The following is a 212,853-nucleotide window of genomic DNA, read 5'->3' as shown; positions in this document are numbered from 1 at the left end:
CCAGCACAAGAGATGAGCATTATGGCATTATATTACCTCTTAGAAGAAGCAAAAGTAGGCCCTATCTTCAAATTTTGACAAACTGACAATTCGCCAATAAGCAGACCTGAAGCCTTTAAATAAAAGATCAAGATTTTTATGATAGATCCAAGTGTTTAAATGTATAATGTTCAGATAATTCAATGACTATGAGGTGTTTAGCTTCTGTATTAGCATAAATGTACCACTAGATGGTGTCACAACAGCAAGATTCATGAGTCAGAAGAGTTTACCTTTTGCAGGGCATAAGTGAAATTCTATACTGTGAACTGGAGAAAAAATTGTAGGGCAGAAGGAGCTGTATTGTGTGAGCATGTCTAATTCTAGCTTTTTCTCTATGGAACAGCAGGCAAATGGATTTTTCCCATACTTTATAAAATAAAAAGGTCTTTGTGGAGCTCCTTAATGATTTTTTTATTTTCTCTAATTTGAGAAAATACAGCCCATCTTTGATCCAGTGAGCACAGGTACGTGAGTGTGCATCTTCCCAGATTGCTTCAAGGAAGTTACACACACACACAGACACACACACACACATATATGCGTGTGTGTGTGTATGTATGTATGTATGTATGTATTATGTAACAAACAAATGTAACAAACACTGTTTTTGTTTTCACGTTAAAAAATAGGCCCCTGTAGGCTATGTCTTGTACAGTGGCCCTAAGAGCTCAACGCTCTGCAGAGTAAAAAAACATGTAAATTGATACAACACAAGAAAATGAGGAAACATCACTAATTAGGCGACAGGTGCAGCATTAGAAAAAGCGATGATGGAAGTTCGCCCCTCCCAAAAAAAAACACTGTTTCCGGGGGACACTTTAAAGTGATGGACGCGGCTGTTGTTTGGGTCTGTTATTAAAGTCGACTATTCGTCAGTGCTGCTGGAAAATCTTCTAAAATGTAAGTTTTTTTCTTCCCTCTTGGCTTTTTTTTTTTTAACCAACAAACTTTCAGCTGCTATCATTACACTTAACTGTGTTCTCAGAAGTGGACAAAACGTGCCATTCAACATGTATTCATTCACCGGAGACGGTTTTTCAGTTTGTCCATTAAAAGTCTTGCAGACATTATGTCGACTGTCTGTGAGACTCAAAAGTTTAATATTTAAAGAGTGAGCAACATTTTCACCTTCAATGACAACTCACACGACATCCTCGGAGGCTGTCACGTGGGAGTAAAGTTAAACGGTGAGGTAAAATAAAAACTGCAGTAGAGCTTAGGGGTCCGTGTGATAGTAATGGCCTACTTTACATGTGTTTTTTGGAGTAAAACAAATACACCTGAGGTAGGTTTAACAACTTATTGATGGGTTTTTTCAGGACCTGGTCCAGGCAGCAGAGGAGGCAGACCTATTTTTTTCAGCTGTTGTATTTTTGTCTCCCATTGGGTGGCGCTGATTTTCCTCTACTCAGATTTAAAACCTTGATTTCTTCTCCTGAACTTGTTTCATTAAATTTCACCGTGGTGGATGAGGTACCTGAGGGCCATGCTAGAGTAAAAGTACAGATTTTTTTTTTTTTTTAAAAAAAAACAGAAAATGACTTTGGTAGAAGTTTAAGACACCTATTTGAATTTTACTTGAGTAAAAGTCGTTGAGTATCTGATATATACTTCACGTTAGTATCAAAAGTATTTTTATGATATTAAGTATTGAAAGTAAAAGTACAATATAATACTGTTAACACAAAAGCAGATTTTTGAAGTTTATTTTTTTGAAACATACACTAATTTTAAAATGGAGCACACATTATTCTTACAGAAAATTTAGGGGTTTTTTTTGTTTGTTTTTTTACAACTTAAAGGATTTAAAAACAAAAATCCAGTTTTTCCTTCCCTACCATTCCTTCATTCATCCACCCATTCCTTCCTCACTTCCTTCGCCATCTAGTAGTAGTTAGATGCTGAGACGCTTAGAGGAAGTACAAGTATTCATTTTATTTAGGAAATGTAGTGGAGGAAAAGTGAAAGTTGACAGAAATATAAAAACTCAAGTAAAGTAAAGATTACCCCCAAAAAAAACAGAACTTCAGTGATGTAATGTAATGACCCTCGTTACATTACATCACTGAAATTTCGACAGGATGTAAGAAAAGGAAAGACACACAAAACTTAAAAGCTATGGTGATGATTTTAATGAAAACACATTTTTGTTCACAAATACAGGATTGTATAATAAGAAGTTATAAAAATGTCGATGAAAGCATAGCATAGAGTTTTACCTGTAGACGACTTTTTTTTTTTTTTTTTTTACATAGACATCAAAAATATAAAACATAATTGGTCCAAATCCAGACTGAAGCTACTGTATAACAAACATAGTTCTGATTGTTTGGCAGCTATTTATTTCACTGTATTGACCTGTCCAAAAATAACATTGCATCTCCATCTGTCCAGCAGTCACACAACACAATAAACTCTACAAAGGAATCAAACATATAAACAGGCTGGAGAAAAAGCAGTACCCATTCTACTTTCGTTAACATGTCAGCAAAAACATCAGTGGAGATGCCCTCAGGCAGCCTGCTTCAGAGGATTCGACTCTGTGTCTTGCAGGATTATTCCTTCCTTTGGTGGCTTTTTGGAGCTTCTCCCAGCTCCCCTGTGTTTAAAATAGATAATACAAATATGGATAAATCTGTTTGCCCCTTTCTCTTTTCAGCTGTCTGCTTTTTTCATGAGTAAACCACCATGATGGACTTACTGTAGCCTAAATGCCTGACCTAGAGGCTTCCTGTGTACTGTTACTTAACCCTTTAATAGTCACACTAAGAAATAGCTTGTGCAACTGTACATCTGTACAGTTTGTTAAAAAAAATGTGTCAATTTCTTAAAAAAATATTTTCTTAGTTCAATGCATTGTAAAACGTGAAAAAGTCAATGTAATATAATAGAAATCTGAAAATAAAAGTAACTTTATACAAAAATGACAAAAATGAATCCAGTAAAAAAAAAGAAAATCTATATAAAATGTATGTAAACTGTCAATGTTATATAATAAAAATCTGAAAATAAAAGTAACTTAATAAAATAAACAAATAAAGAAAATAAATCTAAAAAAATAAACCAGTAACAATAAACACAAACAATGATAAATCTAGTAAAAAATGTACCATAGAAAAATACCAAAAGGGAATTTAATATGATTAAATACAACTGATTAGAATACAGTATACATATAATATACAGTATAATAAAAAGAATTAAATGCATCATATTAAACCATAAAGTCAATCTGGGTTTTGCAAGTTTTTAGTGAAGCAATATGATTGCCAAAAATGTCAACCATGCAGTAACAATGGCTGTTAAAGGATTAAAATGTAATGCGGGCCACAAAACAATATGCAGGTGCAGATTTTCGGCTATTCCCTTAACTTAAAGGAAAACTTCACCCTGAAAGCGGCCATTTGTTTATCAGTTAGTCAGTGTGTGTGAGCGTGAATACATGAAGGAAACTTTGCTTTTCTTGTGTGCTTCCACAGGTAAACGGAGAATCCTAAAAAAGACACACATTACTTATGAACTGCAGTAAACGGGAGCAGTATTTAACAGCAGCAAAATTATATCAAAACATCCGAAGCCTCATTTATCCAGTCATGAATGTCAACGGAGCGCTGTGCCTGCGCGCAGATGTACGTTTGAGCTCATTATGCATGCACATGCTCAGTCATGCTCATAGCCATTACTCGTAGATAAGAGTATTTTTACATAGATTTAAAATAATCTAATAAACAACTAGATACGGGATGTCAAGATGACCCTTCATTCATTTCAATAGAGTTACTCACCTGGCACATACTCCAAAAAAAGTTTTTAGCTTTCGGGTTTACTTCCACAGTCTGCAGCCCGCTGAAAATGTGCAGTACTATTTTATCTGCTGGCTGCGCTTGTGAGCTCCTGATTGGCTCACAGACTTTACATTGTTATGATGTCATAGATTTTTAATTACAGGATCCATGGCTCAAAAGTTCATATTAGAAAGAGTCGTAATTGACGTTGCAGTTCCAGGTGTCCTGTCAACAGTTTTACAAACACATTTTTTGCAGTGTTGGTCTATGGGGAAAATGCTTTTGAGGCCCCAAGGGAGTTTTTTCTCTGCAGTGCAGTGAGCGGCCACTGCCAAAAATTAGCCGCAAGGCTTAGCGGCTTTCCCTGGGGGCCTGGTTTTATATTGTAGAATTTCGGGAAGATGCATGTGTTAGGGAATAACTGAGCATACGACTGAATAAATTTGACTAGGATTTTACTGCTCAAGTAGTGAGTGTTTGGAAACAAATGCTTTGATATAGTTTTGCAGCTGCGAAATCCTGTTCACTGCGGAGGCATGCACAAGGAAACCACAGTTTTCTTCCAAATTTATTGTACACACGATTAGTAGGCCTCATTGTTTATTTTGCAGGTGAATTTTTTTTTTTTTATATGTTCCTACCTGTAGTTCCTGCTTGGCTTGTACATCATTTTTGTTTTGTTTTGGGACATGCAGAGATATAAGAAGGAGAACGCATCGATCTTACCTGTCCTCCACGTCTTGTATTGTGTCAGGAAGTGGTGAGCCAAGTGTTTCTGGTAGAAATATTGCAGTCACTCCGCTGAGAATCGGAGCTCCTCCGTAAATCAAACCCGGTATCCAAGGTTTGTAGTCACCCGTGAGAAGCACCATAGGGGCCACCATGGCCCCTACACGAGCCATCATTGATACCCAGCCCATGCCATTCTGACTGAGAGACACAGGAAGAAAAACCAAGCCATAACTACAGTCATCCTTCAAATCAGTGACTGTGGTGTTGCTGATAATGTATCAGTGCTTATAAAAACTGTTATTATTTTCCTAATTTAGGGAAACTTCTGAAATGGCCCCTCTTTTATTTACTAAAAACATTGCTGAAGGGGGAACAGTAGATATCAAATCAAAATGTTCTAAATCAAACAGAAAATTGCAACAAAAACACTAACTTGAAAAACAAAGAATTCAATTGGAAGTTTCACGAATAAGAACGTCTGATAGGAACATGATAATATTTAACTGTACGGGAAATGATGCTTGAATGTGGTTGTTGGCATCAAATTTCAGAAAAAGTTGCCTTCTTCACAGTGCCTGGAGTTTCCAGGAAATAGTGTAACAAGCGAAGACATGAAGTCTGTATACTTTGTTTTTTTCAGTGAAAGCAAATAATGGCCAGACAATGTACAAATAACAGCCAAGGGATAAAATTATATTAACCAGACAATGGATGCAACATGACAAGTTGCTTCTGATAGTCCCAGTAAATCCATGAGCATGAGGCAAAAACCCTCAGATGTTTACAAAAGCCTGTTGAATGCATAGTTTGAAGAATGTTTTAGAGGCAGAAGTGCATGCAGGATTTACAAAACAAGCACCAAGAAGTGGTGAGAGACTTTCTAATAATCCATCACTGTTTAACCCTAATGTCAATCTGGTAAAGGTGGACAAACTTTAATCTTTATGTGCCTATCTGACCTCTGACCTCTGACAATGAACTGCAAACTAACAAAATATACATCGCGTGGCCAAGTTATTTCTGTCCCATCACAAACCCTAACTATGCCCTATGTACGAGATCTGATTTTCTCAAGTAACAAAATTAATGGAAAACAGCCAAATTCCTTGAAAAAAGAACAAACAAACAAAGGAATCAACAACTAATTGACCCGTATTTTTTGCTAAATAAGACTTACCGAATTATGGTTGGGTACAGTTCTCCAGAGTAAAGGTAGCAGCAGTTGAAGGAGGCAGCAAGGCAGCCTTTACCTATCACAGCCAGACTGGTGCGTGCCATCTGATAGTCTGTAGAACATGCAGTATGTTATTCAACATGTATGCATGCTTTCTAACGAGACATAGGTTGTTTGTTCAAGATGCTCATTATATATTAACATTTATTTACATTTATTGTTAGGGTGGCAACCTCAAGTGGACATATATACATATATATATATACTGTTTATATAAAATAAATAGAGACAAAGTTCATGGAAGTCGGGGTGGATGGGGTAAACAAAACAAACACAGGACTTTGACCCAGGAAACCACTGTTGTTATCTTAACCCTGCATATGGGTCTGGGCAATATATCAATATTATATCACAGGACTCTTCCAGCTGTTCTGTTATTGCCTTGACCCACTTACTCATTATATCCACATCACTGATGATTATTGCTCAAAAATCATATTTAGTAAAAAATTTATTAAAGTGCCATTAGACAACCCTACAATGTAATCGCAATATCAACATCAAGGCCCAGCCCCACTTACACATAAATTCACTTATAAAACTTACTTAATTTAGGTTACCTACATTACCTTAATTAAGCTGTACCTTAAAAGTACATTTCACTTGCAAAATAACTAGTTGTATATCAGTTGCTCACTGCATGTTACTTTGACTTTGTCAAGAAAACGTTGTTTTTCTTGCATGCCTCCATGGTGAAGGGAGAATCCAAAAGGCAAATAATCTTGATATATTGAAGTTATTGGGGACCGCCTTAAAAAGCATCGAAACTCTATCAAAACGTGAGTTTACAAACGTTTGCAGTATAATGTAAGTCTTAAATGTTCAGTCATATGCTCAGTTCTTTCTAAACATGCATGCATTTATGCAAAACATTACAATATAAAACACTTCTATCCATGAATAGCGGCCGTTAGCATGCCTGAGCACACTCCTGACTTTGAGCTCCACTTGAGCAGCGTTCAATCGCTCGTGCACCCTGAGGCATGCCACTTGACTATGCATGAGACTGTTTGTACTGACATGAAGTACGGAGTAAATATCTGTATAAATAAGGCATTCATAAATAATGTTCACCTTTTTTTGGATTCTTTGTTCGCTGTGGAGGCATGTGAGAAAAACAATGTTTTCCTCACAAATTCAAGGTAACACGCAGTGAGTAATTGATACACAAATGGTCCCTTTGCCAGTGAAGTATACCTTTTATGTTACATTACAAACATACTTTTTGGGCCCGAACACTGATCTTTTTTTAAGCCTAACCGAACCATGACCATTTTATAATGGTAACCACATGTTTCAAACTGTGAAATGTAGGGGCACAAATTTCAGAAAGTCTCCTGCAGATCGTATTAGAGGGTCACAACAAACAACCTGTGTGGTCTTCTGGGTAAGAGGAATTGTTGGTTGTAACATACCATAAGGCACCAGCAGGTTGATCAAAATAGTGATTCCAGCGATGATGAGAGCACCAGATTGTGATGGACGCCGTCCAACAAAACTCATAGTCACAGTTATGACGACTTTAGCAGGGATATCAACAGCTCCGAAGATCACTTGGATTAAGTAGATGTCCACCCCAAACTTTTGCAGGTCCATGGCAAGGCCATAGTAGGCAAAGCTGGTTGATAACCTAAAAACACATGCATTGTATCATTGCAAATTCATAGAGGGCTCTTGAGAACTGTCATTTTTCAAGGGTGGGATGTACCAGACAGCACTGAGGCAGATTGTCATATTCCTCATTGTGGGTGTGCGGAACAGATCCAGGACAGAGTAGGAGCCCTGCGAACAGGACATTTCTTTCTTCATGGATTCCTGCAGCATCTATGCATGAAGACAATAGATGGAAGACATCTATCAATTTAAATTCATTTTATGCACAATTGTAAACAGAGATGCAATCACACAAACACACTACGTTACACATACTTACTTTTAGGTCAATTTTTTCTCCTTCTTCACGCCGTCCGTTAAATTTGGCCACGCTTCGAAGGTTCTTGATGGCTTGTTCAGGCTTATTACTCAGAGCTAACCATCTTGAAGACTCATGAAACCACCTGTGTGAGATGTTTCATCAGTTTATTTGTGCAAATAACTGTATCTTTGATCACCAAATCTTAGCAATTTTAAACAGTTCTGGTTGCAATCCGAACTTGTATTTGCATGTCAGTATTTGGCATCTCACCATGAGATGAGGAAGAAGACATAGAAGGGCAAAGACACGGCCAGGGTTAACCACCTCCAATCCCGGATGAAGTAGGCTATGACTGCCAGTAGCAACTGTCCCACCGTGTAACAGTAACCAGTTATCGTTCCCACCACAGTTCGCACACGAGTGGGGATCCACTCCACAACTTGAAATGAAAGAATCACAAAATAAGTTATACTTTATAGTATTTCATCAGCATGCATGTGGACTCCATACAGTTAAAGGTCCAGTCTGTCAGATTTTGGGGGATATACTGGCAAAAATGGAATATAATAGCCTATAATAAGTATGTATTTGTTAGTGTATAATCACCTGAAAATAAGAATCGTTACCTTAGAATAGAATATGTTTTTGTGACCTTAGAATAAGTCATTTATATTTAAATAGGGAGCAGGTCCTTTTTTTTGTTTTTGTTTCTGCCAGCATAATTGGCAGCCAATCTTGCAACAAGAGCATCGGAAGCAGCTGATTTATTTATTTTTTTAAGTGAAACTGCTTTATGCAGTGTTTTTACCAGTTTAAATGAGCTTGTCCAGGTTTTTTTTGGATAGAAGAACGTCTGTGGATAATTTGGCTCCAGCTAAAAAATTCCTGACTTCTGTATCTCAAATTATCATAGGACAAAAGGTGAGCTCAGATTAGCATCAGCTTGTCTCCGCTGTGCCAAACAGAATTGGAAAAACAAAGATTTTAACATGAAACTGCTTTATTTAGTTTTATTCCCGATTTATATCAGTGGGTGTGTTGTTTTGGAGAGGAAGAGACCTCTGTGGATAATTCGGCTCCCATTAAAAAAAAAAAAAAAACCCTGAACAATAACCAAAGGAATTCTAAGCTGGAGAAGTTTCAGCTGGTTGCAGGCTGCAGTTCTCACCACTAGTGGCCACTGAATCCCCCGTGAGTCTCACATACTGGACCTTTTATGTCGTTTTACACTGATTGTACTCCATCCAACTAAATATCTTACTAAGTGAGAAGGTGTTGAGCCCCAGGCCAGACAGAGCCATGCCACAACCAAAACGGAACAGGCAGAAGAGCGGGAAGGAGGTTGAGAAGGCAGCGCATGTCCCCGACACCGCCATCAGCAGGTTAGAAAGGATCAGGAGGATGCGTCGACCATATCTGGTGGCCAGGTGGATTTGCAAAGAGTGAGATCAGACTTTTAATTAGTTAGAATTTCTGAGCACATTAAGATATTTCAAATCGTCTTATGTGATTGTCTTCATATTTAAAAGTTACATAAATTATCGATTGTGCCAGTTAACTGCCTTGTTAGTGACAAAATCATTTAACTAAAATCAGTCGGGGATAAGATGAACGTTACCGGTCGGCTAGACCTCCAAAGACAAGAGCTCCAACAAGTACTCCTCCCATGTAGACTGTCTGTCCCATTTGCTTCAAAGAGCGCAGATCACACACCAAATGCCACTGACAAAAATGTAACACAATTTAACACACATGACAAGAAAACACATACACATGTGAAAAGAAACAAATGTAGTCCTACATCAGATATGATTGTGGTGCTCATCTCAGTCATGTTATAGGACCATCCATCTGTGCATCCCTGCAGGTCAACATCCTGAGCATCTTCCCCTGAACCAGAGGTCCCGTTTTTAGCCAGGAGGTGCCACTGTGGGGTAGCGTAACGAAGGCATCTCTGGGGCTTCCCTGTCTGGTCTAGTGGCACTGTGACAAGCAGCGTTTCCTCCGGGCTCAGCTTGGACTGAGAGAGGTTTGTGTGCGCGCTGCAGAAGTGAGGAGGCACCGCGGCCACAAAGTTCTGCAGCAGATTGTGACTGGCCATCATCAGAACAGGTATGCAGAGAAGAACCACATGCAGGATCTGGAAGCGTCCCGTGCCCCCCGCCTGCTCTAGGAGGTCACCAAATGCCATAGTTATAGAGAAATCCACAAGATGTTAATGGCACTAGATTCAGTTGTTGGTAGGTTCCTTTGATACTTGGATGTGCAAAAACAAAAGAAGTATGCTCTAGCACCTGTGAAAACATTGAAACATCAGAACATCAGTTGCGAGAACACACTTGCGTTTATTTGTCCTGTCCATTTAAAAGCGGTAATAATGCCAGATTTGATCGACTTACCTGCTGAAATAATCTTCTCTTATTGCATAAAATATCTACAAAACACAATAAGAATGCTGGCTCACAAAGTGTAGCACCTTCATGAAAGCAACTAACATGATACTGTCCATTCAAATAAAATCCAGGCAAAGTGTTCCAGAAAGAAGTCCTAAAAAAAAAAAGCAACAAAAAGAAAAAAAAATTAAAAAGCGGTGAAAGTCATCTTGGTACTGCAGTGTGTTAAAGTGAGTAATCGGCTCTTGAAATTCCAACGGCTTTTCAGAACTTTGGATTATTAGAAGTGCAATGTAACCTCTTGAGGTATTAGCAGCTCGTTCACTGAACACTGAGGTAGAATGCGGAGTCCTTGCTGTGCAGGAACAATGTCTGGTTGAAGTGTTTCTGTGCAAGTGAGCTCCAGCATCAAGAGAGGGCACATAACTACGCTGTGCTCTTTTCCCCTGTTTGCACTGAGGTGCACCCCCTGTCCTTTATTGGTTACTTAATGAAGGACAGTGTGATAGAGGGTCTGTGTGTCTGTATGTGTGTGTTTGTGTGCAGTTGCACTCATGCATACACATTTCAGGTCAACAAAGTAAGTTAGTTTTGTTAGTTTTCCTTGTCAGTTTAAAAAAAAATGTTTTCTGTAATTTTTTAATCTTCTCTGTGTTTATAAGTGAGTATGGGCAGGTTTCTAAGATTATTTTATTTATTTACATTTTATTAAATTAAATAAAATTGTAGTATTAGAGTAACATTTTTGAACAAAACAGGAGAGAGAAATAGCTAAAAAAAAACAAAAAGTAAGATAAAAAATAAACATAAAAAGGTAAAAGAAAAAAATAGATAAAATAAGCAAAGACGTTAGGAAGTTAGGATGCAATTGATCAGAGGATGCAGAGGATACAGCATATTATTATAAATAACAATGACAGGTGCCATAATTACACACTGACACACTTGTGTGTGCATACAGATGCATATGTTCATGCACACATTCTTGTGTGTACCCATGTAATGTATAAATGGGGAGGCATCACTATAATGAATAGCACATCACCGTCTTATTTATCATCTAACAGGAGGTTCAGTGGTGATATTGTGTGTTTTATACCTCACTCATTTTCCCCATCTATCTTCAATTTGCTTATTTTTCTAGTACACCCAGTTATACAAAATTCATTTTGAATTATTGAAGTTATCTTCTTCTGTACTTAGTTTAATTCATTTTTCTGTATTACCTTGGAACAAGTAAGAATCTTTCTCCTTGATGTTTCTGCGTGTTTTCTCAACTCCTGTAGTAGGACAACTGGGGAACTATTTAATCAAATACCAAAACTTTTTCTGATAGAATTTTCCAGAAGCCTCTTACAGCTTTAGTTCACTGGATTACAGGTAAAACGAGGCGTTCAGCCAATGAGGCAAAAAGGAGAACTAAAAAGTAAGTGTTTAACATAAATTGCAAAAGATGCTGATAAAAATTCACCACGAAACATCACCATGACCTCAGCTCATCCTCTGTCACCTCTGCAGTCAATAAGTGACCATGTGACGACAATTCAGTCATTGACAGCTGAGGTGTTCTGACTCAGTCACGTTATGCTGACTGAGACTTACAAAACAGGACCAAGAGTAAAAAGCAAAAGAACTACAACACAGCACTTCAGTTATTTGTATTTTTTATCTGTATTGCATTTGCAGTGGGAGTACATGCAGCTACAATCTGAGTCATGTCTGCCTTTGTGTCCTGACGATTAGTTTTGAGGAATGTGTGCTTGTGTAATGATCAGCATGAGATGTCAGGCTGAATGAAGCTGCAGGTGCACCAAAGCACAACAATAAACTTTCAGTTTTTTCAGCTGCGAGACTCTGATCAGGCAAAGATTTGTCCTGTTAAAGTCCTCCTTCATCAGGGTGTTTTGCAGTCTGAGCCCTAAAAGTATGGATATTTGATAGACTATGTTAAAGGCTGTGAAGAAAAGATACAGCCATATACAGACTTTCCAGGGAATCAATTTTTTTGTGGAATTTGCTCAACAGAAGAACAGCACAGCTGAAAGCAAAGGTGAATTCAATGTTTAACTCAGAAGGTAAAAACCAGGACAATGCTCTAAAATCAACTGATATTTGTTTTCTAGGTTTGAATGAGTGACCAAAAACAAAAGAGAAATACAAAATAGTAAATACAGTAAAGGGATCAGGTATTACATATCAAATATTTCTTGAATAAGTTACGACCAGGCAGAACTGATGGCCATAGCTTTTTAGTTTTTATTGACCTAAAATACAGTGCGTGTATTTGTGTGTTTAGACGAAGGGCCAAAACGCAAAGAGAAAGCTATGTTTTAAAAGTACCATTACTAAGACCACGCTCCCAGTAAGCGCCCCAGGCTTTGAAGCCATTTTTTTAGTGGCTAAACAGTGAAATTACAACTTTCAAGTCCTTCATGTGTTGCCCAAAAATCTTTTCACCCATAGACTTAAATTGTAAAAGAGAAGTCTGTAGACCAGTGGATAAATTAATGTCAGCGTCAAAACCCCTGTGAAATGACTAGTTTCACTATCAGGCTTTGATCTATTATGTACGGTACCATTTTAAAAGTTTAGAAGTCACACAATTGATTTACGTGATCTCCATTCAAGTTAGCAAAGTGGACGTACGAAGCTATCTCTAGTGAGCCTGCTTTATGTGCACAATAATGCACCTGATAGCACCTGCCGTGTCCGGCCGATACACGTATAAGCGGCATTACTCAAAGACGAGATAGGATGGAACCTGTCTCATGTGCACGAAACGTGGCAGGATGGGGTGAGGTTGACGGTAACGATGTTATATAAGGAGTATGAGGACACCTGTATGGCGGGTGGGAGGTGAGGTGGATGGGTCAAACAAATGCAGAATCTGATGCAGGCATTCGCTTCCCGTCTGAATGTGATGTTTTTTCTGCACATACCTCCGTGCCCCCTTTCCCTGAACCCCAACCAACTGTGCCATTGTTTGTGTTTGTTGAAGTCCCGCGTTGGTTTCCATGTGCTTTTGTTGCCTAAACATAACCACGTGCAGCGTCATCCCACCATGTGCATTTGTTGACGTCGTGGTAGTGGCATCTCAGGACGTAAAGAAGGATACCTAAAACAAAATATGTTGACACATAAACCCACTGACAAAGCCATAATTTGTGATGACTTGATGATGAGAAATTGTCGCAGGATCAGAATTTAAACTGACATTGGAGGCCAGCAAAATCATGATTTTCAGGTGGTGTTTAAGTGCTGCCTTTGGCATCAACTTTTGTGTTTGTTTTTAATTCATTTTCTTTTTGGGCTAGCCTGGTAGGCAGTTGTGCTCACACTTATAATGCCAACATGCTGATGTTCATGGTGTTCATCATCGTAGCGTAGCATGTCGGCATAGTAGACTACAGCTGAGGCTGACGTGAACGTCATTAGTTTTGCAGGTATTTGGTCATAAAGGATAGTACTGAAAAGTTAATATATTGACCTAATGATGCTGCTAGATGAAAAGTTTAGGGTGCACCAGTTATTACAAATCATCTAGAGGACCAGAAAAACGATACTAGAGGAAAAGTCTATTTTCTTATCCTTTTGTTTCCTCACCAAACACACCTGCACAAACAATTTGCCTTCTGCTAATGTCTAAAGTGTTTACTGAGCTACAGACAAACCCATGCAGCCATAGTATTTTAAATTTGCAAAGAACGGCCTGTCACTTCCATCTCCCGGGAGCCTGAGCCCCCAGAAGCCTCTTTGTTAAGTAGCTGTCAGGTGCTAAGAATATTGTAGAGCGTTAACATGGAGCATTTTCCTGGCATACGTTGGCTCAACTTAACAGCACCTTCACCTCTCAACATTGGAAACATTTTTATAATATTATCATATTAGTGGATGACAAAACCTCTTTTAGCAACCTCTTTTTTTCTGCATTACTAAATTTCGGCTCTCTTGAGGCCGAATACTACAAGAGATTCCTTGAGGAATCCATACAGGGATTCACAAAGAATGTACAGTGCAGAAATGTGCTATTCAATTAATTAAAGGCTATAGTTTCTTAATTTCAGCAGTTATCTTACGCTGTTGGATGTTAGATTTTTGATGGAAGTTTGGACTTTAAACTCGCTAAACTGATGAAGACAGACCCTGAGGAGTTATCTTACAATTTATTACACCAGTAAACCCTTGGTTAAACACTGCAATCACGTTGACAACAGTAAAACATTACAAACGTTCTCTTGCTTTGACCCTCTTGCTCTGTTAATAGTTACAAACAAACACAAGTGAACACCTAACACTTTGACCTTTTATCTCAGTGCAAAGCCAAGAAATATATTATGTAAATGTTTTGGTGCACGTCCAAAAGTTAGAGTTTAAAACCCAGTGCTCTATTTATATTTATCCTCAAATTACTTTTTCAAAAATACAATTTGAAATAATCTGGTTAAAGAGCATTTTACACCCATCATTCCTCAGTATTTGCAAACATTTACTTTAGTACAGCTTTTCTTGGATGAAGCCTAGTGTTATGCTGCATCACGTGCTACTTGTATGGTCCCATTTCTCGAGTCATGAAGTTGTTCTTCCAACTTTGGTGCGTTCATGAGGTTTAAGACATATGTTGACAAACGAAGTGTGCAAGAGAGAAGATGTCTTATTATATTGCTTGAAGTATTTAAACAACACGTTAATAGCAGTTCGAAGCTTTATTAGTAAGTAATTTTGTCCCAGACTTTTTGCTGTACTAGTGCATCACTTTAAACTAAAATATTGCTTTACCTCACTAATGCTAACCCCCCCCTCAAAAAATCCCACATTTCTAACTTTCTTCCTCTGACTTTTCTGGGTCACTCTACCGAGACAGCAAGTAATCAAACCAATGTAACCAAAATTGTTGCAGACTTTCCAAGTTGTTGTTCTTAAGGAGGTGTTAGTGTGCATTAGCGTTAGGGTGCTAGTCGGGAACCAATTTCCCTGATTTGAGTTTCCCTGAGACTTGAGTTCAGCAATTCATCCGTTGCCATCTTGTGTTTTTTGCAGCCAGACGTGACCATATAAAGGTGAGAGGGAGGAGTTGTGGAAAAGTGAGAATTAGATCTGACTGAAAAGCAGAGCACTAACCGTGGACAGCCTGTCACTCAAAATGGCCCGACCTTAATTATGCACAACTTTAAGCCTTACTAAAATGTAAACGGTGAGTTATGTAAAAATTCGTCCCTTGTACAGTTGTCATGAAGGGGAACATTAGCCATAGAAACCAAATTCAGTTTTCTGTACCAGGCTGTGAACATATTTATTTATGGTTTAAAGTTGAGCATTTTAAAATGTGGGTTTATGGGGATTGACTTGCATCTGGAGCCAGCCTCAAGTGGCCATTTAAAGAACAGCACTTCTGTGTTGGTTTAATTTTTCAGCCCGGAGGATGCGGCTTGGTTCAAGCAGAGCATTAACGTCATGCTTGTATAGTGCCCCAGGGGTTACTATTGAATCATAAGGGCCAATTTACTGTATTGTATGAGTCCAAGTTTATGGAAATATAGTGCAAAGTGAGGCTTTTCTGTAGGCTGACACAGAAGTAAGCTTTGCCCTGGTTCCCTCATGACAAAGCCTCTGAGATTTTTTCATTGGATTTTGGATAATGGCGGAAAATAAACTCTGTGGCAAACAAACATTTATGATACTTGCACATTTTGTTTAGCAAGATAATCTTCACAAATGAAAGCTACTTTTAGGATATTTGAAGCCGAAAGGAAATCGCCAGAAGTAAAAAGCTAATGTAAGGCTTTTAACACACTAAACAGTCACATGACTTTATGTCATCACCACAAAGAGGCGGTAAAGCCGTGTTTGGCAGCTTTATGATTTTCTGTAGTCTCATTTAACCACTTGCCAGTAGCTGCCTTTTTAAGACACATACAAGCTTCAAAGTTCACGAGTGGGGTATTTACTGACATATTTTATGTAGTAGAACAAAACATAAAAGCCTTCTAAACTTGTGTTAACTACAGACCTTGTGTCAGGCTTCTAACCAAAAACCTATATAAAAACCCATTGACTCGGAGACAAGGAAAAAAAAAGGTGCAGAAATGCTCAGTGATTTCTGGGTTTTAGGACTAATTACTGGGGTTTCCTATTTGCTGATCAGCCATTTCATAAATGCTCCACAACCACCAGCTCATTCACAGCTGTGTGGCCATTATAACCTGACACATCACACTTCATCTCTATTACTCTGCTCATAATCTCATGCCTACGCATTGTGTTGTTGATTTTATTAAGTCTATTAGGATTGATGTTGTTGGATTTTAAAATAGTTTGTTTATAAAGCCTTTAACAGCCTGTGAAGGACAAAAGGAAAGAAAAAGACACATACAAAGTCTGTATTTGATGTAAAAACAGTATGTCCTGCTCATTTTTGTATTTTATCTCCATCAATTATGCAAATCCATTTTGGGTCAAAGAGGAAGGTTATCACCTCAATACTCTTGTAGATGTAATGTCAGAAGAATTGCAAAACAAACAACCATTTTATGGGAAAAATAGTTATGTGTGCTATAATTATTTAAGTTTTTATAGAATTTATTTTAAAGGAGCAAGCAAATACTAAAATATACACTACATAAACAAGAACCAAAACATTACAGACTTAACAAAAGCACAGCATCACCTCTGCAGGATTCATAACAATGATCCAAAAGTAGATCAGCACAGCAACTGTCTTTGAAGTAGTCATCAAGAGACCCAATCTACAGATCAAAAAGCAAATAAATTCCTCAAAAGTATAGTGTCTGGCTCCTATGACATGTTAACTCCTTTACAAAAGACTAAAACTGATTCCAGATACGCAAATGTGATTTGTTACGGTTATGCAAGTTGGCTATTATTAACTCAAGTGACACATTTTCTGTCCTTAGCTAAACCCATCTTAGATCTCCGGTAAACACGACCTGTCCCCTGAGAAGCAAAGTTGAATTGATTCAGGAACAGGTATTCTCAGTAGACTCCTGTATTATTTTTGATTATGTCTCTTCAGAAAGGCAGAACTAGAGCACAGGCCCACATTGCATCCATAAAGATGCCTTCATGTCTTTTACATTTCCATCTCAAATGATTTTCTCGTAAACCCATTTAATGAGGAGAAAATAATGATATTTTGTAAAAAGATGTTGATGAAGTATAATGTGTACATTTTCCCTGAGCTTCTTGTGTAACCCAGCCTGCACTGGAAATGATCATATCCCAAGAGTCCTTATCAATTTTCAATTCAAATCCCTCTGCCAGATAAGCCTGAGGTTTTCACAGTTGCCATATATTGCGTTAGCAGTTATCTTATAGCATTTGCTATTATTATTATTCTAAATTTTACACATACAGCAGTGGAATCTGTGAGATCCCTAACAATGAGGAAACCAGTGTCAACAAAATAATCCACATTATTACAGAAATGAGATGCCAGTTTTTGGAAGTGTTATTTTTGTTAGTAAAAAAAAATAATCAATTTTTAAACTAAAAACTTTCTTTTTGTCTTTCTGTGGATGTCTGTAATACAATCTACAAGTGTATTCATTTCTCCCTCTCCATTTTATTTATTTACTCACTAATTTTTGTTTTCTCTCTTTTCTAAATATAAAACCCATCTTCCAGCCCCTTCCTGTATTACCCCAAGTATAAGTTCCTTTTCATACCTGGGTCATCAGAGTCACTGCTTGATGAGTTAATTACATTTTTATAATTTTTTGTTTTCAAAAACTCAAATGTGTCTGAAAATACACATTAGCACAAATCCAGCATGTTAGTGGAAAAGATAAATTTGCCTTTTCATAAAACCCATTTATTTCACAGTACACAACATGAATGATAGGCTAACTGTTACCCATGAATCCTTGTGAAATCTTGTGAGATAGCTTCCAGGTTTTAGGACTGATTCCTGGAGCACTTTATTCTTGTGAGCCATAATCGATTGTAACTTCTCAAGCAAGAGACTGGCGTAAGATCTATGGAAATATGTCCATCTTAAGAGGTACTTTTTCAGTACGTTTCAGTTATCATTAACATAAATAAATCATGTTTGTTTGTGTGTGTGCCATATAAATGAGCCATGTTTTATTGTCACCAAAAAAAACCCATCAAAGAATAAAAATAAGTCACAGGGTAGCAGAACAGAGTACCGTGGGTCACCAGGTCTGACTGCTTTTGTGCCGCCTGCATTAGGCAACAACAGCTCCTCCAACAGGCGAATCAAAGAATTTATTTCTCAAACAGCTTTCTATGTGCAGCACTTATGGTAGTGTTTTCAACTGTTTCTGTAACTGCAAAGATTTTAAAATCATACAATAAAGTCAAATAACAATAAACAATATTTTAAGTAAAATCTCTAAATGTATTTTAACAAGTAAAACTTTGGCAAAAATGCAGGTTGTAATGCATTTTTTCTAATTTAACATTTTTAATGTAGTGATTTTAACACAAATGCTGTTATTCCTGGTGATGCTGTGATCGGTTGTCCTTGGGTGGATTGTGTACTGCCACAGAACATCTGTGTGTTATCAGGAACTGCCTGTGATAACAGTTTGCACTCAAGCTTATTTTACTGCCTTTGACTGCATCCTGTCACCAGTTCAGTGGATAAGAGAGGTGCCCTCACTGACACAGTGCCAAAGTCCCGACTGCTGTTGAACTGGGTCTCGTGCTGGTGTTGTTATCCACGGGACTGTGGCCTCTGTTATTATTATCCCTCTTTTTGCCTGTGTTTGTGTTGCACCACTCTGCTCTACTTTGGCGCGGTATTATTTGCTTTAGCTGCTCACTTTGTTCCTAACTTATTGGAATTTCCCAGATTTCTTTCTGATTTTAGTGGCCCTTTACGCAATATGCCGTAGCAGATATGATTTCAGAGGAAGGGAAACAACATGATGCAAGAATCTGTAACTGACACACAGATTCTCAACTTAATTACTGTGCACATTACATATATATATATTATATATATTTATAGGTGTAAGATTTAGGGGGAATTAGTGGCATGTAGCAATGAGGATTGCAGAAAGATGATTCCACATTTTTATTTTGGACTTACAGTATTAGGTTGTAGTATTATATACAGTAATTATTCCATTGTAATTTATTGCACGTCAACTGTTATTTTATCTATTTATCTATCTATCTATCTATCTATCTCGGGGGAGTTATAGTTCTTACCTGTTGTTGTTTGCTTGGACAGGTGTGAGTGTAACAGTCTGGGAGTAACGTGCAGTGTACATTGTCTTGCCGTATTAATGTGAATTAAAGAAGATTACCTAAACGCAAGAGAAAATGTAGGCCAGAGGGAGTGGAGAATGCTACCAACCAGCAAAGAAGGGTTACAAGATTATGAGAAAAGGTTAATGTCTTACTCAGGATTATATACATGAAATAGGCTGACCTGTATCTGAGGATTATGGAGATAGTGAAATAATGTTGAGTTGGCACTCAGCTCAGGCAGCCTGCAGCTTGCTCACTGCTGATTTGACCACAGATTCTCTGCTTCTTGCATCTTACAAATTAATTATTAATTAATTATTACAAATGTAATCACAAAATACAACAAAAAGCCAATCTTTAATCAACTGCATATTCACTTGCTTTGAGGATAATTACAAATAGGTATTAATGATTATGTGTTGTGCAAGATCAGCACCAATAGTGAAGGTGCTTTCACTTTTACAGACCATCCCTCATCTGAAAGTAGAGTCAGCTGCAACCCCACACATCAGACCAAAACACGTAGCAGTGTATATTAACGTTGACGTCACTGTTTCCTCAAATTACAGACTAATGTATCATATTCTGTGATTTACAAACATCTATTTACTTTTACATATGATTTATTTATGAGATTTTCAAGAAATTTTTATACAAAACTTCAAAAACACAATGTGTAAGGCCATACATGTCCATAAGAGATAAAATTGGCAGAAAACTAGACAAATAATACAGCAAAGCAAGGTTGTTTGTAGAGACATTCATAGAAAAAATGCATGGGAACAAGGAGTATAGTCTTAAAAGGTAATCATAAATAATAACTACAAGGACAACAACAGCAACAGGAAATAAGAAAACAAACACAAAGACAAGTAAACAGACAAAAACAAAAAAGTCTGGCAAGTGAAAAAGGTGTCATATAATTTGGAAATGGTACCTTTTAAGGTGAGGATTTATACCAAAAATGGTGTCAGACAAAGTCAGAGGCGGGAGAGCAGGAAAGCCAGGAAACCAATTTCAAATAAAGTCTCTGGTCTGCAAGTACCTGAAAAAATGGGTCCTTGGAAGGTTGTAAATAGAAACCAACTGATTAAAAGATGCAAAGGTTCCATTGATATAAAGGTGCTTTACAGAAATAATCCCATGATCTTCCCAGGTAGCAAAAGTCCTGTCAGTAATAGAGGGGGGAAATAAAGGGTTGGAATTTATGGGGGTCAATAGGGGTATTACCTGAGATCCAAAGTGACGTTTGATTTGGGCCCAGATCTTCAGACTATTTTTAACCACAACATTATTGGAATAAGATGATGAGGATAACGTCAAGGGGAAGCACAAAAGAGACATCAAAGAAGAAGACCCACACGAAGTGGCTTCCACTTGTAACCATGGCAAGGCTTGATTGTCAATATGGCACCAGTGTAACATGGTCCGAATGTTTGCAGCCCAGTAATAATATAAAAAATTTGGTAATGCTAAACCCCCCATTTCTTTGTTTTTACTCTTTCTGATTCTGGGTGTTTTATTGTTCCATATAAACTGGGATATAGAGCTATCAAGTGATTGAAAAAAGTGTTTTGGGATTAAGACTGGTAAACATTGAAAAAGATATAAAAACTTAGGGAGAACATTCATTTTTATACAATTTATCCTACCAGTGAGAGATAAAGGTAAGAGAGACCAACGCTGAAGATCTTGAGTCAAATGTACCAGCAGAGGAGTAAAGTTAAACTTCAACAAATCTGAGTGGTTCTTAGTTATACAAACACCAAGATATCTAAAGCATTCTGGAGATGTCCTAAATGGCAAATTTGAAAGGGGATATGTTGAAGCAGCATGGTTAATGGGGAAAACTTCACTCTTATTATAGTTTAATTTGTAGCCTGAAATCTGCCCAAACTGTTTCAGCAAAGCTAACACCACAGGGGTTGATCTGTCTGGGTCAGAGATAAACAGTAAGAGGTCGTCAGCGTAGAGGGCCACTTTATGTCCCAAGCCCCTTCTTGAGATGCCTACAACCTGACTGGATCTGAGAGCCACTGCTAGTGGTTTGATTGCAATGGCGAACAACAAAGGGGATAATGGACAGCCCTGCCGGGTACCACGATTGAGGGGAAAATAATTAGAATAGTCATTATTAGTCCTAACACAAGCTAAAGGTGATGTATATAGAAGCTTAATCCATGAGATGAATTTACTGCCAAATCCGAACCTTTTTAGTGCAAAAAACAAATATGACCATTCCACACGGTCGAAAGCTTTCTCTGCGTCCGTCGTAATTATCATTTCTGGGCTGTCAGAGGATGAGGGTGAATATAGTATAACAAATACCCGTCTAACATTATGAAAAGAGTGTCTATTCTTTACAAACCCTGTTTGATCTATTGAAATTATTGTTGGCAGAACTGACTCTAGACGTCTTGCCAGCATCTTTACTGGCAACTTGACATCTGCACAAAGCAACGAAATAGGGCAGTAATTGCCGCAAAAAATAGGATCTTTATCCTTTTTTAATATAAGAGAAATTATGGCCTGATGCAAGGTGGGGGGAGTACACCAGATTGTAGTGATTCATTAAACATATTCAATAAACATCTATTTACTTTTGACATATTTTTTCCCTTCTCACTTTTTTCAGCCAACTGCTGACATCTTTTTTAACCGGCACTGACCAACAATAGTTTTCCAAAAATGGTAAAAGAAATTCCTTAGCAAAAGTATGGATGCTGGACCCATGTGTACTCATGGATGGGCTGGGTATGAATAAATGGTGGACAGAGTTATGTGAGAGTATAGTTTCTGTACTTGGTAATGCAGTTGTCAGTACATGAGTGTATGCATGTGGTTGTTTAAAAAAGGTGTGTTCAGTTCATGTGTAGCCTTGTACTTTAAGACAGCATTTATGCAACATTGTTAAACTATTTTCACATAATGCATTTCAATTTTAGGGTGATGCTTTCTGCTGTTTTTAAGCCTTTGAAACCTGGAGCAACATCGCTTCTCTTGTATCGCTTTCAGATGCCTTTTACAAGTTTTTAAACCTTTGCACTCAGCAGATTGGTATGATTTCTTTCAAAAACATGGCGGAAAAGGCAGTAAATAACTTGGTAACCCATGTTCAAAAAAATGCAAGAAATTAATAGATTTAAAAAAATCTTACAAAAATCTTACAAAAGCTAAATTTTACAAAAGCTAGAAAAAAATATATTTATAGTCATCATGATTACATATTTCAAATTATGTTACAATATTTTATTTGTATTAATTATTATTTTGTTTTTACGCTCTTTTTCCCAGGTCATTTCCTTGTTTGTTTGTTTTTTATTATTTATTCAGAAATTTCTTTTTTTGTTGTTATTTTGTTGTACTTTTTACTAATTTCTTGCTCATTTATTGGTCATTTTCTCTGTTCTTGCTCATTGCCCTCTTCCCATGTTCTTCAAAGAAATAAAACCAATGTGCTCAGGTTTCTAAGGGTTAATTCTTATGTGAACCTGATTCTCGGCTCTGGTCCTCTAGTCCCTGTCACGTGCAGAGTCATTCCTGGAGTTCCATGTCATGGCAGGAGTTCAATTCAGGCTTCCCTTCACTGTCAATATTTTGTTTGCAAAGTTGGCAAAATCAATCATCAACACAGAGTAGAATGTGCTGTTCAACACGGTTTATAGGCTATAGTTCAAATTGCCTTTGCGCTTTTTTATTCTAAAGTGTATTATAATTAAATAAATTATTAGTCCCTGAAATAGAATGGTACACTATGGAAAAAAGTCACCCAGGCTGTCATGTTAATTAATACAGGTTTTATTCAGAATGGGTCTGAGTGGAAATACAAGAGTTTATTTTTTTAAAATAAAAAATATCACCAACAAATTCACAAAGCCCACCACAAAGCTCCTTTATCCACCTTAAAGCAGCTGTGTAGCGATGTCGTATTGCAAAAGCAGTTTTGTTTAACACCAGTCTGTAACATGGATATTGTGAATCCACAGGTATGAAGAATGTAAACTGAGCCAGAGCCAAGAGTTGGTGTAAGACACAATGTAGTCATGCAGGAAGCATTCAATTCTAATCCCTTTTGGATGCAGGTTTGTGGGGGCTTTTACCAGACGCACATGGAGGTTCTGAAGGCATCCGCGTAATGATAGAAGCTCGGAGAGCTGGGATGCTGGCTGTCATGTGGACAGTTTATACCTTGTGGTCAGGAGCAGGGAGACTCTCGAGCGTAGGCTCCATGCCCCAGATCTCACGGGCGTACTGGGCAATGGTGCGATCGCTGGAGAACTTGCCACATCCGGCAATGTTGTAGATCACCTTCTTGGTCCATTCCTTGGGGTTCTAGTGTGATAATGAAACGATTGATAAGTGAGTGATAAGTTCTGTAATAAGTAGCCCTTAGTCCCCTTCCATCAGCAGTGATACTCATAATATACCCATACTAATTAAAATCTATAAATACAAAAAAGGCCTTTATGTGGCTTATGAGGCTTTTACTGATCATACCTTGTAAAGAGCGTTGACTTTCTCCTGGCTTTTAATGTAATCTTCATAGTCAGCAAAGACCTTAAATCTGTGCAGAAAAGAGTGCCATTAACTCAATGAAAAACAACAGATTTACAGTGAAAACTGTACAAATATTAGTGTGCATGCAAAAGGCTGAGTTGTTTTTTTGGTTTTGTTTTTGTTTTTTCCAGCATGCAAGTTTATACACGTTCTTATTTGTGTGTGTGTATGCATGTGTGTGCCTCAGGCTGCTAATGTTAGATGTGTCTTTACCTGTCATGATGCATCAGCAAGTTGACAATTTCTTTAAACAGGTCAGGCTGCTTTGGGCTGAAGAAGCCTCCAGCAATCTGGTCAATAGCCTGTTTGAGCTCAGGCAGGCGGTTGTAGTACTCTTCAGCGTGGTATCTAAGCAGGATGGAAAATAAACAATACACACATTGAGAAAAAACAGAAGCTTGTTGCTGTAGTAACTGGCCCATAAATAAAGGCGTAGTAGTCAGTGCCTTCATGGGTTCCCCAAGGACATAGCTTTTAGTGTGGAAAACCTCAGCTTTGATTTAAAAAAAAAAAAAAAAAAAAAAACGTGATGAAAGTGGTCATTACTAAAACCTCTGTGAAAGAGTGCAAAGCTGCAGGATTGTCAGAGCGCATGGAGCTCACCGCATAATATAAAAAGGTCTTGACATATGAAATATCTTTGAGGTATTTCCCCAAATTGATGTGATACCAGCACGCTGTGTTCTTGTATTCACAGACATTAACCATTGTAGTGACAGAAATAAATATATATCAATAAATATATGAATATATAAATAAAAAGGCAGGGATGAACCATTTTCCTGCCTCTGCTCCCTTTGATAGCCACCAGTGAGATCAAATTATGTTACCTTTTGGATAGAAATGACGTCATGATATTATTTTATCCTATTAGACATTTATGTAAAATTTGTCATAATTAGAAAATTAATTCTTGAGTTGTGGTGAAAAACATGTTTTGTGAGATGACAGTGACCTTGACCTTCGACCACCAGATTCTTGTTAGTTCATTTTTGAGTCTAAGTGGACATTTGTGCCAAAATTGAGGACATTTACTTAAGGTCTTCTTGAGATATCACATTAAGGAGAATAAGACGAACGAGGTCACAATTACCTTGACCTTTCACCTTTGGCTACCAAATTCTGATTAGTTCTTTCCTGACTCAAAAAAGGACGTTTGTGCCAAATTTAAAAAACATTCCCTCAAGGCATTCTTGAGATATCCCACTTATGAGAATGAGACAGATGAGGTTACAGTGACCTTTACCGTTGACATATGACCACCAAAATCTGTAAGTCCAATTGGACATTTGTGCCAAATTTAAAGAAATTCCCTCAAGGCGTTCTTGAGATATTGCTTTCATTAGAATGGGACAGAGGGACGCATATACAGACAAATCGACAACCTGAAAATATAAAGCCTCCGGCCACGGCTATTGCAAGTGCCGAGGCATAAAAATGTGTGGTATAGAGGTAATATTACTCATTTTATTAGCAAAATATTAAGGTAGTATTGGAAAAGATAAATACAATGTTTCGGACTGATAAATTTATTCCTTACCCTTTCATGTCAAGTGCATCAACGTCATCCACCCTCATGCCGAAGATGAAAAGATTGTCCTCGCCGGCTTCCTCAGCCATCTCAACGTTGGCTCCGTCCATGGTACCGATGGTTAGAGCGCCGTTCAACATGAACTTCATGTTGCCGGTGCCAGAGGCCTCAGTGCCGGCTGTGGAGATCTGCTCTGACAGGTCAGCTGCAGGGATGGCTGAAATATGACAGAAGTAAAGGGTTGATGACTCCAATAAGAGTTCATGATTTATGCTGCATACTAAAAAAATCCTCAACAGGACGGAACAGGATGATGATAACAGATAGAGAGAGAAACATTATTTGGTGATTACCTTTCTCTGCCAGTGTGACTCTGTAGTTCTCCAAAAAGATGACTTTGAGGCGGTCTCCCACCACAGGATCGTTGTTGACCACCTCACCAATAGCTGTGATCAGGCGGATAATCATCTTGGCAGTGTGGTATCCAGGAGCAGCCTGCATGAAAGGAACAGTTGGAGAAACAGCGATAGATGAATTTGTGATGTAAGGATGAGTTTGTTTTTAAAACCAGGTTAGCTGCATGCTGTAAAACTGCAAACCTTTCCTCCGATCATGACAGTTCTTGGGGTCCACTGCTTGTTTGGCTCCTTCTTGATGCCTGGCGGAGATGTGAAGAGATTTCAGGACTGAAGTGTATGTTTTTGTGTGTCTGTTCAGGCTCTCACACACGCAATCTTCCCTGAGATTATCTCGATATTCGGATAGAAGGAAATGTGTGGGGCAGGAGACTAAAAATGCTCTCTTACGGTTATAGTAGGTGATGATGTGCAGACAGTTGAGCAGTTGTCTCTTGTATTCGTGGATTCTCTTGACTTGAATGTCGAACATGGAGTTGGGGTTGATCTTCACCTTGTAGTGCTCCTCCAAGTGCACAGCAAATTTCATCTTGTTTTCCTATTTTATCAAAACATTGACTTCATTACATGAAAGAAAACAAGTCCGACTTCAACCTGCGTGACCAGTTGTATGTGCTGCGTAAACCCAGATAGCCAAAACGACCTGGCCCAGTGTTGGCCTAAACTCGGAATGCCGGAATAAATAATGTGGGCCTGTTGCCATCGCATCCAGTCGCCCAACTCGGCTGAGATTTGGGAGAAATTAAACCCCAGAATCGGCTGAAATAAACAGGTCCGATTCCAGCTGCTGACGCTGCCATCACTTGACTGTTATCAATCAGTTGACCTGGCCGAGCATCAGCCCAAACTCAGCCTGCCAGAGGAAATAAGTCAGGACGCGGTCGCTTGCCCTACTCGGCTGAGACGCCGGAGGAATGATGCCCTAGAATTGGAGCTAACTGGCCCGTTCTAGCTGCAGACACTGCCATCACTGGACTGTTATCAAAAATGACCTGGCCTAGCATAGGTCCAAGTTTTGCCTGCTGGAAGAAAGAAATCAGACTGTGACCTGTTACATTAGTCGGCCGAGACTCATGATGAATGACGTCCCGGTAGAGGTCCAAATAAACTGGCCAGATTGCGGCTGACAGTATTGCTGTGACCAAGCAGAAACACTTTCACAATTCAGGCAAAACTATTTTAAATGATAGAACAGGAGAACACAACGACATTAAGAATGAAAACAACATAATTCACATGTAAAAGAAAACTGACTTTCAATGCACACTGCTGTTGTAGAGGCTTCAATGAAAGCTGGTAATGTAAGCTGTGACAGTGATCACAGAGCTGGTTTTGCTGCCTGACAGCTATGTACTGTGTGTCAAGTAAAAATCTGTATTATCATTAAAGCCAAGGATTCCTTTGTGCCACTGCTAGCTACAAAAAAGTCTGGTGATCTATTTTAAAATATCTCCAAACTGACGCATACATTTAAGTTAAGACAACAGAAAAAATGAATTACTTCACCTGCTTCACTTTGGCAATATCACGAATGAAAGCATCGTCAGTCACAAACTTGCGGAGAGCCTGCAGCTGGTCGAGGTCACGGATGAAGTGCTCACCAATTCTCTGTTAATGAGATCAAGTTTTTTTTTTTGTTAAAAAGGTATTTAAACTTATTTTGTACGACACATGTGAGTGTTAAAACACAGCTAACCTCAGCGATGATTTCAGCCAGCCCGGGGTTGCACATGACCAGCCAGCGGCGAGGGGTGATGCCGTTGGTCTTGTTTTGGAACTTATGTGGCTCCATTTCATAGAAGTCCTTGAAACTGCAGGCAGAGTGAAGCGTCACATTTATCAGATCACAGAGATGGTGCAGTCGCCCATGAAATTATAGAGGCTATGGATGTATGAAACCGACTACATACTACACATTTTGGTTGATTTACCACTGTAGAGTGTTACAGGCAAATGAGTGTTTATTTTGGGGACATACACGGTAGCTTTGAGGATGTCAGAGTGGATCTGGGCCACTCCGTTGACAGCATGGGAACCCACAATGCACAAATGGGCCATGTTGATCCTCTTCTGTCCTCCTTCCTCAATGAGGGACATGCGGCGCAAACGATCAAAATCACCAGGATATTTGGCAGCAACTCTCTGCGAAGTAAAAAAAGAACATGTGGCAAAAAATAACTAATAGGCTGTATTTTTTTTTTATTTTGCTCGCTAATGTCTATCATTATGCACATTGAAGTAGGTCAACACAGCAATTCTAAAGTATATCAAATGAGCAGCAACATGATGATTCCCATCAGTATGTAAGTAGATAAATAAAAATGTTTTATTGAGCTTCAGCTCATAAAACCTGCCCACCCTCCATGTCAGAAATATTATTCTTCCATTAAGCACAAATGTGTGCCATCACGTAACTTAACTCTGACAGATGTTGCAATTAAAAGCCAATAAAAAATACCTTGTTGTTTGACTTACAGCATTAAGTTCCCTGTGCCTATCTGTATTCCCTGCATTTTAACTCATTGAAATCTGGAAAAAATGGCTTGATATCTTTCAAAAACAAGAAGTTACAAATTACTGGAAAATTTAGAAATAAAAAAGGGTAAAGTAAAAAAAACAAACAACTAAATATAACGATAAAATAATGAAGGATAATTATTACAATTATGTAGTAATAATAATAATCACAGTAATAAACAGTATAATGTTTGTCATATTTTTCCATTTTTTCTAAAATATTGTCTTCTAATAATATCTCTCTTTCTCTCCTTAGAACTAATTTTCAGGTTATTTTCTTTTCCTTTGTTCGTGTAAATTGTGGGACATCTCTTGCCAGGTTGCTCATTGCATTTTTAGCTGTGTTTTCAAAATAAATCCAACCGATTTTCTTGGGGCCAAAGGTTTAAATGTGTATTAAAGGCGTATGAGCACAGCACAAAAAAAGTGATGTCGTTCCAGCTTTCAAAGGGTTAACAGGATTTTCTAGGGTATCTTTCCATAGCCACAGACATTTAGAAATATCCAGTCATTGTCCATCCATCATTTTTTTTTTAAATTTCATATTGGTATTGTAAATTTAACCCCATAAAGCTCCCACTTAAAAAGTAATCCCCTCCCACCCAAAGTCACTGACTATACAGAACTTTGAAGTCACATACATTCTTTAACTTACATTCATTACAATGTGTTCAAATAAAAGAAGAGGAGTTGCTCTATTTTAAGACTTTATTATTATCTTGGCACTGCCAAAGTGAACAGCATGTGCCTCCTCTGCTGCCATAAATACACATTGTATGCAATGCATTGTGGATATGATAACATGTTGCAATGTGCAGCACTAACCTCCAGATGGCGACGGTTGATTTCATAGACAATTTCCAGGTGACGAGGCAGCAGATGAGCAAACAGGTCGACTGGCCAGCGCTCCAGAGCTTCAGGAAGGACGGTGTGATTGGTGTAGGCACAGGTGCGCACACAGATGTCCCAGGCCTGAATACATTTGAATATTTTACTGTGAAAGTCATTATTAAGATGGTGGTAAACAGATTAATAACTGCACTAAAATGGTGATGTTACAATCAGAACACAAAGCCAGAAAATGGTTTTAAATATTAATATTGGTATTAAGATTGAAAAACAAAACTGTGATGATGTGTAAAAGTCTGTGTTGCTCTCCCTCACCTTTTCCCAGTCAAGTTTCTCCTCATCAACCAGCACCCTCATCAGCTCAGGGATGGCCATGGCTGGGTGGGTGTCGTTCAGCTGGATGGCAACCTGAACATGCAGAACATTATTAAATGCCAATGCAGAAATAGAATGTGCCGTAAAGTGCTTTGTAGATACTGTTTGTTTCAACTATTCTCATAAGATACAATAAAACCCCACCTACAACCTGTTCAACACACTGACAGAGGCAATTTAACAAAAGCACAGAAAGAACATCAGAGGGAAATCTTTTCATTTTTGACAGAAACTATTTTGTTGAGTTTTTCGCTTCACCTTGTCAGGCAGTTTGCTGAAGTCTGTGCGAGCAATCTCCCTGGAGCCAAACTTAGAGACCTTGAAACGACGGATGATGTCTTGCAGGGTGGCAGACACCACAAAGTATTCCTGCTTCAGACGGAGCTCCTTTCCTTCAAAGAACTGAAGATAAAGACACATATTTGTCTGTTTCTGCTCTGCAGGCAAACATCAATAGGTGTTTTATTCATTAAACATAGCCTTTTGCACATTAGTGTCTTGTGTTCATGCATGGACAATCTTTCACATTTAATGATCTAATTACCCAAACCTAATGTAACATGAAAGTGGTTGCACCAGAGAGGCTCTGTATATCTTTAGTATAATTATCATGCAATTAGAATCATTTCAGTGTAACGTCAAATACCCATCTGTAATATACTGCTGTATGATGATGCAGTTAATACAAGTGTATTGCATCTGAGCATACATTGTGTAAATTTAAAGTCCCACCCCCAATAATTTTATAAAGATAGTTATGAAGCTGAATTCAGAGTTTGAACTGGAGCATCCTTATTAATTCGAAAGTTATTTGATTTTTATCTTCTGAAAATTAATTTTTGAAGTTCACATTTAGGCTATTAAGGAAAAAAAGAAAATAGAAGTGACCACTTATGACCACTAATGTTTTTTTTGTTATCAGTTTTGAATATTATGTTGGTTTAAACAAATAAAAAAAAGACAAAAGCAGCTAAAGAAATATGACCTTTACGACACCTTCCATCTCTAGTCAATACATTTTTTTTATAATAGCTGTTCTGTACACAATACTAATTGCTAACAGCTACCAATAATTTTCTCAATACTATTCATAAATAATATGAAAAGCTTAAAAAAATAAATAGATAAGGTACCTGTGTGCATAAAAAAGCACCAAACTGGAGCTTGTTCACCATTATCCAAAAATAAATAAATAAATAAAAATCCCTGGGAAGAATCCCCTGGACCCCCCAACTGAGGTTTGGGCTAAGCCCCCGATGTCCTCAAATCCTAGAAACGCCCCTGCTTGGCAAAAAAAGGGCATACATTTGAGGGCAGCTGTGGCTGATCACCTGTTGCCCCGCTGCAATTTGATTGGCCAATTGCCAAGCGGGCCTGGTTGTTGCTTTGTTGTCATTGGCTCATAGTTGGCGGAAGTGAAATGGCTGTTTTTTTGAAAGAAGAAGTGGCGTTCAGCACTCGGTTGAAAGTCGGCCTTTTAAAGAAAAATTTAAGATGCAACCCCCAGGTGTGGACCACGGGAAGTTGTGTTTCACCAAAGCTCTGGTAAAAATAGTCACATTTAAGGTGGAGTGGTTCTCGGTTAAAATGGCGAACTGCTAATTTATCAGACAAGACGCTGACTTCGTGTCCCCCTTTGTGCGTTATTTTTCGGAGAAGACGGCGCCTGATCAGGAAGAAGACTAACAGGATGTAAAGCTTTTTTTCTGAGAGGATTAACAAACATGGAAGCAGCGGGACAATGCCATGAAATTGGGCAGCAATACAGAAGCAAGCTGAGGAGAACAGGTATGTGCTAGGTCCCCTGCTATCACCTGTGTGAAACAACGTGGGAAATGTCAAATGCGCATGTAAATATTTTTATTTTTATTACTGAGTTATGCAGCCCTGCAATATATGCCAGACTGGTTGTACCTCCGCCCCCCCAAAATTATTTCCGCCCCAAAATTCAGGTTTTCTTAATAGGTTGATCTGTTAAGTTATTTTCAAGAAATCAGTCCATTAATATGAAGCACATAATGGCAAACTAATCAGTTAACCCTTTAAAACCTGAGCAAATTGGCTTGATTTCTTTTGAAAACATGGGAAGAGGACAACTTAAAAAGAAATGGCCCAAATAGATAAAAAGAAATTAAGATAAGATAATATTTTGTTGTGTATTTTTTTTCTGAAGTGTTCAAACTCTCAATCAACAATAGCAAAAAACAATAAAAATACACATAAAAACATCTGTAAGGTCGCCCTCCAGCAGTCATAAAAAATACCATACAATAAGCCACCATATGTCCCTCCTACAAACACTTTTAGTTATTAATTATTATTTTCAGATCATTTCCTTGTGGCCTTTTACTATTTGTGTAGGATGTTTGCAGGGCCTTTCTTGCCAAGTTGCTTGTTATGTTTTTTCTTGTGTTTTTGAAAGAAATGTTTTAATTTGTCTCCAGTTTTAGAGGTTTAAATGCTATTAAAAATGCATCTAAATGCAGCATAAGACAAAATATTTTAACCTAGGTGTTAAGGGGTCAATAGACTAATTCTTTAAACATTTCAATATTATTAATAGAGATACACAATATGATAGAACAGCAGCGAAATACTGACTGAGCCTCATTCAAACCTGGGTGAAATATAAAGTCCACCACTGTCTCTGCTCTCACTTGCACAGACATAAATTACCAGGCCTGACATGAGTTATAGCTTGAGCTAGATGGTTATCACCCAAATCCTCCTCCTTGAGCCTTTAGGGAGTCGGCAGCACATGGTGGGCAGTTCTTATGTCAGCTATAAAAGAAAGCTTCAGAGGAAGCTGAGGGAGCGCACCGTGGTTCTAGCTGAAGATAAAGGACACCAGTTGGGGTCCAAATTATGGAAATCCATCCGAGTTAAGACGAGCCCCGCAGTCATACAGGAGCCATACAGTCCACAGCTCCTATATACCTTTCACCACTCAGGTATTTCATCTAATCCAGGTTTACATGTGCATGGCTGTCTTGTGAGCGCAGTTCAGGTGGATTAAAAGGTAATATAGTCATTTTTTCTTACGTTGTCGTTGGGGTACAGCACACGGGAGATGTTCTCAGCCAAGTTTCTGTCCAGGACAGCCTGAATGTAGCCACCAACGTTGACTGTAAGCAAAAAAAAAATCCTTTCGTTTAGATTAATTTGACAGCTGTTGCATGATTGAAAACATCTGATCTCTCAAGGACACGTACAGTCTTTGAGGTTAAACTCGCAAGGCGCCTTCGCTGACCACAGCCTCATGGTGTTGACAACATTGTTTCTGTAGCCAGGGACGGGGGTGTCATATGGCAAAGCCAGCACGACCTGTCAATGTCATCACAGGAGGAGACGTAAATAAGTATAACCTCAAAAAGGATGTACTATTATTCATTTCAATTTACTTTTGATCATATTTTCACCTGAGTGTCGACCCATTTTACACCATCGGGGTGATGCTCAGTCCTGCCATAGAAGTGCACTGGACGCATGTACTCAGGACGTGCCTTCTCCCAGGGGTTGCCATAGCGCAGCCAATCATCAGCCTCCTCAACCTGGATAATGATATCAATTTACATGGAGAGGAGAAACACTCATTAGTGGCTTTTGTGCCAGGCCAGACATAGAAAATGATAAATAACACAAGGTCATGATAATGATAAAAGGAACTCATCCAGCTGCAGATTTAAGGTGAAAAAGTACCAGCAGTAGATATTTTGGCTCACTGAGACAAGAAATCTTTAGATTATTTTCATTTCCCACCTGCCAACCGTTGACGATTTTCTGATTGAAGATACCGAACTCATAGCGAATACCGTAACCATAGGCAGCCAGACCCAGTGAAGCCATGGAGTCCAGGAAACAGGCTGAGAGAGAAAAAAAATCAACATTTAACAAGCACTTATGTAAAAACAATGCATTATTAAAGTCAGACAACGGGGGTAACAATAATTTGAATTTATCAAGTATGACGGGTGAAAAGATGTTTACCGGCAAGACGTCCCAGGCCACCATTTCCCAAACCGGCATCTTCCTCCATGTCTTCCAGTTCCTCCATATCCAGGCCCAACTAAAGAGGACAACAGGACACAATGATGACAAATGAAAAAATAATGGAAACAGCAAATTTTAAAGTTACACAAGGACTAAATGAGGCAAGTATGTCTCACCTGGTACATGGCCTCATCACAGGCATTTTCAAGCGCCAGGTTCACCATGGTGTTCTGGAGGGCACGGCCCATGTAGAACTCAAGGGAGATGTAGTACACGCGCTACATTGGGAAGAAGTGGGAAAAAAAATCTATATCAAAGTAAATAACCAGCTAGAAACTGTCCAGTCTAGCTGGAAGTTTTCCAGTCCTTTACTTTAGTAATAGTAATAATACCATGTGTTACACGTTAAAGTCCAACAAATGCTACTTATGTTAAAGTATGTATGTATAACCAGGGGCATGTGCTTAAATTGTTAAAAGTAAAAGTACCCAATGCAGATGAAAAACAAGAAAAAAACAGACTGACCCAACAACTCAAAAATAGAAAAAAAACAACAAACCAAACTGAAAATTATTAAATAAAAAAAAATCCACCCCAAACTCAAAATTAACCCCCCCAACCTCAATGTTATTAAAAATAATTTAAAAAAACACCACCCAAAACGTATATATATATATATATATATATATATATATATATATATATATATTTAAAAAAATAGCAAAAATACCCGCTAAAACTCAAAATTAAAAAAAAGAAAAAAGAAATTAATCTTTATCAAAACAGTAAGCAAAAAAATTTCAGTCAATCAGCTATTTGATTAATAAAGTATTTGTTTCAGTTTTAATTGCATTATCTGTTTATCTGTCTCTTATGTTTTTTTTTATGCAAAGATCTTAATTTGTAAAGTAACTATAGCTGTCACATAAATGTAGGAAAGTAAAAAGTGCATTATTTCCCTCTGAAATGTAGCAGAGTAAAAGTATTAAGTGACATGAAAAGAAAATGCTCAAGTAAAGTACAAGTACCTCAAATTTCTACTTAATTGTTTTTAAAAAATTTTACTTAATTAAGTACAATACTTGAGTAAATGTACTTAGTTACATTCCACATTGCTCTTGATGTGTACAAATCTGTGAAATTGTGAGCCAAATGTCACAATAACATCTACCCCAGACTGTCAAAGACTTGTTCAAGTTTTATGATTTAGGCTCATCATTGAGAGTGCACAGAAATGTGCCACCTGAGCCTGTGTTTAGCCTTTGCCATTTAGTTGTTATTTTCCCGTCTGACACGGAGGGGGCGGACACAGGCGGAGGAGGAGAGGCAGAGGAGAGGAGAGGGGAGAGGGAACAGGGGACAGATTGCTTTGGGTGTTGCATAACACCAACATTTTGGCCCGAGCAAAAATAGCTCCTGTAGAGGTCGCTGTAAAGGTCAGCCTGAGCCTGATACCCTTTCATTGTGGGGTTCAAGTCTGGAGCGAAGTGGTTCGGATAGTAAAATAATAATGAACACAACTGACAGGGCTATATCACTGCGTCGCTAACAGGATCTCTTGAATAATATATGACTGTATGTTCCAAATCTTATCGGATTCTACCCTTCTTTCATCTCATTATGCTGATTAGATGTTTTTTTTTTCCCTAGAATGCACATGAGCAAAAATGAATCTTGTTGCAGCCACTTTGCAGTGCGTGAGCTTACATTTCCTCCCGCCTTCTGTTAGACCTTTAAGGGATTCACCTTTGACCTTTTCAGTCAAGAGCACCAGAACAAGGTGATACAGTTAGGAGGTCAGATGGTTTCTGAGTTAGAGGTTGCAGAAATATCTGATTAAACACTTTCTGAAAGCTAGCTTAATGTGAGAAGTACACGTCCTCCTGCTGAGGTTAATATGTTAGGACTTTGGCACTTCAGTCAAGGAACAATGACCTCGCGGCGCTAAGAATTTTTCTTCCTATGTTAAGAAAAAGAAAACTCATCCTCTGTTTTTCAGCAGTTATTAATTATCTTGCAAGGAACACTTTTCCTGCTAAGTAAATGCAAATTTCCCCTCTGCGTCTGAACCCTCTTTTGTGATTACACATAGTTTTGTGTGACATTTTCAGGCGATAATGTGGTGTAGTTTGCTGCTTTATTCTAGCCAGCCGCCTATTGTTGTTTTAAGGTTCTCTCTGTAGCTAATAACACGGCAGTTGCTGAGATACAGCCTCACCGATGGATTATGTGGCTGCTTATATATGAACTCGGATGGCCTCGGAGGCATGTGCTTGTATGACACACAGTAAGAGGTTATGTGCTTTATGGTGAGACAGGATGGGAACAGAAGGTCATAGGGAGGTTTAATGTTTCAACACACTATAAGAACGGCAGCATACCAGCAGAGTGCTAAGAAGCCCCGATGAAGTTTAAATGCCATGACCTTACACTGACATCAGGCTGTTCAAAGTACAGTTGGGGAATATAAATCCCCTGCTCTTATGAAAATGATTCCTGGCCTTTTTGTTTAAAATGTGTGAAATGTGCAGAGGTTAGTTCATGAAACCGTATAAGATTCAGGTTATGGTGCAGAATGCTAATGAAAACAGTGACCACTGTGCAGTGCTGGGCATGCAATGAGTTCACGATGCAACAGATTACCATAAATGTCACCGTAAACATGTGAACCAGTTATTAAATGAAATATAGTTGCCTGCGTTCCCCCTGTACTGTGTGTGGGGAAAACTGTGATAGAGTACAACATGTAGTATTATTTTCTTTATCACAAATGCAAGATGTGATATTGTTTATGCTGTTAAAAGAATAACACCTTAACTCATATATGTATTCATGGTGATTCATATCACTGTAAATGCTGGTGACTTGCACTTACTTTGGGGTCTTTCTCATAGTAGTACTGCTGGGTTCTGATCCACCTGCCAATCAAGTGCTCCCGCACAGTGTGGGCAAGAGCAAAGTAGTAATCCCTTCTGGTAGCCACATTTCTGTCCTTGACCAGCGTAAAGTGGAGATGTCTGTTGAAATTTTGCTTCAACTCGGCAATGTTTTCAACGCCGGCGAGGCCTCGCACTGAAATCTGTTTCCTTCTATCATGGTCAGACAAGGGTTTAGACATGGTGGCACGAGTTGTAGCAGCTCAGGGCTCCGACTCTGGCAGAATGTAAACAGTAAGACAGCAGGCACACACACACCGCCAGACACACACAGCAGGAGAGGCACCCACACTGCAGGCTCAGGTTCAGCTTTTTAAAGGCACGACTATGAATATTAAGTGGAGGGTGGAGCAGGTTGGATATATTAGGTGAAGGGTGGGGCATGTGTTGGGCATAGAGGTTGTAACTTTTCGATGATGTGACACATGACTGGCAAAGTGGCCCATGTTGGATCAAAGATATAAGGCTGGCAGCACATGCATCATGACATAAGAGTGTAGGTTTAGCTTTCAGGGGGATTCAGGGGGACTTGTCCCTCTCACCATGTCCCATTGCATTTGTCAAGGCCAGTAAAAACATGTTGTATGTTCTAGTATGCTGCGTATGTTAGTTGTGTTAATTTAAAAAAAAATCAAAACAAAACAAAATGTAACAAAAAATCTATGAAAACTGCAGAAGAATTTTATTTTGAAAAAAAAAAAAAAATACAATAACATTAAAATTGATGCAGGGAATGCATAAATTGGTGCATAAAACTTTACCAGAATGCTGGAAATTAAGTCTTTGACACTTAAAATTTTCTGGCAGAGGATCCTCCATCTTTTCTTATCCCAACTTTTCAATTAATGGCACTTTATCAGTTCACGTCTACGTCATCAAAATATACCCTCCTTCGTCAGTTTTGGATTCTCAGGGATGCATTGCATCTTTTTAAAATGCTCTTCTGTTTTATATTTTCTGCTTGTTACATGCATAGTGTTTTTCAAAATAAATTTGCAATGTGAGTAAAACACTTTCTTTTTAGGATTACTTTCTTAGCTTTTGGCAACAGAGGTCCGTGGTTAGGTTTAGAAAACACATTGTGGTTTGGCTTAAAAAAAAAACAACAATTGTTAGTAATGTGACCTGCTTCATGTGACATATGTCACTAGTATAGCATTTTACACATACTAAAAGGCTATGTTCACAGTGGAAACGAACAGCAGGCTTCCAGGTGAAACTCCTGTGTTTGTTTGACCCATCCACCTTCCCTCCTGCCCGCCCTATACAAACTTTCTTGCTCTTTTTACTACGATACAATGTTTCCCAAAGAATCATAATCTATGTGTCAAAAATGTTCCCCCTTTTTTTCTATCTTGCATGCTGTGCATGCTTTCTAAATTTGTTTCTGCATGTCTGTGAATGCGGTGCAGGTGAAACTCATCATGAGTTATTTTTAACCCTCAGCAGCTGTTTGGGTCTCAGTGTGAATTATTGATCAGTTGGTCCAGTCAGAATTGATCTGATCTATTATTGAGAGGAGAAGCAGACTGCAGAGTGAGTGAATGCAAACCTTTAGCCCCAGCACAATGAATGGTTATACCTTCGCTGCGCCTGTTGTTGTTCTGCTCCATCTGTCTCTGAGGGGTGTAATGCATAGCCACATGGTAAATATATTTCAGTAGTGCTAAAAAATGTTTTTGTGGCGGCACATGTTTTAATTGTGGCAGCCTGCCACAAATATTTCATTGTGTGGGAAACCCTGAGCTAGCTGCCAGGGGCGTCACTGCTGTAGATGGTGCCTTTGTGTGTTGGTGCCTGACACTGAGATCCACTGACACAGTGGAGGTATTTGATAAGTTGGACTGTTGCCCACTGTATCAAAAACTGCAGCTGCCTAGTGGGTATCATACCACATTCAAGAATGCTGCCTCTGTGCTTCAGTTTCTGATGCCAATATAAAAGTGTTGATATCTGACAAGTCGAGAGTGAGAATGGGCTGCCGAATCACATGCGCCCCCCTGATGTTTAAACAAAACCTACACCCTCGCAGAACCATGACTTCATTTAATGTGTATCTATTCGTAATTAAATAACATACTTCTCAGTTTTTTTTTGTTGGATTTATGTAGTCAAAACTAAAAAAAAATAATTGATGGATAATTTCCTGTCAACCTGATCAAAGCAGTAAGAACCATCTGAACCTTTCTATTAGGCAAAATTTGTATTCTCTGTCATGCCTGTATTTTACTATTACATAAAGGGTGAATGTGACTTTACCAAGCTGACAGCCTACAATGATTTGAGTGATCCAGCATCGTTCATCATCATCATTAAAATAATAGTGTGACATAAAATCTTGCCCGCATGTGTAAAGCATTGTTTGATAGTGTAGAGAGAAACACATGCTGCAGATAATATCTGGCAGCCACAGTGGCTAACTTGTTTTTCTACCCCATAGTTGGCAGGAGTGTCTTGGCCAGCAGATGGTAACGCTATATTAGATTTTCAAAAAATGTATTTTGTTGCACCTAAAAAGCAAAGCACTGCAAACGTCAGCTAATTCCCATATTGTAGGATGACATGTTATTTATAAGTGTCTGCATTAGAGGGCAGTTACAGGACGTATTTTGTTTTAGCATTTAACCCTGGATCAGGACGTATTTGTACTGAAACCCGAACAGCAGCACTGCGACATTTAAGATCACCATGCTACTGTATCACTTTACAAGTACTGTAAGTAGTGGTAATGTAAGTAGTTATAAACCAGTGATCCAGAGTCTATGTAGATCACATCTGTTCAAGAGCCTGGAGCAATAACAGACACAAAAGCAGCTGCAGATGAGCTACTTTAACCCGCTCTATTTTCATTTATCACTGTCGCGAGCCAAACTATCATGAAGTCTTGACCTTCTATAAATAGTAACTCTGACCCAGTCCCAAAGGCCATGATATTTGAAAGGCATATCTTGTTAATGTCAGCAAGAGCCGGCAGACAACACTAGTATATTACTATGAGTCGGATCGCAGCATAAGGAGGAAAGCGCTGTTTGCTGAGCTGTTTCAGTAGGATGCAGTACTGCATGCTTATCATTATCTTGTTAAAAAAGAGAAAGGGGGTTCTGCCTTTGGTCTGAAATTGGTTAAAAGCCAGATGAAAGAGTGACTGTTACTTTAATGTCACGATGTACGAGATTGCACCGTGCTTTGGATAAATGTTGACAGGAAAAGTACTGGGAGTAACATCATCACATCTTTCTATCCATTTGCCACTTTGTTGTATTATTGAAAAAGATGCAAAAAAGGGGTGTGTGTGTATGTGTATGTGTGTGTGTGTGTGTGTGTGTGTGTGTGTGTGTGTTGGGGGGGGGGCAAAGATGCTACTGTCAAACACCACAAGAGCTAAAAAAGAAATCAAATTGCTGGTGGTGGTTGAAGTGGTTGGCAGCACTTCATGGCCATTTCTGCATCATTTGAAGAATTTTTAGAACTTCCACAGTATATAAATGCCGTCTACACCATTTCCTGTTATGTTTCCTTTTAATATTCCCGCATGCCAAATGACCCCCAGAACAGAGGAACCATCACACAACAGATGACAGAGATTGAAGCTGGCATGCCCCCGATTTGTCCATTATGATGAGCAAATTATGTTCTTACATGTCTACTGGCTGTTCTGTCAAATGGTACATCAAGCATTTCAAGACCACACTGAATGGATGCTCTGCCTGATGGAAACTGTGAGGGGGGAAAAAAAAAAAAACAATAATATTCTTGATGTGAAGGCAAATTTTCAACAACAAATGGAGTTGTTGCGACAGTCTAGCCGCTGAGCCACATCTATGTGCCAGCACACAACGTGACCAGTTTTTTGTATCATCTCCCTATTTTCTATATCTGCAGTATCTGCCTGTCTTTCCAGCCAACGCAGTTATTTATGATTTCTTCATCTTATAATCAGGAAGATGCATGGAAGTTTAATTAATTTCAATTTTGATTTTACTCCCTGGGGAATATTAAGTCAATTAACTAGGATGTTAATGAATGCTCTGATTGCCCAACTGTAACCACAGTTATTAAGGCACCTGTGTTGTTATGCAGGCATTAGAAAAGGGTGTAAATGGCAATTGACTGACTGTGGCTGGTAAGAGCTATGTAGGCTGGTTCACAGGGGAATTTATGTTGTAATTTACAGTTTCTCACTTTCTTCCTGTCTTTAACTGCTTTATTCTGACAGCAATAATAGATAAATAGTATGTGTGGTGTCGTAGCAGTGAAATGGGGGGAAAGAAAAAAAAAAACACCTGGTGTTGATAAAACTTTGTTGACATTTAAAGGCACAGTTCATCCTAAAATTAAAAAAAAAAAAAATCCTCTTACCTGTATTACTGTTTGTCAGTCTAGATTGTTTTGGTGTGAGTTGCTGAGTGTTGGAGATGTCAGCCGTAGAGATGTCTGTCTTGTCTTAAATTTAAAATGAATTAGACGGCACTCAGCTTGTGAGTGTATTACAGTGTATTTCAGCTGTGTGTCCCCTAGAAAGGGTTAGTGTAGATGTGTATCGCGTAAAGTCATCTGGATCTTTTATTTATGTTGGTCATATCTGTAACAGAGTTTTTAAAACACTTTTTAAAATATTTTGTAGGTACCTTATCTATTGATCAGATCTGTTGTTTTGTTTCTGGCGCTGAACAACAAAAGCCGGGGAGATTTTTTTTACAGAGCTGACATTACAGCCAAACCTCCCTTCACATAATTGTTAATGTATCTGAAAGCTGTCACGCAGAATAATGTGTTACATTTTCAGGTGCAATCTACGTCTGGCACCCCCGTGTCCTAAACATCATGTTGCCCCGCATCCTTTTCATAAGCATTCGATTTTTTTCATTGATCCCTTTTTTCTTTCTTGCTTCTGTGTTTTTTTTCTTTCTCCTCTCAGTTTCTGGGGATTCTTGCATCTGGCTAGCGGGTGAATTCAGCTCTTTCCAGGTGAAGAAAGGAATAAATTTTTCATCTCAACAACATCAGCATTCAGGAGTCATGGGATTGGCTCCAGAGGAAGCAAAGCGTGGAAAAAATAGAAATGAGACTTGTCAGATTGATGTGAGATGCAGTAATAAACTAATAGGTTGCACAGGGCTACGTGGATCTGGGGAAACATGCCAACGCGCTTTGAATAGGGTCAGATGGACGTTCAGACTGTGCGCCAGTACCGCTTAAAATGTTCCTTTTTTTTTTGTCCGAATGGTTTTTCTACATTTAACAAAACCACACTGCTGCTGTCCAGACAGCAGCAGTGTGTACGGCAGCTAAGCAGCCAAATAATTACATCTCAACTTGATCTGGCTGTAATTTTTCTCTTGCCTCATTCACACATTGACTTCCAGACATCCTCATTGTTGCACACAGTCTGTTGGTTGGAAAGCTGTTTCTTTCCCTTTGCCTGGAGGGAATGAGCATCTTTGTTTACATCTCACCAAAAATTACGGACTTAAGGTATTACACCTACTACTTGGCACACATTCATTTATTCACATGCGGCTGCAGCGAGCAATTGTTCCTAGGCCTGAGTGTTTTCTTATTATATTGTATTCCAATTAATTAAGTTAAAAATATGTTCTACTAAAAAGTCGGAACTTGCTGAATTAAATTTCACGCACCATGAAATCATTTATCTCCAGTTTCCCTGCAATGATTTCTAATAGTGACAGACAAGATAAGTATTATTGTTTTTTTGTGTGTAATACAATTTTATCTCTGATGGTGGGGGGAAAAAAAGGCATTTAATTGCATCCACACTGAACATTTCTGTTGTGTGGAGTTAAAAGGCTGTTGTGTTTGCAGAATACCAATCATCTGATTTGCATTGCTTTTTCTCGATGGCAATGAATCACAGCGCAGTTGGTTCACAGGGATGCTGATAAGTTGCAGTTTACTCAGGTCATATGCTTTATTTTGTCTCCATCTGAACCTGTCAACACGGGGCCAACTCAGGAGGAATACTGTCACCTGGTGGTTCATGTGGTAACGTCACAGCACCAGCTTTGTTGTGCATTAAGTAGACTGGAGAGCAACAAACAACACCAGCAACTTCATCTAATGAGGAGTGAGAATTGTTACCTAATTAAATATTTTGACTAATTAACACAAGGAGATGTATGAACTAATTAAAGAGGATTTTACACATTAAGTTCAGTTTACTCATCATAAGGAGTATCTACTTAGCCGGTGAAAACAGATGTCTAATGTCCTCTGTGGCTCTGATAAATAACCCTGATGATGTTGAATGAATTCCATTATGGCAGGTGTATCGTTCGGGACTAAAGATCGGGATATTTCGGCCTCTGCTGCTTCGATATTGACCATGCTGTTTTTAATCTTTCTCTTGTGAATCCCCCAATGTTATGAGAGTGCAAATAAGAAATCCCCGTGGTACACCTTTAACACAAGGAGGCGTTTTCACTGTGTTTTGTATCAGAATATTTCATGAAGCATACCCAGCAGTTAGTCTTAATAGCAGTTTTTTTTTCTCATTGTTGCACTGAAAAAATTGATTTTCGTCTCTGTGACAAATCATTCTCTTGCACGTGTTATGATGAAAGTAATTTTTGTCAAAGAAGCACAGGGAAATGTTCACTGGATATGAAGAGAACAGATAAGACATTGCTATTGTGAATCATCACAAAATCACTCTTTGACTCTTTTTCAGAATCAGAATCACTTTGACTGGCCAAGTATGTGTACACATGGTTTTTTGACCTCATTTTTCACGTTACTAAGAGAGAATCACAGTTCACAGGACTGTGTGGATGTCTAGACTGTACTCGAGTGACAGCTTCCTCACTCGCCTGTTGCGCCTGTGAAGGCAGGGCAGCCCTTTCTTCTAGAAATTCGGTTTATACACTGAACAAGAATTTAAATGCAGCACTTTTGCTTTTGCTCCCATTTTTCACGTTTAAAGATCTAAGACTTTTTTATGCAGACAAAATACTAATTTCTCTATTTTAGTTGCAAATTTGTTAAAATCCTATATATGGATTATCTAATAAAAGGAGAAGTTCTCACTAACATGGATTTTAATAAATTTATGAACACAATTTGACAGAAATAAATGAACTGAGTGTATTGAAAGTCATAGATCTTTGACTTAAACCTGTGAAAAATGGGATTGATAACCAAGGTGTTGCGATTAAATTTCTACTCTGTGAATAAAACGTTTTTGAAACGGCAAATAAGTGTTGATGGAAACATAATGCCAAACAAATTACATTTTCTGTTAACGTAACGGGGACATGTTGATCATGAATGTATCAGCAAAATGTTCACGGAAAACTTTTATATGTTTTTTTTTTGTCAAAATAGCTGTTCTCGTAATACACTAATCACACATAGTGAGTACAGCATTATTTGCCTTAACTTAAGTCTTTGTTACTGCACTTTTTTAAAAGTCCAGTATGTAGGATTGAGGGGCATCTACTGTCAGAGATGTAATATAATATAGTAAAAAAAAAACAAAACAAAACAGCGATTCTTAGTTTCAGGTGAATTGCTGTTTTTTTTTTTTTTCTTAGACTGAGCCATTTATATATAAATACAGAGTGGGTCCTCTTCCACTGCCGTGTTGTTTCTACCCAAAACAGACAAGTCAAACACTGGCTCTTGAAGAGGCCACTCATGTTTTTGCATCAACCTCTATAGTTTTCTACACACTTTGAATTTCACTTCTGCAGCCTCCACATTAGATGCCACAAATTCTACACACCGAAACCTTTAAAATGTAACCAAAATGATCTTTTCTTAACCCGAGCCAAATTGTTTTTTTTTTTTTTACCTAACCCTAAAGTGGGAGTATGGACGCTAACCTGGGGTACTGGATTCAAGGTCCTGCAGTCTGTGTGCCCACTGTCCTCATGCAAAGCCATTGTTGTGTTTTATTACTCGCTAGAAATGTCTCTGAACATAATCCAGAGAGTGGTTGCGACAACAACATATTTATGAAAGCAGTTTTGTAAAATACAAACAGTTTCGAGGAGACAGGGTTGGGAAAGACAGATTACATTGTTGGCGCTGCATTCTCAAAATAGCTCCACCCATCTTTAACAGCACACAGTACCAAAACTTGTCACAACTTTTTCACAGTTGATATTTTGACTTAGCGTAGGTGTTACTAACAACATAAGGCAGCTAAATGGAATTCAGCTAGCATGAATCTTATTATTTACTACTGTGCTTTTCCTATTGTGAAGTGTCGCAGTGTCTTCAGTGAAAAAAATGGCTCAGTGATTGTTTTTTTTATCTTTGTCATATTATTATCATCACATATCATTATTATTCTAACTCAGTAAAAAGAGTCAGTACTAAAATAAAAGCTCAACAATTTGTGTCTTTTTGCAGCCATATTAGTAATGTTGCAAATATAATTATAGTATGAGGCATACTGTAAATTAGTGCTACTTTAAACATTATCTGCCACACAAATCCAACATTAACATGAATAACTCTTCAATATTCAATCCATGTGCACCCATTCATCAATATTGCACGCTACTGCAAAGCAATTTCTACAAACACAGATTAGCTTTTAGTCAGTTGGGTACTCTCAGACTTAGTATGAGACCTTGTTTACTTGCATCGCACTTCTGCTGACTATATGTTATCTGGTTTGTTTTGAATATTAACTGCATGATTATACCGGGCAAACTGCTTGAACTGCACAACAGAGCGAATCACAAGAGCCGTGCGAGCCACAGGAATGTTGTGAGCCGGTGGACGAGTTGTTCTGCAGACACAAAAAGAATAACTTGCAGTTTGCTGCAGAATCCCTGAAAACAGGTTCAATAACATGCATGCTTAACTTAAGTCCCGGGGGCTTTCTCATAATATGGATGTTGCTCAATATTTTATTGCAATTGTGGATATGTATCTCCCCGCACAACAGATGAGCACCTCCATTTCCTCATGTAGGCCGCAGAGCTTCACTCTGCCTTAGACCAGAACAAAAATCAATAATTGCCTGAGACAGGTCACTAAAACACACACACAACTGTTTGGTAAGGTTTTTCAGGGGCAGAAATACCACTGATGTTGACAATAAAAGCGTGTATTGGATAGAGTATGATTGTATCCCAGAGGGGGGGACAAAAACATAACAGCTTGCTGATGTAGTTATGATTTAGTGCATTGACGTAAAACACATATTTCTCTTCTACTTGTATTCTCTTTTCATTTGTTGATGCTTTGTTGCACAATAGTTCTGCTTTGCAAGTTCTGTTTAAAAATACAACATATCACCAAAGGCCTCATGGAGCATTAAGGCTGAGTCTGGAGACATATTTTGTCAGGTTGTGAGGCATGTTGTCTCAGTAATGTTAGCATGCCACAGCACATTTGCTAATTAGACACAAAGTGCAGATGAGGCAGTTGGGAATGTCATTAGTTTTGCTCAAAAACCAAAGTTATTGGACTAACTGAAATTTTAAACTCACATTAAATGGTCTGTGTTATTTTATTTATTTATTTATTTTTACAAATTAGTGTCCTTTTGAATGGCATTGTCACATAAAGTTACATAAAGTTATGTACTTAAAGCAAAGGTTAGTTTTAGGCAAGTGAAGTTCTGTAGGTTAGGTTTAGGATAAGAAACATGGTTTCATACGGTACACCATTTCCGGTCTCTTGCGTTTGTTTGACCTATCCACCACCACATCCTGCCTTATGCAGAGTGTCGCAATTTATACTACTTCCGTCTTATTACGGTCAGTGCTCTGGTCACAGTCTTCTTAAATATGCGGGTTATATATGAATTCTGGTACGGCACTTTTCATTGGTTAACAGGGTAACAGTTGGTTTACCAGGTAATCAATGTAATTCACAATTTTGCCTTCACCATCTACTTCTGTTGTGCATTGTGCAACGCCTTCCATTAATGACACATCCTTGATTACAGTAGCTTTGCTCAAAACTGGTAGAAATGTAGGCTGGTTCTCTAAATCTCAGTAACACAGCATACCACTTGTGTTAAGCACATTTTCCCTGTGACATGCTGTACATGTGATGATTAAAATCTATTTGCAATCAAGTCGTTTGCAGCTCACCCAATCTCAGAAGTCTAAGTATTAGAGGTGCGGCATTTATTTCACCTCTAGACTAACAATTAGTTGAGAGAAAAAAAGTCATTTGAAAAGGCAACCAACCTCAGACTTAATGATTCAAAGCATATACTGTAGAGTGTCACATAGCATATTCTCTGTTAGTCAAACCATGTCTTCTGCATTGCCAACAGTCACAGCTAAATCATTGTACAGATATTGAAATGCAAAAGGCAGAGGAGAGAGGCTTAAGGTAAGATAAGATGACCACGATGAAGACAGGAAATTCATAACCACTCGACCTCTGTGCTAAGTAGCAGCAGCAAACCATCCATGGAAAGTTAACCTCTAAAATGTGTATGAACTTTACTCTTCAGAGGAGAGTTTGAAACAATCAGCTCTCTGATTAGGATATTGTTTGGATTTCAGTGCACCGTCTCTGCTATGTGACTGGCAGGCAGATGTGTTGTGTAAATGCTTTTAGTTTAGAAATTGGCTGAGGGTCGAGATTAATTTCTTAATTTCTGTGTGTTGTTGTGTGGTCATATTTAGATTATTTTGTTTTCTAGTACATGTGCATATCTGCCACAAAATATTGATGAAAAAATTCCACTTGGCACACTTCTTTTCAAGATGTACTCTTTTCTATCGTATTAAAATGAAAACACTTTAAAACTCCCACCAGTGTTAAATTATAAACACTGGTGTTGATTTTTAGCAGTGAGGCTTTTGAGATGTAGCTGTAAAAGTATTCAACCCCATTTACTTGCTCAGGCTGAATTGTTTCACGGGCAAAAAACATTTCAGAACATTAATTTTTCATACCTCATCCTCAGATTCAAGATTGGTTTGATTTTTATCTCTCTCGCAAGGAAGGCTTAGACCCATACCGCTTCACCTTAACAGGCTTTTAGAGGGTTTTGTACGGGTGAGTCAACTGTCACTGATAAGTCAAATATTCTACACTCACTGCACAGCATATCCTACACACCAACATCACTTTATTGCATAGACTTTGCACAGTGGGAAAGTGGATGTATAATAAGAGTTTTTAAAAGATGATATGTATATTTCCAGATGGTGGTACCAAAATACATCTGTGATTGCACATGAGCTGTCTCGGGGTTGTCTCAGGTCGTTTGGTAGAAACTAGTTTCAGAGTCCAAACTAAACGTAGAAAAGCAGCTCAAATATTAGATCCAAATTTTATGCACTTCCTGCAACATGACCGGGTTTTATTCCCCTTATTTTAACTCCCCATGTATTTCAACATTTTCATCTCAAAAAAGTCTTTTCAATTTTGTATGTGTGGGTGAGTGTATGTGTGTGTTTCAAATCTTATCTTATCTCTCATTTTTTGCATTAGCCTTTATAAAGCCCTCTTTGCTTTTGTAAATGAAATGTACATTATAAACAGCCTTTATTTGCTTCATGAATAACTTAGAGTTTAGGCGTAATTACCTAGAATAACAAATTCAACATTTTTGTTTGGTCCTCAAATGAAATGTTTCAGATTTTACATAACCACTCAATCAGAGGGCCACTTTTTTTTAATCATTTCAAAGATCCAAAGAATTAAATCCAGTGAAATTAAAATGAATACTTTGTTGACTTTGAACCAGCTTTATGCCACCTTGCTGTGGGGGGTTGTGTGCAGATGAACGGGGTTTGGTTTCCTCCAGTGATGGTATTTTGTTTTGCTGTCAGGTGGAAAATTGCTACCATAGCAAAAAATTATTACAAACCTAACGTCTTTATTTAAATTTCAGGGGCAGCAGATTTTGTTAGACCAAAATCCTTTATCACGTAATGCCCCTACTCAAGATTTTTTTTTTTTTTTTTTTTACACACCACTTCTTTCTCTAAATATACAGTGAGAATGTGCAGAAATGTTAAGTAGTACATCTAGATAGGCAGCAAATCATGACTGAACACAGGCAACACCAGGAACTCCTTGTTTGGGCCATGAGCAAAAATCTGCAGAATTACCTGAAATATGTCATTTTGTGTCTTTGATGCCGCATTTTATGTCATCCGATGGATTTTGGCTGGCAGACGGGAGGGGGAGCATCTACACACACTTCCCACACCGTGGTGACACAGAACTGGTTGAAAATCAGCAAAGTATGCTTTTAAGAGCTACGGATCTTAATTTCAGCACATGGTGCCCTCCTCCCTGCTTTTGTTGTGGTAGGAGACATTCAGAGGTAGCTGCACTTTCCGCCTTCTTTATTTTATAGACTCAGCCCGTTTTCATTCAAAAGTTGTCAAAAACTGCTGCTTTGTCAGTGATTTTGGCGTAAGATACTGACGCCAAAAGCCAGTTTTTGCAACGGTATAATAGGCCGCCAGGAGGTGTCAGTTTGTAACGCAGCCAGACGGCACCTTGTTGTGGCTGTAAATGCTGCTGGACAGCCGGTAACCGTGTAATATAAGGAGCTGAAAGGTCCGTTTGGGGTAGACGGGAGAGGCGGTGGATGAGTCTGACAGATCCCAGACTTTCACCCAGGAGTCCACCGTTCACTTCCTTATGAATGTAGAGCCAAACAATGATTTCTTTTGTATTTCTCTAAACCTAAGCAGATTTTTGTCGTCTAATCCTAACCATGTGCTTTTGTTGATGTCCCTGCGTTAGTTGCCATGCACGTGGCTTTGCTGCCATAACCTACCCAAGTGTTTTTTATTGCCTCTTTACCATGTACTTTTGTTGACATCCCATTGTTGGATCCCAGAACGGCAACAGCAGACGCAGCAGAAGGGTGCTTAATATGCAGGAGATGAGATGAGATGAGAACGTGTCGATGGGTAATAACAAATAGCAGACCTTTTTAGTGTGTGTGAAGCTCTACCAAATATAGTAAATTCACCTTTACGTCACCCACCTGCTAATGGAACTGGTGATACTGTCAGATTTGTGAAGAATGTTCCAGTTGTTTTCTGATGAAATAGATGTGGATTTATTAAAGTCAAAACAAAATGTAAACTTGAAATCAACATAAAAATGCCCCCAAATTCTCAAACCAAGTGAATGTGTAGGAATAACTTGAGTAAGAATGAGTGAGCGGCTCCACATCATGGAGGCACACCTTGTGAAACTTAGGTCACAATTACCAATCATGGTACAAAAGGGGCCGGCAGTGTGAGTCAGAGAAGAATAATGCACTTATTTTCATAAAGTTTTTCAACAGCGCCTTACATTGCGCCTTGCTCAAGGACACTTGGGCAGCATGAAGCGAGGGCAGGGTGGGGTTGATGAACCTCTTCCCACTGCTCCTTCCGCCTTTTTTCTTTCCAATAAGACGCCACTCCTATGTTGAGATGCTCTTTATAATCTGATCCCAGGCTTTATATACTACCTGCTTTACTACCAAAGGTTACGATTCTGTGGTTAAACGCCGTTTAATCCTCCATGGCAACGCTGCTGTTAGTTTGATGGGGAGCAGGATTGGTCAACGGCAGCTGACCGCGCCCTCAACCCATATAAGCTACCTACCAAACTATTACCATCAAGTGTCGGGGGAATGACGGCTCTGCTGCTGCCGCTGCTGCTGCTGCTGCTGCTGCTGCTGTCGGTGCGGCGGAGGAGAGAAAGCATCTTTGTCTGTACGGAGAAGCTCTGGGCTTCCCTCTCTGCCTGCCTCCATCGACACAGCAACATCTAAAAGATAAGAATCCTATCTGAAGACTAGAGGTCGCATATTCATCTGCCGCATTCATCTCTGCTCAATTTAGGATTTTTTTTTTCTCCCCCCTCCTTTTCCTCTTTTGTGCTTTGGCTGGAATAATCAAACCCCCTTCGCGCCGTGTCCATGTGTCGGATCGCTGGATGATGCACAGGTAAAGACACCTCCTACACAGAGACGACCTTATGGATAATTAGCTTTAAAGCGTGCTGCGGTACAAAGGAAGATAAGCGGTGCTGTGTGTGTGTGTGTGTCTGTGCGCGCGTGTGTGTGTGTGTTTTTCAATGTCAGTGGTCCGGGATTGTTTGTATTCCAATTCGGGGGGGGGGGGGGGGGGTTGGAGCTGCTGCTCACCAATTATTGACACTTGTCTTGAGGTGTCTCTTTTGTAGATTTCACTTAATGCAGCTGGAGATAATCAGCTTTCAACCTCAAGCATCTTTGGTGTGTGTTTACAGTCAGTTGAGGTGGGTGGAGGAGAGGTATGGTTTCCAAATTCAACACGGTTGCGGATGAGGTCGCTTAATTGCGTGCCGGAAGACATGTCCTGTGGTAGGGGGCTACAGCACCTACAGTGGTGGCTTTGCCTTGGAATAAAAGGCTGCAGCCCCAGCAAAAATATGGAAACCTATTGTTTGATTGTGCCAGATGCCACATGCCGGGTTCATTTTTAATATATGTGAAAGTGAAGTTAAGGTGGTCTTTGCAGCGTGCAGGGCCCTTGTCTCTGAGATGCTTGAGGTAGCCTATTTATTATTGAGAGGGATTTCATGTTCTGTGCCAAAGGATTGGACAGTTTAAAGATAGAGACAGACACACAGAGGGGGAAACAGGAGTTGAGTCAAGCAGATGCCACATCATCTGCAACAAAAGGAGACAGACTTCACTGTCTTAATGTTATCCTAAAATAGAGGGAGAAGTTGTGACTTGGAAAGAAAAAGGTATCTTACCTGTGTGATAATGTTTCTTAAAACCTGCAGCCCAGTATCCACGCCCCCATAAGAAGCTGCTGCCTCCATACAGCACATCATCTGGCTCCAGTTCAGCTGGGGCCGACCACTGAGGAGGTGGTGATGTTGGAATTAAAGCTCCAAATGTTGAAAATGTTTTGAGAAAGACAGTCCACAATCATTTGTAACACTGCATATTTTGAGTGGAGGGATGTGAATGAGCAGTTGACTTCAATCATTGTCTGTTGTTTTTGGATTGCACAAATTGGTGCAGACTTTTAATGTTATAATGTTCAAGGATGTGTTATTTTATTTATTCATTTGTATGTTGCTTGAAATGGCAGTGAGTCAATGGGGGGAGGTGCCGAGGATTCTGAGCTACACCCCTGCACATCCACACACTGCTGCCCTTCCTGTAAACCTATTTGCTTTGCAAATTCTCTTCCAACAGTAAGACTGCACATTTTGTAACCCACTTCTGCGGGTAGGGAACCCTCTGCATTCACAGCTCAGATTTCCTGCTCACCTGAATTAGGTGACCACCTCAGCTTGGCTGTTGCCTGCTATCTTTCAGCACCTCACTCGTGGACAGCACACAAGTGTTGCGTCTCACATCCGTCGCACGCTCTCTCATTACCACTCGCTGTTTGGCTGCACTCTTAAATCCCTGCCGGTTCAGCTGACAGACTCATTTAAATGCTGTTGCATTCTTTGGTAAGCCACTTGGTTTCCTAAATGAGAGCCACGCTGACAACAAGGAAGTCATGGCTCGCAGTGCTCAAAACAATATACTTGTGCGATGCTGTGCATGACTTTTTGTGCATATAGTGTTGTTATGGTGATATTTTTTTAAGGCAGAAATACAACAGCAGGGTGTGTCAGACTGTTGGCTTTTTTTTTTGTTTTGAAATACTGCATTTTATTTTCCTCCGGTCATGCTTCATTTATGTTCGCAGCTGAGTGTAATTCACGTGTTTATTTTTGTATCTCATCTGCTCTATTTTGACACAGGATACAAGCCACTGCCAAGATTTTACTCACCACTCAGTATTTTTGGTGCCTTCAGTGCCATCTTCACCACACTCGTGTTGCTTCTGTCTGACTCACAAGACATCTGTCTCCATCACTGCTTCCAATGAGATTTAAGGGTTTGGGCAGAGTTAGCATTTCAAATCAGGAAAATGGTGTCATTGTTTCTACAACAGCAGCTAATACATTACTGGTAATAGATAATGTTACAAATTAATGTATAGCTCTAAGCATCATGTTGCTTTGCGTACAGCTTAATTCTTTCAGCCATTATCTGCACTCATGTGACTTTTCCTGCTGCTGAGAATGAAAAGAAAATAATATTTGGAATTAAGATATCTGGTACAAAGCACCAGCCAATATGCAAAGAGAGATGGATGATTGGATGACACAAAGGCGGAGACTGCTTGAAATAACGACAGGGCAGGAGTTGACATGGTGTGTGTGTATGTGTGTCACAGCTCAATAGCTTCAGCATGCTTACTGAGGAAGTGGAAGGTTACAGATATTGTGTGGCATTGCGAATCGTGTCGCTTCCTCTCTATCATACCCCATCAAGGTCATATCCACAGACTGAAAGTGGTGGCCCTGGCCTTTTCCACTCCTGGCTCTGGCAGAGGAATGGGGCCCGCGGACCACTGCTGCTTCTAATCAGGGCTGACGCGTGACTCAGTTGCATGCCAGCTGCACAGCCAAACAGGGATTATGTCCCTGGATGGTGAAGACAAAAAAAAAAAGGTCACCGTTGAGATCTTTGTCTCTCTACACCTTTGGCGAGTTTGGGTTATTTCATTATTTTTGCATTATTTCGAATGAAAACGAAATACTTAAATAACACACAATATCAGTCATATAGCTGCGAGCCTTGGAGTCAGAGTTTTGACACCGGCGGCACACTTTTGGTTAAGTTACAATCTGGGTCATTGTGCCACTTGTTTTTAAGAGTAGATACAAGGTTGTAAAAAAGTATTAAAGTCCAGATATGGACACCCACATTTCTCGGAAAAATGAATTCTCCATATACAGTGGCAACAGTCTTGGAAAGCTTGATTGATATTGTTATATATCTGTGAAATAATAGTCAGTAAAATTGCCAGTTATTTTCACCACAGGTGGTGCAGTAGGTGGAATGGAGCGGAAGGTGGTCTATAATTTTCTGTAAGCAGAATGCTACTCAGGATTCAGCGCAGGTTGCTACATTGGAGCCTGTCATACTGGGAGACGCGGTGACAGAAATGTTCTTTGAAAAGCTCAGCTGTGATTTATTAAATATGTGCATGACAAAAAGGTACCAGATCAAATTTCAGCCCAAGACAATGAGCCACTATGAAAAGCGAACAAAGTTACTTGTGTATTTCTTTTTCAGTTTTCTTTTTTTTTTGTTATTGACAAGCTCAACTTTAAATATCCCTCATCTCGTTTCAGTGAACCAGGAAGTAGAAAAATCAGATATCACAGTATTTTTGGCTTAATAACTTGTTACCAATATTATGAAGATATTGTAAGGATGGTGCTTTCACCTAGTATTTACACAATGCGATTTTTGATAAATGATCATTATTGTGGGCATCATTACAAAGGCCTTGTTCAGATTGTCAGCCTGTACTGTGTTTTTTTCACAGATTGATTTTGGGAGGTCTGGCCAGCAAAAAACCCTGAACCAAAACAACAGAAAAAAAAAGCAAAAAAAAAAAAAAACCAAACACAAACAAAACACATGAAAATGCAAATTTTTGATCCAAACCACATTCAGAGGTGGTTGAAATGCGATTCCAATTGGATTTTAACAGATGGATCTCAATCAGATGCTCTGGCCGCTTAAATCAAATTTCAAAGTGTCTTGAAATGCAACACAGATCCATGCTGCCACTAGCTGAGTGCTAAAGACGACAACATGCAGAACAACAAACCATAGACAGACGCCGAAATAAATTGTTTGGAGGGCATCTAGTGCCAAAAATGTTGTCAATTCCTATAGACCCCCCCCCCCCCATATTAAAATGCCCAACTTTACAGCAGAAATACACATGTTAATGGCCTGATGCCAAAAAAGCAAACAAACAACATTTTGGTCTCTATAGTTAATTTCCACATTCATGACAACTGTATTGTGCTGAATTTTTCAGTGACTCACCCCTTTACATTTTATTAAGGCTTAAAGTTACACAATTATAAGCCGGACCACTTGGAGTGACAGGCTGTCTGCCAATACAGTCCTGAGCTTCTCAGTTGCATCCAATCCTCGCTCCTCCACACTACCAGCCTCTCACCCAAATATGGTCCCTTCAGGCCCCAAAAAAAGCAATATGGTGATGGCCGAAGTCCACGAATAGGTGACATGAAGGCAGCTGCGTCCATTATTCATCCAGTCTATGATTAAGCCAAGTGATACAACAGCTGGAACAGTCTGACAAGTTCTGAAAATCAAATCACTTTACTGTAAATCAGCCTTTAAAACCTGGAAAACACAACACGTACCATATAATGATATCCATATTCTTATCACGTCTTGATATTATATCGATATATTGCCTAGTCAGAGTCACACATATAATAAGTCAGACACTAGCACATCCAGGGTCTTTATTTCAGGAATATTGGCACATTTTCTACTGCTTAATTCACAGCGTTACTCTAGCTAAAAGCTCATTTGGATACAGCAGACACAACAACTGATGGTTGACGCCATGGTCTCCAAATAGCTTCTAGTCTTTATTAAGAGGATATTGTAGACCAGTAATAAGAAAGAAAAACAGAAATGAAGTAATGTAAGTGTTCATAATCACGCACTTTAACGTTGCACAGCTCTGTTGTAATTCGACCAAAATAGCATACAGAATAATGAGTTCTTAGAGTGCAGATAAAAGCCCCTGAAGGTGATATTTCTAATAAGCATTCACTATTAAACTTAAGATACGTGACCCAGCAGTTAAAGAAAGCGAGGTTGTCTTTCTGTTCCATTCAGGTGTCTTTGGCACACTCAGAAGTGTTGCATAGCATTGCAAATGTAAGTATTTCAGCTCATCCATTGTTGTTACTGTGTGACAGCATGAGAAAAGGAAGCTGAAACTGCACTGTTAACCAAAATATGCCCAGGCAGCATAATCAGTGCCCTTAGAGATATAAAACACAGTATCACCCTGTCAGGATATACATTATGCAGTTACAGTGCTCAGAAGACGGCAACGCAACCGGGCCCAAATCTTACTACACAGCACTGATAGGGAGAATCTGTACGAGTCTGTGTGCTCTAGTTACTGTATCATCTTGAATCTGCATTTCAACTTCGATACAAGTAGAGTTAAGCGTTGTACTGTAGGACTAGATATCATTTGGGATTCTGGTAGTTGTACAGTAACATCATGATATACTTTGTGTGTGTTTTCCTCATCCCAAAAGGCTAAATTACAGCTAAGTGGCCCAAATTGGGGAGCTTAATTGACTGTGAAAGCACCAGTCTTTCCTAAAATATTATCACATTTCTGTATATTGATAGACTGTACAACAATATTAAAGGGCCAGTGAAATCAAAAATGCATATTTTTCCTCTTACTTGTGGTGCTATTTGTCAGCCAGATAATAATACTAATAATACAAATATTATACTAATACTAATAATAATACATTTGAAAAACACACAAATAATACATTTGAAAAACATGACCCAGTTACTCAAGATATGCCAAAGACTTTGTTGTGAACAGTTTCATGTAGGAACTATTCTTTTCTCCAAACTACACCCACCAGCTCCATCACTTTACAGAAGGATGCGGCATCTACTGCTTGCACACCTAGCATCACAGAGCTAGTTAGCCTTAGACAGCTGAGGAGGACACATTAAGGTCAGGGTAAAGTGAAACCAGAGATATATTTCTTAACAAATTATAATGTGTTCTATAATATAATATCAGACAGTGCTTGTTTGCTACGCTTCCTTCTGCGTAGTGATACGGTTGGCCGGCGCAGTTTGGTGGAAAGAAAAGAGCTCCTACATTAAACTGTGCACAACAAGCTCTGTGGATGATCTTCAGTAACTGGGTCATGATTTCTTGAAAGAGACATTGCTGCTGACTTTTTCAAATGTATTTTTTGGCACTTTGAGCACCACAAGCTGAGTGCCATCTAGTTCTATTACACTGGAGAGAAGGCAGACATACACTGCAACTCACACCAAAAAATCTAGATTGATAAATAGCACATAGTGCAGGTTTGAGGAAAAGCATGTTTTGTTTTGTTTTTAATTTAAGGCTAAACTGTTTGGTTTCATATTTGGTTTTGCCAACCCTTAATGCAAATTATGTTTTAGGAATGAATTCCAATGACGAACCAGTTCAATACTAGACTGGATCAATAGTGCACTATTCATGATAGCACCAGTTAGCTTCCTTTATGGTGCATCAGTGTCATCTTTAAAGAAATGTGTGCATGGGCTGATTTCTTTTTACTAAAACGCGGGCGACATGAAGAAGGTCAAACATTCACCTTGACTGACTGTCAGCCTGATAATACTCTTAATCTACATCACCTCAGCAGCCGCTAACTTTGAAATTTAAAAAAGAAAAAAAAATCTCGACTGCAGTTTGGCCAGTTGAAACGTTTTTATTGAACTTGCATCAGATCCGTTGCCAGGGACTTCTGACGAGGCTGCTGTGGTCTTACACTATCTTAGTTGCAGATCGCTCAATGAATCTTTCTCTTTCATTCCAGACGTTGCTCTCACCGGCACAGAAATTCATCTTTTCGGCAGAAATATCCACGGGACTCTCACATGGGAGGCGTGTGAGAGTTCATAATGAAAGGTGGATTGTGTGTGAGGGGAAAAAAAAAAGTCAAAAACCTGTTCGGTCATTGTAAATTGCTGTTAGAGTCGAGGTTAAAGGAGACACAGCCCTGTGAGCATTCCCTTCTCCCTTCTTATAATGTCACATTAAGGTGCGCGGCAGATTTACGTGGATGCGATTGATCAGTGAGTGGCATATCTGGCTGGGCGTGGATCAAGAGATTTTTTGCAGCTGCCTGGTCGTCCATCCATCACGCTGATCTCTGCCGTGCCTGAACCGGGCCTGTCACACTTAGATGGCCAACTGAGAGCAGCATAGGGGGGGATGGTGTGGTAAACAGTGGGACAGTCATTTATTTCAATTCACTCTGTGTCTGCAGGCGTCTCTCATGGGGAACAGATTCATGCTAATTCGTTATAGTATGCATCGGAAATCTCATCTAATACTGCATTGCAAAATCAATCTTATCCTTGCCCGGGGCTGCTCCATCTATAAAGGCGTTTGTCTCGTGTGTCCTACCTGTGTGAGGAGGCTCCGTGCCGTATCAGTGTCAGCATTCATTGGGTCTTAGTGGAGCTCTCTGATCCCGGCCATGGAGCTGTTACCCAAGATTAACCCAGGCTGTTCTGTTGCATAGCTGCTGAAGAGGAGACATGTGTGTGTGTGTGTGTGTGTGTGTGTGTGTGTGTGTGTGTGTGTGTGTGTGTGTGTGTGTGTGTGTGTGTGTGTGCGTGCGTGTGCGTGTGCGTGTGCGCGTGTGTGTGTGTGAGAGTGAAAAGAAGAGAATCAGAGAGAGTAGGATGCCTGCTCGCTCCCACTCCCCGTTTTGTCTGGTGGCATCCTCCTCAGGATGAGATGTGACAGCACTGGATGATCTAATCATGGATGTCATAGCATAGCTGCTTATTAACTGAGATTTCAAGGGCAAACATTTCCATCATTAGGAGTATACTGTATAGTTCTGAGTGATGGCTCCTGGTAAAGTCACTGGCTCACAGGAGAGACTAGTTGTCTCATTACGTTTTTGGCGCATATATTTACTGAGGTGTCTTTACGAGGAGTTAATTTACAGAATGCGCATCGGTACGTAATGTTCGACTAGAGGACGAAGTCTCAGCTGCTGTTTGAGCATTCTCTGAGAGTTGAGGGAGAAGGAACTGTCATTTACAGTAAAGCTCACTTGCTTTCATGATGGTTATGTTTCAGAGTATTTGCATATTCACAGTCCTGAAGAGGCAGTCTGAAAGATGTGCAAATTTATGAAGGTTCACAGTAACAGGAGGGCTTCATTGATCTTTGATATGTGTACTGTAAATGTTAACTCGCCGACAGTGTATTTCCTCTTATTGCTTTTGGATTAGTGTATGTTTTGACAGTTTAAATTTAAATATAAAGAAACATCTCCACCGCACAGCTTCTTTCTGTGTGTAAGTAGTTGCTTGAATTCATCTTTGAGAAGCTTCAGGGATCTCCCAATAAGATGTTATCACACATTACCTCTCTGTGAGCCGTAGCACACTGGCGTTAACTGACTTAACAGGCTTAATAAATGCTCTCAATGTTTTTGATTTCATCTTCTGAAGATTTGGGGTTTTTTTTTTTTGGCACAATAAGCTAACCTCCGCCACATGGTAAATGAGAAGAGCAAGCTTGTAATAATTAAAAACCACCTATCAACAAGTATCTAATTAATTTTTTTTCTAATCTTTGATGATAGAAATTCTCTGTGCTGTCTGTGTTTTAGCTGTGCTGGTATCATGGCTTTATAGAAATTAGAGTCAGTCAGTCTGATGATCCAACACTTTGGTCAAAAGAAAAATATCTCAAACAATTAAGTCATTAAGTCATTTTCTCACAAAAATGATTTTTATAATCTTAACATATAGTATGTTACAGTCTTATTTTCTACTAAAACAACATAGACACACAATATGTAATTTTCTGCCACTCTGGTTCTCAATCAAAACAATAAGAAAAAATGGAGAAATGCGGTCCTTGCTGTCAATACCTCCCAGTAAGGACTCCTTAAGTTGTCATTGTTCCGGAGGTTTTAACCAGGAATCATATTATCTACAGAGGTTTCTTCCTCCCCAAAACAAATTTACCAGATGATTAAAACAGATAAAAACTATGAATAAAGCTGTTTAAGTTAAAAATCAGTGTTTTTATGATGCTGTTTGACACGTCATGGAGGGTCTGCGAGCCCAGCCTCTGCTATTGTGTGGTCTCGATTTATCTCTTAGCATTTAAGATCCAGACATTTAGGAGGTTTTTACCGGGAGAGGTCTCTTCCTCTACAAAAAAAACTGACCTGTTGATTTAAACCTGTAAAAACACTGAATAAAGTACAATAAAGCACAAACGACAATAGCAACCAAATGACATGGACCACGTAATTCATTAAAATGAATTGATCAAAATGTACACAACTCCAAATGTATCACAAAATGAAGAACATTGGTCTACTCATTTTCAGACATTTTAATAGGCAAAAGTTCCATTGTATATCTTTAATAGAGAAAATAATGAGTAAATTCAGTGGAGAAAAAAGGCTACTTTATCATTCATTTCAATGAGGCAAGTATGGCGGCGTGTGCCAACACAGACGGGTCCAGCAAAAAAAGTTGAACCAAAACACAACACAATGACATCCAGCAGGTCGCTGCATAGGCCAATCACATACCTGCAAGTGCTTATTCCTGGTGGTTTACTTTATAATGTAAAGCCTGCATTTCTACTGCTCACCTCGCAACTGTTGCAACTAGATCGATAGAAGATAAAATAGTTGTCTCTGTGATGAATTGTATAAATGTGGTCTTGTAGTTTGGGGTGTAAGAAAATGTCTAAACTTTCACAATGTTATATTTCATGATACTGAATTAATTCTCAAAAACACTGATTGACTGACATTGATTTTTAAGTGTTTATCTATATGCAAAGATTCATGGCAGTGGTTAATTTTGAGTTGTGTTTGAACCCCTAATCACTTGACAGTGTCGAACTCTATCTCCTTACCATATATCGCTTGTATAAACATGAAGGAATCAAACCCGCAGTCATAAATGGCACATCTCTAGCTCCTAAACTTAGATTAAATAATCAGAATTTATCGTCACTCATAGGACTGTAAACCACAGCACAGTGCTGCTAGAGAAGCAACCAAACCCCCTACAGTGCAGCCCCGTGCGTTGCGGGCTGATTTTGGTCTGAGCACCCGCTGAGACAGGAAGCATCTTCATGAAATATCAGCACAATCTATCATCAGAGCATCAAATGCATTTATGAGGCTAAAAGATTTTCCCACTCATTCCTACTTTGGCTTACCTGTGTGAGATTGACAGCGTCTGACTAAATTGCACTCCACGCCATCCTCTGCTCGTCCACACACATCACTCACGGCATTATGTGCTGAAACAGAGTTGAGTGGGTGGCAAGCGGACAATGTCAGTCTTTAAAAAAAAAAAAAAAAGAAATACAGCCAAGACAAATAGTCCTGTTCAGTGGGATCATGTTTTGTATGTCACAAAACACTGAAGTATGAGTGAATAAATTCAGTGGTGACAGTAGATATGCCAGCGCTGAGCTCTGTCTAATGATGTTTGGGAGCCTTTGTGGCTCAGCTGAGCCCCTGATTGCCACCACCCGACCTCCACCTCGGAGTGTGATAAGGGCGGTGCTCTGATCCTGCTGGTCTGGACGGGCACTTTGATTACAGCAGGTTCATTTTGCAGCGACCGACTATGAATGCCGCCGGCTGTCTTGTCATTTAAATCACTCTTTTTTTTTTCTGTGGGAACTCGACCAACTCGCACCTCTGTGGAAAGCATTTCAGATGGTATTACAGCCATAGCTGCTATGTAGCAAACAGATGCGCATGCATTTTCTCCTTTCCCACGCCTACAGTGCATTTACGTTTACCTAATGAGGGTATTGTGTGCAGTACCATGTTTATGCTTGTAGCTAGTGTTATGTAGTTAGCTACCTAATTACGTGGCTTGCTGGTTTGCTGAAATGTCAGCTCTTCCAGTGCCCTGTGTCACTGTGAAAATGGTAACTCCTGCTCTGCTGACATGCACTCACTGTTTAGTATAGTACGGATGCTTTAAATTGTCTCTTCTGCCTGAAGTTCACGCCAGAACTGCATATCTGCTCATATTTATCTCACTTAAATCTACAGGTGCACTAAAAACACTGTTTCTCTCTGTATCTGTGAGCTCGCTCAGCAAGACTAATTGGCAGTTTGTGAAGAAACAAACATACACCAACAGCACAACCATGACCAGGAATGTTTCAAAAAACAGTTAACACAATTGTTATTGCTGAATATCTACAATTAAAACCTGTATTTTCAAAAGGCCACTTTCATGTCAGTGATAAAAACAATTTGTGCGGCACACAGTGTGCAGAGAGTGCCGTTACAAACGTCTCATTTTCAGCGCTGCAAATATTGGAAGGGTTATACGTCCCCTCTGTATATTACGCAACATATAAATCATCAGGATAACAGCTGATGCAGAGATATGAGTTAACGGTCAAGGAGAGGATCAAGTGGATGATGAAGATGAGGATAATGATGGCTGTGGTGTTGATGAAGACTACAGGCCTGATGGCAGCGGGGTGATGCTGCTGCTGCTGCAGATGTTGATGAGGCCGGTGATTATATCTCTTAAGCTTGCAGCTGAAGTAAAAGGCATTCGACAAATCCACACATCTGTGAAAATGATATGCAGAGAATATCATGACTGAAAGCAAAGGACTTTGTAATTTCTTTCTATCAGTCTGTCTATATCTATCTATCTGTCTATCTGTCTATCTATTTGATGCATTTGATAATAATATCTATCGATTCAATGTAATCAATAATAATATCTATCGATGTGATGCATTCGCTTATCAATTGCAATTGATAATCGATCAATCGACCATCCATCAGTCCGTCTATGAAATCAATGCATTTTAGAATTTCTCAATCACATGTTTTCCATTACATCATTTTGCTATTCAAAACAGGTTTGAAGTCCATATTGAGAAAATGTATGTATGACAAAATGGCTCTTCTAGTTTCATATGATATCAGTATCATCACTGCCCCCCCCCCCCCAAAAAAAAGTGTTATATATAATTTCAATAACACACGTGTGTGTGTGTGTATGTGTGTGTGTATGTATTCAACTGCAAAAGCTCCCACTGTATGGCACTACTACTGTATCAATCCATCATCACTTACAGAACAACTTAGCCAGCTACCTCACCCCTACCTATCAAAGAAGGCACATTCTCACCCCCAAAAATAAATAGCATATGTCATCTATGAGGAATTAAAGTTTCAAGTCTCACACCAGCCACTATAGAGGAGAGCATGCCCATCATAAAAGATTGAGTTATTCCAATGAAGCTGCCTCCAAAAAAAGACAGAGGAGTGAGGAAAGAGTAGGAGCAATAAAATGTAAGATTCATAAAGCCGGGAAAAGAAGAGAGTGTTGTTTGCAACATGACATACATTTGAAGATGGGACACTGTAACACACTGTGGAGAATATCTCACGACAGCCACTGAGAGCCTAAAACTGTGAGGCAGATGCCCCCAGGATCATGAAACAACATCAGTGTGTTCCAATAATGACCTCTACCAAATAATCACGCTTGCCTCGGTGTCAGGTGTAAAGGGAGTAGTGTTTGCTAGGTGAATCACAGCGTACAACAGAAGCTGCATGACAAAAGTCAAGGTGATGTGCGTGAGGAGGAGTAGCATCACCTCAGTGTTTCATGTGTACTTGGCTTGAGAGAAAACTGGATCTGATAATTGGGCTGATAATTGGAAACCAAATTAAAAGCTGGCAATGTTTACACTTGTGTTGCTCTTAATGAATGTGAAATGTATAAATACACTGATAGGCTTTCTTGTTAAAAGCTTGACTATCTAAACATGCTGGAGAAAGGCCTGATTGAACCTAAAATTATTCCACACCAAGAGAAAAACAACTCTTGGACCAGGATGCAGCAATGGTGCCCTGCAAAATAGTGTTGGGAGGGAAGTTGTTATGGTGGAACAATTTGGGAGGTGAGCCCTGGCATGAAAATGACTTAATTCCCACAAAAGAAAACACTTTGTTAAAAATTAAAGGAATAAAATCAATCAATGTAGCCACTGTGATACCACTCATTGGTTTGTGGACTCCCATTTTAAGACCCTAAACATTTTGGCTATTGCTATCTTGGATTTTTGGAACCAGAAGTGACCAAATTATAAATAATAGAATGAAAATAATAATAATGTTTGCTCTGGAGGAGCGAGGGGTGGGTCTTACTCATGACTGTAGTGATGCCTTGCTGACAGCCTACCAGGCCCTCAATAATGCATAACTTTAAACCTCAATCAAATGTAAATGGGTAAGTTATATAAAAATGTACCCCCTGTGTAGTAGTCATGAATGGGAAAATTAGCTCTAGAAATAAAACTGTTTTTTGTAGTAGGCTGTAAACATTATTTCTGCTGTAAAGCTGGCCATTGTAGCATGAAGGTCCATGGTGAATGACTCACCTTTGGAGCCAGCCTCGAGTGGCCATTTAAGAAACTGCAGTTATCGGCACTTACCTTTATTTTTCAGTCCTGGAGGCTGCAGCTTGGTTTTAGTGTGTAGGTTGCTAGCTCAGAATTTGCTGTTTAATGCAGAGCAGCAAGTGAAATGTGATATGTCTGGCTATGCGAGACTAGTTTCGTATAGGGATGGGGATATTTGAAAACAGTTACATGCCGATAGCAGAAGACGAGTCGAATTCCTTCTGAAATAAGCGGCCAGTGGCAGGTTTATAGGCATAGTCTACATCGTGTGAGTCAGACTAACACCACACTGTATGAAACGTATGAAATATGAAGCTACAGCCATCAGAGGGTTCGCTTAGCTTAGCATTAGACTGGACCAAGGGGAAACAGCGATGTGATGGCAATACAATCGTTCTACACTGTTCAAGCATAAAACACCAACTTTCTTGGATTTAAGATGTGCTTTAAATAAACTGGTAAATGTAAAAACATTCAGACAGCTTGACTTGTCCTGTTCAAATACGAGGACTTCTCTACAGAACTCCTGTAAGTGTGAGACAAACGAAACGTATCAACAAACAACATTCTTGTCAAATTACAGCTTGGCACAAGTGACAAATAACCTAGACTGACTGCTGTAAGCAAATTTTGCAAAAATTACTTGATCTTTGAAGGGAAGTAGACATGCTATTCACCATGAAATCAAGAGAGCTTCAAGTCAAAAACAGTAATATATTAACAGGTGGAATCCATGCTCTGCTTTTATCTGAAGAGCTTTGACAAAATATGTAATATTAGGTAAATTAAAGTTGCTGTAATCAGAGATGGCTTAAAAAATGAAAGGAGTTTTATTGTTAGCCATGCTAGAATCAAGGCGCTAAGAATGGCAACGTCCGTTGGTTGGTTCACCACTGGTCAGTACTGAAATATATTGACGGTTACTGGATGGATTACCATGAAATTTGGTAGAGACATCGATGATTTACAGAAGATGAGTCTTCTTAACTTTGGTCATCCCCTGACTTTTTCCTGTTGTGTCGCTATGACGTTAGCATTTGTGTTTTTGAGTGAAATGTGTACGCCGTAAAATTTGGTTCAGACATTCATGCCCCAGTCAGGGTGAATTTTAATTAATTTGGGGATCATTTAGCTTTTTATCTAAAGCCATCACCAGGATGAATGTTTACTTTGTCCAGTGTTTAGTTTTCTGACCCCCCATGACAGAACCATCAGCCTCAGCTGTACTTTACGTTCAGTTTCTGTATGTAGCAAATATCAGCATGCGAAAACACTAAACCAGGATGATGAACATGGGAAACATTATACCTGTTTAACATCAGCATTAGCTTTGTCATTGTGAGCATGTTTGCATGCTGACATTAGCATTTAGCTCAAATTACCCCTGTGTTTAAGTTCAGCCTCACAGAGCCGCTAGCATGGCTGCAGGCTCTTGTTATGGCATTACTGATTAGCATAAAGTCCGTGTCAATGAAACAGTTCACCACAAAATTATAAGCATTGGTTTTTGGACTCAGCAAGTCGCCCTCCTCACATAAAGTTTTTTTTTTTTTTTTTTGGTTGCTTTTTTCTCAATTTCTATTAGTTAAGCTGTTTTGGAGTATAGAGAATGTATTGACATTAGGGAGATTACTTAATTGCAGTTTACACTTTGATACACATCCTCTGTTGATTCATTCATATGCAACAATATTAAAACCTGTAAAAAAGAAAAACTTAAAAAAAAAACCCAAACAAAATACAGAGTCTACATTATCATATTCATTTACCTTTCAAATGGGGTCGATGGCCACAATGCTTTCTTGCAACACAGCATTGCATGTTGCATCCAGTAAACATAATCTAGATGCAGACATCACAGACAGTGAGAACATATAGAAATACTAGAGGTTACTTGAAAGGTAACATTCATTATACAAACCGCTTTTCAGGATTCAGATCACACGTTGAAACCCAGGTGTAAAGGCTCTTTACCTTTAGTGCTTTAAACAGCTGAATTTTTAATAGAAAGTCTCTGTTTTCAAACACGGTGCAATACTAAACAGCTTCATGACTGATCTCTTTAGTTTGCTAGTTACTTTTGGTACAGACCTGCAATATTTTTCAATCACTCAAGGAAAAAAAACAGTTCAACAAAATTATCCGCAGAGTAACTTGCAATGGATGTTGTGTCCTCAAAATTCAAAAGTCTTAAAAGCCTTAAGGCTGTACTTGGAGAAATCTGTGGAATTAGTCAGCCTGGTTGAATTATTATGACTTATTCAGCCTTCAAATGGGGGCTTGTAGATTATAGACTCGTTGATAAAATGGAGAAGAAATTGGATGCAGCTTGTAAAACTGTAACAGACAAATCCGTCAAATGAGTTTGATTGGTACTATTACACTGTAGTTCGATCCTAGCAAACTAATAAAAACTAGAACTCAGTAGAGTGCAGATCTCTTTCAGGCAGCCAGGTTTAAACTGCAATGTGGCCCCGGGAGCTAATCGCAGCCACTCAAGACAATGCACACGGCGCAGCTACACCTGAGGGAATTGTTCCTTCCAGTTCCCTGATGCCTCCCAGCAAAGATAACAAAAACAGGAATTTTTTTATCACATATTGTGCCTAATTTTAGTGGATCAAAACATATCGGGCACCGAATTAATCTGCAAATGCTGTTGTCAGTTTTGAGCCATAACAAAGGCCAAAATGTGGCCTGCAACAGATGTCAAGGCTGCGTGTTTTTAGCCAAGTTGATTTCCAGTAAATGCCTTTTGCTCTGTGCATTTGCCATATGATCTTGTTGAAGACTTGATGAATATTTCTCGATTAAATTATTGACCAGTTGATTTGATGATCGAATAACTGGTTTAAAGATTTCAAGAAAACAAAGTCAAAGTCCGGATTCCAGCTCCCTTTGTGTGAATTTGCTTTAGTTTCTTGACTCCTCTTTGACAGTTAACTGAATATCTTTGGGTAATGGACAAAAAAAGACATTTGAGGTCCTTGAGCATATGTGCACGCAAAATATTAAGCCAATTTTTGCAGGAGTTTTTGCACACACACACACACACACACACACACGAGCAAACTGATCACTCACACACACACGAGCAAACTGATCCCATCCAGGCTTGCCTTGCCCTTGCCTGGTGGACAAATGCAGGTCATTAATGTAGTTCATTATATTTTATTTTATATCTTACATATATCTGCCTAATCATGATTTTTATCGATAGTGTAAAAATATTATTTTCTGTGTTGTGATCACTCAGCCCAGCGTTCAAATTATAACTTCAGCTCTACTTTGGGTATATTTTTTTCAGCCCTCATATACACACACACACACACACACACACACACGCACACACACACACGCACACACACACACACACATATATATATATATATATATATATATATATATATATATATATATATATATATATATATATATATGGTAATTTAAATGGTAGAGGGAAAATGAGAGGTTGAATTTCTCAGAAGCCTTTAGATAGATTTAAGTTAAAGAAAACCCCTCTTCCAGGCTGGATTCACTAAGGAGTCGCTGGCATGGAGAACACAGGCGGAATTTATTCCGACCTAAAACCCAGCAACAACAGCTCACTGAGGCTGCTTTTAGAGGCGCCTAGTAAACAGTGTAAGAAGCTTCAGCTGGGCCAGACTGAGGTAGCAGCTTGTTAGAGTGATCCCACACAGCTGAGCAGCCTTCTGTGGCTCCGTCCTGGGTGCTGCAGGGTGGAGGGCGGGTGCTGTCCTTGTAGCGGTGCTGTAGGTCCCCAGGCATTATCAGCGCCTGAGTGACAACCCCCTGCTGCCTTTTGCTTGATTATATTTGCATGCATATCCTATTTATATACTCTACTTTGAAGGCAGCAAAATTCATGTTTAATTGTTCATTTTTTCAAATGACCAGGCCCTACTTAAGCTTATGTATAATGGTAAAAAGAGAAAAGAAAAAGTTTTTTCATTATACATGAAAGAAATTAAAATATTGATATTGTTATATTTATATTGTCTGCATCTCCATCAACCTCTTTTCATTGCACTTGTACGATACATTGTTTATTCTCGTAAGTTTATATAGATGTACACATGATAAGATAGGCGTATGAAATTCTTTGATGTTTATTTTATTTCATTGCTATAATCATCGAAGGACAAAGGTTTAAGTTTAAATTAGGGACATGTCATAATCCTCACTCGAACATGTTTGTTCACAAAAATACGGGACAATTTGCATTTCATATTGATTCAGCAAGGGATAGTGCATTTTATTTTGCAATATGGGTTGATTATTATGCCTAATCAAAAGTTTTTCAGTTAGTTTCAGTATTCCACCACCAATAAACATAGCCGCTCAACTTTTGCCTCATCCAGAGAGAGCCCCAAATTAGGTTCTGTTTTTATATTTTCAGTCATCATATTCCGCATTAATTTTAACTTTTTCTTTACAAAAATAAAGACATTTCCACCATAAATTGGTGCATAAAACTTCACCAGAATGTAGGAAATTATTCGAGGACACCTCCTGCCTAATGTGTGTCCCCACCAATGTTGAAATTAAACATGTGCCCTTGTGATTATCACTTCATGTGCTGTTACTTATCTTGATTAATTATTTTGTATCTAGTGTGAGAAAAAAAAACAGTTTGTTAAAGCTCAAGGTGTATGTGTCCATTTTTTTTTGTTGTTGTATTGAATCAACTGCCCTAAACCCCATGACTTAATTGAAAAAAATGACCTTAACAAGTCAGTTGGTGGTCAAAGTGTTTTAACCATCAATTGATTTAACTAATCAATTGATGGACTTATCTCTGAAGCTCTATTGTATTTGTGGAGGAGCTTATATTGCTCAATCAGTAGTTCATATAACTCTGTTCCCCCTTGAAAATATTTGTAACCCAATCAGACTGCTACTTTGCTCCTAATTCTGTCTACTAATAAACACATTGTCGTGGAGTTATGTGCAAACTCCTGCTGGTTGTGTGACTTGGTGTGATGACAGAATGTGGTGGTGTAGGAGGAACGAGAGGGTGGAGCTGAGTGGGGTACCCAGAGAAGACATATTTGGCTTATCCCTAAAGGCACACACTGTGACCTGAAAGTGAGATATCAGATCACATTTTTGGCAACATGCTGCTTCACCCTGATTTCATCTCTGTGTTGGTGTTGATGGCTGTAAAACGTCCTAATGGGCGTATACCAGTCGTGTCTATCTATCTATTTATCAGTCTTTTTTATCCATCAGTTTATCCATCTAACTTTGAGTCTAAATGTAAGGCAATTATCTACGCTGGCTATTATACAACAATGTAATCCAACATGATGAGAAAGCATACTCTGTCACTTTGACAGGTGGATGGAAAGATTAGTAACATTTTTGCTGTACTTCATTGCAATTTCTGCAAACTCCAGTCTATGCAAATCCTTAATACAGTTGACAGTTTTCCCCTCTGGAAGTCCAAATGTTTGGACTTAAGTTTCGGTGGAGCATTGAAAATCTCCTGGTCTCTCTCTTTGTCTGCCATGCATCAGTACCTCTCAGTGTGCTGACCCAGGGTCTCCTGGTGGAGAACAACATGAAAAAAGACAAGTGATTACAGAGTTACTTAGCTCCATTCATGATTACTATCACTGTCATTATTTAAAACACACAAAATTTAATATATGCTACAAAGGGTCTCTCGTTTAAACCATGGACGTGAAAAGAGAACTGGTTACAGCATTGGAGGCATTTATTTCTTATGAAATTTAATCAGTGCTGCATTAAGTGTAAGTGTAAAATTACCCAAATCTACAGCATCATGGGGCCCATAGAGCAAGTGCACAAGACTTTGCCACTTGAGCGGCTAACCTCCGCTAACTTGAAAGGGATAAAATGATTTAATCATGCAGTTCTTCCAGACTTCAACATGTTATCAGGCTGAATGGTTCAAATCTTGATAGTGAAATGAGTCATTGTGATGCTAAAAAAACCCCAATTGTTTAAAGACGTCTCTTTCACAATTTAAGTCTATTTAGATTTAGAATAATAACTAGATATGGAATGCTGAGATGGCGCCTATTCATTCCAATCATGTTGCTCACCTGGCGCATACATTAAAAAACTTTTTAGCTACCCGGTTTTCTTCACTATGCTATAACGACTCTGGGCAGTAGTGTATCTCCTGCTGGCCCCAGCCCCGAATTCCAGTTCGGCTCATTATGACATAATATTGTCGTGACCTTACAGATTTTGAAATCGCTTCTGGTGGCTCCAGGGAAGTTTTGTAGATATAAAAACCTTCATGGATCAAAAATTCATTATAGAAAGACTCATAATTGATCTTGCTTGGAGTTGGACATGTCCTGTCAACAGTCTTACAAACCTGCCTCTTACTGTGGGTGGCCTATGGTGAAAATCCTTTATGGGCAGCAGGGGATTTTTTGGCTGCAATTGGTCACTGGAAAAAAAATTGGCTGCAAGACTGAGCTGCTCTCCTGGGGGCCTGACTTTGGTACCTCTATAGATAGTATTTTGATAATGCTGGAAGTAGAGTGGCATCATCAGAGTTGTTGTCCTTATTGTTTAACAACCATCATTGGCGATGAAAATCAGGTCAAGTCAATTTATTCAGGTTTGAGTCACACTGTGTTTTGTCACGTTCATTCAGGTGAACGTGCTGACATAGATGTGTGGTCAGAACATTCATTATAAAAAAGTAGATAAATAAATGAATGAGCATGTTAAACTTTGTGACAACATAACTTTACCATTCTCATTAGCTTGGTTGCTGGCATCAAAATAAGTTGTTGGTAGTGATGTATCTGCTGGATTTGTTTGTTGCAAACTGGCATGCAAATAAAGAAAAAATGCTGTGTAGCATAAAAATGTCTTTAATGTCTTCCTAGATGTTGAAGAAACTAGAGGGGTTAAAAGGGACATGATGTAATTCCAGTGGTGGGGTAGGCGAAATGTACCATTTCTTGAATTGAATTTCATATTTTTCTTGGTTTGAACATTGGTAACATTTGTGATGATGCAAGGAAACACCTCAAGAAAATATAAGATATAGGTGTAGTTGATTTTAGAATTTTTTTTTTTTTTTAAGGTTATTTTTTGGGCTTTTATTGCCTTTAATCGATAGGACAGTGTGAGCATGAAAGGGGTAGAGAGAGAGGGTGAGACATGCAGCAAAGGGCCGAGGCCGGACCCAAACCCGCGGCCGCTGCGGCGAGGACACAGCCTCTGCACATGGGGCGCCGCTCTATCCACTGAGCCCACCAGGCGCCCCAATTTTAGAAAGTTTAATGTGTAAATGTTACATATTATACTTAGATTTGTGACTATGTTTGTACTGTGTCCATAGAGAAAGAAAGCGTGGGCGTAGTAAAATGAGCTGAGATGTACCCTGCTGTCTCCTGGGGAGCACAGATTAAATATGAAGGAGTAAATAAATTCTGAAGTGATTTGGAGGCAGGATAATGTTTTACCAGCCAACCTTTATTCTGAATTGTCAGCAGGACTCTGAACTCTTAAATGCCCTCTACACTTTGCTCTTAAAAACATGCATGTATGTGTGTCTCTGGGTTATTTGAAGAAATCAATTCCCAGTTATGCTCCATAATTAGTAAAACATCCAACTAGACAGATTCATAAATGATTCATTATAAGCCCGCAAACAAAGCAAAACAATTTTTTTCTTTGTCAGCTGTACCATTAATGAAAGCATGAGTGAAAAAATGTTGAAGCAGTAAAAAGAAAAATTGATTTAAAAAAACAATTGATTAAAAAAAAAATTGATCTTTGAGACAAAGTTCCAAAGCAGCAAACCTTATGTATGACATCTTTAATCTCTAATACAATATTTCCATCAAAGAAATCATCCTGATGTATGTTTGTCACGCCCGTCTTTGCTTCAAACCATGCCAAATTATATTTAAAAAGTGGTTAATCAAAAGTGAGTATCAATATTGCTGTTTTGGTTCCACTTGTGATTAACAGTAATAAGCTCTTTTCTTGTTTGACATGAGGTTCGTTTCAAAGATTCAAGAGACTGTTCTACCATTTGTCTGTGATGTCTCGCTCAGAAGACGCTTCTGTTCTGTAAATGGGACAAAAGGCTGTGAACTTAAAAAGCGTAAAACAGAGTGATATGACAGCAAGTATACCTCCAATATTATAAGCACATGAAGATAAACAGCCATGTTTCATTGTTTCATTGTTCATGTTCGCCCAACTGTACTCAAAAATAATCTAGTAGTCTGTTCTTTCTATTACAGTAACATGGAATCATGTTTACTGTGAATGGTATGCTTGTTTTGCCAAACCCAATAGAAATAATTGCCAACTGCTGCAGCTCTCAGCAGTGATGTCTGCTTTTATCTCATTGTTTTGAATGGTTTAGTCTCACTGCGCTCATCAGCACTCGCTATAAACCTGTAGACAATTTCAGACAAAGATTTTGAGACTTAAACTTCAAAGTAAACCAGTTTAGTAAGCCACTTTTCTTGAAAAAGTCCTCCAATTTAGCTCAAAGTTAGTACATAAATTGTACACTGGGGAAACCAAATAAGGCGTCATGAAAAAATCTGGGAGATTAGAGCATTGACGATAAGAACAGGGCTGGGACGGCTCTGCTTTTATAGAAAATTTATTATAATTTTCAGGAGCTGTGTCTCACCTCATCAGACAGTAGAGGTCATTTCTGTATTATATCATAGATATATCATTAGCGATATGTACTCTCCTTGGCAACTATCATCCCAAAAGTGTGCCCTGTTTTGCCTCAAGGGTCGCTCATGAGTACTGAGGCTGAGGCGGTAAAAGATTACAGACGTGTGGTGGGAAGTCGTTACCTGCAGAACAACTTTAACTCAGTGCACAGACCCATGACAGCCCCATGCCTCAAACAGATTGGGCGTGCATATTGAGCGCACTTTTCCTTACGTTCGCTCCTATAGGCTTATTGGAATTGCTTTTATAGTCTTGCAGGCTCCATTTAGAAAATGATGAGGTATTCAACCTCCACTGGTCCTCTAATAGAAGAACTGATGAGTGGAAAGAATAGAGCTAAACAGCTGGTGAACAATAACCGTGTGGTACAGTGGGTACAAATGCTGCATTCTCCTACAGTGTTAGACCAGAACCTGTACAGTTACTGCTCCAAGACAGAAGACCTTGAGCTCTGTCTCCTATACAGACTCAAACAGCATACTGTAAAATGCCTCTGCAACAAAACTTAAAGACCTCATACATGATTGAATCAAAAAGTTGTTATATACCGCAGAATAGAAAATACATTCAATAACTGCAGTGTTAAAATAGTCTGTAACAAACAAAAGTCCTGCATTCAACATCTTACTCAAGTGAAAGTAAAAGAGTTTAAGAGATACTTAAAGTATCAAAAGAAAAAGGACTCATAATGCAGAATGGCTCATTTCAGATTTACATATATTATATTACTGGATGGTAATTATTGATGCATGAATTTAGCCTGGGAACCGCACGAATCTGCAAGCTCATGTTTCATTTGCTTTAGCGGATATGTCTAGTCCCCTCCCGTTCATGAATTTACTTCTTCTAGGATATCAAAGTAATGACCCTCCCTACTCTCCTCATGATTGCTAGTAGGCTACTTGTTGTCTTTGTTTATTGGATTGGTTAGGTTTATGCCAGAGGAGTGGGATATCCCAGGGTTAGGGTAAGAATGCCAGGGAGAGCCAATCAGAGGCAGAGTAAAGCAGAGTAAGGCGGGTCATTATTTATCTTAGGAAACAAAAATTTGCCTCCTGTTCACACAGATTCCCAGCCAGCCTGGCCCTGTTCAGGACAGTCACAACTGATTATTTAATGTGGCACATGTTTAAGACAGTGATCGACAACTTGGCGAGCCTTCGTGTTAAGAAAAATTTGAGATTATTTCATTTTTGGCTTGCAAACCTCATGCACGGGACACTATACTGCATGCATTAACCAAGCTTATTAAAGAGGAGTGCTGTGCATTTTATACAAGATGGCAGCAGCTGTGGTTTAACTTATGTTAAGGCACTATTTTCAAATTCTGATGGCAAAACACTCGTTCACAGACATATTGATGCTACACCATCACAGCTCTTCTCTGCACACTGTAGTCAGTTTACATACTGTACATCCATAGCTCAGCTCCATGTCGCAAGTTTTCTTGCTTTGATTGGTTGTATCCAATTGCATCCAGAGTAGATGTTTCAGACTAATTTGCATTTGCAATTTGGTCTGGCAATTTCAGGCTAGCATGAATGTGTTCATCACTTTTATGCTGCAGCTGGTAGAGGTGGAACTGCTTTTAATTAAAGATGGAGCTCAGAGTAGAGCCGCCGCTCTTTCGTGTCGGGAAGGGGCCAGTTGAATTGGTTTGGGCATCTGATTAGGATGCCTCCTGGGCGCTTGCGGGCACGTCCAACCGGTGGGAGGCCCTGGGGCAGACCCAGAACATGCTGGAGAGATTCTGTATCTCAATTGGTATGGGAGTGACTCGTGATCCTCCAGTAGGAGCAGGAAAGTGTTGGTGGGGGGAGGGACTTCTGGAGTACTTTGCTCAGCCTGCTGCCCCCAGACAAGTGGACATACATGGATAGATGGATGGATGAATGGATGTTCTAGTGGGTTGCCTAACCTATACTAATATGTCAATATTTATTAGTCAATTTATTTTTTGTAAATAATCTGAATCTCCAAAGTGTATTTCCTTAAGGTAATAATACTATGGCAGTACTGAGTAAATGCTATGAATTTTGTATAGTCTGACGAACCCAAGTATTTTAGACCAACCAACATGATTTGCTTTAACCTTGAAAAGCGTAAAAAAGTTCAACCACCTCGATATTAATCAAAAAGTTGTGGTGATATTCAGTAGCTAAATTGTTTTATTTAAACTATTTTAACTTAGTTATCTTAATAAATCTTACTCAAAATTATCCATGCAAAATGTTTCCTTAATATTTTGGAGTATTAGAAGGTCATTAACTTTCAGTCAAAAAAAATAACACCTTTCAGTTCTAGTTTTTATGATCACTTTATACACAAGTTAAAAGAAAAAAATACAGTTTATGGCAATAGGGGGAGAGTTATTTTCCCCTTAGTGTTATGCCATGTCTCAGCAAACTGTGCTGCAATTTGCCAAATTCAGCTTGTACTTAGTTTTTAAATGATGCACAGTTAAAAGGTACAACTTAATATTTTTTATTGTTAAGTGAACACAGAAACATTACTTTAAAATTAACATATTTGTAAGCTAAGACAGTGTTGTTAATTTTTGGTTTTGATGAACTTCTTTGAACAAGTTGTCTGGTTAAAACACCGTCATGTAACAAACCTAATATTTTTATGCTGACAGCCTTCTTATTTTAAAGAATTATCCACTTACCCTAAGGGTGTAACTAAAACTGCACTGAATGTAGCACTATAAAAACAACAATGTTTGCCTCCATTATTTAGTGGAGTAGAAGTATAAGGAAGCATAAAATAGAAATACTCAAGTAAAAGTAGCTCAGAGTTGTACTTTAGTACAATGCTTGACTTAATGTACTTAGTTCAATTCCACCACTGTGCCACTGTAGCACAAACTGTAGAAACACTGTCACTGTAATGCTGCAGGCACAGTCTATTATATCAGTTCATTATTGCCAATGTCTATCAGATTTGCACACATAGTTGCAGCAGTTGAGTGAGTCATTTCATCCACAGTCCACTCTGTGTTGTGCTCTTTCACCTGTTTGTCCCACTTGATGCTGAGGAGCAACACTTTAAGATGTCTCACAGTGTTCGCTGGAACGTTGCTGAGTACTGCACCACGATCCCTGTTGTTCTGTGTCAGCCATGGATTAAAGCGAAACGTGCTCACTCCCATTTCCTGCAGCGTTGAGTCTGTGCGATTTCCTGCACATGCACAATCAGTAACTGTTGAACCTCCGGCCCCTCTGTCCTTCCCCAGGGTAGCAGCTTGGCTCTTAGTAGCTCATTCATGCTGAATCACTTCAGCAGGGTAATGCAGCTCCTGAACGGACAGATCCTCAAAATGTTCCATTTAAGAGAAAATATTGATTGAGCGGAAAAAGTTGGATGGTTGAAATGGTATTACGTGGAAAGCCCTCCACTCTCACTTTTTCAGCAGCCAGTTGTTAAGGTACCATATATTCATCTGTGAGGGCTATGCTTCCCTTTTGACACAGCACTTATACGGAGCTGCTGTTCTTGTAAAGGAGTGGTAGCTGTGACACCCTCAGATATCTTTTATAGATTAAAATTGGATATCTGATCTTCACTTTTTATAATTAAATATGTGCCCCTGAAGCATAGTTACCTAGCATCTGCAGTTGCATTTTGTAACATGGCCAGTGTAGATTTTACTGTCAGAAAGAGATGATCAGTTGCACTGTGTGTTTACATTGGGGGCACATAATTTGGTGCTGATAGTGTACCCATATTAATGGTATTTTCAGGCTTACCATTGTGTCTTTAATTTTATAAATATATATAAATATATATATGTATGTATGTATATGTGTATGTGTATATATGTTTGTGTGTGTGTGTGTGTATATGTATATAATAATTATATATATAACATTGTTTGTATAAGTATAATTAGGCAAACAATGTGTCACAGTGTTTGTATATGAAATAAAGACAGCTTGAATTGCATAAAGAACATACAGTGGCACTGGCTGTGGTATAACAATACATGATATAAATGATGTAGGTTGGTGCAGTAGCCATAGCACCACAGCATGTGTCCTCTTGCAGTGTTATTAGTACAGAGATTTATGCTTTCATTTAACTTACTTTAATGGCATTGAACTGTCACATACATGTATGCCCATGTGTGCAAATATTTACAGTCATAATACAATCTGAATTCTGGCAGTGTGCAATGTTACTATAGACTGTTAGATAATTTACTGTATTTGTGCCATTTTTTTATGGTATTAAGCAGATAAAGCAGTAAAATATGGGGCAGGTGAAACATTTTCTGTTGTATTCTGCAGAGTTAAGCAACAACTTGGCCAACAGACCTGCTTTAATGTATAATGTCACACTTTTTCAATGGTGGAGTATACACAGCATTGTGTAAGGTGGGCTGGTCAGATTGGAACAGGCCCCAAATGATGTGAGAATAATTGCCCCCCACACCCCCCACCACCACCACCACATCCTGACCATGATGTTCAATTAGCCGCTTGCTTGTAATGATGAAACAGCATGTTACCTAGTGAGAAAAGCCATTAAATGTTGAGGATACAGTGTTTCATTTTAGCGCAAGTGTTAACACCTTACTTACAAATTGATCTGTTATAAAGTTTTCTTCACAAATGTAATGAATTTGTGAAGAAAACTTTGTTTTCTCACATGCCTTCAAAAGAACGGTGAACATATTGATCTATGGATCAATCTTAATATTGCAGTCTGGCTTTTAATAGTTTCACTTTGAGTTTTAAATAGTTAGGTTTAGGTGAAAAATGCATGTGTTTGGGAAGTACTGAGCATCTGACTGGATGAATGAGACTTGGATTTTACTGCACGAGGTGTGGTAGAGTTGGTAAACTGATGTTTCGATATATTTTTGCTGTTTTTAAACGTGGACCACATTTACTTAAATTCATCAGGAATTTTCTAATTTTTCGGATTCTCCATTCACTGTGGTGGCATACAAGAAAACCAAAATTTCCTTCATGAATTCCAGGTAACATTGCCTAGCTAACTGATAAACAAATTATAATTTTGTGGGTGAAGTATTACTTTAAAGCCAGATAAGTGCAGCATTTTCCTTTTCCTTTCTATTGTAGTGCATTTTTGGGTGGGTTTTGTAAGCTGCAAAATGTTCAGCAGTGGTACCGTGATATACCTTTCCTGTAAAACTCTGAATGTTAAGTGTCAAAAAAACTTAGCATTTTCTTTCAAAATCCCATGACAAGGCCTAGTTAAGCTCAAGATGTGTGCCGCATCAAGTTAAAGGTTTTTCACAAGTGCAGAGAAACAGCATTGCCAGAGTAGTAGCACAAAGCCTGTTGGGGAAACAGGCCTTTGTATGTTTCATCTGCCCTGTGAGTGTTAGCCTAATAGTCCCTGAGATCTTCTGAGTGCTGGTGAAATTGATATAAACAAAACAGCTCCAGCTCCAGTAGGAGTGGGTGAGGACTACTGGAAGCACGGGGGATGTCAAAGATAAAAACAAAACAAATGCAGAAGAATAAATGATACAAACAAAACACTAGAGCTTTCAGTGGATTTAATCAGTCGGTGTGGCCCCTGGTCATCAACGCTTTTTCTTGTTTTGGTAATTAGAACTTATTTGTGTCATCTTTTTAACAAATCCAGCCAGCAGACTCTTGTAGGTCGTAGATGTGTTGCTTGGAATTTAGGTTTGCTGACTCTGCTGTGCAGTTCATATGGCTATAAACAGTAAAAATGAATGATTATATTGGATATTTCCCATTTTGAAATGGGCCCTATTTCATCTTGTGTTAGCCCGTTGCGACTGAAAATAAACTTGACCTTAAGCTTTCCTTGCAATGCAATTCCAGTGTCTATAAATATGGTTGGATATTCTGTGCACTTGTTATAGTCTTAAGTATTATTAGCATATTATAGCAGTATATTATTTATCATCATGGCCCACATTATGGTTTAATTATGAGCACAAGTTTCTCTTAATGAGCATCTTAATGGGAGTTGCTGCAGTAATCATGTGGTGAGGCCATGAAACTGAAAGCACCACATGCCTCCTTGTCTTTTTACATACACTAATCTTATTGTGTCGTTTGTCTAAATCAAAGCGAGCTGAAGTCGACCACTTATATACACAGCTGCGACAGCTTCGGAGAAGCATTTCAAACACCATACCTGACCCTAGCAAATTGCAATTCATCCTGTGAAGAGGGTGTCAGTTTTTTATGACCTTCCAGGATACAGCTATTCCCATGATAACCCCGTCTATCACAAGGGTTTTCTCCTAGCCTGGAGCTTTTCTGATACATTGAGGAGAAACTTTGATTTATTTGCTGTGATGCACTCTTTCTTGCGACATCTACCTTTTACGAATAAACCCAACTGTGGCAGTCCCTCATCAGCAGGAGGCTGTAATTCCCTGCAGACTCAAACACATATTATATTTCTCTCTGTGGCAGAGATGAAATTGGGCCAAACTTGCATGTAATGCCTCTGCTCCTGGATGAGAAAGGCCTATAAATGAGAGAGAACTCAGTGTAACATAACATAAAGACTATTTTATGCTTCTAGACAAATTAGCTGCTTCTTTGTGGTTTATTGCAAACCCCAGAGCTTTAAGTTTTTACAGAGATTGCGCTATAGGGCCACTACATATTGCTTCTGCATATTTACACAGAACCAAATGGCAGCGGCATCATCCTGCTCCAGTGTGTGATTTTAGACAGCATGCTGGCATTGCAGAAACAAAAGAGGCATGACAGGCATGACAGGTATGACTCTTAACACAACACTGTCTGCCTGTGGTGTGACATATAACATACTCCTGGACCTAATTTTTTCCCCATTTGTCTACATTTTGATTCAAGATTCAAGATTCAAAGTGTTTATTGTCATATGCACAGTATGGAAACATGTTTCCCTGTACAATGAAATTCTTACTTTGCTGTCCACAGAATGCCTAACGTGTAGCAAATATAAAAGAAATATGAAATTTAGAAATTTACAATAGAACAAATAACACAAGTGTAAAGGCACTAAACAATTTTAAGTAGCAGCATTTAAAGTACAGGATAGCAGGTAAAAACGTAGAAAGAAAAGTAGAAAGAACAGGTCACTATTCTTTTCATTGAGGTAGATGCTAACTGCTGCCAGCTGCTTTTTTAAATCTCTGATTCTGAGTTCCAAGCATAACATGCCATCAAAACATCCCACCCATCCCACCCATCCCACCCATTGTCCCATCTTGCCAGACTTAGACCTCTTTTCAGCACTGTCACCTCCTCCCCATTCAACAATTGTACCTTTATACAGAACGGAGGGGCCATATAACAACACAATGTTCCCGCCTGGAACGAGCAGTGTAAAAGTAGCTCTTCACATATTACTTACAGTGGTGTGTATTTATTGTGGACTTGGATTGAATCCGAGTGGATCAATACCTTGTATGTAAACTGCTACACTATCTGTATCCCTTTCTCTCTGTGAGGAGAAAGGGTGACTTTGGGACATTTTGTGAATGTTAACAGCAGAAAGCTCAACATTCACTGTATGTACTGAGCTCGAAATCAAACATGCTGTGAGTTTGATCAGATGTATTGTATGCAGTATAAAGGCATCCTTGGGATCTACAGTGCTGTTCTGCTCTTTTTGTGCAAATTGGCTGTAATAGATTACAGCTGCTGATATTGTTTCTGATCACCTAATTGGATAACACAATGATATAGCTTTTTATGTGTTTTTAATGGATTTTGGACAGCAGTGGAGTTCTTTGGCACAGAGGCAGAAGCTATAACAGGCTTTGGCTACACATACAGTATCGGCTTTTCTCTCTGTAGGGAAATTATTGTTAATAATGTAAAGATAAATAAACACCATGGTCATCCCTTTTTAGTACAATTTGTGTCTAAGAACAGTGGTTCCCAAACTGGGGATCTCAATCACCACTATGAGTCACCAAAGCCTCACAGGGGCTTCTGGATTTTAAGGGATTTTTTTAAGGGATATTCACAGTAAGCAAAATCTCAGCCTGTCATTCACTTCTGTGAGGGAAATTAATAAAATTGTCATATTTAAAGTTTTAAATATTATTCAACATGTGAACCTAAAATACATCTCACAGGATAAGAGCATGGTGAAGACCTGAACACAAGCTTGATTCACAGTGCCTCCTCTCTCTGCTAAAAGAAAAGGGCACTGTTAAACAGTAGGGGTGTAAATCACCACATTCATCCCGATACAATGTTATATCAGTTCTTTGGACACCGATATGATATTTGCAGATATCTGCCACAATATGATTTTGATTTGATTTGATTTGAATCGAGTCAGGGGCCTCTGATTGGTATGAGATGATATCATATCCCTATTTATAAAATCTGTTACAGAAAAAGCTGTCACCCATTATTTTTATCTTTTGGCCATAAGAGATAAAAACATCATAGAAATAATATTAATAATTGTAAGAAGTTGAGTGCAGGAAAGTTTCCTTTAAATAGACTCCATGAACACACATCAAACAGCACCAGCACGGTAAACCTTATGTGTCAGAGTCCTTCCTGGAAGAAATTTTTGTTTTAACCCCAACCATAATTGCATTAAGAAGACTTCGGAAAATCCGAAATATTTCCATGTTGCTAATGCATTCCCTAGTTAAAAATTTTCTCATCATTGACACAGAATTTCAAAATTAAAGCTTCTTCTAAAGATGATATGATATATTTTATGATATATCATATTTTTCATATGATGTTTTCACGTTGCATTGATCCAATTGCATCATTGATCACTGAATTGATATATTGATCCAGATCGATGGTTACACCCGTATTAAACAACCAGAGCCCTCATAGTACAAGCGCCAAATGTCAGAGAGCGGAAAAGAAGCCTATAAAGTCTCTATAATTGTTTTACAAAAAAACTAAGAAAAAAACCCAAAACATTATACAGAGAGATAATCATTTAAAAAGTTCCCAAAAATAACAGAAAAACTCAACTGCAATGCAAAATTCACAGATAATAATCTGCTGAAATGAATATTAAATATTCATAAAACATGTCACTTAGTCAGGGGTTGTTTACTCCATGATAGAAAAGGGATCCCCTAAGGAAAAAGGTTGGCAGCCACTGTTTAAAAATATGTGTTGTTTCCACAAGATGATGGTTACCGGTTGTAGTTTTTCGCCTCTCTGAAAGGTAATAATAAGCCTGGGCAGGTTCCTATTTCAGCCAAAGTTTGATGCATAACTTGGTGCCCTATTTTGTTTTCACAAAGTATTGGATTTTCTGTTTGTTTGTTTTTTTATTTGTTTGTTTTTTTCTAACACAGACCTCTTCCTTTTCATCACTCCCAGCCTCTGGCCTGCATGTGTTGTTCTGCTGTAATGTCTTAGCTTGATCCCAGGGAGCGCACAGGGCTTAAGGGGCTCAACATCACTGAAGTTAGTGAGGCCACGGATCGTACCAAAACATCTGTGGGGGTGCTTACGAAACAAACTGTTTTCCACCAGCTTTTGGAAAGCAGCACCGGTCACAGCAAACCCTCTGTTTGCTTTTCTGCCTGGATGCTAAGACACGAGGTGGGGAGCCAGGCTTGAGATGCTTCTTGGCCCAGGTATCGTGTCGAGGGCCTGTTGCTGGAATCTGCGGGCTGCAGCCAAGATCTTAATGATAAGCAGCGGTCCACAACAAGTTGTTGGATATGACCTATAAAAATGTGAACCACCTCTAACTGCTGAATTCTTCATAACAATTAAACCTCTACCCTGCTCATTTCCATGTTTCCCTCTCTGCCATTTTAATGATTTGTTTAATATGTAATTAATTTTCCATGTCAGTCATAATGACTTAATATTATTCATCTTATTTTGTACAATCAATTGTTGGTAATCTTTCCAGCTATTCATCACCCGCTCCTCTTTTATGTCGTAGGATGTTGGGAGGCTGAGAAGAATGGAGGCTGCACCTAAGCTGCGTGCCTAGCGAACCCATGGAGAACTGACAGGAACAGTGCTGGATGGAGGCCAAGACACTGGATGGCGAAGACGAGGAAGCACACAGTATTGCGGATCACTTGTGTCGTTTGTTCTCATTCTCAGCCGATCCAAAGTAGATGCAAAGTATTCTGCAATGTGCCTCATTTGTTCGCTCTGTCACGTGTCGCCCATGGAGAGATGGCAAAAAGAATCAGGATAGACTGTCAAGGCTAGAGAAACTCATTTTCTGCATGCGGGAGTTGCAGTCTTATCTCTGCAAATTTTAGGGTGATAACAAAAGAAGAGTAGACACTAGATAACGTTTCCTCCTCACAGCTCTGTTGGCTTTATATGAATAAAAGACCACAGGGGAGCCAATAGTTGTAGATAGTAACCACCATGGGCAGGTGTGAAGGCAAGGCTTCCTGGTTACTGTTGTTAGCTGGGTTGGTGCTAACAGGAATAGCTTTGGAATATGAGGGCGTTCCTGGTCAGTGGACACGCTACGGCCAGTGGGACGCCAAAGCAACAGGTGAGCTCAGCTTCATTCTGAAAACCAACATCAGCAAAGCCCTGGTGCTCTATCTCGATGACGGAGGGAACTGCGACTTCCTGGAGCTCCTGATTGCAGATGGGAGGCTCCAAATGCGCTTCACCATTCATTGTGCCGAACCAGCCTCCCTGCACACGGAGACGCGAATCAACGACCTGCGTTGGCACAGAGTCCTCCTCTCTCGTAATTTCAGAGAGACTCGTCTCGTTGTGGACAATGAGGAGAAAGTGGCAGAGGTGAAGTCCAAGAGAAAAGAGATGGTAGTGGTCAGCGACCTCTACGTGGGGGGAATCTCGCCCGATGTTCGTCTCTCCGCCCTGACGTCCAGCACTGTAAAATACGAGCCGCCTTTCCAGGGCCTTATAGCCAATTTGAAGCTGGGGGAGGCACTACCGTTGCTGTTGGATGGCCAAGCTGTTCATAGTGATTTGGAGTACATATGTGCCATACACTCTCCGTGCGGCAACAAAGGCCTTTGCTCTGTCAGCCAAGGAGAGGTCCTCTGTGACTGTATCAATACCAGCTACAGGGGAAGGTACTGCCACGAAGGTAAGAAAAAAGTGTCTTCCTTCTGTTTGTAACAACATGTATTTTTAGCATTAGTATGTTTTGTTTTGCTTTATTTTAGCAGGTAAATGTGTTGCTTTTCTGTGCATAGTAACCAGGGCTGTACCTGACTCAGACTTATGAATCGGATTTGGCTGCTCGATACGAATATTTGACAATTGGTTTTGTTTTCCATTCAAAGTTTCAAAGTCTGAATGGGTACTGAAGGAAAGTCAGTGTGAAAGCACTCACTCGGCAGCAATATCTGCTCGATAATAACTGCTCAACTTGAACTTGAGTCTTAAACTGATGATAAAAATCTCTAACTCTTAAGGAACAGTCCTAATAGTTACCATCTAATTGCGTTACCTTTTGCTTTAGTCACACTCGTGCACATGTGCACTGGTGCACAATCAACTCATCCTTCAACTCCAGAGATGTAGCAGGATCAAGGACAAATTGTAATTTCATTTTTCAACTTTGTTCAAAAAAATGACTGATAAAGTTGTATTGTGATATACAATTTTTCACTATTAACTTGTATGGTCCTACTTTATGTAGTCATCAAATGTTTTTTTTTGTAATACTAATATACTTTGGCTACTGAAAATGTTTGACAACCTTATGATCAGCATTGGCTTACAAATGGTTAAAATCCCTTATTAATATATCATTCTAAGTATATGTTCTAAACCTTCATTAGGCTCTAGAAAATAATCAATAAAGCCCACTTTAAAGCAATCCAGGTCAAAGTATACCACAGCAGTACTTAAAAGCTGCTTGGGTGTGTGAGTCCAGCTCTCTCAGCAATTACTGTCTTCACGAGTCATAAAGGATAACAGCTTTGTAATGTGACAGATGTTCACATGTTTTCAACACAGAGAAATTTAATTGGCTACCAAATGGGTGTCATTTTTCTATTTCTGGAGGGTCTAAATAACAACAAGGACAGAACTTGGCATTTTAAAGGGGACCTGTTATGCTCTTTTTCAGGTTCATAGGCTACTTGTGTTTTGGTTTCTACTAGAACATGTTTACACGCCCTTATGATCAAAAAACGCACTTATTTTCCTAATACTCTTTGTGCTGAACCCTCTGTCTGAAATGCTCTGTTTTAGTGCCTATCTCTTTCAGCCCCCCTCTGAAAAAAACTCAGTCTGCTCTGATTGGTCAACATTTCTGGGCCTTCTGTATCTGTGTCTCCACAAAAGGATATATTGCAGCGGGAATGTGATCGAAGTTGGGGAGAAATTGAGAACATCTGCAACCAAATGACATGTTTCCCTGACATTAGTATACAGCTAGATGTACTCAACAGTGTACTTGCAGGCAGAGAAAAACGGTCATGGAGTATAGCAGCACTTTGTAAAATGAAAAATCACCAATACAAGCCCCTTAAGCAAAATTCACAACTTTTAAAACGACATTTTTCAGAAGGATTATTACCCAAAATGGAGGAAAAATTAATGTCATAAACCAAGATTATTTTTCCCTGACGTTGGATGTAGTTACATGTAGCAGTGTACTAGAAATGACTGCTATGAAGAATAGCGACACTTTCTACCTTTAAACATCACCAATAAAAGCTTCTAACTCAAAATCATTGCAACTATATGTTCCAGCAGAAATATGAAACTGGGGAGAAATTTAGGATTTTTGCAACCAAGAGTACATTTCCCTTATTTTAACATGTAGCTACTTGTAGTAGTTTAGGCTTCGTAATTTAAAATAAATGGTCTGAGGCCCGGGGTTTAGCTCACATGGGTTATTTTTTCACACCTTTACAGCATTATTTGAAGCTATGGCCATTTATATGAACATCCGATATTGCAACGTCATATATATATATATATATATATATATATATATATATATATATACAAGCATTATAGCCCCCCTTTAAAGTGAGCTTTAATTTCCTTGTTACACGTCAATAAAAATGTTAGTAAGTGATTAAGTAAAGATGTTTTCCACTTTGCCAAAAGATGTCAGATTTTGTCCTATAATAATACATTTTTGGCAAGGACGCTCTGCAGATTGCCTCCACAAGGTCAGGGGTCATTGAGGTGACTCTCTTGGCCAAAAAGACACAGGGGGATTCTGGCAGTTGTTCCCTTATTTAACCCTGTGAAATCATGATCAACATCAATTTTCTTGTGCTGCATTCATACGCCTTTCACAAGCTAGTTAACCCCTTGAAACCTGAGCAATTTTTTTTTTTCTTTGCCAAAAAAGGAAATGACCAAGATGTCAGGAAGTATACTTTTAAAAGATAATAATAATTTTCAGCACATCTTTAATATTTTTTTGTTTATTTTTGTTTTTAACTTTCCTTTTTTTGCTTATTTTCAGGTATTTTTCTTTTAACTTTTTGAATGATTCCTCACTAATTTTTTGGGCCATGTCTCTTGAAGTCATCATCATTAATCACAACCTGCATTTTTATGAACTGACTCTATCCTGGATTATTTGACAAATCAACTGTCAGTGATGTTAATGCACAGCTATACTGCCAGAGCAAATGATCAAACTCAGAGGCTCTGGCTGATATATGTGTCCATCAACATTCATGTTCTGGTATGAAAATAAGCATCAAGATTACGCAAAGCAACATTAAATATGTCTGTTTGTCTTTATTCTCCTACAGCTGTCCAGAGAGAAGTAGAAGGTAAGACAATGCATTATATAATGAGCACAATGATTAGCATAATTTGTTTTTTGTGATGCTCTTATTTGCAAAGGCTATTACCACAGCATCACTGTGTGTGAGAGTGTGTTTCGGTTATTATCAGGTTGTTATTGTCGGTTTGGACTGCAGTTCTGACATCCAACAAATTAAGCTGAAAGGAGATATACTATCACTGGTCACGAGGTCACTATGGGAAAAGTGCTTAATGTGCTGAATGCTCATTGTATATAAAGTCAGTGCGTTCAAGGTGACTGGAGAGGTCTGCAGAGTGCGTGGGTGTTGCTCAATATGGGGAGCATTCATATATTGCATCACTGAAAAAAATGACTGTACAGACATGCTTTGTTTCATTATTTATAACCTCTGTATTTTTCCTCTCTCTGTAGCACACATTTTCTTCATCTAAACTACCGTTTAATGTTAAGGTTTACCCAAGTCATCGTGCCATTTTATGACATTAAGGTCAATATGTGGAATAAACTCAAACATGATGGCATCCTCTGGCATAACATGGCTGATTGCTGAAGCCTTGACTTTCATTAAATTGTAATATTGTTTGCACAACGATGTTTTTTTTTTTTTCAGAGGTGCATTTAAAAATTACTTTCGTAAGAGGAACAAATCGGCTTTGGCAGGAAAAGAGACATTTCACTCGTTATTGGCAGCATTTTAAGGGACCGCGATTAAACAGGATTGGTTTCTAATGAGGTGCACATACTGAACGTGAAATGAAGATTGAAAGCGAGGAGGGAGATTTGTTTAGTCGGCACCGGAGCGAGACATCCATCTCCCCAGTAAGGACTGCTGGTTCTGGTGAAAGGGCAGCCAAGAGGCTCTGGAGACCAGCGCAATGTGCACTGAACCACTGCACATTATAAATCACTGTTACTGACTCAAAATGCACCGACCCATGCACACCTGCTCTGCGATATCCTGCTTGTGACACTTTCGTTTGGCGTATAACAGCAAAATACACCTAAAATTGCAAAACACTTTTGTCTTAATGTATAGAGGCTGTTCAGAGTGCAAGTAGGAAGACATGAGTGTAGAATGGCATTTATCATAACACTTGCATAGATTATTTTACAGTAATATTTTGTTAAAGATGATGCATGTTTTGGGGTATAGATTCTGTATCTGAAACAGCACTTAAGTAAGACTTAGTGACTGTGGTATAAGGTTGTACGCTTCAGTAACAGTTAATAGGTTTCATCTCGGCACTTTTTCCAAAAACAAGCATTAATCATTCTTAATAAGAGCAAAGATGGCATGGCTCTGCTCACAGCAAAAAGGCAGGCATTATTAAATGACATGCCGCAAAGAGAGCACATCAGAATGTTTATTGGATTAAAGCTTGACATGGAGACAATCCCCCAATGCAGAATGCATGAAAACAACAATGACAACAGCAAAATCACTCTCACCAGATGCCTTTTTTTCTCCTATCCTTCATACAACTCCATGTGCTATCTGGCAGCAAGTCTTTGATGTCCTTGCAGCGACGGAAATAGACGAGTCTATGCGTTAGCTCCTCTCCCCAGAGAAGGCAAAGATGGTAACCCGTATGCTATATTTGGTTTTGGCTGTGGGTTTTAAGTGGTGCGGGAATTATCTTTATTTGTCTGAGGAACTGCTTGAAGGCATTGGAACAGCAGGTGAGTTCTTCTGAGTTGTTCACATCTACAGTATGCAGTGTGGGCTCCCGTTGATCTGTGCGGACAAAGGCCATGGCGGGGCATGCTCTAATGCCAAAAGAGTGCAGCACCCTCTGATGTTTTATGTGCAAAAAAAAAAAAACAGGTCTGTGAAAGTGAGATAAGGACAGCCACCTCACAAGGATACAGAAGAGGGTGAAATATCTCCAACATATAGGAAAACCTTACACGTGTGTCGAGCGCAAACACATTGTTTCTTTATTTTTTTTTTCCCTTAAGGTTTTCATGTGTAGGCACACATTGACGACACACTAAGAAGTACAGGGATGACAACGCAAGTGTAGAAATCTTCCAAAGAAAGGACACAGCTGGTCCTGGCGGGCTCGCATCTTTCAGCAGCAGTGACCTTGGTCTAATCCCTCATTACAACAGGCTCCATAATACTGTACTTTTTCACGGAAAAACAAATTTGGCAAATCCTAATCCTCGCGCAATGGCTCTTTCTTCTTAGATGCTCGCTAATTAATGTCACAATAATGACTGAGAGGTCCTCCCACATCTGTATTTGTTTTTTTCCCACTGTATTTGTTTAATTAAAGTTACTTAGATAGCAGTGTTTTCCTTGTTAAAAGTGCTTCCAAAAGTTCACACTGTCGTGAGTGATTAGGAAAGTGAAATCAAGATGTGTTTAGCTGCTTAAGTAGGACCACTGACTCTCTTTCTCAAATTTATTGATAAAAAAATGTTCATACACTCTAGTTTTTATAAATTATGTTATGACTTCTTTCAGTGACATAAAAAAATCGAAATATTTGTCAAAAGAAAAGAAAACAAATAAATAAAACTTCAGCATACTTAACATGAGGATATAATCTGAGGTTGTAAAATAATACGGTGGAGGCTAATAGGTTTAAAGGTCAACAGTATAAAGAAACACATGCATGTTATATTTATATATAATAGATTATTATGATACATAAAACAAAAGTTATTTATTTTATGCTGGCATGGCAGCACTCATAAGAATATTATTGTACTTAGTGTTTTTTATGTAATTTCCCCTTGCTAGCTTGTAAATCATAAAGCACAGAAAACATCTGGGGTCAGATGCATAAATGATATGTATGCATAAAAAAAAATGTGTGTATGCATTTTCAATCCACAAACTGGTCTTTATAAATGAAGAATGTGCACACCTTGTGCATTCTTCAAACCAGGCGTACACACAGTTTTTGCAGAGATAGCTGTGGGTAAAACAATAAGGAGCAGATTAAATTTTAAGTGAGAGACAGATAGTAGATTGTTTTTAGTTTGTTTGCTAATTTCACTGGTTGTGTTGTTATTTTTGCAGGCTACAATGTTCTGTAACATGTCAATCCAAGGCACATGTGTAAATTTAATTTATAGAATATTTATGTGTGATGAACTCATAATAATTTAAACTGACATTCATCTCCCTGTTAGTGATCATTTAGTGATCTTGTAAAGCACGTTATACAGTTTCAACATAAGTGCTATGAATGAATCATTGATCATCCCTTTGACATTTAATATTAGTAATGATTGAGATTTTATGCAGTGATGATTTGAAGAAATATGATAAATTAGCGGTATGGATGCTACCGATATCCCCAGCTGTATGTAATGACGGTTGCTCTGGCACCATAGAAGAACCTCATAGATGCAACACAGATGGTTAAAAAGCACCTTCTCATTGACAGGCCTAATCGATGGTGGAGGGGCACAAGTATCAATATGCAAACAAATGTTTCTGGGCGTTTCTACATGCATTTAACTGTGGGTGCAGAAGTGAGTTTCATACACGTGCATCCAACGCCACAATTGTCAAGATTTCTAAAACAAAATCAGGCGTATATGCATAGTTTTATAAATCTGACCAAAAGAATGTATGCATATATCTGCCTTTGTGTGTACGCACAGTTTTCGCTGTGAATCTACACGGAGTTTTATACATCTGACCCCTGATCTCTCTGGTTCCAACCTCCATCATTCTAGTTTCAAACCAGTGCTTATGTCGTTAATTGGGGTGTTACCAGTAGCGCAACATGCTGGAGGGTTTGAAAACACATTAAGTCGATTCATTATGGATTTACTCAATGTCAGCAGATGTAGAGGACTGAAGGCATAATTCAAAACAGCAAACACATTACTACAAACGATTGCTGTTCTCAATCCCTTATGGATAATCATGATGAAATGATCAATAACATTATATCCACAAGGTAAATCGGGCAATTTACACATTCCAAACATCCTTAGCTAGTAGAGTGGATCATTTTATAAAATACTGAAACATATTTAAAGAGGCAAAGTCAAAAGGATCCTAAAAGCAACATGCTAACATTTTAATAAAATGAGCTTCCATCGCCTGGTTATAAATCTGTTTGCCCTTAAACTCTTCTTATACTGTTAAGGTTGCATCTTATCTAAAAATAGAAAACTGGTAGATTAAACTGGTAGGAAAGGCGGTTTATTTCCCCTCCAATGGGACTCTACAGGTCTAGCCAGTTATCTCTGCATTTCCACACACTGAGATTTGGATGTGAGGCTCAGCCAAGTAGGATGAGCATATTCAAAGGGTGGCTGCCCCCATACAAGGCCAGCAACAACACCACTCCCCATCCACTTTTCTTCAACTGCTCGAATGACAACTACATAGTCCAAGAAGACTTTGTTGGCTCAGGCGCTTGTTAAGTGCTGCCCGCCCTGGCCTGTTTTGGTCACCAGCATCAGTCTCCATTAGTCAGCGATGGATTAGTCAGGGATGCAGGTCAGTTTTTTCTCGCCCCAGTGCTCGACAGAAATCAGAAGTGTGTGGAGTCATCATAGCTGTGAATCCTTTGGGTCAAATCTTCTTTCTCCAGCTGCACAGAAATCACCAGAGTGAGGGGTTAGACGGGGTATTCCCCACTTGACGAAGCGATGGCCTCTGGCCTTGTGACTGCTTCTTCTTATTAGTTGGATAATAGGAAACCCACCCCTCCACCTTCGCACATGAGCACAACACAAAGAAATGGAAAGAGATTTTATCAGAAATCGCTCTTGCTGTCTCCGCTGGTGGTGGCTTCCAACCTGCCGCTGCTGGATGTGTCTTTGTCACTGTTAATGATAAACAAGCTCCTCTTTTAGCCCCTTGCTGCTACTGCCATGTTATACTTCTGCTGAGTGATGTGCTGTGTCTTTTGTAGCAAAAGGATTGGCAGAAGATGCAGACACCATGAGGAGACAAGCTCAGGTCCAGTCTGGTGAGAATGAGATCACCTGAGAGGTGATGAGAGGAAAGGGGATGTGCAGTAACACTGTTTATGCCTTGTTTCTACATGTACATACGGCGGCTTGTCGTGCAGACTGCAGAGCCACAGTGGGGGTGCACACAGCAGCTCTTTGTCTGCTGCGTAGACAGGGTTGTGGTTGAATCCTGTCTAAGCAGAGGCTCAGTCACAGGCTTTGCAATGACACACTGTATCAAAAGCCTACGTGTTGGCAGGCAAGGACCCTCCCAGGGGTAATCATGTCCATTCCACACGGAGAGCTGCAGCACGAACAGCCTTGTTCATCGGAACGTGTGGAGGAGATTTGTACCGACCAGCCTTCTTCGTAAGATTTTTTACCTAATGACTGTACGGGGACTTGAACTGTGAGAGAGTGACTTGCTGTATGAGTCTTCGAGCGCTGATGCACTGATGAGAGCTGTTTGTGTTGGCTGGCACAGTGGGGCTCATGTACTCAGCAGAAGTGGTGCATTGTATCATCCCCATCTCCTTTTTGGCAAGAGGAGCAGCTGAGGTATGCCATATAATTTCTGGCCGGACTATTGAGGTATTTGTCAGTGCTTCTCTGTGTCTGTGCCTCACAGAGGACAAGCTGTAGAAGTGAGACTGAGGCTGAGGCTTTGATCGCCGCACTGAGTGCAGGCCGTCACCTGCAACTGCTCAGCAATATCTTGTGACTGATAGGCTGCAGTGTATTTTCACGTTGCTTCCATGCATTTACACTCTTAGAAATACAGTTCCCAACTAGAACCAAATGTGGTTTTATGGCTGGTCCCTATAGGAGAACCTGTTTTGGTTACTGGTAACCTTTTCCACCAAATTAGCTCTGGGTCGTGGACTGCTTATGTTCAGGATTCTTTGAACCTTAGTGTTATCTAGCAAACCAGCCAGAAACATTGCAATCAAGGATGTGTCATTAATTGAGGGTGATGTGCAATGCACAACAGAAATAGACATTTGCAGCAAATTTGTGTATTACAGTGATTATCTGCAAACTTTTGTTCTGTTATTACAGATATTTGATTCAAACCAAAACACAAGCATAAATCAACTGTTAATGAGACCACTGCACACTCTTTTTTGTATGACAATTTCTTACTTGACTTCTCCATTGGTGCCTTGCTTTTTGCCATCCTCTCTTTCCAACCTGTAGAATACAACATGCCCACAGATATTTTCACAGTTTGCTCTTCAGGTCAAGAAAAACCTGTAATTGTTTGGTTGAAAACCAACTTTTTGGGTTCTGGCCCTGTTAATTTTTTGTTGTAATGCTCTGAATAGTAAAAAATGAAATGTAGTAACCAGTTCTTTTCTTGGTAGAAACAGGTATTTATTACAAAAATTTCAAAGGGTTCTACCTAGAACCCAACATAAAGGGTTATACCAAGATACATCTGTGAAAGGTTCCACCCAGAATCACCTATAATACTCCTTTTCCACTAACACTGAATGGGTTCATTTCTGGTTCGCACACCTAACTTTGAATTGTAGAGAGAATTTTGGCCATAAATAAATTGGTTTGGAACCCAAAAAGTGGCTTACCCAGCTGGAAGCAAAAAATAGCAGGTTTTCCTTGACCCCAAGCGGGAGCTGAAATGACATTTGTCTGGGTGTCATATTCTCAGGGTTGAAAAGAGGATAGAGTCTTGCAGGAAATTATATTTTGTGTGTTCTTATCATGAATAGTTGGTTCACTCAACAATTTTCTTACAAAACAAATTTCTGCAATAACAGAACGAATGCTCGCAGGTAATCAGTGCGACCTGCCATCTTGTTATTATTGTTGTCTTCTGTTGTGCATTGTGCAACACGCTTCGTTGATGACGCTTCCTCGATTCCCATGGTTCCACCCAAAACTGGTGGAAATGCAGGCTGATTCGCCAGATAGCACCAAGGATCCAAGGCTCCTGAATGGAACCAGTCCAAGAACCAGAGCTTATATGGTGGTTCTACACAGAAACCCTACATGTTGTCTCACTAATCATGGTTGTAGCTTGGCAGATTTGCCTGGGGCCAAATGAACCACCTCCAGCAGCCCTTGGGCTTCAGGAGGCTCCTTAAGAGCCGGGGTTGATGTGTTCCAGTTCATCCCACAACAATCAGGTTTACAATCGGGTTTTTAGGGGGTGGAGATTTTGTCACTACTACTCCTAAAGCCTTAATTTTTTTTAAAATAGTGTCGGCTAAGGAACTTCAATTCAGTTACAAATTAGAACTGATTATAAAATGCCTAGTACAGGATACCCATAGAGAAAACGAGAATTTCGGCAGACCAGGTGGTAATGTATGGCATGATTTGATAGTAAAGATATCCACACAGCAGACCTAATTAGCAACCTGGCAAGAAATGTCCCATAAATTGCAAGAAATCAGTAGATGTTTCCAGAAAACCATATTTATAACAATCAGAATTAAATGTTTTTCTAAAGGTTTTTGAAGGTTTTTTTTAACTTCCATGTTTTCTTTGTGTTTTCTGTTTGTCTTTCAGATAATTTTTTTATTTTTTATTTTTTTCCAAATTTCTTGCTAATTTATGGATCATTTCTTCTTAAGTTGCTCATTGCCTGTTACCTGTGTTTTTGAAAGAAATCAAGCCAATATGCCCAGATTTCAAAGGACCACTTGGTTAAGGGAATCACAAATAAATGCATCCACACTTAAAAGTACAATTTTAAATACAGGTAAACATTTGACTGGTTGTCTTTTTACACCCATGCTTTCAATATTCTGTAAGGAAACCTTAATTCCAAAAAGGGTTCTTTGTATGAAGAGGGTTCTTAATGGAACCAGAAAGACACCTTTCTTGTTTTTCCTTAAAAAAGGGTTCTTCAGAAGCAGATGGTTCTGGGTAGAGCCTCAGCCCCTCAGGAAGAACCCTTATTTCTAAGAGTGTACGATGGCTTTCCTTTTGGCTCCCTGTATAAATATCGTAATGCTGCACTCGTCAGCAGTCCAGCAACGTTCCATGTTACATTTAGTTTGGAGGACATTGTTTGTCTTAGTGTGTAAGAGTGTTACACTGTTAAGTCCTGCATGTGCTGGTCAGTGCAGTTAGTGTTCAGCGCAGCAGCCACTGTACCGCCTCAACACAATATGGAGGTGGGATGTGGCATTTTTGTCTTGGCTGACCTGCTTTATGATAGTTTATAGTCAGTGAGGCTTTAACGCAGTGCAGCATTAAGTTGCAGCTCCTTTCTTCTTTTCTTCATTCCTTTCTTCATTAACTGGAGGTTGTGCTCGCTCTTTGTTTTATGTGGTAGTTGTATTTGTTTGTCTGTATTTATTGTTGAAACCATGTTTTAAGCTACCCTCTGGGCCAGGTCATTCTTGGAAAAGAGATTTTAAATCTCAGTGAGTCTTTTACCTGGTTAAATAGAGGATATATATTGAGATTGAATACGTTAAGGTGTCGCAGATCATTAGTGGTGCCCTGTTACATGATGTCATTGTATCATTGCTCCACCACCTAAACCTTTTTAGCTCCATTAGATGGTGAATCCTAAGTGAAATAGAGCGATGTCCGCGAAAGATTTAGTGGATAAGGAATGGTGTCACTTCTGCCCTTTTATAAAACGCTGCCAGATTGAATGTTAAATAGGCTCAAAGGAGCTGGCCGGACACTTAGATGCAAATATCAGTGTGAGGAGATGAGTGCCTGAGCCTGTAGAGCCCTGATAGAGATCATAGAGCTAGTATTACCAAATATTTTAACGCTATTTTATGAAGTAGGATTTCTGTATATCTGATACATCTCGAACGCTGTCTGCATCAAGTAAACATACAGTATGTGTTCCATTTCGAAAAAAGCATCTTTGTGAGCAACTACCTTTCAGGGTTGCACCGATCAAGATGTTTTTTTCTCTCCTTGCCTTCCCTCTCCTCCCTTGAGATGTTTGTCTGTTTTTAGTTTGATTTCCCCTTTATATTTAATTTTGAACTTTGACATCCGTACCTTCCCCAGGATGTCTGTCACAAACTGCAGTCCAACATTGTGACAATGCTTTTGTTCTCCCGAACCTCTTTATGAACTTCCTGTTTTCGTATCCTTTTTTCTGTTCTTTCCCTCAAGGTCTGGCGCACCTGATGTTAAACCGCCAAGGTATGGGGTCTATTGGTTTTGCTTTTCCTTCCCAGCCACCTGATCATTTCCCCCCTTCCCCTGAAATCATTTTAGTTAACTGTGCTGCACTAATATTTCCTCTCCTCTTTTTCCATATACTTGCCTATTCGTTTTTGCTTCCTGTCATGTTATGCTCACTACTCACTCAATCTTTGTCCGTCAAACCCTTGTCCTGACCACTGACTGAGCTACTGGAACATCACCTTTGACCTCTACAGTTTTTCGCCAAGGTAATGCATCTATGCTCATAGCATCTCTTCGGTTTGGTTTCATGGTGTTTTCAAAGGGGAAAAAAAACAGGTGTCAAAAATAAAAAAGCTATTTCATGCCAAAAATGTCTTTCAGGTCCGCACAGAAAGCGGTTTATTGATTCTTCTTGTGAAAGTGATCAGAACATACAGTTATCAGAGGGATTTCTTTTTCTTTTTTTGCATTCTCGAGGTTGTTATTTGCAGAACTTTGATTTTTATGAAGTTACAAGATGATTTCAATGGGATGTGTAAGACCATTCGTCATTGGGTCGCAAAATACATCTCCTTCAAATGACTTCTACATTGCTGTAATGAGTTGAATATTCATTTAAGCAGATTCAAGAAAACTGCTATCAAACTGCTGATGGAGGGGATATTTTTACATGCAGTAGGAGGTTTTTTATGGTTAACGATCAAGAGTAGAAGAGACGCTGCTGTGATGTTCTGTGCTTGTTCAGAAAACAAAGTTATATCATTCTGATCATTTTGAACACTGTTTTAAACTCAAGCGCTGGTGCTGCATAACATCTGAGTAATAGTAAAGCAACATTACTGTGATGTTAAACCATGGAATAAAAACATGAAATATTATTCATAATAATAGGTAAAATATTTGGACATTAGAGCAAAAGGGCATTTTGACTGAAAAGTACAGGTGGCACTGACCTGCATGAAATCCGCCGTATTTATGCTTTGTGTTTTCTGCCATGTATTGTGAGATTCCGACAAAAGGTCACCATCTTGTCTCCATGGCAATCAGTGTGTAATCTAAACTCTCTAAACACAGAGACTTGGCATTAATGACCCATTCCAGCAGAATAATGCCTACGCTATTCATCAGCAAAATGTTACATAGATCATTATCTAGAGAAAAATTGTTTTCTTGGTTGAATTTTGACTAAAATAAATCCTATTTGTTTGGTTCCAGCCAGGAGCGTATAGCACAATAATCTGGGCCCATGCATAAGCAGTCTTTGTGCCCCCTTCTGCTTGCTTTCTTTCCCTTTCTTTCATTATTTTCTTTTTTTGGTATATTAATTTCCCATTCTTGGGGAAAGACATGACAGTGTATGTTGGATTGTCAACAGAATCAGACACTCTCGCTACATTTTGTGACAAATTCTAATGCAGGGGCAGACTAAACCACTTGCGCCTTAAAGGGGTGAGAGGGGCCTTCAAAAGCTTACACCATTTTTTTTATACCAATTTCAGTATTTCAGCCAATTTATTCAGCTCATTTTAATTTGGTTATGGCACTAATTACTTAGAAATAAAAAAAAAATGCACACAAAAGCAAACTTCTCAGGCTTTTTGGAGGCCTCCTCCCGTCAGGGCTCGAGGTAATCGGGCCCACTTTTCCCCTCCATTGCGACAGCAGCAACTGCAGCTCCTGTATCAGTGACTTTTTCACAGGTTCATAGAGACTCAGTCATACAGAGATTCTGTTTTATTTTTAGTCCAGTCAATGCTGAAATGAATCTATATGTATTCCCATAAGATATCATTACAAGTACCCTGTAGATGTAAACTCAAAAGCCTTCATATGTCATCTTTGAGTTAAATAATTCCTACTCCCATTGAACACAAATTGGTGAAGATGAGAGGAGTGTATGAGAGCAGGACCCTGGGTGTTCTCATACATGTTCTGGTGTAGAACTGATAATGCTAATATTGAGGTCATTTACAGTAGATGAAAAGGCTTAAGCGAACACTTCACAGTCTGATTACGCCAGTTTTTCACCCACTATAAATGGTGCAGCTTGAGGCTATACGCGACTGTGACATTATAGATTAAGGTCTGGATTCTTTGGTTATAGGTTTTGGGACAAACTTGTTCATGTACAGAAGTAGTAATCAGTCTTTACAAGGCCAGAAGATAGTGTTCAATTTACACTCCTAGTTTACTGACAGATGTGCTGACAGAACAACTCAGCTGGATGTACTGTATGCTGCAACCGCCTCAACAAACATATAAGATTGTCTGCTGTAGTAGCTGCTATATGAAATATTTAGTAATGCAGTAAGTGTGTCCCAAAGGCCAAACACAGTGTGATCTGTCATGAAATTAGGCCTAAATGTAATTGCTCCATTTCATGCATCAATAAGAAGTTGGTAATTGATTGTGGAAAGAAGATTTATAGAAATAAGCCTCGGAGCAACACTCAGGCGTAACACGGCAACAATTAGTGACAAAGTAAAGTGCATCTGACTTCATGGGATATGTATGAGGCATCAAAGTTTTATTCAGTGATGTTATGACAAACATTTGTTATTAAATTTGACAATGTTCCAGCTTTAGCCTGAGGGGACACTCAGGGGAGTACTATTCTGATTTGATCTGATTTGTTTGGCCACGATTAATTCTCAATCAAATGTACACAACAGTCTTCTCTGCACACTCTATAAATGAATCAAAAGCTCTTCTCAGGAAAATGTGGCTGCTTGTGTCCCAGAATGCTTTGCTAGCGTGCACACACAGATGTAAATGGTAAGATTATTCAGGCACAGGTGTAGCTCGCTGACCGCCTCGAGTGCTTATGCACGTCCCTGCCTCCAGACCAACGGTAAACTGCTGCCCCGCTATCCACATGCCCAAACTGCCTCGCTTATGTTTGGGTGCAACCAGCCGACAACTGACTCCTCCGCCCCTGAGCAGGAGACGGAGTCAGCAACTGCCATCTGCGCCCAGGGCTTTTGGACCACTTTGAAATTAATCAGATGTAAAGCTTAATATTAATGAGCGATCCACATGTTGACATTTTCATGCGGTGCAGCCACTGCAGCAAAGCGTAATTGCGACAGAGACTGGAACAGGTGGGCTAATAAGAAGTAGTAGCAGATAATTTCTTCCCACCTGATGGCAAGACCCTCTTCCTCTGCAGTGTTTGATGTGCATCATGCTGTGACACTCAGCAGCTAATATATAGCTTTGAGCAGTACCTTTACAGATAATCCTGTTTGGACATGGACATGGGGGGCAACACCAGCTGCTATTAGCTATTTTAAGTTTACTTCTCCAATGTTAAAGTGGCACCCAGGATGCTGCACACTTCATTGGATTGGCCATGAACAGCACCCCAAGGACTCACCAGTATTAGTATCCTGAATTTAGAGGGATGGGGTGCAGGCTGGATGATGTATAGTAAGAGACGGAGCACAGAGCAGCAGGATGTGACAATGAGAAGAGAAGCAGCAGAGGCATGTAGAGATTGTTGGTGCTGCCATTGTATTCTGCTGAGCCTTCTTTTTCTGTCCACGCATTTGCATGGAGAGATGGTTCGCCGCAATTGTCTTATAGCTGCGGCCAAGGTAGAAAGTTGATGGCTCTGCTCTCAGTCGGCAGCAACATGCATAAAGTGCTCCAGCAGCATCTCTTAGCTGGTGCGTCTCTGATGGCATTTCCTCTGAGTTCGAGCCAAAGTCTATCTTGTTTCAGAGCAAACACAGCCAGTATTGCCTCTTTCACAAGCTGGTAAACATTGTTGCTGCAGACAATGGACCACCTCTTAGGTAAGCAGGAAAGCACAGATAGGGCCCGCTGCCTTTTGAGCCACCCACACGTTTCCAATCCACGCGTCTGCTAGTGACGTCTTTGAAAGCTGGGAGTGACAGATGCACAGGATATGATGCAGATCGTCTGGACTGATATGAGACAACTTCTTAGATAATTGATTAGAAGCAAGCCTACGGGGATATTAACTGCACATGTATGCTAAGCACTTCACTAAATTAGGCCACAATACAGTGAAGCTGCCTTCACTGCACTGACTCTCCACCTGTATCTCTGTTTACGATTCACGCTCAACATCTGTCATATGCCAAACTTTCACATTTAGGCTCAACAACAGTAGCTGAACAAGTTGCTGGCTGCTCAGTACTTGAGTAAGTACTCTGCTCAAACAATAGAGACTAATGGGACCACTGATCCTGTTGGCTTAAATTGGCCCCGGAGTTCAGAATCCGACATTTACTGTACAAACAAACATAGGCTTAAGGGACAGCTTATCCTTCGAGCTCGAAACAGCTTGTTTAGTGGCTTTAACGCTGTATCTTACAAACAAGCAAAAAGGAAGGGGTGTCTAAACTGGCTCGAAACCAGAGTTCAAGAACTGTGTTATACAATAGTTAACATTACAATATTATATTGTGGTTCAATATAAAACAATCTCACTCACAGCACTGAAATTGTGAAATCTACTGTGGGTTTTAGTATTGTTAAGTGGTTGTCAGAATGTGTTAAGTACATGTGTGCAAGCTTTCAGAGAAGTTTTATTATTCAGTAAACAATGGGGCCGAGACAAATCCCACAGGAGGAGTCTGCAAAATCACAATACAGCGTTCGACATAAAGCTGCATGACCTTTTGCCACCGCGGGGCCGAGTTCAGCTTCTTCAGAGTGCCGCTGTCTCCGGTCAGGATGACTTTGACAGTCTCAACATTTATTACATCTTCTGATATCTATGTCTGTCTATCTCTCTGTCTATCTGTCGTTCTATCTATCTATCTATCTATCTATCTATCTATCTATCTGTCTATCTGTCTATCTAATTGGCCTTTGTTGGAGTAGAAGAAAATAGTTTGAGTCTCCGTGTGTTTAACATCCTCACTGGAAATTATTTGAACTGCAGGTGTTATTTAGAGGTTGACACATCATATTGTTTTTTTTTTTAAATGTCACAGTTGAATAAAGGATAAGGCTGCCATTATTCTATACTTTTCTTATTGTCAACGAATCTTATGAAAAAAAAACAAAACCAACAATGTGTTAGTCTGTCTCTTGATGCTTCTCTACCTTGTTTCTAGTCTGTTTTTTCCTTATATTAATCTTTAAAAAACAAGACCGAAACATATATTGTAATTCTCAAAAAAGCTACACAATTCTTTAAACAGCTGGGTATTGTAGTTTTGAGCAAGCTTTACTCATATAGGAGCAAATTGTGCATTTTTCAGTGACTCAGTTTAACTGCATTTTACATTTTACAGTAATGTAAAACCTGGAAAAGTCATGAAATGTCACAAACACCTTTTCCAAGCCTGTAAAATCATGGAATTTGTGAAAGTTTTGGAAAAGTCAGGGAATTTGGTTGTGAGTAATGAAATTGTTACAGAAATTTTTCCAAAGTAGTCCTGTAGCTTTCCAAATTTTGCTTCAAATATATTTTCTGTAGCTTTTGATGTAACTCTGTGTGTGGGATGTCATATTTACCATCGTGTACATTTCATGTATGCCAGCTTACTGAACGTATGTTTAAGTTTAAATACAGTTTGAATCTGAGGGGCAAAAGGATCAGTTTATTTTTGGTTTTAGTCTTTTTATGGGATTTGTCGACAAAAGTAAAAATACGGAATATCACTTGACTTAACCTTTAATGTGCAGACAACATGCATCTCCCATTCGTCCATCAGTATGTACAGTGATTTTGTAGCATATGTGAATAGCTCCACAATTACGCAGTCTGTTCAACTTAGCTTTTGGGATAGGGAAATATTTGTCCAAAAAACAAACCTGCAGTCTTTTCTACTCATTTTAATCTTGTTTTGTTCACCAAAGACTTACCTATCTCAACATGTCACAATAGTGGTGGATATTCTGATTCAGTTTAATAAAAATTGAGTCTGAAGACTGAAGCAACTATCTAAGATGCTTCTCCTCCCCTCTCAGGGCAGGAGGAGTCAGTGGCCACCTTCAAAGGCAATGAGTACTTCAGCTACAACCTGTCCCAGACTCCCATTCAGAGCAGTTTGGATGAGATCACGCTGTCCTTCCGTACCCTGCAGAGGAACGGCTTGCTGCTTCACACGGGGAGGTCAGCTGACTATGTCAACCTGTCCCTGAGGAATGGAGCTCTGTGGTTGGTCATCAACCTGGGCTCCGGTGCTTTCGAGGCCCTGGTGGAGCCGGCCAAAGGGAAGTTCAACGACAATGTCTGGCATGATGTTCGAGTGACACGAAACCTCCGCCAGGTGTGTATACATCACCGCATTTGACTTGCATAAACTTGTTTGTATCTTTCAGGCACATTTAAAACATACACATTTAACATTTGATTCCAGGTAATGCCAGTGCAATGCAAACAGGTTTTATTTACTATATTCCACTATGTGTCAACACAAGCTAAGCCTGTTGGCTTCTGCTGAATGTTTAATATTTCTGCTCTGCTGGACCCCCCTATCTCCCATTTTCCATGTTCTGATAGATATTACAAGCTCATATTAGGTCATTGCCCTCTTTCTCATGCAATAGATTGCTTTGCTGGAAATCACTGAGTCCTTTTATAATCAGGCAAGTTTCGTTTTTTTTCTGCACCCACCAGAATGCTGTAAAGGTCTTAATGCCTTATTGAAAGACTCAACTCACACAGCAATATCCATCACATTCATGTATCCTACGGCGCTGATGAAATCTCTGCAGTCTGGTCTTTTTTGCTACCTCCACAGAACAATAATTGTCGCGCCAATTTTCTGATTATCTGAACTCTGCTTAAACAAAAAGTTAAAAACAATGCAACTTTGCAGCAGCATCAGAGAGGTCATACAAGTATGAGCAGAGCTTTTATATAATGAATAAAGTCATTGCATGTGTCCGATATTGTGCTGCTGTACCTACTGTACTGTGCTCCGGCAAAGTACATTTCAGCCCTAAGGTTTCATATTCATTAACGTTGTCCACTAGACAAGCACACTGTGCTGAATTCCCAAACTAATTTACAGAGTGCCAGGATGTGTCTGTGTTACATTAAATGTTACCCAGCTGGCACTCTTTTTTGACTGCAGTCATTCTGCATTTAGCCCATAATACAGTACTTTAAAGCTCCACTAATCAATGTTTTTTTATATTAACACTGAATAAATGTGCAATATGGAAGGGGTTGCTGAGAAAAATCCACAGATAATTACCCATTTCTGAAGGTCTATGGAGTGTTTTAGCTCGCAGGTTTTGTTTAGTAATGTCATTAACACAACTCTGAATACTAATGTTGCCCGTTTTCTGACAATTATTTGCTAACTGCAGACTGTCTATCAGCCTACAGTGAGGTTCATGCAATTTTAAACCTGCAATAAGATCCATAAATCACCTGTTAAAGGGACAATTTCCCCTAAAATTAAATACTTTTTTCCCCTCTTACCTGTAGTGCTATTTATTAATCTAGATTGTTTTAGTGTGAGTTGTTGGCGATATCTGCTGTAGAGATGTTTGCTTTCTCTCTAATATTATGAAGGCTTGTGGTGCTCAAAGAACCAAAAAAAGCGTTTGAACTCAACAGCAATGACTTTTTCCAGAATTGATGATCCTTTTACTCAATATAATCCACAGATCTTGTTGTGAACACTTTCATGTAGGAACTATTTTCTTTTAAATAAACTACACCAGCCAACTGTATCACCACACAAGAGGAAGCATGCTTCCACTGCTAGTTCACCTAGCTATCACCTATCACTGAGCTAGCTAATGTTACAGCTCAGCTGAGGAGGACGCCATTAATGTTAACAACTTATGCTCCCATGAGCACAAGCTTCTTGTCCATGAGTTGATAAAGACTTCCTTCTGTGACTACCTTTTTTTCCTTGCAGTGATACAGTTGGCAGGTGTAGTATGGTAGAAAGAAATGGAGGACTGGTTAGCAAGCAATTGCTTCTTAACACATCCAGCAGTAACAGTGCAACTTAATTATGCATTTGCATCTGTGTTTCTGGCAACCTAAGAAATGTCAATTTGCTTTCTTGTAGCCTTGTTTTTGGTCTCCTGCTTAGAAAAATGTAGCTCTATAGCTGCTAAACGCTTTGGTATTTCTAGGTTTCCACCCATATGTGGCTCAAATTTTAACCAAATTTTCAGGAAAATCTGCAACAGAAAATGCATATTTATGTTTTCAGTTTTCATGCACTAGTCATGCAAACATACGGTTGACAGACTCTTCAGTCAGGTGCCTTTATACCATTGCAGACAGGAGGGTGCAATGAGATTACATAATTTAAAGAGTGTCAATCAAACCTTAAATGTTGGATAAAACCTACAGAAACCCAGATGAAATTAAGCATTTATGTTTGTTTCATATTCCATGTTTATGGAATGTACGAAACAAACTTAAGGAATGCTCATAAAAACAGTGGATGGAAATACATCGTGTGTTGCAACTCTTTATGCTAGTAATTGTGATTGTATATTACGTTAGTGCATCCATAATTACATTGTAGTGACAATGTAATCACTGTCTGGATTGCGACACAAACGTGTCTTTGAAATAATGAAATACTGCATTTATGCACCATGCTGGACTTGCAAGGAGGTTGTCAGTGTGGATTGTGGACGTATAAAGTAAAGGATTGTGACAACAGAATCCCGGGGTCATGTCCAGACTTCTGTCTTTGGTCAGGTTTAGGCCATAACAGCACTTTGGATAAGGTTTGGGAAAGATAATGATTTCAGTTAAATGTTAATACAGGAGGTAATTATAAAAAACATGATGGTGTAGTCACTATGAGTGAATAGGGTATCTGCCTGTTTGGGTGGAAAACATTTTTGTACCTCTCCAGGTACGTTAATTGGTAACATTTCCTCATTATGTTAATAGAAAACACAATTTGCTCAGCATTATGTTTCCCTGAAATACATACTTACTGTTTCAAATTAGCTGTATGTAGACATAATATCTAGGAGACAGGGCTGTGTCTTCTCCAGCTAGTTGCTAACTGTGTCTGTTTGCTGTTTGGTGCTGAGCACGTAGTGCACAGCTGCTTTTTAGAGTGTTTTTGCTGAAAACAGCAAACAACGTTTTGCCCCCTAATATCACTTCCAGCAAAAAGTCACAAATTGGCACATACTGGGGCATGTGTATAATATGTCGAGGCACACAAATTGTATCAACTCAAGCAGAGCTCCTTTTAGCTTAGGTGCAATGTAATATTCTTACCTTAGAAGTGCATTTAAACAGAAAACAAGTCACACCACTGAGACCAACAAGATCCCTGTGGATCTTTTCTAGCACAATATTGAAACCTTTTGGAAATTGGGCTTTGAAAGCAAAGGGGTCCTTGCATTTTTACAACAAATAAAATGATCACTTAGTCAATTTACCTGAACCATAACTAAACTAAATATGTTTCTCCACAATGAGCTTTGCCACGCGCAATGCATTTTAATGTTTGATTTCTTCACTAAAGTAGGACTCATTTTGTATCTAACTCTCTCATCATCACCAATATATTCTGAACCTGTCACATTAAGCTGCATATAAAGTTGCATCCTCCTCCACATCTATTTCCTTACCCCGGCTTCCAGAGGAGCGGCAATCCAATGCTTACAACGTCACTTATGCTTTCAGCCATGCATTTGATCCCTGTGTAAATTGCTTTCCCTTCAGATAAGTTACCCCACTGACATGTAGATAGGGGGAACTGTAACTCCCAAGAGAGTGCTGGTGGAAACATTTTATTAGATCCGGTAGTGCTTTTCAGGCTAGAATTCCTCCTGTTACTATCAACCCCGTCCATCTGTCTTTTCTTTTACTGTTGCGGGCAAACTGATTGGTGCTTATTCTCTCGCCTTTTCTGACCCTTATTAATCAACGCATCCACCTATTTATGGGCTTGTACTGCTCACACAATACACTAACATAAGCAAATATTCATCTACATACATCTTCAGCTCTAATTACATCACATATGTTTCCCATTAATCATCTCTTTGCCAGTGGCTGTGTAGAAATCTGGGAGATTGTATGATGAAAGATCAGCACCAAAGTGTGCCAGCCGGGACTGGAACATGGGCTAAAACATAATTAATAAGAGGCACACAGCAGGATAATATCCTAATTCACAAATTAGCATCACCTGCGATTTTGAAATGCAATTAAAGTAACTATCTAGGGTGTCAGGGTGTGGTGTAATACTCATTATTAGGAACTTGTCAGGCTTTTCTAAATGTGGCAAAGTGAAAGAGACAGCAGCATCAGTCAGTTTCCAGGTATGAAAGCACTTTGAGTTTCTGAAGTTTCCTGATGTGCAATATCATCAGCCCGCAGTCAAGCCCTGCTGTTGTCCGCTGTCTAAGCCAAAGATACTGAGGGCTTCACTATGAGATAGACAGAAATCAATTCCTGCCAGTAGCAGTGAATGGTGAGGCAGGACCTTGTTTTAAAGACCTGACACCTGAACACACCCTGTCAGGTCATTCTTCTGCCTCTTATACTCTCGCTTTCATCATACTAGCCATTTTACAAAATAGACACAGATTTTACAAAATGGACTTCCCCGGATACAATTCAAAGATTTTAAAAATCAGACCGTTTAATCACAGGTCTCACTTTTTAAAGGATTAGTTTTGTGTATGTTTACTGAGACCTGTGAGGGAGATTCTGATCAATTTGTTCTGAGGCCACACCACGTTACTGCGCTTTATTTACTTGAAGGGATATTTTGCCGATTTTCAGCTTTGTATCAAGGCAGTGTGGATAGTATGTGCAGATGACCTGTGGTAAACTTCCCTCCATCTATCCAGTGCTTAGATGTCCCTCCTCCCCGCGTGGTGTGACATAAATTACATCACAAGTTTCGCCAGATCTTGGGCTGTTGCTTGAACACAGGCTTTACCTTCACATTTCCGTTCAATTTGTGTCGCCAACAGCCGGGACAAAGAGTATAAAGGTGATCAAGGGAGTTACCCACCCCTCTCTCTCTTTCTCTAAAACTGTAAAACTGGGCAGTGCTGGTTGAATACAAATCAAGATTATGTTGTTGCGTACTTATATCTAATAAAACGGTAAAACTAAGCAGCGTGGATCAAATATAAACCAATATTCTGTTACAGAGTTGCATATTTCCCCCCTCAGATGTTTTTGGAAACATCATTAAGCTTACCATTTATTGCCAACTGTAATATAAGATGACTCACCTCCATTGTTTCACTCTGACCATGACCAGTCCACATTACGTCACCCACCAGCGGGAGTGTCTGGCAAGGCGCAGTGAATCCTGGTACTTCTAGGTTTTCCACCTCCTGAGCAAAAGCGTCCTTTTTCTCAGTTTTCTCTGATCATGTAGCACCATTTTCAAAAGCAAAAAGTAAGTCTTTCTATTGCAGAAACAGCCTAGTTTTATTCAAGGACTCTCTTAATGGAAAAATGTTTCTTTAAAGTAATTCAACAGTGGTTAGGTGGTCTGTTTATAAAATTAGGATGTCTATGCAATAGAAAGATGCATATACTTTTGACACTGGTGCTACTTGACCAGAGAGAACTGAGAAAAAGGGCTGTGGCATTCTCTTTTGCTCAAGAGGTAGACAACATACAAGTACCAGAATTCACTGTGCTGCACCAGACCGGTAACAAACAATCTGAAATTATCGTTACTTCCACCTCCAGTTCACAAACTCTCATATTACAGCCAAACTGAAATATGTGTCTGGAGACATGTAGGCAAGAAATAGGCAGCACGCTAACAGAACCTTCGTTTCTGTTTGATCAGCACAGTGTAGTTCCACGGTTTGATTGGGGTTGAGTTTAAGTTTTAGGGAGAGAGAGGCAGCTCTCTCTTAATCTGCTTCTCTACTCAAAAATGCTGAGTTATAATCTGTAGTTAGAGTAACACCCCAAGAGCCAGTGTAAATCTACTGGATGACGCAAAACAATTTGAGCTGAGAGATGAGGAGGGAGATTTGGGAGAGGGTAAGATGGAGGAAAGTTTACTACGGTTCATTTACACATCCGACACACGTTGTTATTACACAAAGCTGTTTGAAAAATGGCAAAATATCTCTTTACATAAAGGTCTGTTGGATCTGGTGGTAGTGGTAGCGTAGTTTTTATCTACTCATGTCCAAAAAGAAAGATGTGTCTGTGTCTAATCAATCTTTACTATCCCTCTTTTAATAGTATTCATCCTGTGATTATCTGGTTTAAATACAGTAAAGTAATGTCGTCCTGAGGAGAGAATGAAATCATACTACCTCTGTGTGTGTTGTAATCAAAGCTTCTCTGGTTGTAGTCACGGTAGCCAGACTAGCCAGACTAGTTAGTTTGATTGGCATAGCTAATCGCAGCTGTTTGACACTGCACTTATATGGTGATTACGGCTAATAACATCGTCCTGACTCACGATGGTGGATGCTGTCGCATTGTTGTCATTGTTAACGCTGTCTAGCTGACTCCATCCCATCGTGTTGTTAGCTCTGTTGGCACAGTTGAAGCGACTAGCTCTGCAAGGCGCCGCCATTTCGGCTCAGCCACCTCCATGTTTGTGTGTGATGTTAAGAGCTGAGAGCCGTGTGCAGGCAATCCAAATGTCATATATAGCACCTTTAAACTCTTTAATTCTTTACACTTTTCAAATCAGTTCTCAAAAAAATGTCTCAATCAAAAATTTAAATTCTAAATAACGATAATCATGATCAATAAAATCAAACGCTGTTAATCTTTAAACATGTACAATTCAAGACAATTAAACTGTTTAGTGAATTGAAAGAGCGCTCTCCTCTCTCTTACAGGGCTCCTTTCAAGCCCTGCATTTATAAAATGATCGTGATTGGATTGAAACATGAGAACAATTAGCTCAAACTTTGAACATGCATGTCCCCTGCCTCGTTAAATCTCTCATTTTTCATTTAAGGCAAATTCATCACAGGCAGTACAGTTTATTAATTAGCTTTTCACAGCAGATTTTCCTAAAAAAAGAAATCCTAATTGTTTTCACTTATTACACCGAAGTGGGAGCTGTTACATTTGTGCAGGACTACATGTTAACTGTAGGCTTATTGTCATGGCAACAAGCATATCATTTCTTCTCCTATAGCCTTATTCAGTCATTCATTTCCTTTGTCTCTGTGTACTGATGGGACTGATATGGGAATAATCTTGTTTTGTTGCTGTCAATACACAAGCATCGTGGCTTGCCATCTTGATATCTTTAATCTCAAATTAATTGAGTACAGTGTAGCATTCATACTGCTTTGGAGCTGAAATATCAGTGGAAGGAATATTTATGGTATATTGACTCCACTGCAATCCTGCTAATATATCAGAAACAGGGATCATCTGAGATTAGTGAACCCTTCAAAGCTGTTCTTGTAATTGCCTTCAAGAACCAACATTAAGGCGAGCTCAACTAGAATCAAGAAATGAGGCATGAAATAATTAGGACAGTTCTTTCTGTCTAACTTAAAATCTCTCATTATTTATTTTCCTCCTCCCACAACGGCCCCTGTATAGGTGACGATCTTGGTCGACGGGATTCTCACCACCACCGGCTACACTCAGGAGGACTACACCATGCTGGGCTCAGATGATCTCTTCTACATAGGGGGCAGCCTAAACACAGCCGACCTGCCAGGCTCCCCGGTCAGCAACAACTTCCTGGGCTGTCTGAAAGATGTGAGTACAGCTTGACCTCAGTCCCAGCAGAGAGGACTGGAAACACTATCCAACCCTCCTTAGATAGCACTCCCTTTTCCTATAAGCAGAGCATGTTCTGCGTATAGAAAATCACCCCTCACATTCGTATTGATTCCCCTGTTGTAGGGTGTTTGAAGGAGAAACACTCAGCTGCATATGCGCTGTTCAGGGCATATGCATTTAAAGATTCCCGTGGGAATCCCTTTGGGAGGACACAGCACTAATATACATAAGAAACAGATGCATCCTCTTATGATCATTCCTTAAACACAGTCTGGACTTTTCATCGCTGTTTTCCCAAATTTTTGAAGCTTTTTAACTCCAGCCTGTACCTGTCATACTGATTATCTTGAGCAAGCAAGTTAAGATCATGTACTCAGCATTAGAATTAATATAGACAAAGCAGTGAATAATGGATTAATGCCCAATTTCATCTTGGGCTCACAAATTTTTAATGAAGTGAGCAATCTCATGAAAAGCAAATGACGTGCTATGTGCATTAAAAGTGAGAGAAATGCTTTCCCTTACCAAGGACGGATTAGGGGGAGACATAGCTAAAACAGGCAGCAGATAGAAGCATAAGCGTCAGGGTTGCAGATCGGTGTATATATATTTTCTTGGGGTCAATACCCAGCTCGAACAAACGAGTTTTCTTCTGGCAGAGACACTTGCGTCAAAGGATATAAGACCATTTATTCCATAAATGCTTATAAACTGTTATTAGGCTCCCGCTCTTGATCCCCATTAAATCCAGCTGCATGGGATTCAGCAGGGAGTACAATGCACCAAGGACAGAACAGACACATCACTTAGAGGATACACAAAATGCACATGGCAAACAGAGTAGAAATAGCCTAACTAAGCTAGTAATAGCAGCAGTGAGTTGGAGCACACTAGAAACAAGCAGCTGCCTTTTTACAGTACGAGAGTGACAGATTGGCAAATTATAAATAGTCTTCTTAAAAGTAAATTAATGACTTATTTGAATATTGGTGGAGATGGTGTGCTTGACTTCAGTGCTCTGCCAGAAACACCATGAAAACATTTGTTTTTCAGCTTCAAATTTTTCTATTGGAATCCAAAAAGCTCCTTCACTTGCCAAGTCCTGATCACAAAGCATCCAGTTTGTGCAGTCACAGAGTGCATTTATGTTGGAGAACTGACATCTTCAGACTGTTGTTTTTGTGTCCACAACAAGTAATCTGTGTTCCAAAGTTCAGTCATGACATATAAATAGAGAAGTTGCTGACAAATTTGTTCTCTATGAGTTTTAGTTACGCTGGGCTCGAGGGATGGCAATGTTGTTTTGTCCACCACTTTGGTCCAGACTGAAATATCTCTAAAACTGTTAAATGGATTGCAGTGAAATCTGGACAGACATTCGTGGTTCCCCCAAAGGAGGAATCATACGTTGATCCCCTGAATGTCTCCTCGGGTGCCAACGACAACTACTGGATGGATTGCTGTGAGATTTGCAGCAGTTAGGAAAAGATGAGAAAAGATAAGTGCCAGAGATTGCTCCAAAATTACAGCAAAATATCAATACAAATGGCAGAGTAATAAATGTAAAGTGTATAAGAAATAAAGCTAATGTAAGTGACTAATATAATAAGTTTAATAGTAATATAAATTCAGTAATATAAGTAAAGTAAAACAGTAAAAAATATGTTTAACAACCCCAAAATTAGCAAGAAATTAGTAAAAAGTACAAGAAAATTACCAGAAAATAAATCTATAAAAAAGATAGATAGAAAAAGTGCTTAAAAATTTGTAAGAATTTTGTAACCTAATTTTAAATATGAAAGTTAAAAAATATATAATTTCAAAATCTATTAATGTCTTACAGTATGTGAAACATTTATTATCAGGTTGTGCATTGCCTTTTTCTCATGTTTCTGAAGAGATTGCACCAATTTGCTGACGGTTCAAAGGTTTAAATACATGTGAAAGGTGTCTGAAAGCAGCAAAGGAAAAGTGATGTCGCTCTAGGTTACACAGGGTTATAACTAGTTTAAGATTTCTATTTTACTAATATTTTGGTTTTATGTATGCCAAATACCTTTTGTACTTGGTGTTTAGTACTAATAGCAAATATTATCATGCTAACAGGCTAAACTAAGATATTACCTGCTAAACATAAGCATGTTAGAATTAGTGACGGGTAAAGTAAACATAAACCATAATCCAGCAAAATTATTGTTACTTTTACATTATATCGACTCAAGTAGAAGTATAAGTACTCATTAAAAAAAAACTTCATTAAATGCAATCTATTACGTCAGTGTATTACATTCAAACAGTTTGTCAATAGGTGATAACAAGTTTGAAGAGGATGCTAATTGTCATCCAGTTGCCAGAAACAGACAAATGGCAAAATATTTGTTGTGTGAGGTATAGTTTGGGTCTTTTGAGGTTGTATGGGCAACCTAACCAGGGTTAGTCTATTGCCTACAGTAGATGATGAGGATCAGTACACCCCCAGTTTGGAGAAGCAGGCTAGAGTACCACCATGGAAGCTAAGCAATGTACTGCTGTAGAGGGAGGCAGCAGAAAATCGATCAGTTAGTTAACAAACAATTAGATGGTCCACTTCACAAGGACTACATCCAAAGAAAATACTATCGTGTGCTTCAGTATTTTCTTGGATGCAGTCCTTGTGAAGTGGACCATTTAATTGTTTGCTGTAATTTGTGCAGTCTGTAAGCACCGACCTCCGCCTGTGGAGGGGCTGAAGTGCAAGAGATTTCTTCCACGCTGATCAGTTAATTAGTTTGTGTTACTGTGTGACTTCAGTATTCTGAAGGATTACTACAGATTTAGCAGAGTCACACAAACAAACTAACTGATTGAGGCAGTGGCTGACCAGCAGCTCTAGTGTTCAACCAGCTAAAATGACACCAGTTTTTGTTAATGGAGTCTAGTGGCTTTGACAAGAATATACAGGAGGAACTGAAGCCATTAACAGCTTTCTGTGATATAGTGGTGAAAATATTCTTACTGTAGCATACTTAAACTATTATTGTTTTGTTTTTTGGGAGGCACTTTTTAAGGGGGCTGAATTATGTTTTACTGCTGCCCCCATTCACAGCAGTACATTGCTTAAATTGTGTGGTGGTACTCCTGCCTGCTTCTCTAAACTCTGGGTGTGTCAACCGTTATCTACAGAACCATTTGGGTGATGCCTGTGGCTCAGGAGGTAGAGCGTTGTTTGCTAATCGGAAGGTCGGTGGTTTAATCATTGGCCCTTGCAGTCTACATGTGTCCTTGGCCAAATTGTGGTGTGTTGGTGTAAGTGTTTACCTGATGAGTAAGTACATGTATAGGTGAATGGTGCCTGTGTTATAAAGCGCTTTGAGTGGTCACAGAGACCAGAGAAGTGTATTATAAATGCAACCCATTTACTCTTTGTAATGCACTAAAAATGGATAAGTACCTCAAACAAGCCCACTTCAAAAGATCAGCTTTGAAAGATCACTTTTAAGCACTGTAAACAAAACAGCAAGAAAAAACTTTGTGTCTCTTTCTGAATCCTCAAAGAAGAGGCTTGGATGCAGTCTGCATCATGTGTGTGTGTGCCTACATAAACCTCCACCCAACGTTCCACCTTGGATGCTATGATTGGCTATAGGTTGCGTCTTATCTCTTGCTGTTGTGTGTGTAAGCTCAGCTACATATATAAGATTATTTTTTGCTAGATTTACTGGCATGAGTAATGAGGAGTGTGTAGCCCAATGTAGAGTAAAAGTAGATATATTTTAATGCAAATGTCATAACTATAATTATAACTTTATTTATATTGCACCTTTGAAAACAAAGTTTATAAAGTGCTTCGAGAAACAAAGTAAAGCAAAGGCAAGAAAGCCTATAGGCACTATAACAAGAATCCAGACAATCATGTTGGACTAAGGCCCGGACACAAATTAAAGTTGGAAAAGTCATTAATAATAATAATAATAATAATAATAATAATACAACTAATAATAATACAACTAATAATAATAATAATAATAATAATAATAATAATAATAATAGTAATAATTAGCAGGATCGAGACAGAATAAAGAGATAAACTAAAAGATAAATTAAGAAACGACAAATCGATAAAATGGGTTTTAAGAAGGGATTTAAAAGAGGTCACTGAATGTGTCTGAGTAAGAGTAAAAAGTGCTCTGCAGAACAAGTATTCATAAAGGGACAATTTAATTAAAAGAATCACTCAAGTACATGCAACTAATAAATAGAAATGTAATGCAATACTACCCGCCACTGACTAGCATTGCTGCTGTGAGCATGTTAGCATGCAGGTATTAGCATTTTGCTCAAAGCACTGCTGTGCCAAAATACAGCCTCAAAGAGCTGCTAGCATGTTGTTTAAACATGTTTTAGACCATTACTTTTCATTCACAGATATGTAATTTGTGCATTGAATTCTGCAGTACAGACATTTAAAATGAATGTGTATTTGTTGTACTATTAATAAAGCAGGTATGACATCAACGTTTTAAAGCACTCGAGCGTTAAGTGAATGATTTCTAAATGGAGTCTCTCTGCAGTGTGAATGCACTGAAATGAAAATTAGATGTTATTTATGGACAGGTTATTGTCCCAGCACCCTGCCAATGCTGCAGCCCCCGCTCTGTGGGCGGTGCGGCTGGTGGTGGTTGTGTTTAGACCCACTACTGCTGCGTGCAGTCGCACAGATGTACTGTAGGCATGCAGGGGAGAGGGTGACGGGATAAAGAGTCATGAAGACAGAATGACAAAACCCCGAAAAGTGCCAGTAATGAGGGCGAGCGGTGGCAGAGGCTGATCAAATGGGATCAGCTCTGCCCGGAGATCTAGGAGACAGGTTCACAGACGGGTCAGTCAGAGCCTGAGCTCTGAGTGTGCTGATGAAGAAGAGGAACAAAGCTCTGCGGTGAATGGAAAGAATTCAAACATACATATTCATCTTAATCCATGCAGGGAAGAAAAGTGACTAAAATATTTATTGTATAAGCAGCACATCTATTTAGGGGGGATATCTGTCTTATTTTACCGAATGCAGAGTGTTTGGGCCATGACTAATCTCTGATGACGTTACATGATAATAGATGTGAGTGCTGCTTGGGAGAGGCCATCATGTTCATCAGGTACAGGAAAACTAATGGCCACTTTACGACGAATGTCACGACTACAACAACCAGCAGGGAGAGATGAATTTGTCTTTGAAGTCACCGGCTTATTGGTCTGCAGCATGTGTGCCCACAGGATATCCCACACTGCATCATTAGGTCCCTCTAATGCTTCAAAGATCGTAACCAATTTGGTTATGAAGAATGTGTTCACACGGCTGTTAGCAGCAGAGAAGGTCTCCATTCTCAGGCTGCTGTTATTCTTCTCCACTTGAGCATAAAAGACATGAGGGCTTTGTCAATCGACACTGGAGGAGCTTTATTCTTGTGTTTCGGGATACTCTGTAATCCTTGTCACATACAACAGGCGTCTGAATTGGTGAAATAGGATTCCACTTCCTGTATTGTCCTTTGGCTTATGTAATAACCCCTGCAGAGGTCACAGTGTGCCTTTTGGCGTTGCTTGTTGTAAACAATGTCCGTATACAACTGTTCCCCGCTTTGTAAAAAGTGCCCTGATTGACTGCCTCCCCATTTAAAAATTGCCTGTTACACTCATTTCTCGATGGTCAGTTTCACCATCTGATTTCACTGCTTAATTAGTCACACTGAAGGCAGTGTGAAGTGTGATATTGGCTCAAATTGCCTCTCAGCTCTGCTGTTAGTCCTCGGTGCAGCGTGGTGTGTCACCTCAGGCAGTGACTGGTCCCAGAGTGATGTGGCAGATAACAGTGGGCTCGGGGTGACTTACAGCTGATACAGAATGAGACAAGGACTGTTGTGTCCTGCTGTGCATATTGATGAACCCGGGCTGAAAGTAGAAAATAATACAATAACGGCACAAAGGAGCCCGTACAGGCACTCTGTTGAAGTCTGCTCTCAGTATAAACAGGATATATTGTTGTGTAGTGTAAGTAAATATCTTTAAAAAGCTTTTTGTATTTCTCTCTATTTCCTCAGATTGATCTCAAATCTTAAATCAATAGCCAGACATTCCTCCAAGACAGAGGGAGGTCTATTGTATATTCACCGCAGCCTGGGAGCGTAATCAGATTTTTCACCGCTGTTTACTTGCACCATGAGCTCAGCACTCAAGTTTATACCCTCTTACATTTACTAAATTCACCTTTTTTGAAAAATAAATTGCTTGTAAAAGACGGAGTCCACCCTCTCCACCACCCACCATCTCTGCTCGGACTTGATCTCTTACTTTACGTGGTATAAACACGTATAATTGTTTGTCATTGTGTAGGTGCGATGTCTGTGATTCCTCCTCCCTGAATTTAAGATTATTCCACTGTCAGACCCATTGTACGCTCCCTTAGTGAGTCAGCTAAATGTCTAAAATGTAAATGTTTGCATTTGCATCTAAATCTAAATGCATTTTTTGAATTTTCAAAAGCTTTTCTTGCTGCCTACTTGTCTTCTCGTGACAGGTTTTGTAGTTAATGAAAGAATTTTATGGTAAACCTGAAAACATCCAGATCAAAAACCGGACAGACTGCTGCTGTGCAGAGCTTTTGAGTTTGTACCTGTAAGATGTCTTCAGTTCTACATGTTTGCTCTGTCTCAGCATGGACACATGGACAATTTCAGAGAAACAAAGTGTTATTCATTTTCTTTTATTAATGCATCAAGCGCCTCTACGCCCGTTTAATTAAAGGTGCCAGTTTATTGGATGGAGCCATTGGAATAGAATCATCAGGACATTTTCCATCAGGGATGATTCAACATGTTTTGTGCCGCGTGTCCTCCCGAAATGCTGCCGTGTCATATCGATTTTAATATTTATTGACAAGCAATATTCAACCTTTGCACTGAATTTATTGCTCTTCCCAGCTGTCATCTCACCACCACATCTCTCTCATTTATTAGGTGGTCTACAAGAATAATGAGTTTAGACTGGAACTGTCACGACTGGCTGAACAGCGAGACCCAAAGATCAGTATCCATGGTGACCTGATATTCAGCTGCGAGGATGTGGAGGCCCTGGAGCCGGTCACCTTCGACACACCGTCTGCCTACTTGACATTGCCCAGGTGGAACACAAAGAAGACGGGCGCCATATCTTTCGACTTCCGCACCACGGAGCCCGCCGGCCTGCTGCTGTTCAGCCATGGCAGCCTGCAGGGCACACAGCCCGACAGGAAGCCCAGGGCCGACTTCTTTGCCCTAGAGCTGCTGGATGGGTTTCTGTACCTGGTCATGGATATGGGCTCTGGCAGCATCAAGATGAAAGCAAGCAACAAGAGGCTCGATGATGGCGAGTGGTGTCATGTGGACTTCCAGAGGAGAGGGCGCAACGGTAATAAGATTTTTTTTTTCGTTGTTTTTATTGCAAGACACAAGACAAAAACAGTAGACACCAGCATGACAAAACAGCTCATTCAAAAACATTTCCACAAGGGTCAAGGATGTTGATTTGGTGTTGGTGTATATGAGTTGAGTGTGAGTGTGAGTGTGAGTGTGAGTGTGAGTGTGAGTGTGTGTGTGTGTGTGTGTGTGTGTGTGTGTGTGTGTGTGTGGAAGCATGTGCCTACATTCTAAACTAGTCATTTTGGGTAGAAAGAAAGGAGAAAAGAAAGTAAAAAAAACTAATAAAATAAATAAAGAGGAGGGATTGGGGGGTAAGAGAAGCATACTGCTATTACTGCTATTGTCATAATAATACAAAACAAATAGAAATAAGAATGGTAGTTATATTAATAATTATAACAAAGGGAAACGAGAACAAATCAGCAGGGTCGGTCTGGTGGAATCACAGGTTCGTGTTAGTTTTGTAGTTATTGATATAAAAATTTAACTCCTTCTTTTTTTTTTTAGATAGAATTATATTTGTGAAGACAAGGGAAGCCTTCTGTCTGCTTCTGTTACTGTTGTTCTCCAGTTTTAGCTGTGGAGCAGAAACGGTTCCAAGCTGTGAAACCGCCATATGCCAGCATGGATTCAGTCACATCAGCACGCTCTTGCTTTTTATTCACTGCAGTGAAACACGCATGCATATTAAGCTTTTAATTACAATGATATTTTCCGTCGCTATAATCTATGTATGACATTATGAAATCTGTGTTAACCTATTTCACAAGTGGCCAATTATACAGGCTCCTACCTCAAATTGGGCCTTATTAGTACAATCCAAATGTCTGTCTTATTATCTAAAATACACACAGTTCCCTCTATTTCTTCCTACTCATTTCTATAAATAAATTTCCTTTCCTTCTCAAGCAGGGTAATGTGACAATGCAGATTTGTCATTTATAATTCTGCACTTTTGCAAAGCAAGTTTTAGCTCCCAAAATCAACTCCCAAGGACTGGCAGTACAGTTTCTTAATCCGCACTCTTTCAAACAAGCAGCTACTAATGCCCACTCCCTCAATCTCACAGTTTGTTCTCACTTCTCACTTAGCACAGCCCACACACACCTGTCTTGATTTTCTGCAACAAAAACATTGTGCAAGTACAAATTGACTCACTGCCCGCCCTACAGGCTTTATCTCGGTGAACAGCCAGAGCATCCCGTTTTCTGCAAACGAAGGCAGCGAGATCCTTGACCTAGACGGAGACATGTATCTTGGAGGGCTACCCGACGACCGCCAAAGCCTCATGCTCCCCCCGGAGGTGTGGACCGCCTCCCTCAGCCTCGGCTACGTGGGCTGCGTGAGGGACCTCTTCATTGACGGGCAGAGCCGTAACCTCTGGAGGCTGGCCGAGGTCCAGAGCGCCACAGGTGTCAGCAGCTTCTGCACCCGAGAGACTCACGTCAGGTGTGCCAGAGACACGTGTGCTAATGGTGGACACTGCAGAGAAGGCTGGAACCGGCACATTTGTGATTGCAACGGCACTGGTTACCTAGGGCCCAGCTGTGAAAAGGGTAAGAGACGGATGACAGTGGATGGGGAGGATAAGTGATTTCAAAATGCTGCTGCAAAGCTTTTAACACACTTTGGCCAGTATTTTATTTATTAACTTAGCTGTGTAGTGGCTGGAAAGTGCCTGCGCAAATGAGAAAAAATTTAGATACAAAGAAAATTCATTATCTGGCCTTAATGCTCAGGCCTCCTAAACAATAATAATTTCATTTGCAATTGCAGTATCATCATCTACATACTCTATAATGGCATACCCATTCAAATGAGTTCTCTCAACTCACAGTACCCCCTACATCCACAAGGTGACAATGAAAGGATATTATATATTTCTTATTAAAGCCATAGAAAATGACAATCCTCAATACAGTGATTCATTAATGAATTGTCAGTATCACAAGGCCAGTGCTATGAGTGTTTCATTAGAAATGCAGTGCTGCTCCGGCCTGAATCCCTCTGCATTTACCATGCAGATGGTTTCCTCACAGAGAGGCCAAATTACGCAGATCTATTGGCAGCTAATAGTATGAGGGATATATGAAAATCCCTCTTGTATTGCACTATGATGGTTATAAATCCTTCAGAAATTTGATTGCAGCTGTAATCTCGCTGCTGTCTCCGCATGCTCCAGGCTTTTTCTGCCATCTGGTGCGACTGATGAAAACTGCAATCTAAAATGATATCATGCTGTACCTGAGATAAGCTCAAATACAGCTCAGGTTTCATTCCATAAATGCCACTTTGTGTTTTTAATTTGTGATGCCCTCTGGGGGTTCAATGTCTGCTTCCTCTTCCCCTGTAATCCGTAGAGGCCACCATGGTGAGCTATGACGGCAGCATGTATCTGAAGGTGCTGCTGCCAAGGACGCTGCACACAGAGGCCGAGGACGTGTCCCTGCGCTTCATGTCCCAGAGGGCCTTTGGCCTGCTGATGGCCACCACCTCTCAGCAGTCGGCGGACACCCTGCGTCTGGAGCTGGATGGAGGCAGAGTGAAGCTTACTGTGAACCTGGGTAATGCTGCTGCGGCAAATGCGAGCAGATAATTCCAGTTGACCTTTCAGGACGTGTCGCCAAGCTAGAGTTCTCATGAGTTTTGTCTCAGGCTCTCCCATACTCATCTTCATACATAATAACTACAGTTGCTTAAAATCAACATTCTTTGCTTGTTGCTAGAATTTATTTGCAACTTTTGCAGGGATCTGTGGTGTCAGATTAATTCAATGTTGGTGTCATTAACTGGAAATTAGTGAAATAAATGGCCAATTTCAAATCAAAGTCAATCTTAACACATAAAGCATACCATTAAAGAAGCAAAGTAATAGCACAATGCAGATATATGGAATGATGAGGGATGCAGTTACAGAATATCCTCAGAAACTATTTTCTATTGTTTTTTATCTTTTTTAGCCAAATATACATTGGTTTGCTTATAGCAGGAAATGAAAGAACATCTCAAAATTAACTAACTTATGTCCAAGACACACCAAACCAACATCATACAACTAGTGTCGATAAAGCCGACTGTTACATCGCCTCGTCTGTGCCTCGGCCTAAAAGCTGCACTTGAAAACACAACAAAGACTACGACCAACTTACAACCAGTGTGTAGTTCTGCGCCTGCATGAGAGGAAGTAACTCTCCATACCAGCATGTGGTGGTAGTCTGTATTTGCCATCCAAAAATGGAAACCAGAAGACCACGGGATGGATTCAAGATGCTAGTTAGCCAGTTAGCAACTACTAACAACTAAGGGTGTAACGATCCATCCATCTCATCGATATATCGATTAAATGAACAACGATCATGTAACATTAATATAAAGTGTAATCATCGATCCATATCATCCTCTTTATTTTGAAAATCGTTGTCACCGTCATACAGCGTCCAGCAGATGATGACAAGCAGTCCAGAGAAAGATGATGAGGATAAAGCTGTTTACTCGGGAATAAATCATCAGAAAATGTTTCTGCTAAAGAGCTCAGTATCTAAAGAAAAACAATCTTACCCTATATAACAAGTTTGTTTAGATCTCACTCCCCATGACTTTAGCCATTTGTTTACATTCCTCAGTTTAGTTTCTCTTCTTGTGCGCTGAGATGAACCACAGGCTCACAAGTGATGATGAGGGCCAGTGGTGCGCGACACACTGCAGCAACTTTAGGCAACAGACGGTCACCAACAGCCCAACACTGACCAACAACCAACCACTGGCTTGGTGTGTCAGGGCCTTAATGGTTTACTTTATCACATCAATTCTATTTGGAGTTTAAAAGTTGTTAATCTATGGATGGTATTTTAATAAATACTTGGACCTTTTAGGAAATTAGATTTTTCAATTCCTGATGGAGAGTTAGAGGAGAAGATTCGTACCACTCTCATATCTGTTCGTGAAGTATAAGCCAGCAGAGGGTTAGCATAGCACAAAGACTGGAAAGCAGAGGGAAAAAGCTAGATATGGTAACAAATGCACCTGCCATCACCCATAAAACTTACTAATTATTATGTTGTATCTTTTTTGCTTAATCTGTGCAAACACTGAAGTGAACTGAAATGACAATTCCCTGTTTTATTGGAGGTTATGTGTCAGACTTTTTTTTGGGCCTACACAGTCACTTCCTGGAGTCGATGCTGGTTGCTTGGCAACCCCTCAGAGCCAAGAAATAGTCCAGTACATTATACGCTGTAAAACAGTAAATTGGCATATTTACTCTTGTTAGCTGGCTGTAGCTTCATATTTGAAGGGCATCTAACTCTCCACCAGGAAGAGAAGATTTCCTAAAAGTTGTCCATGGTTTGCTATGGACATTATGTTTATGTATTAGCTTATGGGCTTTAACTACTAGACCACCAGGATGCCAAGGCATTTTGCTTGTAGCACAGTTTGGCTTCTGGTGCATCCTAAAAGAAATACATTAAATTACAGCATTAAACATATGAAGAATGCAATTTCCTAATTCTAAAATCATTTTTTTAAGTCATCATTAGATTTTTTTAATTCAATATAAGGAGCTATTGAAAAACTCAAGGGGTTTAAGCAACTGTAGGCATGTATGTATATTCTACCTCTCTCTCTCTCTCTCTCTCTTCCTATCTCTACTTCTCTCTCTCCCTCTCTCTCTCTCTCTCTCTCTCTCTCTCAGTTCATCCAGTGGTCAGGTCCCATCTGACCGTCTCGGCTCTTTCAGCCCTTCAATGGCTTGTCTGCAGTTCAAGGAGAAGGCAGTCAGAGACCAGATCCATCATTACGCTGAAATATTACCACTTAGGTTGCTCACGCCGTAGATGCAACCATTGTAGTTCCCTCCCCTCACATTTACTGGCCTGTCCAGTTTAGAGCCGCTTCACTGAGCAGAGGGTGCCAGTGATGGACACACACACACACACACACACACACACTCACACACCTGCAGCAGAAGGTCACTCTGGTCTCTGGCTGTCTGTATCCACTGCTCTGTGATGGTTGACAGCTTGAGAGCACTCCTCAGCCACATGACTTGCACCAATATATTCACGGATGAAATTGGTTTCATTAGGCAGGATATGCAAATGACAAGCGAGTGAATCCATTTTGAGGCCGAAATTGTGAATATTGCAAATGGATTTAGAAGATATTAGCATGAGAAAATGTTAGCAAAGCATCACATTTGTGCTGGTGTCGTTATTTTCACAGTGTAAGGTTCATTGTGGCTGCAGGTTGTGCAAATCGCCCTTTCCTCTGTAATTTAACATTGAAAATACACTACTACCAGGACAGCCTGCAGAACAAGCAGGAGACTGGATCATTTCAGATAACAGCACTTTGAATTTAAGAGTGAAGACAGATCAAGGTTTGGGCATTGGAGTAGAGGTGCACTGGTCCAGTAAGTCAAATATTCCGAAACAATCAGACTACCAAGTATAATATCCCTGAGAGATATTAAATTACACAGAATAACGACCTTCTCAGTAATATTCGGTGAAATTAATGAATCACATCATTACCATTAATTATCACGTATGAATGCATGTAGGCTGTCAAGAAAACGTGAATAACAAATTCTGCGTAATCCGAGTAATCTTCAAAATTAAAACTGGGGTAGACAGAAATCTGAAAAAAAGCAGAATTTAAAATACACCCTCCTCCTGCAGCTCTCCCCTCTCTGTCCTAAGCCTCTCCCACCGGTCAACCACAGGAGTATGCACGCAATCACACAATAACCCACCATTTCCCATACATTATATATACATTATAAATTATTTAATTTCATCGTTGAGTTGGGTTCAGTGCATTCCCTCAGCCCTCCTTTCCTTACTCACTCTCTCTGTGTTTATCAGACCACAAAAGAGACAAGAAGTAAATAGATGGCCACCCCAGCCTCCCTTCACAATACGCCCAACCGCTGTGAACTCCTTCCCTGGGAGGAGAGCGGTCACTAGTGGGGGAGATGCATATTTGGTCTGCAGTTGTAGTAGCTCAATTTCAGCCAGCACAAACCCCCAAGACCAGGTGTCACGGTGGGCTGGGGGCCAACAGTAGTGGCGGGTCGAACCTATGTAAAGGCAGCAACAGAAAGTTTGCTTATCAGCAGGAAGTCGGGGCTGTTCAGCTCCCTGGAGCTGGGGTTTGTGCTGGCTGAATTCAGACCTGGGCACTGACGGGGGGGGTCAGTCTCTCTCTGCCTGCTCTTCTGGAGAACACACTGTTATTTGAAGCTGTTGACTAAATAAATGTGAACTTAAATTACTGTAGCTGTAGCCGTGAGCCTTTAACTCCCGTTAGCAGAAGGCTAAACTATTAGCAACATTTCCGCTCCATCTCTGAAACACTTCGCTGATACTGACACGTCTTTATTGCATTTATTGTCAGACTCCCTCTTAGACTTTATTTTAAATAAGTCAGTCTTACTTTGTGGGGTTGCTTTGCAGTACAGGCAGTTGGTGCTAATGCTGGAATAGCAACTTTCTCTGCAGGATAGTCCACCATTGAATCAGGTTTTGACCAAAGGGACATGCATAAGCATTTGTGTAACAGCCATTAAGAAAATGAGAGGGAAAAACACACTTCAAGCCCTCATGCGTGGAGCAGGAGCAAATGCACTTAAATAAAGTTAAAAGCTTGTATTGGGAACACAGCTACTTTAATTGAAACATCGACCGGTTTGGATCTTAAGGTCTTCATCAGGGTGCAAATGGGTGAACAGGAATCAAGCAAACATTTTATGAACATGGCAGGGGGGGGGTCACCCACTCCTGATTATCTGCCTGATTCTAGTGAATGCAGGTGGTGGTGATACCAATGAATCACAATGAGAAGCCATTTTGAAGATGACACAACTCCACAAGTGTTAAGAAAAAATCCTGCCATTAAGAACACCCTTTCATTGAAATGCCCAAAGTCTCCCATAATGACTTAGGTTTTCAAAAGCCTGACAACAGAGCCATAGGAGGTGCAAGTCTACTTTTTTCTCTGTCTAATTGAATTATAGTATGCTTTATTATTGGATTTTTGCACAATGACGCCTCAAACTTCCTACCCCAGCTTTAAGTATCGCTCAATAGCCACTCTAACCTTTTCTCAGAAGTGAATTCTTTATGCTTCTTTGGGTGAGAGGCTTTAAGATGCTTTATTCTGTTTCACATGTTGAAATCTTGAACTAAATCCAGCACAGGTTCCATTTTTGTTATCTGCTTCAGACAATTTTCCCCACAGCGGCGCATATTTGCTTGTGTCAGTAAAACTATCAGTCCCAGTATCTGAAACAGTCAAATTCATTTGCAGACGCCTGAATGTAAGCAGCTGCATCCGAGCCGATACCAACACTAAAAATAAAACCGGTGCACCTCCACTTTTACGGTCAATAAAACTCTTATTGATCCCGACTTTGAGCTGGTCTATTGTGCTTCCAGCAGTGCCAGACACATGCTGATCCTTTCACTCACTGTTTCTTTTTCTAATGTTATGTACACTACGGGGAGGAAAGTGGTGGTTTAGACTCTCGAGGCTGTCCCCGGATGGTGGGCTCTGAAAAGCACTGAACTGTCTGCAGAATGTACCTTGAAGGATGTGAAATATTCTCCTCTTTTGTGCTGTTCTTTTTTTCTTTTAATCTCACCATCTCACTCTCTCTCTCACCAGATTGTATCAGGATAGACTGTAATCTCAGTAAGTGTCTCCTATGATTATTTACTGTACCATGATTTAGAGAACATGCACTGTGGTGTAATCATATGCCTCTTGCTCTATTCCCTTGTGAAACAGAACATAATTCATTTCTTCTGCCCCACAATTCCCCATGTTTACTGTTGCTGTTATGCTGCTCACAAGCATCATAACAAAGATAAGAACAAGACTCAACTGTGCGGTTGAATATAATTGGATCTTTTTGCTCTGCACTCGTGAAATCCGCATTTTAGCAACAATTTAAATGACACATTTTCTCATTATTGCAGTGGTATAATCATGTAATCGAATGTAGCGAGATTCAATGTACAGTATCCAGCTGTTGTGCTGCCAATGAGTCTGTCATTCAGTTGCCTGTGACCAATTTGCACACATAGGCTGATAATTGGGTGCAGTTCGAGTACAATCAGCAATTATCTGCGTGAGAAAAGCAGCTTGCAGCTTCAAGTTTAGAGGGAGGGAAAAAAGCAATTTAGGCAGTTTAAAAGTCGGCCTGATAAACAGATGAAACAAAACTGTCATTTGTCAAACTAAAATGTTTTTGCTTAAATGTTAAAACATGCTCGAGAGAGTACAGTTTGTTGCAGCCTTCATATTTCAGGAGAGAACATGTGGTGGAACATATCCTTTTTATGTAAATTAAATCACCAGCTGTCAGTTTCTCATGACAAAATTCAAAATGAGTGTCTAAGTCGAACTACTCATCACACATCAATAGTGTGTGCTATTTTGCTTTGTGATACCCCAAAGATTTTAATTTTGACAGTCATCCAAGGGCCTCATTACAGAAAAATATCCTAACTCTATAGCTTAACTTTAGTTTCAAAGATAGGAAAAATCCAATCCTCCTATCACAACAGCAGTTCCTAAACACATGGCTGTCTCTTGTCCTACCTCAGACCTCCTGTCTTATCTTATCTTAAGGGAATACTTCACCCACAAAATGACCATTTACATATACACTAAACATGTTGCATTCACCTTCAGTTCATGAAGAACGATTTGTTTTTTTCACATGCCTCCAAGGAAAAATATCACATTGAATTATTGTTTTGATGTATCAAAAACATCTCAAACTCTCATTCAACTCATGCAATATAACCCAAGTCCCATTTATCCAGTCATGTGCTGAGCACTTCCCAAACACATGCATTTTTCCATTTCAATTTCACTTCAGTTTTAAAATTTTAGCAAAAGTACATATGTTTGGGAAGTACTGAGTATACGACTGGATAAATGAGACTTGGATTACACTGCACAAGTTGTATGAGAGCTTGTTTTGCTGTTGTTAAATGCAAGTGGCTCCAAATCAATCGACAAATCAATATGTTTGCTGTTTTCCGTGTAGGCATGCAAGAACAACAAACTTTTCTTCACGATTTGAAAGTAACAAGACATGACCTATTGATTTACAAATGGTCATTTTGTCAGTGGAGCATTAAATCCTAACTGTAACTGTGAAATTCATTCATTAACCGGCACATGTCCTGTCATGCCTGTCTCTACGTTTAGGATGTACTGTAACGCTGCTTGACATGGACACGCCATAATAATGGCTCTGTCTTGTCACTGGCTAGCTAGCTTGTTATCATAAATGAAAATGATAGGCATTCAGTTTTAAGAAAGAGAGGTCGGAGACAATAATTGTGTCAGTGGAGTTAAGGAAACCTTTTCGGGATGTTTTCTTCTCATTTGATTTCAAAATAAGCAATAATTTGTTTATTATTTGAAGTCATCAATGAGTAGCCTTTCAATCATTAAATTTCACTGTTCATGTTGTTCCCTATCTCCACTGTTATGGCCGTACAGACCCAACAATAGTGCTGCTGCAATTTTTGGCAGTTATTTTAAATTTATGACAGTATCTACCCCAGTGGTTCTCAAGCTTTTTGTGTCAGGGATCCCTAAATTGATACAAATTAGGTCATCGACCTCCATTCGATAATTTTACTGACTTATTTTGGTTGATTATACTGACATTTCACTTTAGGGGCCTCCATCTAGGGCTGCTACTCACAATTATTTTCCTTGTTGATTAATTTGTTGATTATTTTCTCAATTACGTGATCAGATGTTTCGTCTACAAAATGTCAGAAAATGGTGAAAAATGTGGATCAGTGTTTCCTGAAGCCTGAGATGACATCCTCAAGTGTCTTGTTCTGTCCAAAATGCAGATATATTCACTTTAACACCGCAGAGGAATAAAGAAACCAGAAAATATTCACATTTAAGAAGCTGGGAATACTTTACTTATGTTTTTAATTACTTAAGCCAATTGGTCAGTTATCTGTCCATCTTAATTTTTAATCATTCTTATGACTGTTACCTAAATTGGGCTCACATCTATAATAAATTAAATATTGAAAATATTTAATTCTCTATTTTTCTGGGGACCAGTTTGAGCTCCCTCAAGGACCCCTGCGGGTCTCCAAACCCCTGGTTAAGAATCACTTATCCTTAACATCCTAACTTAGGATTCCTAACTTATGCTAGTCAGGACAAATTTGTAATAGCAAAATTCTTATCATAGGATAAGATTTTTTTCCTAAATGCAGTTTAGAAACATATTTCTATAATACCCCAAATCCTAAATGTCATCCAAAGCTGAGATAAGACAAGAGTTGACACGTAGGAGGTTTCTTTAATGATGTCCCTTGACCATATTTGCTGTAAAATGGAGGATGAAGAAGCTGGATAAGTGCACTGCATAAAATCCTGCAACAACAATCCTTTACACAAAAGTGGATGAGAAACGTGACAGCAAATATTCAAATTTCATTGTAATGAGCTATGAGGTATTTAAATGAGCGAACAAAATCCCATTGATTAAAAGGCAGATTTTCCCCTATCAACAGAATTGATATCCTGGTGTTCTATACTCTTGTGAAATGGAGCGGTACTTTAGGATTGTACTGTGCTGATGTTTGAATTCATGATGTAGATTGTAGCTCTCACCTGACAGTGAGAGACAGGCAATTTAAGTTTTAGTTCAGTCTGCAGTGGTGGGAAAAATAGATAAAAGCTATTGGCAGTGGAGAGGTGAGCGGCTCTCTGATATAGATCATCCAATACAGAGGAGGCTTATGAATGCTTATAAAAGTTATCACTATAATCGAGTGCTGGCTGAAAGCTTGTTTCCAACTCTTCATGTATGAATAATTCCTGGATTCTCTGAAATCAAATGAACTGTTCATGTTCAATTTTTCAATGATTTGCAACCAGTGTTTATATTGTTTATATTGTTTACGCTCATCTGAGCTGAGAGGAACTACAACAACTGTTTATGTACTCTCAATCATATTTTAACATTTAAGCATGCACAATAGAAAAATCAATAACTTGCAGTTTGTGCTGTAATTTTATCTCATGTTATTCTATTGATCTGTGATGCTGATTTAATGGCTATACAGCAAAAGGGGACCTTTTTACTGTTACGGCAGATTTATGACACGTGTGAGCAAGCCCATTATATTTAATGGATTACAATGTTTTTCTCTGATCGAGGTGAGTAGTGTGTGCAATCATGTGTGCATGGAGTGAGGTGTGCATGTGTGTAAACTTAGTCCAGTGACCTGCCTGCAAAAGAGCAATTTACAGCCATTTTTAAATATCCATTGCTCTCAATAGAAAGTAAAATATGCAGATAAATAATCGTGCAAAAGCAAAGATAATATGTTGAACATGGCTGTATATCCTCTATTGCCTCAGATATCTGCCCAAGAAATAACCCTCTTCACCAGAAGATGGCATTGTACCATCACACACACTCCCAGGAAAAAAATGTACTGTATGTGCATATCTTTGTGTGCAAAATGAATCGCCTTCCTGATCAATTATGCCGTATGTATGCTACACCAGTGACCTCTGAAGAGCTTAATACTGCAGATGTGATGATGGATGGCTTCTTAATGGATTTTATGGTTGATAACAGAAAGTGGAGCCAAATTTTAAATTGCAGAATTATCTGCCTAAATGATTTAAACGATCATCATTTAGCGAGCACTATCATTGAAGGGAATTACACTTTGCACCACAGACTCATTGTGAATTTTAAATATCCTTGTTTGGACTACCTTAAAGGATTATCGTACAACTTGATTCTCAGGTGGGGGATCTTGCCAGTGTTTGTGAAGGAATCAAAGAGACAGCCCATCTGCAGCAGCTGCTTGGAAGCTGTCGGTGGGAGGGTTGTAGTTGTGAGAACAAATGTTGCTGCAGCGCTCTTGATTAATTCTTGCAGAATATGAGGAATAATGGTACACAACACACTTTTGAAATGAGGCATTTGTCCTACAAAATTACAGAATTACCATAACATGCTTTGATTAACACACACATCCTGCGTTCAAAGTCTCGGCTCACTCATAATGCTGACCTGTATAACTGCACCATGCCTTTGAAGTTATCCTTGTTTAAAAATATGACTCAAATTCAATTTTAACTGAGGATCAAACTGGACAAAATAGACCCTTTACATGTGCAGCTTGCTCTCAAGCCTCTGGAAGCTGAGCTTGTGAAGCGAAGGCACTTTGAAAGGGCCCACATTTCAAAGGGTTTACAGTCAGATGTCTGTATGAATACATATTATATTCCACCATTTTACTGCCCACTGCAGTGTTGGAGATAGATCACTATCAGTGATATCAAGCACAGGCTGCGCTGTCAGTTTTACTGCGTGCTTCATTTTTATTTACTGAGACAACATTATTTATGACCATAAATCAAATCAAATACTACAACAAATAACAGTAAATGATTTTATTAAAAGAGTATTGCACCAATTTACCATCCATTCAGCGGAACTACAGATATTTTATTACTTATTTCACACATTCTCCTGCCTTGTCAAGGCCTATATTACCCACAATGCAACTTGACAGTCAGCAGTTCAATCAGAGAAAAGCCTGGTCTCACAAAAATATGTAAAATGACTACAAATTCTCAACACAATACTACGTAGTGGTGGCATGCTATGTTTTAAAATGAAACACTGCCAATGGAAAGTCAATTAGAATTCTTTGTTGTGGTAGAAACACAAAATCTGTGGTTCAACGACATCATGCATTGGGCAGTGGTTAATGTTACGACCTGATAGGTGGGATGAAGAGCGAGCAAGTTGCCTTAGGGAGGCAAGATGTTTTTTTTCCAAGGATCGAAGGAAACAAGCAGTAGCTGCTCAGAGATAGAGTACGGCGGGTCATGACTGGGCATCTAAGGACAGACAAAATTGGCATACAGGTCAAACAAACACAGGACTATCACCCAAGAGACCACTTTTGTGTCCTGTGTGAAATCTAAATTCAACGTTGGCTAATGTTAACTTGATGTACTTGTACCAGTACATAAAAAAAATCACAGTACATGCTGCTGCTGTATATATGGTATAAAGAGTTCATGGTCATTTCATATTTTCTGTCCAATATATGAAGACTGAGGTGTGATATACTGTTAGCGGCTAATTTAGTCTTGAGCCGCTAGTCGCACCCCCATGCAAGCATTAATATTTTTCCAACTTGTAGTCTTCAGTACCCACAGATGCTGACTCAAGTGACATCACTGAAGCATTTTATCCAGCTTTGCTCAGGTCTTTCTGGAGCCACAAAGCCGTTATATGCTTTCATTCACATGTGTGGTGATGTCAGTACTCCCCAAGAAGAGCTGCAAACAGACTCTCAGGCGCTGACATTAGATGGCAGGGAAGCTCCCCTCTGAGAAGCACAGATAAGGTGAATGATCCCTGCTATCTGGCACTCCACTATCTCCTTTTTCAATGCAGCAAATCTTGTCTGTACCTCTATTTTCATGATAGAGATTTACAAGATAAACATTTCTGTTTTTGTGTTGGACATGACTCCAGCGAGCGGTTTGTCTTTCATTATCTAAGTAAATCCGTCAAATATAGAGGAAGCAGGATTTGATGCGATTGATCTGTCTGGTGTGCGTAGTCAATATTAAGCAGGTGAAAGGTGGTATCATGTGGTGAGCTGTAAAGACACTTGATATGCAGCCCTGGACAAAGTCTCCAGTTGCAGTTTTATTTCCCTGAGGATGAAATAGTGCAGTGTTCGGAAACCAGTTGATGTTTTCCATTTATTGCCCTCTGTACGTCCCCTGTAATTCTCCTACACCCTGAGCTCAATTAGACAGACAAACCCCTAAAGGCACAGTCAGCTTAGGCATGGCCAATTAGTTTCCCAAGCGATGTCAGAACTCCTTTGAACTGCCGTGTCGGCCTGTTGCATAGGCACTGATTCGGGATGACGGTGCTGCAGTGGCAAGCTTCTGCACTGTGACCTATTTTGAAACCGGCAAAAAAGGCAGAGGATAGTGCAGAAATCCTGAAACTTGAAACTGTATGTTTGAGCCAAGCCTCTAGATAATACATGTATCCCCAATAGACATCAATCAAATGACCCTCTAAAGAGAAAGCATGCTATTTCAGCACAGGAATAATTTTACACATGTTGCCTATTCAACCTGCAGAATAGGAGCTACTACTGCAGTTTCTTTGTTTCATTCCAGCTTTGACTGTGCACTGAGTGAGTGCAAATTACTGGTTGCAGGTAAAAGTTGACGCCTGTGTGTGTGAGTGCTTCTGGAGGTGAATGAATATATGCACCCTGAGTAGAGAGAGCTTCATGTGGAAAGAGTGTACACTGAGCTGATGTGGTATGATTGTCACTTGACGCTCTCCTCCTCTTAGGCAAGGGACCAGAGGTACTCCTGGTAGGCGAGAAGCTGAATGACAATGAGTGGCACACAGTGAAGGTGGTGCGGCGTGGGAAGAATTTGCAGCTCTCTGTGGACAATGTGACAGTAGAAGGTATGTGGTAGAATAAAGGAGCTGTGCTTGCAAAGGTGATTTTGGGAGGAATTTGCAATTTAAGCTGCATGTTTTGTTTCTCAGGCCACATGACCGGCGCCCACACTCGCCTGGAATTCAATAACATCGAGACAGGGATCATGACAGAGCGGCGTTTCATCTCCGTGATGCCTTCCAACTTCATTGGGCATCTGCAAGCTCTCTCCTTCAACGGGATGCTCTATCTTGACCAGTGCAAGAACGGAGACATCTCGTACTGCGAGCTGAACGCTCGATTCGGGATGAGGCACATTGTGGCTAATCCTGTAACTTTTCTAGCCCAAGCCAGCTACCTGGCCTTCTCCACCTTGCAGGCTTACGCCTCCATGCACCTTTTCTTCCAGTTCAAGACCACCAGTCCTGACGGCCTGATACTTTACAACTCTGGGGATGGGAGTGACTTCATTGTGGTGGAGCTGGTCAAAGGGTAAGTGCTGTGGTGTTTGGACTGAGCTGTAGTCTGCATAGAGGGGCTATTCAGGACAGGAACAAACTATTCATATCCACTAGTTTTGTGCTTTTAGAATCTTTTGTTTTGGTGTTAGAACATTTGTATTGCAAATGTGAAGGCATAAGAAAAGTACAGTGGCCCAGATGCTTAGAACGAACTGCACATCCAAAATGCTTTGCATTAAAAAAAAAAAAGTGCAGTAACAGAAAACCCTAATTCAATTGCTACAGCAATTGTGAGCATCAACAGAGGTTGACTATGAAATGGCCAACTGTTATTTCTATGTTGTTCATTACCTTTATGATTTCATATTTATGTACACTTTCTTTTTATGTGTATGGAGGCCGAGCAATATTAAGGCTGTGTATTGTGCTGCTGGGGGAAGTTTGCCCTCAGGGCTCTTTGTCAGAAATGATTAGGTTAAGATCATGGTTTGGGTTAAAATGGAAAGATTTCTTTCAGGGAGGGATTTGTCATCTTAGTTTGACAAACAAAGACTGCAAACAGTGAGCAATAGACTTCCCATGACAAAATTCACAACCATAGACTGTATATAATGATGGATAACACATCTTCACTTACTCCCACTGTATAAAAATGAAGCCAAAATATCCCAGAGATCTCTGCAAGATTAAGTTCCCACCCAAACATCTGTCCTACCCATAGATGTATTAAGAGTCTTGGATACAGTACTGAGGGCAAGACCTTGTTCATTCCTATGAAGGTTGCTCAGTGGTGCATGAAGCCTAAAAAGCTCTGTTTCCTTGGTATGAAATTACCCGGATGATCGGCGCTGCTTCTGCATCGTAGAGCCCACAGAGCAGGCGCACTAGGTTTAGGAATTCACCCTGCTAGGCCGAGTGGCTGACTTCCAGTTTAGCGCTCAGCTTACTTTGATGGGGGATGAAACTATTTAATCTCGCAGCTCTCTTAGACTTTCCAAATGTTGTTGGGCCAAATGAATCAAATTTTGATAGTGAAATGAGTCGTTTTATGAGGGTTGTGTTGATCAAAAAATGTATCCATTGATTTATATACATTTTTTTCACAATGTAAGCCAATATTAAGTCTTTTTGGGCCCAGTTTTTTTCACTTGACGGACCTAGCATTGGCACTGTTTGGCCACTTTGAAAATTAAGAAAACATAAGATAATCCTTTATTGATTGGCTTCAAACCTCTTTTCTATACCATCATTTTAAAACTAAAAAACTAAACTAAAACTCAGTTTGAGTTTTTAGTTCTTAGTTTGGCCCATGTCCCATTCACTAACATGCATGTTTATGACCTGTTATGCAGCCAGCCACCAGGGGGCGATTGAGACGTTTTGGCTTTTGGGAAGCTATTAGGTCATCATTTTTATGTACAGTCTATGTTCACAACTGGATTGATTTTCATGAAAAAACATTATTATTCTTGTTATCCATGGACCCTTACATACTAAAGGAATACATATGAAGGAATGGCCACATTTGAACTTACTGACTAGAAGGTAGAGAGTGTCAACTTTTTTGTCTCTTTTGTTTACCATGCTAAACAACTGAATTCTGGAAAATCTAACTGAGTCTATACTGACTAAAGTTTAAACATTCATATTTTAGTGCAATTCTAAGCTTAAGCAGACTGGAGGCGTCCCAGTGGGTTTTAAGAGGCTAGCAAACTATTTTCTTTACTGTTCCACATTTGTAGGCAATAAGAGTCCACTGGTCCAGTCATGTCAGTCGGTCCGTTTCATTGTCAACATCTGTTGATGCTTGCTTTTGATGTAGCTTTTGCAATTATGTTGCCTTTGCATTTTTGTTGCAGCTTTTGCATTTGCGTTTTCCTGCACTTGTGTTTTTCAAATTTGTAAATCATTTCTGCAGCTTATTGAAACCATCTTGGCCATGGAAGGATAGAGAATTTCTACTCTCTTCTCTCTCGGGCTTCAAATTACTTAATCATGATTCATATCTTCAGTCCATGAGCCTGCAGCACTGTAGAGAGAACCACAAAATAGCTTTAAAATCATTTGCTCATCATAAATAATTTTGTTAAAGGGAGAGGAGCAGATTGAGGAAGCACCAGTGCAAAGACAATAGTTGCCATTACCGCGGTGCCGATGTCATTCTCACCAGCGACAAACATGTTCCAAATGTTTTATTCATCACAAATAATTTTTGTTTCAGAGAGAATAGAAGAGAAAGGTTGTCGAAACAGAGCAAGCAAAGCAACAGTCGTAGCTTCCCACTGTCAAACCTTGCACAGACTCTCTCCCAGTGTAAGCAATTAGTCAGCAGGAGGCCGTGTTCAGCTCTGGAGCCTGCAGCAGAAGCTTGCACAGACAACACAGACAAAAAATGGCTTCCAACACTTCTGTCATAGTGTCCAGGCTGCTCAGTGTTTTGTGTGAAGTGTAGCAGCTTTGTCATGGATGTTGCTTAACTTTGATTCAAACTAGATTCTTTTTTTTCTTTTTTTTGCCAGAGTTTGCTGATCAAATTTAATATCAACACAATGATTTGCCTTCAGCTTTTCCGTGTGTATTTAAGTTCATTTACTGTTATTTATTTGTACGTCAACAGAGAACATTTCTGACTTTGAGCCCATCATAACGCAGGCTGGCAGACAGCTGCATAGCTAGAATAGTTTGAAACATTCTGCAGTATATCACATAGCGACATATGGTGTATTGATTCTTCATAAGAAATACTGAATGTAAACATCTGCATTGTCCTGTAGGTACATTCATTATGTTTTTGACTTGGGAAATGGGCCGTCGCTAATGAAGGGAAACTCTGACAAGCCACTCAGTGACAACCAGTGGCACAATGTGATGATCTCCCGTGACAACAACAATGTGCACATCCTCAAGATTGATTCCCGCACTGTCACCCAACACGCCAGTGGAGCCCGGAACCTGGATTTAAAAGGTAATTTATCCGAACAATTGAAAGTATTTCATTAGAGCGAACAGAGAGAGCTTGCTAACACGGGGCATTCTGTGTTTATGTTTGTTCTGCCAGATTGTGAACCAATCATAATCCAACAAGTTCAGTTTAAAAACTTCAGAAGCACACACATCCAGACGACAAAAAGACTTGGTGGTATTATAAAAGATGATACAAGAGAAGAAGAAACAAAGGCTGCACACTAGATTATTTGACATTTTCAGCATCATGCCCATCATCAGACAAGTAAACAATGCAGACACACACCTTCAAATACTTACTACACCAGATCACCTGACAGGTCACCTTGTACCCAGTAGGCTTCCATTCATAAATGCATATAAAGACAAAAACATTATAGATAACAACTTAAAACAATGTCGATTAAACATGTGATGACAAGAAAAAGAATAAAAGGAAGATGAGATTACAAAACATATGTATAAACACATATACAAATGAAAACAAATAAAAATATATACATATATACAAAAAGCCCCATATATGCACATACATATTTATGGGAGCATAATCCAGTGTGTGGACTTTGTTTTTTCTTTTTTTCTGGGGGAGCACATTCAGTTTAAAATTTGAAACTTGAGTTGGGAAATGAGCACCAATCAGTAGCTCTTAAAATGGAGGATGAAGTGTTAAGATCTGGGGTCTGTTTCTGAATTACAACTTAACAATGTTTATTTTTGCCTGGAATATCTAAATCCAATTATATGTTTTAGGGGTATAATGAATACCTTGAAATGTCAAAGCCTTATTCGTAATGTTAACATTCAAATTTTTAATTACTGGCCAAATACCTCAATATAGATATTGCAATGCTATTTAGGGTGGACTGTTGTTGCTTTTGCAAAATATTTACACTATAAGATTTTTTCTGAATTATCATCAGTAATGTGAATTACAAAACCGGTAAAGGTAAATAACAGAACAGCTAGAACAATCCGGTAAGTTCAGAAAATACATCGTTTTACGGTAATGCAGCCTTTAAAAGCAGGAAAAGATGTCACTAACTCGTGCAATCCAATCCTCTCCAATAACTCCAGAGTTAGTTTTAAGTCCAAATGTATTGAAAACAGACAGATGTAATCATTTCCAAAATTTACTGTTTTTATTTCTCCGAATGTTTTGCTTTAATTCATATTTGCAGATGCTGAGCTTTTTATAAACAACATTTTCACAGTGGTCAAAAAAATGTTGTCTTTCTTGCTTGCTGCACACAAAGGGAAACATGCACGTGTGTTAACCAGGCGAACTAGCAGCAGTCTAACAGCATCATCACTTACTCATTTAAGAAAGATGATTTAATTTAAAAAAAAGATTAATAAAAGTTTGGGGTTTTTTCATGACATACATCCAAAGCTTAATTGAAAACCTCAATAGCTTTGAATGTAAAAAAAATAAAATAAAAAGATTTTTAAAAGTGGTTCATCCCTATATGGTGTTTCTATTTTTTTTGTCCCCAGGGCTCATTGAATATGTAGAATATGGTCTCAAAAAAAATTATATAAAACATGTCTCCCTCAAAAATAGCCCAAGGCACACTAAAGGATTTTGCAAAATGAAAGCCATTTTAATTTTACACAAACACGATAGTGTGTCTTACAGTGTGCCATCCATGCAATGAGCCCCTCACAAGGAATAACCTCAGGATACATCCCTACTAACTGTGACCTCAGTGCTAAAACACACTGAATTAATAATTGAACACCTCAATGACGGTGTCAACACAAACTAAACATTATAGGCATTACAACTAGACTTTATGGCAGAACAGTAGTATTGAATTGAATTAAATAGGATAAAGATGATTTATGCTCATATTTGCACTTTTCTGTGTAACCAGCCTGTTTCAGAATATACATCTACATATACTTGGTTGTAGCAAACGAAGAGATTTTCTCCTGACTGTTTCCTGTACCTCACAGGGGAGCTGTACATCGGTGGTGTTGGGAAGAGCATGTACAGCAGCCTGCCCAGGTTAATTGCGTCCCGTGAAGGATACAAGGGCTGCCTGGCATCTGTGGACTTGAACGGAAGACTCCCCGACCTGCTGGCCGATGCCCTCCACAAGGTGGGAGAGGTGGAGCACGGCTGTGGAGGTGAGGCCGGGAGAATGCTGCGCAGTATTAAAACACCTGTAATCTGATTTCCCTCTATTTCCGACTGATGTAAGAGCAGAGATGAAACGCAGGGGAACTCAGTGAGTCACTGCTCATTGAAAACTAATTACACCACATTTGTTGCAGTATTAAACAGCTTTATCGAGTGCTCCATTGTGATTGGCCGGTGAACCCATTCTTTGGTTTTATTATGTCTGATTAGACACGCTAACATGTAATAATATCACCCTGTAGTTACAAAGTCCAGCTGCTTTTGTGGAGTTCTAATCAAACAAACGAGAACTCTGAATAGTGCAGAGTTTTACCAAGACTTAATAATCTCCCCAGGCAGCCATTGCTTTACAGCAAACATTGCACAGGTCATGAAAGACTAGTTATATAAGTGTACCCAAAGTTTGGCTTGAGGGTGACTCTTGGGTGAAGGTCATGGAGTCTCCAGAATCAATAGATGTCTTCCCCTTCGGAGCACGACCAAGCAAAGTCAAATTTACGCCTGTATGAGTTATCAGTGTGGAGATTTGATGATCAGTAAAGGATTGTTGCCGGGTAAAACTGTCTTCGTTGCCTTGTTTAAATCGCTATAGTTGTCTTGCAGAACCTCCTTCCTCTAAAAGCTTGAAGAATACTTGCACAAGTAATAAAATCAATCCACATTAATATATCCTGTCAGTTATGAATATCTGCAGTTTTTTTTTTTTTTAGTAATGACTGGCTTATCATTTATTTCCTTTGGATAGAAGTGAAGAAGCATGAATAAAGTGTAGAGAAGGCACCTGGTAAATCTGCTGTCAACACCCTGCAGGTCCCAGCACCACCTGCACAGAGGACTCCTGCCTCCACCAGGGAGTGTGTCTGCAGCTGTGGGAGGGCTTCTCCTGTGACTGCACCATGACCACCTACGGGGGCCCATTCTGCAGTGACCGTAAGTGCAGGTGTATTACGCCTGAGTGGGCAGAATGGTGGGGAAAGTCTAAATCAGTTAAAATGTTTCACTGCTCTCTGCAGGGTAAATTATGGTAATGGGCACATACCACAACTGAGTGACTGATCGACAATGGACAAATGTTTTTCTCCTTACAAAGAACATTCAGTGAGACTAATGTTGGTTTAAAAGGGCAGTTCACCCTCAAATTAAAAACACCTAATTTTTTTTCTTAACCATATCAATCTAGGTTGTGTTGGTGTGAGATGTCTGCCTTCTCTCTAGTATAATGGAAGTAAATGACACTCGGCCTGTGGTGCTTGAAGAGCCAAACGATACATTTGAAAAAGTCAACAGCAATGTCTGTTTCTCAGAAATCATGACCTGTTTACACCCACCCGCTGTACCCATGCATGGAAGGGTGCATCATGGACCAGAGATTCGTGCTTGTCGTGACAACGCTAAAAGTTGACATTTAGGGCATCCTCATAAGCTTAGCTGTATTGTTAGCTAGCTCAGTGGTGCTATGTTAGCTAGTAGAAGATGCACGCTTCCTTCTGCGCCATGATACAGTTGGCAGGTGTAGTTCAGTAGAAAGAAAGTAGTTCCTACATGGAACTGTTCAAAGCAAGGTCTGTGGATTATCTCCAGTAACCAGGTCAACAAGGAGACACTGCTGTGGAGTTTGTCATATGCATTTTTTGGCGCTTTGAGCACCACAAGCCGAGTGTCTCTCTGGCCAATATCGCCAACAATCAGTAGTCAAAGTCAAAACAATCTAGATTAATAAATACAGCTACAGCTAAAAGGTAAAATATCTGTTTTGGAGTATGGGGTGAACTGTCCCTTTAAAGGCTGTAGCAGTGAGTGACAATAGGTGTTGTAGATTACACAGGACTATGCCCTCTTAGAGCCGCTTACAGTGAGTTTGCGGTCGGCTTGGTGGTAATTGATTCTCCAGTCATTCATAAGTGTTGTGGAAAACACTGTATCCCCAAAATTTGAACTGTTCAAGAGAAAAGACAAAGAGCTTAGTTTTATCCTCAGAAAAATATATTTTTCATCTTATCTAGCTCAGTGGTTCCCGACCTTTTTGGCTGGTGGACCCCTGAAATTGAACAATGTCTACTTTTAGCCTCTCTTGACAAGAATAATGTTTTTCTTCTTGGCTCATTTCCTTTGAAGGATTTTAGAGCCCTGAAGAGGTGAAATAATGTAGTATTTCACAAACAAAAGTGGAATAATGGGCAAAAAAGTCAGGAAAGCACGATATTGTATGACATATGTATTTCTTTCGTTCCTATTCCTTTTTTATTTAATCATCTGGTGGCCCCTCATTTACATGCAGACATATCAGATGAATACAAAACCACATAACAGTGACATGATGCTCTCTACTATTGATTGCCCATTTTAAGCACATTTCTGGGATCCTCAAGTAAATTTTCTCTAGATATTGAAATGAAACCCACTGCTGCCTCCAAGGTAGGAGATCATTCTCAAAGACTTGTGGTGTGCTTTGGAAAATAATCGACAATAATGCAACATAGAGGTGATTCATAGTCAGTGGGTGAAGCCAGCAAAAACACTACTGAAATAGTCCGTTAAAAACGACATTAATAATGTAAAACATTAATGACTGGGACTCTTTTGTCTTATATTACTCTGTTTATTCTCGATGCTGAGATTACGGGGTTTGAGTGCTGGCTTGCACTCAGAGACAAAGACTGGATTTGATGGGAAACATTTCTACCTGTCTTAGCTTTGTCTTTTAGTTCTCAAACACTGACATAAGAAGAACTTTTACATATATTGTGCCTGCATATGAATCTATGGGTATCATCAACTTGAGGAATCAATTGCAAGCTAATTGCACTTGACACTTTGATATGACCACACTTAAAAAAAAAACTCCTGTCTGATTGCTGTCTCTGCCATAAAGAGCTCTCTATGTCCAAAATAATAGACCCGGCTTTTACCAGAAGCTTTTCACACTTATAATAGCAAGAGATTAACATTAAGCTTATTGGTCCGGTGGTCACGGCGAGTTAAGCTTCATTTGCTGCAGAGTCATTTAGAATAACTGCAAGAATCGTGCCTTTGTGGTAATAATTATTGAAATGTGCTGTTATGCAGTATTGTTTTAAGAGAGAGAGGGGCATTAAACTCTGTCAGGGGGCTGTTTGAAGATAATTTGGTGGTAACTGTGTATTAGAAAGTTATGTACTGCACATTGTTTGCATTTCATATTTGAAGAGAATCTAGAAATTTTAAGAAAACACCTCACCATTGACCATAATGGGCACATTTATTTGGTTGTTCACACTGATCACAGTTTTAAGTAATAGTCTAATTAGATAATTTAAGAAGTTAAGACACAAAATAAGCTATTCTCTTGAGTAGATGCACATTACTTACTCACCGGCAAATCTATTTTAGTTTGATATTAAAAAGTTGTGCTTTTCTGCCATTAGTTCCAACAAGTTGTCTCATTAATCTGCTTGCTTCTGCTGTTACAAGCTTACACACACAGCCAAATGTGCTTGCTGCTGTAATGTATTGATCTAACCTGAAAATCAATAGGTTGTCCTCTGTCGTCTTTATCTTTTACGTCCCTTACTGTCCTGGGACTGTGCACCCGGGTAAAATGTATGTTACAGTGTTCAAGCTGCTTTTTGTTTTCTGTGTGAGCAATAGTGCAATAACATGGACGAAATACAAGGGCTGGCCCAGTTTACAAAAAAAAAAAATCAAAAGAAAGTAAAAAGAAATAGCAACAGCACGACTTTGTATTGACATAGAAAGGACTAAAAAATACAGTTTTATAAAACTTTCTACAACAGATCAAGCACTGATAAACCCTGTTATCTGCTGTAACACTGTTCCAATAGAGACTAGCTACACAATTTAAACTGTCCTTTTTAATTTCCTTTTTGACAAAATTCCCACAGTATGTCTTGGATGACTCAATGCATTGCTTTTCAGAAGTTTTTCCACTTTTGATCACTAAAAATTTGGGGAGAGTAGCCTTTTTTGATACTGTTTATGTTTGTCTCCAGGCACATAATAGTGCTTGTCAGCTGTGTTTTGTCCAAGCAAAGCAAGAAACAAAAACAAAAAAATTGTTGATCTTTATTAAACTTGATAATGGCTCCCCTTGAGAGAGATTACATGTTGGTATGCAGTTGTTCATCCCCATTCCTATTTGATTTTTCTATCATTTCTATAATTGCAGCTCGTTTGATGCACATCACATCATCTGAGTCTGAATTTCAATCGGCAGCCTAAGGCTAAACCTTCCCAGCACGCTTTCTAACAAGTGCTGCAGACATGAATGTATGTACAGTAATATTTTGGTGCAAGATCTGGCTGTTTTAGGGATAGTGGATACGTAGCTTGTCGATTTCAATGATGGAACAGGATGCTTTCGTCAATATGTGTTTTAAATACTAAATTTCTGGACAGGAGTTGGCTCCAAATATTTCGAGTTTTCAAACGTTATGCCACACAAAAAGGCCCTTTAGAGAGAGACCTTGAAGATTACAGATATTTGCTATGTAAAGATGTAGTGGAGTAGTGGTATCTTGAGCAGAGAATGATGTCACTCTACTATGTATGATGTTGTGTTGACATGACAGTATTTGCGTGTCCCATGTGTATATCCAACTGGCTAGCTCATTGCCGCCAATCTGTATCATGCCAATACAGAGTTTACTGACACTGAGATTATGTTAAGCATAGCTCTAACCCTTCAGTTTCCCCACAGGTTACAGTAGCCCTTTTTACATAGATATCCAGCGATAGGGCTGCTACAAAGTCCCTTCATCCCTTCATGGCATCATGCCACTTTAGGATGTGATTTTAGACAGCATGCCAGCGCTGTGGAAGCAAATAAGGCATGATAAACATGATGTGTAATATGTGTCTCTAGTGTGACAATAGAGTGTGACATACAACATTTGTGTTGGCAGTGCTTTCTAAACAATAACAATGGCATAACATGGCAATAACAATCATTTACCACTGTTTATACATGTCCTCTGCTCGGAAGGTGAGGAGCTCCCAAACCTAATTGTCTCCCCAAAGTGCAGACATTTTCGGTTGTTAATTGTCTTTGATTAGGTGCTATCTGCTGCTAACTGCTTTTGCACTGTTATTCCCTCAGTTGCCAGCTTAAAGGCAAGAACCCTCCACACCCCGATTCCATGATCAAACCTCCTATAAAGAACAGAGAGGTACGATAATAGTGCAACATTCATGCCTTGAACAGGAAGTTTGAATGGGCCTTATGTAAGCTCCATCAGCACTATTGCAATTCTTAGTGCTGTTTATTGAGTTAGCATCATTAGCTGCTAGCTGCTGGCTCGGCCGTCTCCATGGTGAGAACCGTGTGCTGACAGTTCCACCCCAGACGCTCTAAATGTTGCATACAGCTCCTTTAAAACAGAGTGATCCCCCTTGAAATTGTTGGGGATACACTAGGATGTATTCCTGCATTTGCAAGACTGTTATTAAACAATTAGCAGGACTCTCAATCACGCGGGTGGTAAACGGCATTGCCGGGCCGATATCAAAGGTCAAACCAATACATCAGTCCAACGCGGAGGAAATAACAAGCCTCATGCTTCACATTGAGCCATCATCAAAGTCATTAAAACAAATGGAGAATGTGACAATTGTGTGAAAACACAAACAAATATGTAGGCAGGACAATGATTTTGTAACCATCAGTATTAGTGGGTACAGCCTGTCTCATCCATGCCACAATCTGCTGCTTTGTTTTTCTTGCCAACACTAAGGTCTAACAAACAATCTATTCCTCCCACCTCTGTCTTCTTCTTTTATGTCTGTGTGCCAGTCCCGAAGGTCAGCCAAGTATTCCAAGAATTAAAAAGAAAAGGAGGGTGTTGCACATTTGTTTTTTGACTGTCTGGCTATCGTTCAAAACTATAACCTTTCTAAGAAACAAAGCACAAGTGTAGAGGCTTATCAAAGATTCCTCATTTGGTTTGTTCTTCATTACATTTATATTCATGTACACAAAGCAATTTACTAAGTATGCCACAAACATCTGTGCTAATTACCTGCAGGTCATCGTTTCATCACCAAAGTCACAGAGATATACTATAATGATTTTCTGTGTTCAATTTTTAGCGCTTATTTTTGTAAACATATGGAGAGTGTAATTATTGGTTAACCTCTGCAGCTACAGATGATTATTTTGACACATTCATTATCTGCTTGTGTGCACGTGCCTGTATATGTTTGTGTATCTGTTTCACATATTTCTAAGCAAATGCCAATACTGTTCCTGTCATAACAAAATGTACAACACACAACGGTAATTTCACTTAACTTCCATTTAGCCCATAAAAAAAATGACGACAACTGTGACAAATGTATTGCAACACAGTGCTAAAAGGTACAATGGGCAACTGCTGATTTTAACTGAATGTGACACAAACTGCTCCTCCACTCATCCTCTGTGTCCTCCCACCCCGGCCCGGCCATGTGAGTCCACGTATGCGCCCCACACATTTTACAAACATATGAAATTCCACCTGACATGGCTTTACTTACCAGAGGGCTAGCACCTATCAGCGATCCGCAGAGTGGAAACCACCGTGCCATCAATTTGTAAGTCAACATTTCCTTTGAATTGTTTAATACCCATGGAACTAAGGCAGACTGTAAATTGAGCCTGTAGCCTCCAGGCATGCAGGCAAGGTACGGTGATACGGCACTAGACAGCAGCTGTCTTCCTTTCTTGTTTTGTATGGCAGTTAGCAAGCATTGTATCTAGCTTTCATTTTATTTGTGCCAAAACTACAATGGTTTTCTGTTTCCTCTAAGGAGATGGTTGAATGTTGTATTATTGTACACTTTAACATGCAGAGGCTTTCTGATAACTTGTATTCAGATTATAGTACAATTGAATGATGAAGCAAACTGTAATCTACTTGTAGATATCTCCTCTAGGTTATAAACATAAGAAACCATAGATCATCTGATTGTTTTTGGGGATATTAAAGATTCTTCTTGTAGATTTATAGCAGAGACAACTGTCTGTGTGTAATGTCCTGAAAAATGCCAACGTGCTCTGTCATAATGTACTGTAGAGTGTGACAAAATTGAGTTCAATCAAATCCCATTTTTCCTTTGACCTTCATTTCAGGTGGAGTCATTCACGATTACGAGTGCGTCCCAAAGGCCTCAAGGATAATCCAGGATAGAGGTTCAGACTTAATCTCGTGCCCCGGGACCAAGGCTCAAGAAAACATATTGCTGTTCGTAACACGGTGGCCTATACCCGAAATAGACCTGTGAGACACTTCTGAACCTGTGCTGCGTGAACTCAATGGTCTGGAAGTAGACATGTCTTTAAGAGATGTAAATGCTGTGTAGTATGCTAACCTCAATAAAGCCTTTTCACTTTGCACTTTGTGTCTACTTTTTGACATTTGCGACAGATTGTAATTTGCTCTCATTTACATGGTAGTTGTGTATACAGATTTTGTAATCACAGCATATGGTTCAGTCCTTTCTAAATCCATTCAATGCAAATTACTTTGCAGACTTGCTGTAAAAGAACGTAAGGATATACTTTATGTATAAGGATTTATGATTAAGAATTGTCACCATTAAAGAGACCATATTGTGTTTGAAAGCAAACATATTCAGGAGTGGAGGGGGAGGCAAGTGCCCTCCCACAGCGGCATTCATTTTACAGTCCCAACCATTCAAACGTCAAATCCAGAGCTTGTGCAAGTTGGTCTATTAATTTAGCCTTTGAAAACCTGGATGGTAATCCTCAGCAATGATTATAATTATTATTATTTGAGCCAAGCTCCTTCATTGTATAAAATGTTGAGCAAGTTAAGCCTATATCTAGAAGTATGACCGTTTGCTCATTCTGTGCATTTAACTTCAGGTCATTCAAGTCTGAGTCCTGTCTAAACTCGACCCCCTGGATGCTTAATATCACATGCTGCTTTCCAGACCATTATAACACATTTTGTACTTACCCACTGCATATAGAATTGCTTTCTACTTCCGTCAGCCATTTACTGCAGTCGAGGTAGAGAGTTATTGTTTGTATGATAAGTTTTACTTTACTGTTGTTGGCCCAGCTGTGTGCATCTTTCTGAAAACTATAACACCTCTGAGGGCAATAAAAAAATTGTGACAGGCATTAGTTGGTCCTGCTATTTTTTATGTCTTTTCAAAGAAAGATGAAGGATCACAGGCTCTTCCTCTTTAGGAAGCAACTTGCAACTGAACCTGAGAGTCGTCTCTTGATAATTGAAAAATAGATAGATATTCATGGAGATAAGCTTTCAGACTGATTACGGTAGTGGACTCCATCAAAGTCAATTACCTTTAATAACTATGGAAAAGTGCCTCTAATTCATCTACATGATTTCAGTCAACATGGTCCAACCAGTACTTTCAAACATCCAGGAAATGATGTATTAAATTTTGAGCCTGTATATAGAGATTGTATGCTTCTGGTTAGCTCTCATTTCAAGTAGTGAAATCCAGGGTTAATGCTGTCAGGCTCAGTGGTTGATGACTGACATCCATATGCAGTTCTGTTCATAGAGATCAGCTGAAATGTTGTCTGGACCTGAAAACACCTTCTAAAACAATCAATGTTTTCGTCTACATTCAGTATGAAGAGGAACTGTTGGCCCGCACATCTCTTATCCGGATATCTGCTTGCTATACAGGATTCCTCGAACTATTGGCTAAATCATCATCAGGCTGATAGCTGTCGGGTTCTTAGATTGGGGCATGGATGGATGGATGGATGGATAACTCACAATACAAAGCTGATTTTCTGTTCAAAACAATATTTGCACCATGAATTTATGCATACAGAAATAGAAATATGAAGTTAGACGTTAGGATTTGTACATTAGTTGCCATCGCCATCACCTCAGCCACCTGGCTTTGTCAGCTTTGTTAAACACAGAGACAGTGCATCCCAGAAATGATAATCTCTGCCAAATCTCTGCTCTGTGTGAGTCATATGGATACTCTGAGCCCAAAACTGCTGGCGCAGCTCCCCATTGCTACATCACGAAGGTTGAAAAGCTTGAGCACTATGTAATTGACTGGTAGAGCTTACAGGGTGAATATAAAAGTGAACCTGTGATTTACAGGAAGCGTTGCTTTAATCTTTGTAATTCTTTGCAGAGTAAACCTCGTGCAGACTCGTGCTCCTGTGAAATACACCACAGGTCAATGCCTGACCGCTCACTGCCTTTTAACAGCTTTTTAGCCTTTTAGGCATGAGTGGAAAACTTTTGACATTTACATAGATGAGAAAAGAAGTCAAGCACCTGAGGGGATAATATCCCGTTTGACTTATTTTGGCTACTCTGTCCTTGCAGTTTCTCACATTAAAAAAAACCAAAAAAAAAAACATCTTTGTTCTCTTATGTGTTGTATTTCAAGGATTTTTTTAAGGTGTTTTCTCTAAAGGGCAGTATTATGCCATGTCGGGAATTGCGAGGCAGATACCAAAAACACTAGTAGGTAGCACGATGTTACCAGTTTTCACAGAGGGGCCATCAGTAATCAGACCAGATGATTTTTTTGATCTGTTCAGCAATGTTTGATTGAATGTTTATGAGACACGTAGTGACACTTACACACTGACTCATACTGTTTATTAAGCTGTGAAGGAATGAATGTAGTTGCATGTGCAAAGAAAAACTGATGATGCTATTCTACCAACTGTGTGCATAACAATTTGAATAGACGCTGAAGATTTGAGCTCATATGACCCAATTATTTTGGATAAATAGCAATGGTGGGAAGGGCACACAAATAGAGGAAGGGATTAGTGAAATAGGTTGCTTTCACCAACTCCCTAAACTGAAACCATCATATTTACTGCTATTTATGGTTGGTATTTATGTGCTAACTGTTCAAACACAAAACCAGCACAGAGGACAACAAATTAGATCTCATTCACTTGAGAATTCCTCTTCTTCAAATGTCAGAGGATGGCATTAAAAGAAATGAGAATTGACTAGATTAAATCAAATTTTCTAGGTGAAATAAAATATGAAGTGTGACCTCAAAACCAAGTGAAGTCATGTAGCAAAACAGGTGTGCGTACATTGCCAGAATAAATGTTGGCATTGTGCGTTTCTGCAAACCACAGTTGGACTGTTTCATTGCTATTTTGTTGCTAGGGCAACAGCTTTGGTCCCAGTTTACTTCATATGAACTACTGCGTTAACAAACATTTCATCAGGAAAAAAGATGGGACCAATTTAGAATGTTTATGTTGTCAAGTCTAAAATGGTCTATCGACTATGTTAAACATTTAATTTATTATGTAGAGGATGCACTGAGACATAACATTGCTTTTTGTTGCACTATGGCAGGACGCAAGACGCTTGACACTCAGTGCTAAAAACTACGGGTTTTGCTTTTTTTGTTGGTTTCAAACAGTGGTCTGCAGCTTGGCAGGCATCTCACCTAGGTGTCACACCGCCCAACGCCCCCTCCTTCTTTAAATGAAGTTGGCCCATTTACGTCACTTAAGTAGCATTGATTTGGTATGCATGAAATGTACAATTTTAACATATCCCTGTTTTGCAGAAACTTACAATGCCCAAATTTTTCTTTTGGCGACTGGGTTGGTTGCATTTAGACCATGCCACCTGACTGATGCCTATTCATTTCTCATAAAGCTCCCAGGAAAATTTGCCTTGGGAAAAAAAGGCCATGACTGAATTTCTCTGCTAATCTAATTTTATGTCCTTCCTCCCTGTGATTTTCTGCAATTAGTTTTAGGTGCACTTGGCTCATGCAAAATGAGTAGTTTGGCTGATTGTAATTAATTAATGACATTATGTGGTAATCACAGCCATTCAAAGGTTCACAGTTTGGCGATTAAAAAGAAATCATGAATGGCAAAAAACAGGATGCCATTCGCTAATTATACCAGTGCCACAGCAAATACTTCTTTCCAGTTTGAGTATTCAGTAACCATTACGTCGTCAGTGTGGAGTTCAAACTGCAATGAAATATTTGACTAATGTTGTTAACTTGATTAGTGATGTCACAGTTGAGTAGCAGTTAGTCCTGTGGTATTCTTGACACATTCTCTCTCTACTTAGACATGAGTAAGACACCAAGTTCGGTTTCTACTTTTAGCTCCATGGGCAAAACACAGTGTCACAATAAGGACAGAGGAAATACATGATTTGCCTTTTCAAAATCTGCGTGAGACTACCTCCGAGATGCAATTAGAGCCTTTCACACAACCAAGTATTCCTAATAGAGCCCTCACAAAGCCACTCACAGTGTGTGCACCGCTGTCTGATCACAGTGTCTTCCATCCCCGATGTCGTTTGTTGTTTAGATAGCAATGTTCTCCTCTGTCGCTGCCCCTCGGGTATTCCGAACAGAAAACTGTGACTGAATGGATTTCTGTTCAGCTGCAAATGTTTGAAGTGCTCATGTTTTTGATCACCTTAGTACATTACTGTGCAGAAAAATATTGCACATGTCACTTTTGACACATACTTTTTTGTGTTACACTCGTGGGTTTCGATTATATTGCACTTTCTACCTCACACTTAAAAGTGGTAACAAGGCACTAGAGTAAGAAGTTACATCACTTCTGTGTTAGAGCAGCGTGCAGCAAGGTGAACATTTTCTAGATAGCAGCAAAGACAAGATCGATGATTGTCTTTTTACTTCCCTGCGGTTAAAGCTGTGCTGAGCGATTTTGATGCCCTACTATTCTGCTACAAGAAGATAATACCTGTGAGCAAGGGTGCTAATAGGCTACACAATGGGATCCATAGGATGTGAACCTTTCACATAACAGACATTTGATACAATTGTATGTACAAAGATTAAAGAGATAGAACACAACTCATTACAGCCCACACTGAAAACCATGCCCACCAGAGGGGTAAAAATCAGCTACGATATGCAAGGGTAAAATGCAAACAAAATGCCTGTAGCTAGCTAAAAACATTATATTTCAGCAAGTCAAAGGATTATTTAAGCACCCTATGTCTCCCAGAGAAGTTATATTTTCAAACTGAATATTGTTGGTCTAGCTCTCAGTGTACCTCCTTACCTCATCCTAACCTTGCTTATTTTTGAGAAATGATCGCACTGAAGGGTCAGAAGTGAAATGCTTAAAATCATCAGTTAAGCTAAGATGAAAACCAGGCATTGCAAAGCTCAATTAGCTTCAGCCTCCACAGTTAATGTGGCCACATTAGCACCTGTAACTTACTTATGCCTGTCTCCAATTTTACTTTCTTAAAGGTTCAGTTTTCAGGGGGTGACATGCAGCAAAGGGCTGAGGCTGGAATGTAACCTGCGACCGCTGTGGCGAGGACCCAGCCTCTAACCACTGAGCCACCAGGCGCCCCAGACCTCTGTAAAAAGTTGACCTAGTGGTAGAAAGTAATAGAAAATATTAGCTAGGAACGTCAGCCCAATGGCAGTGCATCCATGTAAAACTACAGGAAGTCATTTTAGACATGGACCCAACTGGACACAATTTTTTTTGAGTCCTTTAGACTTTTGAATGCTTTGTATGCTTTTTGTAATGATAGTAATGTTTGGAGTTCTGAAGGATGAGGTCATTTGCAATGACGATCGTGTCCTCACATGGCAAATCAAAATTCTGAAAAAAAATTGCTTTTCTTCATTTTGTATGGATTGCATCCAACATGAGTTATAATTTTTACTTGCTGCCTGCAGGTTCATCCAACCCTTTTATGTAGTCACATTTCTCTGTTTTCAGTTCAGATATGGATTTATTACTTCCTGCCCTCCATCTGAATTTTGCTTGTCGCGACTTTGCAAACAAGCTATTGTATGGATTTCCATGTATTATGCACAGACAGTCATGGCCTTTGTGAATTTGGTTTGCCCAACATATTGGTTAATCTATCTAATAGTTTGTTTTTCTTCACAAGGAACATTACTGCACAGCTTCAGAGAGCTGATTGCGTGGCTGTGGACTCTGCGTCTGGTTTTCAGAGTTAAGTTTGAAGTAGTACTATTTTTCACTGCAAACAGTGTTAAGTACCCTGTGCTTTAATGCTCTCATTATTAGCCTCTTCACAAATAAACTCACTATTTAAAGCCACTAGACATTACTTCTCTGACCTCTTCCAACCTTTGGGTAAAGTGTCACGGATCAGGATAATTTAATGCAAGCTGATAGCTCATTAGAATGCAAACAGACACGGGCTGTGCTAAGCTATGCTTAACAGATTGGAAAATACAAGCCACACTGCCAGTTTCACTCAGACATGCGACAGGTTATTTCATGATTAGTTATGGTCTCTTATGACTCACCCTGCAAACACTGACTGCTGGAGAGGGAGTTCAATCTTCTGCCAATGTCACACTGACTAACAGAGTTAGGAGAAATATCCAAACCTTTTATTATACACACTTCCCTCACTCTGGCCCACCGAGGACTTCAAACCGCAGTTACATTGTCTGAGATTGAAAGTTACAGGATGCAATCTAACATCATCGAATCCATTTTTTAGTTCCACAACAGCAGGCTGGCCACACTTGTTTATTCGCACAGTCATTTATGAGTTATATTGGCTTTTGTCAGTATCTTATTCTATTATGTGAACAATATTGACTCTTAAAGCAGCTCTATACAGTATTCATAGCATTAATATGGCAGCAAACAACTATTTTTTATGTAAAGATGTAGTGCAGCTATGGCATTCTGAACAGAGAATTAAGTCGTACTCCCTCTGTGGGTGTTTTCAACTCTCAATTTGTCAAATACAGTTGCTTGGTCGGTGGCCCTTGGCGTCATACCCCTGCCAAAGGCTGCCTATGAGCAGTGGTGTCTGAGACTCATAGGTGGTGGTATTTTTTGATGCTCCAGGCAACTATTGATGTATAAAGTGCAAGAAGTTTGCATAGGACCAGAGTGGTGGTGGATAGGTCAAACAAACTCTGGACTTCCACCCAGGAGACCGCTGATCATGTCCCGGAAAGCAAAAGTCAATAACATAGTGTGATGTATACACAAACATTACATCAGTACCAAACATAACAAATGTGCTTTTGTTACCAAAACCTAAGGAAGTTCATCTAGAAACGAAGTGATTTGGCAGTGTTCTTAGTTTATTTTGAAAAAGACTCTATTAATTTAATGAGCAGAAACTGTACATTTCCTGTGAAAACTGAAGTTTATTTTGAAAAACACAATGCATGTAACAAGCATAAATTGTACGCTGACACTGAGTGTCTTACACTGACGCAGGAGGGTACCTAGTGCGTCATATCTTGACGAGAATGTGTTGGTGCTGTCATCTGAGATTCTCTGTTCTTTGCTATTGTAGATGGTCTGGCATGGCATATATGGTAGTGCATGTGTGTATCCCACTGGGAAGCTAATCACTGTTATCAGGATGCCAGCGTAACGCGTAACACCATTAGCTCTATCAGCACTGTTAAATCTGTTAGCTCAGTTAGCTGCTAGCCGATGCCTCAGCCACCTCCATAAAGTCAGTTGCAGACAACCTCTTAATCATTGACAGCTCTAAATATCATATAGAGCACCTTTATTAGTGTTCATCCCAGATGTCTGTGCATGCCAGCTGCATTGTGGATTTGATTTTCTCTAAGTATTGCTGAGCGTACAGCACAATTACATTTTCTGCAGAGCCATTCCATTACGGTATATGAGAGTTTCAACCTGTCAGCAGGACTAACACTTTTCTTCTGTTTACTTAATCCATAATAACAACCATTTCTCAGCTTTTCGTGAAACATATGATAGGCCTGTATGGTTAAAAGCTGGTTAGTAGTTAGAGGTTGTGGTTATGTAGGCTATTTCTCTGACATACAGTATCCTGTCACAACTAGCATGTGAAATTCATCAATTCATCATTCATCAATTGCATCAGTATCCTTGCACAGCTAAATCAAATCCACTTGATTGTTCAGATAAATAAATCCACTCGGTCTAATTTTGACTCATATAAGGTTTATTCAATAAAACCAGGATACTTCACCTAGGAGAATTCATCTCTGCTGAGCAGATGTTTTATTGCCGTGAAACCGACACACTGAATGAGAGCACTCATTAAAGTCACATTCATTTTGTGACTGTGATTTGAGTGTCATTTTCGCACGTCGTATTAAGTGCCTGCATTGTTAAAAGTAACCGACTCTACTCAGTTGTCAACATCCACAACACCTTCAAGCAGAAAAGACTTAAATTATGATCGAACTGTGCCAATAAAAATACCTCATAGCACTTTTGCAACACAGTATTGTGCTTTCAATGGGTTTCAGGGAGTCAAGTTCTATAATTATTGAGTGAAAACAGTAATCATAATCAAATTATAATTTCAAAACTATACTGACACTCGCCTTTTCTCTTAGAGGGTGTGGATTTAATGGTGGAATTGTAAGTGTGTGTTAAATAACAAGAAACAATGTTCAGATCACAGCAGTGCGACAGCAAGAGAGCAATTCGCATTAAAAAGTGGAAAAGCTCTCCTTTCAAATTAATTTTGTAATTTATAAAAAATATATACGCAAGCAACAGCAAGTTCATAACAAGACACAGCAATTTAGGCTACCGGCTTAGAGATGCCCCAGAAAAGATGTGCCTCTGGTTGGAAAGCAATTTTCACTATTTCCTAGCTGAGATTATGTGAATTAATAATGTAGAACTTGATTACTGGTTTATGACACAGTTACAGTAAGTCTTGGTTAGCCTATATGATTTGCTGAGTGTCTGCTGTTTTCAGCATTGTTCATTATGGTTTGCAGTATCAATCTATCCATTTAAATACCTCTTTGGCTGGGTGAAAAAGCTCAAATAATACACAAGTATTACATTGGGAAAGTGGGAACAAAAATCCCAAACAACTTGAGTTGTCTCCCAAACATAAATACAGACGGTGATATATTCTCCCGGCTTCATATCACTTTATGTGTCAGAGGTAGACTGAGGGGAAAGCCTCTATTGCAGCATCATAAGCGAACAATAAAAGTGAAAGATTCCCTTAAAAGAGCCAGCAGAAAGGCTGTATACCAGCCTGAAATAGCCCTGGTGTGATGACCGATTTAAACAGCCATAGGCAGTTTCAGACTCCATAATAACAAAGATAAGAGCTGGTCAGAAGGCTGTATCTGCAGCAAGAACGGAGAGTCATGTCCACAGAGGATCCATTTGCATCGGAGAGGAGAGTTTCTTTTTATAATAACATGCAATTTGTTAAAGAGGATATTTAGAAATAATATTCATACAAATGCTATTTATTGAAAGAATGCTATTTCGAAATTGCTTTGTCACTAACCAAAGAAGTAACAGCAATCATAATATGCCTGCAGGTGAAATACTAAGAGCAAATATAATTACGGCAATAAATGGTGTAAAAGTGGGGTCAGAGCTTGCCAAGAGGCTCGGTGCTTCTGCACACGAGTGCTGTGGGTGTGTAGAGATAAAGATAAAGTCTAAATTGTCTCACATTGGCAGTTAGTGCATTTCCAGGATGATTTGTCTCTAAGGCACTGTCCAGTTTTGGGACTAACATTATGCAAGGCTTGATTACCAAGTGGACAGCTCCCACCCTGCTCTGACTGTCCCTCTGTGCCCCGCTCTGCATGGGAACATGGTGGGATTCACTTGACACCCAGACCACGCAGCAGCTGAGCCTCAAATGAATGCTAGTCTATGCTGGCTCCCGAGGGGGGGGCGGGGCTTCCTAGTCCCTACTGCAGGGGCTGTGTGAGAGGAGAAAGGTTACATTCAGTTTACATCATAAAGGCTAGACGCGCACACAGAGGCCTTCAGATTCAGGGGCTGCCGTACTCTGGCTTCTTTTCTGTTTTTCTGTCACCCTAACACTCACAGACACAGTGACACGTTCGCTTATATATCATTCACCCGCTGCAAAGTCATAGCTTTCACTGTTTGGTGCATTATAAAATTATAACCCACCGTAATGAAGAATTTAGGAAGAGAGAGTGCACCCAATGTGGCTTTGTCATTGTGCTTGTCTACACTACAATGTGTCCAAAACATCACTTCATTTTGAACTCAACATAACCTCAGTAACAACCAGTAGCATATATATCTAACTTTTTTTATATTTCCACTTTAAATAACCAGAACTAATGTTTCGATTGGATTACATATGTCATATCCTCATATATGTAATTCTGCATCATCTGTCAGCTATAAGCAGGTCTGCCGCTCAGATTTTCTCTTTCTTTAAAGTTGAAAAATGACCCCATAAGCTATTAGACTGGTTCCCTTTAAGCCTTGCTGTACTATGCAATTCTGTCTGCCCCCGTGTACCATATCCTGGGAATATGGAGGCTCGATTTATGGCACAAAGGAAGTGCAACAACTGTTGCACATCCAGAACAGGAATGCTTTGGGTGGAAAAAACAAAGTAATTGACGTGATAAAGATTATGCAGTGTGTCCACTGTTGTTGATATTTGGGAGGTTCTGAGGAAAAAGCAGCTTGGTTGTTATTACTGCAGAGTTGTTTTCTATTCTCTTTCTCTCTTTTTTTTAGTTTTTATGTTTATTTCATTTTGAATTTTTGTTTTAAACTCAGTTTAATTTCCTTTAGTGCTTGGTTCAATTTAGTTTTATTGTAAAAACATCTTTGTTTTATTTTTTTATATATAATATTGAGGGATTTCTCATACTTTTAAGAAGTTCACAATAGGTATTATAACACAAACACAACACTTTGTAAAAGCACTTGACTAAGTCGTGTAGTCAACCCACTCTCAAGAAACATGCACCTGCCTTCTCATGCTTCTTGTGTTGACAAATTTAACCAAATGTACAAAGTTAAAGACATTTCCTAAATAGTTTTTATTATATGTAATTTAATGTTAATTCACATAGAATTATAGTTTTGTGTTTAGTTTTAGTAACTACATTTACCTTGATTTGCAGCGGCGGCAACAATAACACCACTTGGAAACACAATACCAATTGAAAGTTGTCTGTTTCCATTTTAATACCAGATCATATGTGGGTGGTAGGTGCAAAGGTAGGGCTGCACCGTCTGAAGGGGCACACTAGGTAAATGTTTGGGGGCTCCCAAAATAATATTATTGGAACATTTTGCAATGACAGCTATAAGCCTACCTAACCTTTCCATAAAGACACTATACACAGTCAGCGCAACTGTTCCCTGGGGCCACCCAGAATCTAGTATCACCACTGTGCATTAAATCTGTCTGATTATTTAAAGCATATGCCGAACTCCATCACCAACATGGATCAAGTTTAATTTAACAGAAATATGACCAACATGTTAGATACAAATGGGATTAATGGGTACCCGCCGTTGTAGCTGTGTTTGTATTGGTGATATACTTACTTTAAGATTGAACTCCTCCATTTTCATGTAATTAAGTAAGGCACCTAAGTCATTTATATAAAGAAAAATGTTGTTACAATTGCATGAGGCTACATCTGGTACCATAAAGATTTGTTTTCCTGATGCGCCTGCTGCAAATGTCACCTTGGATTATTGCTGTGCGTACTGACTCACAAGCGAAAAACAGCCTCACATGCAGTCGATACAAAGGGCTTGGTATACTATGAACTGCAGACTATACATCACACTAGATATACTTCATCATAAGATGGATTTCTATACTTGAGGTCACAACCATCTTCTTTTCCCTCCAGCCACAGCAACTGGCAGCTGTCTTCAGCTGCTGAGGCTGCCTCTGTGGCCTGATAAAAGTCCAAGTACTAATCCTTCACTTTCCCCAGCCCACTTCTCTAACCTATTAAAACTCACGATCCATATGAAATTGACATTCAGCAGATTAGTTTATGGAATCAGGGCATAACAAGGCACTCAGATGACTGCAGTGTGCTGCGTAGCAGTAATAGTCAAATCCATTGTAACTAACCCTGTAATTAGTAGACGTTAAGATAAATAAAGGGTTTTACATGCGTGACTAATAAGGTCCTTCATGTGTGTGTGACTAGCTCCATGTGATACTGTTTGTCCTTTACAGACGATTATATGTACATTTTTTGTAAATATCAAGCTTTTAATCTCAAATTCACAACATGACTATATTTATGTTCATTTCAGCAAATTCAAGGCAACACAAGTTTATTTATACACACTTCATTTCAAGTGAACTCAGTTTGCTTAACATTAATGTGCTTGTGTAAAGACTCACCCACACAGAAATTGTGAGGCAATTTGGCTTTATATCACCACTTATTTGTTATGATTTATTACTATAAATGCACAAAAAACTAAACATCCACCATCACGAGTCAGTAGGAAGTTCATGTGTTTGTCAGTTTATTTATTCTTCAGTCTGTATGTACTGTCTGTAGCAATAGTGCTCCCTTATGTAGGACTTGCAACCTCACTAACTGTCTCTGCACGTACACAAGCTAGAGTTAATTTACAACAGAGTAATACTGTGTGTGGGCTGGATAATTTTTTCTTTGCATTTGATATATATGCTTTGCAAATGCGCTGGTGATCTCTGTCTGTTCCCTATATCTCTCTCTCGCACACACAAACAAACTCTTCACTCCCTGCCTTTTTATTTCTCTCTGTCTACCTCTCTTTGTCACCTCCTCTCTATTCTTGGCTCGCTCTCTGGTCATTGTACAACAAAGCACTCGTCTCTGCATGCTCAGCAAAAGAAAAACCTTTACATTTTCTTCTTTGCTCCCAATTCAATTTGATAGATTGTTCACTCACTTTGCTGTATGTTCAATGAATAATAAAAAGATCTGCTCACTAAGGATCCTTCAGAAAAGTAGCATACTATCCCTTATACATTTTTTATCATATTCAACTGTAATTCAGATATTTGTATGTATATTGACACATACATGAATGTATTCCTCATTTAATTCTATCCACAGTCCTATAAAATTCTATTGCTGTTTGAGCAGTGATACGACACTTCATAACATGAAGCCAGTTGGGTTAATAAACATTATCAGCCGCATCCAATAAGTACTTAACAGTAAGATGTAAATTTCTCTTCACATTTTCACCCACTGTTAAGTGCATCAAATCAATAAATACATTTGATGCCCACATGAAAAGCATTAAAGGCTGTTTGCATGTCATTGTAAGTGTTCAGCGAAGAATCCCCTTTAAAATAATTGTCGTGCTGATGTGTTTGATGCCCTGAGGATTACCATGCATCTTTCACACACCTAGCAGGAATATAACAGCCTGCTAATCAGTGCACATCATAATGACAGTCGATTCACACCAGGGTCTCTCATATCTTAACAATCGACAAGGGAAAGACGTATGTCTAATTTTACCTTTGTGTGTGTTATCACATCATGGATTTAATATTTAATGATGCGAGAAAACAAAGGAAAGCAGGCGAACTTTTCGAGATGCTGTTGCATTTTTTGGCCTTCTCTGTTTTTGTACTTGACAAACAAGCAAAAGTGACATGCAAATGAGTGAAAAACTTTTCACAACACAACTTGATGTCTTGTTAGGAGAGTTAATTTACAGCGGATCAGGATCAGATCTCTGATGCTGTCCCTCACCCTAAATAAACAGACACTGTGATACAAATACAGTAGATAAACACTAAAACAGGTTAAACGTGCCATACACACCTCTACCAAAGTTGTTTAATCCTCTTAATGTGTTATTAATATTAAACATGTTTACTAATTTTCACCTAGATTTGAATCTGCAGCAAAGGTTTTCCTCGGTGTTTGCAGTGATATCATTGCCGTTTGTCAGGGTATGGGGAGACAATTTCTAACTATGTTATGGATGTTTTTATGCCTCCGCACCAGCAACAAACATGGCTGGAGGCATTATGTTATTATCTGTACGCCCCCATCTCATGAACACAATATCTCAAGTATGCCTTGAGGGAAATTTGGCACAAATGTCCACTTAACAATGAACTGATTAGCTTTTGATGTTTAGCAGTCAAGGATCACAGTGACCCTGTTCATCTTATTCTCATGAAAACAATATCTCAAAAACACCTTTAGAAGTTTCTTCAAATTTAGTATAGCCGTCCACTTGGACTCACTGAAATAATTACAATTTGGTGTTCAGAGGTCAAGGTCACTGTGACCCCGTCCGTCTAATTCTTTTGAGCACAATATCTGAATAAGTGAATAAGGCCTCAATGGAATTTTCTCAAATTTGACTCAAATGTCCATCTGGACTGAAAGGATGTACTGATTAGAATTTGGTTGTCAAAGGTCAAAGGTCAGGATCATTGTGAACTTGCGTCTTTGTCGTTGTTATAAATGGAATATCTCAAGTATGCCTTGAGGAAAATAAATCAGATTTAGCACAGCAATGGTTGACTATAAATCACCAAGATCTAATCAAAGGTCACCATGACCCCATCCATCTCATTCTCGTGAATGCCAATCTCACAAGGCCTTGAGAGAATTTCCTCAAATTTGGCACAAACGTCCACCTGGACTCAAGAATTTACAGATTAGCATTTTGTGGCCAAAGGTCAAAGTCATTGTGAACTTACATCCATGTAGTTTTTGTAAATGCAATATCTCAAGAAGTCCTTGACAGAGTTTCTTCAAATTTGGCACAAACGTCCTCTTGGACTCAAAAATAAACAGAGTAGAATTTGGTGGTTGAAGATAGAGGTCACTATGACCTCACACAGCATTTTTGGCCATAACTTAAGAATTCATAATTATAACAAAGATTTCCTACAAATATCTAATAGAATAAATTCTATTTTTTAGGGTATTTCCAGTCTGTTTTTAGGTGGCTGCTATGTAATTGTGTGGTTGCTGGAGTGTTTTTAGTATCTACTGTTTTTGCAGCAGAATTATAGTTTACCTTCCCACTTTAGTATCAGGTTTGGGATAGCCCTTCATTTTGGCATACCCTCCAAGAACACATGCAAATGGTTGGAGTGCACAGGGTGAGGGTGTGGCGGCCAGAATTAGACGTTTCAGCACCATGGAGAGAGAGAGACACACACACCGACTCACAGCACATTTCAATAGTGGTTTAATAAGCTGTCATCTGCTTCCCCTCTCCACTTCTTCCCGAGGAAAGTTAACTGATGTTAAGTGAGATATAACTTATAATTACTGAAGACACTGATTAACTGACTTAACACACAGTTGCTTCACAGTAACTGCAAGTCAATATGTTAGACAAAACTTTTTTTTTTTCACAATTCATCATTGAATAGTATTTGTGGAGCCTGCAGAGAGCAGCAGCTAGATCCAGTTTAAATCTGCCACTCCCCACAGACCTGGGCTCCTTGCTGTCATGACATATCCTGTTACATAATGATCACGTGTATAGGGGAAGTAAAGAAGAACTTGCAAATGACTATTTTTCTCATGTCAATGGCCACTAATTACTGTTAATAGTCCAAAGCATCACTTTAGTTTTGATGTTTGATGGATGCAAAATTTACAGTTGTGCAACATTACACCAGGCAGCAATGATGCAAAATGACAGTGTCTAAAAATCTGTATTTACTGCCCATTTTAGTGTAATCTATTGAGTTTTTATAATTTATTGGATACTGAATGAATGAAAGATGATGCGATTTCCAGCACAGCGTTTTGTCTGTGTGCCTCCAGTATCCAATTGCAGTATTGAGAGAAATAATAACCCAAGGCAACAGTATTCAGATATTTCATTAAAGGTATGTTATGCAGGAATTGTTGGTTGCTGCCTGTAAACACAATCTTAGAACTTTGCCCCTCCTCCCTACTTATACATACAATGCAAGCTACTATTGTGAGTGTTACATGTGTTGTAATGAAAAAGCTGATACTTAAGCAAGATGTGCTAACTAACTATATCCCCTTTTCCACTAAAATTAGCCGGTGTACCTAGGATTTGTAAACACAGATAAACTCACAAAAGATAAGCTATAGACTCCTTTCCCATTGACAGTAGACTAGAGCTGTGCTCTGCATTAGATAAGCATGCTTTTCTTTTATTTTTTTCTGGTGTGTCACATTAGGTGAGAAAAAAAGTTAGTAAACAGCAGAGAGCAGCATGGAGGCCCGTGAGCATACAGCAGTGCTTTCTTCTTTTTTTATATCTGTTACTTGTACAGTCTTTTTCAAACTCAATGCATACTAATTTGTATTTCAACCACTGATAACCAGCTGATAAATGCATGTGACTACTGCAGAGTCATTTGACAATGTGTGAATGCCGATAGTAACCTTTTACATTACGCACAATGACCAGATGTTAGCAGGTGCAATGCAGTGGGAAAGGGGCTTAAACCAACCATTGGCATCTGTCTGTCCAATAAAAAACAGGCCAGCTACTCTTCATCTCCATCCTCTCCCACAGTGCTTGCCAGCAAAATTGAATGCTAACCCCAGATTCACTCTGGTTTTGGAAAACGCTTTGTCTGTTTGCTATGTTGTCTCACCATATTTGTGCTTTTTTCTGCACTGTGTGTGCAATTTCTGTAGCTTCCTCTTAAATGTGTGCTTCTTACAGTTTGGTTGCTACCTTTTTATAAAGCCTCACCTGCATGCTGTTATTGGCTCGGGGGGCCAAACATGCCGGCCACAACAAAATAAGAAAATACAGACAGAGAGCAGAGACTCTGCAGATAAATACACAGCCACACACTTCTAGTGACTTATATGTGATGATTCAGAGGGATTACTTCTGTACGAGTCTATACATTTTTTTAGGTAAATCCTGTTGGGTATACCTCAGTCCCCCAGTTTAATTATTCCAGCAAAATACAAGGGACATCATGTACAAAACTGCACCAAAACCTAATTTGTTGTTCGTTTGTCAATGGACTAAATTTCCACCTTTTAGTATTTTTTGAGAATGCTGCTGGGAAAAACAAAACAAACCAAAAAACTGGACCAACATAACCTTGGCAGAAGGAATAATAAAACAAGCTACAATAAAGGATTTTTAGATAGAAAGATTTGTCAGCCAGTAAGTCATAATTAGGTCATTAACTACAAAGCTGGGTTAAACTGCCATTTTTCAGTTGCCTTTGGGGTAAAGCTGAAAGGCCTTGTTTAGATTATAAGCAAAGAGGCATCAAAAATATATAGGATGTTATGTGGAGTTTCTTGTAAGTTATTAAAAGACATTTGTAATAAACCACTTAAAACAAAGTGTAAAGAGCCTCAAATTGAAGTAATAAAAAAATAAACTTTTATTTAATCAGGTATGGCAATCAAAATAATCGTTTTTTCACAATAAGGACCCTGCAAAAGATGTCTCTCATTAAAAGTTGATTCATTGACATCATCGGGCAACTTTTTGAGACTTTTTTTTTTATATTTAAAGTAGTTTCCTCAGTGAGATAAGATGACAGTACAGCTTTTCACAGTGGTGACTGACCTACTGATTTCTAAAATCTCAAGTCTGATGAAATATCATACATAATAATTTATGAAGGGAATCATTAATGTATGAATTGTCATTGTGTAGTAACTTGCTAGGAAAAGAGATAGTAGAAAGACATAAAAAAGGCAAGACCTTCGTGCTCAACTTTCCAACATTTTGACAGTGAAGTCAAGGATTTTCAATCAGCTTTGTGTCATAACAATGTAAATAGTATGCATAAACAAGGTGTGGTAAACTGCCCTACATCTTACCAGTGCTCAGATCTCCCTGTTCATTGTCAGCTAAAAGCTGTAGATCTGGTGGATTTTTGTGGGCTCTAGGGGTGTTGCCAGAACTACAGATTGTACTTCCATATTTTTGTATGTCTGCCACCATGGATTAAAAAAGCTCAAACTTAGACCAAACTCAAATCAAATGGTAGAACTAGGTAGTGCTGATAAAGTATACACCATCATTCTGTTACTCTACTGCCTTTTCTTGTCCAAAATGTCTCCAGAAAACGTATTTTAGTGCCCTGTCTAGCTGTAATCTGAGAATTCAAACTGTTTCCTGTATTGTTAAAAGGGATGCTGAAAAAACTCTGATCAAACAGTAAAACTAGGCAGCGCTGATCGAGTATAAACCTAGATTCTGCCTATTTCTCACCTAAAATGTCTTCAGAAAAGTATTTAGTGCCTTGTTTAGCTATAATCTGGGAATTTAAACTGTTTCCTGTTTTGTTAAAATGAATGCTTAAAAAAATAGCAGAGCTGACCAAATATGAACCAAGGTTCTTTTACTGTTGCCTATTTCTCACCTCAAGTGTTTTCAAAAACATATATTAGTGCGCTGTTTTACTGTAAGTCAAGATTGTGACCAGCAGGCAGGCGTATTGTTTTCTGTGTCAAAACAGACAGGCTTACATTACATGACCCACCAGTGGGAGCTTTATTGGTCTGTTGCAGCCCTGTGCACTCTAGTAGTTGTAGGTTTTCAATTTATTAGACAAAAGCAAATGCCACAGCCCTTTTTTTCTGTTGTCTCTGGTCATGCAACGCCAGTTGGAAAAGTATTTGCATCTTTCTATTGCATGAACAGCCCAGTTTTGTGAAAAGACCATCTTTCCAGCAGTGAAATACTTCTGCAGCACACATTATTTTACAATGCTTAAATGTGACATATGAATATAGAGAGGCTAGTTTGGAAAGCCAGATAATTGAAGTCCAGCATGAAGTATCATCATTTTAAGGAGGTGAAGTCTTTGGCACAAATGCCCATCACAGTTTGCAGTCATAGCAACAGTAAAATCCATCTTGCGTTTCTGCTGGTGCTCTCTTTAATGTTGAAATAATGAGTGAGACAAGCAGATCGACGCAAGTCAATAACAAAGACAGGGCTTCCTCTATGGCCAACTATCCTGCTGATGCCTTTTCAGGCTCATCATCAAAATTAATCTCCAGAGAGAAGAGGAGAAAACACCTCAGCCAAGCAAAAATTGTATTGTCTTGTGTGGTGACGGCCCATTGTCCTTTCATGCCCTGGCTCAGGTTTTTTTCTTTTTAATGCCATGGCTAGACCGTGGATGGGGAGATATAGTTCAATTAGCGCCTTTCACATTCATGTCTTTTGCATCAATCTAAAGCACAAAACATTTTGGAATTGTGGTTGTTAGTATTCGAGAGACTGTTGTCCTCATGTTGGGGGGACTTTCTTTCACATGGTGAGCATCGCCGCTGCTCTTTTTTTCCAGGAGACATGCTGAGGCTAGTAAGCTAAACAAGCAAATGGAATCTATTTTTGACGGCGCCATGTGCAGCCAACAATATGCAACCTACTGTCACATGCAGTGTCTTTTCAGTGGAGAGTGCACACTGGCTGCCAAGTTGACACCGAAGTTGCTAAAAAAAGTGGAAAATCATGTTTAATCAAGGCGTGAATCTGGGGGAGAGAATGCTGTGTGAGTAAAGCATCTAGAAGCTCTCCTTAAACCACTGAACTCTGAACCTTTTGTTTAGCTGGATGGGCCTGACCTCCTTTTGAAATTGGAAATCTCTATATAATAGTTTCCAGCTCTACATGCAATATAATTATTATAATAATTATAAACTTTGGAATAAATGAGCAGTTCTGCCTGTCTCTGTTCTGCTACATCATTATCTGATGATTATGTTACCTATACCATTTATACAGACACTTCTCTGTTGGTGGAACTGTTGTGCATTTCAGTGCCTTCGTATTTTTCACTCTCTCCTTCCGCTGCACCGTCTAAGCCAGGCTTATTTTAGGTGTTGTCGTTTTTAGCCTAATGAAATCAACCAAACATCACAACTGCAGGCCATGCCTTTCAGAGGATGCTCGCATTATGAGTAATTAATCTGAAAGTGCTATGATTAATCCTGCTACTTTACCCCCTGGGGCGAGACTGGATGTCTGTGAAAAATCTTCTCTCACAAATCCTCCTGAGAACAAACAGTGCACATTTAGGTTTCTTAAGTCTTTAAAACGCTGTACACGTCTTCTCGCATCACGTCAATTGCAAGTTTGCAGCCTCCGTTGACTTCCCCACAAAGAAATTTAAACATCATGGTTTCTAAACTATATATTATTCCATACATGCAAAATAATTTGATTATGCAAATGCATAGAGATCTGCCAAACTGAGTGGAGAAAAATGGTTTAAAATAGCCTGTAGGAAAAATATAAAAATGCAAATCAAAAGGTTTATTGGAGTGGAACTGCAGAAGTAGCTGATATACGGTAGCTATTCTGTGTAAAAAAAAAAAAAAAAAAAATCCAGGAGAAGCAAAGTGGAATTCAATTAAGAATAAAGCTCATCATCAAACATATCATCGTACATCATCAAACGTGCATTTGATGTGTATGCTACGAGGTGTGTGTTAATAGAAGGAGCTGCGTGGGATGCCCAAATAACCAAGGACAACACAAGGGCACAATCCCCCAGCCTCCGCTTCTCTGTGTTGTCCAGATAGCATAGCTTTCATCATGTTGAGCAACCCTCAAGCACGTAAATTGATTAATGCAAGCCTTTCATTCTAGACAGCTCACACCAAGATATGATCGCCGCCTAGAAAGATGCTCACATGCTGGAGAGCCTGACAGTCCAAGTCGCCAGCTATAAATCATCCCACTCCCAACTTCTCGTACGCAGTCGTCACTTTGAATGAAATACGGCTTCTATTTGGACATGATTGTGTGAACGTGAGAATAAATTTCTAGTTCAAATTGTCATGACTGGATAAAACTGGCTGCAGCTTTGACAGTAGGGATAAAACTGACTTTCCCTCCATTGGAGGATTATTCTCAATGCTTGTCGTCATTGCGTTTCTACACCAAATAATCATTACTGTAAATGTGTCTGTAGCCATGAAGCGCTCTGCATCATCACTATGGTTTGTTTGGTTAAGCTGGCATGCACTTTCCCAGCATTAAGATTTACTGAGCAATGTATAGAAGAGGAAAAGCATAAAGGATTTAAATCTCCCCGTGACTCAGATTGGACAGACGTGGAGGGAAAAAATCCACAGCTTGTTCCAATTTATTTATGTTCATAACACCAGCAGATGAATGTCTACATGCTGTTAGGGCACTTGCCATTCCAGAGTGCTGTGTGCTCACCCCTCCTCTGTTCTTTTTTGTTCAATCAGCCCCCCACCCCCACCCCCACCCCATCCCTCCCCTGCTTGAGTAATGGCCTGCGTCGCCTTCTTGTCACTATGAGAGGTGGTGCTGCGTGGCTTGCCTCTGTCCTCCTGTTTCCATGCGTGTCCTTTCAACCGACTAGGCAATCCCAGCTGATATCTCTATCGACCGCGATTTGGCTGATATCGCTGCAGTCTCCTCTCCCTTCACTCCCCTCCCTCTCTGTTTCTCCCATCTCCCCTAACCCCTCCCCACTTTTCTGATAATGTGTTCATCCTCTCAAGTGTCAATATACTCCCAATTCATCTTGCCATCATATTCCCCCACCCCAAAAACACGAGCAGCTCAGAAACTGTCAGAATACCTCTAAACTCCGATCAGTCATAGCTAGGAATAAGTTCTGCATGGTTAAGCAGCATGAGAGCACAGAGAGCTCTCTAACAGAGGGGTGACTTGTATACAGATATGAGGTGAGCACATTAGGCGGGGGGGGGGAGATTATTTGAAAATGGCAAAGGTGTATGTATATGCTAGGGGGGGAAAAAAATAGAGGCTTTGGATGCAAGGTAAAATGGATTACGCACCATATAGCCTCCTCAGCCTAATGTGGTGAGCTACCATTTTGACAGTATTTGTGTTTCTATCATGCATGCCTATTGTAGCTCTCAAGGCTTTATGTTATAGAGCACGTCCATACCAATACCCCAGTGTTCATCCTGTTACAGCTCTGACAGCTCACCTAAATCAGGCTCCTCCTCTGCAGTATGATTCCTACGTGTTACTGCCAGGACCTGCAAGCCAGCGCGCTGTGAATCTGTAGCATGTATTTATTCACACAACCCATTTTCTTGCCTCACTATATCCCTGTGTGTTTGGCCGCCTGTTTTCTCTTTCACTGTGTCTTCCTGTCTCTCCCCTCCTCCTGCTATCGCTCACCCACCCTTTCTCCCCCCACCTCGCACCCACCCTCACTCATTTGCTCACAGACTCTCTTTCTCAGACACACAAACACACACACACACACACACACACACACACATAGGCACATGCTGTGCCTCGCTGGATCAGAGCCTCTGACTACAGTATGCCTTCAGAAGAGCTCCTTTATCTTGCGTTCATTAGACCACAACTCCAAACCGAGGTTGCTGCTGCCGAGGTCCACACTGTCCTGGAATTTTCACTCATCCGGGATTCATTATGAACCGACGGTGCTTTTTAATTAGCATAATTTTTGCTGCAGCGGTCCAAGGCAACATCTCAGTGTCTGCCAGCCGAGCCACCTCATCTGAGGAGAATCACCTTCCCTCCTCCAGAGACAGACGCATGCAGTCACGTTAACCGTCTCTCAGTCGGAGGCAGTACAGCAGATCTGGACGAGGTAACAGGAGAGGAGAGAGGGGAGAAAAAAAGGAGCAGCAGTGAGGGGAATGCAGCAGTAGTCTTTACTGCATGAGACTGAGCAGGTGGAGCGCCAAGGAAGGATCATACGTTCATTTGAAACAGAAAAACTCGTGCGTGTGGATCTCTGCCACGCCAGAGGTTGCTGGATTCATTGCGTCTGTGAGAGAGTGAATGAGGAGCTACTGAGAAATTATTTATTTATTTCCCGGAATTTCTCCTTTACCGCGCTGCTGCAGATACTGCTCCCTCTCTCCCCCTCCTTCTCTCTCTCTCTCGCTCTCTCTCTCTCTCACTCACACACACACACACACACACACACTCTCCCCCTCCCTATCTCTGTTCTCTTCCCTTCTCCCTGGCTAAAGGGGAACAAAAGCGCTGGTTCCTGCATCACCCTTCATCGCTTGCATCTTCACTTGCGCGTATTTTTATCTCCTTGTCCTTTTTGCTTAATGAAATGATCCTGTTTCCCACGGAGGCGTGTTATGTCTTCTGCTGCGGTGGAGGGGCACTCTTGTTAGTGGGCAGGCTCAGCTGCCCTACAGCTCTACCTGTGGGCGATGGAGACTCTTATCAGAATTCTTGTCACATGAAGCTCTGTCCTGCCACTTTTCATGCCTGAATATCATGGTTGAGCAGCATGCCTGCTTGAAATCACAAGTGGATTCATTTCCATTCTTTATTTGGATGTGTATCTCCTCTGCATTTTGGATACACTCGGCTCACTTTCTGAAGAATGTGCTTTGGGATGGTTTTAAATGAGGTTTTGACGCTGGCTTTTCTGTGCAGTAGACATCTTGGCATGGCAAAAAATAGATAAGTTCTTCAAGAACGTTATTGGATTTTGACTGATTTTTTTCAAAATCCGCTTCTTTTCTTACAATTTCAAGGGATATTTTTCAACTAAACTGTAGGATTATGAAAGAAATGGGCCCAGATTGCCACTGAGATGCCCTGTGGTCTTCAAGTTGAACTGTCAGAGACCAAAGCTCAGCCAAGTTGTCTGTCCTGGGCCCATGAGGATCTAATATACATGGGTAGACTCTTTGCAGCCACCCCTGTGCTCGGACAGCGGAGCAGCTGGTCATGCTGTAGCCTAGGCATGGGCCTAAGTTATTGCTCAAGACTAGCCTTCTGGTTCGCCTTGCTTACTATACTCCCCATCCAGACTGGAACAGCACGTGTGTCTTCTAGTCTCAGCACCACGCACCATGTCCACCATTTTCACAATAAGCATGGCACCGTTCCTATTGCCATCAACAGGATGCCTTTTCTTACCAGAGGGGGCCATGGTAAGACATTTCCCTCCAACTCTCTCAACTTACTGTTTCATTATTTCTCATATTGCATTATTTTGCATTGACATATCTGTGGCATTTCAGAGGGATAATGGACCCTTCACTAACTCTGGATTTGCTGCAGCCTCTGTGCATCATTAAACTCCTTTATTTAGCCATCAGTATCAGTAGTTGTTGCCCTTTCCCTTGCTGTGTTGCTTTTCAAGATCCTCCAGCACCAGCAGAGCTGGGTTTGTTATTTTGCAAAATGCACATCAATAGCGTGGTGAATCATCATTGCAAATCTCTTAATCTTTTTCCATGAGGTTGTTGTTTGTTTAAGCAGCGTAATGCACTCCCTGTAATGGAGCTGGTTTTGTGTCAAAGGTGATTGCTACAGTATCACTGTAATTAGTGGCACGTAACAGGCGTGAAGCGATTACATGTACGTAGAGTGAGCAATGAAATAGATATCTCTTTTTTCTGTTTTCCTTGGGTGGTTAGAATAATTATTGTATGGTTTATAGCAGCAATTTTATTCAACTTCATATAAAATCAGTCTTGATAATCTTTGCAGTTTCAACCAAGGGATATAAAGTATTGACCTATCCTCAATAATCTACAGAAAATTGGCCACACTACTTGATTAGGCTCCTTCAAAGTGCTGACACCAAAGTCATTGCTCCCTTTTATTTGCACTCTGAAATTTCTGTCCAAAGACTCACTTTTATGTCCTATAAAAAGAGGCCCGATGGATTTGTAGTGTCTTTTTCACCACAGCAGTTTTGTCAGTTGCAAAAATGGGCTAAAAAAATGTGATGAATTACATCTGCGCTATTATAGCCATATCATTCTGGACCAGGCTTTTACAGGCACGGCACAGCCTGTGATCAAACAGGCCTATAAAAAAAACACTTCAAAGAACTTGCTGATAAATTTTCAATTACCTCTACTGTAGATTTTTTACTGTAGGTTGTTCTAAAGTACGTGCTTCAGAAATTCAATTTACTAGAACATAAATGATACAGATACTACTTCAGATTCACAAGTCATGTCCACAGTGCTATAACGCTCAGTGTAGAATGCATATGCAGATTGGTTAACATTGATTGGCATAATGTTCTGAGTTATGTAACCGTTATCACAGAAGCATGAACCATTTAGATCAGAAATCCAACTTTGATTTTTATAAACTGTCAAAAATGCCAGGATTATGTCAACTGAGCTATAATTTTTGGACACTTGCTTTAATATAACAGATTTGTATGCGTGTGTGTGTGTGTGTGTGTGTGAGTGTGTGTGTGTCGAGGCTAGCCAAAGACTTCTGGAGGCCCCTGGGCTATGGCTATTTATAGGCCACCTACCCTGCTGCAATGCCTCACACTCCTCATCCTAAACACAGGTTATTGCATGTATTAATACACTATACTGGTTAAATGATATGGCATGCTCTTACACAGACTCGTTCAAATAATGAACACAAAATGATCCCAGTGTGTCTATGAGGAGTCGTCCAGATTATAGAACAGCAAGAAGTGAAAAAGCAGGATGAGACAGCAGCAAATTAGTACTCAATTAGGGGTATTCAAGTTGTGAAAGAATGCCAAGTCTGTAGAGCTGCAGCTATTAGTCGATTAATTGACTCTTCAATTGCCAGAAAATTAATTTGCAACCATTTTGATTGTTTACTAATTGTTGGGTTGATTTTAAAGTAATTTTAAGCAAAAGTCCCAACTACTATTTGGTTCCAATTTGGTTCTCTGTTTTATATAATTGTAAACAGAATCTTTTGGATTTTTAGCCAGAAGTCAGGCAGAGCAAGGAATTTGAAGACATCACCTTGGATTCTGGCTATTTTCTGTAATTTTAGGACTAAACATTTTATCAATTAATTGAGGAAATAATCTGCAGATTAATTGAAAATAGTTGTTTTAGCCTTACATTTAAAAAACAAAAAAAAACAAGAAATTGCAATGCTACGGAGCCCATGAAGGGAGGAGGGAAAAATATCAAAGGCTGAAAAAAAAGCTGTACTTTTATGAGATCTTGCAGAACTTTTTCACTTAGGTCAATGTACTCCCAGGCCAGTTTGGCACCATGGAAACAACAACAGCAATGAGAGAGGTTTATAGAATTTTATTTTGAGATTGGCCTCAAATACAAAGATTAAAATCAGTGTTTTGCAGTAGGTACGGTTTTTATCATAAGTGAAAGACATTTGAAGAAAATACTTAGCGCAAGAGGACACTCTTGTCACAAAGCTCACTCTGACCTGGCAGCTTCTGACATTTTTCCAACCTACTTTGGATGGAACCTTGCCCACTTCCATGGGATGAAAACCTTGATGGCTGTGCTTTCACAGAAATTGGGTTCACACAGCAGGTGATAGCAAAATGGGGTACCGAATCTGATGAATTTAAAATTTATCAGACCACTAATAAATCCAGTTATCTAGCTAGCACACCCCATGGAGTCCCCACATTACTCCCTGCTGCTAAGAGACTAATTCAACAACAGGAAAGCAGGCGGCAGCTCCAAAGATGAACCTGCAATTAGCACCTATAGCAGCATGAATTTGTCCATAGCCTAGCACCAGAGGACACAGTGGGCTGGTGACCAGAGGCAGCAGTGTGTCTAACCTTTGTAACGGCAGCAACAGAAAGTTTGCAGAGTGGGACGGACGGAAATCAGAAACATTTCTGTTGCTGCCTTTCCACAGGTTAGACCCAGCACGGACCTAATGTCTTTATATATTTGGCTAAAATAAATTCTATAGCCCTCTTACACAACAGGATTGCCTTCCATTGTTGTGGGCATTTCCATGGTGCTGAATTGACCCAGAAGTACATAGACTTTTTTTGTCAAGTTTTTTGAAAGCTTGCAAAAGTATATCCTTTTTTTTTTTTTTTAACTCAGCCTTTAATTGTATATACCTCTATGTCCCTACAGTATAATACTAATGCATTTGTTCAAAGATGACCAGTGTACCTTTAAATTGTCCAACTTAACCCCTCCAAGCACAAGACACTTCTTATGGCTCAGTGGCCGTGGTGCATGAGAATTTACCAAAGTATGCTTTTTGTGTTTTTTATTCTTCAACATTATGACATATGATACCTCGACTTTGTGTAAAAATAATGACTTCATAAAATTTCCGAGGAAAATCACCTGAAGTCTGATGGAAAAGCCCCCAGTTTCCATTTCATTATTTTGAGACCTCTATTATAGCTCAAACTTTGACAGTTTAATGTAAAATTGCCACAGTAGCAGTGCTTATCAAGATAATTACTTTCAAATCCTCCCCTGATCACAAAAAACTGCAGCATGTTTTCAGTTAATGTTGGTGTACACAATTTAGGCATTATATCTGGGTTGCAATGAATAAAAAATGAGAATTCTGTGTGCCAAGCAAAATACTCTACATGAGTGTACCAGATATTAAAAGGACATTATTAAGAATGTTAACACATTGACTGAAGGATTTCTCATATCAGGGGAAGCCAAATCCCGATTTGAGACATATTATGTAACTAACGTGCTTACTGTCTTCCTCAGTTCATATTCTGACCCTGCACTGCCATGATAACTCTGAGGCATTTTTATTTTGTGTAACCATCCTCAACTATTTGTAGGCCTGCTTCTTGAATGCAACGTTGTTTCAAAGCAGATTTTATGCAGTGTTTTTTTTAACTAACCCCAAAAGTACGTCACTGCAAGAGTGCTAGCCAATATAATGACCCTCGGTTCCAGAGACCTTGTATGCTCTCAACTGGAATGCAAGAAAGATCGCACTGTAGGTGACCCCTCATCACACCCGCATGTTCAACACACTCAGTGAAAATCTGCTGCACTTCGTTCTCCAGGGCCCCCATGTTAGTGTAAGAACTGTCTGTCTGTGGCACAGCAAAGGGCAGCTAATGCTTCCTGAGAGATGTCTCAAGTGGAGGTTTAGTGAGCTTCTTTCACCGATGATATCTTTGGTCTCAATTCAATATTCATGTAACGGAAAGCATGCTATCCTTAGATCAATGCATTAAGTGTAAAAAGTAATGCTTGTCCGGCAGTCGGACAAAACACAATGTTTATATCTTTGAGCTGCAGAGAGGGAAAGCAAAAGGGACAGGGGCATCGAAAGGTCTATCAGAGAGGGCTCAATTCCCTCGAGGTCACATATTACATTACCCTCGAGGATGATAGTGAGGCAGGCTGGAATACACACACACACACACACACACACACACACACACACTTACACGTACAATCACACACATGCAATAAAAACAAGCTTCCATTGTGAATATGGTTTGCTCTGGCGCTGCTTGTGAATTTTATAACTTTATAATATTGAGTTATCATCACCATCTTTGCTGTTCTGTAACCAAATGTGTTGATTGCACCGGTCATTTTGAGTTTTTGCCAACATGGCGAGGGTGAAACAAGTGGTTTAAGGCAAAGGACGGCATGTACAAGCAAAAATCAGAGACCAAGGTGCTCTGCTCTAGATCTGCAGCAAAGCAGAACAAACAGGAGAATGTGAACTGGAGAGAGGAAAGCATTCGCTATAATAGATAAAAGATAAAGTGAGGCACGAAGGAAATGCAAGGGCTGCAGTCTTAGCAAAATATAGCCAGTGGTGGAAGAAGTACTCAGGTCCTTCACTCAAGTAAAAGCATAGGCGTAGATTTGGGTTGTTTAGATCATGTGTATTTGTCCCTACCAAGGTAGGGTGATGCATAAAATGCATACATTTCTGTATAAAAATTTACCAGACTGCCGATAATTAAGTATTTGATACTCAACATTTTCTGGCGGAGGATGTGCACCCCTCCAGTAAAAAAATGCTTGTTAAGCCTATTATTAAAATGAACTTCAGGTACCTAAAAAAAATGTCAGGAAAATATGGAAACATGCTGCTGCCACATCAGAAAAAAAAACTGATCAGTGTCAGGCAATAATGTGAAAATTTTATGTTATTACAATAACATGTTATTGTTATAACAATAACGTATTACAACAAGGAACCTTTCATATTCTTACAGTTTGTCTTGGTAAAATTTTAAATAGTTTAATGTTATAGCCAAATATTTCATATTATAACATGATCATTTAACAAATCATTTACCGCGAAGCATATTATGTTAAAACAATAAATTATCAATTTTAACATTAAATGTTTTATGTTCTATCAATAAATTATTTCATGCCATAATTAGATAATTATTATGTTGATATGTCAACCTGATACTGATCTCTTTTTTTCCTCTGGTGTGGTAAAAATACACACACCAAATACACACAACAAAAAAGTAGCATTAAAAACTAGTTAAAGTCTGAAATTAATGTTTTCATGAACATGAGCACTCTAATTAGCACATTATTAACACTGTCGTCTCCGGTATGGTTACAGATGTATGTGAAGGATGATAAGAGACCAGCATTGTCATGTCAACCTGCCCGCATGGAACATTTCAAACAGGCATAAACAACTGAAAGCAATCTTCAAATTAACAGTAAAAGACAGATTTGATTATAATTGCTGGAAGAATGCATGGACACCTGCACAGAGAGGGTGCCTGTAGTGGTCTATTTAAAGAAGTGCGGGCATGTGATAGAGCTTCATGTTTTTTGCAGTAAGCACATTATAGAGTACATTGCGTTGCTGTACCATTACATTGTATCGTAAGCCTCTGCTTCAATGTCAGACATCTGGATATTAAGATTCTGACTCACTTGCGAAGGAATGCAGTAATCTCTTTGTTCCCCATTTTATGAAAATGTAATAAAGCTACAGTAGGGGGACATTTAATGTAAATTTGCACCCATTTTACTGTCATGAAGTTGGGCTGCAACAGAGATGCTTCTACTAAAAATATAACCGCATGTTTTTCATTCATTCTTGACGTCTCCGAGTAAAGAAGAGACGAGTCAAGAGTAGAATGTATAAATGGCTTGCAAACAGCACAACAGAAGTACTCAACCAACAATGATTGCACCTGCTGCAAAATGATTTCTAGGAAACCATAGCCATTGGGAAGACAAAATGTAGGTCTGAGAATTGTGCAGTGGAATTACTTTACAGTATTTTAGGGTAGTGAATTCCTCAAAGCTCTGCAGAGATTTATCTCTTGCCATAGCTATTTTTTATTCATTTTTTGCCTGGATGCAAAACAGCATAATGCATGTTTCTTTGTTTCCACCATACAGCTATGCAACGGTGCTTACCATTGCATGGTATTGCATGTCTATTTCAGGATCTCAGAAGTCAGATTTTTCACTGAATATGAAGTGTTAATATTTAAGTTGTGATCTTTAATATTTAAGTCCAAGTCAGTGTTGTGACACCCATGGTTACCATGATAACAACATCCGCCGTTTAACATGACAGCAAACACTCCTTGAGAAACTACCTGTCAGAAATACAACAGAGGAACAACCTGTGTATCTGTTTACATCCCAGCAAAACAAACTGTAGATGGATTTTTGAATAATGATTGTAGATGATTGCCAGTCGAATGATTTTGATGTTAAATAGCTGGAAAACATTCAGTCTGCAGTAATTTAAAAAAAAACACAACAACTAAATTTTAGTATTTCACTCTTATAACATTGTCATACTCATGATAGGGAAAAACAGCATAAGCCTATATAGCATCAAAAATGGGGTTTTATTTCGAGAAAATATTCAGGATTATAACATTAATATAATACATTTTCAAAATCCAAGTATTTTGTGCAGATGCAGGTACAGTTACAGATCTGAATATAAAAAAAGACCATCTGATTTCAACAAAGACAATATTACAAATGTTCCAGTATGAATTGTAAAAAAAAACCTGAGAGACATAAATCTAAAAAGCTATATAGGAAAGGCTATGGGTATTATTTCCATGAAAGCTTTTCTGGTGCAATTATGGTAAATGTCTTTGTGGCATTTGCTGTAGGAGGAAGCATTAATGGTGCATTTCAGAACTACATCTGAACCCAGTTTCACCACGACCCAAATCATCTGAAAGTTGAATGAGAGAAAACCTTAACATTATTATAGAAGAGGGGGGTAGTTTGAGGCTCTTTGAGCTGCAGACATTCAATTTAAAAACTGACAGTCTGGATATATCTCGTGATCGCAGCAGAGACAGCAGTTCAACCATAATACAGCTGAAGTCTGCACGCGACTGCAACATCTGCGCTTATGTGAGATTCACAAGATTCTCAGTGGAGCTTTTAATTGATCAAATTCAATTGATGTGACTGATTGTGCTAAGAGATTGAGTGCTAAGTATGTGATGTCACTTTCTAAGTTGACCACCATATTTTAACTTGAGGATCGTATGTCCTCTCTGTCAGGCTTTAGGCTGCGCCATTCATTCTCATCATTTCACTGAGCTGCATTTAATAGACCATGGAAGAAGTGTGGCTCAGATGCCATAAGTCAGACGACAAATTCAAACTTAATATCTCTCCATAACTCTCCATTTCTGCAAAACTGCTCACAGTGTGAAGATTTATGTGAGTTCATATTCTTAGTCAAACAGTTTAGTTTTTTTCAGTAAAGTGCCCTTGTTGAACTGTCTTTGCCCCCACAGCATACTTTGCACTGTGCTGCACTTAAACACTATAGTCATTTTGCCTGACTGAACACCACTCAGAAACTTTGTTTACCTATAAAAACCTTGTCCATATACACCCATAGGCATACTTAAAAGGGTTACATTGCTGATTTTCAACCAGGTTTGTATCAAAACAATGCAGGTGGTATGTGTAGATGAAGTATGGTAAATTTCCATCCATCTAACCAGCGTCTAAATATTGCCCCCCCTCCCCCTTATAGAAATACCACCAAATGATGTAAATTATGTCATTTGGCGGTGTTTTGCCAGCTCTCAGGCTGCTGCTTGAAGTAATGACTGTGCTTTCACATTTTCATATTGCCCACCACCATGGACACAAAGGGTATAGAGATGGATCAAGAGACTTACTCGCCCCTCTTTCTCTCTCTCTCTCTCTCTCTCAAAGTCATACCGAAATGCAATTAAACACTAAAAGTAGGCAGTGCTGATCAAGTATAAGTCAAGATAATGTTGCTACACTGCCTATTTTTCTCCTAATATATTTTTGGGAACGTATTTTTAGGCCATGTTTAGCCATATTAGCAAGAGTTTGTTAACAGGAAGTGGGAGCCATACTGCTTCCTGCACAGTGAAAAAAGGGGGGCTGAAAAGCAAAGATCAAATATTAAAACTAAGCACCACTGATCAAATATAAACTAAGATTCAGTTACTGAGTTGCATATTTCTTGCCTCAACTGTTTTAAGAAACATGTTTTAGCTTACAGTTTAACTGTAATACGAGATCGAACCAGCTCCTGCCATTTTTTACACACGGACCATTCCATATAATGTCACCTACCAGCAGGACCGTTTATTGGTCTGACATAACACTCTGGTAGTTGTAGGTTTTCTCTTGAGCAAAAGCACCCTTTTTCTCTGTTTTCTCTGGCCAATTAAAAAAATATTTGTGTCTTTCTCCTGCATGGATGGCCTGATTTTATGTAACAGTTTTGTATATTGGAAAAATACTTCTTTACATATAAGTATAAATTTACTCTGCTAATGGAAATTATAATCACTGGAAATGGTGATTAATGTGTTATAAGAGAATGAGTAACCGACTGTTTGTTCCCTTCCTTGTGTTCACAATGTTACAGGGGATGTTAGTTGCCATTTGCATGAGTCATGATTAGTAATATTATGAGAGCTAATACTCTCAATCACTCAGGCCACAGGAATTGTCCGATTCCCTTCGACTGAAAGCTCATAGGGGGTGTATTCTAATCTAAACTGTTACGTTGTGATGCAAATCATCACTAGCGTCTCAGTGTATTTTGCAAGTCCTATGAGATGAGCATGTTGCCTCGTCTCTTGCGTATTCAGCTGGCTGAGAGCACAAATGAAAAGGACAGGATGTTTGAGTGGGTAGCATGCATCTTGGCACAAAGAATCCATACTGCTACATTTGTTGTGTGGAGATCTTAAGACACGACAGCCAATCGTGGTCGCTCTTTAGGCATTTCTGAGCTGCATTTACAACGGCACAATGCCTGCAAAATGCATTATATGATTCTGCTGACCTTTGTAATGTATTAAACACACAATAGGGCTGTAATATGCTTGCAGTTTAAATTTTACCGTGAATATTGCACAGCATAGATAATATTGATGCATAATATGATAGACACCAACAGTATAACAATGTCTAGGTACAGTGTAATTAATTATCAAGGTTCCCAACTAATGATGATGTGAAATATACAGCACACATCACAGTAGAGAATCTCCTAGGGAGCCTTATTATTCAAGCACAGATGCATTGGATGGCCGTGAGAGATGGGCAGAGCGCTCCCGGGAGATGTTCGGCAGTGAGAGAGGAGAGCTGCTTCAAGGGAGAGAACCCTGATGTTTATTGTAGTAATCTTAACAAGACTGATTTACTGCCTGCTTTATTTGACGCAGGTCTACCACAGAGAGAAGAACGGAGATAGCAGGAGGCAGAAGAGGGAGGCAGAAAGGTGTAATGAAATGCTTTAACGTTATGACTAATGCAGGAGTTACTGCCGTCTATAGACAGATGCTTGCGTGATTTCCTGCAGGTGCATTAGTACTCCATATTTCATGATGCACATTACAAGGGTGCGTGTAACCTTTTATCAACCCTTTGACTTTCCCTTTGTCTACTTACGCTCCCACAGCGCTGCACAAAACACCATGGTTCCCGTGTTCATTAGCTGTTTGTAGTGAGGTGATTTCTTGACAAAGGAAAACCTCTTCTGTTGAAAGAAATCATTTTACGCATTTTCAACAGTGTTTTGAAAACACAGAGGCAATTCATGGTTTCACATATACAAACGAAATGTAGCCTACATGTGAATATACGCCTAGTGTTACTCCCAGGGTGTCAAATAACAGTACTCGGCTGCGGTTCTTGGTATCAGATATGGAAGCATGATGCACCCTTTAATGTCAGAATGAGACACACCAGACTTTAATCCAACTCCATCTGCATCATTATTAGACATTTAGAGCAGGCATAGTATAAATTGCTAGAAAGTCTTGGTTGGAGGAGAGATGGATGGGTCCAAAAAGCACAGGACTTTGACCAAGGAGACTAGTGTTGTGTCCCGTGCAACACTAAAAGTCAAGTTAATAGTTATTTGTCGTGTCAGTTGATTGTTCAGTGAGTTGACTGAAGATCTTTTCCTGACCCTGGTCAAGTAGTTTTGTAGACCAAACCAAACCCAAATGTAGCCCCTCTGCATCAATGACTGTAGGACTATGTAAAGATGGATGATGTGTCTCCACTTAACCCCACAGTTCAAATATGAAGCCAAAAGCCTTCTGTATATGGCTGCTGCCATCTTTTGCTAGTGATGTTATTCTGAGTACCTATTTCTGCACTGTCGAGTTCCAGACACACTCATCCAACCAATTGCAAGCAGCACCATAATTATAACCAAACAAAAAAAAGAAACACTTAACATATTTCAGGATGAAAATCACCTTCAGAAGCCTTTTGCGACAAAATATGATGAGTAGGGATGAAATTACATTTGAATTTATGCCGCGGTCATGTTATATCAACAGTCGTGTAATTAGAGTTTCCAAATTGTAAGTGGAGTTTATGTCACCGAAAAATCATAATTACAATTTGAAAATCCAGATTTTTCTGGATGCCCAATATTTGACTTGGCACCTACTAACACAGAAGTCCCTGAAAATCAATCAAATTTGGATGCCTCCAATCATCCGAAGAACTTCAGTGTAATAAAAACTCAAATAATATAATTTAATTCTTATGGTGTTAAAATAACAGTGCACAATATCTTAATCGTCAGGCCACCAGCTTTGTAATCATATAACTATCTTGATGACAATCGCAAGTTTTTAATGAGGAAATCTTTCACAAATCTACCATCCATACCATATGACATGAAGGCATTATAAGATGTAAAATCATGAAATAGATTTCATCTATTATGCCAATCCACATTTTTTTCCACAGTTAAAATGTGTTTCACATGTTATAAATTCATGTGTGCCATTTTTTGGAGGCTGCTTGTCAATAGCATAGTTGAGGTCAAAATGATCCAGTTTTGACATTTTCATTCACAACCTTGTTGGATTTAATTTGTGTAATGATCTGTCAGGACGGGGTTTCAGGCATCCAAAATTGGGTACAAAAAATTAACGAGGTTTGAGTCTCCTGAGCATCTGATTTAACATTGTAGTTCAAGGCTATATTGCAAAGTGAAATTTGAAATGAGACCTGATGTAAAAGTGGGTCTCAGTTTAAGGTGCGTGGCCACATCACGGCTTACCTGCTTTTTTGGTTTGGTTTCACGAGAACAAACAAAGCTAGAAATCATGAAGGGTTGTACAGTATAATGAAATGCAGTGTTATAGCCTGTTGAAGCCTTAAGTTTTATTTTTGTTGAGATTGTTGCAGTGGTGTACTGCTATTTTGGGGCATACATTATAAGCAGTAGTATAGTAGTATTTGATACTAAAAATGTATTAGATTGTACATGGGTTCATAATGTGTTCAGAAATCCATTACATATCTGTGTAGAAAGCAAAGAGATCTAAACTCACTGTAACAGAATGAAAAGTGATTTCATTCAGAAGAAATGAGGGCAGACTAAGAAGCCAGATGCAGATAACATTTACTGAGAGGAAGAATAAAACCACTCACTGAGACCTCTTGATGTAATCACAGTAATGTCACCGGATCACGTTTGACTGCAAATCCCAGACATGAATTAAGATTACCTCAGTAGGAAATAATTTGCTTTATAACCATTACCCGTCCTTTTAATTAAAGTCATAGTCAGTACAAGGTGTTTTCAAGCTAGTAGTAAGTGTTCATTGTTAAGAAAGCATCCAGTCAGCAGTTAGATCCTGTCAATAAGAAACCTGTGTGGTAAGTGCCCATTACACAGAGCAGAAGAGTACTCAAGTCTTCATACAAGGTTGAAATTGAGGCTACAATTTTGTCTCAAGTGTTTTTCCGTGCTTCACTTAAGAGATTCAGGTACTGGAACATATCAGTTGTAAAAACAACACTTAGATTTCAGGTGTTACAACAAACCCAGAATAACATGTATTTGTGATGTACTATTAAAGGTAATTGTTCTTTCTCCTGTAACGTAATGACCACAAGTCTGTTTTCGAGATGTTTTCATCTGAGGCAGGCAGTTGGTTTCGGTATTTTCAGTCTATAACAGTTGCAGTCCAAACTCCTTGAAAAGAACATCCACCCCCTGAGAAAACCAACTTGAACCTGCATGGACTGTATAAAATGGATTATAGCTCTGATTTTGCCTCTCTCACACAAACCAAAAAATTTTGCTAATTCATATTTAATGAACAATCTGGGGTGACTGAGAGGTTAGGAAGAAATCATATCACATTGTGATAAGGTCTCTGATTTACAAGCTGATCAGCAAATGGATTGTAGCGCAAGCCTTCATGGATTTCTCAGGTATCTTAGCAAGTCCAGTCAGACTTGTAAATGAAGAATTAACACCAACATACCTCATTCATTTCAAGGAGAGCCGAATCTTTCAGAGGACAGATGAATAACTTGCATGATAAAGGTTTAACACTATTTCTTTGCTATTCACTTGCTCAGTAGTGTAATACAGGTGGATGACTTTTCAATGAGGTTTAGAACAATGCTTCTCTAAAAAAAAAACTGTAACTTAATGTTTGCCTCTTTCTTTTTCATATTTTGAATTAAAATGAACTGGACAGTAAAAGCTAACATTATTCTTGGAAGTTACAGGGATGATGCTGCTGCAGTGTTTGTATCAGCGCAGGCTCATCTCATGTATTTGTTAAATAAACCTAAGAAAAATAATTCACCAAAATGTATATATAACCCACATCATTGTGTAGGCTGCAATCAAAAGATGGAAGTAGTATAAAGAGCGAAATCCATGTAAGGCGGCAAGTTATGGTGGTGGATGGGTCAACCAAACACAGGACTTTGCACTAGAAGGCTGATGGTTGTGTCCCGTGTGAAACCAAGAGGAATTTGAGTTATTATAAGGTTCATCATCACCATGTTTATTTTCTTAAACCTAACCTACATAACTATATGTTAAACGTCCGGTGTGAAGGATTTAGGGTGATTAGTGGAAATGAAAAATAATAGAATAGGTCGGCTTTTCTTTTTCTTTTTTTAACATGTGAAGAAGTGCGGTGACCCACCGAAAGATGGTCAAGAGGGGCTATAGTCACCCCGATACAATCACTAACCCCCTCGCATAAATAATTGAAAGTAATTGAGAAAGCTTGTTCCTAGTAAATTTTTGCTCCTTAAATTCTCTACTCCCTCAAATTAAAGCTGTATATTTGTCTTTTAATGGGAAAGGACAACCAGCCTACAACAATACAACAATTAATCACCTTACACATATATAGATACACAACACATTAAAACAGTAACTGTACTGGTATACTATTAGTTTATACACTTAAGATAATTACTAAGATTAAATGAAAAATAAGAAACCAAAGCATATCAGTATGTGATTCCATAACTCTTTTGACATACAGTAGTTTTTAACTAGCATATACACTACAGCTGCATAAAAGTATTCCTACAATTCAGCTGTGACATGGTTTTGGTGTGCCACCCCAAGATTTTCAGTGACCCCATCTCTTCGCCCCTATTTAAATTTTCTGGGGGGGGCTACTGAATAAGGGTGGGCGCCCTTATAAAATATAAAATGCATATATGAAATAGCTTGGTAAGTGCTGTAATTACTGCAGATGATGTTTGATGTTGAGATGAAGTAAGTTGGATGAAGAGAGCTGGTGAATGGTAATTACAGTAAATGATACATATTTCATGTTAGGAAAAAAACTCAAGTGCCTTGTCTTGATTTTGTTGCATATGTGACCCTCAAAGAGAAGTACATTATGTTCTAACTGAACTGACAAGAAAGAAGTGGTGCTTTTAATAATGGATAATATAAAATCCTTTAAAAAAAAAAAAAAAAAAGAAACAATAAAAACCATACATATGCCAAGTGGTCGGTGTAATCTATGCCCCATGTGTGCTGTCTGTGCTTCACTCTATGAAATCATTGCAGGGCGAAGCTATGCCCTCAGTTTTGGATGTCCTCACTGTTGGACCGAGCCTTGGTGTCTGCAGAGAGAGCCATGTGGAACCATAAAACTGTTTACATCTGTGAATGTAAAGCTTCATCATACTTTGCAAATTAGGCTACTTAGCTGTGATTTAGGAGTAGAGCCGACCTCCCCTAATAAATCTTTTCCTTCCCAGTTTCTCGCTGCCTACTGTGTTATTTTGTTAAATGACTGATAATGTTTGTGTATGACAGTAGGAGGAATCGAAATTTTATCTTGGGGATGGTACTTTAAAAACTGAAAAAAAAAACCCCAAGATATTACTAACAGTTTTTTTCTTTGTTGCTCTGTCTCTTTTCCCAGCTGGAACCACGTACATCTTTGGGAAAGGGGGGGCTCTCATTACATATACCTGGGCCCCCAACGAGCGGCCGAGCACCCGAGCCGACCGGTTAGCCGTGGGCTTCAGCACTCAGCAGAGGGAAGCCATCTTGGTGCGAGTTGAGAGCACCCACGGGCTCGGAGACTATCTTCAGCTGCACATAGTGAGTACAGGAGGCAGATTTTGGGGCTTTAAGCATAAATGTCACTTTTCATATGATCCAAGGCAAAGTGTGCACATTCCCTCTGTAGTTTCCAAATCCAGACACCAGGAAGCTGCTTACATTTCCAAAATTCTGAGATACGTACATAGATAATAAACGTAAGAATGATTACAAAGAGAGATTGACGTATATGATTTGCCTTATATTTTATTTTCATTCAGATTTACAGTACAGTTCAGAAGACAGTTGACTCATAAAAACTGCATCCACAAGCTGAAAATTATGTTTTGAGTATTTGAGAGCAAACATCACTCTCTGTACAGCAAGGCACAAATTGCCCTTAATAGCACAAAGAAGTATTATATTTACTATTATAAACACAGTGTAAAAAAACCCTTTGGCCTCATAAAAATCAGGACAAAGTGAGGTGGGCAGCTAACTGAAAAAGTGGAAACTAGTCCACTCTTTCTGCAATCACACGATAACAAACTCCTAGATCATTTTCTACCAGTTGCACAGGGAGCAGCATTAATGAGCAATATTTTCCAGTGATTGGAAGTAAGCAGCTGGTGAAACATGTTGAAAAATGAAAAACTGAAACTTCAATCAATGGAAAAAACAGCACAAAAAAGGTAAAACTAGAAAATACATTTCTTCAGTTGATATTTCAATAGATGTCTGGCAATTTGAGCTAGTACAACAGCGTCATTCAAGTATTTGGCAATCATGTAGTAGTTACTTCCATGAAACAGGTAGAGAAGATTGCAATGGGACAAGGTTTTAGATAAAAATCTGGCAGCAACCTCCCAGTCTGAAGGATGGAGCTAATGCAGAAGCCAATAGCAAAATTCAGTTGCATATTCATATCCTTGCATATTTCTAACACAATATGTAAAATTTTAATACTTTGCACTCAAATGTCAAGAGTTAAATTTGAATCAACAATCATCAACAACACTACTAAATGCACATACATATTGCTTTTTCAACTGAAAAAAAAGCTGGTTTGGGGGTTTAATTAGTCATAAAATCTCGCGCGGAGGATGCACGCATAGCACCCCATCAAAATGTAAAATCCGCCCCTCCATTATCCCTTCTTGCTGTCGCTTCCCCGTTTTGGCTCTGTTACTTCCTGGCTTAAAGGTGAGGCTATTCTGTCTCCCCATTCTGCAACACATACGTTTTATACAGAACAGCAAAGTGGCAGCAACAGCACAATATCCCCACTTTGAACAGGCTGTGTAGAAAGGGCTTATGAGTCAGATCCAACTCAAGGCTTCAAAACGGCACTCCACAAACCAATGGGTGAGGTCAAGGTAGCCACGTCCATCATTTATACACTCAATGATAAAACCATTTGTTATCCAAAATGAAGCTATGTTCTCCAGAGATATGTTAATGGAGCTCAATAGCACAAAGAAGCTTGCTGGTACAGTTCTGATCCTACAGTCTTGATTAAACTAAATAAAAAAAAAACCAAAATGAATATAAATAAACCTCTTATGGTCTATTTTTAAGTTAAGTTTTTACTTGTCTGTGCCATTATTCTAAACTTGGCCCAGCGTTTGTCACAGCTTGTATGATTCACTGATTAATGGCATGTGAGTCCAAACACTGAGATAAAATAGGAACAAATAAATTATGCCCACAAGAAGGAGATACAATAGAGCATGAGTCAGTAGACTAAAAAATGTTTTCTGGTGATAAACACGTGTGTCTGTCAGTGGAACCAACTGACTCCTCAGCAGCTGCCAGCAACTGTGTCTTTTCTAGAGGGAAATCAGCCTTTTTAGCATGTAGCCACAGGACAGATGTGCCATGATGAAGACCAGAGGGGAGATCTGTCAAACGTCTGCATGTGGTGTAATAATTAAAATCACACCTGTTGTCAGAGCACAGGGCAAAATTTTACTCAAATCACAACTGGAGTTAGACCCTCATTAATAGACACTTTGTTATAACCATCAAAAAACAGCTTTATAAAATCATAGATCCCATCCCCACAAGCAGAACATTTTCTGCATTTAATATTCATAAATTATTTCCAAACTGCACTGAAATGTTAAACTATTTCAGAACCACTTATTGGCTGAAAAGCAGTATCTATGAATGTATTTGGGGAAAATCTACTAAAAGCATTTAAAGTATACACACACACAAACACATACACATGTACACACACATATATGTGTGTGTGTATATGGACCATCTCTTCATCATTCGCCTCATTACGCCTCAGCACGTTAATGAATCAAAGGTGTCATCATACTCACCATTTATAATGTATTCCAGTCTAATCCAATACATTCATTAATATTAACAGTATTATCCTCATTATCCTCATTATCCATGTTATCCTCATTTTCACGTTCATGCTTGTGATTTGGGTTTCTACTAGAACAAGTTTACATGCTTTAATGTCCAAAAAAACACTTATGTTTATGCCTGAATAGACCTGTATTCTGTCTCTGTCTGAAACACTCTTTTTTAGCACCTGTATCTTTAGACCCCCCCTCTCCAAAAAAAACCCAGTCTGCTTGATTGGTCAGTATTTCAGGGTCTTCAGTAGTGTAGCATTTCTTTGACATTGCAGCCCGCAGAATAACTGAAGCAGCACTTTCTGTCTTTATAGACTGAATCCCAATTTTTGTTTACAATAACTTGCGGGTAGAATATCCCTGCGTCACGCACATAAAATGAAATGGCGCTGAGCAAATGCTGTCTTAATTGTCCAGTTTTTTAGCCATCTAAGCCCACCTTAAAAATCATTATCACAAGTGTGCGCTATATTTACTACCTTGCCATAAAACAGCCGTTATCTGATGGTTAAATGAAGCCGTTATTACAAAGCTACCTGACTTTTTTACCTTTTACTAAAACAGTCATTTTACTTTGAAGAACAGTTGCTTGTGTTCCGTTGCGTCAGTCATTTAGTGTTTAAGGTAAAGTGGTGGTGAAAATATTCCAAAGCCAGCGCACGCTTAGACTGATATTAATTTTTTGGTGGCTAAAATATGTTTTCCAGTGTCCCCTGTCCAAAGCAGTAGATTGGTTATTTTCTGTGCTGTAGATTTGGTTTATTAAAGACACTAGCAAGGCAACACAGAACCAAAAATAGACATAGCAAAAACAATAGATAGGTTGGACCACCATGTTTAACTATATATCTTTAAACAGTTATGGCTGAAAATGACTGTAGAAATAAACAAGTTTGCAAAAAAAAAAAAAAATCTGTAATTCAAAACAATTGCCAGTTGTCAGAAGTGTTAGTGGAAGTTTTAGCCGACGTTACAGTTATTCAGTTTATATTGTATGTTGTGACATCACGACTCCACAAAAGCTCAGAAGACTCATTTAAAGGCACAGTTGCTCTTATATTAAAAAGACGAAAAGAAAGAAGGAAATCAGACTTGTCAGATGTGGCTTTTAGTTAATATTCAGTCACATTTACTGTTTAAATTTGGTGTTTTATGATAATTGAGGGAAGGATAAGGCAGTATAATATGGACACTAATATTCCGTTGCAAAACTGAAAGCTGAAACATATTGTGTAGCATTCAACAAAAACGGTATTTGTGTCTGTTTGAGCGTCTGGCTGCTGCACTTATCAGTCACTAGACGTGTTTGGTACAAATATCCTCCCCTGGATGTTTTTCAAACTGTCTCATTTAAATTATATTTCCAGTTTTTAAAGTGTGAAACTGACCTTGCCAGCTTTGGACTGTTGCTAGTAAATGCAAAGACTGCTGCCTGCGTGCAAAGCCAGCTGAAAAGATTTTTTTTTTCCCCCAGCATCTGCCAAGTCCTTGCACCCTGACAGATTGCTTACTTTGACACGTTATTACTGCTCAGCGGAGGGGAATCAAAAAGAGTTCAGAGGCTGTTGAGGTTGTCTTTTTTGGTTTCTCAAACTAAGCTTCATAAAATCATTCTTTCTTGTTTTGTGGAGACCCAAGTTGTCATTTGCTGTAGTTCATCTGTGTTTATTATTAATTCCACATTTGTCTGTTTCCTTCCTCTGCTTGCTCTTTGAAAAAGATGAAGACTGTTAAAACTAGGTGAAGACAGAGAGAAGCGGTGCACTGGTCAAAATAACAGCGCCCACAGGGGAGAGTTGAAAATAGTAAAGGACACGAATGATAGATGAGTTTTATTGCTACATGGAGTTGGGGCTTTCTGGTGATGTCCCTCAGAACAAAATTCACTTCTTATAATTGTCCTCGGATATCAAGATTTCTTTTCAAAACCACAATATGAGGAACAATGACAGTGGAGCTTCATTAAGAGGGATGAATCATGCAATGAAGGGGTCAAAACTCCACCTTAACAAACTACATTGAAAGTAATGATGAGAGCACTTTCATCGTTTGAAGTGCTCTTGATTAATACATATGACAATCAGCCAATTACCAAAGTGCGTTGTGAGCCTAATTGCCATTTTTGGGGTATTGTGTTATCTTTATGTTCACTCCATGCATAATGTTAAGTAATTGTATAGTTTGGAAAAGGGGACAGAATTAAAAACTTTTACTTCATCTTACTTCTTTGTAAATATGGTGATTTCCTTATCACAGTGTTAAAGCATTGTTTGTTATTTTGCAGTTGCATTAGAAATTAGTTTGTCTTGTCATATTGTAGAATTAAAAGTAGCTGATTGCTTGTGAAACATTAAGCAACATAACTCAGTTATGCAAATAGCTCTAGGCATTCATTTTTATATGATGTGAAAGAAATATGGGAATTCAGTAACACTTTCTCAGCCGAGGTCAAACTGTAAACAAATTCTGCACCCAGCCATTGCTTGAATCTCTGTGGGCTTCAACGGATTTATAGTGTCTGAACTGTTCATAGATATACGCACTTATTTTGTAAACAAGATTGTTGGTAGAATCCAAGTACGAGGTTGGATGCATCAGTGTGGGGTCAGCACTCCAACTTTTTTCTCTCAGTGTTGTTTTATAGATAACAGTTTAGCCAAATAACAGTCTGTGGCATCCTTGCTTAGATTGTTTTCGTATAGTACTCACTCAGTTTGTGCCGAGTTCTCCAGTTTGACAGTTTAATTGGTTGGATAACTTACCAACTTGAGTTGTTTACTGTACGCTGTACCTTCAAAATGATGCCTCAGTAACATCACTCATAATAAGTCCTAAAACCCAGAAATCCTTCAGCATTTCAGTACCACTGGTTCCTTCGTATCAAAGTCAGTGGGTTTTTTGAATGGTTTTTGGTTCGAAGCCTTAAGTAAGGTCCAAAGAGACTTTCAAGTTTTGTTCTATGACATAATATATATCAGTAAATACCCCGCTTGCGGGCCTCGAAGCTTTAATGTGTCTCAAAAAAGGAGATTACTAACAAGTGGCTTAATGAGAATACAGAATGTCATCATGTCGAAATGCATGTAACATGGCACTACAGCCTCATAGTGATGGTGATGCAACCATAGTGTGGTTTGTTTTAGCCCAGCAATAGCTTTTTATTTCTGGTGATTGCATTTAGGCTTCAAAAATCCTGAAAGTGGTGTTTATCTAGCTAAACAAACCGTGTCGATATCATAACCATTATCATGAAGTGCGTGAATGTTGGTCTACCACATGGCTTATTTTCTGCAATGATCCAAAAATCAATGGAAAAATATCATAGACTTTTTGACGAGGGGACCAGGGCGACGTTAGCTTCTTGCTTCCTGGGGCACTCGATACTAGACACATGTAATTGACCAAGACCGCAATCAAGATGAACAGTCATATTAGGGCATTATAATCCCTTTAAATTAGATGTCACATTCAAGCATGGTCAATACCCTCATACTTCCATGTGTCCTTTATGATGTCATAGATGCAGCCAATAGATGGCGCTAACAAACGAGGCACCGGTGAAGAAGGTCATGATGATATACCTTTTAGATGGTGGTGGTCTGTACAACATGTGGACAGATAATTATTTTCACTATATTATTGATTAATTCTGTACTGCCATTTCTTAAATGTGTTCTTTGTCTCCTACAGTAGTATCTTGCTTGACCTAAGTAACAGTGCCCCTGTGATCTCCAGTGGTAGTGCTCCGTTTCATCAGTAAGCTTTCAGAAAACATGCACAAATATGGATGAAATGAACACAAAGTATGAGCAGAAGACTCTTTCCATCTCCGTCTCTGTATCTAACGTTGAGCATGAATGAACCTTGAGTGTACCACAAGATAGATCATTTAGAAAAGATTAAATTTTTATAGCTGCAAATGTAGCATCTGATTGTCAGTGCTGATAATGCCTCATTAAAACAGGAAAAAAGAATAAACATCACTTATTACTACAGAAGATTGCTGCATTAAAATGGTCACAACTGAAAGTGCATCTTTGTAGATACATACACGAGCTTCAAAGACCAATTACTGAAGAAACAAGCCATATTCACCAGAGAGTACATTAGGCTGATGCTACTTTCAAATGGTCATGTTTTAATGAGTGACTAAACAAACACATAAGATTCACTGTGCAAAATGATGACATTTAGAGATATTGAAGAAGCAATGCCAAGCAAGCAGTAATTACAGGATGGTGAGTTTTGAGTGGACCTCTGATGCTGTCAGGTGATTTCTTATGCATTTTTTTTTTTTCCATAAATGTTTTATTATGTTTTTTTTCAAAGTGAAACAATTTTCAATTATACTCGTAATTACAAAGTAGTTCAGTATCACATGTTTTGTACAAATATATAGACCAAATATAGAAAAAAAAAAAAAATTTTTTTTATGCATTTTTTTAATAGGAGCGTCCTTCTTCGTAGATACGCTTCATAGAACGCTTCACACAGTATTCATGAATGTGTATATTTCAGGATGGCATTGTGTGTGCTCTTCCACACACATTTAGATTTCTCATTTCAAATTTATGGTAGATAAGTTTGGCACAAGCCTGTGTGCTGTGGTTACTGAACATTATAACTATAAAAGAATGCTCATTTTGTGATTGCAATCAGAGTTTCTCCCACAGCTGAGATAAATGTTACAGTTATAACTAGATATTTTCAGATAGAGCTCATTTCAGAGAAAATAGGTGCCTTTGATCATTTGGGAAATGTGTAACGGTTCAAAGGAATTAGAAAACAGCTCACATTATGGAGCAGTTTGAAGGTTTTTTTTTCAATATTTATAATGATCTGTCATTTCCATCCAGTAATCTCCTTTTAAAAAAGAAAGCAATAGACACTCGTTTCCAGTGCGGGATTAAAAAAGCGCTTTACAATTGTTTTTATTTACTAGGTTCCTTTTATGTTATGCTGTGCTGAGTGTGATGAAGAGGCACCTCATCATATGGGAATAGAAAAGATAAGTCTCTGAACTCTCAAATAATCACCTGCTTCTGAGCAGAAACCTCTGGTAAAGAGTTGAGTATCCTGTGCAGAGAAAGACAGTTGGCAGGTAGCAAACAGAGACAGACAGATATACTTGTCTTCTTAAAAGAATCATGATCTGTCCACTCTGTGGGCCGTTTAAAAATGTATCAGGTGTCCCATCATAGAAAAATTCTCAGTGCCACAGTGCTTTTAGGTTTTCTTTTCATCTCATCAAAACTGAATCCCTTTAATAATAATATACCCTCAATCAATCCTTTCCCCTGAATTAGAGTCAGCTTGTTAGAATTGAGATCCCACAGTGAGAGCTTCAGTGGGAACAGCAAACACGTTCTCCATCAGAGTTGATGTCTAAACAGCTAGGTGGGAGACTGCGCGGCTTTTCGTGAGGGTATGCCTGACTAGCTTTATACCCCAAATACATGGGCATTACAAAAAAAAAAGTGACCTGGAAAGGCCAAGCTTTGTTTACTAAAACTGGGCTGTAGCACTGTTGCTTCTCCAGCTGTCAAAAGGTGCTTTGGGGCTGTTTTGAAATCACGCTGTAAGACCGAGTAAGCAGAATAGAAGCAACTCCTTTGCTGGAGAGGGTTCTGGCCCTGGGGACCAGGGGCGTCGTAGTGGTGGTGGGGGAGGGGGGACTACCCAGAGCCCCAGTGGGAGTGGGGCTTCAAAAAGCCTAGAAGAAAATGTTTGGCTTTGTTTGCAATTTTTATTTCAAAGTGATTAGTACCATAACTAAATTAAGCTCTCCACCGATCTTAGCTAATTTATGCAATATAAAATGTCATAGACTTATGCTTATATAGTTAGAATGTTGTATTTGTAGGGAAAACATGTCTAGAAAAAGACACTTTTTGGTGAGAAATGTTGTGAGTTAAAATGGAGCTAAATTTTGTGATGTTACTTTTGTTAAATGTTGCTGTTGTTTCTGGCTACATGAGTAGAGGAAAACTCCACTAGCCAGTATACTAATTTGTACAATGTAAAATGCCATAGGCTTCTGCTAACAACAGCAGCATGTTGTATTTGTGGGGAAATTTGTGTCCAGCAAAAGACAAGTGTTTTGTCTGTGAATGATGCGAGTTATAAAGAAGCCAATTTGTGTGTAGTAAATTTTGAAATTTTTGCTAGTATGTTGTATTTTATGCGGATTTTAGGTCCTTTAGAGAAACCCCATTGCCAACTAGAGTTTTGGAAATGTAACTGTGACATAGGCAAGACAAGGGCCGACAAGTATAACTGTGCATAACAGTGTAGCCTATACACACACCACACAACTATAATTCCACCTTTAAAGGTGCAAAATAGTTCAGTCCGCCTCTGCACTAGGATTGGTCTCTAAAGCTGAGTGACTCCTTATGCTGCCCCAGTGCTGCACCCACATACACTGTCTTTCCCCAAGAATGGGAATTAAAGCTCCAAAAAAGAAAAGAAAGAAAGAAAAAAAGATAGCAAACTGACTTAAAAATAAATCAATAAATCAAAAGGTGTATGAGAGAAACGTAGATCAAGATAGGAAAGTGAAGGGGGCCCACAGAGACTGCCCATGCATAGGGTCAGGAATTTGGTGCCACGCCCAGGCTGCTGGAGACGATAATTGTTGTCCGGAGGACATGGGCTGAGTTTGACCTGAGGCTGCGTTACTCTGTGGTTGCCTAATGAATACTTTGTAGGAAAAGTGACTAAACCAAACTAGTTGTGCTGCATGTGCAGAATATAAACAAGCAAGAGACATGAGAGAATTATTACAGACAATTAATATTATGTATATAAAAAAGGTGATAAAATTGTAATTCTCAACATACATTTGTATAATTAAAATGTGACTTGGAAGTCTAACATCATGCTGATTCCCACTAACATACAGTAACACTGACTTTAATTAACTCAGTCTCATAGTGAGTAACTGTGAGTGGGCAGACATTTGTCATGAAGGGGTTTCATCTTCTTTTAGACTTGTGTGAATTTCATTATGCAGCCGTAGTTCATGCGCCATAAATCAGCCGCACATTGTCTCCTCCTGGGTTCATGGCAACTTTCAAGTGATTACAGAATTTACAGACATTTCAGAGAGCCATCGACCTGCTGCTGACCTTCAATGTAGAGACTCTGTTTGGAGATAGAGCTGCTTTGTACGGACTAAGTTGAAAGTTGATTTCTCAGGCTTAAAATTATATTATTAATGGTACGTTCAAGGTCTCTGAGGACACTTCACACTTCTGTACTTAACACCAACTGTGTCAGCATGAATAATTATTTCACATTCAAAAGGTTTCCAGAAGGATTTTACATATGATTAGGGGGTGAGAGCAAAGCTCTAAGACAGGTTTTACTTACCACAATGGCAGCCACCATCAAGGGAAGAAAAGAAGCATTTCTGTGGGCATATTTAAAATTCACATCTTTCAGTCAGTAATGCAATATTAAAAGTATGAGAGAAAGGGAGCAATCAGTTATATTGAATAGCGCAAGAAATGCACCCTGGAAGTCAATTCTGACAGAAAAGGAAGGAAATCCAATGTAATGCAAGACCCACCGTGGGAGATATTAATGTCTGTAAGACCAGTAAATATTGTGTACACCGTGTGCCATGCAGGACCAGCAGTCTGCAGGATTTCATTTCAATAAAACACTATACCAGGCAATTTCACTGTTTACCTCCCCTCCTTCCTCCGGTTAAAGGTGTGATATAGTGCAGCCAGCTGCAGGAGGAGAGGTTGTTTGAATAAAAACCTGCAGACTTTAGGAACCACTGAATGACACTGGGGAAGCTACACAGCCTGGAAGCCACTTATTAATACCATGTAATGGTAATGAGGCTTTCTGATGTGCACAACATGCCACAAAACAACACACACTCATCGCAAAACCCATTGACTGCTGGTCTAATTAGTGAATAGGTCTGCAAAAACAATGATTTTCATTATTGATTTATCTCTTGATTGTTTTCTTAATTAATCAGTTAGTTTTTTGGTCTATGAAATGCCAGATATTTTGTGGGAAAAAAAGAAAAAATGGCAATCAGTTTTCCCAAAGCCTAAGATGCCATCCTCAAATATTTTGTTTGTCCACAACCCAAAGATATACAGTTTACTGTCACAGATGAGCAAAGAAAACAGAAAATATTCACATTTAAGAAGCTGGAATTTTACCTTTTTTTTCCTTTAAAATAAAGACTCAAACCAATTAATTGATTATCAAATTAATTAGCGATTAGTTGGTAGCCAGCTAGTCAATTAATCAATTAATTGTTGCAGCTCTACCATTTAATTACATTGAAATTTTGTTCGTCGATCTAACTTCGGGCTAGCAAAATGTGTTCTGTGTCATACTGTGATGACTGACGAGCCTTCCGTATTTTAGGATTTTCATGTTCTTTGTGTTTTCATCATAGCTACAAAGGTTATTATTACTGCGGTCTAACAGCTTGTAGATTGTCAGCAGTGTTCAAGTGTAATGTCGTGCTTCTCTGCAGATTCGTGTGCTGTTTCTCTCAATGTGTCCACACATTAGTGCTTTGACCTTGTGTTGCATTCAGAGAGACTGCAAGGCAGCGAATGTACAAAGGCCAGACAGGCACAGTGACCCCACACAGTTTGTTTCCAATGTTTCTTATTAGTGCCACCCAAAGGCTGGCTGGAGATGCAGCTTTGATCTTTGAGGAAGGTTGGCAGGAGCAGGGAGAGGCTGACAGGGAGAGAAGTTGGTCAACTAAAAGAGAAGCAGAGGGATTCTGTCAGGAGTGATCCACATCAGGAAACCTGAGCCGACTGCTGAGAGAGACTGATGCTGAACCCTTAAGAAAGAACTAAACATACTGTCTATGTCACAAAAGATCCACTTTTACCGCTTAAACAAGGTTTCTGGCTCGACAGCCCTGAAGTCGACAGAAACTCTATACTCTGCGTCTTTTGAGTGGATACGATATGAAATATTTTCAATTCACATCGTTGTTCATTTGTTAAATGTGTCACATGTGTTCTTTTTCACCTGCAGGATCAAGGAAAAATTGGTGTCATCTTCAATGTGGGGACAGATGACATCACCATCGATGAGCCTGCTGTCATAGTAAATGACGGCAAGTACCATGTAGTGCGCTTCACACGCAGCGGTGGCAATGCCACTCTCCAGGTGGACAACCATCCAGTCATTGAGCGTTATCCGCCAGGTAAGACTGATGGGACACAACTATGTGGTTATATATGATACACAGAGAGATGGCATGGAGCATCTGGATTATCGAGAAAGGATTGCATGTCTGCCTATCAAACATAAATCCTCGAATGAGCTCTTGTGAAATGTACTGTTTGCAATAAAAAAAAAAAGATTGGCAATTTACCCAGTGGCTCATTTTAATTCAGCTTTCCAGTCTAGTTATTTCATCGCTCTGTAAGCTATCTATTAAGTTGCCGCACACATACAACCGGACATGCCATATTGCATAAACAATATAATAATCTGAAATTGATACATTTGCCTCGAGCTGCCCTGCTAAGCATATCTAGCAATGAAAGAATTTTCATCAGCCGCTGTCCATTTTGCTGCCAGTTTGGCGGACAGGTGGGAAGGATGTCACAGATGAGAAAAAGATCTTAATTTACAGTAAATTAAGGCAGCGTTTTCCCTTGGTTTTTCATAGGTATAACATTGATATGTAAATGTATGTGCATATGGAGCCCAAGCAGTATTTTCTAGACTAAAACATTGGCTGTATATAAAGATAGATGACGCATCACCACTTCCTCTCAATGTGAAGCCAAAACATCCGGTTAAAGGGGAGAAGTGAGGGCTTCTTATTGCGTCATATCATTAGCATACAACACATGCACAGTGAAAGCTAGGCTGGTAACCTGTTATAGAACATATGGGATGATTGATTCATTTCACTAAGGCGTCCACAGTGTGCTGTGGGGCAAAATATATTTACACGGTATGAATAATAATTCAGCAATTATTGAAAAAAATACTTTCTATATGAAAGTACTCTATTGTATATTGGCCACCATCTATTCAAGTGTGTCCAAACTTTTTTTTAGGCTGAGCACACCCAAGAAGGCTCTCTAGCACACCAACTGCTGTAACCCTCCAACCTCGCAGCTTCTGGTGCATTTTACATGTGTCATACCCCACAGTTCCCATGGGTCAAATAGTGTTTCCCAGCCTCCTTTGAATAGCCTAGGATACAGCTACTGCCATTTTGAGCTGGTGACATCACTTGGAGTCAGACTTTGTGCTGTATCAAGTTCCCTCCCATACACTCGTCTGGCCAATTGGAAGCAAGTGCCATTGATTGTGAGCACACAGCTGTCAATCATGAAACACACATAAATGCTCAAAATAAACAACATGGAACCATATGACTTGGCAGGCCCTGATGCACCGCCTCAACTCCCATTGTGCATAAACTGAGTGCATACTCTTTGGTAACATAGATAACAAAGCAACAATCCTCGGAACATGGCGACCCAGTCCCACATGATTTGACATCAACTCCACATTCTCTATTGAACCGCTAAATTCTTGTTGACATTAACATTTTTGGAGTGAACGTGCTTACATTTACATTCATCCGTCCGCTGGTGAACACTAAGAAGGTGACCTTTCCGTGATGTCTGTTTTGCATAAACAGATTGATGGATTTGGCTGAATTTATCCTGTATTCCATCTGTGAAAGGGCTCAGGTCTATAATGACTGAATCATATATGTGTTTTACATTGCAGTGTAATGTTATGATTGGTGTCCAGGTAGCTGTTAGATGCTATGACATAAAATATTGTCCCTGAACATAAATATAATGAGTTATCCTGCCTGGGGATAACAGTGTTACCGGGTGTATCTTGCTATATATTCCAGGTGTCATTATGTCCTAATCAACATATGAAATGATCAATTCCATGCATGGAAATTGTATTCTGACTTTATAGCTTTTGGATAATACAAATACATTGGCATTGCATATTAAATGCTGATGAGATCTGCATAGACACAAAGGCAAACAAACAAAATACGAATACATAGAGAAGATGCATCTTGCGCACACAGATTTTCAATGTCCAAAAAGTTTTAAGTTCACCCACCTTTGTACACAAATGCCTAATATACACATAGACAAGAAAAAAACATACATAATGTGATCACAACCGGCTGTGCTTTAACCTGCTCTGAACCAATCAACCAATTAACCTTATTTAGAACAGGTGCACCAGCTGGCATAGCGGGAGGAAACCAAGTCCCCGCTCTGCCTCCAGCTGGTGCTCAAAGCATACACGCACATGCCACAGTCGTACATAAATCAGAAACTGTGTAATGATGATGGCCATGCATGTAGTATATACGCTTTATGTCAGCTTCCACTCAGGAAGAACTGCTTTTTAAAACATTTCTAATGACTAAAGCACATATCTGCAGTCATGAACAAGGATACTTTAGTGTAAACAGAGTGAATATCGCAGAGGTGACCGTTATGAGTGTAAGGAAACATAATCAATCTTTTTGGGCTTTAAATGGACATTCAAACACATAAAGTACCACATTTCTTATCATTGTGTGCAGCAAAAAGTACAAGGGCACTGCCTGTAGCTCTCCAAAAGCTCAATGAATGCTTCACTTATTGTAAAGCCCGCTGTATATTAAAGCTTACAGTAAAAGCATAGTCTTGGTAAGCTTCCCTTTAATTGTCATGCAGCGTCATGTACTGTGGCTGCTTTTCCATGTTGTGCTGTAATCCTAATCCTTTTTATCCATTCATTGTCCAACATCATGGTTGACTTTAAACTGTTATATATTTCTCTATTCATTTTTATGTATTTACATTTTTTTATTCATAATATGTGGGTCACACATGTTTGCAGATCATCTGTTCTTCTATAAAGAACTACATGCACCATACGCATGCAATAATTCATAAAGAGTGTCAACAAGAATTTACTGTTTGAATCAGAAACTTGTCGCTGATCATTGACAGAACCTCTTCAGTGCTAGATCAGTATGGGACAAAATGTTCTTCAAAAAGTATTTGTGGCACTAATATTAACTGAGAATTCATACAGTTGGAGTTTGTATCAAACAGTATATTTCATGAAGTAGTTTTTTATTCACTTAATTACTCTTCTTTGTTTGCATGTGTTGAATAGAGAGCTGAAGTCTTGCCCCATGTGCAACCTGGTATCATTGTCATGTGAAAGCAGCTTCTGTCCCATTAGCCTTTTTCCACAATGTCATTTTGCATCAAAAAAGGATTTTTTGGTGTTAGAGCCAAAGCTTATTGACTACTGGACTTATTAACACAGTCTGAAAATATTGTATAAACACACACCAATACACATATAATTACATAAATATCTCCTACATATATATATATATAGTTTGGGATATAGACATGCAGTTCCAGACCTAGCACATTTTGCACCCTAAGCAAACAATAATTAAAACATTACTATTATTATAATAATCCTCATCATTATTATTTTTATTATTATTATTATTACTATTATTATTAGTTGTATCTTTTACATTTTTCAAATGTATCCGTAAACATCAAGGGCTTATAAGATCCGCACAAATAAAGGACGAATAACAAATAACAATGAAAAACAAACAATAAGAGAATACAGTATGTACAGAGTTTAAAAAATTCGTTTTTCTCTTGTTTTTGTACTGCGCCCCAAAAGGAATCTATGATTGTTTTTTTTCTTGTTTGTTTGTTTGTTTGTTTGCTTGTTTTTTGATGCCCCCCCAAAAAAAATTTGTAATGTTGGCAGCGTCCTATGGAGGGCACCCTAGGTGGCTGCCCATGTTGGCTATAGGAATATCCGCCACTGTAGACATGTTTTGAAAACCTCATGGAGCTGCAGTAAAAATGAACTGAATTATCTCGGAGTATATTATAACAAATCATTGTTCAACAGACATGGGGTAAAACTTTGGCCCTCTATGATGACTTCAGTCAAATTTAAAGCCTAATAACTGTTTCTGCTCTAACAGAATGCGTATATTTGTCTATATGCTGTTACTGCTGTAACTGTTTTCCTGACTGTCTTTGCTGAAGTGGCTGTTTTTCTTAATGCTTTCTTGTGTTTACTTGCATTAACCTCTTTTTATACAGTGCATAAAATCATTTTGACATAACTGTAATACTGTAATTGCTATTTCCTGAAGATAATGCTTTGCTAAAAAAAAATTAGCTAAATACCTCTAACTAGTGTAGCAGATTATAAATAGCCTAAACATTACTCTAATTAGCATTAACACTGTAATAACTAGATAACACTAAGTAAAGCACAAGTTTCTTTTAACTCACAGCTGGGTTAAAATTGATAACTTGTTAAACCTGTTAGCCATTATAACTCTGTTTCTAACCATGTGATCTTTCAGCTTGCAGACTTTAACCTTTAATCTGTCTCTCCAAATTCTTTGAAGGACACTATGATAATGAACGACTGGCTATTGCTAGACAAAGAATCCCATACAGACTTGGTCGGGTAGTTGACGAGTGGCTACTCGATAAAGGTAAAAATTAATTGATTAATTAATTAATCCTTGAAATAACTACTAAATAACCTTCCCCACATGAGAGGTGCAGTGCCAGAAGATAAGGGTGACAAGGAAGTTACCTGCATGTAAACACCTGTTTTAATTGGACTTTGTATTGGCTATGAATTTTGATGAGCGCAGTGAAGCTTCAAGTGGAACTCAAAATAAGTGTCAAAACACTCATGCCATTTATTCTTTGTCATCCTTACACCTTGTGGAAAAAGCTGCACCTTAACAAAGATTTTAAACCAATTACCTAAAAACACATAACCCTTGTCTAACCCTCTATCGCCCCTCTTAACCACTGTGTGTAATTAGATACTGTGTGTAATTATTCCACGTAAAAATCATTAAAATGCTGTGTAACCTCTACATAAACATCAATTAAACTAACATGTGACATAAGTGTACTCCGAAATTGAATATTCAAACCATAACTTTTGGGTGTGATCAAACCAAATTCTCTTTCTTGTTCCCTGCAACCTTGTACTGCCTTACAACGACCACGTCAGACTCCCAAGCTCAAGTTTTTTGCTGCGACAAAACAGTCCTGACAGGCTGTTAAAGTAGATCACTGTTTGCAGCCAATAAGTTTGCTAATAAGTATTCTCCAGAGAAGGGCCCATTACTGCAGTCCTCCTCCTCTGATGTAACACTGCTTATCAGTGAGGCTGCTGACAATGGTGCTGTTAGATATCATTGCCCCTTTCAAGAGGTGAAACAATTAGAGTAAGAGAAGCCCAGAGCAGAGCATGTATCAATGGCCTAATGGCTAAAGAAGTCAGTGGAGGGAAGAGTGTTTGGCTCTTATTGTCATTAAGCTTTACACAGACTGACATATAGTCAGACTGCCATTTTAATAATTTGCCCATCTCTTCAAAAAGCAGCCATAAGATTCGCATCCTTGCACCATCTGTTCTGGAGTTAAGAGATAAATAAATATCCTGGAAAAAACATCTGCTCTTTTCTCCCTGCTGGTGAATAAAGAAACACTCTCTGGTCAGTCTCTGTTGTCTTAAATTAGACTGTTTATTAAAGTGATGCTACCAGGAATCAGGCTCCACACATCAGATTCTGCATAGAGTCAGATTGCTAAGCCCCCTCACCACAGGCTTAGTTATACCATGAGTGGATTATAAGACAATGGGGCAGTGTGCACAGACATGTAAAAGACCCCACCCACTTTCCTACATGGGAGACTTTGTCGTGACATTGCTTCCTTTTTGTTGTAATCATTTTCTATCTCTTCATAGTCGTTTTTTGTAATTATTTTGGTCATTTTATTTTATTTATTTTTTACCCCCTTTTGTAAAAAATGTGTGTCTCTTTTTGCTTGTTTTGCCCCTTTTTGCAGTCATTTTGTGTCTCTTTGATAGCATTATGTTATTGCTTTTTCAGTTATTTTGTATCTATTTGGAATTGTTTTTTATCTCTTTGTGTTTGTTTTGCCCCCTTTTTGGTCATTTTTTGTCTTTATTGGTTTGTTTTGTGTCTCTTTTTAGTTGTTTTGTGTCTGGTTCAAGGTCATTTTTGTCTTTTTTGGTCGTTCTGTTTCTCGTTCTGTTCTTTTTGTGCCCCTTTTTTTAAAAATGTTGTCTCTCTGTAGTCAGTCGGTATCTTTTTGGTTATCTTGTGTCGGTTTGTTTTGCCCACTCAAGAAGTTTGCGTTTCTTTGTAGGGTTTTTTTTTCATCCATCTCTTTGAGGTACTTTTGTGTTATTGTTGTTGTTGTTGTTGTTGTTGTTTGGTCCTTTGTAGCCATTTGTCTCTGTCTGTGTTTGTTTTGCCCCTTTTGTAGTTACTTTGTCTTTTTTGAGATAGTTTTGTGTCTCTTTTTATTGTTACGTTTCTCTTTTTTGTCATTTTGTGTCTTCAAAAGAGGCAAATTTGTTGCAGTTATTTTGTATGTCTTTGCAGTTCCTTTACATCTCTTGTTTGTCTTCCTGGTCAGTACATCTTAATTTGTGTCACATTTTGCAGGTGGGCTTGTGCACAGTAACCCTTTTTAGTAATCAATCTATTAGTTATACCCAAGTTGCCAAAAGAACAAAGAGAGCAATCTTCTTAGCAAGCTTGTCTTTCTTAAATAACAAAAACCAGTTCGAACCAGTTCCCAACAAGTATATCTCAAGAAATTGAGTCACCCTAAGCTCCTCTAATCTTTATGACTGGACAGTCTGACCCTTCTCTCATGTTAAAGGTTGCTTTCGAGTTATTCAACAGATGAAATAACAGTGATTCAGCATTTACACTTAAGTCATTTTCTATCACATCTACAGACAGTTTGTTAACAACAGTGATAATTCAAAATATTTCTGTCCTATCTAAACACTTAAATAGGCACCTAAATATATATAACCCACCACTTATGATAACCTGCATGTGTAAAGTCTAAATCATAAACCTGATGCTAACTAACCTTTCCCTTTTAAAATCAACATCTAATTCAGTTATAAATCAATCACTAAGTATAAATGTTATAATCACTAAAGACCACCTGGTACAAATGATATTCCTGTGCAAGCTCTCCCATATGACTTCTGTATGTCTGCTCCACCATTCTCTCCCTTTTTTCCGGCTCTTTCTTCCTCTATGTCTCTGTCTAATTTTAGGGAGACAGTTGACCATCTTTAACAGCCAGGCAGCCATTAAAATTGGTGGTCATGACAAGGGCCGGCCCTTCCAGGGTCAGATTTCAGGGCTCTACTACAACGGTCTCCAGGTGCTCAAACTGGCAGCAGAAAATGATCCCAGCGTACAGGTGGAGGGGAACTTGCGTCTGGTCGGGGACTCGCTCTCCGTGTTGACCACTGACACCACCTCTGCCACGCCGCTCTCAGTGTCTGATATGTCGACCACAATCATGGAAACCACCACCACCATGGCCACCACCACCACCCGCAGGCAGCGGTCACCCAGCTTGAGGGAGAGCATCTCAAAGGTCAGAGAGAGTGTAAAGGAATACTTGAAGAGAACTGGATGCTAATTTATTGACAGTTAGAGGTTAATTGGTTTATAGCTTAGATGAGGGTTGTATCACTTTTCCAAGAGGTAAAAGTGATGACATTTTAAAATGGTTCAAGAACAGAGGCAATAAGCACAACATGCAGTTTTCCAAATCCAATTATATAACAAAGGTTGCAACTTTGTAACCCTAGTTCTGTTACCACAGGTGGAGCCCTCTACTAGATTCTATATGTAATACTCCCCTCCAACCTTGAGCACGCATTTGCCCACTGAAATTTGTATTAACGTAGCCAGCCAATGAGGACATGCCAGATTACAAAGGAAAATACCTGGATACTGCATTGGAGGCATGACCCTGTTCGTTCCTATGAAAGTTCAGTGGCGCAAGACACCAAAAAAGCTCTATTTCCATGGTATGAAATTGCCTGAATGATTGCCGCAGCTTTGGCATCACAGCGTCCAGAGCAAGCACACTAGAGATGTATGCGGGTCAAGCCAGCTACTTCCAGTTTAGATCTCCACTAACTTGAATGGTGATAACATGATTTAATCTCATGGCTCTTTCCAAAACATATTGGACCAAATGGATCGAATCCTGATCGTGATGTGGTGCTCAAAGAAGTGTGTCCAATGATATACAGACGCCTCTTTACAGTGTAAGTTTATGGGAAGAAAGTCTTTTTGTGCCTAATGGCATCTTGACTCTGGAGTTGTTATTCCGTTGTTTGGCCTCTATGAAACTTGGCTTCAAAGCTCGGCGCACATCTAACGGGCCTGCTGAATATGTGTGGAGCCCACAGTATGAAGTAGACTAATTACATCCTCTTCAGCAAGTGATGGATGACCAACAAGGCCCCTGAGGGAGAGGGCTCCGCCTGTGCTGATAGAACAAGGGTTACAATATCGTAACCTTTGTTCTATCTCACACAGACACCACCCTCCACTGGACTCTATGGGTACAGTGGGTGGAGCCCAGTGAAATGAACGCCCTGTCAGGGTATGGTATCAATCCAGCCACACCGATACTGACTAGCTGAAGGTTTGTCGCTACAGCCCACCTACTTCTTTATGATCTAGGTCATTGCAGTTGCAGTTACCCAGGAGGTAAGCAACTGAACTGGGTGGAGCCATGGCCTAACCCTGCTGGGTTCGAAAGACAAGCAATAGACATTTTGCACACCTCATTTTGCAGGTCATCAAGGAACATGCAGATGTATCAGTGGGCAACTGCCATCAATGAAGCGAAGGGGAGGCTGGCGTCATACACCTCCTAATGTACTATTAGCTCTGTATTTGGGTAGACGTGTCCTGATTGGCCGGTTATGTTTATGCCAATTTCAGTGGGCGAATGTCTGCTTGAGTCCAATAGAGGAGGGGGCCTGTGTGAGATAGAACTTGAATTCAAAATTAAGTAGGTTTGTAGATTTTTTTTAAAAAATGTTGTTGCAGATATTTAATAGTATGTTTATAATTTAAATCTATTTTCACTTTTTTATTGTATTGAAAATGCTTTGTAGAACCAGACATGAGTAATAATACACATAATTATTTCCTGTATTAATTTTCCGGTATGGGGTTTAAAGTAATACACCTGGATCCTCCATGCTAATAGTATCCTAATGTCACTTTTCATATTCTGCACATACTGAGATTCATGTATTCCTGTTGATAGGCACTTTAACACTACAGCCTATTACAATACTGCAATAACATAGCCAGGGACAATCAGGGACAATCAGATAATAAATTGGATTCCTCTGTTGCTCTCACACTTGTAATGGCCATGCCCCTAAACTTTGGAAAAAGGAACTCTCATTCCTTCATTAAAATGTGAAGCATTTTATTGAAAGGGAAATAACAAAAATCCTTAAATTGGTTTCTTTTTTCTGTTTTTAAATTTGTTCAGATTGGAACAGCAAAGTCTCAGAAGAAGACAAACTCTGATGTGTATTGTACAGGGGTTGAATTCAACATGAGCACTCTGAAGGAAAAAAATCTGCTTTGTTTTTTTAAGCATTTCAGAAGTTGCTTATAGAGCTGGAAATAAAAACACTTCATATAGTCTCAAGCAGCAATTACCTCTTTAGATATGCATATGACCATCGCTGGAGACTTGAAGGATAAAAGCTTTTAGCTACATCTGTATAATGCATCAGATTTCAAGGGTTAAAATTGTATGTTTAATATTCATGGTTCCTATAAATAAATATGTAAAAAGGAACAATAATACACTGAAACCAGTAAAATCAAACTTATCTTACTTTCAAATTTATTATACATATGTAAGATGTATACACTATAATTATTATAATTAAATGCCACATAAATTATTTTTTTCAAAAAAGCGTACATATCATCTTACAGCAGGTTTGGTTCTGTGTATCTGATTTTGAATTCATCATATAATTCACTTTATTTGCTCGGATAATAATAACATTCATGCTTCAGTATATTTTTGAAATAGCACAGCTATGCAAAAAAGGCTTTTTACTGAATACATCTGAATTTCACACACTGAGCAGCCACAATACTGCATCCAGACTGCTGAACATTACCAGCCACCATTTCAAATGAGTTGATTTTAATCCAAATGCTGCAGACCTGCCAAATTGGCTGGATTTCAGCACTTGTACTTGGAGTCCTGAGGTTTCAAAGAAAAATCCCCCTGCCTCTCCTATTAAAAATACAGAGTGCATTTTTCATTACATTGTCTCTCGTCCAGTCTGCCTAAAATTGCCTTCTCTGTATTTTCAATTTATCCACGTAATCCATTTGTGAAGCGTCTATTCCCCGCTCTGCTCAGGTATTCTGAGTCCACCGTGCACCCTAAAATCCAATTTAAACATGTCCTCTGATTTAGCATATAAGAATTTGTTTTTGCAATGTTAATAAAAAATAATTAGACAAAAAGAAAATTGTATAGAATTAAATAAAACATGTCCAACATTCAGCCTATTGAGAATTTCCTCTCCATCAGCAGCACTTTGTTTGTAAACACATAAAGTCAGCCACAGGGGTGAAGGATGAAAAGCAGCTGCATATGGGCACATTTTGGATATGTAGTCTTACTAGTGTTGCTCCGAGCAAAAACACTAAAGTGGTACAGTGCTGCATACTGCAGTTTTTCCTCAAATAGGGCAGTCAGCCAGCAAAAAAACAGCACAAATCTAGATGATGGAAATGTGTTTACTGTATATTTGTTAAAAACACATTTTCTCCATTCTCCTTTCAGCCGCAGAACTCTGATGATATTTTGGTGGCATCGGCCGAGTGTCCAAGTGATGATGAGGACCTGGAGGAGTGTGAACCAGGAACAGGTGGGTCAGCCAAGGTGACAAAAAGATGGGAGTACAGCTCTCATCCAACCAGATTGTCGACAAAACACATTGACTTCAGGCAGCCATTATTTTATTCATATTTTCAAATCTTCCTTTTCCGTTTTTATGTCAAACAGCTGTCATCATTTAGATGGTTGCTACTCAACTAGCATCACTTCACCCTATGTATTAGCTTTTATGTCATGTCTGTAACTCAACAAATTGGATGTAAGAAAATCTCTGTGAGGAGCGCCGCAGTCATTAGGCGTGGAACACAGTAGACAGTAGATCAGGCGTGTGACAGAAACGAGCTGTGGAACTTGGAGAGGAGTCTGCCCTTATTATGGCTGCCTCAATTATTAATATGACCTTATCAGAATTGTTTGTTGTTGACTGGCCCTGCAAAGTGTGACTCAAATAATGATGAAAGAGAACCTAGTGGCCATAAAAAGAAAAACTCTGTACACTGAGATGTTCCTTCACAAACAGAAGATATTCTGACCTCTGAGTCATATCAGAGTCAAATGTCAGTGCACGGCATACACTAACCCTGTCTCTAAGACATTACATTTGTATGTTACTAAACTGCTTTCCCTATTACATTGCTGCCTGGATTATGTTAAGAGACAATGTTTGTGTCAGATAACAAAACACTACATTCGTTTACCTCGTAGGCTTTGGAACTAGGTGGTTGGTAGGATGGTGGGCTTACAAGTGCAGGACATTGACATCATAACGTTAGGTTTGCATCCAGACTCCTGTCTTGGGTTTATGCCACAAAAACACTTTGTTAAAGAGGAACTATGCCAGTTTTTAAAATGCATATGTGTTATTCAAGTGGTCTGAGACAGTTAAAAAAAATTATTTAACATGGACAACTCTGTCCCAAATCCAAAACTAGAGAGCTAAAACTCAAATCTGTGATATCATCAAGTAAAAAGTCTGAAGCTGCTCCATAGAGTATGAATTTGGAAGGATGTTGAAGATGACACCGAGAGCACCCAGGGGATTGTTGTGAGCATAAGTCAAAAACTGTGACGTCACACTAACAATAGTCCCTTCAGGCAACTGATTTATGCTGAGATGTAGTGAAATTAGACAACTTGTTTCTTTCTGTTGACATTTTGAGGTGTAACTGTAATGTTTAAAGATGTAGTTAACACTGTGTTCTGACCTATCTGACATTTCTGCTGCACTTATATTATGTACTCTTTTGCTTTGGTCGTGTTCTTGATAAAGCAAATCTGCATCCAGGGAATTGGCAATGTAGGTTACTGCTGTGGGTTATGGATGTGGGCCGCACCTAAAAAAATCAATATTAGTTTAATTTTACACTGTGTGTGTGTGTGTGTGTGTGTGAGAGTGTGTGTGTGTGTGTGTGTGTTTGTGTGTGTGTGTGTGTGTGTGTGTGTTTACACCCAGCTTAACATTACACACTAACCAATTAAGGCAGCATTAAGTCATCTGTTCTGTGAAATACAATTATGGAAAAAACTTGTCTGACAGCAAGGTAAAGTACTAAAAATATTCTAAATATATAATATATATGGTTTCAGGTTGGGTTTTTTTAGGTGGCTAAAACAAATTTTGGCCTTTTTTTGCCCAAAAGGGTTTCATTAATGTACATGATGCTGGGTTTTCCAGACAGAAGTTGCCAACAAATACTGTGATTCAGTCTGTTCAGGTACATTTTCTATTTCAGAACTATGGACACAAGCACATGAAGGTCATTTGGTTATTTTAAAAAAAAAAAAAAAAAAAAAACAAACAGTCAGTGGGTCGACAACATCAGGCTCCCATTAATTTCCTATTGAGCAGCTCCAGATTTTATACTTGATATGTCATCAATTTTTAGACTTACTTCTGTGGTTTCTGGCTTAAAGAGACAGTAGCTCATGTTCACAAATATTCCCGGCCAGCCACCAACATCATTAGACGCTGATTTTGGGTTGAATTCAAGTTGTAAGTGAATGACCAAAATTCAATGTAAGGACAACATCTAATGCCAACTTGACAATACAGACAACACATGACGCTAATATTTTGATTTTAAGTTGTGTTCTGCAAAAAGTTACAATGTTAATGTCCAAACAGCATGAAATCATCTAAGACATTTGAGATATCGTCAACCTTATTTTCATTTCACCAAAATTTAACATCTGTCTAATATGAGCGCCAGCTTGTTAGATTGAACTTTCCAAGGCTATGGAAATAATATGTTGAAGTTTATGATTTAGGTAGTTTCCCCCTAAGGTTAGGGAAAGATTATGAGTTCAGTTACATTCTAATAAAAAAAAGGTCTTAACAAAGACTCCTGTCTTTGTTTTAAGGCAAGAAATGCACTTAGGTTAAGGTTAGGGAAAGATTGTGCTTGTAATTAAATGTTAATAAAAAAGCTAATAAAATTCTGTTTTAGCGGAAAAACTGAAATGCATTGTCAGTGAACATTTTGCTTACATGCAGTAACAACATTTTTGCAACTTGCCAGGTATGCCAATTGCCATTATTTCTTTACTATGTTAATATAAAGTTTAGCATAAAAGTAGCCGGCCAATCAGGACATGTCAGGGCACACTGGTTGCTTTCATTAAGCCACAATATTCCATGTGTGATTCCCACATAAAATAACCTGTCTGTGATTTCTCTTGTCACCCCTCAACCCCTGCCTGCAGATGTGCATAACCGCAGAATGGCTATTTAATTTACTGTTCTTTTGTTTGTTATATGCTCTTCATTCAGCTGCCGCCTTTCATGGGTCACCTTGTATGTTTGTGTCTACATGTGAGCTATTTAATGTTCTTGCTGTATTATATTTTCACAATATTACACATTCTTAATCTGCACACCCATACACTGATTCCAATCAAGAGCTGCATTCAAGAATGGTGTTTTTAATTTGTTTTGCTCTTCATGTGCCAAATGTTGTAAATAATCTTGATTATAGAAGACAGCATAATATGTGTGATCGCTATGCATAATATCTCTGATTATCCAGCTAATATTAATGTAATTCTTCAGTAATATTCCACATAATAAGCAGATTGAATTTGAATGAGCGCAACTTTTAAGGCAAATTTTAATGCTGTTCTAATTTAGGATCCCCTACCTTTTCTGTTTCCTTTCTAGGAGGTGAATTAGTGTTGCCTATTATAACAGTGGATTCCCTTGAGCCCCCATCCATCGCCACCCGTTACCCCGTCATCCCTCCTCCCCCTACCCTCCTATCCCCACTCGAAACCACCAAAGAGTCCCTGATACTCCCTTCTCACCCTTCCTGCCCCCCGGACCAGGAGGACTGCGGTGACCCTGTGGAGGTCTCGGCCTTCGGCTCTGGGGAGATGACGGAATCAGATGATGAGGACTTTTACAATAATAACTCCCCCATGGTCACTGACAGGACAGTCCTTCCTCCACCTCCCACCGCTGGTGAGGGTGGAGTCCAGAAACCCCGCCCCCTACCTCCTTATGTTCCCACCACCAACCCTGACCAGCTCCACATTCCCGCAGGCAAAATGAACACCCGCGACCAGGTGCTTCTGCCCCCTGCTCCTCCATCCTCCCGAAACACACCAGGACTAACTTACCCCCCCAATTTTCCCCATGTGCCCACAGCCAACCCCACAGCCTCTGATGAAAAGAGCCAACCTGGTGCCGTGGAGGTGATCAGGGAGTCCAGTAGCACCACGGGGATGGTGGTTGGTATCGTGGCTGCTGCTGCTCTCTGCATTCTTATCCTCCTCTATGCCATGTACAAGTACCGCAACCGGGACGAGGGCTCCTACCAGACAGACCAGAGCCACAATTTTGCCAACAATTCCACTGTGGAGGGCAACGGAGCAGTGGTCAAAGACAAAAGCACAGCAACGGCCTCCGTTGCCAAGGCAATCACAAAAGGCAAAAAGAACAAAGACAAAGAATATTACGTCTGAGAAGGAGGGAAGTGTGGACTGAGACAAGAGGACGCTTTCGTTTCGCTGCCCAATTTTGTCAGGTCGACCATCAGAGAGATCTCACAGGCCACAAAATAAACAAATGCACAAAGCAAAGCTTGCATTCTTCTCAAAAGTCAAGGTTGTCCAGCTCCTATTCGTGATAGAATCCTCATCTACAGCACAAGATGTGACTCATTCTCTGGGTCACGACGTGCACTCAGTCTGCATTCACCAATTCTTTGTAAGTGTGTCCTTTTTTTTTTCTTTCTTTTTTCTTTTTTTTTTTTTTTTACATTTTCAACAAGCTAGGAAGAGGCATAACCACTTTGGCTTTGTATATAGCATGATACAGTGAAGGAAGTGCTGAGAACATCCGGACAGATTTGCCTAAATGTTTTCTTTGTACTTCTTTGTAACGCTCTATCTCAAGTCTCAATGTCCCCATTATGATATATGAGGCAGAACAGACCAGTTATTGAATTTTTATGGTAGATAAGCGGAGAGCCACTCCAGTAATTCTGACTACACTCGAAATGAAAGCCCTTGTATTTGGATAAGACATCATCTCTGCAGCCTCCATGTTTCGTTATGTAGTTTTATAACCCTCCAGTCACTCTGCCTCTGTCCACAAGAGATGGTATTATGTCGCTGGTCATGAGTGAAGCATGAAATTTAGCTCTCCTGGAGAAAAAGACCGCATTTTAAAGGGATTGTTAAATCACTCAACATACTCCGACCAGTGAACCTTACAGTATGGCGGATCAGAAACATCATTTATGTGAGATATCACAGTCAGTTTGCCACACCATTCCAAGTAGGAATAATTGTGAACAAGTCAGTCTACACCAGTGAAGGTATTTCTCTGTAAACATTGCTTGTATGTACATATAGAGGTTAGCAAGAATAAGCATTGTATACGCAGGGGAACAGGTATGAAGAAGAATAAACATCCGAGATGCTCTGCACCCCCCCGCACACATTCTCACGACGACAACATCAAAACAGCTGCCGCCCGAACTTCACAGGAATTTGGGGGAACACAGAATCACATTTGGGGAAGTTTTTCTTCTTGGAGAGGAAGATGCAACCCACCTCACCAGAGGCTGGCTCACTCTTGATCTCTTCCTCTCTCAAAACTGTCATGGGATAATTCAAAAAGCACACCGAAAATGTAAACATATCTTTGAGACATAGATATTCCTTGTAAAGCAGCCAAACATGTATTGTTTTTTTCTATCAGTTACTAAAAGACTATTCTATGAGATGAATAATTGAAGGTTTGTGAATTGTATTGATATTTCTCTGATATTTCGATGTATCTTGTTACCACTCCTCTTAACACGTTACATTTTAGATTGCCTTTTACTTCAATCCAGACAAAAAGCACACTCTCCTCCGATAGCCGCAAATATCTTTGAGTTTTTGCATTATTTACGGTTCCGATTATGCAGAGAAAACACAAGGATGGAACAAACAAATGTTTTTGTTTTGTTGCATTGTGCATTTTATATGTGCTGAATCTGTTACTCAATGGATCTGATAATATAAAGCCATTTTCTCTGTTGAGTTATGTCTACATTTACTTATTCATGCTCTGTGATTTCCTGTTATTTTTTATGAAAGTGCCATTTGACATGAGCTGCTTGGCGCTCAGAAAATATTCCATTCCTCACTCATTGCTATTGTATAGTGTTCATGTGAAATGGATCTTAATATGTGTACAGAACGTGGATAAAGATGAAAATACACTTGATTATATACTTTGTACACAACTGTTGTGTGTTGCTTTTTGTAGATTTGCAAAGAAAATGCATTTCATGTGTCTGTTATAACTGAATACCACCATCATGGGGCAAACACACTGAAAATTATATACACTGAACAAAATGTTGCTTTTGCTCAAACTTTTCATGACTTGAAATAAAGGATGTAAGACTTTCTCTATGCATACAAAAGGCTTAGTTTTCTCAAATTTGGTTCACAAATTCTTCCAATCCAATATAATGTATATAATGCCCACACACACACACACACACACACACACAAAGGTTCACAAATGTGTGTAAATTCACTTTAATGAGCATTTTACCCACATAATCCATAATCCAGTGGATTAGTGGACTAGTTGCATTTCAAGGTGCTGATTTAACAGCATGGTTACGACACAGGTGGGTCATTTTTATCTCATAACATAATGTCACATTTCTGCAAATTTTGGGGAAGCGTGTCATTGCCATGCTGACTGCAGGAATATCCACCAGAGCTGTTGCCTTTGAACTGAATTTTAATTTCATTACTTTAAGCTGTCTCCAATGTCATATCCAAGAATTTGGCGGTACATCCAACCGATCTGCAGATGTTGCAAGTTTTGAGGGAGCGTGCCATTGGCATGCTGACGAGCTGTTGCCTGTGAACCAAACGTTCAGTTCATTACCATTAGCCTTTTCCAGTGTCATTTCCAAGAATTCAGCAGAACATCCACCTGGTTTAGTGAGCCAGCCCAGAACTTCGACATCCAGCTTCTACATCAGCAAGATGGTTTGAGCTTCCATGAGATGGTTTCTGATGTTTTGTGCAGAAATTCTTTTGTTGTGCAAATCAGCTGCTGCATCAGCTGTCAGGTGGCTGGTCTCAGAAGATCTGACAGCTGAAGAAGCTGGATGTGAAGGTCCTGGGCTGGCCTGATTACGCATGACCTGCAGCTTTGAGGCTGATTGAATGTACTGCCTAATTCTCCGAAATGGTATTGGAAACAGATATTGAAGAAATTTGTAAAAAAAAAAAAAATTGAGAGAACTAAGCCTTTTGTGTTCACAGAAAAGGTCTTAGCTCTTTTATTTCAACGTGTGAAAAATGAGAGCAAAAACAAAAGTGAAGTGTTTATTTTTATTAAGTGTAGTTTCAAGGTCAAAAAAATTCAGACTGAACTGACGCGATTTCAGCTAACATTTATGAAATGCTTCAGGGTGCGTAGCCACAGTTTTTCGAATATTAATGTAATACACCAATTTATCTACTAGTGATTAAAGCTTTTGGAGTGTGAATCTTTTGGGATAAAAGAAACACAATGAATTAACAACAAAGTCATTTTACAAAGGCCACACTTTGCTAACAAGATAAGTTAACATGTTTAACATGAGAAAGCGGCATTTCACACAAATTGCAGGTCATGATGTGTTTTAAAAACGTGTCTTACACTTGAGTTTCATCATCATCTCTCTTCTCTTCCTCGCTCAGGCGCTGCGTAGTTCTGGTGTGTTAGTGATGCCTGGATGTCCATTATTTATCATAAAGTGAAATGTTTAAATATTTTCTTTGCACCTAACACTACCTAATGTTTTCTAGTTCAGGACTTGAGTATAAAGACGATGAAGACATCAATATGAAACATGACGCTTAAGCGTAGTAATATCAGTTGTGGTATAGTGGTAGTTAATGAGGTGGGTAAAATTAGGCTGGAAAGTGGGAAGGGAGTGGGTACAATATTCTATATATTCCAAAGGATTTTTGGCTGGTAGGTGGATGTACTGAAAACAACCAAAAAAAGGTTGCTATATGGTGTCCCTTTACCTGTGTATTCCCTCCACTAAACCACTACCTGTTTGGGCCACTGGTGATTCACACCACAGTGTGATAGGTTCAAGTCTAGCTCATGGTCATTGTTGAAAGTGACATTCCTTGATTAACTTGGGTCCAGAAACTACATTTTCAACAGTGGTGTAACTTGAAAGATGTAGGCGCCTTCCAAGCAGAAACTTTCTTAACTAAAGATGCTATTTCATCTTGCATTGTGGGAAGTAATGCAGCCAGTGTTTTGGGAGCTTGGTACATAGACTGAAAATCAGGATATATATTTCTGTGCAAATTATGGTGATCAGTTTTTTTTAATAGAATATATAAGATATATAAGAATGCATATGCCAATAACATATTGTACACACTATAGGTTATGAGCATTCTTTACAGCAGAAACTGTAAAGCAGAAAGAGTCAACAGCACAATGCATATATCATGTATAATGCATAAATCAAGACACAATATATAAGTATCCAAAAGTATTGATGTAATTTAATCAGTATTGCCCTCAGGATTGCTTTATCTTCTGATTATTTCCAGTTAAAGAAGTATACAGTCTACAGAACATTTTCCACCGTCTCTTGGATAAAGACAGTAATCTGTATGCTTGTCAGCAGGAGCGTGTTTTGTGTTGTTGGAGTACCCCCTGCTGAGAACACAAGGAACTGTAAGACGAAGAGAAAGGTTAACTCAGAGGTCCACACATCACTGAGCACCAGAGTGATGTGATGTATAGGCTCTAGTTGCCCTCTCTAAAGCAGCCATCATTTATACCGTGAGAGCAGATGAGGTTTATCACAAAAGACAAGAATTTAGAGGAATTGCATTTCAAGCCAGCAGGGTCACCCGTCCCATTAGCCTGTTTGCGACGAGACTGATGGGGAACACTCCTGTGGGCTAAGTGAGGTGTGGTGTCAGTGCATGTCTCGTGTAGGTGACGTCTGATCTGTGCTGACATTGGGTATCAAGGAGGGTGGTTGCAGGATACGATGAGCCACTACTGAGCATTGCTGAGATGTCATGAGCCTAATTCAACAACACAGCTATGACAAGAGAAGCCCAAATGACAACCGCTATGTCGCATCCACTCTGACATACCTCTGCTCCCCAAACATCCAAACCAGGTTTTCTTCACACTTCAAGTATTTGCCCTTTAGTTTGTCCTTATTTCTGACATGTTGCTTAACACCCCTATTTGGAAAAAACAACAACTTTAGGTTGTTACTAATTAATTAATTAATTCAAGTACATTTACTCAAATACATGCACTTAAGTACATTTTTGAGGTGCTTGTACTTCCATGCAATACTTTCATTACATTCTGGAGGGAAAAATTTACTTAGAAATTAATACTTTTTGCTTGGCAGCTTTAGTAACTAGCTAATTTGCAGACTCAGGTTAATACAAAGTATATATATAAAATATAAATTTATATAACTGATAACTCATATTTTTATAGATTAAGCCAAGGCAGTAATTATAATATATATTGAGAACCCCCCCCCCATATGCTCCAAATGTGCCCACAATATATTGATAAGAAAAAATAAGATTGAAAAAAGTGCTATGACAGGCAACGAAGCACCAGTGTCCAAACTAGAGACCC

The 212,853-nt window shown here is 39.2% G+C and overlaps 3 protein-coding genes across 8 annotated transcripts; 1 reads left to right on the top strand and 2 right to left on the bottom strand.

Moving 5' to 3' along the window:
- Window positions 1–2,151: 2,151 nt before the first annotated feature.
- On the bottom strand, window positions 2,152–10,617 carry slc22a6l (solute carrier family 22 member 6, like). 2 transcript variants are annotated; one of them, XM_088088736.1, is made up of 12 exons: window positions 10,400–10,617; window positions 10,108–10,255; window positions 9,510–10,002; window positions 9,327–9,430; window positions 8,970–9,124; window positions 7,979–8,147; window positions 7,727–7,850; window positions 7,502–7,617; window positions 7,209–7,423; window positions 5,737–5,845; window positions 4,554–4,757; window positions 2,152–2,641 (listed from the first exon to the last, which is right to left on the bottom strand). In XM_088088736.1, the coding sequence occupies exons 3-12, from the start codon at window positions 9,897–9,899 to the stop codon at window positions 2,554–2,556; spliced, it is 1,674 nt and encodes a 557-aa protein (XP_087944862.1). In that variant the 5' UTR covers window positions 9,900–10,002; window positions 10,108–10,255; window positions 10,400–10,617; the 3' UTR covers window positions 2,152–2,553. The 2 variants fall into 2 exon arrangements, with proteins under 2 accessions (XP_087944862.1, XP_042355759.1); XM_042499825.2 differs by having other exon boundaries at window positions 10,108–10,617.
- A 12,503-nt stretch (window positions 10,618–23,120) lies between these two features.
- On the bottom strand, window positions 23,121–36,795 carry pygma (phosphorylase, glycogen, muscle A). Its single transcript, XM_042499607.2, has 20 exons — window positions 36,449–36,795; window positions 33,750–33,851; window positions 33,571–33,649; window positions 33,343–33,446; window positions 33,003–33,134; window positions 32,796–32,907; window positions 32,626–32,708; window positions 29,842–29,985; window positions 29,524–29,616; window positions 29,185–29,331; window positions 27,821–27,984; window positions 27,539–27,653; window positions 27,349–27,450; window positions 26,233–26,380; window positions 26,026–26,084; window positions 25,780–25,921; window positions 25,436–25,643; window positions 24,109–24,243; window positions 23,836–23,902; window positions 23,121–23,670 (listed from the first exon to the last, which is right to left on the bottom strand). Exons 1-20 carry the CDS (start codon window positions 36,689–36,691, stop codon window positions 23,521–23,523), a joined length of 2,529 nt encoding a protein of 842 aa, XP_042355541.2. The 5' UTR covers window positions 36,692–36,795; the 3' UTR covers window positions 23,121–23,520.
- Window positions 36,796–50,017: 13,222 nt separating this feature from the next.
- nrxn2a (neurexin 2a) lies at window positions 50,018–209,605 on the top strand. 5 transcript variants are annotated; one of them, XM_042499087.2, is made up of 22 exons: window positions 50,024–50,413; window positions 82,199–83,344; window positions 85,989–86,009; window positions 95,048–95,077; window positions 95,317–95,328; window positions 101,012–101,313; window positions 108,552–108,713; window positions 115,724–116,153; window positions 117,337–117,720; window positions 118,525–118,728; window positions 123,833–123,859; window positions 130,581–130,700; window positions 130,785–131,166; window positions 133,910–134,100; window positions 136,059–136,232; window positions 137,056–137,175; window positions 181,386–181,567; window positions 192,919–193,090; window positions 197,342–197,431; window positions 200,068–200,396; window positions 203,655–203,739; window positions 206,866–209,605. In XM_042499087.2, exons 2-22 carry the CDS (start codon window positions 82,642–82,644, stop codon window positions 207,666–207,668), a joined length of 4,923 nt encoding a protein of 1,640 aa, XP_042355021.1. In that variant the 5' UTR covers window positions 50,024–50,413; window positions 82,199–82,641; the 3' UTR covers window positions 207,669–209,605. The 5 variants fall into 5 exon arrangements, with proteins under 5 accessions (XP_087944977.1, XP_042355021.1, XP_087944975.1 ...); XM_088088851.1 differs by lacking the exons at window positions 95,048–95,077; window positions 95,317–95,328 and having other exon boundaries at window positions 50,018–50,413; window positions 207,352–209,605; XM_088088848.1 differs by lacking the exons at window positions 95,048–95,077; window positions 95,317–95,328 and having other exon boundaries at window positions 50,026–50,413.
- The last annotated feature ends 3,248 nt before the right edge of the window (window positions 209,606–212,853 follow it).

This window comes from Plectropomus leopardus, chromosome 15 (genome assembly GCF_026936395.1).
Source record: "Plectropomus leopardus strain MGB_pleo_1.0 chromosome 15, ASM2693639v1, whole genome shotgun sequence".
Lineage (NCBI taxonomy): Eukaryota > Metazoa > Chordata > Actinopteri > Perciformes > Serranidae > Plectropomus > Plectropomus leopardus.
This window is presented reverse-complemented; position numbering and strand designations above follow the sequence as displayed.

Bases quoted from the DNA above. Each gene is read 5' to 3' on its own strand.
- nrxn2a (XM_042499087.2), top strand. From the start codon at position 82,642: ATGGGCAGGTGTGAAGGCAAGGCTTCCTGGTTACTGTTGTTAGCTGGG. The intron at 101,314-108,551 runs GTGTGTATACAT...GCCCCTGTATAG, and splicing joins TGACACGAAACCTCCGCCAG to GTGACGATCTTGGTCGACGG. The intron at 108,714-115,723 runs GTGAGTACAGCT...CTCATTTATTAG, and splicing joins TCCTGGGCTGTCTGAAAGAT to GTGGTCTACAAGAATAATGA.
- slc22a6l (XM_042499825.2), bottom strand. From the start codon at position 9,899: ATGGCATTTGGTGACCTCCTAGAGCAGGCGGGGGGCACGGGACGCTTC. The intron at 9,125-9,326 runs GTAACGTTCATC...CCTGGCCACCAG, and splicing joins TTTGGAGGTCTAGCCGACCG to ATATGGTCGACGCATCCTCC. The intron at 2,642-4,553 runs GTAAGATCGATG...TTTTAAACACAG, and splicing joins ATACAAGACGTGGAGGACAG to GGGAGCTGGGAGAAGCTCCA.
- pygma (XM_042499607.2), bottom strand. From the start codon at position 36,691: ATGTCTAAACCCTTGTCTGACCATGATAGAAGGAAACAGATTTCAGTG. The intron at 29,617-29,841 runs GTGAAGCGAAAA...CTGCATGTTCAG, and splicing joins TCAGCAAACTGCCTGACAAG to GTTGCCATCCAGCTGAACGA. The intron at 24,244-25,435 runs GTAAGGAATAAA...CATCCTGCTTAG, and splicing joins GATGCACTTGACATGAAAGG to ATACCACGCTGAAGAGTACT.